At 32.2% G+C, this 275694-nt stretch overlaps 46 protein-coding genes, 1 non-coding gene and 1 pseudogene across 70 annotated transcripts; 16 read left to right on the forward strand and 32 right to left on the reverse strand.

Moving 5' to 3' along the window:
* Positions 1-2679: 2679 nt before the first annotated feature.
* LOC115702653 (uncharacterized) lies at positions 2680-4206 on the forward strand. The gene has a single exon (XM_061105934.1). It carries the CDS (start codon positions 2680-2682, stop codon positions 4204-4206), a length of 1527 nt encoding a protein of 508 aa, XP_060961917.1.
* A 536-nt stretch (positions 4207-4742) lies between these two features.
* On the forward strand, positions 4743-5575 carry LOC133032097 (uncharacterized). Its single transcript, XM_061105935.1, has 2 exons — positions 4743-4830; positions 5058-5575. The coding sequence occupies exons 1-2, from the start codon at positions 4743-4745 to the stop codon at positions 5573-5575; spliced, it is 606 nt and encodes a 201-aa protein (XP_060961918.1).
* Positions 5576-9221: 3646 nt separating this feature from the next.
* On the reverse strand, positions 9222-11297 carry LOC115702635 (GDSL esterase/lipase At4g16230-like). Its single transcript, XM_030630055.2, has 3 exons — positions 10824-11297; positions 10580-10728; positions 9222-10168 (listed from the first exon to the last, which is right to left on the reverse strand). The coding sequence occupies exons 1-3, from the start codon at positions 11125-11127 to the stop codon at positions 9434-9436; spliced, it is 1188 nt and encodes a 395-aa protein (XP_030485915.2). The 5' UTR covers positions 11128-11297; the 3' UTR covers positions 9222-9433.
* A 1915-nt stretch (positions 11298-13212) lies between these two features.
* On the forward strand, positions 13213-16992 carry LOC115702642 (protein S-acyltransferase 10). Its single transcript, XM_030630061.2, has 11 exons — positions 13213-13512; positions 13649-13763; positions 14193-14267; positions 14367-14438; positions 14539-14667; positions 15257-15290; positions 15599-15708; positions 15838-15924; positions 16102-16185; positions 16363-16428; positions 16544-16992. Exons 1-11 carry the CDS (start codon positions 13419-13421, stop codon positions 16716-16718), a joined length of 1041 nt encoding a protein of 346 aa, XP_030485921.2. The 5' UTR covers positions 13213-13418; the 3' UTR covers positions 16719-16992.
* Positions 16993-19081: 2089 nt separating this feature from the next.
* Positions 19082-22268, reverse strand: LOC115702639 (lysine histidine transporter-like 8). The gene is made up of 3 exons (XM_061106699.1): positions 21561-22268; positions 20831-21395; positions 19082-19847 (listed from the first exon to the last, which is right to left on the reverse strand). The coding sequence occupies exons 1-3, from the start codon at positions 22022-22024 to the stop codon at positions 19227-19229; spliced, it is 1650 nt and encodes a 549-aa protein (XP_060962682.1). The 5' UTR covers positions 22025-22268; the 3' UTR covers positions 19082-19226.
* A 1294-nt stretch (positions 22269-23562) lies between these two features.
* LOC115702640 (uncharacterized) lies at positions 23563-26625 on the reverse strand. The gene is made up of 7 exons (XM_030630059.2): positions 26366-26625; positions 26138-26270; positions 25353-25456; positions 25089-25260; positions 24842-24982; positions 24671-24759; positions 23563-24595 (listed from the first exon to the last, which is right to left on the reverse strand). The coding sequence occupies exons 1-7, from the start codon at positions 26437-26439 to the stop codon at positions 23809-23811; spliced, it is 1500 nt and encodes a 499-aa protein (XP_030485919.2). The 5' UTR covers positions 26440-26625; the 3' UTR covers positions 23563-23808.
* A 3209-nt stretch (positions 26626-29834) lies between these two features.
* On the reverse strand, positions 29835-30764 carry LOC115702641 (uncharacterized). The gene has a single exon (XM_030630060.2). The coding sequence runs from the start codon at positions 30762-30764 to the stop codon at positions 29835-29837; it is 930 nt and encodes a 309-aa protein (XP_030485920.2).
* Positions 30765-36067: 5303 nt separating this feature from the next.
* Positions 36068-37364, reverse strand: LOC115702441 (uncharacterized). The gene has a single exon (XM_030629898.2). It carries the CDS (start codon positions 37181-37183, stop codon positions 36293-36295), a length of 891 nt encoding a protein of 296 aa, XP_030485758.2. The 5' UTR covers positions 37184-37364; the 3' UTR covers positions 36068-36292.
* An 11648-nt stretch (positions 37365-49012) lies between these two features.
* LOC115702627 (uncharacterized) lies at positions 49013-50216 on the reverse strand. Its single transcript, XM_061106615.1, has one exon. The coding sequence runs from the start codon at positions 49947-49949 to the stop codon at positions 49071-49073; it is 879 nt and encodes a 292-aa protein (XP_060962598.1). The 5' UTR covers positions 49950-50216; the 3' UTR covers positions 49013-49070.
* Positions 50217-53194: 2978 nt separating this feature from the next.
* On the reverse strand, positions 53195-54103 carry LOC115702638 (uncharacterized). The gene has a single exon (XM_030630057.2). It carries the CDS (start codon positions 54101-54103, stop codon positions 53195-53197), a length of 909 nt encoding a protein of 302 aa, XP_030485917.2.
* Positions 54104-55238: 1135 nt separating this feature from the next.
* LOC115702637 (pentatricopeptide repeat-containing protein At2g17670) lies at positions 55239-57595 on the reverse strand. The gene is made up of 2 exons (XM_030630056.2): positions 56112-57595; positions 55239-55818 (listed from the first exon to the last, which is right to left on the reverse strand). Exon 1 carries the CDS (start codon positions 57513-57515, stop codon positions 56115-56117), a length of 1401 nt encoding a protein of 466 aa, XP_030485916.1. The 5' UTR covers positions 57516-57595; the 3' UTR covers positions 55239-55818; positions 56112-56114.
* Positions 57596-58478: 883 nt separating this feature from the next.
* LOC133032098 (endochitinase A2-like) lies at positions 58479-59756 on the reverse strand (annotated as a pseudogene).
* A 1685-nt stretch (positions 59757-61441) lies between these two features.
* LOC115704151 (butanoate--CoA ligase AAE1) lies at positions 61442-68119 on the reverse strand. Its single transcript, XM_030631370.2, has 2 exons — positions 66441-68119; positions 61442-63066 (listed from the first exon to the last, which is right to left on the reverse strand). The coding sequence occupies exons 1-2, from the start codon at positions 66786-66788 to the stop codon at positions 61492-61494; spliced, it is 1923 nt and encodes a 640-aa protein (XP_030487230.2). The 5' UTR covers positions 66789-68119; the 3' UTR covers positions 61442-61491.
* An 8687-nt stretch (positions 68120-76806) lies between these two features.
* On the forward strand, positions 76807-77739 carry LOC133032099 (putative ubiquitin-conjugating enzyme E2 39). The gene has a single exon (XM_061105936.1). It carries the CDS (start codon positions 76807-76809, stop codon positions 77737-77739), a length of 933 nt encoding a protein of 310 aa, XP_060961919.1.
* A 1915-nt stretch (positions 77740-79654) lies between these two features.
* Positions 79655-81409, forward strand: LOC115702626 (mitochondrial uncoupling protein 3). The gene is made up of 2 exons (XM_030630047.2): positions 79655-80086; positions 80850-81409. The coding sequence occupies exons 1-2, from the start codon at positions 79712-79714 to the stop codon at positions 81381-81383; spliced, it is 909 nt and encodes a 302-aa protein (XP_030485907.2). The 5' UTR covers positions 79655-79711; the 3' UTR covers positions 81384-81409.
* Positions 81410-81878: 469 nt separating this feature from the next.
* Positions 81879-96233, forward strand: LOC115702623 (protein STRICTOSIDINE SYNTHASE-LIKE 7). The gene is made up of 4 exons (XM_030630044.2): positions 81879-82402; positions 95092-95405; positions 95656-95788; positions 95885-96233. Exons 1-4 carry the CDS (start codon positions 81998-82000, stop codon positions 96155-96157), a joined length of 1125 nt encoding a protein of 374 aa, XP_030485904.2. The 5' UTR covers positions 81879-81997; the 3' UTR covers positions 96158-96233.
* Positions 96151-99475, reverse strand: LOC115702622 (probable CoA ligase CCL13). The gene is made up of 3 exons (XM_030630043.2): positions 99352-99475; positions 97753-98115; positions 96151-97663 (listed from the first exon to the last, which is right to left on the reverse strand). Exons 2-3 carry the CDS (start codon positions 98059-98061, stop codon positions 96257-96259), a joined length of 1716 nt encoding a protein of 571 aa, XP_030485903.2. The 5' UTR covers positions 98062-98115; positions 99352-99475; the 3' UTR covers positions 96151-96256.
* On the reverse strand, positions 99233-102246 carry LOC115702621 (probable CoA ligase CCL13). 2 transcript variants are annotated; one of them, XM_061106761.1, is made up of 3 exons: positions 102099-102246; positions 101783-101996; positions 99233-100722 (listed from the first exon to the last, which is right to left on the reverse strand). In XM_061106761.1, the coding sequence occupies exons 1-3, from the start codon at positions 102219-102221 to the stop codon at positions 99293-99295; spliced, it is 1767 nt and encodes a 588-aa protein (XP_060962744.1). In that variant the 5' UTR covers positions 102222-102246; the 3' UTR covers positions 99233-99292. The 2 variants fall into 2 exon arrangements, with proteins under 2 accessions (XP_060962744.1, XP_060962743.1); XM_061106760.1 differs by lacking the exon at positions 102099-102246 and having other exon boundaries at positions 99233-100736; positions 101793-101934.
* A 2835-nt stretch (positions 102247-105081) lies between these two features.
* LOC115702624 (serine acetyltransferase 2) lies at positions 105082-109575 on the forward strand. 3 transcript variants are annotated; one of them, XM_030630045.2, is made up of 9 exons: positions 105082-105643; positions 105880-106077; positions 106196-106255; positions 106856-106976; positions 107154-107248; positions 107927-108093; positions 108187-108260; positions 108354-108416; positions 109242-109575. In XM_030630045.2, the coding sequence occupies exons 1-8, from the start codon at positions 105383-105385 to the stop codon at positions 108374-108376; spliced, it is 999 nt and encodes a 332-aa protein (XP_030485905.2). In that variant the 5' UTR covers positions 105082-105382; the 3' UTR covers positions 108377-108416; positions 109242-109575. The 3 variants fall into 3 exon arrangements, 2 of the variants coding, with proteins under 2 accessions (XP_030485905.2, XP_060962745.1); XR_009685252.1 differs by having other exon boundaries at positions 105149-105643; positions 108198-108260; XM_061106762.1 differs by having other exon boundaries at positions 105149-105643; positions 108354-109575.
* A 734-nt stretch (positions 109576-110309) lies between these two features.
* LOC115702618 (protein GRIP) lies at positions 110310-119232 on the forward strand. Its single transcript, XM_030630040.2, has 21 exons — positions 110310-110887; positions 110999-111114; positions 111312-111481; positions 111730-111823; positions 112336-112422; positions 112528-112608; positions 112784-112909; positions 113351-113459; positions 113543-113622; positions 113988-114116; positions 114217-114317; positions 114562-114695; positions 114800-114897; positions 114979-115098; positions 115215-115233; positions 115368-115417; positions 115564-115635; positions 115703-115750; positions 115869-115974; positions 116125-116183; positions 116513-119232. The coding sequence occupies exons 1-21, from the start codon at positions 110461-110463 to the stop codon at positions 116624-116626; spliced, it is 2340 nt and encodes a 779-aa protein (XP_030485900.2). The 5' UTR covers positions 110310-110460; the 3' UTR covers positions 116627-119232.
* Positions 117517-119119, reverse strand: LOC115702620 (phosphoserine aminotransferase 2, chloroplastic). The gene has a single exon (XM_030630042.2). It carries the CDS (start codon positions 119117-119119, stop codon positions 117833-117835), a length of 1287 nt encoding a protein of 428 aa, XP_030485902.1. The 3' UTR covers positions 117517-117832.
* A 397-nt stretch (positions 119233-119629) lies between the features above and the next one.
* Positions 119630-122706, reverse strand: LOC115702619 (G2/mitotic-specific cyclin-2). Its single transcript, XM_030630041.2, has 11 exons — positions 122390-122706; positions 122157-122259; positions 121969-122025; positions 121768-121816; positions 121512-121673; positions 121289-121423; positions 121106-121195; positions 120784-121005; positions 120590-120688; positions 120322-120500; positions 119630-120235 (listed from the first exon to the last, which is right to left on the reverse strand). Exons 1-11 carry the CDS (start codon positions 122439-122441, stop codon positions 120082-120084), a joined length of 1302 nt encoding a protein of 433 aa, XP_030485901.1. The 5' UTR covers positions 122442-122706; the 3' UTR covers positions 119630-120081.
* Positions 122707-123668: 962 nt separating this feature from the next.
* LOC115702617 (uncharacterized) lies at positions 123669-130011 on the reverse strand. Its single transcript, XM_061106644.1, has 15 exons — positions 129829-130011; positions 129655-129715; positions 129401-129514; positions 128830-128927; positions 128673-128756; positions 128457-128593; positions 128246-128318; positions 128048-128093; positions 127830-127939; positions 127572-127679; positions 127408-127467; positions 127011-127072; positions 125639-125951; positions 124163-125318; positions 123669-124070 (listed from the first exon to the last, which is right to left on the reverse strand). Exons 1-14 carry the CDS (start codon positions 129892-129894, stop codon positions 124203-124205), a joined length of 2448 nt encoding a protein of 815 aa, XP_060962627.1. The 5' UTR covers positions 129895-130011; the 3' UTR covers positions 123669-124070; positions 124163-124202.
* Positions 130012-138665: 8654 nt separating this feature from the next.
* Positions 138666-141764, forward strand: LOC133032587 (uncharacterized). The gene is made up of 3 exons (XM_061106590.1): positions 138666-140119; positions 140227-140928; positions 141149-141764. Exons 1-3 carry the CDS (start codon positions 139417-139419, stop codon positions 141625-141627), a joined length of 1884 nt encoding a protein of 627 aa, XP_060962573.1. The 5' UTR covers positions 138666-139416; the 3' UTR covers positions 141628-141764.
* A 12062-nt stretch (positions 141765-153826) lies between these two features.
* On the forward strand, positions 153827-159109 carry LOC115702611 (phosphoinositide phosphatase SAC7). The gene is made up of 19 exons (XM_030630031.2): positions 153827-153984; positions 154070-154235; positions 154334-154637; positions 154722-154779; positions 154895-154951; positions 155037-155070; positions 155216-155296; positions 155884-155990; positions 156105-156191; positions 156288-156365; positions 156523-156593; positions 156682-156780; positions 156884-156983; positions 157081-157189; positions 157300-157372; positions 157472-157565; positions 157730-157822; positions 157907-157973; positions 158078-159109. Exons 2-19 carry the CDS (start codon positions 154088-154090, stop codon positions 158206-158208), a joined length of 1791 nt encoding a protein of 596 aa, XP_030485891.2. The 5' UTR covers positions 153827-153984; positions 154070-154087; the 3' UTR covers positions 158209-159109.
* On the reverse strand, positions 158471-159097 carry LOC115702616 (dirigent protein 19). Its single transcript, XM_030630037.2, has one exon. It carries the CDS (start codon positions 159095-159097, stop codon positions 158525-158527), a length of 573 nt encoding a protein of 190 aa, XP_030485897.2. The 3' UTR covers positions 158471-158524.
* A 528-nt stretch (positions 159110-159637) lies between the features above and the next one.
* Positions 159638-164009, reverse strand: LOC115702614 (dehydrodolichyl diphosphate synthase 6). Of its 3 annotated transcripts, none has more exons than XM_030630035.2 (3): positions 163812-163985; positions 162403-162450; positions 159638-160724 (listed from the first exon to the last, which is right to left on the reverse strand). In XM_030630035.2, the coding sequence occupies exon 3, from the start codon at positions 160707-160709 to the stop codon at positions 159759-159761; it is 951 nt and encodes a 316-aa protein (XP_030485895.1). In that variant the 5' UTR covers positions 160710-160724; positions 162403-162450; positions 163812-163985; the 3' UTR covers positions 159638-159758. The 3 variants fall into 3 exon arrangements, 2 of the variants coding, with proteins under 2 accessions (XP_030485895.1, XP_030485896.1); XR_009685209.1 differs by lacking the exon at positions 159638-160724 and adding an exon at positions 160731-161176 and having other exon boundaries at positions 163812-164009; XM_030630036.2 differs by lacking the exons at positions 162403-162450; positions 163812-163985 and adding an exon at positions 162297-162373.
* Positions 164010-164889: 880 nt separating this feature from the next.
* LOC115702612 (probable serine/threonine-protein kinase PIX13) lies at positions 164890-168166 on the reverse strand. Of its 3 annotated transcripts, none has more exons than XM_030630032.2 (6): positions 167729-168166; positions 167140-167486; positions 166580-166715; positions 166340-166482; positions 165566-165689; positions 164890-165458 (listed from the first exon to the last, which is right to left on the reverse strand). In XM_030630032.2, exons 1-6 carry the CDS (start codon positions 168018-168020, stop codon positions 165067-165069), a joined length of 1434 nt encoding a protein of 477 aa, XP_030485892.2. In that variant the 5' UTR covers positions 168021-168166; the 3' UTR covers positions 164890-165066. The 3 variants fall into 3 exon arrangements, with proteins under 3 accessions (XP_030485892.2, XP_060962630.1, XP_030485893.2); XM_061106647.1 differs by having other exon boundaries at positions 167140-167329; positions 167729-168160; XM_030630033.2 differs by lacking the exon at positions 167729-168166 and adding an exon at positions 166907-166956.
* A 1396-nt stretch (positions 168167-169562) lies between these two features.
* LOC115702613 (protein RKD5) lies at positions 169563-172095 on the reverse strand. The gene is made up of 5 exons (XM_030630034.2): positions 171633-172095; positions 171285-171552; positions 170725-170963; positions 170133-170359; positions 169563-170029 (listed from the first exon to the last, which is right to left on the reverse strand). The coding sequence occupies exons 1-5, from the start codon at positions 171697-171699 to the stop codon at positions 169817-169819; spliced, it is 1014 nt and encodes a 337-aa protein (XP_030485894.1). The 5' UTR covers positions 171700-172095; the 3' UTR covers positions 169563-169816.
* Positions 172096-179572: 7477 nt separating this feature from the next.
* On the forward strand, positions 179573-181358 carry LOC115702610 (HMG1/2-like protein). Of its 4 annotated transcripts, none has more exons than XM_030630030.2 (8): positions 179573-179804; positions 179896-179954; positions 180070-180168; positions 180337-180394; positions 180491-180535; positions 180645-180725; positions 180819-180911; positions 181008-181358. In XM_030630030.2, exons 2-8 carry the CDS (start codon positions 179908-179910, stop codon positions 181026-181028), a joined length of 444 nt encoding a protein of 147 aa, XP_030485890.1. In that variant the 5' UTR covers positions 179573-179804; positions 179896-179907; the 3' UTR covers positions 181029-181358. The 4 variants fall into 4 exon arrangements, with proteins under 4 accessions (XP_030485890.1, XP_030485889.1, XP_060962633.1 ...); XM_030630029.2 differs by having other exon boundaries at positions 179575-179804; positions 179901-179954; XM_061106650.1 differs by having other exon boundaries at positions 179575-179804; positions 180819-181358.
* Positions 181359-183265: 1907 nt separating this feature from the next.
* Positions 183266-185108, forward strand: LOC115702609 (uncharacterized). The gene is made up of 6 exons (XM_030630028.2): positions 183266-183457; positions 183578-183665; positions 183761-183851; positions 183964-184048; positions 184441-184597; positions 184765-185108. Exons 1-6 carry the CDS (start codon positions 183407-183409, stop codon positions 184878-184880), a joined length of 588 nt encoding a protein of 195 aa, XP_030485888.2. The 5' UTR covers positions 183266-183406; the 3' UTR covers positions 184881-185108.
* LOC115702608 (uncharacterized) lies at positions 185040-191840 on the reverse strand. The gene is made up of 24 exons (XM_030630026.2): positions 191573-191840; positions 190283-190416; positions 190102-190192; positions 189953-190006; positions 189787-189881; positions 189583-189686; positions 189418-189493; positions 188950-189331; positions 188545-188865; positions 188273-188470; positions 188103-188198; positions 187962-188025; positions 187749-187876; positions 187414-187660; positions 187234-187331; positions 187028-187149; positions 186795-186918; positions 186652-186710; positions 186478-186574; positions 186190-186382; positions 186014-186109; positions 185817-185935; positions 185569-185628; positions 185040-185374 (listed from the first exon to the last, which is right to left on the reverse strand). The coding sequence occupies exons 1-24, from the start codon at positions 191612-191614 to the stop codon at positions 185273-185275; spliced, it is 3102 nt and encodes a 1033-aa protein (XP_030485886.2). The 5' UTR covers positions 191615-191840; the 3' UTR covers positions 185040-185272.
* A 2047-nt stretch (positions 191841-193887) lies between these two features.
* On the forward strand, positions 193888-198926 carry LOC115702607 (uncharacterized). 2 transcript variants are annotated; one of them, XM_030630025.2, is made up of 6 exons: positions 193888-194454; positions 194841-195017; positions 195311-195387; positions 195706-197364; positions 197456-197627; positions 197835-198926. In XM_030630025.2, the coding sequence occupies exons 2-6, from the start codon at positions 194936-194938 to the stop codon at positions 198476-198478; spliced, it is 2634 nt and encodes an 877-aa protein (XP_030485885.2). In that variant the 5' UTR covers positions 193888-194454; positions 194841-194935; the 3' UTR covers positions 198479-198926. The 2 variants fall into 2 exon arrangements, with proteins under 2 accessions (XP_030485885.2, XP_060962629.1); XM_061106646.1 differs by lacking the exon at positions 194841-195017.
* Positions 198927-199980: 1054 nt separating this feature from the next.
* Positions 199981-202893, forward strand: LOC115702606 (WUSCHEL-related homeobox 8). 2 transcript variants are annotated; one of them, XM_030630024.2, is made up of 3 exons: positions 200038-200876; positions 201668-202237; positions 202421-202893. In XM_030630024.2, the coding sequence occupies exons 1-3, from the start codon at positions 200651-200653 to the stop codon at positions 202504-202506; spliced, it is 882 nt and encodes a 293-aa protein (XP_030485884.1). In that variant the 5' UTR covers positions 200038-200650; the 3' UTR covers positions 202507-202893. The 2 variants fall into 2 exon arrangements, with proteins under 2 accessions (XP_060962631.1, XP_030485884.1); XM_061106648.1 differs by having other exon boundaries at positions 199981-200876; positions 201668-202893.
* A 2732-nt stretch (positions 202894-205625) lies between these two features.
* On the forward strand, positions 205626-208258 carry LOC115702604 (uncharacterized). Of its 4 annotated transcripts, XM_030630021.2 has the most exons (6): positions 205634-205903; positions 206322-206439; positions 207144-207433; positions 207518-207572; positions 207667-207805; positions 207888-208258. In XM_030630021.2, the coding sequence occupies exons 3-6, from the start codon at positions 207157-207159 to the stop codon at positions 207996-207998; spliced, it is 582 nt and encodes a 193-aa protein (XP_030485881.2). In that variant the 5' UTR covers positions 205634-205903; positions 206322-206439; positions 207144-207156; the 3' UTR covers positions 207999-208258. The 4 variants fall into 4 exon arrangements, with proteins under 4 accessions (XP_060962637.1, XP_030485881.2, XP_030485882.2 ...); XM_061106654.1 differs by having other exon boundaries at positions 205626-206439; XM_030630022.2 differs by lacking the exon at positions 206322-206439 and having other exon boundaries at positions 205640-205903; positions 207053-207433.
* On the reverse strand, positions 208197-214585 carry LOC115702602 (DNA mismatch repair protein MLH3). Of its 3 annotated transcripts, none has more exons than XM_061106651.1 (23): positions 214154-214585; positions 214028-214069; positions 213794-213948; positions 213656-213713; positions 213273-213330; positions 213032-213124; positions 212796-212958; positions 212685-212700; positions 212362-212582; positions 212047-212170; positions 210544-211896; positions 210408-210462; positions 210206-210315; positions 210058-210113; positions 209738-209941; positions 209568-209612; positions 209429-209482; positions 209242-209348; positions 209115-209163; positions 208936-208995; positions 208777-208849; positions 208584-208669; positions 208197-208500 (listed from the first exon to the last, which is right to left on the reverse strand). In XM_061106651.1, the coding sequence occupies exons 1-23, from the start codon at positions 214329-214331 to the stop codon at positions 208327-208329; spliced, it is 3534 nt and encodes a 1177-aa protein (XP_060962634.1). In that variant the 5' UTR covers positions 214332-214585; the 3' UTR covers positions 208197-208326. The 3 variants fall into 3 exon arrangements, with proteins under 3 accessions (XP_060962634.1, XP_030485875.2, XP_030485877.2); XM_030630015.2 differs by having other exon boundaries at positions 214028-214075; positions 214154-214581; XM_030630017.2 differs by lacking the exons at positions 213794-213948; positions 214028-214069; positions 214154-214585 and having other exon boundaries at positions 213520-213660.
* Positions 214586-214789: 204 nt separating this feature from the next.
* On the forward strand, positions 214790-217243 carry LOC115702603 (uncharacterized). Of its 2 annotated transcripts, none has more exons than XM_030630018.2 (2): positions 214790-214995; positions 215537-217243. In XM_030630018.2, the coding sequence occupies exon 2, from the start codon at positions 215600-215602 to the stop codon at positions 216749-216751; it is 1152 nt and encodes a 383-aa protein (XP_030485878.2). In that variant the 5' UTR covers positions 214790-214995; positions 215537-215599; the 3' UTR covers positions 216752-217243. The 2 variants fall into 2 exon arrangements, with proteins under 2 accessions (XP_030485878.2, XP_030485879.2); XM_030630019.2 differs by having other exon boundaries at positions 214791-214995; positions 215543-217243.
* Positions 217244-218522: 1279 nt separating this feature from the next.
* On the reverse strand, positions 218523-221801 carry LOC115702599 (uncharacterized). Of its 2 annotated transcripts, XM_030630011.2 has the most exons (4): positions 220986-221801; positions 219628-220410; positions 219206-219253; positions 218523-219073 (listed from the first exon to the last, which is right to left on the reverse strand). In XM_030630011.2, the coding sequence occupies exons 1-4, from the start codon at positions 221166-221168 to the stop codon at positions 218753-218755; spliced, it is 1335 nt and encodes a 444-aa protein (XP_030485871.1). In that variant the 5' UTR covers positions 221169-221801; the 3' UTR covers positions 218523-218752. The 2 variants fall into 2 exon arrangements, with proteins under 2 accessions (XP_030485871.1, XP_060962636.1); XM_061106653.1 differs by having other exon boundaries at positions 218523-219253; positions 220986-221646.
* Positions 221802-222017: 216 nt separating this feature from the next.
* On the reverse strand, positions 222018-224078 carry LOC115702600 (amino acid transporter AVT3B). The gene has a single exon (XM_030630012.2). It carries the CDS (start codon positions 223664-223666, stop codon positions 222410-222412), a length of 1257 nt encoding a protein of 418 aa, XP_030485872.1. The 5' UTR covers positions 223667-224078; the 3' UTR covers positions 222018-222409.
* A 618-nt stretch (positions 224079-224696) lies between these two features.
* On the reverse strand, positions 224697-226958 carry LOC115702601 (probable protein phosphatase 2C 47). Its single transcript, XM_030630013.2, has 4 exons — positions 226218-226958; positions 225919-226113; positions 225610-225815; positions 224697-225511 (listed from the first exon to the last, which is right to left on the reverse strand). Exons 1-4 carry the CDS (start codon positions 226401-226403, stop codon positions 224953-224955), a joined length of 1146 nt encoding a protein of 381 aa, XP_030485873.1. The 5' UTR covers positions 226404-226958; the 3' UTR covers positions 224697-224952.
* A 125-nt stretch (positions 226959-227083) lies between these two features.
* LOC115702597 (serine/threonine-protein kinase/endoribonuclease IRE1a) lies at positions 227084-231094 on the reverse strand. Of its 2 annotated transcripts, none has more exons than XM_030630009.2 (7): positions 230710-231094; positions 230364-230616; positions 228973-230270; positions 228466-228638; positions 228054-228303; positions 227517-227820; positions 227084-227439 (listed from the first exon to the last, which is right to left on the reverse strand). In XM_030630009.2, the coding sequence occupies exons 1-7, from the start codon at positions 230898-230900 to the stop codon at positions 227293-227295; spliced, it is 2616 nt and encodes an 871-aa protein (XP_030485869.2). In that variant the 5' UTR covers positions 230901-231094; the 3' UTR covers positions 227084-227292. The 2 variants fall into 2 exon arrangements, with proteins under 2 accessions (XP_030485869.2, XP_030485870.2); XM_030630010.2 differs by having other exon boundaries at positions 230706-231094.
* Positions 231095-231906: 812 nt separating this feature from the next.
* Positions 231907-234509, reverse strand: LOC115702595 (pentatricopeptide repeat-containing protein At2g17525, mitochondrial). Its single transcript, XM_030630007.2, has one exon. The coding sequence runs from the start codon at positions 233883-233885 to the stop codon at positions 232002-232004; it is 1884 nt and encodes a 627-aa protein (XP_030485867.2). The 5' UTR covers positions 233886-234509; the 3' UTR covers positions 231907-232001.
* A 141-nt stretch (positions 234510-234650) lies between these two features.
* On the reverse strand, positions 234651-236939 carry LOC115702596 (protein PIN-LIKES 7). The gene is made up of 8 exons (XM_030630008.2): positions 236515-236939; positions 236316-236395; positions 236096-236220; positions 235899-236020; positions 235568-235822; positions 235403-235501; positions 235207-235307; positions 234651-235123 (listed from the first exon to the last, which is right to left on the reverse strand). The coding sequence occupies exons 1-8, from the start codon at positions 236647-236649 to the stop codon at positions 234757-234759; spliced, it is 1284 nt and encodes a 427-aa protein (XP_030485868.2). The 5' UTR covers positions 236650-236939; the 3' UTR covers positions 234651-234756.
* Positions 236940-237497: 558 nt separating this feature from the next.
* TRNAK-UUU (transfer RNA lysine (anticodon UUU)) lies at positions 237498-237570 on the reverse strand. The gene has a single exon. It is a non-coding gene; the product is annotated as a tRNA-Lys (tRNA).
* An 896-nt stretch (positions 237571-238466) lies between these two features.
* LOC115702594 (thioredoxin reductase NTRB) lies at positions 238467-240872 on the reverse strand. The gene is made up of 3 exons (XM_030630006.2): positions 240685-240872; positions 239075-240166; positions 238467-238681 (listed from the first exon to the last, which is right to left on the reverse strand). The coding sequence occupies exons 1-3, from the start codon at positions 240782-240784 to the stop codon at positions 238611-238613; spliced, it is 1263 nt and encodes a 420-aa protein (XP_030485866.2). The 5' UTR covers positions 240785-240872; the 3' UTR covers positions 238467-238610.
* An 11478-nt stretch (positions 240873-252350) lies between these two features.
* On the reverse strand, positions 252351-257338 carry LOC115702592 (AT-rich interactive domain-containing protein 3). Of its 2 annotated transcripts, none has more exons than XM_030630004.2 (13): positions 256714-257338; positions 256048-256538; positions 255919-255958; positions 255671-255723; positions 255529-255574; positions 254294-254386; positions 254012-254119; positions 253857-253908; positions 253681-253756; positions 253505-253571; positions 253365-253415; positions 252869-252961; positions 252351-252771 (listed from the first exon to the last, which is right to left on the reverse strand). In XM_030630004.2, the coding sequence occupies exons 2-13, from the start codon at positions 256524-256526 to the stop codon at positions 252670-252672; spliced, it is 1260 nt and encodes a 419-aa protein (XP_030485864.1). In that variant the 5' UTR covers positions 256527-256538; positions 256714-257338; the 3' UTR covers positions 252351-252669. The 2 variants fall into 2 exon arrangements, with proteins under 2 accessions (XP_030485864.1, XP_030485865.1); XM_030630005.2 differs by having other exon boundaries at positions 256710-257338.
* Positions 257339-258478: 1140 nt separating this feature from the next.
* On the reverse strand, positions 258479-261414 carry LOC115703123 (diacylglycerol O-acyltransferase 2D). Its single transcript, XM_030630622.2, has 9 exons — positions 260946-261414; positions 260742-260816; positions 260576-260661; positions 260376-260482; positions 260128-260283; positions 259942-260028; positions 259706-259803; positions 259096-259183; positions 258479-258893 (listed from the first exon to the last, which is right to left on the reverse strand). Exons 1-9 carry the CDS (start codon positions 261128-261130, stop codon positions 258792-258794), a joined length of 984 nt encoding a protein of 327 aa, XP_030486482.1. The 5' UTR covers positions 261131-261414; the 3' UTR covers positions 258479-258791.
* Positions 261415-261959: 545 nt separating this feature from the next.
* LOC115702590 (kinesin-like protein KIN-14E) lies at positions 261960-271758 on the reverse strand. 3 transcript variants are annotated; one of them, XM_061106656.1, is made up of 26 exons: positions 271291-271758; positions 270821-271023; positions 270662-270734; positions 270401-270532; positions 270056-270294; positions 269606-269933; positions 269013-269112; positions 268740-268921; positions 268404-268519; positions 268190-268292; positions 267870-268022; positions 267646-267792; positions 267343-267549; positions 266812-266976; positions 266566-266670; positions 266347-266487; positions 265945-266139; positions 265695-265821; positions 265391-265593; positions 265095-265277; positions 264920-265015; positions 264624-264821; positions 264239-264510; positions 262863-264135; positions 262567-262746; positions 261960-262484 (listed from the first exon to the last, which is right to left on the reverse strand). In XM_061106656.1, the coding sequence occupies exons 2-24, from the start codon at positions 270976-270978 to the stop codon at positions 263943-263945; spliced, it is 3816 nt and encodes a 1271-aa protein (XP_060962639.1). In that variant the 5' UTR covers positions 270979-271023; positions 271291-271758; the 3' UTR covers positions 261960-262484; positions 262567-262746; positions 262863-263942. The 3 variants fall into 3 exon arrangements, with proteins under 3 accessions (XP_060962639.1, XP_060962640.1, XP_060962638.1); XM_061106657.1 differs by having other exon boundaries at positions 262609-262746; positions 270821-271121; XM_061106655.1 differs by having other exon boundaries at positions 270821-271121.
* Between the last annotated feature and the right edge of the window lie 3936 nt (positions 271759-275694).

Consider the following 275694-nt stretch of genomic DNA (forward strand, 5'->3'; position numbering starts at 1 on the left):
TATTATATATATATATTTAAAAATAAAAATTATATCTATATATAATTACATCTATATATAGAATATATATTTAAATTTTAATTTCACGATAAACCTTTTGTTTTAAAAATGATTAATGATATTGTTAAAAAACAATGTTAATGATATATATGCTTCTAATAATTTGTAAACTTTATTATAACTACACTGTTCTAACTACAAATTAAGAATGTATCTACTATTATTATTTTTTTAAAAAAATATATGTTTAGACATAATATAAAAAATGTATTAAAATAATTAATTCTCTAATCAAACTTAAATTTTGTCAAAATATTTTCTAATATATAGTGAGATCAATATAAAATAAGTATAACAATAAAATTAATTTTTTTATTGTACATATAAAATACGTACATACAATCACATCTAAAGAGCACACTAATGTAACCGCAATAGCTAAAAAAAATCTCAGATTAAAATCTCAAATTCTATTTTAAAAGTTAAAAAATAAAAGTACACTACCGAATTAAAAAAAATTAAACATACATGTATTGCACTTAACATCACTTAATTAAAACTAATAAAAAAGAAAATTAATTATACGTGCATTGCACGTAACATCAACCTAGCTAATACACGTATATATTTCTATACAAAAATAATTATTAAAACTCAAAATAGTTAACAAAATATGTTTAAAGCAATAAATAGTATTTTATAAATGTAGAACATAAATAGTGAATTTTAAAAAACCTTTAAAATGAAGAACGAATTTAAAGCATATGATGTAACGTGTTTTAAGTATGGTTATTTAAATATTTTAAAATTTTCTATTTCAGAGAAGTTATTGTGACTGCTTTTATCTTGTCTGGTAATTACTCCAAAAATCCTCCAAAATTATATAAAAATGTCACTTAGTGTATAAAAATTTGAAAAAATAACATATAGAAGTTGAGAAGAGGAAGGGAGAGAAGAGAGAGGGAGTCGTGGAGAGTGACACAAAGACAGAGATAAAAATTAGAGTAATTTGCAACATAAGTACACAAGTTTAACTTTTCATCAAAAAATGAGAAACTTATGAAAATATTAAAATTTGGGTTAACTTTTATAAAAATACTGCCACACGGAATTTTTTTCAAAAGTACTGTGTTTTTATAAAACAACAGTAGAACACAAAACATAACAACTAAAAATAACAGTGGAACAATTAAAAAATAAACCATAGAAAAACAATGAAAACTGAACACAATACACAGTATAAAACTTACACATTTTTTTTGAAAAAAATTTTGCCCCACAGTAAAAAAGTAAAAAAAAGTTAAAAATTTCAGCATGTGGTGTAAATAATCTTTAAAAAAATCTTATAAACTCCTTTTTGAGATGCATTTTTTCAAAAGTTTCTAATTTTTTTAATTTTGTTGCTCATAATTTAGTTAAGTGGTTATTTAGTCAAAATGTAACTGGTTTTGCTGAGGCTATAACTTTATTTGTAATGGCCGCCTCATTTGTTTTTATTTATATAATTATGATTTCTCTCAAAATAAATAAAATTTTTTGGATTATAAATAAATAATTAAGTTTAATTTTTTACAGTATTAATATTTAAGTTATATTTTTTGAATTTTTATAGTTACTGACAGTCCTGATTAATTCATGTTATTAAATTTTTAATTTTTAAATTTGTGCCGGTAAAAATTTAAACCAAATGCTTTTGCGCATACACCAGTAAAAGGTGTATTTTTTGTAGTGTAAAAAAGAATGATTATTTATTGATTAACTAAATAACAAAAAACTAAAGTACTACCTTTGGTCATCTTTATATATATTTCTAAAAATTATCATGTATAACTCTTTTGTAATGATTTAGCTCAAAGAAAATAAGAAGTATTAATGTGATCACAAGTAGCTAGAACTTGTCCAACAGTCCAAGATTAATGGACCACTACTCTTGAACAAATTTAATTTTTTCTTTCAGACAATAAGATTATTATAAAAAGAAATTCTTACAAAAATATTAGATTTTGATAAAAAAAAATTATAATTTTACTATTACACGGAATTTTTTATAAAAATATTATTTTTTTTATAAAACAACTGTAAAATAACTAAATAGAATAATTAAAATAACAGTGAAACAACTAAAAAATAACTGTGAAAACTTAACACGGTACACAGTATAAAACTTACACAATATTTTTGATAATAAAATACAATATTTTTGAAAAAAAAATTCAGCCCAAAATAAAAAAATAAAAAAAAAAAGTGAAATTTCAGTATAGTGTAAAAAGGCTTATAAAAATGGACCACCACAAGATTCCTTATATACGTACGTAGCAAATAATTGAAAATACAAACGCGTTTTGCATGTGTGAAGCCATAATAATTAATTACCATATAGATAAGAGAGAGAGAAATGAATATGATAATGCATGATCGAGAAAAATGACAAAAAGAAAGAAAGAAAAAAAGAAAATGGTTTTTGATTGCTTTGGTAATTTGTTTGTTTGCTTGTTTGGAGGGTCGGTATAATTATAAATATATATGCACGTGAAAAATTAGTTGCATGTGATGGCAAAATATTTCCATAGATTTTTCTTATTATAAATAGCTAACACTACTAACAACAACTTAACTTACTACGTACTTGTACTACAATCACAACATTTAATAGAAAATCATAAATATATTTATATAAAAATGCCAGCTTTGTTGCCAAGATTTGTGGTACTGAAGCATACCAACAGTGAGCGATACGTGAGAATATTAAGCAAGGAGGAGAGTGATAGAGTTGGGGTGATTGATGGGTTCTTGAAATGTGATGGAACAGACATTACAAGCCCTTTTGTAAAGTTTGAATTGGAGATAGCCAAATCAGATTCAAACTTTGTTCACATTCGCAGCTCTTACAACAACAAATACTTCCTCATAGTAGACCCCGAACCTAGTAATAATGTTGAGAATAGGTTGCGCGTTGTGGCGACAGCTGACCAACCCGAAGAAGACATCTCTTCTTCTTCATGTACCATGTTCAAGCTTGATAATAGGTTTGGTGGTAAGAATTTTATATTTATGTCCCCAAGACAGCTTTCCTTTGAACCGGACACGTGGGCGGGGGAGCCTTACGCGAATGGTTTGGTCGGAAGACATATTGGAATCGGATTCGGAGGTTCTTGGGTGAAGAATTTCTTAGTGGTCGACTGGGATTCGCTTGTCATTTTCCCTAAAGAGGTGTCTTTTAAGCTCGCTGAGGACGAGAAATATCTCGCCCTGCGTCAGATCCAACGACATCCTTACCTGCAGTTTGTGGACAAGGATAACGGGGATGACACGACTGAGTTTGAGATCTCTACTGTGGATGATGGTTATGTTCGTATAAAATCTCTCTCCAACAAAAAATTTTGGAGACGCAGCCCAAACTGGATTTGGGCTGATTCTGATGAACAGAATAACTTGACTGGCTTACAAAACAATAAAGACACGTTGTTCTGGCCAGTCAAAACCGGCAACAGCACAGTTGCATTACGAAACTTGGGGAACTACAGAATCTGTAAGGCTCTTACCGCAGACCGCAAGACAGATTGTCTCAACGCCGTCGCCCCCAACATCACCGACGATGCAAGGATGGAAGTACGGGAGACGAGGGTCATCTCGAGAGAGATCAGAAACATTACTTATCGCTTAAAGGATAGTAGAATCTATGACGACAAAGTCATCGATTTGGCAAGTAGCGCAACTTCCCACAACAACACTGACCGTGAGACCACTTTATCAAGCTCATTTACTCACACGTCGTCACGTTCTAGTACCTTCAGTAACAACTTTTCCTTCAGTCTTGGAGCCAGAGTAACATACAAAATAGGTCTTCCAGCAGTAAGCCAATGGGAAGTCGAAATGTCCACTGAATTTGCGTATGGTTATACATGGGGCGAAACCGAAACTAAGGAAGAGTCAATCCAGAATATCCATACAATTACTGTGCCTCCTTGGACTAGATCAACAGTCAGCCTTATAACAAATCAGGCAAAGTGTGATGTTCCGTTCTCTTATGTTCAACATGATGTTCTTTCAAATGGGCACACTAGGACTGAGACCATGCATGATGGGATGTATACAGGAATCAATATGTTCAACCTCGTGTTTAATATCGTCGAAGAAAAGATAGAAAAACCAACAACAACACCACTATTATTTTTACCTGAAGTTGGACAAGATGATGATAACTAATTAAATTATGGGCTGACACCTTTCTTCCTCAGAGTGTTGGGGTGGCTTGGTGGAGTTTTATTTGTTCTGTAATAATGGTGTTTATCGCTCACACTCTAGGTCTTCTGTAACTTTGACTTTCAGGTCATTTTCGCAGAGTCTGTTTCTTTGTTTGTCTGGTGTATGTCTTGAGTTGTACTCTCTTAGTTAATTATATGTGTGGTTGATTTGTTGTTTGTGTAGTCATCTCCTTGTGAGATTTGTATGATTCTGCTTAAGCCAATCCATTGGTTGGCTAGGCGTTGTTCCCAATTAATCTTGAATAAAAAGTTGGATGCATGCATGCATAGTTATCATATTGTGTTGTTTATTGTTTTTCACAATAATAATAAGCAAGGTCGACTTTAAGAATAGGCGAGCCAAGCGTGTGGTGGCACCGACCTTATGGAACAAACTTTAGAATTCTAAAGTTCTTGAGAGGCACAAAATCTTTTGGTGAAGTATCCTCTCGAATGCTCTGCCGGTCCAAAATACCCTGGCTAGAAGAATCCATATTGATGACGAGACTTGCCCGTTGTGTGGAGAGGAGTCGGAGTCAATTGACCACCTTTTTCTCTATTGCAATTTTGCCTACCACATCTGGAGGTCCTCCCCTTGGGGGGTATACCCGTTAAACGGTTTTGGTGGTAGGGTCTGGGATTTGGTTAAATTCCTTTGGAACTTAAAGTTAAATGGGGATGATGCTGAAAAGCTGTTTCTTTATGCTTCAATCGCCGTGGACATGATTTGAAAAACCCGTAATGATAAGGTACATAACTCGACTCAGTGTAATATTATGAATGTAATTAACTCTATCTCCCATTGTTATACAGATTATGCCTCCTACCTGTTCCCCCTAGTTCTTCTTGTGGCTACGCCTATTTGGACGCCTCCGCCGGAGGATTGGATCAAAATCAATTGTGATGTTAAAGTTGGTGGAGACTCCATGTGCATTGTGGCCCTGGCCAGGGATCTCTCAGGAGCGGTTGTGTGGGCTGCTACGTCCTTTCTTAACTTCAGTGACCCTTTGATTGGTGAGGCGGCGGCGTGTCATCTTGCTTTGGACACGACGAGACTCAGGAATCATGACTATGTCTTAGTAGAGAGTGATTCAGATGTGGTTATCAAAGCGCTGAAGGGATTGCACTATATTTGGAATATTGATAATTATGTATCTTTATGTAATCAACTCTCGAATTATTTTCTTTCTTGCAACTTTTCTTTTATATCCCGTGTTTGTAATTTTGCTGCCCATAATGTGGCTAGATGGGCCTTCGCCCAAAACTTTACAGATGTTATGGAGTCATCTTGCATACCTGTTTCTATCCTTTGTAATGACCGCGATGTCTAATTTTCTTTATCTATTTAACGCCTTATTTTCAAAATAAAAAAAGACATATCAAATACCACAAAAATACTTAAAAAGTTGCATCAAAAAAAAAAAAAAATACTTAAAAAAAATGTCATATAAATTAGTCAAACTTAAAAATACTATATTTAAGTAAACAACTTTTAAAATCTCACATTGAGTGTAAGTTCCTCATTTATTATAAACTAAATTTAGCACAACTTTTAACATTTGTTAAATTTAGTACACTTTTTAAAACATTAATAGAGTAATATGCTCTTAATACTGTCCTCAAGAAATCTTCAAAACACGTTTTATAAGTGTCAATTATCTATAGCAGGACCACAACACTTCCTTTTACTTATAATATCTCTTGTATAGATTTTTGGCATTGGTTATTTTGGTATTTATTGATTTTTTTTAGAGAAATGTTAAAGAGTATTAGTGGTGCCTAACATTCTCTTACATGTCAATAATTAAGTATTCAGTCTAATATAGTTTAATGTAATAATTTGTAACCAACCGTAAGTCAACATGTCTAGAAGATGCTAAGTACCACTTATGCTTAATAAAAATGCTCTTTTTTATTATTATTATTTTTAATTTTTTTTTTTGTTTTTGTTTAAGTTTTAAATGAATCAATTGCTAGATAAGTACGTGTTGTTAGTTTTATGGCATGTTTCATTAATTATGAAGAGAATAAAAGAAAAGATTTGTCTATTTTTCAAGGAATGTCATTATTTTTTTTTTTTGTTAATATATTTTATTTTTGTGAGTTAAAAATAAAAAAATAAATATGCCATTTGAAAATTTATAATTAAAAATAATTACATTTTTTAGCAATGTTAATTTGGTCAAAATAAAATAAAATAATTTTGACTTTTTTTTTGGTGAGTTTAATTAGTAAAATAAAATATTATTTTTAAGTATTTAATAAAATAGTAATTGTTGACTGAGTTTTTCGGCAACCAACTTAATAATATATGTAAGAAAGCTGTAGGAAGTTTAATGCATGAGATTTTTACGTGGTTGGGGCATTAATGAGCCTTAGTCCATGAGTCTTTTTTATTTATGAGAGTATTTATTACAGAGAATGTTCTTGGTAGTTTTTCTCTCTTTAATTCTCATAAACCCAGAATTCTCGACCCCTGTCTTAGTGTGTTTGGGGGTATTTATAGTGTTTTTCTGGGGTGATCCCTAGAACCGAAGTACTTGTCTTTCTGTGTAGTTTCAGTAGGGGCACATATTCCCAGCATATACAAAATGGGAAATACATGGCCTATACCCTAGGTATCTTAGGGGTTAAGTGGATATAATCCTTTATCCCTTCTTGACTGATGTGATCCCTCATAAAGTAGTTGTCACTAGGCTTATTAATCATAGCGTAATAGCTGCAGCAGAGGGGTTACGCCGTCAAACTTATTGCTTATGGCAGTTTCAATACGTCTTCTCTCACGCGACATTAAATGCGAGGTGACTGTTCAAATAGAGTCTGGTACCTCCCGGAGGTGCCTTACCATAGCTCTAACCTCCGGGAATATGTGGAGCTCTCATATCTTCTCTGAGAGGTATTTTCTTGTTGATACTCTTGATCCAAAAAGACTTAGTTGATTTATCTCAGAGTCATATTTTTCAGATCCACGCGTCGTAATCGCATTGGTCCATATATTTTGAGCAAAATTAAGGGCAGGGCCGGCCCAAGTATTGGGCAGCTTGGGCCATTGCACAAGGCCCCCATTTTTTTAAGGCCCAATTTTTTTTTTTTTTTTTTTTTTTTTTAGAAAAGGCCTATTTGTTTTTTTTCTATTATTTATACATAAATAAAAAAAATTTAATTGAAAATTTATGAAGCAATTTAAAGAAAAAAAAAAAGGTACTAATAGAATTGTAGTTTTAATGTACATGGTTTTTTTTTTCTTCTAAAGGGCCCAATTTAAAAATTTCGCACAAGGCCCGCAAAATGCTTGGGCCGGCCTTGATTAAGGGCAACAATAATTATGTACAATTTAATAAGCGTATTATTTCTTTCTTCCTTTATTAATTTATCGTGCACTTTTATAATTGATTTCATTTTGCTTGAAATATTAGAAATGATAAGATAATATATTTTTTTAGAATAGGTTCAAACAGTTTGTTGTATAGATTGATTGAATCATATTTTAAACAAGGCTAAAAAATTAATGTCTAAACAAATAACGTGTATAGATATAATTCTTTTAGAGAGTGGATTTTATAATTTTTGAGTAGTATATATGGATAACAAAATTCCTTTATAAGTAGGTGGAAACTACTTATAATTAAACACGTTTTTTACAATCGTGAAGCCTGAGAGGACCACTACATCAATTATTTGGACCATTAATATATAACTTCATTATCTTTGTTCATTTGATTTAGTTATGGAAAAAACTTAGAAAAAGTAAGAAAAACGTTTTGAATTTGATTGTTGCTCTGGTTTGTTTGTTTGTTTGTGATGATCCAATTATAAAATATTTAGATATATCATCATCATATATTTTTGTTATAAATACACCATAAATTTTTTTACTTGTAGGCTCAATAAAATTTGTAATTAAAAGTGAAAAAGTTATGACTAATTATAAATTATTATTCTTGCATTATGACTAAAAAGTCTGCTACTAAATATATTAGTCATAAAAATTACTTTTTGTTGTGATTAAGTTTATTTTTATGTCACAATACTTGTTGTGACTAAAATTAAATGGAAAATTTAAAATTCCATGCTTAAAATATCTTATAATTTTTCCCCTAAATATATAGTCATTAAAATTGGTCATATATGACCACTTTAAGAGAGAGGGATGGTTTGAAATGTGAGGGGTAGTTTAGGAAAATCATTAAAGTGGTCATATATGACCAATTTTAATGACTATACATTTAGGGGAAAAATTATAAGGTATTTTAAGCATGGAATTTCAAATTTCCTAATTAAATTAGTCACAATTTTTATCTAAATAAATATTATGTCTTATTCACAAATAATTTTTTGTTGTAATTAAAAATTACATTTAGTTGAAAAAAATTATATTATGACTAACAAGTAATTTTATTAAGTAACAAATCTCTTATTAAGTTAACTTCTTGGGAAGAGCTAAACACTTTTTTTTTCCTTTACAAATACTCTTCAAAAATAATAACTTTAAAAGTGTGTAATTTGAACACCTCAATTACCTCTAATTACACCGTTATAGTATAATTATATGGTCAAACAAATATGTCAAATTGTATAATGGAATAATTACATAAAACACTATTTTTTGTGAAAAAAATATTTTTTTACGTTTAAAGATTTTTTTTTATATATATTTTTACGGTTTTCTATATATAGAAATAACATGAAAACAACATAAAAGTAACAGGAAAATAACACCCAACAACAAAAAATAATATACATATATAACAACAAATTAAGAAAAGTACAACATAAAAATACCGTATTTCTGTAAATAAAATTATAAAAATCATAAAAATATTTAAAATTCCATACAAACGTATTTTTATAATTTTTTTTTAATTATTTTTGTGTATTTATAAAATAATCTCTTATATAATTACCTTTAACTATACAAAAATCTATAATGACAGCATAACTTTCTAAACGCGCTGTAAATTGAACTGTATAACTACATACCAAAAAGACTTATTATTATAGTGCATTATTATTCCAAATGGAGAGTAATATTACTTACATGACTTCTAAAATATATAATATCAAATGCATAAATATTTAATATGAAGTGATTATCAATTTGCTACAAGTATTTTTGGTTGTATCTTACACACACTCTCTCTCTATATATATATATTTACACAAAATTGATATACAAATTCAGTAATGAATTAGAACTTAAGAGCAGCTAATTGACCAATATTGATGGGGTGAACATGTTGTTTACCACCACCATAGAGAGCCATAGCAGCAAGCTTATAAGCTGCCTCAGTGGGATGAAATTGGTCCCAAAAAAGAAAGCTATTTCGATCTTCACACACTACAGATTTTGGGCTACATGCATTTTCTGCATTAAGATCTCCTCCACCACCACAACAAGCACTTTTTGTATTTTTGAAACCTGATGAAGATGAAATAGGATTGTTGATGAGACTCAAAGTCATGTCAAAGGATTTAGTAATAGTATATTTCATGTGTAGAGATTTGTCAGAACTAAGTTTATGTAAGAGAGCTTCAATTCCAAGATTAAATGCACGAGCATATTGATTGACAGCTTCAAAACATTGACCATTTCCAATCTTATTCTTAGCACGAAGAATAGGGCAACACCCTATTGGGCCTAGACTAACCACACCCAATCTTTTTGCTCCAAGCTTCAACAATGTTCTCAGATGATTTTCATAAGAAGTGAGAAGACTGTTGATAAAGGCTTGTTGTAGTTTTGGGTCAGATTGTCGAGTGAAGTTTAAGATGAAATGCTCGAAAAGATCGTTGCTTCCAACACTGATGAGAAAGAGGGAGTAGGAGAGTCTCTTCTGCGCTGCCACACCACCTAGTATTTTCTTGTAAGCTTTACGAATCGTTCCGAATTGTCGTACTTGTTCCGAAAATGGTACTACCTTTTTCTGTCGACCATATATATTAATTAATACACAAAAATTACTTTATATTCCCAGCCATAATACTAGTTTCGAAAAATGTGTCACTTATTTACGAAAGAAAATATACTCATTTACAATATATTACAAAAATGCTAAAAAAAATGTGTCATTTATTTACAAAATTACATTAAAAACGAATAATTAGTAGAAAAATTTAGATTTGTTTATGAATGTAAGTTACTTTACAAAATAATATTTTTTCTACAAATTTGCTTTCTACAAGAGAAATTTTATGACAAGTGTCAAGTATGTTTGGGTGACATTTTACAATATATTGCAAAAATTGACATAAAAAATTATAATTTTTACTAATTAATTACTCCTTAATAAGCCAAAAATTAAGAATGATTGAGAAAGAAAAGATTACAAACTTACATATGGGCCTTTCCCAGTAATATCAAGAAGGCCAGACCCTCCAGAGGCAAAGTTGGTGCCATTAAGGACATTTCTTGCAAAGTTTCTCTTATCATATGTTACAAAATACATATATGGAGGTGGGCTTTCTTTGAAACCAAGGTACTGGGCTAGAAAGTATAATATAACAAAACATATAAGTTAGACACGATAACACTACTCGAATCGAAATAAAAAAAAAACATAGGGTTATATGTAAATGTACCAAGAAAATCTACAGAGTTGTAACCGTTGCTAAATCTACCCGTCGGTTTGGAGCCAGGATAATCAATCCCGAAATGGGGAAAGTTAGCTTTGGCTCCACACCTGCGGACGTAGTTGTTTGTGCCGACATCTGCTGTCGAGTCACCGAACACGTATATGGCTGGCACTGCGGGCGCGGCCGCCCCTACTGCTGGCCCCGACGGCCCTGTTATTGTTACACCACTCAATTTTCCAACCATGTTCATCCAAACACTACTTGATACTAATAATAATAATGTTATATATTTCCATCTCCATCTCCCCATTTTTTTCTAAAAAATAAATTATATGATTAATCAATCTAACTAAGTAATTAAGATTGTTATTATAACTATCTACCACACTAGGCTATAAATAAATATGTAATTATTATTGTTTTTGTGTGTATGTTTTTTTTAATACCAAAATCAGAAAGAACAATTTTTTAAATCGACCAGCTTCTTTTTTGTTGAATTAAAATCCCTTTTATAGGGGAATGATTTCAATTTTATTAATTCCTTTGAATCAAGGGAGACCATTCCATGAAATGAATGGTAAAAATTCTTTTGTAAAAGTAATAATAATAGTAAAATTAACACATGACCTTTCTTAATGCTATAATCATTCTCATCCTTCAAACAATTTTTGCTATATTAATTATTTATTTCTTATAACTAGTATATTGTTAATTGTTATGGTGATCAAATAGCTCCATAAAAAATTAATAATAATTTACAATTTCACTCTAGTCTACAATGTGAGTTTAGGTGAAGTTGGATTTATTTAGATGGAAATGAGTTGGAAGTTGGAGTTAGGGGTTCATTTAATTATTTAAATAAATATAATTGGTTTTAAAATCTTTTTTTTTTCCTTCTCAAATATTATATTTGAATGCACATAGAATTACTTGTAAACAAACACTTTTTTTTTGGACATCACATATTATTTTTTCTTCCTTCAACTTTATGACTTAATATTCAAAATAATGATATTTAATTTTATGAATTGTTTTTATTGGAAAAATGTATGGTGCACCCTCCTAAAATGAGTATACTGATATACACCTATATGTTTCGGTATCCATAATTATTTTTTTAGTCTAATTTTTTTTATGGACGTGTTCGTAAAAGTTATTTAAAATATCTTTCAAAAAATTTAATACACCAAATCACAAGTGATTTAGCTTATTTTTTTACCAAAATATGTGGTAAGTGTAAGAGGTCCTACGTGGCTAAGATGCCCCACTCACGAAGAGATTAATGCTCATTATAAAGTAGACTCGCTAAGTGTAAGGTGCGTCCGTAAATGAGTTTACAATGTCGAGATAGACAATTGAGAGATGACTTTGGCCATCCAGGAGGCAATGAGCTCCTGGATCAAAAATCATCTAGGATTTAATCATTTGCATAACACGAATTCTAAAGTGGATCACTATAGATGACTTATTTGGCACATGATTAACATCATTAAGAAATCATACTGACAACCCATTTATCTAAGCAAATAAAGTGACCACTATCAATTGCACTATCACATCAGTCGCACATGGAATAAATTTTGTCTCACCAAACTCCTATCCCGGAGACTAGGTAGTGCCTAAAGACCGAAGGGAGATGTACCTTTCTCTCCTCTGACCTTCCTTTTTTCCTATAATACCTAGGACTGTAATGAGAAAGAGACGCTAAGCTCACGCACAAAGTGAGCTCTGAGACTCCAACCTTAATATGCTCTAATTAAGAGAACATTCCTACCATAAATAAAAGTGACTTGTGAACTACAGTTCATTAATATTGGAATCACGTAAAAAATCATTCTCCAATTTTCCCAAATTACTATTACTTATATTTAATTAGTGGTTGTCAAAAATCTCGGTTAACAATAAGATTTCAAATAGTTTGTTGCAAGTGTGACTCTTTTTTTTTTATACGCATAGTAAATAGATTGTTTGAATATTTCTTTTTATATCGTAAATTGTTTCATAAACTTTTGCAGGATGCTTTAAATAACTATAACGTATACAACAATGAAAAAAATAGACTGAAAAGTTTTTCTAAATATCGAAACAGTTAAGATGCATCAATACACCTTTTTTTTAAAGAGTGCATTGTAGAACCACCTGTTTTTATTTTATTATTAAGGAAAAAAAAAAGCAAAATTGGTGTGGTAGTTTTTTATTTTAAAAGTAATTATGGGTAATTTTGTCTAAAATATAAAAGATCGGCCTGGTCAAGGCCCAATGTTCTACTTGGGCAAGGCTGTAGAAGATAATAGGATTGGGCCTGGTCCGAGAGTATGAATGGGCCCAGATTGAATGATTGTTGACCGGTTGTTGTCTGAAATCAATGGCTATCAACCGTTAAATCTCATTTTTTTTTAAAGAAATAAAAATAAAAATATTTTCTGAGCTCTGAGCAGAGATTAATTATTTTATTTTATTTATCCATTATTATTATTAGGAGAAATAAAAAAAAAAAAAAAGGAAAGAAAGAAAGAAAAAAGGAAACTTTCTGGAGAAAATTTTGATTTTGAGGGAAAATATGGAAGTTGAAATGGATACAATCGTCTTCTTCCGCTAAAAATGACGATCCTAAACCTATGCCGACCTTCTCGAGACGTGTATGATCTTTCAATGGACCGCTGCTCAAGATTTCTCCCCTGTCTTTCCGATCCCGGTAAGCTTCGAGTTCTCTAATTAATTTTTCATTTTATTTTCTTTCTAAACTTAAAATAATTCTTGTTTGGCTTGTAAGAAAACTGAGGAAAAGTGTTTGCTTTTGATTTTGAATTTGTGGTGGTTTTTGGTTTCAGTTCGAAGATCTGCTTTGGGTTTAAAAGTTTCATTGGTGGTGCTTCATTTGGTATATGCTGTTATTCTTTTTCTTATTGATCGAGATTTCATACAAAAGACTAAAAGTGAACCCTGGTATGTTATTGTAGCTCAAATTCTTGGCTTTACTCTCAATCTTGTTTAATAAAGTTCTAACCTTTAGTAATGGATTTATAGCTCTAACTTGTACCACTCTTAACTCTTTCTTTAATTTTAACTTGTGAAAGTTAAGTCATTTTCTTTAGGTTGCAAGTAACTGTGTTATTCCACTAGTAATTAGTAATTACACATGAGACTAATTACACTCTATTTTAAAATACATTGTTTGTTTGGATGTCACTTATGAATTCTTATTTATCTAAAAATGGTATTATTGTGTAATTAGAGAGTATAACTGAGACTCCTCAATTAACAGTGTAATCACCTGGTTGAACAAACATGCCAAATCTCGAAATTACTTTAATTTACACTCAATTCTAATCACCTAGTGACTTTCTAAACACGCCCTTACTGTTTCTTTTTCAGGTACTCTTTTGCATACTTGGTGCTCTTTGTTGCCACATTGGCTCAATACTTTATTACTTCCAGCTCTTCACCTGGGTGAATGCTTATTCTTTAGTTATAGATCTTTTTTGTGATGATTGGAACTTGTTAAACTTGTTCTTCCTTTTTTAAGCTGTTTGAAATTTTCATGTCTAGATATGTTATTGATGCGATAAGGACTTTAAATGAGTCGAATGCGGTTTATAATAGAGCAGCAGTTTCTTCAAGGTATGTAAGATGAACCCTTTTATGGTTGTTGAAATATTCGGTTTTTGTGACTGAGAATGCCTGCGGTTTTTCATATTCTTAATCTAAATTTTAAGCAAAGACAGCCTGCTTCAAGCAAACATGGAAGTGTGGCTGTGTCGGTAGACTTGAATGCTGCGGCTGGAAATAATAATTCAACGTCTTGGTCTAAGCTAGTGATGGGCATGTATCCACCTGGAACCACCATTAGGTAGGTTTTTCGTTACTTGAGAGCTTTCGTAACTTTGTTTATTGCAATTGCTTGCTTTATTGGAACTTGGTTTTCGAAATTGGTGGGTAGCTGCTTGAGTGAATTGAAAAAATCGGAAAATGTGGCATCTCAGATGTTTCATTTCTCTTGTAAAACATGCTTTTTTCAAGTTGCATTTAGTTTGCTTTCTTATGGACCTATGTCCAATGAGGCTGCGGTGTGAATATGAACTTAATGCTGTTCCGACAAGTGACAACTCTAATTTCTCTTCCATATTTGTTGGCTTTCTTTTGAAATCGTAATAGATATAATTCCATAGTTTGTTTCAAATTTTGCATTGTATATTAAGTGCAATAGATACTACTTAGAGCCTTTTAATAGATAATAATTCCAACAGAAGTTATCCAGTTTCCTTTATTTATAGTGAGCAATCATTTATCTAAAGTTCACATAACATCAATGTTTTTTTCTCAATCTTCCTTGTGTTGTTGCTAAAACTTTTAATAATAGTATCACATCGGGTTTCTGTAAAATTATTTGAGAAGACATCACAACAGCAATACTGAATAATTCATTTTCATTCTTGCAGAACATTAACTTGCTCCTACTGCAATATTGAACAGGTACTTACATTTTAATCCTTTCATCAACAGTATATTAGGATAAACCTTGTTAACATTTTTTTATATAATCCTTCTTCTCTAATGCTTATTGCTTATCTAACTTTATGTATAGAGAAATTCAACTGTTCCACTTTTTCTGTTCTAATAGTTAAAAGCTTATCTTTTGGTCTAAGAACTCGTCATTATCTATGCTGATGATATTATCATCTTTTCAGTATGACCTAAAGACATTGTTTTTTTTTTTTTAATTCTCTAGTTTTTCTAAAGTGGGAGATTATAGTTACAGTTTTCTTACATTTGATATGCAGCCTCCACGAGCAAAACACTGTCACGATTGTGATAAATGCGTCCTCCAGTTCGATCACCATTGTGTTTGGCTTGGAACATGCATAGGTCAGGGTAATCATTGTCGATTTTGGTGAGTTGTTTACTTACTGTATTAATTGAAGTATTTTATTTACAAAGTATTATAATTTTGTGGTCAAGTTTTTCAAACTGAAGAATACTAATATGAATCTTCTTTGACTGTTTGCAAAAAATATCTTAGGTGGTACATTCTTGAAGAAACAGTTTTGTGCCTTTGGACTGGATTTCTTTACATCACTTTCTTGAAGGCTGATATAGCAAGGGCTTGGTACATACCTAACTCGAATCTTTATCTATGTGATGATTCTGTTGATGAATGAACAACGAAAGCATTTTTGTAATATGCTGGTTTTGGGGATTTTGTTTTTCTCTTCTTCTAATTGATTTTCATTTGCTTGTCTAGAGAAGTAATTTTGCCAATGTCATCTGATGTGTTTGTTATCAGGTGGAAGGTCGGACTCGTGATATTGCTGTTGATTATCTTATCAATTTCCTTGATCTTTTTGTTCCTCCTTTTAGTTTTCCATAGGTAAAGTTTCCAACACAGTAATGTAATTTTCTTTAAGCATCAATTTCTTAATATAAGCGACTTTTGCATCTTCTTCACTGTCCTATAATGGCTGTTACTCTTTCTCATTTAAAACCAAAGTAAGAAGCAGTTGGCATGTTTCGTAAGCATTTGTTTAATTCTCAATTAATACTGCAGCTATCTTATCATGACAAATCAGACTACATTTGAGCTTGTAAGACGTAGACGCATCCCCTATCTAAGGTTAGTAAATTCCTCGTTCGCAAAGAATATTGGATCGGGAGGAACATTCCTCAAAAACAAAACAGATTGTGGCTCAACTTTTTTAAAAGTTACTCGCTTTTTGTGTGATTTACAGGGGAGTTGCTGGAAGAGTACATCCTTTCAGTGACGGGGTATGCAGAAATATCTTTCGTTTCTGCTGTGAACGATCGGGTATGTACAGGTTAGAACCGTTGCCCACAGCTCAGGAACTCGAGGAAAAATCAAGACCTTACACATGTTCGGATTGTGTAACTTGTCGTTGTTGCTAATATTGATTTGCATATTATTTTTTCCTTTTTCTTTTTCTTCTCTTTTGGCAAAAGAAAAAATTAATGGGGAGAAAGTATATTGTTAAACACTACTTCATTGGTTGTTAGAATGGCATTAGAGAAAGCCAATGATGAATAGGCATTTAGATTGTTTTGTTTTTTGTTTTGTAATAGAGTTCATTTGTGTCACTATTATGTGATTTTTTTTGCTGAACTAAAAATTGGAGATTGTGTTTCATATTGATATTTTCCAAGGCTTTCCTATATTGCCCAATTACATCTTTTTCATTTATTTATTCTTTATTTTTAATAAATTGTGCAATTTTGTTAATAGCAATCAACTAAAATAATAGCATGTAATCTAATCGAGACATCTTTTTGTTAGAGATACGATTAGGATCAGAATTAGGATAACGAGTCAAATAATTAGCAATTTAATTTTTAGATTGTAGCATCACAATTAATCTTAAGAACACTTATATTTAGTTTTATCTACTGTTCAAAAGACACAACAATAAAAATTGTTGCGGCAGATTCATTTAACTTTGTAGTTTGAGCACTCAATTATTATGCAACATACGATATTTACAATTGGACTACTAATAAACTTTTCAGTCGCAGAGAATTAAGTTTTTTCAACCACTAATAGCGATTTAAAATAAAACAAAATAAAATTATGTCACACAGGAAAAATTAAAACACTCAAAGTCATATCAGAGAGACAAGACTAATTAATTATAGTAGCAAAAATCGAATCGTAATAACAAAATACAATTCTGATCAAGCCGCACGTATATTCAGGGAAGATCGTCATATCATGTCTTATTAGAGAAAAAAGATAACTTCCTGTAATTTTAAATTTAGGAGCGTAAAATACAAATTCATAATATTTATTATTTTTTTTTATTTAAATATATATTTTTTTAATATAGTAATTTTAATATTTGTCATTGTCATGTGCTACTTGCCTAATAAATGCAAGATTCCAAATTGAAAAGGGGCCAACAAGATGAGATAATATTGAAGAAGCAACACCATCACATGAAAAATATTGCACTTGCCATATAATAATAAGTCCAATATTTGCTTTTGCAGCCATTTTGGACTGAAACTATGTGAGTTATCTTGAAGATTTGAGTTGATACACAGTTCTTGAAAGAGTCACTTCACTTCACTACACACTTCTTCAACTCTCTAAGACTTTGAAGATTAAGTATGGCCCAAAAGTGGCACAAAATGAGATATTTTTGTTTTATAAGGTGAAAAGGGAAGAAAAAAAGGTCAATTATGACTAATGATTCACATTGCAATGGAATTTTACAATAAGTAATTGTATTCGTAGAAGATTAAAAATTAAAATAACACACACTTTAAAATAAATAATGCTAAATACAATTATGAATTGACGAATGAGAGTATAAAAAAAGTGCAATAGATGTTAAAGTGACTCGAACTGATAATCTTTTATAGATTAGTGTTATTGGAAAAATATTATCCTTGTAAACTTTACTTTTTTTTTTTTTGTAGTTTCAATAAATTTGAAGTTCTAAAAAAATAATATTTTTTGGCGTAATTAAGATTTTGCATATAGCATATAGGATATTATTGTCTGTGCTTTTAAACTTTTGAAAATTTCTGTAGTACATTTCGAGTTATTTTGGTAGATTTTTTATTTGTTTTAGCATTTAGGAAAGTTTTTTAGTTTTTTTTTTATGGTCACATACATTATAGCTCTTTAAGAGCACCAGAAATTTTAAGAACATTCTGAATAGTTTATAATACTGAAAATAAAGTTTAAATATTTAATTATCATGCGTATAAGAAAAATAATTATGCGTGCAACAAAATATGTAGATCTTATTTTCGACATTATAAACTACTTGAAATTTTTTAAAAATTTACATGTGATCCTGAATAGCTACACCGTATGTGATTATGAAAAAAATGTCCAAACAGATAAGCGGTGCACTGTAAATTTACCCTTAACTTTTAATTTATCGAGACTAATATTTTTTTTTTTAAAAAAATATTTTTATTCTCTTGGGACACCAATGCCTTATTAAAAAGTGTTTTATAAAGTCAAAATGTATTTAAATCTCAACTAACTTTGAAAATCCTTTAGGAACTTCAACTTGTTAATCTTCTACATATGATATATACATTGAGGTTTGAATAGGTAGACTTTCTTCAACACCAATCTGGATGACAAAAAAAGATGTTTTTATTTTGTTTAAGAGATAATAATAATGTGAGAAAATTAATTATGACTCATGATTCAATTTTGCACCAAAATTTTCTAATCAATGGTATTTATAGTGGGTTGGTGGTTAAAATAAACACACTTGGGAAGAAAGAAAGAAAAATAAAAAATACAATCTCAATATTGGTTTCAAAATATAAAAAAATATAAGTAGAAGAACAACAATTCATGGGTTACTTATTGTTCTCTAACTTAATTCTCTTTCCCCTACACACATGATAATAATGTAATTAATGTACATTAATTAATTAGCTAGGATTAAAGAAGCTGACTTTAACACCAGTTTCAATAACAACATAAAGCCCAGCAGCAATAACCAAAACACTTAGACACATTCCCAAAACCCCAAGTGACCAATTGAGGCACCAAATGGGACTTAATTTCTTAGGCTTCTTAATCTTAAGCCACATGAAACATGGGTAAGCCAATGTGACAGGCAAAGCAAGCCCACCTATGAGACCGGCAACACTTCCCAAGAAAGGCAAAGCAACGGCGATGAAGAAGCAGAAGAACCCGAAAAATGCCCTAGACAAGGCTCTAAGCCACCAAGGCATTGCCTTCTTTTTCTTGCTTGTGTACTTAGACTCCATGTCGTCGAATGTGGGCATTCCATAGATGTTGAATGAGCATAGCGCGTTTACTATGACAAAGAAACTTGTTAATCCCAAGATAAAGCGTGACACATCTCTCGAGTGGAATTGGAAGAGCGCTGTCAGCATTCCGCCGTTGGCTGGAATTAAGTGGCCGTATGCCCAATAGCCGCCAATGGCTAGAGGGTATAGGCATGCAGCTATCAAAGTGTATGAGATTCTTACTCCTTTCCACATTGGCACATGTGAAGGGTGCTTCTCACTAGATGGCATTGTGGCCTGCATGGATTAAGAAAAATATTTTGAGTGATCACTTGAATTAAAGTCTACCGACCAATATTAAAAATGCCAAATGATTACACTATTTTTCAGAATCGGCTATTAGACCGGATAGCCCTTAAGAAAAAAAAAATACTAGAATTCTATTAAAACAATATGTATATTTTTAGGAGAAAATGAAAATGACTTTTTGTATGAATTAAGTAGAACATGGGGTTTGAAAATGTCAAAAAAAGGTGGTAATATGAACATGTTGTACATTGGTCAAGAAAAATATGATAAAGAAAGACATTTATTAGTCATGTCTTTTTCTTACTTTTGATACAAACAAGTGATTAGGAACTTGTTAAAAACTTAATACTTTATTAAGTACTTATTAACTAATATTTATCATAACTAATAATATCCCTTAACCTTATCATTTGAAACTCAACTCTTTGTGTTGTATGAGTTGTTAGGTACTACTTACCTACCTAACAACTCAAAACCAAACCAAACTCCCCTCAAGTTTGAATTTAGAGTATGAACAATTAATTAATTAACTAAACCTACATATATAGACTTTGGGGAAAAGAGTGCTTATGTACTCTTATTTGTTTTGGTATTCCAAATAATTTTTAGTTAAATTCTTTCTCATAGTCATATTAATTTAAGAAATCTTGTAAAATTTTAAGAAATTTAGAATAATTTAACACGTTAAAAATAAAGTTCAAACAGTGTATTGCAGGTGCGGTTATTTTATTTTATACGCATGTGAAATAGATTGTTTGAACACTGCTTTCTATATTGTAAATTATTCTGAATTCCTCAAAATTTTATAGGATATCTTAAATAACTATAAAAATTTGACTAAATTTTTGTTTTGAATGACGAAACAGGTAGAGATGCATTGTAAAAGCTAGCACTCCTAGCTAGACTTGGTGTCCAAAATTTCCATACCCAATAAATAAAAATGAATTAATATGATTTTAAAATTAACATACCTGAATTTCAAGGATAAGATTATGACCTCTGAAAGCAAAAGCAATAATCCCAAGAGCATTGAAGACACTAAAAATCTGTTCCATAACACTTGCACCCTCCTTAACAGGATCATAAGAGACATTAGGAAGTTTTCCCTTAGAAACAGAAACACCCCAAATCAAAGTACAATAGCCAACTGCAGTTATGGCTCCAATGAGTGAAACACCAGCAATTGAGTTCATATTAGGCAATTGAGACAACACAATTGCCACACATGTGAAAACCAAGTACCATTCCACTGTGGTCAACTCTTTTGCACAATCTGGTCCACACACTATTTGGAAGAAACTTTTTCCTGTTGATCCTCCTATGATGATCAGAGTTGTACATGTTCCCCCAGATAAGTATAGGATTGGGAATAAGGCAAATATGTTTGTTAATCTTTCTCCAAATGTTAGGCTGAATAGTTGGAGATATCTACTGTAACGCATGCCTGTTTCTGATGATTCATGGAGTTGAACTAGTATCCATAATGTGTATAGTTGCCATATGAATGCTAGTGTTAGGCATATTGTTCCCCATGTCCTGAAAAATCACACCAATATACTTAAGTCTGTGTTTTACAAAATGTATCGATCAAACTCTTTGTCGTGTTAAATGATAATTCAAAACATAACTGATATATTAGTTCCCCATAAGTCTGTAAATCTAAATTAGTACAAAAAATAAAAGTTAATTAAGCTTACTTACCATCCAAGAATAGTGAAAGCAAGAGGAAGAACAAGAGCTTGAATACCAATCCCAGAACACAAAGTATGAAAAGCAGCATAGTACTGATTCCCATTCCTAGATTCAGTAATTGGTAACCAAGCATCTTGAGGGTCAAGTTTTGTGAGCCTCAAAGCCTTTCTAACAGGACTCCCCAAAGGGGTTATGAAAGGTGTTAGAAGCTGTCTTGGTGTGATAGACAATCTTGGTGTTCTTGGTGTTCTTGGTGTCTTTGGAGTCTTGCTTTGAGATGATTGTTGTTGTTGTTGTTGGTTTGGTGGTGGGTGACCATCTCCATGTGCAGCTCCATCTAACAAAGGTGATCTTGATAAAGATGGTGAATGGTATTGCGATGGTGGACATGACACTGTTGGTGTTGTTGATGATAGTCTTGGTGTTATGGGAGCTGAGTTAATCTCATGATGATTATTTGTTTCTCTACTCATTTTTAAGGTAAAGGTTTAAGCTTTGCTAGAGTTGTTAGTTTTTCTAGCTAAAGCTCTCTCCTTTTTTATTGATCTCTATATGGTTTTTGCTTTGATGAAAAAAGCTCATGCAAAGTTGTTTATATATAGAGAAGAGTATAAAGAGAGAGAGAGAGAGAGAGAGAGAGAGAGAGAGAGAGAGGTGTTTCAAGGAAAGAGAGTTGGAGTAGGTGTGAGTATGTAATAATGACATTTAAGAGGAAAAGGTTCAATTTTTATAGAGCATTAGTATGACTAATAAATAAAGGTACAAACTTTATAATTATTTGGGTAAATTATATAAAAAGAATCATGTAAGGCATTTTGTTTGACTGACAATATTGGCTGCTTCTTTCTCCACCTTTCTTCCTTCCTACTACTCCATTGAATTAAATAAGAATAAAAGATTGCTTAATTTGTTATGATAAGATATTATTTTTTTGGATTATTGTGATAATGAAAAATATTGTATGAATGAATGAAGTGGAGTCCCATAATGGTCAATATGATACTTCTGAAAGAGAAGGTAGTAGGGTCTACTTAGTCTTTTAATATATCAATCTAATTTTATAATAGTAATATGGGGTTTTATTTCAACTACCATGTGTGGTATTTTTTTGGAAAATATTTATTGTTTTTATTTTTGAAATGAAAATAAAAATGAGCAAGTGGCATGGTGCACAACTGACAACACCATTTTATGTGTATATAAGGTTGGTGGTGGACATTTTAGTCAATAAGGGTGGTCTTTATGTTGGTTTATATAGAAGACTAGTGTAATATATGGTCCTCATTATAATAATAAACAATACACAAGCTTTCATCATTTGAACAATATATTTAATAAGAATAATAATCATCATCGTCATAATAATAATAAAAAGCCTAATGGGCATGTACTGTTGAGATTATTATGGTTGTTAACATAATTAAATTACCCTCTTTGTTTTTTTAGGAAAAAAAGGAAAAAAAAAAAAACAAAGCGACATGTATACTTTTACACTTATTCGAAAAGAAATGCTAAAAGATATTAGTGTTGTTTAATACTCTCTCTTATGTGTCGATATCAATATTAATGTAATGAAGTTTCAAATTTCATATAAGTAATAATTTTTAGAAAGTATTACTGATGAATTACAAAATAAGCTCTTTCCAAATGATAGCACTATTAACTTTATTAATAAAGTAGTTATTAGCCGCCACTAAAGTCAATCAATGCTTTTTTTTGGTTTTCTTTGTTTGGCTTGGTAAATATCATTATCATGTAATTAATGGTATGGTTACTTTGATAAGAACATGATGACTATTTTCTAATAATTTTGTTATTGAATCTGTGAAATTGGGTGGCGGTGGAGGAGGTTGGTGGTGATGGAAGCTTTTATTTTTGACTACAAAAAAAGAAGTATGAACAATCAGACTTGGAGTTGAAAATGGCTAACGAGGTGGGATTGTGTCATAGACTTGTGTTTCTAAGTCAAAGGGTCAGCCACAAGCAAAGACCAAAAAAAAGTCAATACACAAAAACAGAACAAAGTATTATTATTAATGTATTTATATTATATTATCTATTATTCAACCAGCCAACCACAACACCACTTTTGTTTTCCACATCTTTGCATTACAATGTTAATAAAAAAAAACACCAACTTTGACAAAAGAATAAGAATTGTAAGTACTTTCTTCCTAGGACATTCATTCATTATAGTATCATAGTATATGTATGTATATAATATAATTCAGGAAACAAGAGATGGACAAAATGTTCTTCAAGGTAGTGAATTGCGGTGATGTTTGAGAGCTTCAAAACGAGCAGCGAGTGCATCGTAATCAGGCAGTTTCGGATGGACAGAATGAGCTGGTGAATCCTGCTTTAGCATTTCAGATGATGGTACTGGTGGCGGGAGCCTGTCAGGTGGTAGAATGCCAAAGCTGCCACCACCGCTGCCATTGCCACGCTCCTCTTCGAATTCTTCCTCGCTGTCTGATTGATCAAACTTTATGTCTGATTGTGCAGATGGAGCATTGTAGCTGCTATGCCTCCTATACATTTTTCTACTCTCCATGTTGTTGTTGTTGTTGTTGTTGTTAAAGCTTGTGTCTTCATTGCTTGGATAATGAGAAGAATCAGATCCATTGTAACTCTGAGATACATATCTCCTAGCTCCTGAATTATGGCCAGTCTCCTCATTGCTTGGATAATGAGAATCATATCTCCTGGTTTCTGAAGATCTTTTGTATTGATTATCCGTGTATTGAGAGTTGATCGGGGAAGGTGGGCCATCTGGAATGAATCGATCAGTAGAAGAAGCACCGGATGTGGTTTGATATCCAGCATTGATGCTTGAACTGTTGGACTTACGACGGTCAAAAGATGATGCATGATTCGGGTCTTTGTTGGCAAGGAAAGCAGCAGCATTGGCAGCGGCAATTGCTTCATTAGCGCATTTTGCAGCTTCTTTAGCAGCAGAGGCCGAGTCCACGAAATGCTTGTTGCCACCACCACCACCCCCACAGTTGTTGTCACCAATTGTTCCCCCCATCGGTAAAGATGAGCTAGAGAAACAAGTTAAATGAGATTGACATGAAAATGCAAATACAAGTTTGTGAAAATGATGGCCAAGTTGTTACCTTGTGGTTGAATTGTTAAGCTCAACGGATTGGTTTGGCTTGGGTGTCACGGGGAAGCTTGTAGCACTAACAAAATTGCGCGGTCCTTCCTGAAAAAACAAGAAAATGAACATTGTTTGATATGGTAAAAGACTCATAATTGAGTTTGAGAGTGAAGAGTGAGGAACAAACTATAAGCTCTTCTGGAGGCTTGAGAAGTTCCTGTTCGGTTTCTGTTGTGTCCCATTCAATCTGGTATTCTTTCGCTATTTCCTTCAAGATTTTTAATTTCGATTCACCAGTGGGTGTTCTAACAGAAAGCTTGTCAATGAGCTGTAAACAAAAAACACAACTCAGTCAAATAAATACCACAGAATATGTTCTAAACAAGAAAAATCTGACTCATGTAAGTAATTCCGAAATGATGCCAATGTCTTACCAAACGATTCACACCACAGCTGGGTCGTAGATCAGTAGCAGCCGATACGAAATCTTTTCCATACTTCTTCTCAAAAACATCCCTGATAGCTACAAGTTCTGGAATTTCCGAGCACCTCGGGGCAGCAAATATTAAACTAGAGATGCCTTCTTTCAGGTCAGCGGGGCATTCTCTGTAAATTGGAGAAAAACATTAGATTAGAGAAAAAGAAATTGTCTTCAACAGTTGAACAATGAACAGAACAAGTAAAATAAAAGTCATCACCTTTGCTTTGCAATTATAGAAAGTCTTGACACAATCAACTCACAAAAGAGCTCAATGAACTCGTTTGCAGCCAATATATTCTGTTCTCTCATCACATGTTCAACCTAAACAACCACAAAACACACTCCCTAGTAAGTTTTAGCTCTCTTTGGTAAACAGCATAGAACAAAAAAAAAAAACAACTCTCATGATCATAACAAATGTATACTACACAATGCTGAGAAAAATATATCAAGAAAACTAATGTAAAAGTTATATCAAGAAAAATGAATCGATTGTAAAAGTAACTTATATAACAAGTTATAAATTTTGTGGCCATTTAAGTTAAATTCTAAAAGTGCCTTTATAAACAATTCTGACAATCATTCAAGAAATCCTAAATTTACACCGATGACACATAAACAACTCTGACAGTTCAAGTGATCCTAATAGCTGATGAGTATATTTTGCTGATTTCAATTTTTTTTATAAATCTTGTTAACATATAATTACCCTTAATCAAATGGAAAAAATGCCTGAAAACATAATCTCAATAATTCCTAATCCTAAAATGTTTGTCATGATTATAAAGAAGCCATAAAATTGTAATAAACTAAATGTATAGCATAATGCTCAATTGAATATATAAATAGTATTTCCCAACTAAACTAGTCTTAACTATTTAGATTAAAGTAAAGGGTGTCCAAAAATTCAAATGGATTGAAAATTGATCAAAAAAGAACAAAATTCCATTAATTCCTAATCCTAATGTGACTCAAAGAGAGAGAGTGAGAGAGGTTAAGAACCCTAATTCGAGCAGTGGCATCTTGACCAGACTGAAGGAGCAAAGCAATGTCACGCCTCATTTGCTTAACCACAACCTGTCTCTTATTCTTCAGCAGCTTAATCCTAGCCACAGCCATTTTAGCAGCTGTTTTACTGTTACCAAATCAAAATAATTAAAGATCAAATTTTTATGATGAAAATGACGACAAAAATGGAAACAGAGTAAAACCCATTAAAGAAAAAGTTACCATTTTGAAGAATTAAAGCCTCTCCTGAAAAGTGAGAGACCAAACTTCATGATCTTCTTGGTGGCGACGGTCATTGCTGAGTAAAGTATATTCTTCTTCTTTACTTAATAGAGAGAGTGAAGAAAGATATAGTAACGGTTGCTTTGAATGAAATGAGTTGTAAAGATGTGTTTTTTGATCGGACGGTTGAAATTTTGTGCCGACTAACTTTATGGTTTGTGATGAAATTTGTTGAATAATGTAATGATGGAGTTTGATTGATCAGAAAGAAGAAAAAAAATAGCCGTTATGTGAGATGGTAGAGAAGGATCCGATGCAGCTGTCCTATTCAGACACGCGTACACCCTTGGGAGTTGGGAGAAGAGTCAAATTGTAGATTTCAACATTAGTTGGGCCTAATCATCATGCAAAAAGCCCACTCCTAAAAGTCCATTGGGCCTGAAACTGTCTTATTATAGTGTTCACTTATTTATTGGAAATTTTAGAAGAAATTATATTCTATACCCTTTTTATATTAGGGAAATTTACAAAAATACTGAAATTTGGGTTAACTTTTACAAAAATACTGCCACACGGAAATTTTTTCAAAAATACTGCGTTTTTATAAAACACCAGTAAAACACAAAGCAGAACAACTCAAAACAACAGTAAAACACTAGTAAAACACTAGTAGAACACCAGTGAAAACTTAACACAGTATACTGCAGTATGAAACTTATAAAAAAACACAGTAAAAAAGTAAAAAATACCACCTGGCAGTATTTTTGTAAAAAAATGGCAAAAGTTAGTATACCATGTAAATTTCCCTTATATATCCTCTTTTATTTTTACCTTTTTTTTTTAAAGTCTATCATTTTTACCTCTTTTTTTAAACATTATACCAATTTTGCCCCTGTCACTTCAAGATACTCTCCATGTGACTCTTTTATGTCAGGGTATTTTGGGTACAATACATATAAAATGAGGTATGTTTCAAATAAATATAAAATTAGAGGCAAATTTGGTTAATTGATTAATAAAAGAGGCATTTTTCAACTTACCCCACTTATTTATTTAAGGTAGAATTTTTTAGTCTAATTTTTTTTATAATTGTGTATGTTATAGTTATTTAAGATATTTTATAAAATTTTAAAAAATTCAAAATACTTTTACAATATAGAAAGATAGCAGTGTTCAAATGGTTTATTTCACACATATATAAAATAGAAGAGTTATACATGCAAGAGATTGTTTGAACCCTATTTTTGGCGTACTAAATTTTTCTGAAAGTCGCAAAATTTTGTAAGATATTTAAAATAACTACAACGTACACGACTATGAAAAATTTAAACTAAAATATTCTTTCAGATACCAAAATAGATAGAAATGCATCGGTGCATCCCTTTTAAAAGAATAGTTTTAAAGGGTTTGGACTAATAGTCACAAGAGTAATTTATCAGTGGTTTCTCAATCATTTTCAGTACTCTTACTTCTAACAATAATTTAATGGTAAGAATTTTTTAAATTAAACAAAAGAAAAAACATGAATATAGCATCAATATCAAGTTTTAGTATCAATGTTATTTTTTGGTTTGACATCCAAACACATTCAACAATCAACTCTTTCCAAGCACTATGCCACATCACTAAGCATTCTCTCCAAACATCAGTGAAGATGCTCTTATAGCTAAAAGCTACTAAAATTGGATTCTGGTAGAAAACAACTCTTTAGAACTAAAAATTAAAACTCATTGGCTACTCAACCATGCTTTTAAAATTCAAAAAGCTAAAAGCAACTATTAAAAGTCCAACCAACCAAGACATATACTATGTAGGTTTAAACATCTAGTAGTCATAAGCATTAGTTTAACATTTTATAGCTCTTTCTCGTAGGTTTAAATTTTGACTCTCTTCTCTAAAAAAAATAGGTTAATTAAGATTTTTGTTTCTTAAATTTTGATATATATTAAATCATGTTTTTTGAATTTTTCTGGCCATTAAAAATTTTCTCTGAATTATTTTTGTTAGATTTAAAGACTTTTGTCTAATTGCATTCAATTTTACTAATTTGATAATTGTTTATGTATTAAATCATGCTCCTTAAACATTAATATCTATTAAATTATGTTTCTCAAACTTTAATATGTATCAATTTCAATAATTTAAGGGAGATATTTAACGATCTTAAAAATTCAAAAAATATGATTTGGTGTATATTAAAATTTGGGGGTAAAAATTTTATTTAGCCAAAATAATGTTAGACATATGAGGTGTTGATTTAAGAGTTCTTTGTTTTTTTTATTTTAAATTTACATAGATTATTACGATAAGAGAGAGAGAGTCTCAATATTTTCACAAAATATGATAAGAGAAAGAGAATCATGGCATCTTAGGTGGAAAAATGCCATATTCCTTGTGCCTTGGCACTATTCTTTTCTACCTTAAAAAGAAACAATTTTTTTTATTATTATTACACGTGACTTTATTTGTGAAAAATATCTCCTTTTTTAGAAATAAAATCTAAGACGATATTATTTTGCCAACTTTATTGATAGATGACTTATTGACTTAATATAAAAACTTTGTCCTTATTTAAAGAAAAAGTAATAATGTTAAAACATCAATACAAGTAATAATATGTGCCGATGAAGAGCCAACATAATAATAGTAATTTGTCAGTTAATGGCTACGTCATTGTGTACACTTAAAAGAATTATATAAGGGAAATTTGAAATTTTATCATAATAAACTCTAAAATTATTTGTTTTCAAAAAAAAAAAAAATAAATAAAAACTCTAAAATTATTTCTCTAATACTAAATGTTATACTATAGGCAATATATGACTACTTTTGCTTTATCCCCATAATACCCCTCACATTTGAACCAAAGCAAATCTAAACTTGTCTCTTTCTCTCGACCAAAACACCTCCACAGACTGCGGGTCACCTCCACCACCTCCAACGACGACGACGAGGACCACCCAGCCCCCTCTGTCGGACCCGAAGCCTCAACCCACCCAGCCCCCTCTCTCGGACCCGAAGCCTCAACCCACCCAGCCCCCTCTCTCGGTCGCGAAGCCTCAACCGACGGTGACGGCGCACGGCGCAGCGGCCCCCATAGCCCTCCTCTCTCCGTGCACCAGCCCCTCTCTCTCTTCGTCTCTCTCAAACCAAAAAAAAACCAGGGATCCGATGGTCGGACCATGGGGACCGGGAGATTTAATTTTACCAATCTATTATAAATACGCTTTTCTTCAAAATAAAAATAAAAATAAAAATGCCATCATAATAAAATTAAACTAAAAAAATTGTCTGAATACAAAAAGAATCCTTTAAGGGCTTACTATAACAAATTCCAATAGTAATAATTACAATTTACAAGTAATTAATAATAAAAGATAAATAAAGTAAAAAAATATCGTCTTAAATATCTTGATGATGATAATGTTTATACAATTACATAAATAAAAAATGTCTATACATGACATGACTATTGATTAGAAATCACATTTAGAAGGCAAACTCTATTATGAAGAAAAAGCCTAAACAACCCTTCTAATCCATTTTCAAGTCCTTCCATGGCAACTTCTAAAGCTTCCAACTTTTTCAATACATCTTCAATCTTCTCATCATTACCATTTTCATCACAACTCAACAAACCATTCATTGCCATGTCCAAACCTTCAAACTCATTCATCACATGATGATGATGATGGTGATTATTACCATAATACCCTTTGTGAACCATAATAGAAACCAAAGACCATCTACTTGTCTTAGGCTTCCACAAAGGTGTTGACAAAAACAGAGAAAGTGACCCCAAAATTGAACTTGTAACCAAACTAGTTTCTCTCAAAACTCTAACCACAGCACTCAAATGGGTATCTAAATTAAGAGGAAAGTTACAATTTTTAGTAACCAATTGCCCAAAAATATTGGAACTTTTCTTCATTTTTTTTCTCAAGGCAAAGTAAGCACTCACACTAGTTTCTATTGAAGAATGATCATCATAATCAGATTCCAACACCTTGGCTCTTCTTATGGCTGATTGAAGATCTTTGACATTCTGTTTAAGCATTGAAACGACATCGTTTGTGTTGTGACAAATGTCTAAGTAGCTAAGCGAGTCATCCACTAACTCATTAACCCATTTGTGTTGTTGGTGCTGAGCCAAAGCTTGCCGAGTCAATGGTAAGCTTAGCAAATCTTCTAGTTGTCCGTACAAGTCTTTGAGAGAAGAGAGTGAGTTACATAGTGATGATGATGATGTTGTTGTTGTTGTTGAAGATGAGATCTCTTTGTTGATAATAAGGTTGATTTTGTTTAACTCTTGTTCAACTTTTTGTGTTGTGGGGTGTGATCGAACTGGTAAGGTATTAGATCGAATGTTGTAAAGATGTTTTTGGGTGAAAGAAGGCATTTTTATTAGTATTTGAGTTTGTTGAATGAGTTTCTCCACAATTTATAACAAAAAGATTCAAACTTTATTAATGCCCACGTGTCAAAAAATTGTGGGGTTCCCTTTGAGTTGTGATATTGAGATATTTATGTATGTGTACAGAGCAAAAGAATCTAACTTCATTAATGCCAAGTGTCAAAAAATTGTGGGTTTTTTTTGGAAGTTATTATATTGAGAATGAGTATTGTGATTGGTTATTAATATTTATAACGATATTTTTTAAAAATTATTTTTTTAAGTTTAGATTTGATATTTAATTATATTAATATTGATATGACATCAAACAGAGTGTTAGGTACCAGTAATATTTTTTAGCAATTCTCTATTAAAAATCGCTGAATATGCAACTAAAGTAGAAATAAAAAATATTATGAGTATCTAAGAATAGGCAGCTGCATTTTAAGAAGGTATTTAAAAATAAAACAAAAGTTAAAGTGAGATCCAACAAAGTGTAAAAATGAGAGAAACAAGATATTTATGTATGCATAGAGCAAAAGAATCTAACTTTATTAATACCCACGTGTCAAAAATTTATGGGGTTGTGTTATTTTTGGTAAGTTTTGAAGTTATGTTAACTTGTCACATCTTTCACCCAACCTTTAACACTAATAGAGACAATGATGATTATGTGTATGTGTACCTCTCTAAACCATACAAAGGGTTCTCTCATTATTTTTATTTAATTTTAATTTTGGTTTTATTTAACTAAAAAGAAAATAGATTTAATTGCCATTTGGCATATATGTGTAAATGGTATAGAAATGTGTCTCTTGTTGGTTTCATGCAACATAGCAGCCGACTAAAGCCACCGATTTCTTGTTTATATGTCAAAATTCATTGAAGTTGGTTACCAATTAAGAAAAGTTGGGATAAGAGTTTGTGGAAACCAAGAGATCTTGAAAGATCACCTACACTTTATTTTATCTTATTTATTTATTAGTTAGTTTAGTGAATGCATATATGGGAAATGGGGTTTGGGTTTGGGTTTGCTTTTCTTTCATTAATAAAATGAAAGAAGAAGAATAGAATAGAATAGAAAACTTTTTTGTTTATTAATATTTGGTGCACGAGTGAGTGACATGTTTCATCTATATGTCCCCTATAAGGATATCAAACCTAACATTAATTTTATTATAGGGAGATTATGGATTATGTGTACACAACCCTCTAAAAATCTAAAAATTTATCAATTCAATTTTGTTTTCAATGATTGTGTTTATTATAATTATTTTATATTTTGTAAAATTTTAAAATTTTTATTTAAATAATTTATAGTATAAAAAATGAACGGATCTACTTATGTAGCTTTGGGAGCTGTAGCCTCAAAGATAAAAAGATTGTATTAATTTTTTTTTTATTTGATAATTAAACACAAAAGTAAAATGGTATAGAAACTCCCACAAATATATTTATAGTAATTTAATTTAGGAGTGTACACCAATTTAATTACAATCGACCGATCCAATTCCAACTGATCCAATAAAATTAGATATCTAATTATAATTGGATCGGATCGGATGAAAATTTTAAAAATTCAATCGGATCGAATCGGTTGTTGGATGGGACATCCGATCCCATGAATAACCGACCAAACTGATCCAATTATCATCCAATGGTCATCCAATTATATTTGTATATTTTTAAAATACATTTATAATTTTATATATTTATTTTAAAATATATTAATTGATTTAATATATATTTAACACATGACATTAATGAAAAAATACTTTAAATTTAAAATATTAATTCTCATATTCCTAAACGGTAATAAAATTGTTAATGCGTATTGAATAAATTTTATTTTTTAGCAATTTTATTATGATATCATGAGAATTAGGTTGAACTAAACTAATATTTATTATGTATATTGAATTATTAAGTTTTAAATTATATATTTTTCTTTTTAATAATGAAATCAACTTAAATGGTAGCTAAAATGGATTAGATGGATTCAATTCAATCCAATAGAAAACAATCAATGCATCTAATGGTTGGAACCGATCCAATCCAATACATTCATTTGATCAGATCGGATCAGATCAGATGACTCAATTCAATTAGATTGGATCGGATGAAAAAATTCAATATACAATAAATAATTGGATTGGATCGGTTGAGTCTAAATCCATTAAATGTGATCCATTGAATCAGATCATCACTGCACATAACAGATTATTTTAAACTCTATTTTGGATACTCAAAAATTTATAAAATTTTATAAGTTAATATCTCAAATTTATATGTTATTTGAGTTTATGCTTATTAATTGATTAGTTGCCTCTTAATTTCTTGGGTTGGTTTCATTAATCCTACTACATACTAACACAATTGACCTATATATATAAACATATATATATATATATATTTAAGGTCTAATTATATATATTTATATATGAATGAATGGCTATTTATGGTACATGTGGAAGGCTCTTCTCTTCTTCTTCTTGGATTTTTGACAAACTTAGGTGACATGCATTTGGTTTTAATTAGTATATAGATTATAGAATATAATTATATATATAATATATTATAATATACTTAATTAAGCTCTATTGACTATTGTTGAATGGAATAATATAGTTATAAATAATGGTACTATTTGGTTTTGGTTACATTTATATAATGTGAATGGAATAAGTATAGTATTGACAAAATTGTTCTTATATTACTAAAAAAGCAAAAACAAATTAATGATATAGATATTTTTAATAGTAATGGAAAATAAGATTCTTATTGGGAGAAAATAAAATAAAAATTGTATTTGTAAATATAATCCTTTTTTATTTTTATTAAAATATATATTTTATTTATATTACCAAGAACACTTTCTGAGAGTTGAATTGTTATTTTCTCCCTTGTCCATTTGCATGAGACTTATATTCCACATTTTTATTATTATTTGTTAAATTAATATTTTTGTTGATCCCTTTTTGAAATTTTCTCTCATATAAACATTCTTTACTTAATTACAATAACAATTAAAAAGAATAGAAAAATGTATTGCATAACCCTTAAAAAAGTTGTTTTGGTATAATTTTATTTTTTCGGTATTTGAGATAGTTTTTTTTTAGTTCTTTATAATTATCTGTATTGTGGTTATTTAAGATTATTTGTAAATTTATAAAAAATTATAAGTAGTCTATAATATAAAAAATACAATTTAAATATTTTACTACACACTGTTTATTTATATACATGATAAGTAACTGAATAAATTTTATTTTTGACACTATAATTTATTCGAATTTTTTTAAAATTAATAAACGGTTTTAAATAACTATAACATACAAGTATTAAACAAAATAAACTAAAATATTCTTTTAATTATTATCAAGACAGATGAAAATTACCAAAATAACCTTGGGGATGTACTCTAGATCTACCAAAAATTCAAAATATTTTGAATTATTGGGAGCACCTGGCCGGCTTGACTGATCTTGGTCATATATTCTTTTGCATTGAAAAGAAAAAAGAAAAGAAAAATTACAAAAAAAGAAAGGGTATGAAACAAAATCCCATGAATGAGAAAGTGTATACACATAAAAAGCTGCATAATATAGTGGCTTCTTTTTCAAACACAAAACAACAATTTTTGTTTGGCTTTTGATCAAATTAAAGTGGCTTTGCTTAGAAAAGAGAGAAAGGTTAAAAGATAAAAGATGCGAATAAATGGGAGATATCAATATCAACTATATGTATGATCTTATTTTTATAAAAATATAAATTAACTAATCACATCTCTCAACAATAAATTACTTTGAATTGTGTGACATTAATATATTAAAAAATTCTACAATATACTTGTTATTGTTACGCTAATATAGGAGAATTTTTTAATTTAATTTTTTTTATTATCTACATTATAGTTATTTAAAATATTTTGTAAAATTTTTAATTTTTTTTTTTAAAAAATAAAACATGTCATAAAGTATAAAATAAAAGAGTCTTGTGTGCAACAGACTGTTTGAATCTTATTTTTAGTGTTATATTTGCTTAAATTTTTTTAAAATTTTTACAGAATATCTTAAATAATAATTACAATATAAACGACTATAAAAAAAATTAAGCTAAAAAATTCTCTTAAATGACAAAGCAGATACGAAATGTATTGATGACACCTAAGGCTCGTTTGGAACGCCGTATTAGATCGTATTGTATTGTATTGTATTGTATTATATTGAATTGTATTTTATGCAATATTTTAATGTAAAACTATATGTGGTATTAACTTTTATGGACACTTAAATATATAATATTTTAGTAAAACTTAAAGTTTGACATAGTATTATATAAAAATATAATGTATAATCTAATTCAATATAATACAATACAATACAATACGACCTAATACGGCATTCCAAACGAGATGTTAGGGGTGTGTTGTATATTACATTATGAACATATTGTTATTGGGCACTAGTGGTGCTACCACTTTCTAGACGTGTTGCCTTGTGATTGACTAGCGATACTCCCTAAAAGTTATTATAAATTATATGAGACTCGATAATTAATTGGACCAATAACGATATTAATCATGTAGGAGGCTGCTAAATATACTGGTACCTTTTAGTATTTCTCATTACATTATATAGAGAAATGTTAAAGGGCACCAGACCAGTAGTGCCTAGCACCCTCTTATGTGTTAATATCGATATTAGTCCAACTAAATTTTAAATTTTTTATATAATTTAATATAATAACTTTTAAGAAGTTTGGTTAGGGAAAATAACATAACATGTGTAGAGATATCAGCTAGGCATCACAGATATTATATATTCTCAAAGTCAAAAGTTAATTTTTCAATAAAAACAATGGTGGAGCCTCATAGACACGCGTCTTCCATCACTCAATAATTCTATCCACTAACCACTTAAGATGCTCCACGTGGTGCTTCCTTCCATCACAAGAGAAAAGGTTCATGAATATATAATTAATGAAGCATGTGGATCATGTTCATGAGGGTAATATTAATAACTCATTAAGTAAAGATCGATTAACCTCCCTAAGATACTACTGATTAATAATTATTAACCATCTCTATGGTGAAGTGAAACTATACACTATTTATGTTTAAATTATGAGTTTCCATTTATGGTTGGATTCATAGTTTGAAAACTTTGATAAACTAATAATTTTAGGCTTTATTAATTGTAGAACTAGAAAAGCCCCTTAATTTTATTATTTTGTATAGAATTTTGTGTGTGTGTGTGAGAGAGAGAGAGAGAGAGAGAGAGAGAGAGAGAGAGAGAGAGAGATTTCCATTGAGAAAGAAAAGGATAGCCAAAAACTTGTATTAAAATATATGCAAGAGTAGTCTTTTTCTTTACATTGTACAATAGCAATACAATACCAACAATAATTTACATAGTTTGATATTGATTTCTCATATGAAAAAACTAGAAAATTCCAAAGCAAATCCTTAAAAAAATTTTGGTAAAATGCTTTGCAAACTATATATAGAACTCTTCTCTTTTAAAACTTTTTCTCTATTGAGAGATAATGTTCAAAAGAGAGGTTCTTGTTCTAATCAACTTCCTAAACAAACTTTCCAAACCATTTTCAAGCCCATCAATGCTCATCTCCAAATCCTCACTTCTCTTTTGAGCTATTTTTAGCTTCAAATCATCATAATTACAACATAACAAAGATGACAAAGCAATATCAACACTCTCCAATTCATTCCCACACTCTAATAACTTTTCTTCACAAGCAACTGCACTACTCTTGTTGACCAATTTTGACACCAAAGACCATTTTGAGACCTTATTAGGAGTCATAATTAAGTACATGAAAAGAGATTGGAAAATAGAGCTATTCATAGCACACACTTGTCTAAGTGCTCTCATCACAGCACACAAGTGATCATTTTCTTCACTCAATATTTGTGTTTGTGATGACTCAAATTTCTTACTCACTTGCTTCATTGCAAAAGTCAACTTTTTGACCTCTTTTTTCATCTTCTTTCTAAAACAATTGTAGGTTGTGATGTTAATCTCCATAATGGGGTCCCCTTTTCTTCTCCTAAGAGTGGATTGAAGAGCTCCAACATGTTGTTTAGTTTGAAGCAAAACATCTCTTGTAATACCACATAAGTCCAAGAGCCTTAGTGAGGCTTCCAACAAATCTTCTAAGCTTTTTTCATGTTGATTTTGAGAAAGGACTTGTTGGGTTGACCCCATTTGGAGAAGATCATCAACACATTCATATAACTCTTCTAGCTCAAATAATAAGCCTTTGAAAAATGATGATGATGATGAGGTGGCAACCTCAAATTCCAAAGCTTGGATTTTGTGTAGTTGTTGTTCTATTCTTGTTGTGCTTGGATGAGGCCTTGTTGGGAGGCTTATGGATCTAACACTAAGCTTGTTGATAGCCATATTTGGTTTAGTTTTAGCAATTTTGAGAGAAGGGTTTTTCTTGGTTTTTCTATCTTATGGCTCAAACACTCTCTTTATATATACACACAAAAAGGGAAAAAGTAATGAGAATAAGAAAAAAGGGGGACAAAGTTCAAAGTGGAGAGCATGTGATGGTGGTATGGGCCTATGGGGAAGGTTTATTTTCCCTTCAAATTCGGCTAAGTTGTCACATCTTAGGCCAACAAAAACTACAATCATTGCATATTACTTTAAATAATGCCATATGTATGTATATTAGTATTTTGTTGTTTTATATCTATATATTTTATTGTAGAGCATTCTTCTAATTATTAGCTACCGGTTTTGTTTAATATTCTTAGTATGGTTTTTTAAATTACGTGATTATATCAATAATAATATTATGATATTGGTACCTTTTAATAAATTTTGTTTATTATTAATTATATAAAAAATCTATAGTACATTTTTTTAAAAGACTATATGAATATTTCTTTATCTGTTTTAGTATTCGTAAGAATTTTTTAATCTAATATCTTTTTTATTATTATCACGTAAATTTAAAAAAAAATCAAAATAATATACACTGTCGAAAATAAATTAGTTCAAAGAGTTCCAAGCCATGTGTGTATAAGAAAAACATGATGACGAGTATATAACAAAGTATTTGAACCTTAATTTTAATCTTGTAAATTATTTAATTTTTTTTAAAAATTTACATATATATAATTATAAATAACGACAATATACATGATTATAAAAAATAAAGCCGACCCTGAGAATATATGTGTCTAAGAGAGTCATGAGACACCATTGCTTGTATAATATGCATCATATACTCCAAACCATGAACAATTGTTGTTTACAATTCATCACTTAATTTAATTTAAATAAAAACTTGATATTGTTTTTTATTTTTTATTTTGGGTTCCCAAAAAGTATGAATCCTGAGTACAAGCCTAACTCGTCTATATTTAGAGCTAATCCTATGAAATAAAATGGACTAAAACGTTCTTCTATATACCAAAACAAATAAAAAATATAGCTATAGCAAAGAACTTGAATTACCCATTATTATATATGCAAAGAACCTAATAAAACATATACATTGGCTTGCCTCCAATTGTTTCCATAAGATACATCCTCCATTTTTCATTAAATTAAAAATCAAAACTGCCTGCTGATGATATACGTGGCCTGTCTGTGATGTCCCTATATCTATACATTATATATATATTCCCAAAACTTTATTTAAACAAAAACCCAAAAAGAAAAAAAAAACAGATTGAAATTTGAAAAAATTCATGAGATCCAGATCTATATCTATAATATATTCACACTAGCTAGCTCAAAAAGAAACTATATATTATATATAAATAAATATTGTGTATTAATTACATATATATGCACGAGTGTGGATATATGTATGGAAGTCGTGTCTCTATTATTATTATTATTATTTATTTCAAAATATTCATAAATAATTGGAGATAAGAAAAGTTAAGAGGGAGGACCACAACATAAATTTAGGTCATATATTTTTGTTTACGTGGGATTTTATATGGGAAGACACGTATGTTTTTTGTTGTAGTAAAAATATTAATTATGAATGATTTGATTCTTGTTTATTGGTGGGGGTTCAATCTTTTTAGGGACACGTGGAGCTTCTTCATTTACTCATATAATTGTAATATATAGAATTGGATTGTGATATATGGATATATATAAATGAGTCATTCAACTTTCATCAATTATATGAAGATTGAAAAAGAAAATCTTTTTTGGCTTTTTTAAATTACTTTTCTACTCAGATTCGTTAGTATTAAAAATATTATTCAGTATCATTTTACAGCTCAATGATCTGTTTAGTATCAATGGTTGGTAATAAAAATCAATTATTTAATTAATTAATAACTAAAAAGTTACAAATATAAGAAGAAATTTAAAAATTGTATGAGACAACCATTGACTATATATATTTTACAGCTGTATAAATATGTATTTATATATGTATGTTAGTTTTCCATATTCATGTAATGGCCATGTTCTTAAATTTGTATTTACTTTTTAAATTATTAATTGGGATAAAAAATTATACATGTTCCCTAGAAAATATATAAATTTGTATGCAATCTTTTGTGATGAGTTAAATTAATAACAATTATAAAAATAAAAATGATTAGCTTTGTCAATGGATCTACCAGCAATAATCATGAGTACGTATATATATATACAAATATTATAGTGAATTTCCTCATTGAGATTATATATATAAGAAGAAGAAAAATAAATATATATACTAATTAATGGCTGCTATATATGATTGCAATGTTCCAGAGATTAAATTTAGTGTGGTGGGTTAAAGATTGAGTAGCATAAAAATATAATATGATATTATATATTGTGAGGATATGATTGAATACAAAAACATTTATCCATTTCAACATACATTTTTGATCATCATACATGTATTATATATTGTATCATCAGTAGTACTTTTGTTGTATTTGGTAATTTTTATAACAGTTTTAACTAAATTATTAAGTTAGTTAAATGTTGTAGCATCAGTTGAGTAATGTCAGTTATTGAAATGTTGTAGAATTCTATTTAGTTAATTAAGTACACTTGGTAAATAACAAGAATATTGTATTTCTGTTATACTCTGTTAGTTTATATTGTATTCTGTTAGTGACATATACATATGTATATGTTCTGTTTGGTTAGTCCCTTGTTTTCAACGGTTCTCCTTGATTTAAGGAGATCTGTTTCTGATTTCACTGCTGCCTATTTAAGGCTTATTTCCTTTTGTAAACAAATCAATTCAATACAATAAAATCTCTTGAATGTTTTCCCTTTTCTTCCGCAATATGGTATCAGAGCAAGGAAGCTATACTTCCTTTCGATCTTGATTCGTTCTCCTCTTCCTCGCCGTGTTTTCTGTTCTTCTCCGGCGACGTTCAATGTCCGCAGTTGAAGAATTCGTTTCTTCAATCGACAATTCCTCTTCCTTCACAGTGTTTTCTCTGAGTTCTTGAGACGCCTCTCTAAGCTTCTTTCTGTCCAGCCATGTCCAACGATCAAGGAATGGAACAAGACAATGAAGCCACTGCTCAAATCGACAATGGTGACAATCGGATTCAAACGCCAGGTACGGGTTTGAACACTCAAATAAACAGACCTAGAAATCCTTATGAAGATCCATCCGATCCTTATTTTCTGCATCATGGAGACAACCCTGGAAATATTCTGGTATCCCAATTACTCACTGGACAGGAAAATTACATTGCTTGGTGTAGAGCAATGGAATTGGCCATTTCAGTCAAGAACAAATTGGGATTCTTGAATGGTTCCATACCCAAACCTCCTGTAACCGATCAGATTCTCTACAATGCTTGGATTCGGAACAACAATATCGTCATTTCTTGGATAATCAACTCGGTTTCTAAGGAGATTTCTTCTAGTATTCTTTACGACGAATCAGCTGCTGCAATATGGAATGATCTAAGAGTTAGGTTTCAGCAAAGGAATGGTGCTCATATCTACAATCTAAGGAAGATTTTGATGAATCTAAAGCAAGAAACCCAATCCGTCAGTATGTATTTTACCAAGCTCAAGACAGTGTGGGAGCAATTGTCCAATTTCAGGCCAAATTGCACTTGTAATGGCTGTACTTGTGGAGGAGTCAAGAAATTACAAGAACACCACAATATGGAGTACATCATGTCCTTTCTCATGGGATTATCGGATCTTTATTCGCAAGTGAGAGGTAATATTCTAGTTATGGATCCTTTACCTGAAATTAATAGGGTTTTTCATTTAGTGTCACAGGAAGAGAATCAAAGAGGAGGGCAAATCGCTACTGCCGATCCCAACTCCAACATGGCTTTTGCCTTTCAAGGAGAAAGAAACCCCGGAAAATCCGATACTTCCAAGAACCAAGGACAGAAACGCGGTAGACCTTTTTGCACTCATTGCAATATGCACGGGCACACCATCGAAAAGTGTTACAAGATACATGGGTACCCTCCTGGATACAACAAACCAGAAAAATCAAAAGGTGCTGCAGCCAATCAATTTCAGACCACAAATGACACTGGTTCGGATGTGAAAGACAACAACACTATGCTGCCTCAATTAACACCAAACCAATATCAACAACTACTCAATCTCTTAGCATCTCAATCCACTAATCTGCCTACTACCGATCCCAATCCTTCCTCAGGTAGTTCAGGTATTGTATTAACAAATTATGATTTTTTGCCTAAAGAGAAATCTTGGATAGTGGATTCAGGTGCCACTAGACATATATGTTCAGATTTAAAACTTTTTCAAAATGTTCATACTGTCCATACTACTAGATTGATTCTCCCTAACAATAATCATGTCTTGGTTCACAAAAGTGGCAATGTTCGTATCAGCAAGGATCTAGTTTTACAAGATGTACTCTATGTTCCTACTTTCCAATATAACATTGTCTCTGTTAGCTGCTTAACTCAAGACAATAACTATGATCTAAAATTTCTTGCTAATGAGTTTTACATACAGGAAATACACACCAAGAAGAAGATTGGCAAAGGTGAATCGGCTAATGGTCTCTATCTTTTGGACACCACTACCGTCCCTATCAATGCCTTCACTTCCGCTGAAATTTGGCATAAAAGATTGGGCCATTTGTCAAATAAATGTCTTGATTTGCTTAGTGATTCTTTACACTGTAAAATGAAAAATTTACATGCTATTGAACCTTGTTACGTTTGTCCTCTAGCAAAGCAAAGAAAGCTTTCTTTTCCAAATAATAAAAGCTTTACTTCTCATTGTTTTGATCTTATACATTGTGATATATGGGGTCCTTATCATGTCACTTCCCACTCTAATCACAAATATTTCCTTACTTTAGTAGATGATCATTCAAGATTTACTTGGATTTATCTTCTTAAACAAAAATCGGATGTTCTCCTTATTATACCTGAATTTATTTCTTATGTGCAAACTCAATATAATTGTGTTTTCAAACGTTTCAGATCCGACAACGCACCTGAACTTACTTTTAAAGATTTGTTTTCTAAACATGGCATTCTACATGATTTCTCATGCATTGAAACTCCTGAACAAAATGCCGTCGCTGAAAGAAAACATCAACACCTCCTAAATGTTGCAAGAGCTTTACTTTTTCAATCTAGAGTGCCTATACAATATTGGACAGAGTGTATTCTTACTGCTGTTTTTTTGATCAACCGCACTCCTACACCAAATCTCAAGAACAAAACGCCTTATGAAATTTTGTTTGGGAAACAACCCGAATATGATGACTTAAGATGTTTCGGTTGCCTTGCTTTTGCATCAACCATTACTTCCCACCGAACAAAGTTTGAACCTCGGGCAAGAACATGCGTGTTTTTGGGATATCCAAGGGGAGTTAAAGGATATCGTTTATATGATTTAAATTCTAAACAAATTTTTATATCTCGAAATGTAGTTTTTCATGAACATATTTTTCCCTTTCATAAACTTAATCCTAGTAGTAATAATGTTGATCCTTTTTTACCTCTTATTCTCCCGAATGAACATATTACAAATACACATATTGATGAGTATCCCAGTCCGGTTTCTGCTGACTCTTTTCTGCAGGATATTGCAGAAATCACACCAGAATTTGCTTCTCAACAATCGGCCTCCTCTGAATCTCTTCTGCAAGATATTGCAGCCAACATACCAGGACCTGATGCACAACAACATGAAGAACCACCTGGACCACCCGATTCATCCACTGCTCCAGAACCCCTGCCTAGAAGATCTTCTAGAGTGTCACGGCCACCTAATTACCTACAGGATTTCGAGTGTTACAACCTACTGGAAGATAACACTTCCACTTCTTATCCTTTATCAAAATATGTTTCTTACTCCAAACTTTCCAAGGCTTACAAAATGTTTATTCTTGCAGTTACAGCCGAGTTCGAACCTCAGAATTACAAACAAGCCATTCAATTCAAGAAATGGCTCCAAGCCATGGACAATGAACTCCTCGCACTCATCACCAACAAGACTTGGTCCGTGGTGCCTCTTCCTCCTAACAAACGCGCCATAGGATGTAAATGGGTGTACAAAATCAAGTACAACAGTGATGGTAGTGTCGAACGATTGAAAGCTCGTCTTGTCGCTCAAGGATACACTCAACAAGAAGGCTTGGATTTTTTTGACACCTTCTCACCCGTAGCTAAGATGGTCACCTTCAAACTCCTACTTGCCATTGTCACTATTAAACAATGGTTCACTTTACAACTAGACATCAACAACGCCTTCCTCAATGGTGATTTGGATGAGGAAGTTTACATGCAAATACCCCAAGGACTCCAACTTCCCCCTTCTATATCGGGTGACAACCTTGTATGTAAACTTCATAAATCCATCTATGGACTTCGCCAATCCTCAAGACAATGGTATAAGAAACTCACCGACGCTCTTCTTGAAGAAGGTTTTACTCAATCACAAGCCGACTACACCCTTTTCACTCGAGGAACACAAAACACATTTGTAGTGCTTCTTGTTTACGTGGATGACATTATCCTTGCCGGTCCTAACTTGAACATTTTACATCAGTTACAAGACGCACTCCAAATTTCGCATTCAAGCTTAAGACTCTTGGCCCACTTAAGTATTTTCTTGGTTTTGAGATTGCAAGAGCTAATTCCAATCTTTTTCTCTCACAACGCAAGTATACACTTCAATTACTTGCCGATACGGGATACACCAACAGCAAACCTGCCAAAGCTCCCATGGATCCAAGACTACGACTCAATGATCAAGATGGGGACCCTCTCGATAATTCATCTCACTATAGACAACTCATTGGTCGCCTCCTATACTTGACTCTTTCTCGGCCCGACATCACATTTGCCGTCAACACTCTCAGCCAATTCATGTCTTGCCCTCGCACTACACATTTGACAGCTTTACATCATCTTCTTCGCTACCTCAAAGGGTCACCTGGCCAAGGCATTTTATACTCTTCAACATCATCCCTCCATCTCCGAGGATTTTCTGACTCCGATTGGGCAACTTGTTCAATCACTCGTCGATCTATAACAGGCTATTGCATTTTTATTGGCGATTGCCTCATCTCTTGGAAAACAAAGAAACAACCAACGGTCTCTAGAAGTTCAGCTGAAGCTGAATACCGCGCTTTAGCCTCTACCACAAGTGAGATAACATGGATACAATACCTACTACAAGACCTTCACATCGATCAACCTACCCCTGCTTTCATTTACTGTGATAACCAATCGGCGATCCACATCGCCAATAATCCAACCTTTCACGAACGCACCAAGCACATCGAACTTGATTGTCACTTCATTCGTGAAAAAATCACCAAGTCTGCCATTCGATTGATCCCTGTTAGCAGCAATCTACAACTCGCCGACGCCTTCACCAAGCCTCTCCCATCTACCATCCTCAATACTCATCTCTCCAAGATGGCCATTCATGATATCTATGGTCCATCTTGAGGGGGGGGTAACAAGAATATTGTATTTCTGTTATACTCTGTTAGTTTATATTGTATTCTGTTAGTGACATATACATATGTATATGTTCTGTTTGGTTAGTCCCTTGTTTTCAACGGTTCTCCTTGATTTAAGGAGATCTGTTTCTGATTTCACTGCTGCCTATTTAAGGCTTATTTCCTTTTGTAAACAAATCAATTCAATACAATAAAATCTCTTGAATGTTTTCCCTTTTCTTCCGCAATAGTAAATAATTTGAGTCATTCATATTATCAATTTCAAGGCTTTAATCATTCCCTGTAATGCAAGATACAATTCATATTGAATAATCGAAAGGGAAATACAAAAAGAGAAAAAATTGAGAGAAAAGAGAGTTGCGAAAATTGGATCAAGATCACCAGGGTTCTTGGAGCTGAAACTCGAGAAGTGAATTTCTAGGGTTCTGATTTTAATAATTACTTGATATTTGTTAATCATGATCATGTGATTGGTTTTCATTTGTTTGAATGTTTTTTAGTTTGAGTTTTGAGTTGTCAAATTACAAAATCTTTTATATTTTTTGTCTTCATGTACAAATGAATAATTAGTGAAGAACTACATTTCCCTTACAAATAAATTAATTGCATTCAATTTTATGAGTTTGATTTTGATAATAATAATAATGATAATAATATATTTCAATATAGCAATCATGAATAGTATATATATTAATATACTATAAATATTCACTCATTGAAAATGAAGGAAATAAAAATGATTTCATGGTTGCACTATATATATATTCCAAAGATTAAATTTTGTGTCGTGGGTGGTTGTTGCTTAAAGATTGAGTAACATAATTAAAAAAAAATATTAATACTAAGAAATTAAAATACTAATGTATGATTGAGTAGAAAAAGATATTTCAACACAATTTTTTGGTCATGTGTATAATATTTTAAGATACTATTTAGTCTCAAGAAGAGGATCTTCATGAATTCTTGATACATATATATAGTATAATAATTAATTTTATTTAAAAAAATTGTCATCATTGATCTTTTTCTTTTTCTTCTTTTTTTTAATATATTAATAAATGAATAATAATTCATTCTTATTTTCATTTATTAGTATTTGTCTTCATTTAAATAAAGAGCCGGCCTCTCAATAGGGAAGACTTGAAGAATTGGTTAAATTAATGCTATATTACTCTTTAACAAAATAAGCAATTTAAAGTATTTATTTATTTATTTATTATTATTATAATTATGGATAAAACAATTGAAACGAATGGTTATTAATCCATCAAAATTGGTTTTTACTCAAATCATTTTTTTAATTCTAACGTTTTTAAAGTACTATTAAACAAATAAATGTAATAAAAATGAATTTTATTTTATTTCATTACCTTAATTATATGTTCATAGTTTAGTGATTCCACGTTTCTCACGAGTAAGTTACACAAAGTAAGTTTTCAGTTCAACGTCCAAAAAAAAAATCATGTGTTTTAAAATGTGTAATTTTTCTATTCAAGAGAGAGAGTAAATTGACATAAATATAAAGGGATAATTGCGGCAAAAATCCCCAAAAACTTGAGGTTGATGCCGATTAGTCCTCAACCTCAAAAATTGGCGGTGAAAATACCTAAGGTCCCAATTTTTGTTTGTCCGTTGGTCCCTAACTTAACTGATCCGTTAAACACAAATAAAATGCCACGTGTCAATTTTTAATTGGTTTAAATAATAATTTAATTAAAAAAATTTAAAATAAAATAAAAATTAAAAAATATTTTAAAATTATAATTTATTTTATTTTATTTGTTTTTTTTTCTTTTTTTCTTTTTTCTTCTTATTCTTCTTCGTCTTCTTCCTCTAGCCGCACTCCGACCCCCTCCCCACCTCGTCTTTTTCTTCCAGCCACACTCTGAACCCCGTCTATTGCATCTGCCCATAGCTCCAGCCCGCCCGCCGTCGAGATCCGAACCTCCTTCCCAGTCGTCCACTGCCCACTGCCGTCGAGATTCGAAGCTCCTTCCAAGGACGAGAAAGAGATGAAAAAGTCTGAAAAAATGTATTAGGGCTTTGATGCTTAGGAAGAAGAGAGAGAGAGAGAGAGAGAGAGAGAGAGAGAGAGAGAGAGAGAGAGAGAGAGAGAGAGAGAGAGAGAGAGAGAGAGAGGGAGAGAGAGAGAGAAGCCCTGAACCTCAAGAGCAGTCAAGATCGGAGGCAATCCTTCACCAAATCTAACATCAACAACAGCACCAATGAAGTCGAGGAGGCACTATCGTGGTTGGATCACCGACTCGTCGGGCTGGTGGTGGTGGTTTGGGCGAAGGGGAGTTGAGAGGGTCGTTGGGCTGCTGCTGGTGGTTGTTTGGTGCGTCGCTAGCTTGCTGCTAATGGTGGAGAGGGTCTTTTGAAATGGAGAAGAAGAAGAAGGTCATGGCAGGGGTTGGATACGTGAAGAAGAGCTTGGAGAAGATGAATAAAAAAAAGAAAATATAAAATAAAATAAAATGAAATAAATTTATAATTTTAAAATATATTTTTTAATTTTTTATTTTATTTTAAATTTTTTTAATTAAAATTTTTATTTGGACCAATAAAAAATTGACACGTGGCACTTTATTTGGGTTTAACGGATCCGTTAGAAAAAGGACCAACGGATAAACAAAAATTGGGACCTTAGGTATTTTCACCGCCAATTTTTGAGGTTGAGGACTAATCGGCATCAACCTCAAGTTTTTGGGGACTTTTGCCGCAATTATCCCAAATATAAATAATAGTTTGTAACCATTTATTATTTAGTTTGTAATTAATGATGTTATAAACTTGTAAACTTTAGTAAAAAATAGTATTGTTACAAATTTGTAAGTTTTAGTTATAGAAAAATAAACTTTGTATTTAGATCCCTTCATATATTAGTAAATCTTTTCAAATTCTGTATTATCCCTTCCACAGCTTGTCCCGCTGCAGTACCTTGACCAACTCTTGGTCCAATAGAAGCAAGCCCTACGGCCAATCCAGCAGCAATAACGGAAGCGACAGAAATAATTGGATTCATGGTAAGTCCCTCGCACCAAAACAAAAAAATAAAGAAATAGTTAATGATACAATCAACCAATGAATTATGACTTACTTATCCCATCGCTCAAATTTATTAAGTTTAAAGTAACTAAGAACCCTGAATTGAAATAAAATAAAAATATTCGTGAATTATCATAACTACTTCAATATCTCTCTTTTTTTTTTTTTTAAGTTCTTATCCACGTAATTTTGTGAATCCGTACCACTCTTGTTCTTCCATTTCTTTCCTTTTTCTTCGGAATCATTCTTTGAATTCTTTGTTCTTTAATTCTATAAAGATTTTTTTTTCAGTATTTTTGGTATTTCTTTCCTTCAAATTTTTTGATGGTAGTTAGGAATTTTGAGTTAGAGAAAATACAATACATAACTTTCAAAATTGAGAATATATTTCTTAGTCAAATGCAGAGCCCTCTCAAGGGGCCATATGGGGCCTAGGCCCCAAAACTCCCCCCTTTGATCATTTTTTTTTTTTTTTGGGATTTGGGAAATTTTCATGGGCCACCTCATTTTGACAATTATTTTCAAAAATAACGTTGTTTTTGTTATGTTAAGTTTTTGTATATATAATTGCCGTTTTTTTTGGTAATTTTCTATTTTTAGGATTAACAGTTATGTTTATGTTTGCAGGTAATCGTGGAGGAGATGATGACGTGTCACGTCATTTTGTGTGTGATACATTATTAACGTTATTTTTGTAAAAACTTACCTAATATAGTATATTCCTAAAAAAATCCCTTTTATTTATTTATTTATTTAAAATAATGTCTATTTTCACAGAAAGAAAAAAATATCAAATTTTATATTTCTAAGTATATCTTCTTTTTATCAATTTATAATTTTTGACAAAGTCCCAAAATAGTTGAGACGGCCGTGGTAATAAACTAAAAATGATTATGCATATAATATAACAATTATAGTTTTTCATTAATTTAATTAAAAAACAAAATTCATTTGACATATATTTATTTTCTGAGTTTGTGTTTAAGTTTCTTATAATTTTTTGGGCCTTGCATGCTCTTATCCTTTGTAGCCAAGATTTTTTCTATTGATTTTATGTTCTCTTTCACTTAGTGATTCTATTAGTATAATTCATTGTTTAAATAGATTCAATCTAAACATTGGATTAAAATTTTGTTGATGAAAAATTTAAACTTGAAAATGAAATATACTCAACTAATAAATTTGTAGCCAAAAAAGGATTGAATCAATTTTCAACTTTGATAAAAGTACATAGCAAATCCTATAAAATGTGGTTTGCCATGACCAACATCTAATCTAGAGATATATATATACAACTAATATAAAGTTATATACATTTTTTTACTTAGTAATGATGTTAAGTAAAGACACTCTATTTTGGACCAAACATCTAAACATAGTATTCAATCCAACCACAATGGCTTCACTACTAGAATCAAGATCCAACAACATCCTTTGACTCATTTCCACTTCATTACTTTGTATGTTCTTCATTAGAGAATGAAGAAAAAGGTCAACACTTTCCACCAAATTCACAATCTTCTTGTTCTTCTTCTCTTCTTTTTGATCATTATATGACAAAGATTTCATCTTTACCACTTTTGAAAGCAATGACCATCCATTTGTTGTTGTTGGAATAGCCAAAATAAACTTGAGAAGAGTCTTCAAAATGGAGATGGTGATTGAGGTTGTTTCTCTTAGTGTTTTTTCAACTATAGATAGATCTTCTAAGCCTTGTTGTTGTGAAGCAATGGATTTAGTTTCCATTCTCTTTAACCCTCCAAGACATTTGGCAATGTCTTTCTTTGCCTTCTTTCTAAAACAAAGATAAGTTTGAATACTTGTTTCAATGCTTGAATCTCTCCCTTTTCGGCGAAAAGCTGATTGAAGACTCTGAACTTGTTCCTTCATTGTTACCATTAAGTCTCTTGCTATGTTGGTTGTGTCAAGCAATGTGATTGAACTTTCCAAGGCTTGTTCAACCACTTTGCCATGTTTTGCTGGGGCCAAGAGAGCTTGTTGGGTGCTCGGCGAGGCGATTAGTTCCTCGACACAACTATACAACTCTGCTAAACCAACCAAGCTAGCTTGAATGGTTTCAAATGCATTAAATGGTGAAGATTGGTATGATTTGAGGTGGTTTAATAAGGCTTCTATTCTCACACAACAAGGGTGTTCCCTAGATGGTAAACTTATGGACCTTAAAGGTTGATTTGCCATCTTTTACTTCTTTTTTCTTTGTTGTTTTGAAGAGTGCTTTGAAATTTGGTTATGAAAAATATAAGCTTTGTTTCAATCTTTATATAGTGGAGAAAAGAAGAAGTAATTAATGATCAATATGGTAATATGACAATGTATAGTGGCATGTGATTCAACCTCTTCCAATGCCTTATGTATCCATTTTGGCCAACAAACTACCACCTTTGATTATTTATTTAATCTTTTTTATTAATAGTTTCATATTTGAAAAAAATTAAACAAAGGGTACAGTCCATTACTCATTTATGCCTCCTTGCCCCCTTAAAAATCAAACCTTTAATACTAATACTAAGGGCATTACTCATTCATGGTCTTTTATTCTTTTTCTTTTTCTTAAAGGTCTAACAACAATTCATGGGGTCTCACTCTCTGTACTCACCACTAATTAAGGCCATTTTTTGAGGTTATAATTCACTACATAGACCATGAATCTAGGGTTTACAAAAAAGCAAGTTTAATGGGGTCACATGAATAATGTTTTTGTTCTAAATTTGAATTAATTTAATCTCAAGTGGCATTGAATTATGCAAACCCTATAAATGTTATCCTAGTAAGAGTCCTATAGGAGACAAGGGGACATAATTAAGTAGATATTCTTGCATTTTTATATATACATTGGAAGTTGATTTTAACCCTTTTTTTCTTTCAAAAATATCATTAAGAAAGTGGCTAGCATTTGGGAGAAGAAACTCATACCCAATATGTCCATTTCTTCAATGTTCAATGTATATTATCTGTGACCCACATATATGATTCTTCTTGTCCCCTATTGGTTTTTACATAAATGTACTTTTTAAGATTAAGAATTAATGTGTTTGGTTTAACAAGAGTGAATCAAGTAAGTTAATTAGTTGAAAAACTAATTGACAAAGTCCTAGTAAGAACAAATTAAGGCACATTGTTGAATAGAGAAGAAGCATTATACATTATTTTTATTAAATTAATATATAAGGCAAATCTATAACATGTGATTGCATTGAATGATGATGAAATTGAACCACGTATTTGTGTCACCATAACCACACCAAGGCCACTCACCCCCCATTCTTCTCATCTATGCCACCATGTGATATAATGGGACCAAAAAAATCATCAATTATGAAAAAAAATATATATATATTTATTTTTTTGACTATTTTTTTTAAGTTATTTTGGATGATGACATTAAAAAAATTACAAATTTATGGATTTTTATATTTTTTTTGTTTAAAAATATAGTTTTTTTTTTTAAAAAAAAAAAGTTATTTTACAAAAAAATTGAAAAAAAAAAAGAAAAAAAATATGGGAAATCAGATAAGAATGTAACCAGAGGTAGAGTAACCAAGTACCTCATCCTATTTTTTTCATATCTTTTAACTTTTAACTAAAATTTTCTCATAAAATAATCTTTTTGAGAAAAAAAATTATATTTTTGCAAACTTATACTTAAAAAATTATAAAAAAAATTAAAAGTTTATGAAAAATTTATCATTTTGCAAGGTGATATTTATATAAAATGTTGAGAAATTACTGTAAATCTATGCTTAGATTATGAAAGAATAAAATAAAGTAAATGTGATTATATTTAGATGTGACTATGCACGGGTTTGGCATATCATTATAAATTCATTATCAAAAGGAATTAAACAAATTAATTAATGATCATGTTGATTATTATTCTGAATAAATAAATCAATATTATTAATGTACATGCATAGCATATGTATCCAACTAATTATGCAATTAGTCATGCATTTCTGGCTTTACTCTTATTATTATACATATAATTTATTTTGAATAATAATACTACCAATTGTAATATTAAAAAAAAACCTGAAAAAATGCATTAAATTAATGCATATGTGAGATATAATTGAATAGTTGAGAACATTTACATAAACATATATACATATAAAAATTGATATTATTGCATTAAGTGACAAAACAAAGAGTAGTGAGTGTGTGTGTGTGTGTAGAGTTTGGAATATATTCTAATTAATTGTTTTTATTAATTAGTGGTATAATTAATTAGAAAGAAAAACACTTGCTTTGGGCGGTTTATATATGGATTGAATTAATTTCATGAATTTAAGCATGCATGAGGCCATTATTATTAATTAATGAAGAAAATTAAAGAATAATCTCACACAAATGGAAGGGTTGGCTCTGCCTGCCTGCCACCACCACATGACTGTAATAGGAATATTAAGCTTAATTCATTTTATTAGGGGATAATGAGTTGCATTGCATGCATGTGAATCAATGGTGTGTAATCTAATGTAACATTTTCATTATTTAATGGAAAATACAGCAACGCATGTGTGTATGGTATGGAATATGTTCCAATTATGTCTTTGGGCTTTAGTTTTACAAAAGCTCACTACTTCTTTTGATGGGCCGGGCCGGGCCCTCTTTCCAAATCAAGATAATTTAATGCAAAAAGAACGTAAATATCATTTTGGACCCTATGTTTGTAAAAGTTATGATTAAACCCCTTTTTTTTTGTAAAATAACAAATTGGATTATGTATTTTCTAAAATAATACAAATGGTATCCTGAACTGATTTTTTTTATTAAAATAAAAGTTAATAATAATTTGATCTAGAGTTGTTATGATAAAACTGAGTACATTTTTGTATTTGTTAATACTAAAAATTGTCATTTAAGTTAGTTATATTAAAAAAAAATTATCAAAAACTGAGCTTATGGTACTATTTTGTACTATTTTAGAAAATAAAAGGTCCAATTTATTATTTTACAAAATAAATGGTCTAATTGGTAACTTTTGTAAAATACAAGGTTTAAAATACTATTAACCCAAATAAGAATAGGATTGTCCCTACTAGGTCAAATATATAGGCCACAAAAGCTTCAAGGGTTCTATCGATCAATTGAGAAATATTTACATAATTCGTGTTGTTGTTCCTTTTAAATTTCAAAAATTAAAATTATAACATGAATTCAATTATACTTTTTCATAATAATAACACCTTTCATTAGCATATAGATCAATACTTAAATTTTCTATAATGTTATGAATCCTTAAATTTCTTTTATAGATTTATTACATTTTTTTCGCACATATTCAATCAATATGGTACAAGAAAAAAGTGAGACTATTGAGATTAAATAATGAATGTCATTATAATATATTCACTGATTTTACAATTGTTTGTCACTACAAAAAAAAAATAGTTACAAGATGTACAAAATGGTGATTACTCTTCTCAAGGGGTAAGAAGATTAAGAAGGGACACTCTATGTTGTATGAGACATCTAAACAAGCAATCTAATCTTGCTTCAAAAACATTAACACAACCATCAACACTCTCCAATCTCTTTTGTACAATCTCAACATCAATCTTGGTGTCATTCTTTCTCATTTGTGTTTGCAAAGAGAATAGAGTAAGATCAACACTGCCCACTTCATTGAAAATCTTGTGTCCTTTGTCTGATGATAAAGGCATCAACTTTGAGATCAATGACCATCCATTGACCATTTTTGGCATAGATAAGAACACAAACATAGCACCAAAGATTGAGATAGCAATATTGCTTAGCTCACTCAACACTTTAGTAACCATTTGAAGTGGTTGGTCATGTACAAAATGGATTGAAGAAATATTATTGTTCTTTTGCATTGTTTTCAATGCTTTAAGGCTCTTGGAAACTTCCTTTCTAGCATTTTTTCTGAAGTTGATGTAGGTTTGTACATTGCTTTCTATGCTCGAATCTCCAACCACCTTTCGTCGCAGTGCTGATTGAAGGGATTGAACGTTTTCTTTCATACCGAGAAGCAACTCCCTTGCAGCGCCACAAGCATCTAATAATCCAATCGACGTGTCGAGCGTCTCTTCCATTGTTTTTCTCGAATGGTTTTGGAGAAGAGCTTGTTGGGTTAGTGGTGAGTGAATGAGTTCTTTAGTAGAAGCATACAACTCTGCCAGAGAAGTCAAGCTAGATTGGATTGTGTCACTTCCAATAGGAGTTTCTCTTGATGAAAATGAGAAATCACATTGAGTTTTGAGCTTGTTTAATTGTGTTTCAATCCCTTGGGACTTGGGATTCAGCCTAGATGGCAAGCTAATTGACCTTGAAGGTTGGTGTGAGCCAAGTTTTGAAGATGAACTTGCCATGTTTGAGACACCACTTAGCTTGAATTGAAAGTGAAATGTGAATAACAATAACTCATTTCAACACTATATATATAGAATTAGTTTAAGTTGATTTTAGGCTCTAATTATGTAGGGTTAACAATGTGGGTCACCATGCCTTTCTTTCTAAAAGATCCTTTGTTACAATTCTAGCCAACAATTTTGCAGCCTATAAATCTTTTATTGGTCTATATGGTTATGACACTAGACCCTTTTTTAAATATTTCTCAAGGAACATTGTGGAGGTAGTAATAGCCATATACTTTCTTGCCTCCCCAATCATTATTTCTACTATTATTTTATCATAACCAAAAGTCCAATCATTTCCCTTAAAGATTTTTTATATAATCACAATAGGCTGGCAATAGATTATCAACTAATTTTTATAAAACAATAGCAAGGTACCAAGGTAGATGACCAAGAAGTAAGGAGAAAAGAAAACAATGTAAAAAAAAATGGTGACAAAGTTTGAGACAAGATTTAGCAAAAATCTAACCTTAAGAATCTAGGATTGATGTAAAAGAATAATCAAGGTTCAACTAACCAAGATGGTTGTTTTTCTTTACAAATTCATTTACTAATTCTAACTTTAGTTTTTATATATTTTCATTCATTGTAGACACCAATGCATTAAATTCCGTATAATCAAAGTGTACCACATAAACATTTAGGAATGACAGAGTAGCCATAACCCTATAACAATTGTTTATTAAGAGAGACAAGTAAACACTTGTTATATTATATATCAATATCATCTCTCTTGGAAAACGTTGCTAACCTCTCATCCATTTATATAAATATATATATATATATATATATATTATAGTAACATATATCTTATAAGGTGGGAGAGACCCAGCAAATATTTGGCATCTAGTGAATCACAATAGAGAGTCTAATGATCCTAAGGACTTTTCACATTTTATATCATCACATGCCTCATTTTATAACCAAAATCACAAACCATGATTCTCTTGTCTCCTTTATGTTATATCTCAGTCAGTCATACATACTAGAGAGAAGGGGGGGTTGTACCTAGCAAAGCTTACATAAACATTGTTTAATTGCAAAAATTTCATCATAAACACAATCAAAGCTAACTCTTGTACGGCAGAGATGGTACCTAAATACTCATGTTCTCAGTGTTTTTCCATGCTAATCATTTTTAGTCAACATCTATGAGTTTAAGGGACTAACAAACCAAGATATGAAAACCAGTGAATCTTTTAGAAATAAATGTAAGAGCTTAAAATCTTACAGGATTTTACAACTTTGAGTGAAAGGTGGAACTTGCCTGAGCAATATGATGGAACTTACAGTTTTTATGTGAAGAGAGGGAGTATAGTTTATCCAATGTAATCATATGCTAGTGATTACTGTCTCTAGTGCCAGTGTCCTCACAGCTGTGCTAGTAGTCTTAATCATCATCATGGCATCAAGACTTTTTATATTTTGGATCATGATCCTTAAAGCCTGTGGTTTGCTTCTGCTGCAGCCCATCACTGCCCCATTAGAAAATAATTGTAACAGTTCAACTTCTAGTTGTTGCAAACTTGCATTTGCAGCTAGCTAGCTGGGCTCCAATCATGTCTAGACAGAATTGGCCTTTGGCATTTTCATACACATATGATATAACTGCATCTTTTCACCAGGAGTAGAAGACAATAGTTGACATCTTAAGAAAACAAAAGAAGTTCCTACAAAAGACCCAATATTCAAGTATTAATGGCTCCAAACAACGACATGGACATAACTCGTGAATAGAACTAAGTTCAAGGTTATATATTAGATGATCCTGTCTTGTTAAGTTTGAAGCAAGTAAATAGCATCATAACAATATTTTGATCTTTGTTTAACCACTAACTTTCAGCCTTTCCAAGTAGTTCGAAATTATGATTACCTAAACTTTTAAAATGAATAACAAAGTCATGAAATAATGACCAAGTTGTGAACTTCGTAAATTCTTTAAACAAGAGTTTATATAAAATACCATTTACATAACATGGCTTTGTTCTGTAGCTTTTTTCAAACCCTTGAGTGTAACCTCCAGTGTGGAGAAAGCAACAACATCAGTCAAACTTTTGCTCTCAACCGCATAATCGAAAACTTCATAAGCCTCTGCAATCTTACCGTGCCTGCAAAGTGTCCTAACAAATGCAGCATAAGCAGCTGTCTCAAGCTGCATCCCACCTTCTTTCATTGACCTATACAATTCAATCCCTTTCTCCAAAAACCTTGACTTACAAAACCCATATAACAAAGTATTATAAGTACATGAATTAGGAGAACAACCCTTGTCTTCCATTTCCTCCAATAACGCAAATGCCCCCAAAGCATCCCCTTCCCGGCATAGCCCATTCATCAAAGAAGTATAAGTTACTACATCAGGGAAATGACCCATCTCAGCCATGATACTCAAATACTTCCTAGCTTCCTTAGCTCTACCCGATTTCGATAACCCAAAAATCAAAGTATTGTAAGTGACAAGATCAGGCTCAATCCCATTCTCCTTCATTTTGTTATAAACCCCAATAGCCTCACTCCCTTTACTAACCATACAATAACCTTTCATAATAGTATTATAAAGGAAACAATCAGGCTTAAACCCTTCCTCAGCTAAAACCCCTAATAACCTAGTGGCTTCCCTTAAATTCTTGCTATTACATACATTGTCAATCAAAATAGTATAAGTAACAAGATCAGGCTTAACACTAAATTCAGTTCTCATCTCATAAATAAAATCATAAACAGTACTAAGTGTCCTGAATTTGCATAATTGTCTAACGAGAAAATTATAAGTGAAAGTATCAGGTACCGCGTGCTTCAAAGATAACTCTTTTACAACTTCAATGGCGTCCTCAATTCGACCCACTGAACAGAGAGCTCGTACGGCGATATCAGTGGTGACTTTATCTGGGTTTGACCCGTCGTTGACCATGAGATTTAAGGTTTGGTGAACAGGGGCGAGAGAAGAATCCGATGCTTTACAGGACTGAATTAACAATATGTGGTAAGTGGATCGATCGGGGGAAAAGGAAGGATGGGTTTTGCTCATGTGGCGGAGAAGAGAGATTGAATCGTTGATGGTGGAGATTGAGGCGTAGGATTGGAGGAGGGAGTTATGGAATCGCTGGTCAAGAGGGGATCTTGCGGTGGTGATAATGGTGTTGAAGAGATTCTTGGCGTCTGAGAGATTGGGGGATTTGAAGGGAGCTGGTGATTTGGTGGGTTCGGTAGAGTCATTGGGTTTTCGAGTTGTTCTGGCTGAAGGTCTGGACTTTGAGGGTCTGTTGTTGGGTATGGGGGATTGAGATTCGGCCTGAACTAGAGGAGATGATAGTTTGAGCTGTGCCGATCCAACAGCAGAGCGAAACGATGTTGGGAATTTTCCCATCTTCTTCTTCTTCTTCTTGTCCGAATCGATTTCGTCTCTTCTGGTTTTTTTTATTTTCAGTTTCGAGCCCTAAGCAAGGGTTTTAGGGTTTTAGGGCAGGAGAATGAGGAAGACATAATAAACGACATGTCGTTTATGATAATAATAAACAAGATGTCGTTTACTTTTTTTTTTTTTTTTGGATAAATTTGATTTTTGCCTTTTAACTTTGACGTATATCAAATAATGTCACTTGAACTTTTTAAGTCGTTAAAAATTTTTCTTAAACTATAGAGATTGTTAGATTTAAGGAATTTTGTCTAATTTTACTAAAAAAATCTAATATGGATGAAAATTTTGATAGCACAATTTAATACATGTCAAAATTTAAAAGACATGATTTAATAGATATCAAAGTTTAAGGACACAATTTAGTACATGAACAATTGCTATATTAGCAAAATTAAATTAAATTAGATAAAAATTCTTAAATCTAACAATTTCAATTTTTAACAATTTAAAATATTCAGCAGTATAATTTAATAGGGACAAAAATTTTAATTAGTCTTAAATAATATTTATTAATTTGGTATAGAAAAGATAATTTTTTAAAAAAGTTTTAGCCTTTATTGTTTTGTTAAATGATTTTCACACTTGGAAATTTTACAATCTATCTCCTTATTTCATCCAAATAGGATATATATGAATATGAATCTTGATCAAAAAGGAGTTTGATAACAATCCCATAGCTAATTCTAAAAAAAGCATAGAATGATTCACAATAGTAAAAGAATAATTAATCTTTCTTTATTTCATTCACTAATAATAAGTTAGCTAGCCAATGGAGATTTATTATCAAATTAATATTAGTTCTCTTATAAATCATATATATAGTCACTCACTCATTACGATCCATCTCCTTATTTCAATTAATCCAAAGAGGATATATATATACAGTTAGAGAACATATATGATTATGAAATATCAAGCAAAAGGACTTTGATTGTAACAATCCAAGTTAGGTCCATAGCCAATTCTAAAAATATCACAATATCTCTTGTAGAATCCAATCCTACTAGCCACCCTATCATCTCGGCCATGACCACATTCAAGGCCACCATTGATGATGTTGGTAATGACACCAAAACCAGGGGCTCTCCCGGCTGATCGGTCACTCTGGGATGGTGACCACGGCCCTATGATGACATCGTGGCTCGATGGCTTGTTACCCTGTGGAGTCATCCCGAACCATAATGCTGTCTTAAAAGACACCACTGCATATGTGCCCTGGATCGTTTATAAAAATTGAGAACTATAAAAGGTACTACTAGTATCTAGTACTTTTTTAATGTAATACTACTATTAATGTAATTAAGTAAGTATTGGGTCTTATATAATTTAACAAAATAACTTTTAAGGAATACCATTAAATAATCGTTGAGCATTATTTTATAAAAAGTGTTAAGCACTGCTAGTTATGGTTATAAGTCTTGGTTGGCTAGACTTTTAAAAATTGTTTTTAAGTTTCTGAAACTTTAAAAATACTTCTATTGTTGGGGTAAGCTCTAAAGAGCTCTTTCACAAAAGCTAGCTTTGGTAACTTTCTCAAGAAAAATTTCTTAAGTTTTCAGAAGTAAAAGTTCAGCCAAACAAAACTACGATTATAAATAATTAAGTGTATACGTATTGAGTTAATTGGATAGGTCCTCTGCCGTAATAGGTTTTTCGAGGAGGACGGTCTTTTGCTACTCTCACAAGGCACACTTTGATTCTTTTCCCTCACAAAACAATAACCCAATGTGTATGGACCGTCTGCTGCACTTGCTCATCCTCCTGTAAATATGAACATTGTTAAATATCACTATTGGTTTGTGAATGCCTAGTGATGTTACATAAGAATTTTTAAATTAAAATATTAAATTATCAAAACTTATTACACTTACAATAATATAATACTTTGTGATTGTGATAGTGGTAAGCATTCTTAATACATTTTAGTATGTTTATATTAAATTAAACTTATAGTATGTATTATAGGATAATTTGTTAGTGTGATTTAATATCAAATTGTTAAATAGGTGTGTCACTTTTTAGTTAATTAGGTGATCGTGTTGTAGTTTTTCATGAGAGGTTTGACCAAGAAAGGCAGAAATTTCTGTTTTACGAGTGTGATCATCATTGACAATTGGTTGTGCAGTATTGAGGTGTGGAGCCCATTGGGGCACAATACTCCTCCTCTTTATTTCCCACATTGCTCACCCAAGCCTCCTCCATCCTACCAACAACAACATAATAAATACAATCTTACTCTAGCTTACAACTATGAGTTTAACAATTATTTTGTTTATGATTTAATGCACAATTATGGTTTTTATTAGGGCTGTACAAAAAAAAATTGTAAACCGCCTAAACTGAATAACCTGTCTAAACCAAACCGAAAAAATCGATAAAAATTACAAACCGAAATAACCCGAAAAAATTATAAACCGCCCAATCTGTTAATTGGGCGGGTTGAAAATAGGTCCAACCCGCCCAATTAAACCGACCAACCCGATTTTGCACTATTATTTTTTTAAAAAACTTTTTATAGTTTTTATTATATATAATATAAATGATTAAATATATAATAATATAAAGTTATATACTTAATTATTAGTTTTAAAGTCATATATATGGTATTGTATTTTGGTGGAATGTGATTTTTTTTAAATTGACCGTATACATGTTATAATAATATAAATTATAGTGGCTACAAAATTATTTTTTATTTTTTATTTTTAATTTCAATAAATTTTTGCAGTGCGTGGATTTTCTAATATCTCAAACAAATTTTAGTTTATTTTTTTTTCATAATCGCATTTGTTGTAGCTATTTAAGACCGTTTGTAATTTTCAAAAAATTTCAAATAATTTAGAAGTTGTTTGGCTGTGTTTTCAGTTTTTAATTTTCAAAATTGTGTTTTTAAAAGAGTGAATAGAAAATAGTTTTTTATCATTTTAAAAATTTAATGGTGTTTGACTCAGGTTTTTTGAAATTAGTTTTAATATTTTTTTACTAAAAAAACCAAAATTCTACACCGTACCATGATATGAACCCATCCAACCCCAGACCGAACCCCGACCCAGACCCGAACCCGATCCCAGACCCTAAATCCAAACCCGAACCTGGACCTGGGCTCGCTCGAACCTGGTCCAAGAACCGGACCTGGGTTGGCGTTCGAGTTTGGTTTCGGGGTCCGAGTTAGGGACGGAGTTCGGGGTTCGAGTCAGGGCGGGGTTTGGAGTCCAGGTCTGGGGTCGTGGTTTAACGGTTTGGGGTTCGTGATTCAAGTCTAGGTCTGAGTCTGTGTCTGGGGTCTAGGTTTGGGTTTGGGTATGGGTCTGGGTTCGGGTTTGGGTCTAGGTCCGGATCCAGTCTAGTTTTGGGTACGGGGTTCAAGTTTGGGGTCGGGTCTGAGATCTGGGTTCGGGTTGGGGTCTAAGGTCTATGGTCTAAGTTTAGGTCCAAGTCGGGGCTCAGGTCCGTGTTTGGAGTCTGGGCTGAGTCGGGGTTCGGATTCAAGGCTCATAATTTTAATATCATGGTTTGTAAATTGTTTAAGCATACTCTTTGATTAGACAATGATTTTTTGTTTTTTGAAAGAAACAATATACTTTGTAACTCAATTTTAGTGCAATATTAATATAATATCTCGTATTCTTGAATAAAAAAATATTTTTTTTTTATCTTTTTTTAAATTAAAAATTCAGTCTCATCAAGACTTGACTACGTAGTAGTAATGATTTATTTATAAGAGTTACAGTACTACTCCATTGAAAGACCATAATTATAATCATCACTTAATTAAAATCACTATAGTAATAGAATATTAACTAATTAAAAATTACAACTAGCTAGTATGTAATATAAATGAACAGCTTGAATATTGTTAACAAAAGCTCAAAGAGTAATAATAATTTGTTCATAATTTTTTTATCATCGTCATCATATGATAAATTTAGAATATAATACCATTATTGGAGTTGTTGACCTTGTTCCTAAGAGCAAATTTCTGAACCTTCCCAGTTGGATTAAGAGGCAAATCTCCAAATATAACAACATTTGGAACCATATAACTTGGCAAATTTCTCTCCTTACAAAACTCAATAATATCTTGAGAACTAATAGCATTACTAGTATTAGTATTCTCTATCTTCAACTTGACAAAAGCGCAAAGACTACTAATATTTGATGAACATTGCTCATTAGCATCATTAGTTTCTTTGCACAATCTTCTTCCAACCACAGCAACCGCCGACACAAGAGGATGACACAATAGCACAGCCTCAACCTCGAGTGTGCTCACAACATGGCCTTCTCTACTTATCACAACATCCACGGCTCTATCTTTCATTTCTACATACCCATCTGGGTGCCTCACTCCGACATCTCCTGTTCTATACCACCCTTCTTTGAAACCACTATGAGTTTCTTTGTTATTATGATTAGGGTTTTTTACATACCCAGACATCAAAGTATTTCCTCTTAACATGATCTCGCCAATTGTTTTCCCATCTTTTGGAACACTCTCCATGGTTTTTGAATCTTTTACATCGAATCCTTCCATTGTTATAACACTACTCCTTAAACGTTGGTCGTGTTTTGCTTTTACATTATCATTAGGTATCCATGGTTCGATAATAATTGGACCAAGAGCCTCAGTCATACCATAACCGTTGCTTATGTTAAACCCTAGCTCGCTCACCTTCTTCATAACATGCTCACACGGGAGTGTTCCTGCAACCACAAGCTCCACTCTCGATGATAATGGCTTATTATTTTCCGATGCTTTAGCCAGAATGCTCAAAAGGGTAGGTTTCCCACACAAGTGAGTAACTTTGTGTTGAGTAATGGCGTCGAATATGACATCTGCGGAGATGTCATTGTTTCTAAGGCAGACATTGGTTCCACCAATGGCTGCAATCGCCCAAGGAAAACACCAACCATTGCAACGAAACATGTCTACTGTCCATAAAAAGACAGTAGCATGTCTAGTAGTACTAGTAATAGTACTCCTAGCCATGCCCATGTTGATAATATTTGCCATGGAGTTGAGATACACAGCTCGATGGCTATACACAACTCCTTTAGGGTTTCCTGTGGAGCCTGAAGTGTAGTTCACTGAGATTGGATCGCGTTCATCATTTGGTCGTCGTACTATCTCAAACTTATGAAGATGAGGTGGTGGTGCTAACTCAAGCAATTGGTTATAATCCAAGGAACCTTGTGGCAAATTAAAAGATGAAGAAGAAGATGATGAGGATTGTATATTAGGTGGAATAAGGACAAGGGTTGGTGGTGGTTGATGGTTATTAATATGATTATGATTTTGTGTGAGAGAGTGCAATGCTTTAAGAACAAGATCAAGAAATTGGTAGTCAACAAAAATGAATTTAGGATTTAGTTGGAGAAATATGTTGGCTAATGTGGTATGATCTAGGGTGTAATTAAGAGCAGAGAGGATTGCACCTGCCATTGGAACCCCAAAGTGTAACTCGTAAAGAGCTGGAATGTTTGGTGCAATGGCAACCACCTGCGCCCACATCCAATTCAACAGAAATCAATTAACTACTATTTATATACATAAAATATTATATAATTAGCTATATATCAATTACCTAATTAAGCCCCCAAAACATCAACCTCTTTTTTTTTTGTTTTACTAAAAACAATTACTTAATTTTAGTTCTCAGCATGTGTCATAATGACCATCTAAATATAGAGATAAAGAGCATTATTATATGATATTAAGGTGTTTAATAGTATTATGAAGTTATGCCTTATAATTAGTTAAATATTATTTAATCTTTATGTAAAATAAGTAAGACTAGATATTAAATTGTACTAATAATAATAATCTCATTAAGGTTGTTAGGTACTATGGGCAAGGCCGGTCCTAAAATATAGTGAGTCATAAAAAAATATTTTTGAGCCTTTTATTTAAAAAAAAAAAAATTGTAATATTTTCTAAAATTAATAAGAATAGACACAAACATAGCCCGCTATATACTCAAAACAAGATTCGAGTGATCTTTACATTTGTTTGTAGTAGTGCCTAAAACTATTATGAAATATTATATCAATCATAATTTACTAGGATGTTAAATACTTTAAAATACTAAATAATAATATTTTTAAATTAAAATTAAATTCACATGACAATATAATAATAATAATTTTAGAGAGCACTAATACCTAATAATAATACTCCCATTACTTCAAATGAATAAGAACATGTGGGTACGTACATTCAGAGTCTAAAGGTAATAAAATAGCATTAATTGTGGTCCTAAATTGGAAAATGGTAAAGAGGGCTTTTTCATCAATTGGATGTTGTGTCAAAAATTTATTACATGCATGTGCACCCAACTTCAAAATAGGGATTTGCACTTCTCTTTCAAAAAAAAAAAAAAACTACATTTAATTATCATGTAAAAATAGTCAAAGGAAAACATTCTTAATAACCAAATGAATATATATATATATTTTCAGATACTAATAATTCTTATATATTATTTTGTGGTTGGTTAGTAATATTTTTTAAATTAAAATTATTATATTAAATTGTATGAGACTTAATATAATTAATTGAACTAATAGTAATATTAACACATAAAAAAAAATACTAAACACTGCTAATATCCTTTAGTATTTCTTATACATTTTCCTTATAAATATAAATATAAATAAATAATATATCCACTAATTAATTATGCATGGCATCGTGGGAATTAATAATTAAAGCGTAAAAGGAACTAAGGATATAAATATATAGAATATTTGTGACAATGATATTCAAATTTTATTTAATGGTTGCACTTTAATATTTAATTTCTTTTTTTCAGTAATAATATAAAAAATTTAGTTGTTAAACTAATATTGTAACAAAATATTAATTTTTGTATTATGACCAGAAAAAATATAAATACTATGCAAACAACTAAAAAGATTTAAGTATTGGCCGTACATCAGTTTCTCAGCTGCCCCCATTAATCTCTATATGGTCCTATTATATATACAAGATTGGCCAGCCTTGACTAATAATGGGTTAAGAAATTTTTTTATGTATATTATATTTAAAATAAAATAAAATGTGAGTATTATTGAACCAGTGTTCATAAAAGTTTTTAAAAATGCTAATTTTTAATAAAATAAATATATATATTTTTGTGCATTATTTATATATATTATATATGTAGGGATCTGATTTTGTACCGTGATGTACTTTTACGGAATGTGTTCCGTGGTACATTAAGTGGGTCTCAGAGTACATTAAATGAGTGTCAGGGTACGTTTATACTTTTTAACCCTAATTACCCCTAGATCAATCTCAGCCGTTAGATGAAATAACTCCCTCATCTGAGGGCTGCCGTACATCACGGATTACAATGCGTGAAAATATAATAACAGGACAAAATCATATCCCTATATATGTATATAGAATAATTTTATTAGTGAAAAATTGGTATAAAGATAATATAATATACGTGACGTGACTGCGTTTGATAGCATCTTTAATTTGACAATGCATATCATCATGATCTTCATCAAACAAATAAAAAGACAATATGCATATCATGATATATATTTTTCGTGGGGCCTATATATATATATAAATTTGCATTGTTTAATTAGGAGTTTTAGTTAATTGGGACTGATTATATTTATATAAATACATATCTTTAAGCCAAACAGCCAATGATATAATGATACGTACGATTAATTTCACTTATTTTATTTCTTTAGAAAATATTATTGAGAGAGAGAGAGAGAATATTCATATTTGTAATATGCTCAATTCCATGGAGTAGTAGCTTAGTGCGTTTCACTTTCACCTAGTCAATTATATAAATATATATTTGTTTATACATAGAGATGACTTAATAAAATAATATATACTTTCTTTTATAAAAATACAAACAAGTTAAAAGTCACAAAAGCGTGTTTCACTATGATCAGTTGAATTATGAAAAATGAGTTACCTTTTAAGATTAATAAATTTGACTCTACCTATATATATATATATATATAAATATTTATGATATGATCTATATATATATAGGTGCATGCATGCATGCATGTACACATGTTCTAATTTTACTTATTTTAGGCCACAAATATCGGCCCTAAAGACACGCAACTATATATGCATGATGATGATGATATATACTTTGATATGTCTTGATGATGATTTGTCTTTGTTTAATTAATGTTTTTTTGCTTTTTCAGAAATTATATGTTAAAAATAAAAGACATATATATAAAACTATTAAAATAAAAAATTTGACCAGGTTGCACATATATATATATATTAATGTAATAATAAAATGTTGTAGACAAGACAGATCATGATGATATGATAGATCTATATATGAAGACTTTTCATTACGCGTAGCTCATGAAAAACCTTTTTACATATATATATACATGAGAAAGAGAATTGATACAAAATATTATCCTTCTTCGCGGTGATATTATTATTATTGTACGTAATTAACTGTAGTAATATTCATTTGAGAATTACTAAAAGTACTAAATTACTTAGTATTTATTGTCATAGCCTTATTAATATAATTGAATATATCAAGTCTCATATAATTTTAAAAAATAATTTATAAATAATATTACTAATTAATTGAAATGTGCTAATATATATTACATGATCTCTATATATATATAGTCTAGTCAATAGGGACAAAAGAGTTATAATAAATATCTTATAATATAATATGTCCTATATATCTACATTAATATACATACATAAATAAAAATCATATATACCATCATCATCATATCATCAAAAGTAGACCTTGTTATATAAATTCATGAGTAGTAGCTAGATCATTTCATCGTTATATATAAAATATGAAAGAGAAAGTAATATATATATGTATAATATTGACTTACAAGATCATGGGGAGAGATTCCTAAATGGATGAGAGCATAAGAGAGTTGAAGAGATGTTCGATGAGTTTGAGACCATGAAAATGAGATATTATGATCATAATCAATTATTGAAGTTTCATCTCCAAAAACATCTCCTGCTCTTTCTAAGAAGCTTATTGGTGTTAAACCTATGTAATTTTCTGATGATGATGACCACTCCATACCCTTTATTATATATACCTTTATATATATATATATATATATATGATGCTCTTCTCTCCTTTTCTCTTGATCGAATAATGATCTCTCTGGTACTAATATACCACAATTTGTAAGTCTTGGTCTTTCTTTTTCCCAATATATAAGCATATAATGTTAGATAAATTAATAATAAATTCAACATTTATTGCTATATAACATACAACACAATAATAACATATAATAATTAAGTATGCGTACTTAATTGATCCATAACAATTACCATAATTTCATAATGCAATACTATCAAATAAGTCTTCCTCCCTAGATCTCTAAATCAGAAGCAATTTATTTATCTGATTATCAAAAGTATATACAATTGTGATGAGACAATATATATTTATAGAATTAGGAAGGGGACTTAGCTACATATATAGCCCTAGTTGGACTGAGCCCTGTTCATCAAAAGTTTCAGTTAAAGGGCCTATTCTGCTTCACCTAGACTTTACACATAGTAGCTAAGCTCATTAACTATTGACCACCAACAATATGGGCTAATACAACAAAAAACTATCCAATCAACCCAAATTTTAATAAAACCAATAAAAGTTAATGGAAAGTTACCAAAATACTGGGTTTTAAACAAATGTTTACAATTTTACTGTTACACGGTAAAAATTACTTTTATACTGCCCTGAGCTTTTTTTTTCTTTTATATTGTAGACACCGAATATCAAGAATAATGTCTCCATCTTCCATACCCACGCACAGAACTACCATAAAAATACGAACACACCTGGAAAATAACCATTAATTTCGGTGAGATTGAACAAAAATAGTGAAAAATAAATAATAATCATGGCATAACAACGGTAAAACAACACTAAAACAAATAAAAAAACAAAAAAAGATTAAAAAAAACCAAACATCTTATGCACAACATTAACACCATATGCAATAGCGTCTATATTTACAAGCTCAGTCTTGAAAAATCAGAATAAAAAAAATACTAAAAAAAACCTAAACCAACACAAAATAAATGTAAAACAATGAAGCAAAAATAACCACTTAGAAAATCATAAAAAAACCACACACCTCAAAACCCTTTTGTCAGTGAGCTCGTCAAATGTATTTATAGGAGAATAAAAGTAAAAAAAACCACAAAAATAACCAATAGAAAAAGAAGAAGAAATGTATTTATAGATTCCATCTTCCAAACCTACGGACAGATCCACCACAGCAACACGAGAACAACTGAAAAATAACCATTAATTCTTGCGACATAGAGCAAGAACACTAAAATCGACATGAAATAAATAAATTATAACAAAACAAGCATAAAACAACACTAAAACAAATAAAAAAAATAAAAGAAAAAAAGAATTAAAAAAAACTAATCATCTTCTGCACAACCTCACACTAGATGCAATAGATGTTAAATTTGCAAGCCCAGTTCTGAAAAATCAGAATAAAAAAATAACACGCTTATTTTTCTAAAAAACGTGACTGAAAATTTTAAAAATTAAAGAAAAAAATAAAAACAAGATGAAGAAGAATTAGAACTGGACAAAGAAATCAAATAAAAAAACATATATTTGTTAATGGAGAGAAAGAGAGAGCTTTTGATGAAAAAGAGAGTGATAGATTATGGCAAAACAATCGTAAAACAACACTAAAACAAATTAAAAAAAAATAAAAGAAAAAAAATTAAAAAAAAAAAACTAATCATCTTCTGCACAACCTCACACCAGATGCAATAGATATTAAATTCGCAAATCCAATTCTGAAAAATCAGAATAAAAAAATAACACTCTTATTTTTCTCAAAAACATGATTGAAAATTTTAAAAATTAAAGAAAAAAATAAAAACAAAATGAAGAAGAAGAAGAAGTGAACAAAGAAATCAAATAAAAAAACATATATGTTTTTTTAAAACATAAAAAAATATATATGTTAATAGAGAGAAAGATAGAGTTTTTTTATGAAGAAGACATTGATAGATTTTGAAACAAAAAAAAAAAACCCTAAAAGAAGAAAATGAATAAGGAGAGAAAATAATGAAAAGTAATAAAAAGTAGTGTAGGGTCTGATATACTTATCGTCAAAATTAAATTAAATGAAAAGAATAAAAAAATAATGTCACAGATGTGACAATATCAAGTCAAGTCAAACTATTTTTAAGAATTTAAAATATAATAATAATAAGACATCCAAACTATCAAGTTTGTGTTAAAAATAAAACAAATTTTTTTTAATAAAAAAGCAGTATATTAGTATAAAAATAAAACAATAAAAATGTAGTAAAAATCAAGAAATAGTAATTAAAATTGAAATAAAATTGAAAAAACAATATAGGGTGTAAAATTTCTAAAATTAATGTAAGTCTAAATAAAAATTCTAACATATAAATATATATTATATTATATATATCACGATATATATTATATAAGGGAAATTTGATTAATTATGCATTTATTAGACCAATTTTTTTTTTGTAAACCTAAACTATCCAACATTGGTAGAATATTTCATTTTTTCCTAAAACCCCATTCTCTCTCTCTCTCTCTCTGTGTGTGTGTGTGTGTGTAAACACGCACACGTAGGAGCACACAAACGACCCACAACCTTAGTTCTTTCTCTCCACGACCACCATGACCACAGACCCAAGGACCCACGGACTCAATCACCACTGCATGCGGACCCAACGACTTCTTCATCAACCACGGCTTCACTATCAACAATGTTGTCAAAGGAATAAATTATATAATTAATGTTTGTTATTTGTGAGTAGATGTTAGATTTAAGGTCGAAAATGACCAGATTTGAGTTTTAGGCTAAAAACTTATTTTTTGTCAGGCCCGATGGTGGTCCGATAGTGGTCTGATGCCTTCCTGTTGTTAAAATGAGTAAAAGTTGAAGACGAAGGTCCGATGGTAGCTCGATGATATGATCCGATTGGGTCTAATGGTGGCACGATGCCTTCCTCAAAAGCTTAATGAATGGAGCTTAACATCTATAAATGTAGATATGGTCCAATAGTGGTCCGATAGTGGTCCGATGGTCACCTGATGCTACTTTTTTTATGTACAAAAACATTAAAAAAAATTGGTAGCAGATATGGTCTAATGGTAGTCAGATGGTCACTTGATGCTACTTTTTTATGTACAAAAATATATATATATAAAAAAAAATTGGTAGAAGATATGGTCTGATGGTGGTCCGATAGTAGTGCTACTTTTTTTTTATGTACAAAAACATAAACAAATAATAATAAAAAAAAGTTAGCATTGGGCCACTATTGGACCCCACCAGACCTAATTGTTTTTTGTGTATTATTTAGTTTTAGTCCGATGTGATATAAATTGGGAGAGTAATTTGGAAATAACATTAACGTTGACATAGATTACAAATATTGATAATTATAAGTTTAGAAAAAAAAAACATTAAGATTATATAAGTATATTTAGTCAAATTTCCCTTATATAATAAGGAATAAAAAAATATTGAATAATTCAATAAGCGCCTACCAAAGTGTCTTACGTGAGCCAAAAAAAAAAACTATGGTACCGTTTGGTAACACTTTTTAATCAGTTTTTTGTTTTTAAAAGTAGAAAAGTGAAAATATTTTTCAAAAACATGTTCTATAAAACTGTTTTTACTTTTCAATTTTATAATTACTAGAAATTAAAATTTTAAAAACAAAAAAATCACTTTCAATATTTTTTTAAACAGTTTTTTTTATTCTTAATCAATCTTTTGGATTACGACCAGACTCGGATCCAAATACCCTCCCAACGGTCCTGGCGTTGAATCCGGCTTTTGACTTGAACTCGAATTCGACCCCGGACCTAGACCCGACTTAAATAAAATTAAAAAATAAAAATAAAAATGAACTTTACAGAACACACTTTTGTTTTCTGTTTTTAAAATTGAAAAACAAAAGTGGTTACAGAACGCATTTTTGTTTTTCAAAAATAAATTTTTTAAAAACAAAAATTTTACTTTCATTTTGTGATTAAAAAATTAAAAAATAAAAGTATTACCAAACGACACCTATACATCTGTATACTTTATTACCTTTTTCTTTTATAAATAATTTAAATTAAATTGGTGTATATTTGTACGTATATGTATTGGGTGTATATTACATTTTACTGTACATACTTTTCATTCCCATTTCCCATTTATATTATATTTTATATTTATAGATGTTAAGTTCTATTTATTAAGCTTGTCTGAAAAGTATTTAGGGACAAAAATTATAAATAGTCTAAAATATGTATAAATCTTTCTTGGGCATTTTACAATTTTGTATACATTATTTTAATTAATTACAAAATATGTGCAAAAAAACTTATTATCATTTTCTCATACACTTTTATATATAATTAAAAACTTTTTTTCAATTTTTTTTATAATATATATATGGTAATAATTATTGATTAGTATATATATGGTAATATTGGTTATGTTTTTTTTTTTATATTTACAATTATAATAAACATACTAATAATATAAAACATTTTATATATGTGTTTATTGGCTATGTTTATTTTTATGTTTACAATTATAATAAACATACTAATAATATAAAATATTTTATATATGTGTTTATTTTATTTTCTATTAATTAAACATACTAATTTAATAAACAAAATAATAATATTCACATAAGTTTATTATATCACTCTACGTGTGTTATGTTTATTTTTTTAGTAATTTTTTAGAAAATAAATAATATATATAAAAAATTGTTTATCTTTATCTTTTTCTTTGTTTATTAATTGTGTCGTGTTTATTTTTTTTAATTAAATAATTTTTAGAATTTATAGAGTTATGTTTGTTTATTTATTTTTTGATGTAAGAATTATACTTCAATAGAAAACTCGTTCACTAACTCATTAGAAAATAATCAATATAAAGAAACAATAGAAAGAAAATATACTTATTTTAGTATAGTATAAATTGACTATGTCTATTTTTATGTTTACAATTATAATAAACATACTAATAATATAAATACTTTGTATATATATGTTTATTTTGTTTTCTATTTATTAAACATACTACTTTAATAAACAAAATAATAATATTCACATATGTTTATTATATCACTCTACGTGTCATGTTTATTTTTAGTAATTTTAAGTATTGATTTATATTTATATACATTAATGTTTATAATTTTGATATTGTATTTTATTAAAAAAAATCTTATTAAATTATAATAATTCATACTAAAATAGATAATAAACATTTATCTTTTAATAAAAAAATATTTAACTTGTTTATTTTTATAAATCTGTTTAATTAATTTTACGAAATTGTTTATTTTGAGGTTTAATAAACATATTAAAAATGTATGGTTTCATGTAATAAGTTTTCAAAATGTATAAATTTTTAAAATATTTTTTTTTTGCACATTTTTTGTAATTATTTTGTTTTTGTTGTACATTTATGAAAAAACCCCATCTTTCTTTTTGTTTTTTAATTCAAATAACAAGTACAATTTCATGTTTGTGTTATGGCATCAATTACGTAATTAGTGAATTCATTGCATTTAATTAATAAAGACTTGTTTTTTTTTTAATTATTGTATGTTTATGTCAAATGAAGACGACTATATATTATTAATAAAATAATGAGTATTAACATTAATGTCAAAGGTTAATATATAATACATAAATTTTTTTGACTTTTTATACAACCACATATATAAATTTAATAGGGTTTGTTCACCATATTTAATATTTTTGGTTTATTTAAATTTGATCCAATTAATTCTAATTTTATAATATTTATATTAGATGTTAAATTGAATCAGTTATATCTATATAATTATTAGTTTAATTTGGAGGTTATCTAATAATATTTTAGATTTAGTATTTTTTAGATTAAATCAGATTAATCTAATATTTTAAATTTAGTTTGTATTGTATTTAATTGGATCAATTTAATCTAAAAAAAAAAGTAAAATCTTTAACGTTAATTTTCATATATATATATTAGGTGATTGTTACGTGCCAAGCCACGTAGTGTTAGTTTTATTTAATATTTTAGTTTTTTATTTTAATTAATAATTAAAATAGTATAATTATTTGAATGATTTGTTTTATAAAAATAAAATATGTGTCAGTATATTTAGTAAGTAAAACATAGTTGTGTTATAATAATGTATGTTATTAATAGTAAAATGTACATTAATCTTCTAATTGAAAAAAGTTCTATTATCTCATTTCATATCTAATACTACACAACTATATAATTATAGACTTTTCACATTCTTTGCAAATTACTAATAAGCACCAATAATATTTTTATATTCTAATATTTTTAAAATAAGCACAAACATATAAGGTAAATACTAATTACAGCCCATTTCATCTTCTTTTTATTTTTTTAAGCCATTTTATCTTTTCTAGGTAATTACAAAGGGGCAACTCATATACTGTCTCACATTTATATTATCTTTTCTAGACATTTTATATATATTTTTCTTTTTTAAAAAATAAATAAAAAAAATTATTAATATTCTTTTTTAAAATAGGTTTGTTAGAGAAATATGTGGCTAAGATGATTTTTTAATTTAAAAAAAGATTATTAATATATTTTTCTTTTTTAAAAAATAAATAAAAAAAATTATTAATATTCTTTTTTAAAATAGGTTTGTTAGAGAAATATGTGGCTAAGATGATTTTTTTAATTTAAAAAAAGATTATTAATATTTAAAAGATTGTTTGATTTTTTGGGTTTAATTATTGGGTTTATTTATTAACGGGAGATCAAACCTAATCGTTAAATTTAACAGAATATTCTTTTATTTTTTAAGTATATTCTGTTAAACCAAATGCCGTTAGATAGACACTTTTAATATATAAAGATATATATATATTACATACAGTAATACAAAATTTAATTACTCATCTAAATTAAATGAAAATACTTATTAGTTTGATTGAATATTAGATGTATTGGATTTTTAGACACTCCATCTAACATCTGATTCGATTCAATTAGATATTCAAAAATAATATCAAATTTTATATGATCACAATTGAATATTTAATACTTGGCAATCAATTATAATTGAATTAATCAATTGTCATTGGATTGGATCGTATTATACACACCTCTATATATATATAAACAAACGACATAATAGCTAGTTGTAAAAAAATTGTCTAGGGCACAATTAATGTAACACCCTAACTATCTTAGGCGTATTACGTGATTTTTAAACGTACTGTGCAGCTCGTTGCTAATCAACGAGGTTTATGGAAAAACGTGATTAATTAAAATTTTGCTTTTTCATTAAACTTATAAACCATTTTACAAAAGTCTCGGGATCCCGATTTATAAAAATATTTACAAACGTTTTAACTGTTTAACTTTTACATCAAAATAAAGTCGTCTAACGACCGTTACAAAAAATCTCAGCCTTGCTGTCCCGAGGATCGTACGCTCCAGGCCTAACCGCCCCGACATGTACAATCTCATAAGCTCGCTCACGGTCCATCGCCCATGACCTTGCCTTTACCTACACATGAACATAAACTGTGAGTCGACAGACTCAGTAAGAAAAGCATAATAACATCATACGTAAAATTAACTGCCGTGTCCAACACGATACTGAGTCCCGCTACTGCCATGTCCAACATGGTACGGAGCTACTACTGCCATGTCCAACATGGTACTGAGTTTTGAACGTTCAGGGGACGGTACTATTGACAAGTATCCTCCTGATTGGTCGAACCGGTCATACTCCGGCTGCTGGTCATACTCCAGCCTGTACCGACGGGATAGGTCAATAGCACTGAACCACCAACCAAGTGTCAGCCTGATCGGTCGAACCACCATACTCCGCCGTCTGGTCATACTCCAGCCCGTACCGACGTGACGGGGTTGGATGGTTCGAAGCCTAAATACATAACTAATGTAATCTAGCAAAGCTTCCTACATGCACGCTAAACATGTAATCTACATATACATACCGTTATACTAATCTTACTCCGGATTCCGATTTCGTGTGTGCCGTCAACCCGACCGGAATCGAAGCCGAACGGCTGACATCGGCTCCTAAACCATAAAAATCACAACGCTATAAGTGACACGCTAAATCACTTCCCGGGGACTAAAACTAGGAACTAAAAGTTTCCCTATCGATAAAAAGCATGGCAATACCCCTAAAAACCCAAAAACGAGGAAAACTAGGGTTCTGAAAAATCCCCCAACCGGTAGACCGGTTGCCCAACCTAATTCCGGTCGGGAAAATTCAGACCCCCATCCGAATTCGGATGCTCAACCGAATTCCGGTTCCTCGCAAAAGAACTTCAAAAATTCATAACTTGCACAATTCAACCCCAAATCACATGAAACCTTCCAGACCTGTTCTATACCTCCCCTAGAACATTTCTAAGGCAACAAAACCACCCAGATTGCACGAATTCAAAAATCACCATTAGAGCTCAAGCTTTGAGTTCTAAACTCAAACTTGAGCAAACCTAGCTAGCATGCAATCAAAACCATCTAAACTTACTTAAACAAGCTTAACTAAGCCTCTGAAAACAATCAAAAACATCAACAATATCACAGCAACAGAACATAGACATTTCTCTTTGAAAACCATATTTTTGAGCTAAAAATCAAAACTTTGAACAACACAACTAGCATGCATCATAACCAGCTCTATTCTACTCAATTGAACAAGATTTAAACCTCAGAAATCATATCACAAACACAGCAGCAACAACACCTCAAGCAAGCATGCATTTACTCACATTTTCACCATTTTTATTCAAGAAAAAAAAGAGAAAGAGTTAGAATCACCTACCACAATCAAGAGCTCACAAATTAAGGTTGAATCAAGTTTTGAAAATTGAAGAAAAACCCAGCTTTGCACCCCAAATACCCAGCCGAAAGTGGAGAGGAAAAGAGAGAGAGTTTGAGTGAAATTTCTAATTTTTTTACTAAGTGTTGAAAAATGAAGGAAATTAAAAGAGTAAAGCCACTTAACCCAAAACCATTTCAGCCAACAATTAACAATTAAAATAAACATTTAACATTTATTTTCCATTAATAAATTCACTAGAAGACAAAATACTAATGGGGCAAAAAGACCATTTTGTCCCTCCACCATAAAACCACATAAATCATACTAAAAGGGTATTTTTGGGAAACTCTAAATTCCCGGCCATTCCCGACATTCCCAATGTCTAAAACCCGTCCCCAAAATACTAACATACTAAGTTGTGATTTCTACTGAGCCAAACGCCGAGTTCCAAAATACCGGACACCGGAAATGCGAAATAAAAAATACTGATGACATAATCATGCATTTCTGAATTCCATAAATAACAGTAATAAATTATTTAAATAGCTATAAATAATTTCATAATTAAACATAAATAACTACTAATTTCCAAATTAACTAAGCGGGCTTTACAATTAATATACATGGTATCCATTTGTCAAAAAAAAAAAATATACATGGTATCCATGTTATGGTACAATGAACATGCAGTATATATAAATTTAAATATATATACATATAAAATATAATATTAATTGTTTATATTTAATTAGATAATCTTACAAATAAATAAGGGGTATTTAATTAATTAATATTGAATGGACTCTTATGGAAAATATATACTTTATTTATTATAAGAGAATTGTTTCATACCTGTAACGACATAAAGTATTATATAAAAAGACATGTCGTTTTGATTGTTTTTACGATACAATGATTTTTCGATATAGAATTATTTATTAAAAGAGATCAACTAATTATAATTAATGTCAAACATTAATTTAATAACAATAATAATAATAATATAAATTAGAATTGTGAATTTTTTTAATTATATGATTGGTTAGTCATATTAACAAAAAAATAATAATATTAAGCATTTTGGTGGATTTTAATTATGCCGTCCATTTTTGTTTATTATTTTTAATATATAATTAAATAAACTAATCTCTAATTATAGATAACTTTCTAAACCGATAATTACTTAAGATATTTTTATTTTTATCTTTTTTTTGGTAGAGAAATCTAATTCTAATCCTATTATAATTAGGAACATAACTATATTATATATATCAACCTGCCGTACTAGAAAAAAAGTAAGAAAGTGATTAGTAGCTATAACCCTAAAAATACAAATTAAATATGAATTCGAGTGATACAATGAAACTATTTGGCTACGACGAAGCTATGCATGGCTTAACATTTAGAGAAGCTGAAGAGTTTTACAACATTGTAAAAGAACGTTTGCAACATTTGCATAATGCATCTCGTCAAGTGAAGCTACTTAACCTTCCCAAAGTCAAAAATCATCATCATGTTAACAACAATCGTTATGGTGAGATCGAAGAGATTGAAGTTGAAATAGAGAAAAACTTTCGTAATTTTAAAAATTTTGAGATACTCGAAACCCCGCCTTTAGATCATCACTTTCTTGATCACCAGTCAACTTCTACCCTATTTTGTTTCGGTGTCTACAAAAATAAGTCATTAAAGAAAATAATGAGACAAGAGTGGGAGATTTTATCGTCTCAACTTCTAAATTCGATCTTTTATATTAGAGTTTATGAGTCAAGGTGTGATCTTATGAGAGTTGTTGTGATTAACGAGCAAGCAGCGACTAATTCTTATCACCATGGTTTGTTTTTCTTTGACTTATTTTTTCCTAAAAATTACCCTTCTAATCCTCCTAAGATTGTTTATTATTCCTATGAAAAATCACTTCATGAAATTAGAGGAGTGGTTTGTGGTAATTATATTTTCAAGAACTGGGATTCTATGATTAAATCAAACACTGAATCCCCAATTCTCAATGTTCTTGTTTCGATCAAAAATTTTATTTCAAATTCAATTGAATTGGAAAGAAGCATTGAAGATATTTTTCAAATGCTACGGTCTCCATTAATAGGATATGAAGATTTTGTGTTGGGTTATTTTCTTTTGAGAGCGCATCATATTCTTCTTAATTATAAAAATACATTTACTAATCCAAATGAGGAGAATTACAAAACATTCTTCAACTTAATTAAGGCGTTTGAAGAAATTGGAGCATACTGTAAACATCACTACAAATACTTGGAGTCGTATAATAATTAATTTATGAATATGGATTTTATTTCATAAATTTAGATTTTTTTTTTGGGTTTTTTTTTAGTTTCCAATTTGCTAGCTATTGAAGAATCAAAATAGTTATAGTTATGCATTGTATTATTAGGAATATTAATTTTGACAGCTTATTAATTAATTTTTTATTTGATTAAAGTTTCCTATCAATGGAGCCCTTATTTTGTGATGTTATACCGTTAATTTTTTATTTTTTTTTAAATGCATTACAATTTAATTAAAATAATACTTTTAAATTCTTTACTTAATGACTGTGTATAACCTAGGTGTATAGATTCAAAATATAAAAATTATATATATATATATAATATAATCAAGTTATATATATCTTATTTAATAGTTGCTATTATAACTTAATTATTAATTTAAATAATGATAAAAAAATTTAATTTAATTCAAAGTTATATGATATTTCTAAATACATAAAACAAATATATCTACATAATTTTATAAATATTTGTAAATAATTTAATTATATTTTAATAATAATAAAATTGAAAATTAAATTTAAATATTTTAAGTAAAATTATTAATAAATTTGTTAATGATAATAATTTATTGGTTTAATTCAAATTTAAATTTCTAAATATCTATACCTGATTTTATTTAGTTACCTTTTAATACATAATAATATAAAAAATTAAATTTAAATTTAACTATTTTAAGTAAAATCATTATAAATTTATTCAAAAAAATTATATTTAATTAATTAATTTAATATTATTAATTTTGATCGTTAACTTCAACATAAAAAATAACACAAGATCTCTAAAAAAAGAACATTTTTCATTATATATATAAATATATTTTTGGAATGCATTATATATATAGATATTATATTATATGTTTGACTTTATAAAGCATTTTCATATATTAATATTAAACGACATGTATAAAATTTGTCTAGGGACACACTTTTCCTTGATCATGTTATTATTATTCATGAACATTATTATATGGGAAATTTGAATTTATATTTATTTATTAGATTAAAATTATTTTTTTAAATCTAATTAACTTATATTAGTAGGATAGGCTAACATTCTACAAAACTTAATTTTACCCTTCCCGTTTTAAACACCTGACCCTCTATTTTCCTCTCTCATTTCTCTTGCTCTCTGAACTCACTCAAAGAACTCAAACCCACAACTCACCATCCACACCATTGGTCGCTTCTTTCCAGGACCACCACGACCATTGAACCAAGGATCCACGGACCCAATGACCATCCCAGACCTAACGACTTCTCCATCAACTACAGCTTCACCATCGGTAATGTTGTTAAAGGAATAAATTGTATGATTAATGTTTGTTATCTTTGAGTAGATGGTAAATTTAGGATTGAAAATGACCAGATTTGAGTTTTGGGCAAAAAAATTAATTTTTTTGTCAGGCCCGATGGTGGTCCGATGCCTTCCTGTTGTTAAAATGAGTAAAGGTTGAAGACGAAGGTCCGATGGTAGTTTGATGGTAGCTCGATGTGATATGCTCTGATGGTGGTCTGATGGTGGCCCAATGCCTTCTTGATGAGCTTAATAAATGGAGCTTAACATTTATAAATATAGAGTATGGTCTCATGGTGGTCCGATGGTTGTTTGATGTTACTTTTTTTATGTACAAAAATATGTATATAAAAAAAATGAGTAGCATCAGGCTACCATTGGACTCTCATCGGACCACCATCAATATAGATGAGAATGGGGAGTATAGACGGAAAAGTTAGAAGATAAAAATAGAGAAGGTAATATGTGAGGTAAGGAAATGCACAAAGATTAACAAACGACGTGACGTTTTATTTATGTGAAATAAAAACGACATGTCGTTTTCGTAAAGTTGAAACGGGCTTTTTCCACTAAGGCCCAAATAAAACAAAAAGAGGCCCATTTTAAGAACCGATGATATCCGTTACCGGCGATGAGTTGAGTTGTTGTCGTACTACTCGTCCATGAAGATCGGAGAGAATGGAAACCAGCGGAGCTGGACGAAGATTGCTCTGAGTTCGCTCTCAGCTATGGTGGCTGAGACGACTACATTCCCCATTGACTTAACGAAAACCAGGCTTCAGCTTCACGGCCAATCTCTTTCCTCTTCTCGCTCCACCAACGCCTTTAGATTGGCATCGGAAATCGTACGGAGCGAGCAAGGGTTTCTGGGTCTCTACAAGGGTTTGTCACCCGCCATTATCAGACACCTTTTCTATACCCCAATTCGCATAGTTGGCTATGAGCATTTCAGAAACATTTTAGGAGGAACTGATGCTGATTCTCTTTCTCTCTCTTCAAAAGCTCTCATCGGTGGTCTTTCTGGTGTTATTGCTCAGGTTTTTTCTTCACTTTATATGAGTATTTATGATCAGTTCTCAAAAGGGTTCCGTTTCTTTTTTATGCTCAGTGAATCTTTATGTGGAACAAGGTTAAGAAAGTCTCCATTTTTAATTTTGTTATATGATTTGAGTGTTTGAGAAATAAGGTTTGTTTGGTTTGGTTTCTGTGTCTGATTATTTGATTCAGTTGGGTGTTTGAGAAATAAATAGATTTGGATATGAATGTAGACAACAAGTTTTAATGATCGTATCAAGAAGATTAATATGTTAAGTTAATCTTATTATTGACAAAGGTTGATAATTTATGTTAATTTTGGCCCTTTTTGTGTTTTTTTATATCATTTGAGTGTTATTATTTGATTCAGTTTGATGTTTGAGAAATATTTTTGGATATGAATTTAGTCAAGAAGTTTTAGTGCTCTTATCAATCAAGAAGATTATGTTCAGTGAATCTTAATATTGACAAAGGTTGATAAAGTATCTATTTTTAATTTTGGTTCTATGATTTGAGTGTTTGAGAAATAAGGTTTGGTTTGGTTATTGTGGTTGATCATCTGATTTAGTTGGGTGTTTGAGAAACGTTTTTGGATATGAATTCATACAAAAAGTTTCAATGCTCATGTCAGTCAAGAATATTATGTTCAGTGAATCTTAATATTGACAAAGGTTGATAAAGTCTCTATTTTTAACTTTTATTTATATCATTTGAGTGTCTGAAAAATAAGATTTGGTTTGGTTTGTGTGGTTGGTTTTAGTACAGGTAGTAGCAAGCCCTGCTGATCTTGTTAAGGTGAGAATGCAAGCCGATGGTCGTTTGGTCAGTGAAGGCCTTGGGCGTAGGTACTCGGGACCCTTTGATGCTTTAAACAAGATTGTTCATTCAGAAGGATTTGGAGGACTTTGGAGAGGGGTCTTTCCAAATGTTCAAAGAGCATTCTTGGTAAACATGGGAGAATTGGCTTGTTATGACAGTGCAAAACATTTTGTTATCCGGAACAGGATTTGTGAGGATAACATTTATGCTCATACTTTAGCCTCTGTAATGTCAGGTCTTTCAGCCACCGCTTTGAGTTGTCCTGCTGATGTAGTCAAGACAAGAATGATGAATCAGATTGAGGGGGTTGTTGTGTACAGGAATTCTTATGATTGTTTGGTTAAGACTGTTAAAATTGAAGGGCTTAAAGCACTTTGGAAAGGTTTCTTTCCCACATGGGCTAGGCTTGGTCCTTGGCAATTTGTCTTCTGGTTGTCATATGAGAAGTTTAGGAAAATTTCTGGGTTTTCTTCTTTCTGATGAAATTAATTAAAACCTTTTACCAATTTTCATGTTCTACTCTTTATAATAGTCTCTTCTGTCATTGGACTGAGATAAAACCATATAATGCAACTAAACTGTAATTTTGTAACTTTACACGTTACACACAATGACACAACTCATCATGCTAAAAAACCTGTTTTATTGTTTTCATCTTACTGTTTTCATTACAATTTTTTATTATAATCTCTTAAAATCATTGAAATCAATTTTTTTTTATAATGTATTACAGTTATAATATTATTTTAGTAAATTTTTAAAACATTTTAAACAATTTACAGTACAAACATTTTTCTTAATATTTTTGTTAAAAATTTTTTAATTTATTCTCGATATTGTAAATTATTATTATTTTTTTTTTAAAATTTACATATATAATATTTGTTGGTAATCCTAAGGAATACAATAATTAAAAAAAATAAAAATAAATATTCTAATATATATTTTTACACACAAAAATTATATTTTCGAGATTGACTAGTTATGATAGTGATAATAACACTAAAATATAATATAATATATAATATACACGTCTCTAATCTATATATGTACTACATATGAAATATCTACTTTGATTTTTGAGGGAATTGAAAATGGCAGACAATAGTCATGGATGGCCTCGTCTTGTAATAATTTTTCTGATCGTTTTTCCGGTGGGTTTAGGGGTGGTTCTGTACAGACTAGTCGAGTCTTCATTCGAGGCGGCTGCTCTGCCCATCCACGAGTTATTTGGGCCGACAGCAACCGCAGCGGCGCGTAACGGACAGGCGCTGGGTGGGTCGGAGAGAGTCGGGGAGGGAGATGTTTTGGCACCGGAAGACTTGGCTTATGACTGGAAGGCGGGTGTGATTTACACGGGGTGCGAGGATGGGTGGGTGAGCCGAGTGAGAGTGAATGAGTCGGTGGTGGTGGAGAAGTGGGTCAACACGGGTGGTCGCCCACTTGGAATCGTTCTTGACCATTTCAACAATCAGCTTCTCGTTGCCGATGCAGAAAAGGTAATTAATTATATTTAATTACTTTAATTAATCTAAGGTTGATGTTGTTAAATAATTATATATTCATTTATTGATAACTAATTATGTACACCTATTCACATGTTTCCATGATTGGAAATGAAACTATAATATTATATAAATTAATTATGTATAGTGAAAAAGTCCATCACATCACGTATATATTCACGTCTTTGAGATATGGATATTTATGGCGGTATAATTTAATGTTCGATTCTATTTATTTATTTTATTAAAAATTAATAATATTAATTATAAAGTGTTATCTCATACTAGTATTAGTTATTTTGGTATCTACATTAGTAGCATTTAGATAGGGAAATTTGATTTTCTATACTTAGAAAATCTTAAAATTTTTTCCCTAAACCAAAAATTTAAAACCTAAAAAAACTATATTTTTTTTTTCAAAACCCCAAAAATACCCCCCTCACAATATTCTCTCTCTATGCATCATCTCTCTCTCTATCTCACCCCAACCGCCCACCCTCACCCGAACCACCCTCACCCACGAAAACCCTCACCCACGATCAACCCCAACCCGAACCACCCTCACCCACGGTCGTCGACCAATCGGACCCATCCGACCCATGGTCCGACCATCGGACCCCCTCTCTCTAAGTCTCTCTCAAATCGAATGAAGAAGGAAAAAAAAAAAAAAACCAGGTCCGATGGGTCCGATTGGTCGGACCCCATCGGACCCCATGGTCCGACCATCGGACCTGGGGTGTGGGATGCCGAGATAGAGAGAGAAAGAGAGATGCTGTGAGAGTTTGAGGGTATTTTTGGAATTTTGAAAAAAAAAATATAGTTTTTTTAGGGTTTAAATTATTGGTTTAGGAAAAAAATTTTAAGATTTTCTAAGTATAGAAAATCAAATTTCCCTTTAGATATAGCCTCTGTGATTTATTAGTGATATTTTGTAAATATATAAAATTATATGGACTTGATATCTAATTTATAAATAACTACAAATAAAAATGAAGAGTGCCTTTTAGCATTTCTCTAGTAATTATGTAAAGAATATATTCATTTATTATCTTGTATTTTTATAAAAAAAAATATATTTAATACTTTATCTTTTCAATGATACTTAATTAGTATCTCATATTTTTAATTGTACATATTTGATACCTCAAAGTAAAATTTAATTAATACAGTTTTATCAAATTAACCAAACAGTTCTAAGTTCTATACAATCAAATAATTAAATTTGACTTTAGAATTCATAAAAATTTAGAAAGTTTGATTGTATTGATAAAATTTTATATAAAAAAAAATAAATTTAAAGTACCAAAATATGTATAATTTTAAAATACAAGAGTACTAAATAAGTATTATTAAATATAGGGTACTCAACTTGTATAAACACCCAATTATGTAAGATAAATAGATTTTACTCTTAATTATGACACTTGTATAATTTTATCTCCTAAATTAGTATAATAATAATTATTATTATTTATAAATTGTCTCTCAAACTATAGAATAATTACAAATTTTCTTCTTTTGTTGCATTTTATATATTTATTGATAGACTTAAGTCTTACAATTAAAATATGAGAACCTATTTAACCGAAACTAATTATAATGACCTTAAACATTAATTCTAAAAGGTTAATTAGGATTTTTATGTTGGAAATTATTTTACCAGGATCTTAGATCTACTCACAAGTATGTTTATTAACATCCTAAATATGAACTTTCTAAAACGATGAAATAAACACATATAAAGTTTAAGAAACCTTACATTGGGTGCAGCGGAATATAATGACTCCTTCCGTTCAGATATCTAGCCCTTGATTCCTTTCTGTAGCAGAGCATTATCAATATCTGAACCTGGATCTCTTTCTCTGAATCTTTGATGCTGAAGCTCCTTTGCTGATGATCTTTCTTCACGATCTTCCTCACTATGATTGAGGTATCACTTGATGTGTGTGGGCACTACTCTAATCACTAAGGATTTCGAAATTCTAAGGAAGAAGAGAGAGAGTGGTCAGCTAAAGATAGGGAGAGAGAAGGCTCAGTTTTTCTGAATAGAAAAAGTCAGAAGAAAAGTGTAATTTTCCTGAAGCCTTCACTATCTATTTATAGCATTCCTCTAGGGCTTGATTTGAATTATATGGCATTAAAATAATGAAAAAATCAGTTTAAATTTCCTACAAAAGTGGCTGGCCCTAAACTTAGTGGATTGGGCCTTGCTTTTTGCAATTTTGCAATTTTAACACCTTTTGTATCTGATTTTCTCAAAAATGCCAATTTCCTAATTCAACCATTTAAATGCCAATTCTAACTATTTAATAACTATAAATAATTATTAAATAATATTGTCATTTATCATATTTATTAATTGAACCATACAAAGTATCATAATTAACAAATATGCCCCTATAAACTCTTTCTTTACAATTTCGCCCTTACTTAGTGAAAAATTCACAAATAGACATAGTCTAATTTGAGAATTATAATTGATTAATCAAAACCAATTACATGAGTCTTACAAGCAATATTATCTCAACTAGTGGGGGGACCATGGGTCTATATAACCGAGCTTCCAATAAGTAGATCAAGAATTTAACACTAAAATTCACTAACTTATTAATTCTTCGTTGAATCCACGCATAGAACTTAGAATTGCACTCTCGCATATAGAATGCTCTATATGTTCCACCATATAGACACATCATTAGTTATCCATTGTTATAATCCTAATTTGATCAATGATCCTCTATATGAATGATCTACACTGTAAAGGGATTAAATTACCGTTACACCCTACAATGTATTTATTCCTTAAAACACTTGACCCCGTATAAATGATATTTCAGCTTATGTGAAATGAGTACTCCACCATTTATGTTCGTTTGGTCAAGCTCGAAGGAGATCATCCTTTGCTTACTATTCGCCGATAGAAGCTATAGATTCCATGTTTATGATAGCGCTCCCACTCAATTGCACTACCGTGTTCCCAAAATGTACGTATCACCCTGACCTAAAAGTAGGCTTAACTAACAAATCAAAGAACACGAATAGCCTTTCAAGATTGAGCCTAATCATATCAGGATTAAGATCATTTGATCTAGGATCAACTTGGCGATATTGACTTGAATAGATATTACGGTAAGTTTTAATAAATCTAAGTCAAAGTTCAATATCGGTCCCTTCCGATGCATACTCCATGCATCCAACCTGAGCTTTACTTTAACCAATGCTCTGGAAAGAACATAGTATTTCTCCAAATACAAGTAAACTCTTATTGTAGATTATCATATCAGTAAAACCCTATGTCTGATAAATCTAGGAAACTTTATTCACATAGTCATGTTTACTTTCCAATGTGTTGACGACACAATAAACAAGGGATCAAGTATGTGAAAAGGGTTTCGTATGAATTTATACATTATGTACATATAATCATGAAATAAATCATGTGAACCATGCAACATTAAATGTTATTTCTGATCTATATTAATAAGTAAATCTGATTATATTGAAATGAGTTTTATTTAGGGCATAAAACCCAACAAACTCCCACTTGCACTAATATAAAACAAAAAGTGCGTTTCAAATAATCTCAACACCTTGATATACAAATCAAGTGTAGTAGTAGTAAACTCCTCGTAATAGGATCTGAAAGGTTGAATTAACCACAACCTTTTCTCCACCATTACTCTTCCTTTAATCACAAAATCATTGATAATGTGAAATTCCTCTCTATATGTCTACTCTCTTGGGATACTGGATTCTATACCTTTGGCAACTACTTTTGGTTAATCAGGAAATTAACACTAGTAGTTTAAGGCAATTTGGAATGGTGCCAAAGATGTATAGAACTTTCCTTAGACTGAATAAGTAACTTTCCTGCAGCTTTAACATTCCGCCTCTCTGGTAGACTTAGAGAATTCAGATAGGTTTTTACACTTCTCCAAAATCACTATTCCACCCCCAGAGTAACCACCATCTTATCAGAAAGATTTACTAGCACATAGGCAAATTTCGAAATCTGATATGGTGAAGTCTAAGAGTTTTAAACACACCCTTATAGACTAACATATAGTTCCTCTTCTTAATCTTAAAATTTACTTGATTGTCTTCCAATGTTCTTCTCCTGATTAATCTGATACCTACTCATTACTCCCACTCAACAGGATGTCCGGTCTAAGGCATACAAAAGCATCTCTAAGACCTCTCACTGTGGATTTAAGAAATTCTTTCATGGCTTTATCTTTTACCGGAATAGTTAAGACTTTTCCTTAGATAAATAAAATCTATACCTAAGAAGTTGTGAAGCTTCTATAGATTGCCATTAGAAAGAAAATGCTTCAAACATTTTACTAAAGTAAGTTGCTTGCATTAGAGTAAGTAATTACTGGGTATACCATAAGCCATAGGTTTAGATAAACTCAAACCTATAATGCTAGGAACAGTGAAGTTTGTTAAGTCCATAGAATAGACTTATTAACTAAAATTTCCTTTTATGTCCTTGTAATAGAAAACTTTAGGTTACTCCATGTGAATGGATTAAACCATAGTTCTATTGGCTTTCTTCTTAGTTTCTTATCTTGACAATCCATTACTTGTTTAAACTCACAATGGATTTTAATCACTAGTGTCTCCCAAGTCATAAGAAGGTGAGTTCCTAGAAACTCTCCCACTACGACAAGGCACCGTGAATTATGTCTAAGAAAACTAAATGGTATTGATCTCTTCGGTTGTGACAAGACAACAGAGGCAGTGGGATCATCATATGTTATATAAGATGATAGAACACTTTTGGAATCAAGAATTAAATATCTCCTTTATTTGCTACTTGTTTTCAGACTTAGTCATTATCTTAGAAAAGTATTATTTGTTTGAACAAAAACTTTCTTATCTATTGACAATGGGATGGTCCACCCCTAATCACTTAGAATAGCTAACAAACCATGGTTAATGGTTCTAGCTTTTCTTAAGATTTTGATTAGGTCATCCATGAATCTAGTAATGATTTACATTAAGTATACAACCATTACATCATTCTGAAATTGTATTACCATAGAAGGAATTAGGCAACGACTAGTAACTAATCATCAACATGCAACTCGAAATTTCTGGGGAGGTAAGTTTGGATATAATTCAAAAATCAATGTAATGATCTTTGAACTGCATATCTACTAACTATTTCTCCACCCCTATCGCCCGCAAGATCTTTAACCACATACCTTAATGGTGTTTAACCATTGCTAGAAATTGATGAAATTTTTCAAACATTTCAAATTTCTTTGCATAAGGTATAATCTAGAGTTATCGTTTTAAGAATACAACGAAAAACTCATATCCACCCCTGAATGTACATCCATCTGCGAATGAGATGAACTACTTTCAGTGGATATAGGCATATTAACTCTTTGCAGAGATTGATCTTGTCAAAACCACTATGAACAAGATACAAATGCCATAGATTAAAAAAAATGTGGTAGTGTCTTTGGATGATATAGGTTTAGTTACATCAAAGAGTTCTTAGAATACTTCAAGTGGATCCTGGTCACAGAATACCTAACTCACATTCCATACAGTTTTAATCCATTAATAAAAGATGGATATTAAACACTTGAGAAAGTGTAACTGTATTGTATTCTGGAATTAGAAATTTAAGAAAATTTCTATTTGGAATCTAAAATTAAAGTCAAAGACTTAAATTTATACCAAATATAATGAGTAATTCTATCTTGGACCAGCACTACTAATACAAACTCTAAGTCAGATTTGCCCATACAAGTAGGAGATTTCTAAGATTGAGGATTTATATCAATTGGGAATAGAATTTCGGGATTATAATCATATGCGTCATATAAAATGACATGAAATGATTTATAGACCATTCATCCAATGATATGTTTTGAAAGCTAATTCGAAATGAATAAGCTAAGAGGAATTAGGATAATTTCGTTTAAAATAAGAATCCAACGATGCTTCGATTAGCGAAAGTCAAAGTAATCTTATTTATATAATCTTCTTGTTTCATATCGTAAAAATACTAGTCTAAGGTGTCATCAATTGATGAACAGCTAGATGTCGCATGTACAATATTTATCTTTCGAAATCTAACACTATTATGTATGTCTAATGGTGAAAATCCACTAGTGGATTTATCTCATTAGATAAACAAGCCAAGTTAGACCAACAATGAAGATTCGAAATTAAACTACAACTTAATAACGTAAAATAACATGGTTCAATATAAATTCATACACAATTCGTAAATTATAAGCATATAGCAAGTAGGAATGACAAGTGAAAATACTAAAACTTACAATCCTAAATAATTTCCAAGGTTTTCAACAACCGATACAAAGTTGTCCCTAGGCGAGAGTCAAAGCATCATTTATTGAATAGAGTTGTCAGCTCATCTAAAATAGAAACCATTCTAGCAACCTTTTATTCGATCAAAATAAGAATCCAGCGTTGTCCCGTTTAGGCGAGAGTCAAGGTTATTCTCATTTTATGAGCTTCTACCATTGTTTCATGTTTCATAAGTTTATCTCTAAGTAGTCACCGTAGGGGAGAGTCTAATAGAGACGAAAACTTACAAAACACTTATCAAATGAAATCTTACGGTGTTAAATGCGTTCAACGAATAACCATCCATAGGGGACGAAGTCTAGCGTCTCGAGGTTATATTGAAAACATTTAACTTTTGTAAGACCAACAATGGAGATCGAATATCTTAATAATAATCAAGCTCATTATTTAAAGTGAGTTGTATTTTCTTTGATTCTCTTTATTTATTCTATTTATTTTAAATATATATTTATTTAATTAAAATTTCCAATTTAGAATGAAAAATTCTAAATATAAATTTTAATTTAATATTTATAAATTTTACTTAGATGGATATGAAATAATATGAATTATTTCCATCTTAGTAATAATTTCCAATAAATATTTAGAAAAAATATTTAAGTTGTTACAAAATTAATTTAAATTAATTTACAACTCAAATTTAATTTTCTATAAATATATATTGCATTTCGAAAAATTAAAGTATATAAGAATACAATTTTCGAAAAATGCATATTAAAATAAAAAATAAATCCTGGAAAAATTATTCTAATTTAATGTTGGCCCAAAATTAATTAATAAAATTAATTTACAACAAAAAATATAATTTTCCTATTTAATTAAATATATATAAGAAAAATTTCAAATATTTAAGTATGATGATGAAAATCAACTTAAATATTAATTTTCTATTTAATTAAATACACTAGAAAAATACTTCAAGCAAAAATATCACCTATCTAGATTTTCCTTTGACTAATTAATTCAATTTCTAATAATATACTTTAATTCAATTTATTTTAAATTAATCAATAAATGAAAAAATCATTGATTTAAGTTGATCCAAGAATTAATTAAAATAAATAATTAATTTACAACTTAATCTATTTTTCAAGATAAAATTCGAAATTCTAGCATTTAAGAAATGCAATTTCGAAAATTGATTAATAAAATAAAGAAAAAATATATTTTGAAAATTATTTAAATTTAGTTGAAAAAATAAATTTCAACTAAAATAATTTTCTATTTAATTAAATGTCATGAAAAAGAAATATTTAAGTATCATGATGAAAATCAACTTAGATATTTAATTTTCAAATTAATTAAATGTATTAAATTCAAGAAATAAATAATTAAGTGTAGAGAAGGCTTAATTATTAATCTCTAGTCTAATACTAGGAAAAATATACTTAAAATAAATTGTACCAAAATTAATTATATAAATAATTAATTTCACAATTTATAATATCTTCCTATTTAATATTAGAAATAATAAGTAGTCTAGAAATAACTATCTAGAAAATATCTTATTTGACTAAGTATCTTTTCCACAAAATTTGAAAAAATATCTAATTTAAGTTGAACTAGAAAAATCTAGAACTTAAATATTTTCAAATTTAAATTTAATTAAATATCAAAAATTAAGCTGTAACCACTTAATTTGAAAATATTCCATTTTAAGTTAATATTTGAAAAGATATTAACTTAAAAAATATCTAAAGAATCTTAATAACCAATGCCTAAAATTCCTCAACTTAATTTTGAAATTTGAAATTCAAAAGATATTCAGATTTAAGTTGGTTAGTTGTAGATAACTAAATATCAACTTAAATAAGAATATTTAATGAAAAATTTAAATTAAGTTCCATAAAGAATCTAGATGGTTATAATTCTATATTTAATTAAATACAAGAAAATACATATAGTTTAGCTTAGAATAAAAAATTCTTTAAACTATAATTTTCTTAAATTAATTTCAAAAATAAATGAAATTAATTATGTTGCTAATCAATTTTATTAGGTTAAACTAGTTTAATTAACCTAGTACGATCATTCAAATCGTGCAAATGGGCCTTCACAATTGGGGTGGTTTGTGTGAGGGGGTGCTGGGTTCAGTATGTCGTACCCACTTCTATGGCTCCCAACTCTCACACAAGGCCCAAAAGAGAGGAATTTAACCTTAATAAGAACAACTGTTATTAATTGAATAAGCCCAAAACTAAATGGGCCTAAATAAAATCTATCAATGACTATGACATTTTATTTAGCAACATTAACCTATATGCATCTATAATAAAATTAAACACATAGGCTCACACAGCACACTTTGGATGGGTCCTATCATGTTGCTAGGTCATACACGAGATGAAAGAAGATTGTAAAATTTACTCGTTACAAATTATTAACTTGACCAAGGGAGCCATCAGATCATTAGATCTGGCAAAAAGTAACCATGGCTATTTGCAATCAAGTAATAATAGGTTTTGAAAACTTACAAACAAGCTAAAACACATACTCCTGCAACAGGGTTAGCTGGATAGTTGGATGTAGGATTTATTTAATTTTAAATAAATATTTAATTTCAAAATTAATTAATTAAATAAATAAAAAAAATTAAAAAAATTTCGAAAATTTTTAAAAAAAAATTTAAAAAAAATTCGAAATTTAAAAATTAAAATTAAACCTACAATTTTTGAAAAATTAGGTTTCAACCAACCTAAATATCATTTCAAAAATTTGCTAACTACTTTTAAATTTTAAATGTTATTTTATAAATAAAAATTAAATAAAAATTAGAAAAGATAAATAAATATCTTTTTCAAATTTTTAAATATAATTTAAATAAATAAAATAACAAAATTTAAAAATTAGCAAAATATCTTATATCTATTTAAAATTACATGATTATAAATATCTATTTTAAATTTAAATATGGTCAAAATATCTAAAAAGATTTAATTAAAAAATCTTAAAAGATAAGATATTTTTAAAATATCTTAAAAGATATTATAAATATCTTAAAATATCTGACCTTAAATTTAAAAAAAATATAATCAAATTTAAAAATAAGATAGATTTTTAAGCAAAAAGATAAATACTAATTCTATTCAAATTCAAATTACACTAATATCTTGAATTAAATTAAAAAAAATTTAAATTAATTCAAAATGATAATTAGAATTGAATTAGGAATAGTAATAGTATATATACAAAACCATACAAAAAATTGGAAGTTAATTCCATGAAAAAGTATGAAAAATTGAAGAAAATTGAAAAAATTCGAAACTGTACGGACAGTTCTGCGATCGCAGGAAACTATCAGCAGAGCCCCGATTTTGTCAAATCTTCAAAAAATCATAACTAATTCAAATAAAATCCAAATTGAGTTCTGTAAAAGGCTAACTTGCTTAATTTTTTCCATACTATCCAATAAAAATAATGCCAGAACCGAAATAACAATTATTTTTCACGAAAATTTCACAATCATCAATCAATCATCAAATAACACTCAATACAACATGATACCATCCAAAGAACATACAAACAATCGTTTTAAAGTCCAAATTACATGTAAGTAAATCAATTACCATGGCTCTGAGGCCAGTTGTTGGAAATTATTTTACCAGGATCTTAGATCTACTCACAAGTATGTTTATTAACATCCTAAATATGAACTTTCTAAAACGATGAAATAAACACATATAAAGTTTAAGAAACCTTACATTGGGTGCAGCGGAATATAATGACTCCTTCCGTTCAGATATCTAGCCCTTGATTCCTTTCTGTAGCAGAGCATTATCAATATCTGAACCTGGATCTCTTTCTCTGAATCTTTGATGCTGAAGCTCCTTTGCTGATGATCTTTCTTCACGATCTTCCTCACTATGATTGAGGTATCACTTGATGTGTGTGGGCACTACTCTAATCACTAAGGATTTCGAAATTCTAAGGAAGAAGAGAGAGAGTGGTCAGCTAAAGATAGGGAGAGAGAAGGCTCAGTTTTTCTGAATAGAAAAAGTCAGAAGAAAAGTGTAATTTTCCTGAAGCCTTCACTATCTATTTATAGCATTCCTCTAGGGCTTGATTTGAATTATATGGCATTAAAATAATGAAAAAAAATCAGTTTAAATTTCCTACAAAAGTGGCTGGCCCTAAACTTAGTGGATTGGGCCTTGCTTTTTGCAATTTTGCAATTTTAACACCTTTTGTATCTGATTTTCTCAAAAATGCCAATTTCCTAATTCAACCATTTAAATGCCAATTCTAACTATTTAATAACTATAAATAATTATTAAATAATATTGTCATTTATCATATTTATTAATTGAACCATACAAAGTATCATAATTAACAAATATGCCCCTATAAACTCTTTCTTTACAATTTCGCCCTTACTTAGTGAAAAATTCACAAATAGACATAGTCTAATTTGAGAATTATAATTGATTAATCAAAACCAATTACATGAGTCTTACAAGCAATATTATCTCAACTAGTGGGGGGACCATGGGTCTATATAACCGAGCTTCCAATAAGTAGATCAAGAATTTAACACTAAAATTCACTAACTTATTAATTCTTCGTTGAATCCACGCATAGAACTTAGAATTGCACTCTCAGTATATAGAATGCTCTATATGTTCCACCATATAGACACATCATTAGTTATCCATTGTTATAATCCTAATTTGATCAATGATCCTCTATATGAATGATCTACACTGTAAAGGGATTAAATTACCGTTACACCCTACAATGTATTTATTCCTTAAAACACTTGACCCCGTATAAATGATATTTCAGCTTATGTGAAATGAGTACTCCACCATTTATGTTCGTTTGGTCAAGCTCGAAGGAGATCATCCTTTGCTTACTATTCGCCAGATAGAAGCTCTAGATTCCATGTTTATGATAGCGCTCCCACTCAATTGCACTACCGTGTTCCCAAAATGTACGTATCACCCTGACCTAAAAGTAGGCTTAACTAACAAATCAAAGAACACGAATAGCCTTTCAAGATTGAGCCTAATCATATCAGGATTAAGATCATTTGATCTAGGATCAACTTGGCGATATTGACTTGAATAGATATTACGGTAAGTTTTAATAAATCTAAGTCAAAGTTCAATATCGGTCCCTTCCGATGCATACTCCATGCATCCAACCTGAGCTTTACTTTAACCAATGCTCTGGAAAGAACATAGTATTTCTCCAAATACAAGTAAACTCTTATTGTAGATTATCATATCAGTAAAACCCTATGTCTGATAAATCTAGGAAACTTTATTCACATAGTCATGTTTACTTTCCAATGTGTTGACGACACAATAAACAGGATCAAGTATGTGAAAAGGGTTTCAGATGAATTTATACATTATGTACATATAATCATGAAATAAATCATGTGAACCATGCAACATTAAATGTTATTTCTGATCTATATTAATAAGTAAATCTGATTATATTGAAATGAGTTTTATTTAGGGCATAAAACCCAACATTTTATTCCCCCAACTTTGATATATGCTAAATCATGCCCCCTAAACTTTTAAGGTCATTAAAAATATCCCTTGAACTATTGAGATTGTTGAATTTAAGGACTTTTATCTAATTTTAATAAAACAAGTCTAACATGGATAAAAGTTCAAGGGGCATGATTTAGTACATGTCAAGGTTTGAAGGGTATGATTTGGTAAATATCAAAGTTTGGAGAGTATAGTTTAGTACATAAACAATCACTGAAATAATAAAATTGAATGAAATTAGACAAAAGTTCTCAAATCTAACAATTTCAATAGTTCAGGGGGAATTTTAACGGCCAGAAAAATTCAGGGGACATGATTTGATACATGTTAAAGTTTAGGGAATGAAAATCCTAGTTAGCCATTCTAAAATTACGCATACTATTTATTTATGCTATTCTTTTTCCCTTGAATTCTTGAATAACAATATATTATCCTTAGATAAGTCTTACATCATGAACATGTTTGCAAAAATGAACAAAATTCAATCAAAAGGTCAAATTTGTAATTATTTCTTTAGTTCAATTTTTTTCCCAAAACAATAGTTCAATTTCAAGGTGTAAAAACCTTCTATTATAATTTTGGGAGTAAACATCCTATTTATTTTTATTTCAAATTGGTAATATTTTGTAATTACACTCAATTTATATGAGTGTTGATAATTAAAAAGTGTAATTAGAATCCCTTGATTATCACATATACACTTTAAATCAAGTAATTATTTTGAATTACACTAAATTTCAATATCTTTATTGATTTTGTTTTGTGCATAGAGATTTCTATACAAAAATGCAGAGTTAATTTTGGAATAATAAGATTAAATATGAACAGGGGCTACTGAGCATAAGTAAAGAAGAAGGTGTAGTGAAGGTACTAACAGAGGAAGCAGAGGGTGTAAAGTTCATGTTAACAGATGGATTAGATGTGTCCCATGAAGATGGAATGATTTACTTCACAGATGCTTCTCACAAGTACAAATTTAATGATTTCATTTGGGACATTCTAGAAGGTAATCCCAATGGAAGATTGCTCAGTTACAATCCACTCACTAACCAAACCAAAGTACTTCTTCATGATCTTTACTTTGCCAATGGAGTTACACTCTCACCTGATCAAACTTGTCTCATCTTCTGCGAAACCCTTATGTAAGTAAACCACCCATTCTATTCTACTTCACAATATTATTTCAGAAATTTTTTTAAGTAGGGACGTCACTTTTGTTCAAACAGTTGGAATATTTAGGTATTCAGTAAGATTTAAATAGTGAGTTGCACGTGTGCCTGTTTTATCCTGTTGTAAATTTTATTTCGGTATTTTAAATTATTCAAAATTTCTCGAAAAAGTTATAAAGCTCCCTATAATTTTACGTACTCATTGATTATATTATATATGCAGGAAAAGGTGTAGAAAATATCATTTGAAAGGAGAGAAAAAAGGAAGTGTTGAGCCTTTCATTGCCTACTTGCCAGGTTTTCCTGACAATATTCGTTATGATGGGGAAGGTCTTTACTGGATTGGATTGTCTTCGGTAACTTAAACTATAAAAACAACATCATCATTAATCATTATCAAAATCATATGTTGTGTTTATGGTCTCTTATAACAACAAATAATGTTGTTGCAGGGAGCTAGTCAATCTTGGAATTTGGCACTGAGATATCCTTTCATTAGAAAGCTTGTGGCTCTCCTTGAAAGGTACAATTGTAGACCAAAGATGGAGAAGAATGGAGGTGCTTTGGCTGTGGATTTAGAAGGAAGACTTATTTCACATTACTATGATCCTGGCTTGTCACTCATTTCAACTGGACTCAAGATTGGAAATCACCTCTACTTAGGCTCAATTGGTTATCCTTATATTATCAAACTCAATCTACTAAATCACCCTGCACAACCATAAACATGTTTATGTTGTATTAAAAAGCATATTTGGTATGTTTATTATCAATAAAAATAGCATTAAACATAGTGACACATACATATATTTGTGCGAGTTAGTTCAAGAAAGGCTTCCCATGGCCTTTGCTCTTAACCTCAGAATGAACTTCTGTACTTTCCCATTTGAATTTGTAGGCAAGTACTCATCGAAAACGACAGTCTTTATAGCCATATAATGAGGCAAACGATCCTTACAAAATGTGATAAGTTGGTCTTCATTCACACCTTCAAATCCCTCTTTGAGTGTCACAAAAGCACAAGGCGTCTCTCCCCAATGGCTATCGGGGCGTCCAACGACAGCAGCCTCAAACACGGCCTCGTGACTATACAAAACAGTCTCTAACTCAACACTGCTTATGTTCAAACCCCCTGATATGATTATATCCTTCATTCTATCCTTGATTTCTATATAACCATCTTCATATTTCACCCCAAGATCTCCACTATGAAACCAACCTCCCTTAAATGCTTCTTCTGTTGCTTTCAAGTCTTTAAAGTAACCACTCATCACAGTGTTTCCCCTGAACATAATCTCGCCAATTGTTTCCCCGTCGGCCTTCACACTCTCCATGGTCACCGAATCCTTAACATCCACTTCCTCCATGGCGAGATGGCGAAGCCCTTGTCGAGCTTTTAACATAGACCGCTCATCAAGAGGCAAAGCATCCCATTCTGGCTTCCATACACAGTTAGTGGCAGCACCATAAGTTTCGGTAAGGCCATAAATCTGATTTATTCGAAACCCCATCTCTTCCATCCGCGCAAGAATCTGGGGCGGTGCTGGTGCACCGCCTGTTAAGACCTCCACCGTGTGCTGCAGCAGCCTACGCTCACAGACAGAGGAGTTAACAATCATGTTCATGACGGTTGGCACAGCTCCCATGTGTGTCACATTGTGCATAGCTATATTATCATAAATGGCTTGTGGAGTGACTTTATTTATGACTATGTTAGCAGCACCTTGAGTCGCTGAAGCCCACAAGACGTCCCAGCCGTTGCAGTTGAACATAGGCATGCTCCACAGGCAGACAGACATGTCTCTCAACCCCAAAAGCAGAGCAGTGGCTAAGGAGTTTAAGTAAGCCCCACGGTGACTGTAGACAACAGCTTTGGGGCGGGCAGTTGTTCCCGAGGTGTAGTTTATGGCGACTGGATCCAACTCGGTATGCGGCCTTAAAATCTCAAACTGATCTGTTCCGGTAGCCAGAAGAGTTTCATAGTCAGAATCTGTAAGTGGCACTAAAATGGGAGGCTTTGTGTCTGATTGAGCGAGCAACTGTAGTGCTCCTTGAGCAATATCGAGTAATTGGTTGTCAACAAAGATGACTTTGGCTTCTGAGTGTCTTAGCAATGCTGACACCATGAACGAATCAAGTCGAGCATTGAGTGTACAGAGAATCCCACCAGCCATTGGAACACCGAAATGAAGCTCGTAGATTTGTGGAAGGTTGTATGAAAAGGTAGCAACCTATACAAAAAAACCGAAACAAATGAATCAACAAACAAAGTTCATCATTAGAATTCAAAAAAAGAAAATGAAATCAACATTTAACATACCACATCTCCACGTGAAATTCCCATGTTGGCCAAGGCAGAAGCTAGTTTAAGACAACGTTGGTGAGTTTCACTCCATGTGTGACTTGTAGAGCCATAAACAAGTGAAGTATTGTCTGTGTAAGCCTTTGATGATCTCTCTAAGAAGCCTATGGGAGACAAAGGAACATAATTTGCAGAGCAACGAAGTAAACCATCCATTGATTTCCATGATTCTGGTTCTTCAAACTTGGAATATGAACGATTGAATTTGGAGTAGTGAGAAGGATTTAGAGCACGAGCGAAACGAGTGAATGAGTGTTTGATCATCATTGTTAGACTTAGCAGAGGAAGCAGAGTGAAATGAATTGGCCAGAGATTACAAGACTCTAATATTAATAAACTAAGTCATATTGAAAACTCAGAAAAGGTCTTTGACTAATTCTATTAACAAAACAGATATTTGTCTTGTTTGATTAAGTTTTCTGGTTGATTTATTTGATTGTGTTTGTATTACTGTCTTTGTTGATGCCATTAATATTGGTTTTTGACTTTTTAACTTCAACAATGGCATATCTTAGTCAAGCTAATACAACAAACTTAAATACAAAATCAATTAAGAATAATTAATTGTGTTGTAAATGAAGAACTAAGCATTACTCTTCCATGTCTCTCTAATTCCTTTTCTTGCTTATTATTGTAAATTATTTTCTTGTTATACTGTTTCTAAAACAAAGTCATCTCTCTAAACCAGAAAACAATCCCATTCAAAAAAGAAAAAAAAATAAATCTTAAGCATACTATCTCTACTATTCTTCTGGCATCTCAATTCTCCATGTTTGGTTCACAATTTCATTAACTAAAGATAATTATTATTATTAATTAACAGTCATCATTTGGCTGTTTAATCTCTATAATTTTCACTGAAAGTTAACAGTGCTCATGTACATTGAGCAGATTTATTTTAGAGCAATTTGCGGCGAAACCCCCTTATGTTTTGATTTTTATACACTTAATCCCCTTATCTTTTTTTTTGTGGCAAAACCCCCTTATGTTTTAATTTTTATACACTTAACCCCCTTATTTTTTTTTTGGTGGCAAAACCCCCTTATGTTTATTTTTCTTTGCAAATTTGACACGCCAGTTAAATATTACCGTTAAATATCAACTGGATGACCACTGTATACACCTTTGTATATGTAATGGTAAAACCTCGAAGTCGATACAGTAGTAATCCGGTTAGTATTTAACGGTAATATTTAACTAAAACTTTAAATTTGCAAAGAAAAGTAAACTGAAGGGTTTTGCCACCAAAACAAAAGATAGAGGGGTTAAGTGTATAAAATTAAAACATAAGGGGGTTTTGCCACCAAAAAAAAGATAAGGGGGTTAAGTGTATAAAAATTAAAACATAAGGGGGTTTTGCCACCAAAAATAAAGATAAGGGGGTTAAGTGTATAAAAATCAAAACATAAGGGGGTTTCGCCGCAAATTGCTCTTTATTTTATAACCATTAATCCAACTGTACTAAATAGTATTAATGAGCATTACAATTTAAAAAGGTTCAAGAAAGGCTGCCCATGGCCTTTGCTTTTTCCTTCAAAATAAACTTTTGTATCTTACCAGTTGAAGTCTTTGGTAACTCTTGAAACACTACAGTCTTGGGAGCCATATAATGAGGCAAATGATCTCTACAAAATTTGATAATCTCATCACCATTAACAACACCATCAAATCCTTCCTTAAGTGTCACGAAAGCACAAGGCGTCTCGCCCCAAATCTTATCAGGGCGCGCCACCACAGCAGCCTCGAGCACTGCTTCATGGCTATACAAGACATTCTCAACCTCAATTGTACTCACATTCTCCCCTCCTGATATCACCACATCTTTCTTTCTATCCTTAATTTCTACATAACCATCCTCATGTTTCACCCCAAGATCCCCACTATGAAACCACCCTCCCCTGAAAGCCTCCTCTGTCGCCTTCAAGTCCTTAAAGTATCCACTCATCACAGTGTTTCCCCTAAACATAACCTCACCAATTGTTGCACCATCCGCCCTAACACTTTCCATTGTCACCGGATTTTTCACATCCATCTCTTCCATCCCGAGATGGTTTAACCCTTGTCGAGCTTTCAATGCATACCGTTCCTCTGGCTGCAGAGCATCCCACTCTGGTTTGCATACACAATGAGTAGCTGGACCATAAGTTTCAGTGAGGCCATAGATATGAGTTACTACAAACCCCATTTCTTCCATCTTTGCAATGATTTGTGGCGGGGGCGGTGAGCCTCCCGTCATGATCTCCACCTTATGGGGGAGAGGCGGGTGGTGAAGATAGTCTTTTGATGAGTTCACAATCATGTTCAACACAGTTGGTGCTGCTCCAAGATGTGTCACATTATGCAAATAAATGTTATCAAAAATAGCTTTTGGGGTAACTTTTCGAATGCATATGTTTGTTGCACCTTGAGCTGCAGCCCCCCATGGAAGACACCAACCGTTGCTATGAAACATAGGCACTGACCATAGATACACTGGCCTTGATCCCATGTTATGAACCAAAACTATGGCTATGGAGTTCAAAAACGCCCCGCGATGAGTGTAAACAACAGCTTTCGGGTTTGAAGTTGTGCCGGAGGTGTAGTTTATGCTGATGGGATCATATTCACTTTTAGGCCTAATTATTTTGAAGTCATCATTCCCAATGGCTAACAAATCATCATAGTGCATGTATGAGTGGTTGTTCTTAGATTCGAAATTGGTTAGTAAAACTAAAGTTGGAGGGTTGACATGTTTTTGTGATAAAAGATCAAATGCTCCTTGAACTGTTTGTAGTAAGTGATGTTCTACAAAGATGAGTTTGGCTTCTGAGTGTGCTAGTAGGGTTGACACCATAGTCGAGTCTTGTCGAGCATTGAGTGTGCAGAGAATCCCACCAGCCATTGGGACTGCAAAGTGAAGCTCATAGATTTCTGGTAGATTGTATGTAAGAAAAGGTAGCCACCTATTTCGTCAACAATTAAAAATTTGTAAGTAATTGAAAAATGAAAATTACTAATACTAATCATTTAACAATTTGAGATGATATTTAACTCAAGCTTTTGATCTTTAGAGTTGTTTTAATAGTTTTGTGTACGTATCAAAATGTGTTAAAAGTGTTTTTTTTAATGTGATATGTAAAGAAAACCTTCTTGTTTAGTTTTTTAGGATTGTATTTTTTTAGTGTTATTTTTTTGTTGTTATTTTTAAAATTGTATCTTGTGGCTTCAATAAGAATACTTTTTTAATAAACGATAAATTTCCTTCTTTAATCTTATTAAAGTGATTTTTTTTTTATTATTTTAGTGTTAATTATCAAATTAAATAGAATTTTTAAGTGGGAATTCTCATAAGCTTCAAGCCCGACCTTGGTATAAACGACTTAAGTTTGTGCTTAGTGTCGACTTAGTTTAAGGACCAAAAACAAATTATTCCTTTTTAAAAATAATTTTTTTTGGGAAACTTACAAAAATACTAGAATTTGGGTTAACTTTTACAAAAATACTGTCACACGGAATTTTTTTCAAAAATACTGTGTTTTTATAAAACACCAGTAAAACACAAAGCAGTATAACTCAAAACAACAGTAGAACACTAGTAAAACACCAGTAGAACACCAGTGAAAACTTAACACAGTATACTGCAGTATGAAACTTATAAAAAAACACAATAAAAAAGTAAAAAATACCGCCTGGCAGTATTTTTGTAAAAAAAATGGCAAAAATTAGTATACCATGTAAATTTCCTTTTTTTTTTTTATTAATTTTGGAAAAATACTATATATTTTTTCTAAATAAAAGTTCAAAAACAACTTTTTTTTTATAGCCCACTAAATTTTAAGATTAGTCCTAGTTTCAATGAATGTTTATCTGTCCATCTCTGCCTGTGATACCTAATACTACTATGAGGTGACATCTTACAAATCGTTAATAATTTTTCATATAATTGTGGTGTTGCTCAATATTACTAGTGCCTAATTTCTACAATTCAAAAACAAAAGTAGTTTAATGTAAGTAGATACCACATCTCCATGTGAAATTCCCAAGTGGGTGAGAGCAGAAGCTAGCTTGAGACAACGTTGATAAGTTTGGTTCCAAGTGTATTGGATAGAGCCATAGATAAGAGATGTGTTATCTCTATAAGCCTTAGAAGAACGCTCCAAAAAGCCAATGGGAGACAAAGGAACATCATTTGCACTACACTCAACTATTAACCCCTTCCATGCCTGAAATTAATATGAAAAAAAGGTTCAAAATTGTATAAAATAAAATTGTAAGGGGGCAAACTGCAAATATTATATTATATGGATTGAAAAAAATGTAATTACTTTGGCTTTGAGTGAAGAAATATTTGAGTGAAAGAGGAGAGGAAGATGATGATTATTACTAAAAACATTTTCACTTTTACACAATGAAAATGATGATGATGAAATAGAAATCCACTTAGCCATTGTTTGTTATTATGATTAATATAAAATGTGATTGTATATATACAAGTATAATATATTTTTCTCTTTCTATATGTGGTAAAAGTCAATACAAAGTAATGAACTAGGCCCATCTTAATTGAGTATCCTACAAAATAAATAAATAGGTGAGTGGAAAATTTTTATAGCCACCCTATTCCATAATTTAATGGGGATGCCAAAAGTTTGAGGAAAATACAAAAAGGATTATTTCACAAATAGATAAAAACAATTAAAATACGGTTCTATAAAATTTTAAATATTTTTATAAATTTTAAAATTTTATTTACAGAAAATATAGTATTTTTATATTACACTTTTGTTGATTTGTTATTGATTTTTCGTTATATGTGTGTTATTTTTTTTTTGTTTTAATGTTATTTTCTTGTTACTTTTATATATTGTTCATGTTATTTTTATAGAAGATCGTATAAATGTATAAAAAAATCTTTAAATGTAAAAATTTTACAAAAAAGTAATATTTTATATAATTATTTCAAAATAAAATACATAAAATTGAACATAGTAGAATAAGAAATTGAAAGATTTTATTAAAATTGTTCGTTTAGAAAATCCCTGAAAACCTAATCATATGTTCTTCTCTCTATCAAAACAATAAGATTGTTATCCTTATTACTAAACTCGTTAAAGAGATAAAAAATTTAAAAGAAAATATTTTGGAAGATTTAAATTACTCCTCATAATGAGGAGATCCAAGTTTGAATTCTCCTTTCCTCCTCCAAAGTCAAAAATAAAAATAATAGTTACATTATTTTTTATTTTTTTTTTGCAAGAATGGTTACATTAGTTTAACTATTGGATTATTATTGAAGAGTTATAATTAATTTAGAAATGAATTAAAAATAATTAATAAATTACTGTAACCACATACTAACCTCATTTCATTTTATTAATTAATATATTTTGTTTTCATAATTTATTTTAAAATTAATTTTAATTATAATTATTAATTAATTTTTGTTTAATAATTGGGATGGGGACGGAAGAGCACTCCCTGCCAATTCCCCGCCCCGTGTACATCCCTAACTCAATACGATGTGTCACTTGTGAATAACTAACACTATTCTATATTTATTTATTTATTAAATCAAATATGTGAGACATAATATTGAATTGCACCAATAACATCATGCCACCACTTGCCGTGCTCATTTCTCAAATTTATAAGCTCTAGTTTGCTAGGCTTACCAAACATTATAATACTGATCTAATTGAATCAATTATGTACTTAATTTTGACTTTAAAAGTTATAAGTTCAAAACAAAAAAAAACTAACAAGTCTATGAGCCATAATTAAATTTTAATGGGCCCTAATGGGCCATAAAATCTCGGGCCTGCCCTGTTAAGGAGGAAATTACATAGTATACCCACTTTATTTTATTTAATTTAATTTTTACCTTTATTTTTATATTCTTCAAGATATATCCACTTTTATAGATAATGTCCCTATTAGATCCCTTAGGTTAATGTAAATTATATGCTAGACTTAAATAGAGAGTGGGGGTATAATGGACAATCTACTAAAAAAAGGGGTATATTTTAATAAAATATAATATAAGAGTTTTTGATTAATGGATACAAAAAAATAGTATTTTTTAACTTATCCCCCTGTTAAGTTATCTTGTAAAAGTTAAATTCCACTTTTACGGTTTTTTAGGAAAAAATTGTAATTTACAATAATTTTTTAAGAGATTATTTCACAAATACATCAAAACAATAAAAAAAAATTATAAAAATACGGTTGTACAAAATTTTAAATATTTTTATTATTTTATTTACAGAAAATGCGGTCTTTTTGTGTTGTACTCTTGTTAATTTGCTGTTGATTTTTTGTTATGTGTATGTTGTTTTTTATTATTGTTTTGATGTTATTTTTTTGTTAATTGATTACAAAAGTAAATGTAAATGTTTGTTACACTTTTAAAACACAAATAGTAATAGAATACAATAAGCCTACCTTACATAAGATTACAACTTTGAACACATAATCATTATCTCTCCTCTTTTCTTTCTTTCTTTCTTTCTGTTGCTTTTGTCTTTATTTGTTTAGTAGTTCACTTGTCATAAGGCCAAAGCAAATTAAGACAAGAAAAAGTGAGTCAGACTTTGATATATGCTTGACCACTTATTCTCTTACTACTTTTATTTTATATATTATTTTGATCATTTCAATAACTGTAAAATAAATACAAATACTTTTTGTTTTGAGGGATCAAATCAATAATGATTGGAAAGCAAAGCATATGGTTCATTCATTCATAATATTATTATTTGAGAGAATGTTTCTAGTCGTCTACTTGGACCACATTCATTCCTTTGTTATCAAAACCACTCTCACACGTTCCATATAATACAGCCAATTACATGATAATTATTACATATTTATATAAACTAAGTACTCTACTTAAGTAACTCTACTATCCCTTTTCACCACTTTTGATGATTCAATTCTATGTGTGTTTAATCAATTAAGTTTTTGGTTTTATAAAAGCTAATTACTATAATGACTTGAAAACTACAAACACCTTTACTTTGTAGTTTCATTATAAAACAATAGATAAATCAATTTTAACAAGTAACATAAGAGAGTCATATCATTCATCATATTAATTCATGTCATGCCACTATATAATAACCATTGAAATTGTTTATGAAACTTGGAATAAACCACCCCATTTGAATAAAGGCATCGATATTGAGCAATGCTTAACACTTTTTAAAAATGACATTTTATAATTAATTAACTATATGTCTTTTCGAATAAGTACAAGTAGTAGTATCAAACTCCATTATTACCAACTTCTTCAGCTTCTATTATCAACCGCATATGTATATGAATTACATTACATAATTATAGAATTATGGGGTTTTTCTTTCTTAATTCATTTGAAAAGTGCAGGAAAAAAAAAAGCATCTTTATCTATAATGTCACATTTTTAGACACACATGTCATCTTGATTTTAGCAAAAGCATGCAATTGCAGAGTTGTCAACTGTACACAAACTCACTCTAAAATCTCTCAGAAACCAAAAACCAAAAGCCGAAACCTTTTCTAGTGTTATAAAAAGACTTGGCCCTCTCTTAACAAACAACTGAGCAGAGCATAGAAGAGCAGAGCCATTCTAATGGCCTGTCTCAGCAAAGAGAGGTGTTGGGGTGTCTCTATCTCTAAAATGCTCTCAGAAGATGACAAACAAAGCTTCATGGATTCCACCACCACTACCACCAACTCATCATCTACTCCCAAAAGATTAGACAAGGTTTTCCCCGTTTATGCATTGGGGATTTCCAAGTCTAATCACTCTCAATTGGAACAACTCTCACACCTTTCTAATTCCCCTCAAGACCCCATTTGGGATGCCATCAGACAAGAGGCAAAGCTAGTGGTATCTATCTAATTCTCTTAAAAAAAGGAATAAACCTTCTTTTATTTGTCAAAATTATTTCTTTTCACTTCAAATTTTCTGGGATTTCTGTGATATTATGTAAAGTCATGTTCTTTTGGGATTAGAGGCCAAGACAATTTTTTTTCTATTTCTTTCTCTTCAAGTTTTCTGGGAATTTTATGAAATCATGTAAAGTTGAAGCTTTTGAGAGATCTTGACAATGTTGTTTGTTGCAGGCAGAAAGTGAACCAATTTTGAGTAGTTTCTTGTATGCAAGCATACTTTCCCATGATTGTTTAGAGCAAGCACTTGGTTTTGTTCTTGCAAATCGACTCCAAAATCCAACTCTTTTGGCAACTCAGCTTATGGACATATTTTATGATGTAATGACACATAGTAAGACCATTCAACGCTCAATTCGTCTTGATGTGCAGGTAAAACTTTGATGGTGTTTATTACAATTACAAAGATTGTATTTGTATATATAGATACATGTATACAAACTATTAAGTTTTTCTTGTGTTGATAGCTTCTTTCAACCTTCTTTTTTAGGCATTTATGGACAGGGATCCTTCTTGTTTGTCATATTGTTCAGCACTGTTATATCTCAAGGTATTATTCTCTTCTGTTCTAGGATTGAAAGTTGGTTTGCTTTTTTTGTGTTTACCAAGTTTTAATAGTTGGATTCAATTTTTGTAGTGTACTTCACTAAGATCATCAAGTAAATGTCAATTACTAAGAAAAACCAAGTTAAAAGCTTCCTTCTTATATGTTTTTCTATTATTGTAATACATGTCAATGAAGATCTACATAGTCTTGAGCATCCCACTCAAACTTCTCTATTGAGCTTATTGAAATTCTCTATGAAAAGTATTCAATGAACTCTCATCAAATATACCTTACTGCTAAAAATGTCAATATACTGCCTAAATAGTGTTCACTTCGTCAAGTAACAAGAGTGAAATGATCTCGAAAATCGACACACAAAGTTCATAACCAGCCAATTTGACACTTAACATCGTTAATGTCTATTTGAGTTACTTGAATTGTTAATATGGTGTCTATTAGTAACTTTCATCGATGGATTACCATGTTTCTATCATTGTTATCGATTTTCTCTGTTGTTGTTCTTCATGATTCTTGATTTGGTTTAGGCTGGCTTACAAATTATGCTTGAGCTTTAACTTGTGAATCATTCTATAATGCATTCAGGGATACCATTCTTTGCAAGTTCATCGAGTAGCTCACGCCTTGTGGAGTCAAGGACGGAAAGTATTAGCATTGGCACTGCAAAGTAGAATAAGTGAGGTTTTCGGAGTTGACATACACCCAGGTAACTTCATTTGTATTTCACATCATTCATAACATCCTATGATGGTTTTCTGTTATGATTCGTTTCAAGATGAGGGCGATTGATGGCAGCAGTAAATTTCGGTTTTAGCTGAGAAAGTAAACGCCTTTTGTAGTACTAACCTTTATCAAAATTTTCTCCCTTTTGTCATATCAATAGCTGCAATAATTGGTGAGGGAATACTGTTGGATCATGGGACGGGAGTTGTTATAGGCGAAACTGCTGTTGTTGGAAATAGGGTGTCTATGATGCAGGTAACTCGATTTCTGTCTTGTTCCTTTTCTAGTACTAGTTGTCATAACTTATGTTTATGTCAAATGCATTGGTCTTTTCCCTATTTGAAAGGAAACTGATTGAAGTTATAGTGAACTTTTTACCTTTATTTTCTCACAATATCCTCGTTTGGTGACATGTTAAGACATAAGCTGGACTGAATAATCATCATCATTTTCAGTCAAAATTGCATCTTTTTTCTATTGACTTTGAGACTTTGAAATGTAGCCTTAAAAAGATAAGTGAGAATTTATGTGGTTATGGCTGAAACCAGATTTATGGCTTTATCTGAAAAGCTTTGAGGTTTCTTTTTCTGTTGAATGAATAGTAATTGTACTCCTCGAACTATGACCTATGTAGTATTTGCTTCTGAATTATTTTTTGGTAAAGAATCTCTTGAACTATGAAAATAATTGCAAATTTCCCCTGATCGCTGCATTTCCCCTAACTAACTTTAGTTGGAACCAAGTATAATGATTTTAAATATTCAAACATTAACTCTAAAATTACAAATTCACAACCCTAGATTTTATCGTTAGAGTACTATCTGTGCAATTATATTTTGTCTAGACTCTCAAATTACAGTAGGTTAGCTAAAAATCCTATTTAATCGTTTTTGTGGCTATGGCATGTTTAAGAGTCTTTTTGATATTTCGCAGGCTGTAACGCTAGGGGGAACAGGGAAAGAAGTTGGAGATCGGCATCCAAAAGTTGGGGAGGGTGTCCTTATTGGAGCAAGTGTGACAATTCTTGGCAACATAAAGATTGGTCATGGTTCTATGATAGCTGCTGGTTCTCTTGTGTTGAAGGATGTTCCTCCACACAGGTAAAGAGTACTAATAGCCGAGATTGATAGGCGTCTTCATTGGTTGTGTTTGGGTTTTTATAAAGTAATCTTTCATTTCCTTGGCTCCCCAAGTATTGTTGCAGGAATGCCAGCAAAGGTGATTGGATATGTAGATGAGCAAGACCCTTGTTTAAGTATGAAACATGGTATGTAATGTGAAGAGCAGTTAATGAATGAATGGTCATTTTAGTTTGGTAATTTCATTTTAATATTGTATTGTTGTTATGTGACAAATGCAGATGTTACCAAAGATTTCATTTGACACATGCAGCAGTTGTCTGTTGGGGATTCAAAATGTGCAGGTTAGAAAGTGTGAAGAAGTTTTTAATGTATAAATATGTATTAATTTCAGGAAAAATTTGGAGTACACTCCCAAAAAAAAAAGTTTTGGAGTGTCTCGGTATACCTTTTATCTATTTAAGCATTTAGGAGAATTTGTTAGTCTTTCTTTGACAACTTGTAAATTTTCTAAAAAAAGTTGAATAGTTTATACATGTGACAGTTAATAGTCCTGTGATTCGTAAGAGAAATACCAGGTATGTTGTGCAATCTCACATTATTTGAGAAAGGTCAAGTATGATAATTTTGAGACGGTGTTGGTATGAGACTACACACAGTTAAAAAAAACTTAAATTGATTGATTGGTACTACTTATATCAACAAGATGCATCTTGTTTTTTAGTTGTCTATCACGAAAAAATTTCACAATTAAACGTGCTTGACTTGAGGTAATTTTAGGATATAAATGACCTCCTAAGAAGTTTGGAACTAAGAAGCATGCTAGTGAAGACAAAGTACGCTGGAAACACTCGTATTGGTCTGTAGGACCAGCTGTCAGTCTAGGAAACAGCTAGAGTGACGTACCCGTACATAAGAACTATAAAGTCGTGGGGGAAAACCCAATAAAAGCTTGAAGTAGGGACGTTATATTATTGTACTGAAAATAAAGTTTAAATGGTTGCTTTACCACATGTACATGAAAAAACAAAATATTTGAACTTCATTTTTTACATCTTATAATATTCAAAATTTTATAAAACTTGCAAGTGGTTCTAAATAACTTTTTAGGAGTTAGTACTATAGACTTACCCTTCATTTCATATCATTTTCTTTCTTTTTCTTTTCAGGAGCAATAGATGATTTGGTTGTGGGGGCAATTGAGTTCATGGCATCATGAAATGGTGGATTATTCTCGTGTTGTTCTTTAGTGGTTTTCATTCAATATCATATTGATGGGTTATTACACTTTGTTATTTATATTTGTGTGTGTGTAAAACAAAGTATAGGATTAAGTGAGAGTGAGAAAGTGAGGGCTTGTTAAGAAGCAAGATACCATGTTTTTTTGAGTCTCTTGCTTAATTAGAGAGAAATTAACTATAAGTCTGTCTCTTATAATTATCATTCCATCTTAAGAGCCCTAATCTTTATATTTAATTATTACCTTTCTTTCTTTCCAAGTAACCTGATTGTGTGAGATTTCACTTTGGAAAGCAATAATATATATATATTAATGTAAGGATCCCATATCAAAATGTAAAGAAATTTGAGTTGATGATGCATATGATATGTATTATTAAAAATCCAACTGTAATTACCTTGAACCTAGTTTTAGAAAGAGAAAGCTACTTTATCACACAAAATCAAAAATCAAGTTGTATTTTGATATAGTGTGAAGTGTTTTATCATAAATTGATTTCATTTAGTTTAATTGTTTGTAGTGAACTGGTGGTTGGGTTAGTGTCATAAACAGTAAACACCCAATCAAGAATAATTTATTCTCAAAGGTTGAAAAAATAATAATAAAAAAAAACAATTGTAATGATTTTTTTATGTAAAATTTATATAAAAATAATTGAAGTTTTAAAAAAATACTTCAGTAATTATTTCATTAATTGTAAAATAGGATGTGAAAAAATAAAACCCGAATTTAAACTTATGTAAGAGAGTGGATTTGCTTAAGTAAAGCACGATATAAATCTTAACATGACACGACAAGAGTCATATTTCAACACTACATCACACACGACCCGTAATTTTGTATGAAACAACTCATATTTATGTCACGACACGTGTTTACAACAACACTAGTTGGAATGAAAGCTAGAAAGGAACGACAAAGAAGAAATTGTCGTTTTTATAGTCAAAATCTATTACTAATACTATTGTCAATAACGACGTCGTTTTAATATTACTCCTTATCGTTTTGAGAGGTTAGATCCATTTGAAACAGAGATCTCAGCTCAGCACACAATAGAAAAAGAGATCTTTCTTCTTCATCATCTTCAGCTCACACCCAAATTGATTTGATTCGATTCCAAAGAGAGAGAAGTTTTGAATTCAATCTCAATGGAATCGGCAGTAGAAGAAGAAGAAGCTTCCGTACCCATGGCTGAACAGCTCCACCATACCTCTCTCAAAAACACAACCTTGCTGTCCTCTATTGGTAATGGTAATGGAAATGGACTCGATGCTACTGCTAACGATCGCGATCAAGATCACGATCACCTTGTACAGACTGTCTTTGAACTAGGATTTCAGAATGAATATCTCAAGTCTCAGTTCCGAGGCTTTGCTGAAGATTCTCAATTTATTACTTCCGAGAACGATGGACAAGCTATTGTACAGCTTCAGGAAACCATCGAATCTTTGAATGCTCAGCTTTCGGAAGAGAGACTTACTCGTGTGGCCGCAGAAGAGGCTTTGAAGCATCTTCAAGTGGCTCACTCGGAGGCTGATGCTAAAGCCCTAGAACTCTCTCTAAAGCTTACTCAAGGTCTGATTTTCTTTCTTTCTTTCTTTGGGTTTTTTGATGTGAGAGATGCTACATTTGCACTAATTCTTAATCCAATCTGAATCTTTAGCACTCTTTTCGATTTTTTCACAGCTCAACAGAAGTTTGATCAAGAAATTAAAGAACGTGACGATAAATATGCTGATCTTGACTCCAAATTTAACCGTCTTCACAAAAGAGCCAAACAGCGTATTCAAGATGTTCAAAAGGTAAATCATTTTTACAAAGTTTAAACAATTTCCATTAGTTCACGACTGTGACTGAAGCAAATTTTTTTAGAGATTAGAAATTTAAAGCTTTCAACTTTAATCACACTTGTTGTAACTACAATCTTGTTTGTAGAGTTCATATTGGGATATTTATGCAGAATTTAAATTTGAATGTCTTTGGGGATTGTAATTTTCAGGAAAAGGATGATCTTGAAGCACGGTTTCGGGAGGCAAATGAATCGGCCGAGCGAGCATTATCTCAACAAGCGACATTGCAGCAGGATCTGGAGCGTACAAGACAACAAGCAAATGAAGCATTGAAAGCAATGGATGCAGATAGGCAACAATTAAGAAGCACAAACAATAAGTAAGTATCTACTTAACTTCTTTTCGATGTATGCTTAAACACAACGATAAAGAATAAGAACAAGGAGAGATTGTGTGCGTATTTTGAGGGATCTGCTGTTTCCATTTGCCTCCACTGGACTATTTAGATTAGAGCATAAGAATAGTGATCGAATAGTGAGCATTTGAATTAAATTCTATAAAAGTTTCTTCATATTGTACGTGCCACTTCACTTATCTGCCAACTATAACTATGTTGTTGACATCTAGACTCCGGGACAATATTGAAGAATTGCGACATTCATTACAGCCTAAAGAGAGTGCTATTGAGGCATTGCAGCAGTCGCTTCTAGAGAAGGATCAGGTATGAAATTGAACTTTTGAAACATTTTCCATGGATCTAAAGGTATCTTGCATGATTTGGTGTATGTTTATCTATAGTGGCGATAATCATATGTATGATCAATCTTTGTCTATTCTTTGTTCAAATTCCATCTTGCCTCCACGTTATTAATGTACCAGATGTTTTTCTCATCCCTTCCATCTATCACATGGATGGAACTTTAAACTCTTAGAGAACCAAATTATTCAGTTTTCGTTATTAGAAGTTTTATTTTCCCAATCAATATGTGCAAAATTTGGCCAGTTCGTTTATGCCATAAAAATTTCAGCACATCATCATGATAAAGTTGTATATTATCAGCTTGATTTTTCTTGTCAGTTGACACTTTTATTTAACCATCTGCTAGGCACCAATAGAGGGCTCACACTATCCTAGAGCCGTGAAGTTCTTGTTTATATTCCCTTTGTGTCTTAGTTCTTTTACTCGTGTAGTAGTATGTATATTATGTATATATTAACCCACATTAATCTCAGATGTTGGAAGACATGCAAGGATTGCTACAGGCTGCCGAAGAAAAGCGGCAAGCTGCAATAGCTGAACTCTTAGCTAAACATCAGAAGGTTCAAAGATTTGAAAAATCAGTCTATTGGTTATTAAACTTAAGGCATCTTTATTATGCCTTTTTATTAATATGAACGATAATGGTGGCATATTTTTAACTTCAGAACTTGGAAAGCTTGGAAGCCCAACTTGCTGATGCAATATCAGACAGAAGTAAAGCAACTGAAACCATTTCTTCTCTTCAGGTGAGAAATAGGATAATGTCCATTTCATGTCAAGTTACATAAGGATTTTAATTTTATATTTTTGGAATGAGAAGCTCAGTTACAAGGGTGGAGTACAGGTTAATTCTCTTATTACTTTAAAAACTTATACAATAATTGGATCATGTTCAAGACTAGTGAAATTATTTTCCTTCAGATGCTGGTTGCAGAGAAGGAATCAAAGATTGCAGAAATGGATGCAGCATCAACGGGCGAAGCAGCCCGACTCAGAGCTTCGGTGGAAACTATCAAAGGAGAAATTGCTCACTTGAAACATGAGCATGTGAGTATTTTATCATTCAATATTAACATGAGCATGAATTTAACATTCAATTATATTGGGGACTCAAGGATGTAATTTTATTTAGTTTTTATTAATTTCACTTTTGTGTTCATTGCTGAACTGGCATTTGATTCTTCATATCCTACTTTTACTCTTAGTAATTTTTGTTTTACTGTTTAAGGGTTACTTGCCTTTTGAACTGACTTCAGGGGCATCCTTGAATCACAAACTTTGGGGATGCAGTTCTTTCTACATTTATAATATTGGATCACTTCTTCTTGATGTTAATCGAGTTGTTGGAAATTGGTTTAAGACATTTACTTTTGAAGATATGATTTGTTTTAGTAAATGAGAAGGGGAGAAAGTATTGTTGAACTGACCTTTCAAGTCATTTACCAATTACAGAGTGAGTTTGTACTTAAGCATATTTTTCTTTTTCAGGAGAAAGAAAAGGAGAGCTGGGAAGCTACATCTCAGGCACTTAAAACAAGACTGGAAAATTCTGAGAATAACTGTATACGTGCTGAAGTTGAATTAGCTAAAATGAGAAGTATATATTTATCCCTTCTTTAGATTTTATCTACTGACATGAATATATGTATAATAGTATCCCTGATTTTTTTTATGGGGCAGGCCAACTGGAATCAGATTTATCCTCACAAACTCAAGCGCTCAATGCAAAAGATGCTGAATTAGAAGCTGCCAAAAATGAGGTATCTAGAAATGACCCTGAGTGCTTGATATAAGCAACTTCAGTGTTTACCTGAGATATTTATGCACGAACATCAAGAAAATATTAATAACCTGTCAACTAATAATATTTACCGTAGCAAAGACATCAGGATGCTCTCGCAATCTTTCCTAGTTAACTAATGTATTGTTCATAATTTCGCAATATTAGGTCATTGAATCTTTCCTTGGGAAAATGGAAATTTTGGTTGCCCTGAGGAATATTTGCTTTTGTTCATAAATTTGACTTTCTAAGAACCTTTCTTAATTTGCAGCTTACTTACACATATAAAAGTATATAAAACTATCTTCTGATTCCATCTTCTTTTAATTTGTGTATACCTTGCAGATCAAACGCCTTGAAGCTGACTTTTCCTCTTACAAAATCCGTGCTCATACACTTTTGCAAAAGAAAGATGCAGAGCTAGCCGCCGGTAAAGATTCCGAGCAAGTCAAAGCTCTTGAGGAAGCACTGAAAGTACATGCTTGTACTAATTTCAATTTCTGTATTTTAAATTTTTAATAAAAACAATAAACGTGCAGCTCTGGCTAATAATCACATCTATGTCATTCTTTAGGAGGCTGAAAAGGAAGTTTCATTGGTTTGTGCTGAAAGAGACAGAGCCCTTCAAGATCTTCAAGAAGCTCTGGCTAATCATGATAAAGAACTTGCAGAAAGGTAGAATTGTTGCTGAGAAGCTGCTGAATGGGTTTTTTGTTTGATCCAAGTTTCCTAGTTTAATGAGTTTCTTAAAGAAAGCTTTTGTTATGAAATTGTATATTTTTTTCAAGAGTTTAATAGTCTATGAAATGCCTTCAGATATTCTTTACTTTCATCACTTCGGTAAAGATTTATTAATATTATCCTGTGAATTATTTTGCAATCATATCCAATTTTTCAATTCCATTTTTTTTTGGCTCAGAGAGTCAGCTCTTATTGATGTCAAGCAGCAGATAAAGAGCTTAGAAACGAAGCTTGATTCCGCCAATGCTCGCAATCAATCCGACAGAGAGGCATGGGAAAGGAACCTCCGTAACTTGGAAGAAATGTGGCAATGTATATATTTATATCCTAATCCAAATGATTTTTTTTAAAAGGATGGGGCAATTGCATGTAGCTCAAAATTGACTGAAAATCATACCTGATAAATAACTTTGCAGCAAGATTTGATGCGTTGAAAGTTCAAAATGAAGCATCTTCCGGAGAAGATCTAGAAAAGGAATTAGGAGATCTCAAGCTGCGGTATAAAAAACTAAAGGTACTTCACATCCTTCTGTCAATGGCTTTGACATCAACGATGACTTCCTATTCTCTCATTAACTGAATTCTTAAACTGTAGGAAGAACACCATTCATTTCGTGATCTTGCTGATAAAATGATTGAGGAAAAGGATAATGAAATCTCTAGACTCACAGATGATAACAAGAATCTTCAGCGATCTCTGGAATCAAGACCAAAAGTACTCCTTTAAGAATATTCATCTAACCTCTATTGATTATAGTTTTTCTTTTTCTTTTTTTCATTTCTCGGTCTCTTCTAATGTTTTAACCTTCTGATTATGTACTGGGGAAACAGGTTGACAACTACAACTCAGGTAGGAAGACAGTCTCAGTTGTATTTATCTTCTTTTTGTTTACTTGTCTTGTAGGAAGTCCTATCCTATACATTGAATTATTGGATGTAGCATGTGATTTCTAATTTTGTATTATTACAAAATTGTGTTGTCAGGCTTGCAGAAAGAGGATGCATCTAATAATGCAGCAGAACAGCAGATTTTGGTATGAATGTATTTTCGTATGCTTTGTAGTTATAAAAAAATAACTATATTTGCTATTGAATTTTGTTTTCTTTACATCCTTTCCAAGATTTAACTCCCAAATCATTAAGTGCATTCCGTGACATCAATTTTTCTTTTAAAATACAGATTTTGGCGAGGCAACAAGCCCAAAGAGAAGAAGAGCTTGCACAGTCTCAGAGACACATTCTGGCGCTTCAAGTATGTATCATAATTTACACACGTTTAGTTTTTTTGCAGTGCAGTTCTAATTTATGTCATAACTCAGGAAGAAATTGAAGAACTGGAACGTGAGAATCGCCTCCATAGCCAACAGGTACTTATCAGAAAGCCTGGATCGGTGTAGATTTCTTCTTTTAATACTTCTTTTTTGTTATTTCCCCTGCTATGTTTGTTTTAATTTATTTTTGTTATTTAATACACAACAACTACAGGAAGCCATGTTGAAGGCTGAGCTTCGCAACATGGACCGAACACAGAAGAGGGAAGGGGTGGATTTGACATATTTGAAAAATGTCATTCTAAAGCTTCTTGAAACAGGTATTTGGGTGAATGATTGATGTATGAATCTAAAAATTAAACCGTTTTATACCCTCTCATTTTCTTCCTAACAGTGTGCTCAACTAAAAAGAATATTTCATTATTTTGAGATTGAAAAGGCTTATTATAGTCTCTATTGTAAAAACACAGGTGAAGTGGAGGCTCTTCTGCCAGTGATTGGAATGCTTCTTCAATTTAGTCCTGAAGAGGTGATATACTATACTTATTGCATTGTTATCTCATAATAACATGCTGTTGTTTTAAGCGTGGAATTTATTTAGTATGGGATTAGTCAAAATTGTGAGTTTTTGTTATTTGGAACGAAAATCCGTTGATCACAGGGGGTGTAGTAGTAAGGTTCTTCTTTCTAGAGAATGAAAGATATCATACTTCTTTTTAAACTATAAGATATCATATGGGAAATTACAATAGCATGAGCAACATTTGAGTCAATGTGAAATACAATTATACAATAGGTTTTAATAACCCAATATTATCCATGTCCTGAATTACTACTGGTGTTCATTTGCTAATGCAGATACAAAAGTGTCAACAAGCCTATCGAGCATCTGCAGATGCTGTTCCAAGCCCATCGGGTGATGCTTCATCAAAATCTTCTGGCTCTCTTTTCTCTAGATTTGCATTTGCATAATTGCAAAAAGGATACAAAGAATTCTTTCGTTGCTTGTCTATTGCAATCCAGGGCAGCAAAGTTAGCTGCTTGTTGCCTTTGGAGGCGGAGCACTGCATGCTGTCTCATTATCAACATCAGAAGAGAGTTGTTTGTCTTGGTACAACGTTATGCAAAACCACAGGAAAGTGTAAAGAGAGATTGGCTTACATAAAATTTTAGAGGGAGGAGGAAGGAACATTTTTTTTGACAGTGTGTATATTTATACTGTCCAAGAGAATTAACTGTCGTAAAGCTGATTCTTTGATTTTTGACAATTATTTTTTAGTACAGGTGAAAAATGCTTATAGATTTTGACATAGTATTGTTTGGAAATAAGACCAATATAGAATGAAGGGTACTATTCAGACCAATTAAGCTCAGTATAGAAACCCCAAGTAATTTGGACTTGAGGAGTGGCTCTAGATTCGATCATAGTCTTCATTGTGTTCATAATGTATAATATTAAACTGTCTTATATGTTTTGACCATTATTTGTACACTCTTCTCACACTACTTGTTCATTGTGAACCTTTAATATTATTTGTGGCAAGTTCATTTCATGTTGATGAGGATTGTTATAAAGCACACGTACTGTCGAGTCGACTATAATATCTATAAATATATACGTGGTAGAATTGTTGACCATTCGTACAATCTTAATCAATTTGTCGGCCACCATTTATAATATAAGAAGAATAAAAATGGTTGTAAATTTTTAGCAAATAGTTGTAAATTTTACCCTAAAAGAATATGTTTTTGTTAATAATAGCAATAAAAATGGATATTTTCTGATACCGACTAAGAAGTATATTCCCTTTTGGAACTTTTTCTCCAGTCCTTTTTCCACCAAAAAAAAACCACAGAGGAAATTTTGAATAGTAGTACTTTATAGTTGAATATGATTCCCTTCAAATATAAAAAAGAGTACATTTGAAATTGAATATGATTCCCTTAATGAGCTAAGCTAACACAGTAGTGCATAGAGATTGATTCATTCATCCCTTAATAAACATAATTAGGGAACTAAAAAACTTTTTTGATTATTATAACTACTCTCAAACAAAAACCATGGCCACTCCAAAGAAAAAAGAGCAAAATCAAGAAGAAACAAATGCTGCAAACTCTAGTACTAGTAGAATAGTAGAATCTGAAAAAGGGGTATGATTCAATTCAATTCAAATCAATTCAAGCATGCTTAGCTTGAAAATCTTTCATGAAAGCAACCAACTTTTCAACCCCAGCCAAAGGCATAGCATTGTAAATAGAAGCACGCATACCTCCCACTGATCTATGCCCCTTGAGTTGAACCATCTTCTCCTTAGCAGCCTCCTTAACAAACTCACCTTCCAACTCAGACTTCTCAAGTGTGAATGGCACATTCATCAATGACCTCACTGACTTCTCCACTGGACACCTGAAGAACCCATTGCTCTCATCAATAGCATTGTAAAGAATCTCAGCTTTCTTCTGATTCTTCTTCTCCACTTCCTTCAAACCACCCTGTTCCAACAAATCCTCAAACACTAAACCACACATGTAAATACCATAACAAGGAGGAGTGTTGTAAAGTGAGTTGTTCTCAGCATGAATCTTGTAATCCAACATCACTGGTGTCTGTTCTTGTGCATTACCAATAAGATCTTTCCTTATGATTACAATGGTGACTCCAGATGGTCCAACATTCTTCTGTGCTCCAGCATAGATCACACCAAACTTAGACACATCAACTGGCTTTGAACAGAAATTTGAAGACATGTCTGCAACTAAAATGCCTGTGGAGTTTTGTGGTGTTGGGTAGTTTTTGAACTCAACTCCATGAATTGTCTCATTGGCGCATATATGCAAATACTTGGCATCTGGGTTTTGTTCCAAACCCTCGAAAGTTGGGATCTTTGTGTACTTTTCAGATTTTCCTGACCAAATCAAATTAGGGTTACAGTACTTCTTAGCTTCCTTAATAGCCTTATCACCCCAAGACCCAGTAACGAGAAAATCAACAGGGTCACTTGGTGAGCAGAGATTCAAAGGTATGGCGGCGAATTGAGTGGTTGCGCCACCCTGGAGAAATAAGACAGCGTATTCATCTGGGATTTCGAGTAGGGTTCGGAGATCGGATTCGGCTTTTTGAATAATGGAAAGGAATTCTTTTCCTCTGTGGCTCATTTCCATGACACTCATGCCAGATCCACGGTAGTTGTAGAGCTCTGACTGAGCCTTTAAGAGAACATTTTCCGGTAGGATGGCTGGACCGGCGGCGAAGTTAAAAAGCCTTTCTTGGGAGTGAGCTGGGAGTGGTGGACGATCTTGGATTTGGGTTGAGGTGGCGGCGCATGAGATGGAGATTCTGCGGTTGGGGATGGTGAATCTAGAGAAAGCGTTAAAGGGTTTAAAGATTGAGGTTTTGGGAAGTTGGTGGTGAGGTTGAGTTGGGTTTTGGAGGAGAAGTGAGTGTGGTGTGGTTGCCATTGCCATGGTGATTGGTGACGGCTCTCAGATTTGAAAAGGCAGAGAGAGAGAGAGAGAGAGAGAGAGAGAGAGAGAGAAGGGGTTTGTTTCGTAGTGGCGAAGATCAAAGTTGCTTTGAGTGTGAATTTATATAAAAAGAAATTAAGAAATAAATATAAAAATCAGATCTTGGAAGTAGTGATAGTGCCAAGGACTCAGGGCAAGGCAACAAGTACTATATCATTTTCGATGGGGTTGGTTGGTTTGGTAGGTAAAGGTAAAAAGGTTGACTAAGGAAGCCAATTTTGATGTCGTTTTTATCACAAATTCATGTCGTTGTTATCACAAATTGATGTCGTTTTTTACCACAAATTGATGTCGTTTTTGTCAAAGGAACAGATGTCGTTTATGACCTAGCTAGTGTCCACTAACCACCACTTTATACTAAATGGATATTTTAATATAGTTAGTATTTCTTAGTCTCTCTATCAATATGAGAGAGTTCAAATAGATGATGATGATGGCAAAACAAGAGAAGAAACAACAATGAAGTTGAGTATTTATTATTGCCCGCATTATTGTTCAAAGGGAACAATAAAAATAAAAGTAAATTGATTAAAAGACAGTCCAAAGTGAAAAAAATATCGTAGTAATAATAATAAGAAAGAGAGAAAGATATTGTTGTATGCTCAATTGGAACATAGACATTAAGAATGGCTGTAAAGCAATGAACAACCAAACCAACCAACTAACCAATCCGGCTGCAAATCTAGAATATATCGAATTCCCAGGCCGCAACCTTGGTTGCTGCTGCTGCTGTTGTTGATGCTGAATTATTATGTGCACATATTAGAGTAGAAAGTAAAGTAGAGTAGAGTAAAATAGAGTAGTCATGAGTCATGAGTCATGTTGTTGCTGTTGTTGTTATTGTTAAGAGTAGAGTAGCTGCTGCTGTAATATAATACATGCCTTCCTCTCCTCTTCTGCTGCTATTGTAGTTGTTGAGTCTTCTGCAACAGAAAATTTGCTGGTTCACATTTTGATGTGTATCCAAACTTAGATGTACAGTACTTCCTATGAACCCCTGTTAGCTTTCCTGTTGCTGCGTTCTGGTGGAGACCAACCATCAATCTCGAGCACTCTCTGTTACAAGTTAAGATAATAGTAAAATGTGAGTGAGTGAGTTAAAGACTAGAATGATTGAAATAAAGACTAGAAACAACACTAACAGGAGCTGATCTTCTGAGTAACTTGTGTGCCATTCGCAGGTCCTATTCCACTGCTTGAACCCATAAAGAGTGCATTGAGCGGTGTAGACTGCAGCCGCGGCTAACAAGGATGGCGAATACTTGAGCATCTCGTACTCTACCAGCGACAGCTCGATCATGAAGAAGGATAGTAGTTCAAGCTGTTTTCATATCATTATAGACATTAGATAATTGAATTGAACAGTAATCAAATTTTATAATTGGGCGACACAAGAAATCAATTAGTTACCTTTTTGTCAGATTGAGCAGCCTTGAGAAACCTTTTCATGAAGACATAAGGCGTGGGGACTGACATGTTGAATTGCAATGTGTTAAGCATCAATTTCTCCTGCAAGTTGGACAAGACAATTTTACATAAGTTTTTTAAGTTGAAAACAATTGAAACATGATCTTAATTAGATGGGATAAGACAAATTTATTTACCATTTCAAGAACTTCATTCCTTGTGTAAGCCTTATCTGATATAAGAATCAAATCACCCACAACAGGAACAGAAACTTCCTCATATTTACATGCCAAAAGCATGGCAACCAATCCAACCAACTGAAGCTTCTTTCTTGCAACTTTTTGCTTAGCTAAAAACCTATCTATGAGATTAACTGTGAGAAACAATGTCTCTTTCAACAGTTCAAACTTGTCATGCACCTGTTTGATTGGAGGGGGAAGTAGATTAATAATAATGATAATTGCTTCATAAATTGGTTTTTTGACATAGTCATATTGGCCTTAAATGGTTTATTAGTACCTCAATAAGCCAGTCAATCAGTATAGATCTCATCCTTTCATTTATGTCATATTGTTGTCCTAAGTAGTCAGATGAGACACAGCTAAACCCCTGAGCATTGGACAATAATAAAAGATAGTCAAATGACTGTCCCTTTTGAACAATCTTCAAGGTTCAAATTCAAACAAGAGAATTGTGATTTACCTCCATTTTTCTATAAAAAGCATAGATATCTTCAACATAATCTACAACTGCAAGTGGGTTCTTTCTATCACAGCTATCAATATCTGTAATTGGGTCTTCTTCTTCAACTACTATATCTTCCATTTCAACCTCCTCCTAAAGAAAAATGAAGAAAACAAACAAGTTAAAATTCAAATATAATCAATTAAAAGAGGTAGAAAGAGAGAGAGATATAGAAACATACCATAAGATCACTTTCAGCTGGTGCTTCTTCGGTTTCGGTTTGTTCCAAGAACATAGGCACTGGCTGATCTGAAGGAGGAGATTTGCATTCCTCATCAATGAATATGGTCTCTCCAAACCCATTTGAGTTAGAAACTGATGAGATTCTTGTGTTTTTAGCTTCCTGGATGTTTAAGGCCAATTACCCTTTTAACATTTTTGACAATTATTCAAATTTCCTTAAAAACAAATCAGATACTGAGTAAATTCAAACTCACCTCAAGTGCTGATGATTGTTTAGTGCTAGCAATTTGTGCAGCAAATCTCCTAAATCAAATTAATTCAAAATAATTTTAACAACCCAAGTAAGTAAACATGTCTCAAATTGGTTCATGCTAAAGAATTAAGTAATAATTTGAGGTTAGACTTAGACAAAACTACATTTGAAAATAATTAAGGTCAGTGGTCAGATCTCTAACCTGGTAATTGGTCTATGAGCTAGATCTGCCTGCTTCTTTTCACAAATCTCCTGTTTACTGAAGAAATTTTTCAAAAAAAAAAAAAAAAGCAGATTAATCCCAGAAAACAAAAGAAAGAACAAATTATTACTAAAAAAAGTTAGGGATTTGAAAGAGAAAGAGAGAAGAAGAGGGGTTTGAAATATTACTCTGATAAGCCTCTCTTGTTAACCACAACACATGGGTAAGATTGACCTCTCACTAAATTATGATTAATCACTCCTAAAGCTCTCCTGTTCTGTCTTCCCATTTCTACACACAACACATTTCAACAACGAAAGATCAGAAAAAAAAATGAAAAATTTTGATTAAACACACAACTAAGCAAGACAACATATTTTCTTTTCAAAATCTTAAGTCAGCCCACTGGAAAGGATCCAACCTTGAATGTTTGTTGAGGGTCTGATCAGATTGTTGTTTTCAGAAAGAACCATTTTTTAGCTCGATGGTCTTAGAGAAGAATGAGATTCAGACCAAACCCAGAAGAGAGAAAAGCATGAGAGAGAGAGAAAGAAGGAGAGAGAGCCCACTGAAATTGCAGAAACAGATAGTAGAAATAATAGGGGAGCTAAGGGTATATGTCTGAAGAGAGAGAGAGGGGGGGAGAAAGGTTGGGTCTTTTTCAAATGCAACGGCTAGTGAAATATGACCGTTGGATTTGATTAGAGTGAGTGAGTGAGTGAGAATAGAGCTTTGTGTTGTGTGAATGTCCTAATAACAACGGTCACTAATATTAGGAATAGGGATAATGGTAATACATGTGCTTTTTCAAAATAATTCACTTAATTAATTATTTAATTTAATAAATTAATTAATAATCCAATGATTGGGTATGTCAGAATTTTGTCTTGCTTTTTTAAGGGTTACCCTTCAAATTCAATCCCTTCTTCAAACTTAAATCTCATATTTGCGCTCCATTTTTTAAATATATCCTTTTTATTATTATTATTATTATTATTATTATTTGAACAACCATTTTTAAATAATTAAACATTCACTTGTAACATTAATTATTCACATTGCACATAAGTAAAATAATCATTTTTAAAATAATACATTGAAATTTCAATTTTTAAAAAGTTAAGGGTGCAGTAGTCTCTCATTGGGGGGGATTTTTTTATATATATAGATCTCTTGTAAATTACTCTAACTAATTTGTTTTTTAAGAAAAAAGTGTGTTCTTTTGCATAAAATTTATTGTTAATTAAGATTAGAATATTAAGTACACAATATTGTAAAGACTAATAATTGAGATTGTACATGTAGATTGCATTTTAAAAATAAGTCAAGTGAAAGGAATTGGTGAAAAGTGAAAAAAAAGAGGAAATATTTGAACTTTATTTCCTTATTTTGTAACCTTTTCAAGGCAATGCAAACCATCTTTTTTCTTTTTTCTTATTTTGGATTTTTTTGATAAAAACCCTTAAAAAAAATTAGAGGCAATATCGAATATGAATATCCCTTTGACCATAATTGAAAAGGAAAAAAATAAAAGACAAAAAAAAAGAGCAATATCAAAGTATTTAATATGCCATCCAACTAAGCATAACAAGTAAAATTTCAAAACAAACTTTCTTTTCTTCTTTAAAGCACCAGAAGATACCAATCATTTAAGAAAAATAAATCATAATAGCAAATGATATTGAGCAACTGAATCATTGACAACAAAAAAAAAATATTAATGCCAAACATTAACAACATGAATTATTTTTTAAAGAAAAAAAAAATATTCAATTGTTTTGTCATTTTCAAACATGACAACATAAGTTTTCTCCAACAGTACATATTTCAAAAGAAGATCAAAATTGTTGAAAAAATAAATAGTGTTATGGTTAATGCTCATCATCTCCAATCAACATATCTATTTATACTTTAAATTAAATTCAAGTCCTCTTTTTCTTTTAACTGTTACTCATACAAACAACACTATTTATCTACCTATTCAACTTTAATGCTTTTTAAAATTGTTAAGAGGAATTTAAAAAAAGCTGTTATGAAAAAAGCAAGGCAAAATTTGAAGCATATTACCCCTCAACCAACCTTACATTTTTTGAAAAATGTACCTGCATAGTGAAAAATAATGATTATTTAGTTAATCATTTAACCAAGATGGAAGACAATAGAAGCAGAAAAAAGAGGCACCACCAAAACATACCTATCAGTTGTCAGTTTCACTTCAAACTGAAAATGTAATTTTACTTGAATATATCGGAAAGCAATCGACGATTTCCCGTTTCTTTGTTTACTTGTTTATGTTCGGTCTCTTTGGTTTTCACCACACCCTGCTGTTTAGCCACTTTATCTTCTTGTGTTGAAGGCCTTTCACTCTTATGTGTGTGCTTTTTTGTCTTAAGCTCACCTTTCTTTTTCTCAATTGCTTTCTCATCTGGTTTTTGGCATCTCTCGTCTGATATGTTTCCTTGCATTGCACCCTGTTGCTCAGCCGCTTCATCTTCTTGTGTTACATGGAGCTTCTTCTCCTTCACCGTTGAAGGCCTTTCACTCTTATGTGTGTGCTTCTTCGTCTTAAGCTCACCTTTCTTTTTCTCATTTGCCTTCTCATCTGGTTTTTGGCATCTCTCATCTGATATGTTTTCTTGCACTGCACCCTGCTGCTCAGCCGCTTCATCTTCTTGTGTTACATGGTGCTTCTTCTCCATCACCGTTGAATGTTTCTCGCTCTTGTGTGTTTGCTTCTTCTTCTTCTTCTTCTTCTTATTAGCCTCGCTTTTATTTTTCTCGGTTGCATTCTCATTTGGTTGTTCGCATCTGTTGTCTGACATGTTTCCTAGCACTGAAATCAACTCTTCCCTGGGTAATTCATCTACTTCGTAGAATTTTGTATGTTTATTAGCTCGTTCTTGGCATATCCCTATCTCAACAACCTCTTCTGTCAATCGAGTACTGAAATGCTCGGAATTTATACTGACTTCACTGGGAACAAAATTGCGTTTCTTGGCTGGCTGATGTTCTATTTCAGGAGAACAAAGTGAAATACTGTGTTTTTGTCCCTTCTTCACTTGCAATTGCTCCTTTATCACATCAGAAAGTCGAGTGTCGCCAGTGATCTCTGTATGCATGCAATTGTTCTCCTCTGAAACGTTATCTCCTCTTCTTTGCCAACAGCCCATTGTCTCAAGAATAACTTTGCCAACAACAAATCTCGTCTCCCATAAATACCCTTGCCCAAGCAAGGCATAGTCAATATCAAAACACTTTCTTCTTTGCTCATGAGATTGACATCCTTTCTTTTTTACCAGCAACTGAAAAATTTCAGCTACATCTTTGCTTGTCCTCTTTGGTATAAATACCTAATACATGGAGTTATAATAGAAGATCAGACGACACATTTCAAGATGACACTGTCATTGCAAATGTGCCTAAGCATGTAACATTGTGAGCATAATACCACGATAACGTTTACACTTAATGCCATACCTATATTTTGTGCTAACATGAGATATCATTGATGAAACGAACCATGCTACCGTTAACGAAATAATCAAACTAATTGATTTTGCCAAGCATCATAGAAGGGAAAGGAGATAAGGGGCATGAAGCAGCACATAGGTAGATCTATATAAATTAAGCCAATCACAGTCAACTTGATATAATTACTAGACATACTTACCAAACCAGAGCAAGGGGAAGTTGGGTGTCTGGTCACTGATTCAAGATAATTTTCTGACTCTGTTAAAATATCTAAAGAATCTTGGACAAGAATAGCTAACTGAGAAACTTTCATCACAAGTTCTTCATCAAACTTAGGAGCGAAGGAACTTGAGAGCTCAGGGACAAACTTAGCCTGAACTTCAGAATTTTCTTTTGCAAATCGAATACCCTCTTTCCATTCTCCGTGGTACAAGATAGAAGCAAAAGTCAATACTACAAGAGCATCTTGAGGATTATTGATTAAAGTGAGATGAAATGCCAACAGTCCAACCCTACCAAAATACACAAAAATAATCAGCACTAACATCTCAAACAGCCTTGATTGTAAATATGTACAAACATGCAACTTGGTGTTAATTATTACTAATGTTTTAATAAAAATATCACAACTAAATACGGGGGGCTCCCTCCCTCCCTCCCTCCAGACTATGAATTTTTTTTCTCCCTAGAAAATTGGATTTAATGGTTTTAACAATTAATTACCAATTATTATATCATATTTGGATGCATATATGGCAGGAAGAATAATCTTATGCTAAATATCTGTCAGCTTGTTTTGTTTGTTTTTAGATAGTGTACACGTTTATATTCACATCTAACCGAATCCTCTCCCATTGATATCTGAATTTTTTGCTTATGCATATGCAAGAAAGTAATCTAAAATGGCATTCTTATCCTATATTCTAAGTTAATTAAGTTCCTGAATTGGGAAAAAATAAAATAAAAAATCACTTGCTCCCTAGAACTTTGAGGGTAAGATTAACAAACTTTGTCTTAATTATCACTATTGTTTTCAATAAAAATATTAAAATAACTAGAAAATAGGAATACTGCCGGGTTAGCCACAATAGATGGTGCCTCATCAGCTTAAGTTTGTGCCTAGTTTTCCGAGAATTGGATGGCCAATGATTGGTCAACATGGGAAAGGAAGTTTCTGGTGTTTATTATCATGTTAAAGGAATAGGACTAGGGAATGGGGGCTTAGAGATCAGTGAGGAATAATTTGTAAGGTACATTTTTTCGTATGAAATGCCAGGCTGTCAAACAACCTGGGGTTTCAATAAAGATTTCACCAATTCCATCTCTATTCTCCGGTATTTTGTTTGTATTAAGTCAAAAGGGTAAACATAAAGGCATAACCTTTGAAAAACTTGAAAATATTGGCGTCGTACATATAGAGCATAGTCAGTAAGAATTTTCAGGTTTAATAAAAAGTAATGATAACATAAAATTACATAAACTCAACAACCAAATTTACTGATGAAATCATCTAGGATATGGTAAAGAATATAAAGTTCAAATCTAGCAAAAAAGATCATCAATTTTCTTACCACAGCCTGCAGTCAGATGGATGATCACAGCTGACCACCTTATCCATATTGAAGAATAATTTCTGCCAAAGGGAAAATTGAATCGAAATAGAGTAATTACTCGAACATGATTGTAACTTGGAACAGCCAAATGTGAAAGTAGCACAAAGGCAATTAGGAAAGGACCATCGAATTAGTCATAAAGAAAAAAAACTTGAATGCTAAAGTTATATATATGTGTGTGTGTGTATAAAGAATCCAAGTCATTACAGACCAATTCACCAACCCAAACTTTGTAAAAAGTAATAACTTAGCTTTATTAAAACCGATGACTCTTCCCTACTCGGTAATTTCTTCTTAAATGTTCCCCTAAGCAAACCCATAAGTTCCCTCAATAAGTTTTCACTGGCTTACTTACCATCAACATTGTAGAGTTCTGATCAGATTTCGTGCTAGCCTGCTGCTCAAGATATGCTGCCTGAAATCGAAACAGGATAGTATTATTAAGCTACAAATTCAAATAGAAAGTAAAACCCAGTGAATGATATTGAATCTCAACAAAGGCGGAGGAGTGGCACACACATGAAAGGGAAGAAAAAATCTCAGCAGATTGAACCTCTGAAGCAAACAGAGTGAAGGCTCAGCGGCACCATACGAGAGCATATAGTTGAACTCCATCATTATTCTGGACTGAATAACCAAAGAATGTCACTAAAGCTGAATACATGTTTACACATACCACAAATTACTAGAGTAGTAAAGCTTTTTTTTCCATTTCAAAATAGGAAAAGTAAAAGGTCAACAAAATCTGGGGCAACAAAGGACATTAGTAAAGCGTACCTTCGATAATGTCAATAAGGATGAAGAAAAACTACGAATTGCAGTTGCTGTGTCACTTGAAAAAGAAAAACCTAGTCGAGCAGCAAGTCTTAAGCCACGCAATATTCTCGCTGCATTAATATTTGGAAAAAATAAATTTTTATCTTGTAAAGCAAAATCCTAGTTAAAAATGTAACGGTCAGAGTATTCTAAGCATACATGGGACAGAGAAAACCTACCACAGTCCTCTTTGAATGAAACATCGGCAGGGATTAACGTTCGTAGCTAATTCACATACCCAACAATAACACTTCTTTAGTACATTTCAAATGTTGAAACAGATACTAATTTATACACCAAATGAAAGTTCCAATATATAAATATATATATATATATATTATATACACACATATAGAAAGAAAAAAACGGACACTCACTTTTAAGGACCTCAAGTCAGCCATTCCATTGGCATAATCATAGATCATCTTCGAGAAAGGGTCAAAGAATAAACTGTTTCAACAATTCCACAAGAAATTTCAGAAGTTAGAGGGAAATTAAACTAAAGTAAAAGAGTTCACATAGTAAGGTAAGTGCTTTATCTTTGCTGCCATATTCTGATATGTACTAAACTAAAAGAGAGGAAGAAACCTGTTTATTGTATAGTCTCGCTTCAAGGAGTTCCTCCAGAGAGTAAGGTCTTTTTTCCCAAAGCCACGTGGTGCTTGAGAAGAATGAGGTTCTGTTTTTTTCTCAGCATGTTTAGCCACTGTTTCAAAACTAGACACCTGTTTCATGAATCAGATGTAGGAATACTAAAATTGAAAAATAAATAAATAATTGGGTATGCAGCACCAACCAACCAACCTCGATTATAGAACCTCGAACATGCACCATACATATTGGGAATCGTTGTCCAACAATGTGTGCTTTATGAAATCGACTCCTAATCTATAATAAGAGATCAGTAATCAACAAAAAGTGGGGGGATAACAAATCTCAAAACAGTGCAAAATTGAATTACCTGCTTAAGATTAGCAGTGGTAATGACATCAAAATCTTTAGGTGTTCTTTTCAGGATCAAATCTCTAACACATCCACCCACTAAGTAGGCATCAAATCCTGTTATATTACAATCAAACCAAAGCACCAAAGAGTATAAGTAGAGCTTTTCTCACATATGAATATAATAATCTGTTAACTGTGTTGACCCCTAATCCTATTCCTAGCTGGCATTCTGCTATGAACCTAAACTAAGTGTTAGTTACATGTTAGAGCTGTTAGTGTTAGTTATAGATAGTTAGAGTTGTTAACTAACCATTAACAACTCAATAAACTCGGTCTAAGGCCTAAAGCTATAAATAGCTAACTTGTTAAGGCTTACATTAACTCTTAGTACAGATTATTTAAATAGAAACACTTTTCTTCTTTCTCTGTTTATTCTGTTTAGAGTTGTGAATTGAGATCAAGCTCAAGCGATTCTCAATATACTAAAACAGAAAATCAAGTAACACAGCTGAAAAGATACAATACAATAAAAATTCCAAACTTGCAACAGTAGAATTAAAGTGATGAATGAATAATGAGTAGAATACCTTCATTCCTCAAAATTCTCAATACAGTCAATGCAGCTGGAGGTATAGCATTATGGTGTATCCCAAAGGCCCTGGAATCCACCTTGTTTGATTTTTTGGTACCCATTAACCCCACTAAACAATCATAACAATAACAAAACTACTGAGTGTGTGTCTCTGATTATAAAAAACAAAACAAAACAAGAAATGAAAGAATAGATTTTTATTGTAATGACAGCATAAATTATAATGTAAAAGTGTAATAAAAACAAAACCTTGGGGGGTTGAAGCTATTTCAGGTAGAACTCCTCGATGGGAAACGGCGTGGCAGAACCTCTACGCGAAATCAGGGAATTTCAATGGTTAGGAAAGCCATTGGGAAAAAGCGTATAAGGTGTTTGTGAAAATGAGTGAGTGAGTGAAGCTGAGAAAGAAAGAAAGGAACGGACCTGTTGGAGGAGGAGGCGTAGAGAAGAGAAGAAGGGTTTGTTGATACGTTGTGTGGACATCGCCATAGTCCAAGTACCATCGCCGTCGTCATCTCATGGCGCCATTTTCAGCAACGCCCTTACAAATTTTACAGTATGTTCTCTTAAGTTTTAACTACCAAATCATATGACATTTTTTTCTTTTTTCAAATAAGACCTAAATTTTCTTTTTAAAAAAATATATTTTTTAATTTTTGATTATAGATAAATATTTTTTTTAAATGTAAAATTTTTATTAATTTGTCAAATACTTCAATGGAACATCACTTTTATTGAACACTCGATTTGAAAAAGTACAAGATGCTCTAGCAGGACTATGAGCAACTATATTAGCAGATCGTTTGATAAAATTAAAATTTATGACCAACACATTTTATATCTCTCAACCCCACATCTTCAAGAGCTTTGTTAAACACTTCCACTAGCCACCTCGGACACAGTGCCTCGCTTGTCTACCTGATCCACCACATTATTATGTCGCACATCAAGGCAAGCTCCATAAAAGCCCAGTTGACCTTCAAGCCTTCATACCATCGATATTTGTAATAACATCAATATAGTTTAATAACTAATTAAGTTCGCCTGATTTTCTTCACGCCACAACATTACTAAACCCTCACTCTTAAGTTTAATACCCAAGTTTAATTTTTAACGGTAATAATACTTAAATTATATATCTGGAACTTCCGTAGGTACCTCATTGTTAAGTGTCAGGTGTTGGAAAATATTTTACCAGGATCTTAGATCTACTCACAAGTATGTTTATTAACATCCTAAATATGAACTTTCTAAAACGATAAATTAAACACATATAAAGTTTAGGAAACCTTACATTGGGTGCAGCGGAATATAATGACTCCTTCCGTTCAGATATGTAGCCCTTGATTCCTTTCTGTAGCAGAGCATTATCAATATTTGAACCTGGATCTCTTTCTCTGAATCTTTGATGCTGAAACTCCTTTTGCTGAATGTCTTTCTTCACAATCTTCCTCACTATGATTGAGGTATCACTTGCTGTGTGTGGGCACTACTCATACACTAAGGATTTCGAAATTCAAGAGGGAAGAGAAAGAAGAAGTGGCAGCTAAAGATAGGGAGAGAGAAAGGCTCAGGTTTTTCTCTGAAGGAAAAATAGAAAATTTAAGTGTAATTTTCCTGAAGCCTTCACTATCTATTTATAGCATTCCACTAGGGTTAGGTTTGAATTATTTGGCATTAAAATAATGAAAATATCAGATTAAATTGCCTACAAAAGTGGCTGGGCCATGCTTAGTGGATTTGGGCCTCACTTTTTACAATTTTGCAGTTTTATCTTTTCTGCATCTGATTTTCTCAAAAACGCAAATTTTCTAATTCAACCATTTAAATGCCAATTCTAACTATTTAATAACTATAAATAATTATTAAATAATATTGTCATTTATCATATTTATTAATTGAACCATACAAAGTATCATAATTAACAAATATGCCCCTATAAACTCTTTCTTTACAATTTCGCCCTTACTTAGTGAAAAAATCACAAATAGACATAGTCTAATTTGAGAATTATAATTGATTAATCAAAACCAATTACATGAGTCTTACAAGCAATATTATCTCAACTAGTGGGGGGGACCATGGGTCTATATAACCGAGCTTCCAATAAGTAGATCAAAAATTTAGCACTAAAATTCACTAACTTATTAATTCTTCGTTGAATCCACGCATAGAACTTAGAATCGCACTCTCAGTATATAGAATGCTCTATATGTTCCACCATATAGACACATCATTAGTTATCCATTGTTATAATCCTAATTTGATCAATTATCCTCTATATGAATGATCTACACAGTAAAGGGATTAAATTACCGTAACACCCTACAATGTATTTTATCCTTAAAACACTTGACCCCGTATAAATGATATTTCAGCTTATGTGAAATGAGATCTCCACCATTTATTTTCGTTTGGTCAAACTCGAAGGTGATCATCCTTTGCTTACTATTCGCCAGATAGAAGCTATAGATTCCATGTTTATGCTAGCGCTCCCACTCAATTGCACTACCGTGTTCCCAAAAAGTACGTATCACCCTGACCTAAAAGTAGGCTTAACTAACAAATCAAAGAACACGAATAGCCTTTCAAGATTGAGCCTAATCATAACAGGATTAAGATCATTTGATCTAGGATCAACTAGGCGATATTGACTTGAATAGATTTTACGGTAAGTTTAATAAATCTAAGTCAAAGTTCAATATCGGTCCCTTCCGATGCATACTCCATGCATCCAACCTAAGCTTTACTTTAACCAATGCTCTGGAAAGAACATAACATTTCTCCAAATGCAAGTAAACTCTGTTGTAGATTATCATATCAGTAAAACCCTATGTCTGATAAATCTAGGAAACTTTATTCACATAGTCATGTTTACTTTCCAATGTGTTGACGGCACAATAAACAGGATCAAGTATGTGAAAAGGGTTTCAGATGAATCTATACATTATGTACATATAATCATGAAATAAATCATGTGAACCATGCAACATTAAATGTTATTTCTGATCTATATTAATAAGTAAATCTGATTATATTGAAATGAGTTTTATTTAGGGCATAAAACCCAACATCAGGTTACTATCCATGTGTCATTTTCTTATTGGTATATTTAAATTAATCTTTACATAAAAAATAAAAATTTAAGGACCTGGACCAATCAAAGATTGCTACGTAGCCAATTGACTTACACTTAACGGTGTTCAAGAAATATAATTTAGGTATTTATACCGCAAATTACTATTCTATAAATACCTACAAATCACAAGAAAAAAATACATTTTTATGGGTCTATAATTTTTTTTTAATATTTTTACAAATTTTAATTTTTTAGAGAATATAAAGTATTTTTTTATTATTATTTTGAAAATTAACATTATTTTTTACATTGTTGTTATGGGAAACTAACATGAAAATAACAATCTTTATTAAAATAATTCATGAAAATGTAAAAAAAAAATTGAGTTTAAGTACTTTGTATAAATTCCTAGAAAAAAAAAACAATTAGAATTATATTATTATGTTGCGATTTGTGAATGCAATGGTGTATCTTCAATAAAGTGTTATAATAGTGGTGTATATACATTTAACATAAAATTGAATTCTAATTATAATGTATAATATATGCTAAATTTAACAAATATTAAAAGTTTTGTTGAATTTAAAATAAAATATAGCATAAGTTAAATTTATACTACAATAAATATCAAATTTTTTATTTGTCATATTCACTCATAAATATTAGGTTTGAGCCGGAGTAGGCCCGTCCCAAGTTAATTGGAGGAAATTACACTATAATATTTCTTTTAAGTTTTAACTTAATGTCTTTAATTTTAACCCTCTCTTTTAAAAAAAATTATATTTACCTCTTTTTTCAATCATTCTACCAATTTTACTCCTATTACTTCACAATATTTTTTATTCTTCTCTAATCAAAATTTTGTCCCAACTTTTCCACAAACTTACACATCCATCTACAAATAACACAAATCTATTATGTTTGAAATTATATCTTTGTTATGTAAGTGTGTGAGGATAATTTGGATACAATACTCATAAAAAAAAAGTATATTTGAATTAAATTTTATTTGGAGGTAAATCTAGTTAATGTATAAAAAAAAATAAAGTATTTTTCAACTTCTCCCAGATAATTGGGGGGTTTTGGGCCAAAAAATCTAATTGGTTTTTGCTATACGAAAAAAATTATGTTTATATGTATAGTGATAAAAATCTTAAATACAGTAATTTAGAATATAATTGGGTCTTTTTTCTTAAAATTATCTTAAAAATTAAATTAGGTATTTTCTTTAGAAAATAATTACATTTTTTTAAATAAATAATAGTAAAAAAATAAAATATGATATTTAAAATAAAATTGGACTTTTTTGTTAAAAGATTTTTTTGGATCGGTTGGGGGTCTTGGGCATGGGCCCCTACTGCCCCACCCTTGATCCCTTCTGCCTTTGCACTCGAGAGCCAATCTCCGTCTGGCCCGAGGAAACCTTTGTGCCCTGGCCAGAAGGCATGAGAGCAACCTGATACGAAAAAATATGGGCTTCGATATGACACGGTATTGTAAATTGACACGACACAACAAGAAAAATATAAGCTTAAACACAATACGACTTAGCTATGGTGATCGATTTAAAAAATACATTTTAAGCTTACGTTATAGTTTATTATCTATATTTAAGGCAAATTTGTCTCGTATGTATCACAATAATAATATTACAACTCATACTTTAATTCAATATACTCGGCGATTGCTCATAAAAAAACTTATCTATAAGTATTTAGAAGTGGTGTCCCTCATTAAAAAAGTCTTATATGAAAGGAATTAATGGGTATATAAAAATGCATGTTGCGGTCAAATATAACAAATATATATGGAAAAATACTATAAGATATCAATAATATTTAACACCATATCGTTAACTAATCACACGACGATATATGCTTATTACCAGTTTGTTGTTATTATCAAAGATTAGTTGGTTCAATGTATTTTTTTTAAAATTATCTTAAACTAATTAATAATTCTTAAAAAAGAAATTCTACTTGACCTACCTTATACATAATAGATTCCTCTTGCCAAAATTGCTTTGCAATTTGATATGTTATTTCTTAAATATTTATTTCCCACAATTTTATAAATTCATTGATTTGCTGGAAAGTTCAATAATTTATTAACATAACGTCTTTTTTTTTCCTTTTTCTTCTAAGCACATATAACGTCCATATATTTTACAGGCAAGCAAAATCTTTAATCTTTATATGTAGGTCATATAATGTATTTATATATAAATATTTATATTTTTTACTATGTATAGTTTTATAGTTTGTAACGTTAAAAATATAAACTAGAGATATACATTTTACTATTTGTGTAGCATTAATTTACATATATATATTAATTGCAGATAAACACTACTCAGTGGCTCTGTTGTGTAAATTACTATAAAAACATTATATTAATTTGTATTTATTGATTTCTTTTTATTACATACATGAATTTTATGCAATTAATTATAATAATTCAAGATATGAGCATCTTTTACTATAGGAGATAAAGCATTGATAATGTTTTATTTTTCTTATTAAATATGTATATTTATACTTTGGGGCTTAATTTTTGTTAATATTAGTGAAAATGAAGAAAACTAAGAACTATTTATAAAAACATTATAATCCTATATGTACAAAACTTAATAATATATAATTAATTAAAAATAATATATATAAGAGAAAATTAATTAATAATGGGTGGGCAGTACTGTCTGTCAATTTAATTTATTTACGTTATGTTTGAAATGGAATATAGTATGACTATGACTATGAAATTCCTTCTATACATAATTAAGCATTAATATCTGACAGTTGTTATTGAGGTGTAAATTGTATCATAATTAATTAATTGATTCTTTTACAATAAATAGAGTTTGTTTTATAGTAAAAAAAAAATCATGTCTTCGTTAAAGGGATATCATTTTTGTATTATTTGGCATTCAATATATAAAAGTTTGACCAAAAAAATCAGGAGGTAGTAGGTATATTAAAGAAAAGAAGTGAAAATTAATTGCTAGCTACATAAATTATGATAATTGCTAAAAGGTATTAGTGTTTAATATTTTCCTGAGTGTCATATATTGTTATAGTATAATTAAGTAGCAGGTTCTATATAATTTAATAAAATAATTTTTAAGAAATATCGCTAACTAATCGTAAATGATACCTACATACACATATTCTGTTTTGTTGAGCTTCTATTTTTTGTTTTTAGCTTCTCGAGAAGTTCTTTCTAAGAAAACTAATAAAATTAGTTTTTATTGAAAGAACTTTTTAGACTTTAGACTTAAAAATTGTAATTCATTAGCTATCAAACAAATAATAAAATTATTTTTGAAATTTCAAAAACTTAAAAGTAACTTTTAAAAGTCAAACCATATATGATTCCCATTTGTAAAAGTATATACAAATATAATTAGTAACCTTGAATTTGTATTCAATATATGTAAGGTTGTATTGTATTTTGTGTACTATTTGGTTGCCCTATTTTCGGTAAATGTCCTAAAAGATGTGTTGTATGTTAGTCGTAAAAAAGGAATATTAAATGTACCGTCAATCAAAGTATCATCTTTATGTACTACGTAAAACGAAGTATTAAATTTTCATTAAATTGAAGTATCATCTTTCTGTACTACGTAAAGTGAAGTATTAAATTTACAGTTAATCGAAATATTATCTTTATGTACTACGTGGAACAGAAATATTAAATGTAACCAATCAAAATTTTATCTTTACATACTATATATGTTGTTGATTGATAATTATAATAATATTCGACTTAAAAAAAAGTACTATATTTACGTGCTATGTCTATGTATGATTGGTCTGTATATTCAGCTTTAATAAACATATTGTATTTAAGCTACTAAGGCTAGCTTAGTGGTGAGGAAGGGATGGGAAAAAAGGAGAGGTCATGGGTTCGAACCCAGAATCTTTAAACTATTAAGCTAATATATGATTGTAAAATATCATTACGCTACACTCAAATTAAAAGAAAATATATATATTGTATTTACGTCCTAGATATTGTTGACTAGTACTATATATTCAATTTGAGAAGTATTATCTTTACGTGATATGTACAATTGACGGAGGCACAAAGTATTGAAAGGGGACCAAAGTGTAATAAAATAAATTGAGGGGGTTTATTAAATAAATTTTTAATAAAAAGATTACAAAATTATATATAACTAAAAATTGAAAAAGAAAAAAAAAATTAATATTTGGGACCCCATAGCTCCGTCCCTGAGTTGACCTAGAATATTCAGCTTAAGAAGTATTATTTATATATACTAATAATTAATATATATTCATTTTAAGAAGTATAATTGATCTTTACGTGCATACAATTTGACCTAATATTGGACATAAGAAGTATTATCTTCATGTACACTATGTACTACATCCGGTTATTAATTTGTAGTATTCAGGTTATTAAGAAATATTATCCTTACATACTACGTATTATTAACTAATAATTCTTAAGAAGTATATATAATTGATATCTTAATTTATATGTATGTACAGTTTGAGCTATAATATTAATTCGATCGACATAAGAAGTATTATCTTCACATACTACGTACGGTTAACTTATTGAATTCGGCTTATTAAAAAGTATTATCTGTACATACTACGTATTGTTGACTAATAATATTCATCATGACCATAAGAAGTATATAATTGATCTTAATTTACGTACGTATGGTTTGACATATAATATTCGATCGACATAAGAAGTATTATCTTCACATACTATGTACGGTTAACCTGTAGTATTTTTACATATACTACGTATTGTTGACTAATATATAATATCCATCTTAAGAAGTATAATAATATCTGGGGTATTTGAAAAGCTCGAAATGAGCTTCTATAGCAGGGTCGTTCTTCTCAGACTGTGGATGTGGTTCGGGTGGCAAGGTCGTGTCTTTCTAGTTGGTTGTTGGCTCAAGAGAACAGGTTTGAACCGCTGTTGTTGGTATAACAGTGTTTGTTGGGTAAGGCCGCCTCTTGGAAAGCTGAAGATCAATACGGATGGGGCAATTTTTGAGGCAACAGCTCAATATGGTACGGGCATGGTTAGGGATTGTCAGGGGAAGTTAATCGAAGCTAGTTCCTCTTTGCATTCTGGGGCTTGTCAGCCGGCTGTGGCTGAAGTATTGAACGTCAAGGAGGCCCTTAGTTGGTTGAAGTCGAAGAATTTGTCCAATGTGATAGTTGAGACAGATTGTATTGCTGTTGTTCAAGCTCTTAATAGCTCGCGGTTGCTCTTCCATCAGTTTTTGGTTTATTTGTTCAGGAGTGTCAGTTGATTCTTTCTTCCTTACATTTTTTTTTTGAAAAGATTCTTTCTTCTTTACATAATGTTTCTATTTATCATGTTAAACGATCTGCTAACAAAGCCGCACATTGTGTTGCTCGCGGTGCTTGTTTTTGGTCTGATCGTCTTTTTACTGAGAGCAATGTTCCACATGCTCTTTAGCCTATTGTGATAGCGGATATTTCTGTTTAATGAATTATTTTAGTTCAAAAAAAAAGTATAATTAATCTTAATTTACATACGTACAGATTTGATCTATAATATTCAATCGACACAAGAAGTATTATCTTCACGTACTACATACGATTATTAAGAAGTATTATCGACCGATAATATTTAACTTAAAGATTAATATTGTGATGAGGTGGATATTCATTCAACATAACAATATTCTTTCTAACTGTCATAAAATATATTAATTACACAAAATATACCTTTCACACCCAAAGAGAGAAACTACCTAAAAGAAAAACTAACATATATGAAAAACCATCAAAAGAAAGGAAGGTATTTGAAAAAATAGAATCAATAAAAAGAAAAAAAGTAAAAGCATGCAAGGAGAAAAAAGCAAAAAAGTATTCCATTGTATGAAGACCTTAATTAATTCATTGATATCTATAAGGTGCAAAAATGAAGAAGGGTATTTTCGTCTAAAAAATAATAAAAAAATGTGAAACCTAGGCAAAAAAGAAAAAACACACCTGAAAATGTTGGGTAACATACGTGAGTTACAATATAGGAGAGACATTAATGATTGGTTTGTTTTCCTTAAGTTACCATATATGTATATGAATACTTTTTTCTCTAAAAGTTACACTTTTTCAAACCCATTTTGCCCTAAAGGAAACACTTTTTTTTTTATTTATTTTTTTAAAAAAATTTGTACTATATATGTGAGCATAATTCACCATACCCATTTCACTCTTCTTCATTAATTTCTTGAGTTCTTATTACTCTCTCACTCTCTCACTCTCTTACTCTCTCACTCAAACAATTTTCTTCTTCTTTTTGTTTAGTTTTCTTCTTCTCATTAAGATCTTTTTGCTCCATAACTCGGGTTAGTTTGTTTGAGTACTCTCTCTTTCTCTCTTAAATTTATTTTATTAAATTACTGATATGAATCGATGTGTTGTTTTGTTTACTTTAAGCTTTTTGAATGTTAGAAAGGTTTGTTAATGACTATATAATTTTATATTTTTTTCTTGTTGTTGTTGTAGATTTTTAATGGTTTTCTTTTTTATTTTTGACTATGTTTTTATTTTTACTGTAGAAATGGTGTTTGTGGATTTGATTTCTCTAGAGGTGGTATAGAAGAGACATTTTCAAGTAGTAATATTATTAAAGTTTTTACTTCATTACGTGAAAACTAATAATTTCAGGAAAAAAACTACATATATTTGTTATTGCTCGACTTGTCTGTAGATCTATGTTTGTATAAATCATATGAAACTTTTTTGTTGTTGTTATTGTTGTTTGTTTCTCTAATTTAATTACATGTGTTTTAATGTAATTAATCAATTGTTATAATGTTGAATTAATTTGTTTTGTAGTTTTGGAGAGAAGAGAAGTTGTGTTTCTTTTCTTTTGTTTTGATTCAAATTTTTCATCAACCCAAAAACACCATGACCAACTCTCCAAACAATCCTCCTACTCCTCCTCCTTCTCCTTCCACCACCACCACCACCACCACCGACACTAAGCTTGAACCCTCCTCTCCACTACTGTCGCTACCTCCGGCGACGGTGAATACTCTCACAAACTTATCATCATCATCTTCATCTGATGATTCTTCAACCATTAATCCATCCACTGTGCCAAACCCTAAGTCTGAGCCTGAGCCTGAGCCTGAGCCTAAACCAAAACCACAAACCACCACCATAGCCGCTGCCACCACTGTTGTGACTGCCCCTATTGAAAAGAAATATGATCCTTCAGAACTGTTAAGCCCACCAGGCTTCCCTCCGTTACCATCTCAGCCTCAGCTTTCAACTCCTGCTAGGGTGGCTTCTTCTGTGAACCCATCTAATGTGTCTCTTGTCCCAAACATTCGTCATGTTCGGCCTAGTACTGGAAAATTAGTACAATTTGTACGCCGCCCAAAACTACCAATAATTTCGGTGGCTAAGACGGCTGCCTCCACCGCCACCACCGCTGCCAGCTCAGCACTTGTTGCTCCTGTTCCAAACACTCCTTCTTCTATTCGGCCTGGACAAGTGGTTAGTATAAGACGCCCACCACCACCACTACCACCGCCTTTTACCAGTCGATCAACGCCAAGTACTGTGACTAGTACTACTCCTCTTCGTCTTAGTAGCCAACAAGCTGGTGAGTCTGTTACACTAGCTAGTTCAACTCATGTCCTTGGTAATAGTAATGGTAGTGCTAATTAACAATGTTTATTTCTCCTATATATATATATATAACAATAACAGGAGGGGGCCTAACTACTATTTCATCAATTGAGCCTGCTAGTGATAATAATAATAATAATCAACAACAAGGGCAAGGAGTAGTACCAACAACAACTTTGTCTATGGCTTTTCCTCCTCCTCCTAATCCTAATCCTAATCCTCCTTCATTTCCTGTGATTCATACAATTAGCGGTAGTGAAGCACGAGCTATACTATGCCCAAACAGACACAGAAGGTCGGGTTCTTTTGTTCCAATTCTTAGTCGTGCTACTACTACTCAACCACTGAACCCTACTCCTATATCTTCACTACCACCAATAATAAATGATCATCATCACCATCGCCAGATTACTCCTCCTGCTCTTGTTCCTCAATTTCCTCCATTTACTAGAGGTGTGTTGAGTGGATCGATTCTTGTACCTGCAAGTTCTGCTGGAGCTAGTAGTGGTAGTGGTGGGGGCGATAACAAGGGTAAGAATGTAATGGTGTCAGATAATGGTGATGAAGAAATATTGAAGATGAATAATAATAATAAAAATAAAAGGAAGTTTGTTGAGATTGAGGTCAATGAAGATGCTTTAATGCCGGTTTGCAACATTTGTGAGAAGGATTTTCAATCATGGAGATTACTATTTGAACACATGAGGTCACATAATACTGAAAGAGATTGGCCTGGATGTTTTCCTCCTCCTATTAATCTTCCCCAACAACTAATTCCCCAAGGTATAATTACCTCATTGTACAAGCCTCCCATTTTTTTGAGTTCCAATTTTCCTGTTCTTATTATACATACATAAATAAAAAATTTATAAATTAATAAAATTGTGGTTTTCATGCTGACGATATTTTTTAAATGGTCCCAATTTTAAACTTTTGCACTAGTTTCCCAATGCTTAGTTATTAATAAATCACTAATTATATGAAACTAATAATATGTGTATAGGTGAAGAAGAATTGGCAGCAACAGCAGGTAGTGATGAGACTAAGTCAGAAAGTGGATCAGGTAGGAATGTTACAGGTTTTGATCTTAATTTGCCAGGAGGATTAGCTGAGATTCCAGAAGAAGATGAAGATGATGATGATATTATTGATGTAGTAGGAGGAGTTGAGGAAACTGGATCCACCACGGGTTTTGATCTAAACCAGTTGCCTCCTCCTGATGAATCTGAATCTGAACCTGTAATATTTGTTCATGTAATTGAATCTGATGATGATGAAGGTGATGAAGGTGATGGTGATGGTGATGGTGATAATCATGGTGGTGATAATAATAATGTACAAGCTGAAGATGATCCTGATTTTAATATTGACAGTAGTCTTAGTAGTACTAGTACTAGTGATTGTGATGACTGTGATTGTGATGAAGACAGTATTGATGAAGAAGATGATGATGATGATGATGATGATGATGATGATATATGATTATTATCATTATACAAAAGAGAATGCATGAGATAATTAAGAGTGAGGGAGGGAGAGAATAATTAATTAAAACTTTGATGATTAATAATTTCTGATCTGTGTGTCTACTCTTTCTTTTAATTAATAATAAATAATTGTTATTATAATTTTTATGTTCATTGCTGTTATTTTATTCTAGTACTGTGTTTAAGATATTTAGCAAAAGATTTTCAGTATTTTTACACTAAAAATATATGGTCTGATGGACAAGTAATAAAGCCCTTTTTATGAATTAAGTTGGATTAATCACTATATATATATATATATATCATGGAATGGAATGGAAGCCATCTATTCTACAATATATAGTTTATAAATAGATATATAATAGTTGTTCAAATTAAGAATCAATTGTTAATATATATAGAGTTGATAATTTGTGTATTGGAGAAGGCCTTGATCCTTTTTGACTCGATTTTTCTAATAATAATACTCATTCAGTCAGTGTCCAAAACTACTCCAATCACCAGGTCATGCTCGTTTATTGTTATTATGTATGTGAACAAATTAAACGCCGTCGTATGAAGGAAGTTGAGAGTCCTATAGTTGTGGACACTTGTTGTTGAAAACTGCTGGGGCTTTTTTGATCTTCTCCAAGTCATCACACTACAATAAATATGCATCTGTGACTTTTTCCATAATACATCATACTCACTATTGAAAAAACTACTATTACAATAAAATTGAAATTAAAAAATATGTATATATATGTGAAATTTAATACGAAAAAGTCTTTTGATCATCATCATCATCATGTATGTTATAATGTGTATATATATATATAGAGAGAGAGGCAATAATCTTGTTTGGATCTGGTCATTTGGAATAATGTAAGACATTATAAATCTTGTTTTGAATTGTCATTTGAAATCTATATATAAAGTTCAGTAGATTGCATTGGGGTTTGGTTTTAATGTACAATATATATATATATATATATTATGTGTGTGTTTGGTTTCATATCTTTTTAAATTGTACATAGAATATATAGGACTTACTGAATGAACTGATCGTCTACCTTCATATATATATATAATCATGTCATTTTTTTATTGATTCTCTAAATGGTCCTTGTCTTTGAGATTTAATGACCGAAAATTTCAGAAATATAATTTAACTACGATTAAATTGAATTAAGAACGATTAAATTGAATAGTAAATTCTATATTGTGATTATAATATTGAGGTTAATTAGCTAATAATAATTGTCGAAATTTTTGTGAAACAAAAAAGACGTGTCATCCTTTGAAGAAGAGGTTATGAAGGATGTAGCTAGTCACACTAGCAAATGTATATATTTGACATTGTAATAATTTGTATTTTGTATGATGATATAATGAGAGAACAATTTCAACATTAATTAATTTTCTTGTATGTGTTGTTACTGTTCTTCTTCTTCATCGCCTGAATTTCATGAAAAATTTCAACTTTATCAGTAATAAAGTACAAATCATTATTATAACACTACTTGTTTCGAATGGGGAAAAACTAATAGTAGTTTATAACAAATGAACACTTTTAGCTAGGATGATTAAATCAAAATGCATGCATGGGTGTAGAATTAATTGATGAATGCTGTAATTAACAACATATATATATATATAACTGTGTACAGTCTGTTGAATATATATATAGAGGCATGCACCACCAACAAAACTATGTTGGATTAAAACTAACTTTTAACTACATATATATTTTCATTGGAACAAATTAAAACTATGGAACAAGTTTGACAGGCCATAACATAATAAAAGTTTCTCATAATTGATATTTAATTGCATCACAACCTCAAATAGATAATAACCTTAAAATAATATATATAGCTTGGGAAATGGGGAAACTCTTAGGTGAAGTCATATGATCAGGGCCGTACGTGTAATAGCTAGCTAGTGAGATATATAAGAACCTCAATATATATTAAAGTTGTGGCTGACATCATGCATAAAGATACACCGAGAATGTTAAATTATAAAACTTTAATATATATCATCAATTATATATTGTTTGATCTTCTAAAATTGAGACCAAAAATAGTGAATTTGAGAAGATCTTTAAACTGGAAGTCCCAAAGCCCAACGCAAAAAAAGCCTACAATGAATTAATAGTTTAAAAATAATAAATATTTTAATTTTTAACCTCAAAAATTATTATAACATATAATTAAAATTTGGATATATATATACATTGTCTAATGTAAATTTCTGACTAATTATTTTTAATTTATCGTAATTAATTGCAGCCAGATTCTCCATAAGTCTGCACTTGCACTAATTTATAAAATTGTTACTGATGCACACATATATAATCGATTATTGTCCATTTTTTTTTATAAGTGATCACAAGACATAATTAATATAATGTATTGTTTTGTTTATTCCCTTTATTTTATTTATCTCAAAATTCCACATTAAGGAGATCAACTACTGATATAAATTGTTTATAGTAGCTGTATTAGATTTATTTATTAACTAGAGAACAAAACCGCGCGTTGCGCGGTAAGACAAAAATAGTTTGACAATATTAATAAGTTTTATTTCGATAAAATTGTAATTTTTTTTAAATGAAAAAATAAAAAGATATATTTTTTATTGTTTATTTTAAAATTTTATAATACAAAAATATTTATACTTAGTACCTTATCTTTTTTGTAGTTATTGAATTTTTTTTCTAAACAAATAATTATTACACATTTTGAATAATGAAATTATATAGTTTATATTTTTAATTTTTAATCATAACATCCAAATAAATGTATTAATATTTTATAATAAAACTAATTTAAAATTGTAAATTTTCTTACTAATGAAACAACAATAAATTAATTTACTTCACATAATTATACATTTATTTTAAGGTTTCTTGCAACATGAGAATTGAAAACTGAAAAAATGATACTTAATAATAATAGAAAATAGTGTTATATATTAAATTTTGTCTAATTACCTATTGATTTTTTTTCTAAAAAAAAAACTAAATCATTATTTTATGTTTTTTCTTTCATATTCTAAAATTACTCTTAAATTTAGCTAGTCCTTATAAAAGATTATTTTGACTTTTTCCTTTTTCATAACAATTGATTTATAGATTTTAAAAAAGTAGGATATAGAAAATGCACATAAATAAAGCTATCATTTTTATATCTTTTGATCTTTTATTTATTTAGATATTTATTTATCAAAAATTATATGAAAGTGTTAATGTTTAATTAGTATGTATTCATGTATAAATATAATATCGTTAATAATAGAATAAGAATTACTGATATAATGTATTAAATATAATAATTTTATTTATTTATTTGTATAGATGATTTAAGATAAAAATGTAAACTTAAGTAAAAAAATTTACAAAGAAAGAGAATATGGTTAAAAAAATATATATAAGATAAAAATTATACATGCTATGTAAGATCTTTTTAGGGGAATTATTCCATATACTATTTTTTCTAATTTTTTTTTTTCAAATTTACGGTTTGGGTTTCTAAAGTGGTTGCAGCGCTAGTTGCAATAGGGGTTTCTATACGATTTTTTGTTGTGATTTAGGTTGCAGCGCTAGTTGCAATAGTAGTTTCTACGTAGAATTCCATAAAAATGCAAAATAAAAAAAAAAAAAAACTATTTTAAAGTGTAAAAATAAAAAAAGCCTCATGTTTTTATAAAACTCTTTGTAGAGAAAATTCCTTCACATAATTCTTAGTACTGCTATTTTTTTTTTCAAGTTACACTTACAAAATGTGTTAAAAAAATACATTGAACCATACATTTTTTAACTTTATTTTTCTCGTCATAATCATTTTAATAAATAATATATGTATATTTTAATAATGAATAATAGACACTTAAAATAGTATATTAATTATAATTGAACACATATAATTGTAATAGTTATAATAATAGAAAGTAGATAAATATTTTTTTTTTTAAATCTAAAGAATACTTAATACTATATTATATAATAATAATAATAATATAGTATAAATTATACTTTAGATTTCCTTTTAAAAAAAGTATTCTTTATTTTTTTTTTTAAAATACTATAATAATAATAATAATAATAATAATAATAATAATAATAAATATTTGGGAAAGCTAAGGTAAGCCGTTTAAAATTGTTACTAATGTAGATAATTTTGTTTCTTTTATTTCATTCTTAACTAATAAATATAAAAATTATAAAAAATTCCTAATTTTTTATTTTCTCTAATTTGTAGTGTTTTCTAATTTTTATTTACCAACAACAATTAATTAAAAGAGAAAAGAATTCTAATAGACACATCATATCATATAAAAAAAGTTAATTATTATGTGTTTTATGATGATTCTAATAGGTAAAAAAGTCTTGTATTAATTTCATGTAATTTCTTAGCAATTATTTTCTTCATTAAATTATAACTTCCCATCATTCAAAACTCCATTTATGAATTGGACCTATTATTTATTGTTTTCTCTATATATTTTTATTGTCTTTTAAATTGTTTTTTTTTTTTATTATTGTCTTTAAAATAGTGTGTGTATTGTGAACATTGAGAAGATATGAAAAGTTTATATCATATAATTAAATATATTAAATTACATGTTATATATTTTCTTTTCTTTTTTGATGTCTTTTAAATAATTTTTTTATTGTCTTTAAAATAGTTGTGTGTACATATTGTGAAGGTTGAGATAAAATAAAAAGTGTTTTGTAATTATATATTCAGTTATATTTTATGTATTTATAGGTAAATAGAGATATATAAAATAAAAAGTAATAAATAATAAAAAAAATTGCAAAATAAATATATATAATATAATATTGAAAAGATAGCAAGCAACATCATCTCTCTTAGCATCAATATTATATAAAGTTATAGAATATATATAAAAAATTAAAATTAAGAAATTATAAATAATTTAAAGATATGATTATATATATTAAAAGAGATATTTTAATAACATAAATTTAAAAATAGCTAGAAATATAATTTACTATTAAAAAGTTAAAATTAAAGATATGAAAAATTAATTAAATGAGAAAGTGGGTGAAATTATGAGCAGATCGAAGGGATATAGAAAACAGAGAAAAAGTTTCATAAATAATAACTTAAAGCTAATTAAATGAGAAAAAATTAATATAATGAAAGAAATTATACATGAGAAAAATAGATTAAAACTTATAATTATTAAATATGAAAAATTGAGATGATAGGGACTAAAGGAAGAAGATCACATAATATATTTTTTTTTTGTGATTTGTTTTATATAAATTTTATTGATTTGTTGTAAAATTAAGAGACAAAATGAGAAAAGAACAAAATGAGAAAATAATAATAAAAAGAAGATCAAGAGACAATCATACAAATTAATCTTTTTTGCAGAGATTGAGAAAACAAAGCTTCACCAATCAAAACCTTCCTATTTCAGAGAGAGCCAAGCAAGTGGATCGGAGGGCAGTGACTTTGAAAGCTGGGCAATTCGTAGGTGTAGAGAGAGAGAGATAAATTAGGCAAAATGTTTTTTTCCTTTCATAAGAAGAAGAGTTTATTAACGTAAAATTAATTAAATGTGAAATGAGAGAAACCAAATAATTTATTTTTTTAATGGAAGTTATGAGAATGAAAAGTCACTAAATTTTTTTAATTAAATAATACTAAAAATTAACAAAAATCTAAATAATGTAAAAAAAATAAGAGAATAGAAAAATAGAAGGAAAGCTCATACAACATGCCATGTCATCTACCCTAACAACACAATTATCTTTATATATTAAAAGTGCCTATCTAACGGCAATTCTTGATTTAACGGGAATTCTTGGTTTAACGATTCTTTTATTTTTTTAACCCAAAAATAAATAATTTTTATTTTTTTTAACGGGTTCTTTTAACGCCGTTAACTTTTTTCTTATAAAAATATATATATATAAAAAAAAAAAAATCATCTCAATCGTAGCTCTGTAATTGTTTCTCTTCTTAGGGCTACCATCGGTACCTTCTATCTCACCCACGATCATCTCCAGAACCCATTAATACGATTTTTTTGCATTGGAATAAAAATATATATATATAAAAAAAAAAAATCATCTCAATCGTAGCTCTGTAATTGTTTCTCTTCTTAGGGCTACCATCGGTACCTTCTATCTCACCCACGATCATCTCCAGAACCCATTAATACGATTTTTTTGCATTGGAATGGTGTTACCATCGGTACCTTCTTCACCTCTTTCTAGCGTCGCATCTCTCGACTCCTCTCTCTCTCACCGATCTCGGCCGACGGCGACACTTTCAGCTGCACGCCTGCCGCGACGTCGACGTCGACCTGCCAGCTCCTCCGTCCCTTGCTATTAATCTCAGCAGCTACCTCACGGTAATAATCCGTTTGTTGTGAAATTTTGATCTGAAATTTTTAATATGTTTATTACTAATAACTGAAAATTTGATCTGAAATTATAATCTGTTTGTTACCGATTATTTGAAATTTTGTTCGGAATTTTTCGAACTAATGCATTTTGGTACGGCATTATTGTGGTGTCTAGGCTCTGTTATAGCTCATCCTTTGGTTAGCTTTCTCGATTATTAATTAATCGATTAATCATTTTATTATTCTTTGAATACGAAATTTTTGAAATAGTATTGTTATGTTACGATTAGTGTTACTCATTAATTTGAATACGTATTCTTTGTTAATTTGAGGTTGTGGTTTGAATTTTGATGATAATCTGTCATGTTAATTAGTGAGTGAACTTTTTTGATAAACCAATTTTCATTCCTCCATGTTTTAAATGGAGTTCTAGCCTTTAGGAATGGATTAACCTCTAATGTGCTTATTTGTATTTTTATTTATTATTGTTAATTGTAATTTTTTCTCTCCAAATTATCTGTTAGTAATCATTGTTATTTTTTAGCATTAATATTCGAATGTTAACAATTTAGTCAGTGGTATTTCTTTTTCTTTTTTTGTCTATCAAGTTCTTAGCCATTAGGGACCCGGTTAATAGAATGTTCAATTTGCATTTATCAAATCAAGGCCAATGTATTCGAGTCTGGATTATACTACTTTTAGTTGTTGAAAATTCTAGGCACAATCAAGTTTCTCCTTGTTAATTTTATCACCCTAACATTCTTGAATTATATTTGGGCTACCATCGGTATGGCATGCCTTCGGGGAGTCAATTCATGGGTATGGCATGAAAAGATAATATAGATGAACCCACCGAAACTACTCTTAGAATCTATGGCTGCCTTCTTCTTAACCAAGTCGTCTTTCTCTTTCTCTGAAGGTGTTGTTGTTGCTGAAAAATTAAGAAAGACTCACTGCACTGGATTATTAACGATTTTCTCATTTATTGTTATTGTAGAAGATGGTTCAGGGGCTGATTCAGGTTTGGATTCGGATTCTGATTCGGATGGAGATATTGAGGCCAAGTCAAGAGCTATCGATGAAGAAAAGCAAAGGGAAGAGGAAGAAGCAATGGAAGAAATGCGGTTGAATATTAAAGATGAATCTGACGAGTTTAGGTTACCTACTAGGAAGGTTAGTGTACTTTTGAATTTGTTGTATAATTTAATTATGTTGGTTTAATTAATTAACATTCAGTACCTTCATCTTTGAGACTTTGTTACTAATGATTTAGGAACTTGAAGAAGAGTCTCGGGGACCTCACGATCTTCAGGCAAGAAGGGGCAACAAGGAAAGATTACGTTGATCAACTTAAGAAAGGTACTTTCCACTACTCTGCTTATAAAGGTATATAATTTATAGTATTTAACTTCATCTTTTTCTTCCGTTTTATACTCTGAGCTCACAGTATAGCAGTATTACCCTCTTTTCTTCTTCCTAAATTTAGGCATATTTAATGGTTTGCTCGATTAGCGAGTTTTGCGAGATTTTATGTTGGTTGAGATAGTTGGAATTTCAAGTATCTACGATAAATTCCATGCTTTTTTTACACATTTGCTGGCCATTGTTTTCATTTTGTTTTAATGGGTCAGTTGAATTCTTTTAGTGTATCAAACTGTTTTAAGATACAGGGTAAGAAAGTGGTAGAGGAATATAGCTGTAGTCGAAAGATGGGTGTGGAGAATTACCATGTAATTGAGCTTGTAGGCGAAGGATCATTTGGGAAGGTATACAAGGGAAGGCGCAAATATACGGCCGGTACATATGACATCCTTTTTCATTTTTCTATTATTTTATCATCTTCTTGATAAAGTAAGGAAATTGTGTAATGTCTTACCCATTTGAGTTTTGAATGAGCATTGATCCTAAATCTTTTCTGGTTTGGTGCTATGTTGAAATTATGAAATGGGGGAAAAGTGGTCTCTTTGTTTACTTGATCAATTAGGAAAATTTGGATTCAGACATTTCTAAATTTTGTCATAGATAGCAATATAGTTTAGAGTCTATTAGTTTGTTAGAGTTTGTAATAGAAAACCCTTTTGGCAAATACCAATATATGAACTTTTGTATTGGTCTTTTTACTCATCCATTACAACAGATACATTTTCTTCATTCTTTCTTTTTCTCTTTCCTATTTTCCTTCTCTCCCTCTGAATTAAGGATGTTTATAGCAAATAATTCCTTAAGTAGATATTGCAATTGACTGAAAAAATTAAGCAAGAAGCCAATGAAAGTAAGAGCATTGTTAGTAGTTTCTGTTAAAATAGTATACATGGCTTCCTATATAGAATGTACTCTTTTGCTTTAGCTTTTCACTCCTTTTGATAACGAGTTCCACACTATTTAAAGAAGTTTTTGTTTAAATGATTTATGAACTGACATAGATATGATTTTCTCTAAGGCTTTGAAGTTTTTGTGGGGTTGATGAATGCCATATTTGAAGGAATCAAAATGTGTTTTTCGATTCGGTTCAGGCGATTTTATATCTTCTTTTAGTACAATACAATGTTCTTGCATTGAAAACCAATCGATACGATCGAGTAAGATAATCTGCCGTGTTAAGCAATCACCTCAGATTTGTGTGCCTCTGTGTTAGTCTCGGTCTTTCTGTGTTTCTGTGTTTCAAATTCTATCTACATTTACACTATTCTGTCAATGCCTGTCTTTTTGCATTGACAAGCTTTTGTTATTATTTTTGGTTCATCTGGGGTCATCCAAATTTTGGATGAATTTCTCAATGAAGACTTATCAAACGATTATATTAGTCTGCAAACCAAGCTTGTGATTTTGGATTTGCACGTGCAATGTCAATGAAGACAGAGTAAAAATAAGAACAAGTTTAGCTTACATTTATTTTAAATAATTAATTTTAACACGTTTAGTGAATATTAACACTGGCAATTTATTGTTATTTTCTGTTGTTTTTTTTTTTGTTTAAATATGAATTTGAATTAAAGTAATATACGTGTATATTAAATAAATATAAATATACATGTGTTTCCTATTTAAAAGTTATTTGAATGTTATTCAAATTATTGTTATTTTTTTTTTAAGAAACTGAATATTTTTAGTTATGCTCATAAATATTAGATTGGTGTTTTGTATATCCTCAAAATGTAAACTATACGATATATAATATATATAGATATATTTATATAGTAGCTATTTATCCGGTGAATATCACCTCACCGTTTATCTCTCTATTATTGTTTCATTTTCAAATTACAATGAGAAATGTAAATATATATTATTTGTTATATATATTTTGGTAAAAAAAAAAAGATAGGAATCTATAAGATGGTTTTTTTTTATCGATAAGAACAATTGGTTTTGGACTTTATAAAATATTTCTTTAATCTATATGAATTTAATTTAAATTTTTATATTATCATATATAATAATTAAAAAGAAAAAACGGTGATTTTTAAGAAATAAACAATACAATAATAGAAATATCTCCATGAAAATCTCAATAAGATGAGCTTATTTTCGTACATCTCACGAAAATTTGAAAAGCAGTTTTAATTTGAAAATTGTTAATTTTTTGAATTTGAACTTGGGGATGTCAATAAACAAATTAAATTGTTAACCAAATATATATAACTAAGGCGGACTCATCATCTCTCTCTCACACTGTTGTTAATTTTTTGAATTCTGTTGTTAAAAAATCGTGAATATATTACCCTCTCATCTCTTCTTCTCCTCTCTCCATAGATTTGCTCTCACGTCTCAATTCCATCTCACTGTAATGCAATTTTTAATAATCTCACTTTCATATTTATAATGTTTAGATTTAATTAACTAACACTAAAACTCTCTTTCTTTATCATCGTCTTCTCCTCTTCTTTCTCAATCAAGGTCAATCCTGAAGCCTCCACTCCAATTTACTCGCTCCGTGGCCTCGACAACTTCAAGTTCTTCTCATTGTCTTTCTACTGGTACTGGTAAGAGTACTCTGTCTTCATTGTCTTTTTACTTCTCAACACCTTATCGTCTTTTTACTCTATTCTCAAATTTGCTGGATTCTTTCCAATTTCGTTGACTTTATGTTTGCTGGTAATTAAAGTTTATTGCAATTTTTCTATAAACTTCAATTGCGTGGGTTTTGTTATACATTGGTTTGCTTTTCTTATCGAATTTGTCTTCTGGGTTTTGTTTGCTTTCTTGTTTTAAATTCTGCTCCATTGTTTTGTTTCTTGATTTACCTTCATTAAATATCATTTTTTGATTAAATAATATTGATTGTTTATTACTTTAATAAGTAAGCTAACATTTAAATTACAATGTCAAGGGCTGAAAATAACAAAGCAGACATAAATAATATTACTATTCAAGCACCTACATCTCAGTATTCTCCAAATTCATCTGCTGCAAAACGAGAATATGTTAAGAACAACGAAGTTACCGATTTGGTAAAGCAATTAAAGCCAACTCAGGTAAAAAGAAAATATATAGTACTACTTAATACTTTTAAATGTATAGTATAGTTATTTATTTGTTTTAGGTGTTTTAAGAGCTTAATAATATTGAATTAATTAAAAATCATTGATTTATTTTGTAATTAATATACACAAAAAATTAATTAAAAACCATTGATTTTTTTGTACTTAATATAATATTGAATTCTATTACATATGTAGTTTTTTTTTTTTTTTTTTTTTTTTGCGAAAGCATATTATTGGATTGAAGGAAATTTGAAATCATATTAAAAAATATCAACCAAGATTTTTATTACATGTCGTGTGATTTTTGTAATAAGAAACTTATGTTCTACAACGACAACGAAGAAACAGATTGTGAAAATCCAAAATGCGGAAAAAGATGTCTTCCTACACCACGGTAAGCACATTATAACTAAATTAATACTTGAACTTCTTGCATATTCATACTAACCGTTACATATTCTGTATAAATTATTAGTGCAAGGACATATGTACAACTCGACGATGGTACGGAGAGCCGCTAGATCTTTGTGATGTTCGGTGATGTTGCGAGAAAACATATTCTCATGTATCGAGTTCAATTAAGATCATATTCGGACGAGGTAACTATAAAAAAATAAATATGTAAAATTTATACATTTTCGTACATAGAAATACATTAAAACTTATAACTAATCATTTTTTTTTCTTCAGAAACATAAGTTGTTTGTCCAAAAAACTACAAGGCAACTATCAGCCAAAAAATGGAGAATTCAGTTGTACGTAGATGCAAACCGAACAATGAGTTCAAAGTACAATCAGTTCACCATTCAAGCAGTTGAACCAATGGAAGATTAGGCAGAAGTTGTCATTTTTCTTTTACAGTAATTTTATTTTATTCAGTGTTAAGACTTTTCTTGGTGCCGAGCTTCTTTCACTTTCTATTGACTTGTTATCTACGGATTTACATGGAGTATTGTATGCAAGTCTTTCATAAATCCAATATTCTAGAAGTAAATAATAAGTATCGTTTTATTTTGATTTATATATACCTAATTATATTTTACCAACCAATTATAATAGCACAAATATTAATTTGCTAAAACAAATCATTCGTATAATCATACCTCCACATACAATCTAAATAAGAAGAAAAAAAAAAGTAAACTTTACCTAAAACTAACATTTACGTGCCTCGGCACGTAACTCCTACCTAGTATAAATATATAGATCAAAAAATAATAATTAAATTAATACAAATTAACTTTGCTTAATTAATAAATAAATAAGAGGCGGGGTAATATAGGCTGAATTGTTTGTAAGTGGAATATAAAATATCAACCAATAAGAATGTGCCACGTAATGAACTATTTGTGGTGAATACTTTATTGTTGTTCATCTTCATTTTCTCTCAAAATTTCGCGGGTTGCGTTTCAAACTAACTTTTACTTTGTCAGATCAGATCAAACTTTTTCAGATTCAATTCAAAAATATTATCAGATCTCAATCTCCAATCTCCGAATGTGATTCTTCATTTTCAATTTCAATTTCAAGATTCAAATTCATTCATAGTCATTTAACATTTTGAATTAATTTTGTGAAATTCAGAAGAAGGAAATAGGAATAATGATGGAGCGAGCAGATTCAGGGCAGAAGCTCTACTCACGCATGAGGCTATGGGAGCTTCCCGATCAGTATGTTATTGAACCAACCGATGGAACTTCAGCTCCTTATCTCTCTATCAATCGACTCGATGCTTCTCTAAGCTTCATTGGTTCGTTCTTCTTCTTCCTTCGATTTGATTTGATTTGATTCGATTCGATCCCCTTTCTCTTTCATATATAATAAATATTGTATGTGTGTATTATCCAGATGAGCTTCCTGAATCCAGTTCTGTTCGAGCCCCAAAAATTCAGACGATTTACGGTGTTGTTGGCATGGTCAAGCTCCTCACTGGCTCCTACTTGATCGTCATTACGGATCGTCAATGTGTTGGAACTTATTTGGGTCATACAATCTTTAAGGTTTTGTCTTTGAAGGTTTTTCCTTGTGATCATTCTCTTCAAAATTCTGATGCCCAACATAAGAAGATGGAAGCTGAGTTTTCTGCTCTCCTCAATATTGTTGAAAAGACTTCTGGTTTGTTTTTCTCTTATGAAACGAATCTAACTCTCAGGTGAAACTGAATTCTTATATTTTTTTTTTGTTAATTAATAAAAAGAATCAATTTTTCTTATCTTTGTGTTCTTTGTGTATACAGTGTACAGAAATTGCATGATTTGGGAGGTGAATCTAAGTTGCTTCCTCTTTGGAGACAGGTAAACTCTTGATTTTTTTTTTTTTTTTGTTGAAATATCAGTGTTATTCTTAATGCATGTGATTAAGGGAATTTCGTAGATTTTAAGTGGAAACTTTCCATTGTTTCTTTTACAGGCAGAACCTAGGTTTTTGTGGAACAATTATATGTTGGAAGTACTCATAGATAACAAGGTTAGCCTTTTTTTCCAAATTGTTTTCAAATTCTTATGTTTCTAGTTTCTAATTGCTCACATTTGTATGCTTCCTTGTTTTGCAGCTTGATCCCTTCTTGCTTCCTGTTATCCAAGGGAGTATCCTTTCTGTTGATTAGTCTTTTATCTCTATTTAGATTACTCTTCTTGATTATTTTTTCTCTAAAATGTTAACTGTTTTAAACTGGATTATTTTCAAATGCATTACTTTTGGGGGTTATTATTCTCCTTAATCAATCACCAGGCTTCCAACACTTTCAAGCAGCAATAGGGAAGGATGTAATTGATGTCACTCTGATTTCTAGGAGATGCACGAGGAGAAATGGTATCTAAATCTCATCTTACCCATCTTGTTTGTTTTCTGCAACTCTATCTGCATTCTTCTTATTCAGATTAAGCATCTTAGTACAGAAATATGAGCTAATAATAACTAAAACACTGAATGACCACTAATAGTACACAAAAAATTCATCATTTTTTAAGGCTGAGAAGCTTAAAAAGATTGACAATTCATCTTGTTTGTTTTCTGCAACTCTATCTGCATTCTTCTTATTCAGATTAAGCATCTTAGTACAGAAATATGAGCTAATAATAACTAAAACACTGAATGACCACTAATAGTACACAAAAAATTCATCATTTTTTAAGGCTGAGAAGCTTAAAAAGATTGACAATTCATCATTTATGTATTTATGCATACATAAATAAAGCTTGGCCCTTTGATCATATAGTTCATTGACTATTCAATCATCTGACTGTCACTGAAGATTTAGCTTTGGTGTTATAATCATCCGTTTTATGACAATAAAAGGAAACATTTATTTTAGCTTTTTTACAATTAAAAGAAGAAAAAACAAATCTATGCTGTTAGCTCTTTGTTCTCCCATTCTGAAAAATCATATTTTCTTGAAGGCACTCGTATGTGGAGAAGAGGAGCTGATCCAGATGGTTACGTGGCAAATTTTGTAGAAACTGAGCAAATTGTGCAGTTGAATGGGTATACAGCCTCATTTGTGCAGGTGAAAGTTACTAGTGCTGTTATATTTTATATCGTATTTTCTGAACTTGGTGGTGCACTTGGACATATATGATTGGATCTCAAACATCTTATCATGTTTGATTTTGATTTGCAGGTTCGGGGTTCAATTCCATTGCTTTGGGAGCAAGTAGTGGATTTGACATACAAGCCCAAATTTGAGCTTGTTAAAGTAGAGGATGCTGTGAGTTTGTGATTACTTTTTCCTTACTAGTCAGTTTGATTCCACACCTAACTGCTTTTACTCGGCATTTGACCTGTGCATTAAACTTTTATTCAGCCCAAAATAGCAGAGCGACATTTTTTGGACTTAAGGAAGAAATATGGGGCCGTTTTAGCTGTTGATCTTGTCAACAAGGTGCATACTTTATTTTTCAAGCGATTTAAGTATGTCACTTTTCATATTATAGACTGTCCATCAAAACTTTCACCTGCATTTGTACCATTAGAACTAATGTTTGTGGTTTGATTTCCATTGCTGTATTCACTTAAATGACATTTTCATTTTTTATCAGCACGGAGGTGAGGGACGCTTGTGCGAAAAGTTTGCAGCTGCCATGCAACCTATCAGTAGTGATGACGTGAGGTAAAATTTATTTTCCTCTCCTCTTTTTAAGAATGTTTCTTTAAGTTATTTAGTTTGTTTTTAACGTGATAGCTATGGAACATTGCAGATATTTGCATTTCGATTTTCATAAAATTTGCGGGCATGTTCATTTTGAGCGCTTGTCTATTCTCTACGAACAAATTTCTGATTTTCTCGACAGAAATGGGTATGATTTTATGGCTTATGAGCATAGCTAGCTGATTAATGTACTGAATTAGATATGTCTGTATTACATCTTTTCTCCTAACTTTCTAAACTGAATTCAATAGGTATTTCTTGTTGAATGAAAAGGCTGATAAAATGAAGGAACAGCTTGGAGTTGTTAGAAGCAATTGTATAGATTGCTTAGACCGTACAAATGTTACACAGGCACGTATACGTTAATTATATACTTAATATTGTTCTTTCTGGCATGAGAATAATTCTCACATTGTACATCATATATTGGTCACCTTTACAATTGCAGAGCATGATAGGTCGAAAGATGTTGGAATGCCAACTTAGGAGGCTTGGTATTTTCGGTGCTGACGAGACTATTAGCTCCCATTCAAACTTTGATGAAAGCTTTAAGATCAGTGAGTCGTTCTACTATTATTATGCTTTTCATGATCATGTTACTGATTAAATAAACGTGTCTTTTTGTAAGCATTCTATTCTAACCCGTTGAGTGTTTATATGTCTTTAGTGTGGGCTAACCATGGGGATGACATAAGCATTCAATACTCCGGTACTCCTGCTTTGAAAGGAGATTTTGTCAGGTAATTTTGGAACCTAGCTTTGTACTCATGCATGTTATGAGATCACTTAGATTTCATTGCTTCCTTACTGAATTGCTCAATGTGGTTTTGGATTGTCAGATATGGCCAGAGAACAGTTCATGGAATTCTCAAGGATGGATGGAATTCCCTTGCACGCTACTATCTAAACAACTTTCAGGATGGAGCAAAGCAGGTTTGTTTTAAAGTTAAATCTGACATCTTTCTCATTCATCCATGAACACCCTAGTATTGAACAAACATTATTTAATAAACAGAACTTGGTTCTTGTTCTGATATGAGTTATTGACCTTTTTTTTTAATATTTGGTGTGTGGATTCATTTGGCTCATAAACAAAGGATGCAATTGATCTTCTGCAAGGACATTACATTGTTTCGGTCAGCCGAGACATAAGTCCCTCGCCTCAAAAAGGAGGCCTAGAGGCTGTAGCCGTGAGTTTTCCGAATGTTTGTTTACTTAGATAATATTACTAAACATCAATATCTCTTTTCTGAGTATGTTTGCTTTGATTTCAGTCATTTCCACTGGCTTTCGCATTCGTTTTGGTTGGCTTCCTGTTTGCGACCATGTCACTTAGACAAGGTATTAAAACTAATGCTAGAATTGTGAACAAAAGAAACCCAAAATCATGACTAATGATTTATCTTGTTCGTTTCCTTCTGGTGCTCATTTCATCTCTTATGCAGTTCGGTACGACCTTCGACACTTATTCTTTTCAATAATGTGGGCAAGCCTCAGCGTGGCCTTAGCAGCATTTGTGAGGGCCAACGGGCGGATTTTCTGCAACCGCCCTCGTCTACACAGGCCACGCCATTAAATTCAGTTTCAATTTTCCAATGCCAAGCTTTTCTGTGATTGTTACTCGTTAATGTTATTTCAGTTCATTTTCATAATTTATAGTCCACGGAAGAGACTCGCTCATTGCCAGAGTTGATTTTTGCAGTACCCTCTAATGTTAACATTAACATTCTTTTTTGTATAAATTGATTTTGTTGTGACCTTTTCATACTATCTATAATTAGTCAAGTTTTTACAATTTTATGTCAATCTGTAGTCTCAATAAATATATATAAAATGCATTAAAGCATAAAGTGTGGACTTTTATTAAACAACAAAAGGTAAAGATTTTCCTTCTAAGCAGCTTGAAGAAGCTGAGTGGCATATGGAGGCCAGTACAGGTGAAATTCAATCTTGTAAGTGACAGTGATGCCTTTGAGATTGACCGGTGAGGATCTTACGTAGCCTTGGACGAAGGTGAAGTCCCCTGTACCGCCAACCACAGGATGATCCGAAGGCTTAATATTGTGTGTGCCACCAACAACCGAAATCGAACCCCTGTGGTTCTTCAGATTCAAGGTGATCTTGGCAATGGAAATGCTTCGAAGCCCATCTAAGCCGGATGTGATGGAGGTTCCTTCTGCGATTCCCAGTACTTTTGAAGACGTGCTGGGCGTCACGGTCATGGGATCCTGGAAAGCAAATAGGGTGCCAAATGGTGTTGTTGTCTGACTAGTATCAGGTCCAGCCACCCCATTCACTATGATGTACCCTGTTTTGTTTATGGTTTCGTGTTGGAAGAGAGCAAAGTGAAGGGACTTGATATGGCTATGGTGGTGGTGGTGGTGAGAGGTGGAGATGATTTCGATAGGGAAAAGAGCTAACATCAGAGGTAGAAGAAGTAAGTATTTTGGGAGAGGAGAAGCCATTTTTAATGTCTCAAGTGTTTCTCAGCCTTACTAAGATTTATAGTGGTAGTTGGGGAGAGATAAATTTCTTGTCTCAATATGAACTCTTGACTCGTTCAAAACAACACAACACAATCTATGCCCTTAGCTGTAAAATTTGGCTGGTACAGGGGTTTGATCAAGACCCCCCATAGTTGGGGTAGGTTAGAGTTAAATTGAATGAAAACAGGTCTCTTATTCACATTGATTGGAAGCCGTGAAAGAAAAACAATACAGCTTTTTGTTGAAGCTTACTTTTCAAAAGCAGCCACCAAAAGGGTCCATTCACAAGTATGAGTGACAAACAACAAAGCCAATCAAAATGGTCCCTTGAGAAACTAAAGATTGACTCATTCAAAGGAGATTACATAAATGGTCATATCACCATCATCAGCATCAGATTTTTTTTTCAGATTCTTTGCAAATAAATATGTTATAATAGTAACAGCACTGACTAATCTTTATGATATAGTTCTATCGTAAACAAAGGTTGTTCAAGTAAAGTTAATACCCAAATTGAGAAAGAAACAAAGCAAGGAAAGATAACACATACATTTTCAGGGAATTTGAGTAAATTATTATGTATATCAATGTATGAATAATAATAATGTATAGGAAGGAAACCAATAAAGTTATGTATCTGTTATATCTTTTTCTTGTTCTTCTCCAAATATTGGTAGCTTCGCTGGAAGTTAAGAACTGCCCAAACCAAGTGCCATAAACCCAACTCAGGCCACAGAGCAGTAGGAGAATACAATGGACAGTTGGCAGTTTGCCAAAGAAGGAAATTACTCAGACGGGTTTCGCCTGAACTTCGTATCACAATGTCTGGATCAGGAGCTACTGCCATGTACATGTGCTTCTCTATATCTACTAACTTTAGAGTCGGAAGATTCATTTGCTTCTCACATACTTCACTTTCTTCTATCAAGCCATTGCAAGGTTTAGCTTCGTGATTCTTTGGCTTATCTTCGTGTTCTTCAAGACCGCCATGAACAACAAAACCATTCATCTTCTTATCACTGCTGCCATTTCTTGTTTGAATGTCATAAATTTTGGATTGGCAGGATTCTTGAATAGCATGAACGATCTCATCACACGACGTATAGGCCACACAAACCAAAAGATTAGCCTTGTTGTTTTTGGCAGTAGCTTTCATGACTTTCTCAGCAGCAACTCTCACAGGCTCATTCAACAGTTTCAAATTACCAATAAAATATACCCGAATACCATATTGGTGCACAATACTTTCATGCTCGAGAAACCCCTTCATCTTTTCGAGCATCAGATCCATTAAACACTCAACTTCTTCGGGGCTTCTCTTGAAATTGTCAATGCTAAAGGCATATACTGTTACATACTTCACTCCCAACTCATAACAGTAGCCTAGCATAGAGATGAGCGATGAATAGCCTGCTTTATGGCCAGCTATCGTGCGCTCGTTCTGCTTCTTGGCGTACCTTCGGTTACCATCCATGATAAAGGCGATATGTTCAGGCACCGGACCAACAGATATAACCCTGAACAAACATTTCATTACAAATTTAGTTAATCCTCCATATAGTTGGCCTATCTTTCCACTTATTGTCTCCATAGTATGATCAGCAGTCTGCACCCAAAAGGGGAAAATAAATTATTGTTATGAGTTCAGAAGTTCAAGTGCTTATTAAGAATAGAAAAAGATAACCGAATTGAGTTAACTTGATCAGGTTACAGACCAATAATTGTTTTTATATTAGAAATTCATTCGAAAAAAATATCATACAAAAATAATAGAAGTCTCAACCACTGAAAACAAAATCGAGTGTTCGAAATTGAAATAATTGAAGTAGTTAAATAGGAGGATCACTATAACTATAGTCTATAGCTCTTGGTGAATTTATTAAAGACGAAAATGATTTATTTGATATTATGGATGACTGTTGACGGAGGGATAGTTTTGTTTTGTAGGTTGGTCCGATCTATTGCTCTTTCCTTCCTTGTGCCTATTTCTCTTTTAAAGGGTTGGTTCTCAGGTACAACCTTTGTAACTTCATGGTATACCCATGGATTAGCAACTTCCTATTTGAAGTTGATAAGTAAATTTAGAATTACAACCATACCAGAAACAGTACAATATACAATAATAAGCAAGATAAAAAAAATGGAAACAAGGGAAAATAAAGGTTAGTTCTTCATTTTTGTTACTATAATTCATCAATCACAATAGCATAGTGGGGTTTATTTAAATAATACAACACAATTATTTATGTTCATTATTTTTCTATTTATGTTTGTTGTGATTAACTGATTAAGATGGGTTAGATTCATCCTAAGCAAAAGTCAAAAGCCAACATTAATGGCATCAACAACAAAGACAGTATCACTAAGGTGGTATTTGGTTGGGAGGAATGAAAATATAGAAATAGGAATAGAAATAGAATGGAATAAAATTTAAAATGCATAAAAAAATTGATAAAAAAATCATTCAATTTTTTCTCTTATTACGAATGGTCTTTCCTTCTTTTTAAAATGGAGTAGTCATTCCACCAAAATAGTGAAAAGAGTATTTCATTAGAATGTCATTCCAATACTTTAAAATGCGACCAAACAAAAGAATGGAATGAAAATTATTTTCTTTCTATTTCATTACCTCTAACCAAACGCCACCTAAAGGATTAAGATTTGGAGTGAGTGGGTATGTAAATGAGTCAAATTCCAGTCAATCAAAGTTGGTAAGAATGTGAAGCCTCCAACTCAATAAACAGTTTTAGTCACTTTCATGGCTATGAAAAAATAACTAAAAAAATTAAAAATGGACCCTTTTGAGGCATTTTCTCAAACATGTGGTTTGCAATCAAATTACATTTTAAGCTTGAATCCATGTAAGATCATTATACTCAACCATCTCAGAAAATTCTATGTCAGATTAAACTAAATGAGTATGCTCTAAAAAGCTAAATTAATAATCTTACAACACAATAGAATCAACAAAAGAAAACTTATACAAACACAGAAAGAAAAAGAGACAAATAAAAGGTGGTGTCTTTGAGCAATGATTGTGAGTTTAACTCTTGTGTGATGATCACTGAAACTTAATATCATAACAATGAATCAAGCAAAAGGGGCATTTCTCAGATCCAAATTGATGAGGAAATCCATAAGATTATATAAAGAAATTGATGCATGAAAGTCAACTTACAGATGATGAGATGAGAAAAAGGAGAAAATTAAGAAACTTGGTAATTGAAAAAAGAACAAAATAACAAATAAAGAGTTGGGCAGTAATTGAAAGGGAAAGGACTCACCTTTAAGATGAAGCAGCAGGAGCAAGCACCATGGATATGGAAATGGTCCTATGAATATTGAGAAAGGTCAATCAATTAATATTCATCAATGGGAATTTATTTGTTTGGTAATACAATAGTAGACTCGTACACCCAATACCAAAATCAACAACACTTTCTCTTTCTCTTTCTCTCTCTTTGGAATAAAAGTATGAGCTTTTGCATAAGAAGAAGAAGTTGAATTTTGCAATTGAATCAAAAAAGGGGGTTTTAATTTATAGCAATAATTAGCGGGAAAACAACAAAGCAAAGGTTGCCCCTTTTTCAGTTCACTAACTTCACTTCCTCCAATAAATAAAAATAGAAACTTGAGTTTCATTCACTCCAATGAACCAAATATCTCCCAAATAATGTTTTTTTAAGTACCTTCCTTTACTAACCGTTAAGTACATCAGAACTTACGTGTCACATCATTTTGATTGGTCAGATAATTTATTTTTAAATATTTTAAAAATTCATTTAAATATATAAATGAATTAATGAAATTGAGAGGTACTTACTAAAATATTTATTTAAGAGATTAAACAAAAAAAATAATAAACCATAAACACAATTACAACAAAGAAATCATGAATCATGGGAAGCATGAACCCAAGACACCCCTTATTAAATCAACAATTGGTCTCATGGATAATTTATTTATTTATTTGAAGGTCACCACAAAAGATTTTCAAGCTCACATTAAAAACATATAAATAAGGGAAGGACACATTCAACTTACACACACTTCTTACATATAATTAAAAGTGATACAGTCTCACTTAAAATTATAAATAGCCAATATTTACTGCGTGTAATTTTTTAAGATTTTGATAAAGTGTGTATCGTTAATTTATACGGAATTGACGATAACAATAATTGTTTATTTTTGTTTGGCCTAACTAAGATTAGCACAATAATGGTAATGAATGACTAATAATAAGGATTAATTGAATAAAGGAGAGAGATTATTATTGTAGGTAGTAGACTTTGAAATATGTGAATTATTAATGAATGAGATTAGGTAACAAAGTCTCAAATAGGCTGTAACTTAAGGCTGCACACGGGTCGGGTCGGGTTTTTTTGGGTGGTCAGCTTTTCGGGTGTTGGAAATGCACAACCGAGTCCGACAATATCAAAAAGAACCTTTGTTTCATTCATTGTGAACCTCAATCAAAAACCATCCCTGTGCTGTGGTTTCCTCTTTCTTATATATTGAGTACTCACTCATTCTCAAATTCAATCATTCTACACTTCTACCTTAATAATTACCCAGATTTATAGTATAATACTATAGTTATTATATAAAATTTAATTAAATAACCAATAATATAAATTATAAAATCATATAACATTAACAAGAATTAAGAGTCCAGAACGGAGAAACATACATCGGCAGTCAGAGGCTCGCCGGACTGAACCGGCCGCTGGGATGAGACCTCGCCGGAGAAGAAGAAGCAGTCGCCGCCGCTGGGAGTTTCTTGAATTCTTTTAAGGTTTTTTTGGTCGAATACTTACTGAATACAGATAACAGTGAATGGTAATAGTGTACTGTACAGTGAAAGTGAAAAAAAATATTTTTATTTTTTAATTTTAAGTTTTAAATTTTAATAATTAATATTATTATTTTTAATATAATAAAAAAAAATATTTTTTATTTACTATTGTTCGGTTTACAGGTTAGAACCCGATTAAAAAATACACAGTTTTAAAATACGAATTCGATACCCGTGTGGGGTATTTTCGAGTTGGACCCGACCCGATTACACGGGCTTTCAATTTTTTAGTTTTTTTGGCAGACGATTGAGGTGGGTGGTCGGGTTGTCAATTAATTTTATTTGATTTTCTTAACAATCTGTACATAAATTTCTGTAAACCTTCCTTACAGAAAGAAAAAAAAATTGTAAACCTTCCAACCTGAACAAACTATCCAAATTAAACTGAGATAACCCGACAAAAAATTATAACTAAAAAATTATAACTCGTCCAATCTTTATATTGGACGGATTGAAAATAATACCAACTCGGCCAATCAACCTGAACTAACCCGATCAACCCAATTAAGAAAATATAACAATTCAATGTAAAAAAAAATATTAGTGTTCGGTTTGGGCAGGTTAACCCGAGCAAACACCAATTCATTAGGTGGGTTAAAATTTTAATTTTTCTTAATTGCACAAATTGTACTTTAACTTTTATAATTCCGATATTATATTGAATTGAATAAAATATAACGTAAAGTGATCGACTTACCCACTAGATTATAGTATTAGTAATAGTGTCTAGTAGTGGATGAGTCTTTTCTTCTTTGGTCTATGATGATGGTGATGTCTTAAAAGTCAACCAAATTGACCCCATCTTACTCATTTCATCAAAGTAGTACAGTAAGTAATCTCAGTTATTTGTAAGATTAGCATAGAAAACATTACCCTTCTTTTCTTCTCTTTCTCAATTCAGTTTCATCAGATCTCAGAAAATAAATAAATGTATATATTCACTTGTCTTTACAAACCAATTCACAAGTCAGAACCAGAACCAATGATCCCTGTCCTGCCTCTTAACAAAACTTTCAATGAATCTAAAACAATTTCTACCCAAACAATTACATTTCATGTATTCGAGCTCAGAAACTCTACTAGCTCGAGTCTAGCTTGCACCAGGGAGACGACCAGAACCGGTAGAAGTAGTAGAAGAATGTCTAGAGCTACCTTTGGATTGCTTTGCTTTAACTTTCATTGCTTCTATCTTCTCCAACGACTCCAAAACATCTTTCATCGAGGGGCGGTGTTTAGGTTCTTGTTCTAGACATTTTAAAGTGAGTTGTGCTGCTTGAAATGCTGCCTTGGGAAGGTACTGGCCCTCCATCCGCACATCCATAATCGTATTCAACTTTCTTTTTGAAGACAGACATGGCTTAGACCAGTCCACAAGGTTATGCTGCCCGCTGGGGCGTCTTGAGTCAAGTGCTCGTAAACCTGTCAGCAATTCGAGCAGCACTACACCATAGCCATATACATCACTCTTCACATACAAATGGCCTGTTGCATGAAAACACCACAAAAAATGTCAATAATATCATTCTATTTGTTGCAAGACAGAAAATGATAAAGCCTTTTCGTATTTGTTAGAAATGTGATGTGATCACCTGTAGCAATGTATTCGGGAGCTGCATAACCGTAGGTGCCCATAATTCTAGTCGTTACATGTGAGTCGCCACCAGATGGCCCCAGCTTTGCTAAGCCAAAATCAGCAATTTTGGCATTGTAGTTCTGCACAACACAAATACAAAGAGAAGAGTTGTTAACATAAATGCTTAGGTGGTATTTAGTTGGAGGGAATAAAATGGAATAGAAAGGAAACAACTTTTATTCTATTCCATTGTTTGGTTTTATTTAAAGTACTGGAATGTCATTCTTATTCTAGTTATGTTTTCATTCATTCCAACCAAACGTCACTTAATGGGGTGTTTGTTATGTGACTTTGAGTTGGAGAGAAGAGAGTAGACTTAGAGGGAATATAAAACTCATGCGAATAACATTACTACCATTTTAATTTAAAAAGTGAGACCTACTTAAAAACACAAATCCCTTGTCATTCAAATTTTATTTAAATTTTACATTATCATTCCCATTAAGTCTAAACTTAACCATTGTTGAATAGAAAGAAAGAAAAAAATAACGAAATGTTCAACTGTATTTATTGACTGAGGCACTATAGAAAGACTAATAATAGCTCAAAATAACATGAGTTTCATGCCTCTTTCATCAATCAAATTAAGTATAATGCTCCATTAGTAACTACCTACACTCTTACTTATACACTACATTCTAATTATTCCTATATGTCTTGAAAAATATGTTAGAGCATAGCCATAAAGAATTGGGACAAAAGAGGCTTTAGCAGAAGAAGAAGAACAAACCCCATCAAGCAGTATATTTGAAGCCTTGAAATCTCTGTATATAACTTTCTTATCCGAAGCATGTAGGAAAGCCAATCCCCGAGCTGCTCCAATCGCTATTTGAAGTCTTCTTTCCCAAGATAGCGGTTCAACAGATGGATTTCCTACTCGACAAAGAATAAATTCATAGATTTAGCACAAGTACTTCGGACCAAACACATTTAAATTAAGAGTTTTCTTATTAGCTCGACGAAACTGTACTTCTAAAAAGATGGTTCTCCAAGCTTCCTTTCTGCATAAACTCATAGACAAGAAGCAACTCTTTGTCCTCCCAACAGTATCCTAATAGTTTGACCAAGTTGGGATGAGAAAGCCTTCCCAGAAAATTTACTTCTGACTGCATTTATCAGAGCAGAATAATATACATTAAAAACTAATACTTTTAGAAGAATAAAAAAAATGAAGGGCTATTGTGGTTTAAAATGATAAAAGAATTCAATTCATATTATAACTGACATTCTAAACATCTTTACCAAACTCACTAACTGTTTAAAAAAAGAAAAAGAAAAGAATTTTGATCAATGGTACCCAAACTAACAGGTCATGTAAGTTGGACCCTTGTCTACATCTGATGAATTCTGCATAGGAATTAAAGACAAACTAATAAGACAAACATAAAAAAGGCTAAGATATGCCAATCCTAGTAATAGCCTAACACATGCAAATCTGGTAAAAGTACACATATTATTATATAGGCTCTCAAGAGTGATGAAATGGTTTAAGTCAATGATTAGTTAGGTAAGGAAATTGAGATTAAGTACCTGCCATTCCTGAAAACCTTGCATGCTTTCAGAGTTCAATTTCTTGATAGCAACCATCATACCAGTACCAACTTTTGAAGGAGCCAAAGTCTTCTCATCAACCCAACCTTTGAAAACTTTCCCAAAGCCTCCTTCCCCAAGCACTGAGTCAGCTTTGAAATTCTTAGTGCAAGCTTTCAACTCTGCAAAACTGAACACTCTCAAGTTGGGTGACTCAAGAAATTGGCCATTTAGAAAAGACTCATCCACACTCCCACTTGCAGCCTCAGAAAATTGACTCTTTCCCACGCTGCTGCTGTTGGTTGTTCCAGATAATACAATGTTCTTACTGTAATTACTAGATGTCCCTAAAAGAATGCCACACAATGCAAAACACAATCATTGGGATTTTGGGGTTTTCAACCAAAATTTGACTTGACTCAATTATTCATCTAATTAAGCCAAACATAGATGTATACCCTTTTGCAAATCCAAAGTAAAAAAAATCATCAAAATACACAAAACCCAGAAAAAAGTTTCAAACTTTATCTTTTTATAAAGAAAAAAAAAAGATTCAAACTTGATAATTCTGGAATGGTTGTTGTACTACCTGGACTAGTAGATGCAAAGTTAGTACTGGGAGAAGGATCACCACCAGACTTTCCCAAGCAGAGACCCATTTGCAGGTAACGATTTCTTTCTTCAACTCTCTCTCTCTCTCTCTTTCTATTTCTCTTACTTTGCAAATAAGATGGACATGAGTGGTAAAGGCTAAAGGGGTTCGTGGAAAAACAAAAAGGAAGAAAATTGATGAGAAAATGAAGTAGAAAAAAGGTGGACTTTTTATATATATAATTGTTTGTTGGTATATCTTTTGTAGTTGGGTGCATCGTAGTTACCATGAACCCACTTTGTGGTTTCACTTTCACTACCTTGTCGTCTACTGCAAAATTACTATTGATTGATTCAAAACATAACAAAATATTTGGTTTGGTTTGGTTGCTGAGGTTTACTGTTTCTGTTTCTGCTCATGTTTTCACTTTCAGTTGTTTCAAAGGTCAACGACCGCGGCAAGTGGACCCCAGAAGAACACAAACCTTTGTAAGCCTTTTAATTAATAATGGAATGAATAATCATAACAATTAATAACAACCCAGATTTTGATGACAAATATAGAAAGAAAAACAATTTCATTAAACCGACCAGAAAAGAACAACCTTAAAGAGTTAAATGGATTTTGAACACGCACAGATCTTACTCGGTTTCACATATACACTCAAAATATATTACAATATCTTAAAAGAAACCAACACAAGATTAAATTTTTCATCCTTAATATTTACACCTTGTTGTTATCTTAATGCTGCAGCATTTTATGACTAAATTCCCATAAAAATTCTTACATGAGTAATTAGCAAGAAAATATTTTAAGGTTATTTTGAATTATTCAAAATATTAAAATTAGAAAATTTTATCAAGTTTTGTCTTATGCAGTTGTTGATGTAGTTTTTTAGTGGAGAATATTTAACAGAGTAAAAAAAAATTCAAAGAGCACAATTTAATAATTATAATAATTTTATTTCAAAATAATCATACTTTAATATCTCTTTACAAAATAATTAGTATCCTTAGAAAAATACTATATTTTAATTATGTAAGTGCAAAAAAAAAAATTATTGAATCATTATATTTGGTACTTGGTAGTACTTGAATGCTGAAAGAGAAAAATAAGTTCATTCAACTCTTCCAAAGACTGCAAGGAATTTTTTACTTGGCACTACGATTAGTTATGTCGAGCCTTTTAGGCAAAAGAAATTTTGGGATTAGTAAAAGGATCAAAACCACATGATTTGAGTATTATTAGTGTCCAACACCATTTTATTTAATATAAAACTATTTGTGTAAGAGTGTTAAGGTACCATAAACCTTAGAAATCAAATTAAGATGAGCTAAGGTTTGAGGATTAGTTGAAAAATCAACGTGTAAAATGTCAAAGGCTTTAGAAAGACACAACCAAAAAGAAGGAAGGAAGCATCCCTTCTCTTCTTGCTTGCTATCAACATAGTAAGACAAGTGTGTTCTAAGTCAAAACACTTCATATGCTTAGTTCTCAATTGAGGTGCTCGACCAACCTCGTGCAGCTACGTAGTTCGGATTAGTGAGTTCAATCGGGACCTATGGCTTTATCGATTCATCAAACACCCCTTTTGAACTTTGGTATAGTGAGCACAAGTTGGTAGACTTTTCATAATATGTGAAGTTGACTAGACTTTTAACAAAGGTCAACAATTTCATAACACATTTTCAACTGCTTCAATTACCCTTTTTGACTTTTTTTCCCCTTTTCTATTAGGAAAAGCCAAAAAGAACATCATAAAGCCACCCAAACCAATGAGATAACAACATTAGAATGAATGAAGGAATCATAGTAAACGTACCTCGGATTTAGTTTGTTTCTCAAACCTTTGAATTAAAACCAACAACAATGCCTTATTGTTCAAGTCAACAAGACACAAAAATGAGCTTCCAAAAGTCAAAGTCAAAGTGCTACAACTGTATACATGTCTGTACTTATATTATATCAGATAGATATTGTTGTAGCTTCTAGTTATAGTAATAACAACTGTTAAGTGTTTGATTATTAAAGATCTTTTTATATATTTATATCCAAAAAAAAAGAAAGAAAGATTAAATGAATCTAATTTGGAGAGATTGATAATGCCTGTTGATTCTTGAGAACTCTGTCTTTGTGCCTTCTCTTGAAAACATCTTGCCTGAACCTTTTGGTTTCGGTTTTCATATCCAAGAAAGGCGTCTTCTCAATGCTTTCCTTTTCATTCTTCAACATCTCTTTCCTCTTTGCTACCGCTTCAGCTGCATCCTTGTTCGCCTGTTGCCACCTATTTTCTTCCTACAAACACACACAACACGAAAAATTGCATTCACAAATCGGTGTTCATCCCTTTGAACGTGTTGTAATAGCGCTAATTGGGATTAAAGGGGCAAAAAAAGACCTGAAGATCTCGAATGAGACTATCCAGCGATTTGATCTTTCTATGTGGCCAACGAGGAATCCCGAATTCTCTACACTTCTTCTTTAGAACTGTTAATCCTACTTTCAGATTCCTTGAGGCTTCCACTATTGGGAGATCAAAATATTTGGCTAAATCGGATAATGCAAGTCTTGCTATGTCTTTACTTGCTGCTCTTTTCTTCTTCTTGTTATCCTCTTCCATCACACCTGCAACACAATCTTCTTACTCAAACAAAACTCCAACATTCTTTTCCCGCGATCCAGGAAACTAACTATAACAACTGTTATGTGATATCCCTATCCAAAACCCAAATGAAAACCTTATCAACTATTCTTATGATGTTATGAATGGTACCACTACCACCCAAGAGGGATTCGAACCTCGAACTCTATGGGAGCGAACTACATGTCTGACCATTCGAGCAAGTGTTCCCACTAGGCTAGTTTTACTTTCACATTGTTTGCATATGTCATAATCAAAATAAAAACTTGATTGAGTTATTGTCTAAACAAGCTAATATGATTCTATTTCTATGGCACTAATTTGCAGGCTGAGGTGTTTGTTTGTTTACCTGATGAGGATTGATCAATTTGCTGATCATCTGAAGATTCAGAAGGTGTGTCTGGATAAGGAAGACAATTAAGATCTTGATCAAGGACAAAATAGCTTTTTCTCTTTAGAGGTTTATTTTCATTCTCATTGGATTTCTCTTTGTCATTATCATCTTTGGCTGTGGTGGCCATGCATCTCATTTGGAAAATTGCTTGAAGATCATTGGCCAGTGATGGAATTGACCTCAGCTTCGGATTTCTAGAACATATCATCCAAAAAACATAAGAGTGGCACAACAAGTTCAACAACTACAAAGGCTCAATTTTTAGCAGAGTCCCCAATTACATACATACATACATACATACCTATTTAGTATTTATCATTAATCCAAATTAGAGAACACAACACAATAACAACAATAACAAAATTGTAGTGATTAGAGAATTTGGGGTAACACTTTGAAAAGCAAAGCCAATTGTACAAAACAAGCCAATATGACAACTCAAAAGAGGTACCCAAATGACATAAAAGCAAAAATCAGATTGAAATTGAATGAGAGAAAGAGAAAGAGGGTTATACTTGGAAGGTTTAAGGAGAGAAGGAATTGATGTGAGATAAGGAAAATGAGGATGATGGGCATGGAAAGCGAATATGCAAACCCATAAACCATTGACAAAACATCCTTGAGAATGAAAAACATCTGAGGTTTTTAATCCAAGAAAAAGTGGGTTACACATAGCATTATCCATTTCCATGTATGTTCCATTGATTGAGAATACAAACTCTCTTTCCACTTCTCTTTCCTTCCCATCATCACATCGATACACATGCAAGCTTCTTATCAACTCTGTCAAAAAAAACCAACAAACAAAATTTCATAAAGTTCAAAACTTTACCATCTGAAACGTATGAAAATTAAAACTTTACCTCGATTCAGAGTGTTCTTGAAGATTAAGAGAGAGATTAAGAAATGGGTTTGGGATGAAGAATCCATGTCATTGTGAACTAATCAACAAAGTTTATTTCTTTATATAAATATCTTTAATTAATTTGAAATTGCATGGTGTTTTTGGTCAGTTTCATTCAGTTCCTACTTCCTAGAGTCCTACCAAAATTAAAAGTTCTTTTTTTTCACTCATTAGAAAATTACCAAAAATTTGAAGATGTATATTTTTCAAGTGAATTAATTTCACTTGGATACTCTATCTTTCCATAACAACAAATTCTTGTCATAATTTCATATAAATAAAATAAATTGTAGTATTAAATAAAAAGACAGGAAAAGTGGAGTAGTTAGTTTTGGAACTTGGGAGAGTTTATGGAATGAAGTGAAAGAAAAGAGGTAGTTTTGAAATTTGTCATACATTAGTAATGACTGCACTAGAGAGTCTTTTACTGCACTAGAGAGAGTCTTGTAAAAAAAGAAAAGTGGGAAATTACATAAATGGGAGGATGGTTAGGGGCATTGGGGAAGGGCATTTATGGAAACAAAGAAAAGAAAGAGAAATAAGTTAGCCATGAGTTGCATTGCATGCTTGAGAAGTGGCAGAGAGAGAAGTAGTGAAGAAAGGGAAACTCCTACCCTAACTACATTGGCCTATTGTGACGGTTCAACTTATTCTCTTTCCTCTTTTTTTGCATTTTATAATATATTTGTACTTTTTATACAAACAATATCAACAACAAAATTAAATTAAAATTATGGTGAGAGGAGGAAACAATGGAACATCTAATCTTATATTGTAACTTTGCTTTTTATTTTTGGAGGTCTTCTCCGTGAGGAGTAATGCCAGTGCCAGACTTTGAGACCCGAGTGTTAGATTAGGTCAAATTCTTATGGAACTTGAAGGAAAAAGAAGTGGAGGTTCAAGAATTTTTTTTTATGTCTCTATTATTGTAACGCTCTAACAATTAGGCACGCTATCTGAGGTAATTAAGAAACCCTAATCTCTTAAACGGGATTACTATTAAGATAAGCGCGGGAAAATTTAAACTTTAAATGAAACCATAATGAAAATAAAACTTGTAATAACTTTAACTTTACAATCAAAAATTCATGTTTCGAGATCCCAAAAATATTTATAAAATACTACAAGTCTTTTCCACTAGCCGACCTAAGCGGCAAAATCAGAGTTACAAAAGCATATCATTGGTAGACCCCAACCCGCTTGGTCTAGTGTGGTCCGAACATGTACATACATCGCCCAACTCTCGCACTCATGGCTGATCAGAGACAGATTTATCCCTTCTTGCACAGTAGAGCACCCGTGAGCCAAGCCCAGAAAGATAGTATAATTATCAATAATCATAACTAACATATCACATAAATAATAATGCCATTTCACATTTGTTTGTATAACAGACTCGCGTGTTACGCTCACACGCTTATTTATGTCTATGTGACATAGACCTTCGTGTTACGCTTACACGTCTAAATATAATAAGGCCTTACAACGGTCACAAGCCTTCTTTGAAATATCAACCAAATCTGCCAGGAGATCATCTTGCTCTTTTTCAAAGAGTTCTTGGCCCATAGGACCTAGAGCTGATTCTTTAACAGGTTTGTTGTTGAATGAGCTACAAAGACAATAAAATCACTCATGAGTTAATGTTTGAAATAAAGATTTAGTTGTGAACAATTCACATAAACAACACATTCTAGAAGCTTGAACATAGGGCAGTGATCTATTTCTTTTTGCGCTATACAAGTTCAAGCACACAATGATAAGTTTTGTTGTAAATAATTGGTAAGCAATATATAAGAAAAGATATACATGATTTTGGAAATAAGGGAGAGAAATTTTGTGGCACAAATAAACTATGTGAAATGAAATTACAGCATGGAAGCTAGGCAGGGAGTGGAATAACATACCCAATATAAACACGCGAAACTTCTGGTGTATTCAGAACTTTTCCAAGTAACTACATCAAAACTCCATATACTCTAATGAACTAACTATAAATTATAATAATGTAATTAATGATGTCAAAGTAGACAAGTGCAATCATTAAAAGACGTCAAAGAAATATTCAATAGAGTATCTGTTGCGGGTCAACGAAATTAGACGTTTGAATTCGTCAGTAATATCAAGTTTATGGGGATCAAACAGAATAAGATCACATTTTGCAACAAACCAGGATATAACACCAGTTAAATCATAGCTTCGTTGTGTCCGTTTCTTTTCTTCAGATAGTACACTAACTAGGACTAGGAGTATCCACGAATGTACGTAATTTCATCAAGCAACTTCAATTATAGAAGAAAAAGATTAGCATACGTAATAAGAACATACACAAGAAAAATGTAGGTAATAAAATATAAACTCACAGAATGTACTGGCATTTGATTTGGTTACACTCTAAAACAACTATTGTGTTCCTAGGAATACTTCTCTCATCAAACAACAAAGAGATATCAAAAACAGCCTTAATAGATCAGCATCAAGATAAAGAGATCTTCAAATATTGATTTAAGAAAACTTTTGATATATAAGCAAAACTCATGAATGTGTTAAAACATACAACATCATGGAAAGATGACAAATTATCATACCATTAATTACAACAACAAATCTATCTGTTGTAGGCTTTGGCCCAATAAAAGCTCCTGTGACAAAAAGAAGAAAAAATAAATCAACATCATATATTATTGCATATTGAAAATAGAATAAAGGGAATAAAAAAACTTTATCCAACCTGGGTAGTCACACATTTTAACATATGCTTTATAATATTAATGTTGTTTTCCCAGTAGTTGAATACTGACCCAATAGCATGACCGTGGGTTTAGCATCAAAGTCACTACTAGTCTGAGAAGACAAGTCAGCGAGTTACAAGTTGGTTAATGAAAACACAATATATATATGTACACCTGTAAAATACAACTTATTACATCATAAGAATGAGTTACCTAAAACTTACCATTTATCAATCCAAATTACGAGTCAAGTCAACTTACCAGTAAAGGCGATACAAAATTATTAAAACGATAGGCAACTTCAAATGGCTTTAGCTTTTCAGTATACAATCTTTTTAAGCCATCAATTATAGATGTAACTGCAACAAAAAAGAAAGAAGTAGATATATCATACGAATATAAGAAAATAAAAATGTCATGATAATATATATGGACCAATTTGACTAACTGTAATTCTTTTCCTCTTTTACATATATAAAATTAATGTCAAAGATGTATTCGTTAATTTTAAAGTTACTCAGTACAAAAAGACACTACCTTAAACACATGTTTAAACATCTCACACGATGTCTAGCACACAAAAAAATCTACAGTTGACTGATACCCAATCATCTAAGATAACCAAGCTATTTAAGCAAAATTGATTGGAAGGAGAAAACACTGATGCAACATCAGTATTTAAGGGGACCATTCTTTCACACTGCAGAGTTTTGACCTTGGAGAAGAATCGAACAGTTAGAGAAAGAGAGTGTTAAGGAGTGAAGGAAAGCAATTTCTTTCTTGATTTCGGAAATTTATAGTTGCAAAAAATCACAGCGGTTTGATTGTTGATTTTTCTGGTCAAATTTATTATACATTGGTTTTAATTTGTTGTCATTGTTATGACATTTTCAATTTAAAATTTGGTTCTTCTTTTAGGGCAAAACAAATTAAGAGAACAAGCTTTTAACGTTCTTGTATATTATGATTGTGTTAATTATATAATCAATCATAATTTTATATTTTATGATGGGATTGCTCCATTTTATGATGTCATTGTATATTTTTTATTTTAAATTTCTTTTTATTTTTTTATTAGGTTCGAAATTGGTTTTCACACATATATTTTTTTAAAGATTTTATTGGGCATTGTGTGTTGTTTTGATTATATTTGTGGACAGATGAAAATTGATTCAATTATCTTCATCGTTTATCATTTATGTTATGTTATGATGGTTCATAGGTTCCAAAATTCCTGTTTTAGGAAACTCACAAGTTCGAAAACTTAAATTTTACGTAATTGAAGCTTTTAACGTTCTTGTTATATTATGATTGGTGTTGTGAATTATATAATCAAATGTAAATTTGTGTATATTCTAACTCGATGGGAGACAACTACGACGACTTTATGATGTCAATTTCTATATTTTTATTTTAACAAGTGTTCACTTAGTATATTTTTTTTTTCTCCATATACAATAGCAACCGATTTTAGAATTCAGACATCCTCCAATAAAAATTATCAAAATGGGGTGTCTTTAAAAGATTTAGGGGTGTAGATAATTTTTTTTATAGAGTCGAGACTGTTAAATAAATGTTATATGATTTTATAGGGTTGAAATTCGTTTCACAGATTTTGAAAGTTTTGTAATGGGATTTCTTCATTTTATGATTTTTTTTTTTATTTTGAGTTTCTTTATATTATTTTTTTTCTAAATTTAAAAGAGGAAGTTACACTTAGTATGAGATTTTAAAAGTTCTTATGATAAATATGGCACATTTAAGTTTGGCCAATTTATATGGTATTTTTTTGTTTTTAAGTTTTTTTGGCACAACTTTGATACCAATATGTAATTGTGTTTATAAATCCCATATTTAATGTTTTTATTTGTTTAGGAAGTTTTATTTGTCATTTGATGCCGAAAAGTCACCGTGAGTTTGCCAATGCGAAAAGTCCTCCAGTAAAAATGTATAAAAGTTAGAAAAAAATTCGTCGAATAAGCATTGTCGCGCGGAAAATCATTTTTCTAGTTTGTTTTTTCCGTTAATAGATTCTAAGCGCGCTTGGTGACATTTAGGAGTTTCGCAATTTATGAAATTACAGTTTTACGACAGGCCAAGTAATGTAATAATTCTAACGATTTCTTTCACTTTGAAACTCAATCAAATAAAACTCTCAAAGCCATAGTTGTGGCTGTTTTTTGGCCGAGGATGTAGGCAAGTTACATTAATTTGGTTTCATTAATTTTGAGAGTTCTATATTTTTTTTTTAGTATTTTTAGTGTTTTTCATAACTTTATGTATTAATTGTTTTAAAATTAGTTTTCACATTTATGTTATGTTTTTAAATTATAGTTATGTGTTGTTTTTTTATTATTTTTGTTAGTGTTTTTTTTTCTAAACATTGTTCGAAATTGGTTTATATATTTTGAGAGTTCTATAATAGGGTTGCTCTACTTTATAATGTTATTGCAATTTATTTTTTATTTTTTAGTTACTTTTTTATTATTTAATTTCTAGGTTCGAAACTTACACTTATATTTTATTTTTAAATTAGTGGTATGCAATGTGTGCTGTTTTGATTATATTTGTGATTAATTTTTTTTTTGTATTTTTGTATGTGCTGTTCTTTTTTCATTTTTCATTTGATTGTGTGATGAAACTAGTTTCAGTTGACTTTATTATTTAACATTTATTATTTTTTTTATGATTTTTTATAGCGTCAAAACTGGTTCACAGGTTTTAACTATTTTGTAATGGGATTGCTATATTTTTATGATGTTATTGTATATTTTTTAGTCTGTATAAAATCAATTTTATTATTGTATGATATTTGAACAACAATTTCTATTTTATTTTAAATAATCAGTTTCTGCTACACATATTATTTTATTATTGTTATAACTGATTTTTTTTATGTTGTTCATAATTGAGTTTTAAGTTTAAATTTTTTTTATTTGATTATTTAAGGAAACCAGTTTTTATTTGTTTGTTTTTATTTTGATTGTTTTACTAAATAGTTTCTCACATTCTACTGTTTTTTTTGTTATTCTTTTATAGTTTTTATTGTATTTTTGTCTCTTTAATTTTCTTTGTTTTTTTTATTTTAATTTCTAATTCTCTTTGTTATATTTGTTACATATTGTATGTTATATTTTAGTGTTTTATTTTTAAAAAAGGAAAAAAATTAAAAAGAAACAAAAATTTAAAATTTTTTATGGCATTCCTTATGACTTTTTCCTATATTTGTAAGTTTTTTTTTTATTTTTAAAAATGTCATATTTAGTGTAATTAAGTATTTATACCATCTATATCAAAAGTTATCTTCATTTTCTCATATTTTTTTAAATAGCCCAACTAAATATTCTGTAGTGGGCTGAGTAAAACGATGTCAATATGGGAAAATAAAGGAATTTATACAAAAATACTGGATTCTTGGATAAAGTTTACAGTTTTACTGCCACACAAAATCTTTTACAAAAATACAATCTTTTTATAAAATAACGTAAAACAACTGTAAAACAACAATTAAAAATAAGAGTTTAACAACTAAAAACAATTGTAAAACAACATTAAAAACTTAACACTAAAGACAATATGAAACTTACACAGTATTTTTGAAAAAAAATACAATATTTTTGAAAAAAATTCCACCCATAGTATAAAAGTAAAAAAATTAGAAATTTCAGTATGTTATATAATTATTCCGAAATAAATGCCTCAAAAGCCATAAAATAACTTCTTTTTCTTTTCTTTTAGGAAAGTCATATTTCTGCACATATCTAAAATAAACTATCATTTTTGGTAAATTTGTACATTTTTATCGTTCAAAGTTTTTTTTATATATATATTTTTACAGTATTCTATTAAATAACAAAAAAATTACATGAAATTGACAAGAAAACAAAAATAAACAACATAAAAATAATATATAAATAACAAAAATTAATGACAAGAGTACACTATAAAACTATATTAAATGACTATATTTTATGTAAATAAAATTTTAAAAACTATAATAATGTTTAAAGTTCTGTAAGATTGTATTTTTATAATTTTTGATTGTTTTTCATGTTTTTATGAAATTATCTCAATAATAAAAGATGTAATTTCTACAAAAATAAACAATGTAGAATGAGGTTAAATGAGCCTAGAAAAGGGAATAACTCAAAGGAAGAAATTACATTATATACTTATTTTATTTTACATGTTTTAATTTTTACTTTCATTTTTATATATTTAAGATATATATCTATTTATTATAGATGATGTCTCTATGATACCCCTTAAATTAATGAAATTTATGTGCTAGAGTTAAGTAGAATGTGAGAATATATTTGGTAACCTACTCTCAAAAGTAGGTATATTTGAATGAAATATATATATTAAGTTAATGTAACTTATGTGCTAGACTTAAGTGAAAGATAATAGTATATTTAACAATCCACCGATAATAATATGTATATTTTAATAAAATATAATATAAGAATATTTTTAATTAATAGATAAAAAATAAGTATTCCTCAACTTAGCAAGGGACTGTATCTTAGTCCAAAAGTCCGGCCCAAGTTAACTCCGTTGTACAAGCCCATTATCGATTCACTATTTATTTGGGCAAGCAATTTAAATTTCTGTCCAAAAACAAAATACATATTATGATTATAAACTATAATATTCTCCGTACGTAAACGGAAAATCCGATTCATCTATAATAATTGCCTCATTAATTATTAGTATTAATTAGTAAAATAAATAAAATAGGAATAAAAGCTACTCTTTCTTCACACTCAAAAAATAAAATATCAACGATGAAAATTACGAAAACACCCCAACTCTTTCCATCCATAATATCCGTCACCAAGTACATCATCAAAGCGTGATGCTCGTTTCGATAAGGTCCTCCAACTACCGACTCTGAATAATATCAAATACGAGGCTATTTTGGTCATTTCAGTTTAAATAAAAAAACTGGCACGTACGAGCTGGCAATAATATACCAAACTCAGCTAGCTTTTTAAAGATTGCACACGTGTCAAAATCTGTACACTGTTCCCGCCAGCGAGGGAGAGAAGAAACACACCAAGGAAACACAAAACAAAGAATCAAAACCCCCAATAGCACAAGGATCGATGACGTGGCCTTTATAAAATTAAAATATATAAAATAATTTGAAATCCCGCCCAAACGCGGACTTCAATTTTTATTTTATTTTTAATAACTAAATTTAGTCATTTTTATATTTTTCTTTTTAATATTTTAATTTTTAAAATTTTCGGAAGGTCATCCCATTCCCATCCCACGACCCCTTCTTATCTCTTTACAATTTACTCTTTATTTTCTCTCTCACTCCAAACAAAACCAAACAAAGCATATTCTCTCTCTCTCTCTATCTTCTTCGCTAACCCTAACTATTCTCTTCCAAGGTAACTCGGAAACTCTTGACTCAGCGTACTGAGTTTGCTACGATTTTCACTTGTTTTTCGCCGATTCTCACCGCGTTACGACTTTTTTTAGTGTAGGTTCGCCATGAAAGGTGGAAAATCTAAGGCTGCTCCCAGGAGAACTGATACCAAGTGAGATTTAGTTTTTATTATGAAATTGTTTTCCGATCGTATTTTTGTAGATCCGTATTTATGTGTGATGTGCGGTTTTGATTTATTTTTTGTTTTGGATGGATTTTTGTTTTAGGCTGAAAAGCAAGAGCGCTGGAGCTGGTAAGAAGGCTGGAAAGGCTGGAAAGGATCCTAACAAGCCGAAGAGGCCTGCCAGTGCTTTCTTCGTTTTCATGTATGTTCGCATCTTGTTTTTTGTTGTTTTTTATTTTATTATTTTTCTTGTCTAGACTAGATCTTGTTTTTGTTGTTTGCTGTTAAATCTAGAAATTCGTAATAAAATTATACTCGATTTGTGTTTAGACTGATTGCGGATTGCGTTGCTGTTATTGAAATGAAATAGGGAGGAATTTAGAGAAAAATACAAGAAGGAACATCCTAACAACAAATCCGTTTCCGCTGTAAGAGAATCAGATCCGATCCGATTTTTCATGTCTTCTTCATTCGCGCGCGTAATTTCTACAATATGTTAATTTTCTTTTTCAAAATTACATCAGGTCGGTAAAGCTGGTGGTGAGAAATGGAAATCATTGACTGAAGCTGTGAGTATCAGATTCCTTTTCTTTATTCAGCAAATATATTCTTTATTCTTTTTCATATTCCTGAATTTTGTTTTATTCATTTGTTCGATCGATGAAAATAAATCTACAGGAGAAAGCTCCATTTGTTTCAAGAGCTGAGAAGAGGAAAGTTGAGTACAACAAAAACATGGTAGCTTACAACAAGAAGCTGGTACGTTTTAACTACTGATCTTTAGCTTCTTTACATTAGTTGTAATAATCTCAAAATATTAATAATAAAAGTATGATTGGATTGTTTTCATAGGCTGATGGAGATACTGGAGCAGACGAAGAAGAGTCTGACAAGTCAAAGTCAGAAGTGAATGATGATGAGGATGAGGAGGACGAGAGTGGAGATGTAAGAGCAGTTGATGATAATACTCTATTACCTCGTCTGTTTGACTGCATTTTTGACTCTTTATGTTTTGACTTTGTGTTTATTTTTGTTTCATAGGATGATGATGATGACGAGTAGAGATTTGGAGGAGACTTGGTACTGAGTTTTGAGCCATAACACAAGATGAAGTTGTGTAGCATTGCTTAGAACCCAGCCCCAAAAAATATTATAATGAATGACGATCATGATTATGATGATGATGACTCTTCTTCATTTAAGATTTTTCTCTGCTGATGATAAATAGCTACTACTTTTTTTAGGTTAGAATTTAGGAACAAAAAAACCCCAAACAAGGAATTTAATCAGCTTCCAGCTTTGTCTGCCTGATTGATTCCCCATATGGTTTCTGTACTTAATTCTCCGTTTTATGTTTAATCATTCAGTTAGTGTGCGTCTTTTATATTCTAATTCCATCTTATTTTGTTACCGTTGCACTTTTTTTAACTTTTTCGATTCAATGTGGTCCATGTTATTTTAACTCAACCTAAAGCTTTAATAATTTCTTGGCAATGAAAGTTGGTGCCTTGTTTTGATTCGGGTCGTTAGTTGGTTCTTAAAAGTTTAGACAAAGATAGGTGGTTTTTACCTGAAAAACCTTTGTGGCAGATGGGCATTGGTCTTGTCTGGTGTCAGATCTTCCAATGCGATTTTTGTTTTGTTTGCATGAAAACTTTATTATGTAGAAAAAATAAAGAAGAGCTAAAAAATGGAGTCATTCTTTGTTAGAATTAGAGCTATTTCCTTTAGTGATTCCAGCGTGGACCATCTGGTGTGATTCACAAACGGTTGTTTATTCCGTTTGATGGATGGAGCAAAAATCAGGTCTTTTGAAAGGCTATTTTTCTTTTTTAGTTGATGGAATCATTTGTTTGGTGTTGTGTCTCTTGACCTTTGAAATATCTGTGATTGCTTTTCATTAAAACGGGAAGAGGAAAAAGAAATATCTTTCATGCCACGTGTACATATTAAACAAAAATTTGAAATGAAAGTTTCTTTATGATGGGTTGATGAAGTTAGGTAGATAAAGAGAAGGAAACGTTTGGAAAAGGAGGGAGTATTCATTATTCAATACAACGGTAAGATTGGGTAAAGGCGAACAATGTATAATATGAAAAAGTAAAAGCTAAGGTAGTGTAGTGTAGTGTAGTGTAGTAGTGTCATAGTGTGCTAACATGTTGCTTTGTTTATCTCAAAAGAAAAGAAAGAAAAGCTAACTTTTCTAGTCTTTTGCCCATTCACGTTTTGGGTATCTTATCTTTTTATATGTTCTCATTTTTGTTAGTCAAAGTTTCAGACTCACTCCTTCTGTTCTGTTCTTAATCAGCCTCTCCAATGTTTTGAACTTTGAAGTAAGAAATATTGGACCATTCTTTGTCACTATTAACATTTCTCTTGAATGGAAAGAAATGACAAAAGGGAGACTCATATTGAAATTTTCTTTGCCTTCTTTCTCTTTAACTATTAATTAGGAAAAGTGACTTTTGAGAAACCAAAATAATTTACATGATATTTGGTATCATTAAGCAAACATCTTTATTGAAAATATAAATTAAAATGATTACTATTAACAGAAGTAGTAGAAACTTAGCTAAACATGACTATCATTTACTACCTCTTACCATAGTTAGTTGTAATGTGGATTCTTAACAACCATTAAGCTCATTGTGTATCATGTCCCACCATGTAAACCTATAAATAGGAGGCCGAATGCTTAAATATTTGACATGGAAATTATTATACTATACTAGTTTGTAATCTCTATGTGGACTACATTGTTACCGTACATTAATTAGGACAAATTTACAATAAATTTTCGCGCCAATTATTTATTTTGAAGTTTGAACTCTTTCATTATTTATATTATTGACTCTATTTTTGAAGAGATTTATAATTGACACTCTTGATTAATAATATTGTAATAATTTCTAATAATGCTAATTCAAATTTTTTCTTTGAATATGTACAAGTATTAAATTGTGCTTTTCGAATTTTTTTTAGACTGCTAATTTTTTTTTTAAGAATTATTGAGATTGTTAAATTCAAAATTTTTTGTCAAATCTTATTTAATTTTAATAACGTGGCAACTATTCATGTATTAAATTATGCACCCTATATTTTAATATGTACCAAATCATGTTCTTTAAATTTTTACAAGTATTAAATTGTATTTCCTAAACTTTTATTCACGTTATGTGTTCGTTAGTAAAATTGGACGAAAGTCTTTGAATTTGATAAGTTGAATAGTTCAAAAAAAAATTTAATCTACAAAATTTAGAAAACACAGTTTACTATTTGTTAGGAGACAGAACTTTTACTTAGCTTGGAGTGAATGTTATTTTTATTGAGCATACGACATGTCGTTTAGCCTGTCGAGAAAAGAACAAGGAACTCAGCGTGTCGTTTAACATATCTGCGACTCTAATGAAAAAAAGAGCGAAAGTTCAACAAAGCGACAAATGATGGCGGCAGCAAGTACCGGAAAATGTTTGCTGGTCACCGGTCCTCCGGTAAGTCCACTTCATTTCTATTGGTTTCTTCTCAGTTACCTTACCTTACCTGTAGTAATTCATGTATGAATTGATTATTCCTTTTCTGTTTCCAATTCACAATTTCAATGGTGGACACAGGGCGTGGGCAAAACCACTCTCATCATTAGAGCTTATGAGTCCCTGAAGGCCTCAAATCCTTCTCTAAAATTTCAGGGTTTCTACACTCGTATGTGCTCTTTAGTTCTCTCAATTTTATGAAAAAGGTTCAAGTCTATTTCATTAGTCAGTTTAGTGATTTCCGTGAATTTTTTTGGTAGCCAGGTGAGGTTAGACAAGGAGCTCAAAGAGTTGGGTTTGAAGTAGTCACCTTGGATGGCCAGAAAGCTCCTCTGGCTACAACAACCTCCACTAGGTCTTGTTTCATTCCTTCCTTTTTAAACTTTTATGAATCTGTTAATTCATTTATGTTGAAAGTTGAGCTATAGTTAAGCTAATATGGCAAACAATATTTGGGATATTTGTAGCTCTGATTCCTTTAGATGGCCAACTGTGGGAAGGTACAAAGTAGATGTAGCATCCTTTGAGTCTTTGGCACTGCCCCAACTTCAGGTACATAGCTTCAAATGCAATAATTGTTGGTTTGATAAGATATAATTTACTTACTCAGAGTAGGAAATTCAACTCTTTTCAAAAAGTCTTATTGAATTTGAGTCCTTGGCAGTTGACAGTGGCTCAACTCCAAATACATAACTTCAGATATAGTGTAATGGTTGTTTTTCTAGGTATAATTTACTCATGAGTAGGCAGAGGTTTTGTTGAAGGGTCATGACTTATTTATCATGTTTTGGAAAACCCATTAGCCATTTTGAATTCTTCGTCAATTGGTTAGTTCAATAGTATATTACTCATTGTCTGCAATGCAAAGTATGTACCTTTGTCTTCTTAGAATTTCAAATGTTTTTTTTAAAGAGGTAAAAATGTGCTTCTTACTACTCTCTCAGGTGAAAGAAGATACTGATCTCTTTATCATTGATGAAGTTGGAAAGATGGAGTTGTACAGTTCATCTTTTTTCCCTGCTGTTCTTAAAGTTCTGGAATCAAATATACCAATCTTAGCTTCTGTTCCAATTCCAAAATCTGGACGTGATATACCTGGAGGTATACTATAATAAACGAATCTGGTTATTCTCTTGCCATGACTACGAATGGAAATGAGTTTTGGTGCTGAAAGTTAAAAGCTCTTTCTAGTGATATATAACTGTATGCTTTTATTCTTTGCCATGTGCAATGATTTTGCTAATGATAGTGAGATTGAATTTTTGCAGTTGCTAGATTGAAGAATCATCCTGGTGCAACAATCTTTACACTCACTGAGAGTAACAGAGATGCAATGAAAGAGCAGATATCCTCTCTTTTGGCTGATTTACTGAGAAAAATATAGACCTTTAAGAGTGATTGGATTTGCAATTTTTTAAGTTATCATTTTCCTCACTTGGGTCAGAGTTTGGTATGCAGGCTAGTTTTAGCAGCAGGTCAATGGATTTAGAATCAGTTATTCTTTCCTTATGACCGTTTCCTTCTCTATATTTGCTCTTTACAGTTTCTAATAGAAAAATACTGGACTTACCATTAACTTATGAAAGAAAGTATTGTCGTATACTTGATTTAACACATGTTGTTCTTTCAAATTGTTTGTAGCACACCCACACACCCTTTTTGATATTTACATGAAAAGTGTTACATGCCAAAGAATCGGAGTATTTGAAACAAATAAACAAACAAAAGCCAACTGAAATGTATTTCGACTCATGATGAGTTGGACTCAAATGGGGACTACGAGCTTCGTCTGCCTTGTTCAGTTTGTAGCATTTGTTTGGCCAAAGATGAGAAGGACTTAGCTGTATCTTGCATGTCTGTAGTTTTCTGGTTTATATCCTGACAACCAATTCATCACACAGTAAGTTGATTTGATTATGATTTATGATATTCAAAAGTATATAAGTTCATAATCTAACATCTGTAGGGGTTTACTTTACAGCTGATGTTAGAAATAATTGGTTTATGACAGATGTGGTCCACCATTTTTCACAATCATGTAAATTTGATTAGCAGAGATTAGAAAGAAGTACCTGCAACTTTCTAACATTCTCTTGCAGCTTGCGTTCAGCAATTTTCGCATCACTTGTTTCCTGTCACCAAATACAAATGAATGAATTGCAATTCTTACATATTGTTATGGGATTATAGCTGCAGTGACTTCTGTGCCTGTTCTAACTATGGATGATTTTGTGCCCCATTTCTCAACCTCAAAAATATGACCTTTTTAGATCCTTAAGATATGAGAAGATGAAGCATTAAATATTGAGTTTATACTTACACCAGCTTTAGAAAACCCATATTTCTTCTTGATTTGATCAACTGTACCAAGCTTATCATCTTGGTGTTCTTCCTTGGTAGGGTTTTTCTCATTCTTGGTTTTCATATGCTTAAGTTTACCTGTAAGTTGGACAATTTTCATGATGCAAGTTCTTCAGAGTTAGGTATTAACACCATTGAGCTATATACCACACTGACCTTTTAAAGCTTGAAATTTGTTAGCCAGGTTTTGTTTATTCAAAGCAGCCATAATATTATGTTCCTTAGGCTTTTCTCCCTCGATATCGATGTCATCTTCATAGACAAGAACATCAAATTATATTTACTATCTCAAGAAGAACATATATAGCTAGAGTTAAGGTAACCAAATTTACCTATGTCCAGCTCAACCTCATCTTCATCCACAGCTATGTTATCTCTATGCTGAGCATCACCTTGTACATTATCTGTTGAAAAGATTGTTTCAAGCTCTTTAAAGCTTTGTCTAGCATCTTCTGTTTCGATGATATTGGGGGCAGGTTTTGATTTACTGCCAGTAATATCTTTAATGACAGAGCTAAATATACTCTGCAATCAAACCAGATATATAGATAGTGAGAAGTCTTAGTCTCACAACCAATGTTATGTCAAGTATGCTTGTATACCATTGTAAAATCTTGTACCTTCTTCTTTTCCTTGGGGATGATTTGTCCTGCTGATACAAGTCCTTGCGAAACCACTAGATCTTTTTGGTAGACTTGGCTAAAAGTCTCCAAAAGTCTAAAATTAAGCAAAGAGAAAGTTAGAGGCTTTAAATGCATTTGAAACTGAAGTTGAGATTTGTAGATAAGGTTCACCTGAATATTTTCTTGTGACTTAAAACCGAGACGACGAATATTTCCTGATCACCATTCATCTGCACATAGAGAAAAGAAAAGAAGTTAATGTTGAAACTCAACTAGTAACTACTAATGACAGAGCTATACATCACAATTCTTACCATAACAATATCTCCTTCTAATGATGAGCATATTGTAATGTTGGAGAGTGAGTTTGGTTTTGGACTGGAATATGTGAAACCTCTTATCCAACTCTCCTTTAGTAGGCTTAACTCTGGCAATGACCTTAAATTTTACAAACATATGTTTAGGCTCAATATACACACTTTTTCACTTGCAATCATAGAAATATGAACCTCAGTAATATAATTGTTCCTTAAAAACTGACTATTACCTTATCTCAATTTTTCCATTAGTGAAAAGGGTTATGAGGCCAACATCAGTGGAACTATAGAATGTTGATGCCCAACAACAAGAAGATTGAAACTTTTTCTTGCAAATGACTTTCTTAACTCCCTAAAGACCAAAAAACAAAGACAACACATAATGAAATCTGTCTAAGTTTTACTTTAGAAACTGAATTAGAAGACTAATAATAACCTGTATGATGTGAGTGAAGGAATATAAATACAAAGCTTTCTCAGAACATAACAACAGTAATGGTTGCTTTGGCACTGCATCCTCAGCAGCATTCCCATCTAATTTAACATTTTCAATGGTCATTTCACTATAAGCCAGTTCAATGATTATATATATTACAATGCTTTCAAATACACTTACCGAAAATATGCATGAATAGAGCTTTATAAGGCTTCTTTGGACGAACAGTTGTTGCGCTTAATCTGTTACCGGTATCACTATCTAGAGCTAAAACAGATGAATCCTTTGTCCCAACTGCTAACACATTCTTCTCGAAACCATGTAAGCTGCAGATTTGAAACTGCAGTGAGATGATTCCAGTGCAGATTTCACTTTCAATATGTTGCTGATATAACAAGATTGGACCCTCTATATCAATGACTGAAACCTGTTTAGAACACATGAACTGGATTACGTAACAACTTCATGGAAACTGATTACAAGGTAAGAGAAGGGAATGGTCGAAAGTGGCTCACGTTTCCTTGATCAGACCCAACAGCGAAATGTTTCGAGTTGTGGCTTATATTCATAGAAAGTACAGCACCATTGGTCTTTAAGAGTTTAATGCTTTGAATTACATGACTGTTTCCTTTCTTTGTACTTCCTGTCAAGACAGTATTTTTATAAGTACATCACAGTGCTGTGATTATCAATGCATGGCCTCAAAATCTTGTAATTAAAGCGTGTACCTTGAAGAGACAAAAAGCTGTTCTCTGTGGCATATGGCTCGGGTTTAAGTTTGTAAATTCGAACCTGTGGATTCAGCTTACTTGTAAAAACACTATAACATAGAGTTTGATTCCTTAATCAAGAAGGAGAATAGAGCTTACCATTCCACTTTGGTCTCCAGAAACAAGAAGCCGGGAGTCGCCATCGAAAAACAAAGCTGTGATTGGTATACCACTCAAAGAAGAATCATCTTCACTCTGCATTCAAAAGACACCATTATAGAACACTTTGAAGTGATCAAACAATAAGATGAAGGTGTTAAAGTGTTAACCTGTTGTTTTATTGAAAAGATTGGAACAAAAACTGGGGAAGACACATCCCAAAAAGTTATGGCTCCATTACTGTGTCCAGTTATGTACAAGTTCTTAACCCTTAAAAATCCACTAAACTGATATGATGATGATCCATCTCTTGGCTTGGCATCCAAAGAAAACATATGTGGCATATCTTTTGCCACCATAACATATTCCTACAATTTCAAAGAATCATTATCATATAGTTTGTTCAGTGTTGATGTTATGATGAGTACATAATATTGCATACCTCATCAGCCAAACCTAAGTAAGGATTGTCTGTAATAAACTTGGCTGCAGTAATGTTCGAATCAGAAAATGGCAGCTTCACCATAACCGCCTTTGGGAGAGTCTGCTGGGACCTGGATTGGAATTGTAGAAGATACTTTTCAATGGAAGAATCATCATAGGCATAAACATGGCCTGATTTCCCCAGCAAGATGAAGTAATCCTGTCTATGTTTGTTATGCTCATTGGTGTTTGAGATTATCTCCATATCAATACATGGCTCGGGCAAATGAAGGCCAAGTTTGATTGTGCGAGATTCGGTGTGATCATTCAACAGAATCACCTGCATCATTCATTAAGCATTATCATCAAAGTTGTTAAAGTCTTTGTTGAAGCATTTGATTAAGTGTGATGATCAATGTAGTACCTGAGACAAGTTTTCACAATCGAAGTTTGAGTCACCGGTCACATAAAGTCTACTTGCCTTCCCATCTGCATAAGCCCATTTTAATGAAGCTATAGGAACCTTGTTGAGCTTATATCCAACATTGAGTTTACATATTGGAGCATTTGGAATAGCGGTCGAGTCTGATAAGTTTGAGATGGAAGGAACACTCCAAACGAAGATCTCCCCATTGTTGTAACCAACAACAACTCTGGTTCCAAATGGGCAAGCCCAACATGCACAAGTGGCTTTTGTTGCTTCATGGTGTAGAGCCTGGAACAAGTTTCCACCTGTTGTGAACAAGACTTTGCTTTCTCGGATATCCCATAGTGTTATCAAACCATCTCTGAAAACTATGAGAACCCTGCAGTGAAAACAAGTACATTGGTAGCTAGAAACAACATACAGTAGTAAAAACCAACCGAAAAGGTTTGCTGAGAAAGTACTTACCTCTTACTTTCAGCCATTGGTTGAGGCAGAATACTGACCACAGCAGCATTTTCACCAGAAACTTTAGTGGAATTCCCTACACCAGATTATTGATGTACTTGGTAATTATAATCATCATCATCATAGATAAACAACAAAATATTAAGTTGCTGAAGAATGTCTCACCATGAGAAGCTGAAAAGGGTATGTTGTAACTAGTTTGTACTAGACGCGACACTTCTTTATCAAGCTTCAAAACCGAGACATTACCAGCAATGTCTCCAACATAGCTGCAAACATATATTTTAAGTAAAACACATTAATGTATTCATCTTCAGAAGGCTGTATTCATCTTCAGAAGGCCTACGTAGTTATAGTAAAAAAGCTTACATGAATTGACTTTGCTGCAGCACAGCGAAAGAAGTAATCTCTTGTTGCAGAGGGGGAAGTACATGAGTTAATGTTTTATTTTCGATGTCCCAAACCTATATCATTGCTCAGAACTTTGTTACAAGAACATGACTAAATCTTATGAATGAAACTAAAAAAGACTTGCCTCAATGCTGTTCTTGGATGTTACATTGACAAGAATGCCTTTATTATGGAAAAACTGATTAATATGCAAAAACAAAATTCTCATCAGTACAACGAAGTTCCAAGTTTATGAAAAGAAGAAGAAAACATTAACATGATGAATATGAAAACCTGGAGAAACTTGGTTGGTTGAGCTTCCTGAGATTGAACAAGTAAAGCTTGAGTATTGTGTGTTCCGAATAACTTAATGCGGCCATCATTGCTGAGAGTGAGAGGTTGTTAACAAGTTAAGAATGAATGATGTGTTAATGAAAGAAGGAGATGATATGAGTTTGAAGGATTGAAAACTGACTTGGTAGAAATGGCTAGTGTGTTTTGAATAGGATCATAAGCAAAGAGTGAAGATGTTGAAGGTATTCCATGGTGGAATACAAGCCTTGGCTCTACATCACACCCTTTTACACTGGCTTCTCCTCCATCATTTGTCTACAATTTCAATTTCAATTTCAAAACAAAACCCCATCAACATCAACATCTTTTTTTACTTAATATACATTCTCATTCATCTGAGTCTGTAGGGTGTTTGCTGTGGGGTTCTATGCAGAGGAACACAAGACAAGACATGACAAGACAATCTCATTTGTTGTACTAAAATGTTTTATGTTTTAAGGGAAAAAACATATAGCACCGGCCACCACGTGGACATTTGACTTTGAATGAATCTAGGTGGTGAAAGAATATTGCTATTTGGCATAAGTGGTAATTATATAAAACTCAACACTTAATTGTATTAATAGTGATATCACACTATTTCTCTTACTAAAAACGACAACTTTAATCATTTAAAGATAAATAATAGATTGGTTGGTTGAAAATAAAATTAAAGATTGAGGAGAACATCATCAAATTCAAAACAAGAGTATGAGAAAGACAAAAGAGAAAGGGAAATAGTACAATAATATAAGGATTGGTATTTGGTATGGTGTGGTGGGGTCTCCTCAGGGACGGAGGGACTTTAGCCCATGTGTGGGCTAAAGCCCATGTGTGGGCTAAAGCCCTCACTCAAATATATACATCAAATTTTTTATATGTAGATATATACATATATTAATTCACTTTGTTCAATTTATTAAAGTCCAATTCACAAAAGCCTTCATTCAATATCTTAATCATGATTCATGAGCCTACTCTTATTCTAATCAAGCCCATTTTAAAAGTAGTCCAATACAAATAATAAAAAAAATAATACTTTATTAAAAAATAAAATAATACCATTGACAATATTTTATTTTATTTTTGTCAACAGTATTATTTTATTTTGTTGAAGATGAAAATTTGAAAGATACATTTATCATTATTTTTATTAGTTTTGACTTAATATTTATTCAAGCCCTCACTCAACTAAATTTCTGGCTTCGTCACTGGGTCTCCTTATACATTAGATTATATTATTAAAGCTTTTCTTCTTGGATCCTTCACCCTTAATTTCATCAAATCTCATCTCAAAACAAATCTAATTTGAATTTCATTTAAAGAAAAAGAAAGAACAGATCAACCAAACAAGACCAGACCAGACCATAACATGATCATTTTGATGTATGTAAAATTAATCATGAAATGAAGAAGAAAGAAAGAAACATACCTTCTTGATAGAAGCTTTCTCCACTAGTTTCTTCATGAACATCTTTGCTTTCCTTTGATTTCAGACACAGTCAGAGAGAGAGAAAATCAGACCAAGTTGGTTTTTGTTGAATTTGATTTGAATGTGTTATATATTGAGTCAAGTACTAAGTTTTATATATATAGAATAGAAAAGAAGCGGTTTGTTTTTATAGTTGGGAAGAGTGAAAACAGACAAAGAATCTAATGTATATCAATCTGATTTTTGCAGTTACATTATTTATTAATTTAGGACCAAAAAAACTGAAAGTGTGTTATATATGATCTTCATCCTAGGACTAACTCCTGACACGTGGACTATAATCATTAGTCTATTCTATTTATGTTTTGTCTCTGACACTTTTTTCTTTATTTATATTTATCCAATGGAGGAGTGACAACTGTCACCAAATCACAATACTCAACTTTTTTTGGACGACTACACAAACAACACGTGTCAAAGTCAATTATGTAACTGTAATAGTAGGACCCTTTGCTTTTTTTCTTTTTAATTATGTATATATCATATATGAGTAATTTTCAATTAATGCCATTTATTTATGTCTAAAAATAAAAAAGATTTCAATAGACAGCTGTTCTGTGCATGTGTTTTATGGAAATAATTTTATTGTAGAAAGCAAATCAAGGCACTAAAAAGTTGAAAAGAAACGGATAAAATCTCATTTTTAAAGTGACATAATTAATTAATTATATACCAAAATGGGTTAGTTAGTGGTTGTTGTTTCTTTCTTGAATCTTCAACCAAGCAAAGTGAGCCCATTAGACATGGATCCATATAGAGAGTAGGCCCAAAAGCCCAAAAGAGAAAGTGGATCAAAAGCCCAAGTTGAAAGAGAAATGGATAGAAATAGGCCCACGTAATCATATAGGATAAGTGGAGGCGTAAAGGAATAGCAAAAAGGTCTATGGAGGCGCCGACATATGACCCACCTACTGCAACTGCAAGAGAGAGAGAGAGAACATGTAATAAAAAGGATGGAGAAAAGGAGCCATAAAATGTAATGATGGAATCACACAATTCATGTATAAATACAATAACGATAATATATATATATATAGTTGTTATTGTTGTTGTTGGTCATGATGATGATGATGATGATATTATAATACTAGAGAGAGCACATGATGAGAAAGCTCATTAATGTATATTTATATATAATGTAAGGGTAAGTCTATAATTTGTTAGATCCATATCTATTTCAGTATTTAAAATAATATTTTAATCTAATTTTTCAGTGTATGTTATAATTATTTAAAATTATTTGTAAGTTTTTAAAAAATTTTAAATAATTTACAATACCGAAAATAAAATTTATATATTTAATTACATGTGCAACTTTTTTTCAATCATAAAAAATTTTAAACTAAAAAAGTATTTTATATGTGAAAACATATATGTGGTCTAATCCTATTATGAGGGTCTACTACAAAAATTTTCAATAATATAATTAAGCATATATATACATATGGGGTCTAGAAGTACATGTACATTTCTTCTTTACAACCTAATAAGCCATCATTCATTTTCTTTCTTTCTATCTTAATTTTCATGCATGGGATGAGTATGTATGAGTTGTATATATCCTACTTTTCATACATATATATAGAATGCCCACTACTTTTCCTTTTCATGGGGAAAGCAAACCCCAAACTAAACCAAACCAAACAAATCTCATCTCATCTCATCTCATCTCATTATTCAAATTAAACACCTTTTCTTTTCTCTTTTTCATTTTTACCAATGATCAATTTTCATACATACATATTAATTACTAATTGTGAAACAAACAATAAACTATCAAATCACATATCATATAAAAATTGGCCACGTGAGAGGGGTATGAGTAGACAAATCACATGGGCATGGAATATTTTTAATAATTGAAAATAAAAAACCAAACTTTTTTCTATTGTATAAATATATGACACCAAATGGAGGCATCGTGTTGTACCAATGGACTTACTTATATTCTTAGCTGTTCTTCTTAGTTTTAAGTCTCTATTCTTTTTTATAATTCTTTTACCTTAATTTCTCATTTTCATTTTAACATAAACACAAAATATACTTCATTTCAAAATAAAAATTGAAACTTTACACTAAAAAAGGAAAAAAAAAAGAGACTTTATTACTTTTGCATGAAATGAAATGAAGGGCATTCAATTCTTAAAAAGACATTCTTTATTTATTATTAGTAACTAATATTTATAGCTATTAAATAAATTAGTGTCTTTTATTTCAAACCTTATTATTATTATTATTATTATTATTATTATTATTATTAAATAAATTAGTTATGTTCTTAACGTGTTACGTGGGTGTACGGAAATATGGTTTTTGTGAAATAAATAAATAATAAAAAGAAAAAAAAAAAGCATTCCTTTTCTCTGGGGTACTGTCCGGCCAGGAGATGGAAGTTTACAAGTAAAAAAGGAAAAAATAGCTTTAGCTGTGTATGTGTGTGAGTGTGTTGGTTACATTATTGTAGTTTGATTATTTAATGTTGGAATTGACTAAATATCATCTTATGGAAGGAAGGAGGGGAAGGAAGGAGTAGGGTCCCAACTGTACAATGCTAAAATTCTCAGCTTTTGAATTCATTTCTTTATTGGGGTCTTCATCTTCATCTTCATCTTCATAATCATATCTCTTTCTCTCTCTGCTGTTCTTCATTATTTTCAAGCTTCAACCTTTTAATCTCTCTGACTCTTGTCTCTGCCTCAATTGAAGTTTTGGGGGTTAGGCATTATTTTGGGTTCTGATTCTGTACTGTGATTTTGGATAAAAGAGAAGTTCTAGTTGGCTTTAGTGGAGCCAACCCCAACGGTCTTTTTCTCTCTACTGTGGTAATTATAATACATCTTCAAAGCTTTCTAATCATTTCAAATTTAATAGCTTTGTTTTGCTTTCTTTTTCACTTTTACATGACAAGAATTCTCTGCTAGATTGATTGGGTTGGTGGGTTCAATTCTGTTTCTGCAAAGATTTTGTCTTTCTTAGATTCTATCTAATTTTGTGATATGTTTTAATGATCCTTATGCCTTTCTATAATTGTTTTGATATCAAATAAGGTTCTAGTTTTCAAGAGGTGTGATTAAGAAATTGATAATTGAGCTGGGAAAATATGACCATGATGACAATATAAACTAATTCTTGTATTAACAAATGAATAAAGATGGTTTTTCTTCTGGTTTTAGTTTAAGTGATATTTGGGCATCTTCTGGTTTTGCAGTCAAAAATCCACTGCAGCACTTGACTTTGTAGATAGTTAGTTTTCTTTTTGGGCTAAGGAATGATAGCCTTTTGGTAGATCAGTCAGCAGGCTGCATGGGAGGTCTGTTGCACCTTTTTGCCTTTGAAAACAGGAGCATGGCAAGGAAAGTTCTTACTCATAAGAAACATGTTGATGGTAAGTTCTTATGTTGTTCGGTGTTCTAATAGATTTAACCATGGAAAAAAAGACACTGATCCCTTGTTTTCTAGATTAATTGGGAAGTACCAAGTGACAGATTTGATTGGCTGAACTGTTAAGAAGACTAGCATGTTGATGATTACCTCTTAATTGAATTAGCAAACATAGGATTAGATTTCTATGTTCTTACTCAAATGATGTCCCTTTTAGACTGTGATGGTGGTACATTTCTCTTTCAGACTCTCAGGAAGTTGTCCTGTTAATCAGCTTACTAAATATGCATTATGCAGGTCTTGAAGCTCCTCGAAATAGCATTGAGCAGCAAATAGAAACTTCTCAGAATTATTCTGCTGTACGAGATTTGCCGGTACTTTTTCAGCACACAACCTTTTATGGCTTATACCAAGTCTTTAGGCAATGTAGTTTAAAAGGGATTTCTCAAGTCTGAATATACTTTCGGGAGGCTTTGTCTCCGTTGTCAAGCTTACATCAGCGAAAATCTTTGATTGTTTTCATTGAGAATATGATTATTGGTACTGATAAAAACAAAAGAGAGGAAAAGATTCTAAATTTTTTATTTCTTGTTGCACGGTCCAGATTAGGAACTGGCATAGAAAAGTTGAATTGGTCTTGAATCAATGCTTTCTGTTTTTTTTTCTTATAATAGCTCTGGCCTCTCTTTCAGGTGGAAGAAGATTGGTCTACAAATAATTGCTATCCATTTGAAGCTTCAATGAAGAAATTGATTAATGAAGAAATCTCCAAACATTCAAGTACAAGACAAAATGCACCAATTAGCATAGTTGCTCGCCTGATGGGAATGGATTCGTTAACTTTAGATACAAAATCTACAGTTGAGCCAACTGAGGAAAGAAGCGAGAATATGAGAACAAAGTGTTCAAACAAGGAAGCAAATGGATTCGGTTTAACAGACCATCTTTCTTCCAACTCAAACTCTTCAAGGCAAATGGAACTTAATTCATCATACCATAATGGAGACATAGATTCTGAAAGATGGAGCAATGGCGGGAGGTGTGGGAAAGGGAGGAGTCGAGAGCATCCTCAGGAGGAGGAATTGCAGAAGTTTAAGAAAGAATTTGAAGCATGGCAAGCAGCTAGGTTCAGAGAGTGTTCAAAATTTGCTGAGCTTGGAAACATCCCTTCACAGTCATCACTTGCTCATGAAGATCTGAACAAGGAAAGGATGGAACTTTATGGGCGAACAGCTGTTGAGAAAGCTGTAAAATCAAAGGATCAGACAATAAAAGCAAGGGCACAGGAAATAGGAGGCCTGCAACATAATGAAATGGAATCTTTCCAGGTTGAAAGGAAATATTCATCATCAAAAACCAGAAACTCAAGCAGATATATTGAGCAATCTTCTATGATGGATACTGATCAGAAACTATATGCATTGTCTGCTCCAACTAAGATAGTTATATTAAAGCCTGGCCCTGATAGGGTGGGTGACCATACAGAGTCTTGGACAAGCTCCCCGAGCTTTTCGGAGCAGAGAGGTAGCATAGAAGACTTTCTTGAGGAGGTGAAAGAACGACTGAAATGTGAAATGCAAGGGAAAATGCTGAGAAAGGGTGGTTCAGTTGTTGTTCGAGGAAGTGGAATCGAGACTCCTTATAATGAAAAGCCATCATCAGATCCTAAACAAATTGCTAAGAACATAGCAAACCAGGTTAGAGACAGTGTGAGTAAGGATATTGGTGCAAACTTGACACGTTCAGAATCAACAAGATCATATAAAAGTGAAATCCAGTTAAATGGACCGAATTCTTCAGAGTTCATCAGTAGAGATACTAGGAGATTCGTGTCAGAGAGGCTAAAGAATGTTTTGAACAAAGAAACAAATATGCACACAGTTGTTGGTGGCCACTCTAGATCTTACAGTGTGTTAGACTTAGACAATGATACTTCAAAAGATGTACAAAAAATGCAAACCAGATCCTTCAGATATGGTGTAGGAGATGACAGACCTCTCCATAAGGAGTTGTCCCCTAGAAATCTAGTTAGATCATTATCAGCCCCGGTATCAGGAACTTCTTTCGGGAAACTTCTCCTGGAGGACCGCCATATTCTAACAGGTGCCCAAATCAGGCGGAAGCTTGAAGCTACAGAAAATTTTCCTGTGGACTTGAAGAAGCGGAAAAGGGAGAGATTTAGCTTCAAAGAAAAAGTTTCCAATTTCAGATATAGTTTTTCTCTTAGAGGGAGACTGTTTGGTAAGAAGATTCAATCAGTGTTGGAATCACATGTTTTCGAACGGTATCCTCTGAAAGATATCATGAGTGGTCCAACTGTAGTTTCTAACTTTGATGAGAGACATGTAAAGGTATTTTCATCTACTTATTTTTCTTTTACATATGGTTTTGAACTGCTGGTTTCATCTTTGAAAAGTATCTAATAGTCTTTTGCCTTTGTAGGAGAATTTTACTGAAGTTCCTCCTAGTCCTGCATCAGTGTGCAGCAGTAGTGCTCAAGAAGAGTTATGGAGGCCAGTTGATCATCTTAGCCCTCTGTCAACCCCAGATGTAACGCCAAGCAACGAATATGCTATGCCGCAGGTTTTTAGAGAGATCAGCTCTAATCTTAGTGGTAATGAATTTTATTCATTCATTCATTTAATATGCTGATGAATCTTACACTGTCTTGTACATAAGACCAAAGAGTTTGTAGAAAGAATTTGAAGTATTTTTGCTCATTCGTTGCCAAATTAGGAAAGAACCCGAGATGCTATTATAATCCTTGAGATGAAAAACAGACAATTTTTTTAATGTTTGTAGCTAATTGTTTCTTATGCAGAACTACGGAGGCAATTGAATCAACTCGAGTCTGATGAGCCTGATGAAAGGCTAATCCCACCGAAACCAGCAGAGCCTGAGATGTTCGAGCTAAAGGATCCAGCAGAAGCATACATAAGAGATCTATTGGTTGGTTCTGGTTTATATGATGGATCATCTGACAAATATTTGTGGAGATCGGAGACATCTGCAAAGCCTATTGGCACTTCAGTGTTTGAAGAAGTAGAAGAATCATACAAAACATTTGCCAAGGACAATGATATCTCTCTAAAAGATCAGAGAGTGAGGAGAGTGGATCACAAGTTGTTACATGATTTGTTAAACGAAGCACTCTCAACTGTACTTGAACCACATCGTGGAATCTCAACAGTCTCTAAAGTCGAAAGAAAATCCATGAACTCCTCAAGTTTTCCAACTTTGCATGGAAACAAATTGTTGAACTGTGTTTGGGAGATTATATGTGATCATTTATACCCTTCGACGGATAGATCCTGTTATTCACTAGAGGATATGGTGGCGCGAGACCTGAGACTGAGTCCTTGGACTCGAGAGGTGGATGATGAAGGTACTAGTTTGGGGAGAGAGGTGGAAATTCTGATCCTGGGAGATCTAGTAGATGAAATTTTGAAGGATATGAAGCTATGATTGAAATCAAGTTACAATGACATAGAGTGGAGTGGAGTGGAGTGGGGTGGTGTGTATATGAGAATGAGAAGAAGTAAATACAATTAATAGATATGGAAAACTACTGCAGCTGATTACCCCATATATATATATATATATGTTTAACAGTTTGATATATAGATGAGTTTTGGAAGTGAGAAGAGGTGAGGTTTCATGTGGTTTGTTTGTACATATTCTTAATTTGTTTGTGAGATTCATAGGAGTTGTCAGATTAGGTAACATTTGGAAAGAAAAACCAAAAGCATGTGTTTTGTTCTTCTGCATTGTTATTCTTTTTCTTTTAACACATTCACATGTAGTCTATAGCAGAGCTAGTGACAGAAAGTTCTTATATATAAATATGTTATCATTAAAGAAAATTTGCAATAAAAGGCACAAATATAGGTGCTTTTTTTTTCCCTTCTTCAAAGTTTGGATTTATTAACCATTTGGTGAGATTTGATTGGCATAAGCATAATATAGATGTTGAGGTTATTATTATGATATGTTAGTTTGTGGTTAGGTATAAGAATTGTTAGCCAAAATAGCAATAAGGGGTAATCCATGTTTTGGTGAAAAATGATTTGTAATAATAAAGCTTGTAAAAGCAGGCATTTATATTTGGTTTTTGGTCCCTACATACAAAATGGTGTTTGGCAATGAGTCTATTCTATTCTTTTTTGGTAGTATTATATTAATTCAACCGAGTTTTTGACCCATTTGGCTTTGGTGGTGGAATTGTATCTCACTGCACATTCACATGCACATGCCCAATCCCAATGCTTATTATTCAATGTCAATGCCATCTCATTCTCATATTAGCTTTTAAGTCAAGGCTAAACCTACAACACATAACACAAAACAAAAATCAATGTATTTATTTATATATAAAATGAAAGAATATAAAATAAAAGGACATTATTGGTTGTTACTGGTCACGGGTTATGTTCCAAAGTTAGTTTTGTAATATGTTAAAACTAGAGATTAAGGGTGACAATTCGCGGGTATATGCTCGACTCAAATATGATCTGTTTAATACTCGTGTTAGAAAATGAAATTTGAGCACGACCTATTTATATACAAATTAATACGATAAGATCCGTGTAACTTATTTATAAGAATATTTTTTTAAATCATGTAATATGTTTATGACTTGTTAAAATATTAAAATTACTGTAAATAAATTATTAACAGGTTAATATCACATTAACATTGTCAATCCGTATACAATCCAAATCTATTTAAGACAAAATCCCAAACCTACCGACTCTTATACAAGTTTCAAATTGTGTTATCGTATTTGATTTGTTTTACCACTTGGCTAACAAGAAGTGGTTAAAACAATTTTCATTTTTATGTTTTGTTTGTTGCATTCTGAGTGAATTGAATGAATGAAAGGAATAGTACTAGTACTAGTAGTAGTAATTGGTGGCAGTGTTGCAGTGGCAGTATTCCGAAAACCCAACTTGAAAAATCAAACCAATGATGTGATAATAAATGTAGGAGGAAATGTTATTATGTTTTTAGAAAGACAAAAAAGAACAAAAGACAAAATCTGACAGAAAAACCGCATTTTTATATATTAATACATCCAAAACTGTCAGAATTCAGAACCACCCAACCAGCACGGTGCTCAACACAAAAACTAAACTAAACTATATTCATTGAGAAGAAGAAGCTGAACAAGGAAACAAAGAGTAATAAATTATTTCTCTTTTATTTTTTGACTCTTTTTATGATAATTTGAATTTAAAGAGTAATAAATATAAAATTAAAAAAAAAAAAAAAGGAAAAAGCTTTTAGCTTTTCAGATCCAAATTTCTAAAAGAGACATATTCTACCTATGAAAATTATTATGTATGGTATGTAAATTAATCAAATTTATGGGGATCCGATCCAATCCCACAATTTATTTTTTAAAAATTAAGAAAATTAAGGTAAGAATTAAGACATATATATATAATTATAGGAAGAATGGTGGGATATGCTAATGTGCGCTGATTAGAATAATACGCCATACGCGGTCGCACAGTCTTTCTATATCTAATTTCACACTTAAGACACTGAGAGAGAAGAGAAGAGAAGAGTCAGTCCCCAAAATCAAATAAAAATACTTTCTTTTTCTCTTTCTTAGTAGAAAAACCAAAGGAAAATATGATGGAAGAGAAAGATGATTTGAATGTGAATCATGTGAATATGAGTAGTAGTAGTGTTGTTAATGGCGGAGTAATTGGAGGAGGAACACCTGCAATTCCTTATGTGAAAGTGATGACCGATGCCCAACTCCAAACCCTTCGGAAGCAGATTGCAGCCTATGCCACCATTTGTGAGCAACTAGTTCAGATGCACAAGAACCACACTTCTCAACTTGACCTTTCAGGTTTTATTTTCAATTTTCATTTCTGGGTTTTGATTTAATACACTTTTTATTATATCAAGTTTAGACCTTTAGCCTTAATTTATTGCTAGCCCCATTTAAGTAGAGACTAGTATACACTTTTATTAATTTTATTATTATCAGTTTCAAGACATTTCTGTTTCAGTGTGTATTTTGTTTAGTCTTAATATAATTTCATGACATTTCTTCTCTTTCAAGCAGGATTTTTCTGGGTTTTGATTTAGCACTTTTTTTTTTATGGAATATGAACCCAAGTTTAGTCCTTTAGTCATAATTTATTGCAGCCCAACGCATTTCAACTATAAATATTCTCTTATTTATTATCATGTGGTTGTACTTGAACTAGTAGAGACTATGTATATACTGTGTGTTTATTAATTTACTGACAGTTTCAGGACATTTCTATTATATCAGATTGGTTCTTCTGTCAGTTTCAGTGTATATTTTGTTCTCTTGATTTATTATGGGATACTGTGAATTAAATGATAAAATATTGAGTCATATATTAAAACATGGGTTATGAGATGGAATCCCCTGATTGTTGTCATGGCTGATTGGTTCATTTCCTATTTGTTGTTCTTGTTAATTTATTGCAGCCAATGCATTTCAACACTAAATATTCATCTTATTTATTATCAAGTGGTTGTCTTTATTAATTTATTGACAGTTTCAAGACATTTCTATTATATATCAGATTGGTTATTCTGTGTGTTTCAGTGTATATTTTGTTCACATGATTCTGATTTATCCTTTGTTGTTGTTGTTTCTTTTAGGAGTTAGGTTGGGGAATGTTTACTGTGATCAATTAATGACTTCTTCTGGGCACAAAATCACTGCCAGACAAAGATGGACTCCAACACCTGTGCAGCTACAAAATCTTGAGCGTATTTTTGATCAAGGCAATGGAACTCCTACCAAGCAAAAGATTAAAGAGATAACCTCTGATCTCAGCCAGTATGGCCAAATTTCCGAAACCAATGTCTACAATTGGTTCCAGAATAGGCGAGCTCGATCCAAAAGGAAGCAACAGAATGCAGCAGCTCCCAATAATAATAACAACAACAATAATAATAATAATAATGCTGAATCAGAATTCGAAACTGATATCGAGTCACCCAAGGACAAGAAGACTAAGCCTGAGGAATTTCACTCCCAACACAATCACCTAATTCCAAGGGCTAATGATGATATTAACTTTCACAACTCTGAGCTGGGTTCTGACCTGCATTTCTTTGATCCACAGTCCAGTAAAGGAGATACCATTTTCACATCGAGTACTGATTTACGGCCTCCTAGAGACTTGAGTCCATTGCCATTTTATGATGGTCTCCTCTCCAATTCAAGTGCGTATATTCATTCTATAAAGCTCTTTCCTTTGTTCTGGTTTTACACAAATTTACACCATTTCATTAATTGTGTCTTCACATCACAAACACTGGACATGTATGCATAATACCATATGGTGCCATGAATGAAACTAATGCAAAAGCATTAAGTAGTGTTTGGTTTGGTGTTTTCTTTTGTAGGAAATGAGCACTTAAATGGAAAGATGGAAATGCCTGGAAGTTATAGTCTTTATGAGCATGCAGAGGACTTCAACATGACAGGGTGATGAGGGTGGTTAGTTCAGTACCTACCGAGACCGATAACGGTGTCAGTGGCAGTGTCAGTGTGTGTGTGTGATGACTTAGATTGTGAATAGAAGAGGCACCAGGCTGTTGGGTGTTATTATCAATCAATGCCATTGGGTATATATTTACTTAGTATAAAGAGTAAAGACTAACTTAGAAGAGTTTATGTTTAATGTTTTTAATTTTTCTTTTTGAGAGAGAAGAGTGAGTTATCATACTCAAATTTAAGGTGGGTGACTTCTAGAAGTGTGCCAATTTCACTTTTGAAAATTTGCCAGACTTTTTTTTTTTGTGTGTGTGTGTAATGTTTTGAGGTTTGAATTGACTGATAATATTTTGTGTTAATAGAGTGGAAATATTATCAATTATTTCCTTGGTTTTTTTTGTTTAGTTTTTGTATGTTCAAGTTGCAAGTTGCAAGGTTGAGCTTTTTAGTTTTGACAGCATTTGTAGTCCTTCCATGGCTATGGGATATCTGCAAATTTTCTTAATATAATCTCATGAAGTGAATGTCTAACTAACTAATCCCTCCTCTTGTTTATATTACTTCTAACTTATTCTTGAAATTCTATATTTTCAGCTGTGAAATCTAAAAAAAACTAAAGCAACCATAATGATAATGATGTTTATACCCAAGAACGAATGTGTTGTTGCATTTAATAAGAGAACGAATTAAATTTTCTTTCATTTATTCTTTAAACATTTACTTTGATTAAATATTATTATTTAATGTAGGGTAAATAATATTTTGAATCTTTTATTTTGTTAAATGATAAAATAGACCCTATATTTTCTAAAATAGTAAAAATAAGATCCTGAGTTTAATTTTCAATAGTTTTATTTTTTAATATAATCAACTTTAAGACAATTTCTAACACGAACAGATACAGAAAATGTAACTAGTTTTGTCATAACATGTTTAGATTAGATTATTAATATGAATTATTTTGACAAAAAAGTTAGTTTAGGGTCCTATTTGTACAATTTTGGAAAATACAGGGTTCATTTTGTCATTTAACAAAACAGAGGGTCCAATTAGTAATTTTTACAAAACAAATGGTCCAAAATAGAATTTAGCCTTTAATGTAAAAACAGTTTTAAATTGATCAATTATGTAATCCTAAAGGATACCTGCTTTCTATATAAAGGAGTGGTCTAAATCAAATAAAATCAAGCGGAAATTTTTGCAACAGTGGACTAAGCAGACCGAGCTCTGATTGAGCCACTATAATTCTCTTGTTTTCTCTTTATTTCTGCTCTTAATTTGTCTATTTAGTAGCCAATAATTTGAGTACTCGCTATTCTAAGTAAGTACTCGCACGACTTTGACTGAGTATTCTCATTTCCTTTGAATACTCATATGATTTTAGTGTTATCTAAATTTTTCTCACAACAAGATTAAAAAAATCATTGTGCAAGAATATCATAATAAGACACTAATAACTTTTTTTTTACTATTAGTTACTAATTTTAGTATATGGTATGTTTTCTTGGAGATTTAGTTATTATTTGGCTCACTTTCCTCATTAATTATTAGTTAACTAAAGTAGCTTTGTTAAGTATGTAATTAACAACTCGTCTTCTTCTGTTCATGCTCTAACATTGCTTTTTTTGCTAAAATACGTAAAAAGTATCCTGATAAACTGATTGTCAGTAAATATTTATGATATATATAGAAATATTTATTTAGGGAGCCACCAAATATAAAATAGTAATAATTTTTTTTACCATTACATACTGATTTTAGTATATGGTATGTGTTCTTGGATATTTAGTTATTATTTGACTCACTTAGTTTATTAATTAGTGATTTACTATACGTAGTTTTGTTAAGCCTGTAAAGAGTATCCTTTTAAACTGATTGTCGGTAAATGTTGCCCTCTTGGTCTTGGAAATTGCTAATCTTATTATTATTAATTACCATGATCACTTTTGGTTTATTTATGTTATGTTAACTTTGATTAAATATTCGTTTTCAATAACATTTGTGATAATTAACATTAAATATATAGAGTATGTGTAATTAATATTATCATAAATAATATTAGAAGAATATTATAATATTAGAATATTTCTATTTTGCTATAACATTAATTACATATTAATATTAATTCAAAAAAATTACATATTAATATTATGTAACTAATTTTTTTTTACTATTAGTAACTAATTTTAGTATATGATATGTATTCTCGGAGATTTGATTATTATTTGTCTCACTTTTCTCATTAATTATTGGTTAACTATAAGTAGCTTTGTGTAACACCCTACTAGTTTAGGCGTGTTATTGGAATTTTAATATTTTTTGTGTTCTCGCGAAGATGGTCACAAGTTTACGGAGATGTTGCTGTTTTGCAAAAATGAGAGACTCAAAAATCTCCGACTTTATGGATATTTGTTATTGTGAAAAACTAGATGGACAGTCAAAACATCATTAGAATCGCCCAACACACTAGGGCTTTTGTCAACCTGGGCCATGGGTACTTACTCTCGAGCTCCCGAGATCTCATTTTTAATACTTTCAAGGCTTCTGAACTTGAGGATGAGGTTTTCTACCCTATTTTTGACCATTCTGGATTCAATGGTCGCATCCGATTTTGAATTTGAGCAATTGAAGGTAGCATCCCAGGATTTAAAGTGAGGGGGCATAATTTTTTTTGTAAGACAGAGGGGACAAAAGTAAACTTAAAAAGGAAAAAAAACAATGCTCTTTATGGGAATTGAACCATTAACATCTACCCTATAAGTAATTTAATTTAACCATTACACTAAAGCTAATATTATAATTATATATATAATTTTTTATTATAAATATATATCGTAACTAACTAAATTGTATTATATTTTTTTCTCGATTTTTTTTTGGAGGGCGACTATCCCGCCTCGCCTACATGTAAGTCTGCCCCAGATCCCAGGTTGATTGTTAACCTAGGCGCTAGGCTATAAACCAGGTCAACCTGGGTGTTGGATCCTTTTTTAAAAGCTCGAATTTATAGTTTTATCCCTAAATTCGCTTGAATCAATGAGTTTATTGAAATTTAAAAATTTTAATAATTAGAGGTTAAACTTAAATATAAAAATACTTTACATATTTCGGAATCCCGATTTGAAAGTTACAATTATTTAGAAAAGTGTGGCCTAAAGACGATAACAAAAAATGTTACTGCGTCGAAGATTGAACACTCTAAATCTAATTGTACCGATATGCAAAATCTTCATTAGCTCGAGCTTAATGCTATTCAGCTTTTGCCTTGCCCTTCTAAATCTTCTTTCTTTTCGCTTTTTGGTAAATTGATCTCCCACCATTTTCACAACAAAGACTTCTCTCTCTCACAGTAAAAGAGATCAATTTCTTCATCTTCTTCTTTGTGGACGAAGGTACTTATTTTTTAATTTTGAATAGCCTTGGTTCATAGTGATTCTCAGCTGGTTTGGTATTAAAAACCAACTTTTTTCAAACATAAATACGAAAACTTGATTGCTGCTTTTGGTTCAAATCCAAATCTTAAACTCAATTATTGTGTTCTGAATTGTATTGCCCCTTTTTCGATTTCTTTAATTATTGTGTACGAAAACAGAACACAATTGGGCTTTTTGTACATTTGATTTGGAAGATGTAGTGCTCATTTCAAACCTAAAAATGCAAACTTGATTGCTGTGTTTTGTTCCTCTCCTCATAAATTTATAATTTTTTTAAATAATTTAATAGATGTTATGTTATGTAATGTAATGTCATGTAAGAAAGAATATGTATTGTTTTGTATTGTACACACATATATAAGATGATCTTGATCAGGAGGAGGAGTCAGGACCTGAATTTTCATCTCCCTCTCCTCTTTCTATATCTCAAAACCTTATTACAGCTTGCCCTATATCTTTTCTCTTCTGGGCTTTGTTTGGACAATAAAGATCAGGTATTTATTTCTCTTACTTACAACTCTCTCTCTCTCTCTCTCTCTCTCTCTCTCTCTCTCTCTCTCTCATACCCAACTCATGCTCTCCACGATTCATTCATTAGGATCTTAATCATCTTACACTGCCTCTGAATCTCAATTCAATTTCTCTAATTATGTTGTTTTGATGATGATGATGGTCTTTCAGCTTTCTGTAAAAGCTCAGCTTTTTTATTAGAATTTGCAATTTGTGTTATTGGGGTCTTCTCTTTGTTTCCAATTTGTGTTGAAAAAACACAATTGGGCTTTGCACTAATTCAAGCTTTAACTGTATGTTTTATTGACAATGGAAGGGATCGAACATGTGGTGTTTGAATATCAGATTAATTATATATAAGAAATGATTGGTTTTGTAATTGGTTTGGATCTTAGAAGATCATGAATGAGTTATTGGGTGTTTTGAGAAAGACTCTTGCTTTGTCGATTCAATTAATTTGCTCTATAAGTACAAAGATTGGATATTGAATCTCAATTAATAAACATTATCTTATAAATCTTCTAATATTAATAATAAGAAGAAAAGGAGCTGGATTTAACACTAATTATGAAATGACTGAAAGGAGCTAAATTACAGGAGCAAAAATGGAGACTAATCTGTGGTGATGTCAATAATTGGAATTCTGATACCAAAACAAACATCTTTCTTCGTAATTGTTGTAATAAAGAATCCCAGAAGCAATGGTTGAGTCTTCAATATCATCCTCCTCATCATCATACACCTACTTGACTGATTGCAAATCCTCATTTCAGATTCACAACATTCTCCCACCTTCATCCAATCCCCTCACTCTTACTCTCAACCATTTTCTTCTTCTTCTTCTTCTTCTTCTTTTCTCCCCATTCATTGCATTCTTTTTCGTCAATCTGAAATTGGGCACTCCAAGTCCAATATTCATTCTTCCATGGAGCTTGCTTCTTCTTCTAAAGTTGTTGCTTGGGAATCCCATCCACAAAGGTCAGTACTTTATACATATTATATGAATTTATTATACTAAAAATGTTTGTCTTTTAACATATGATTACTTTCTGAATGGCTCAGAGTCTGTAATTCTCATGCCTGCTTTTGGAGTTCAGATTGAAACTCACTATACCAGGTAGTTAAGGAATAATGTATGTACTGAAATCAATGTAGTTGAATTCTGTGTCTATTTTAGCTTTATGTAAATACAAATTACAAAATTGTTGCAGAGGAAGAGTGAGTCGTCGGTTTATTGCTGTAGACAAGATTTTGAAGCCAGTTCTGTTGGAATGTGTGACTCCAGCTACATGTTACTGGAACCTCTCTTTGATTGTTCAAGGAGAACAACAACTCATTTCTGTTTTCAAGGTAACCTCAAATTCGTCTTTTGAAGCTCTATCCATCCAATTTGTTTAAATTCAAACTTGTTTTTCCATTTTTGTTTGTCAAGGTATTGAGGCCACCGGCGAAGATGCTTGTTCCCATATGGAAGGCCTTGTGTGCTGTCACAACCGACAATGACAAGGAAGAAGAGAGCTCGAAAGAAAATTGCAGAGGATGAAGCTATGTTTAACCACTAACACACCTTGTGTGTGGTGTTGTTAACCCAACTAAAGACACTTGAGTTGAGATTACACTCTTCATTTTTGTAAAAATCTTTGTAAATACATTTATGGGTACTAAACAAATTTAAACCTTTCATTTACAAGCATTGCAACTCCCTGTCTTTTGATGAGTTTTAAACTGAAGATGTAACATGTAGTAGCATAACTTTCTGAAAAGAGATTTATTAAGTGAAAAAGTACATCATCAAATGTGAAATCCATATTGGTAATCTGCAGTTTTGTATTTTATTTACACTATGATAACAAACTCTCTATTATATTACTCTAACAAGATGCTGACATCAAACGTTGTTCAGCGCGTTCAACATTGAGCTCATGTCGGCGTAAGCCATGCCATAACCCGTTGGAATCATCAGTGTGCAGTGTAGTCTTAGCTATTTGCTTATGCAGTGTCTCCAAGTTCACGAGCGGGGCAGTAGTCGGCCGCCCATGTGCACACTGCACAAATCATAGTAGTTAAGAAGATGTTTTCTCCTCTGTTGCTAATAATAATATAACAATTGTGTCTAAACCTTAAATACCTGAAAACAAAGGGAGGTATGCTTTAGCTCTTCAATGATAAGGGAACACTCCGAATGTAGCAATGCATCCCCAAACATAATTGCACCTTTAAATATTACATCAGTTATTGACCTTAAATATATACACTTGAGAATCTATGAACATATGAGAATTGAAAAAAAAAAAAACATTAAAATTTGATCTTGCATGTACCTCGACATGCTTTGGAATTGAGGACGCGAAGAACAGAGGGTGGTATTGTTGAAGATCCATCGGTATCAGCCAGCTAAAACATTGAAAGAAAAGTTAGCATAGAAAATATATTCAATTGGCCAAAAACAAGTTGATCATTGAGTCAATAAATGTAAGTACCTGTTGGAGAAATTCAGTGAGATCTATATCAGACAAGTTGACTCCTAAGATGCATGGTACCTGTATGTTATTCAATTTAAACAAAGCGTTTTTTAAAATGATCATTTACCAAAGTAGAGCTATACTGAAGAGAAAAGTTAGTTTAATGGACTAGCTAAAAGGAGTAGTGAGTGCTTTACCGCAACGAGCTTAATAACCGTTGGCCGGTTGTGGAGAAGATTCAAATTCCTGCAATAAGAAGTAAATGCTGTGCTGGCCATCTATTTCATACCATATAATTATAAATATTTAAAGATGGGAACATACCTTTTGAAGGATTTTGAATCCTGAGCATGAATGTTACATATCCAACCCCATTCTTTAATTTCTTTGGCATAGCTATGCAGTAACTGATGCCCAATCTCTGGCAGCATCTGAATATTATGACAGAAAGAGTTTCAATTATCAAGTAAAATCATTGCTAAGAGTATCAAATACAGACAGCATACCATACCAATTCTTTCTCTGCATCCAGAAAAGTGATTTCCTTTGCTTCTCCAGACAAGACCTTTGGTAATTCAACTACATTGTGAGAAACACAAGAAAGTGTATCTTTCGAAAAGTTCATAAAACAGAAGGCGTTTCGTTTCTACCTTCTGACGCAACTCCTCTAGTCGGATTCGTTCATCTGCAGCGTGCTGATGAAAAGGACCACTGCTGAGGTCAGAACTTCACATGTTTGTGCATGCATGAATAAACTAATGGTTCTCTAACTTGGCAAGGAAAACAACCGACATAAAGTCGGGATATTTGATAACTGTACCTGATCAACGACAGCAAGAGTTTTCCCAGCCACAATTGGAATGTATTTTTTATCAATCTGTTGGAGAACAATGGCTTCCTTAAGGCTGTTTTTGTTAATAGATTCAGGAACTAAAGAGTCACCAGCAAGGTGCAAGAATCCCGAAGAGATATCGAGAATACTACTCTCGTTCTGGATGTCATGGTGATGCAACTTATTATTGTGCTGCATGTATGTAACAAACACTTTAATCACTGATTAATTATGGAAAACGTTTATTGCATCAAATGATTACATATTTTTTAAAAAAAATGAAAAAAGAGGGAAGGCAAAATAAGTACAGCAGTCTTTGGGCAGCTGTTCCGCCATTTGCTCCCACAATTCAGGGAAACATTATCTGAAAATTCAGATGGAACAGAAAAACACTGTCAACCATAAGTGTCAATGCAGATATCTAACAATTTTAACTATAACAGACAATGGACTTACCTTTAAATGGAGCATCTTGAATGTCGAAACAAACAGACTGTTCAAGCCTTTCCTCACTTCTAATCTCCGTTAAGTCTTCCTTCAGGTCTTGTAGATTCTTCCAATCTAGCCTGAAGTCAAATCAACACCAGCAAGAAAAGAGAAATGACCAGTTGCAATGCTTTACTATTGATGAAAAAAATGAAAATGGCAAATGTAGTACCTGTTGTCTAACAGCGAATCCCCCAAAACTATAGGCTTCCACCGTTCACGACCTTCTGCACATTACAAGTGGTTTACAGTATTAGCTAGCCTTGCATCAGCACCAACTTTGTATACAAAAACTTCAATAAAACTACCTGGATAAGCTGGGTCATTGCCCCCTTTTCCTGTAGAATGGAAGTTTAAGGTCAAGAACTTTCTCTTGCTTCTACAAAATGGCGGAGCTGAGTGGCTTCTTGATCTTCGTTTAGAGAAATGATCATTCCCTTCACTTTCATCATAACTATTTTGATCTCTTTGACTTTTGTACATCTCACTACTCAACTGGTTTTTACCAAGAGATACTTCACTTAACCAGTCTGTCCCATGATTTGATATGTTCACCGACTTAGAGGGAAGTCTTTTGTTTAAATTGTGCCTAGGAAGGAATTCACCCAAGTCCGCATCTGAAAATTCATTGTATGAACAGCTTGCATTCCACTTTTCTTGGCTAGATCTCTTTTCCAGTACATCATTACTATATCTGCAGTCAGTGTAATGATCTACATCCCAAGGTGTGGGCTGGGAAATCGAATCTAAGCTCAAAGAGCACCATTCAGGGTCCAAATTGAGATGATTAGAGCCAATAGTCTCTATCCTTTTAACCGAATCAGACAAGAAACCATCATTATAGTCAGTGGTAGGCTCTTCATAAAGTGGGAATGACCTTAGGGAAGATCTTGAAAAACTACCGATTTCTGCAGTTGGAGAGGACTGAAATCTTGATGTGTTGGCCTCCCGCAAAGGACATGACAAGAAATCAAAATTCTCGTTAGTCTCTGAAACATTAACCCCGCCATAAGGCCAGTTCAACATTTGGTTGATCTTAAAGTTATCACTTTTAAACTTACAAACATCATCTGTACACAAAGTCCTCTCTTGTGGAAGGCACCCTCTGAAGGAGCAACTCTTCAGAAAAGGTCTCTTCCCATCCCTGCTCACTGCCACATCATTGCTGAGTTCTTGATGATCACAACACAATGAACTATCAACAGCTTCACTGCTAAGACCGAGATCAGCTTCAAACGAATCTCTTCCCCACGAAGAACTGAAGTTAACATCTGCACTCACTCTGCATCTCTCTCCAGAAGTATATTCATCTACCAGGCAATAATCATCTGGAGATAAAGAGTGGTTATTAGAAATGAACGGCTGGTGCTCGTAGTTTTTAGATACTTTGAGCTTGCATTGGGCAAGGGGCTGATCCCATGCTTGAAGAGAATTGTCAGTATGAAATGTATCCATCTCATCTTCTTGATCATCGAAGTACTGAGTACATTTTTGTGAGCTTTTATTTGTAATCATATCCTGTTTCCTCTGGGACATGTAGTTGAGCTCTTTGATAGGCATCTTCAGATGAGAAGAAATAGGGTCAAGAGAGTCCTCAGAATTTTGGATTCTGCCCTTCTTATTCCCAGTTGTGGAGTTTCTTGGGAAAACATCATGTAAATCTAGCAACAAAAATAACCGACTTCATAAGAATGTTACATTACCCAGGCTCTTACTTAAATCAAAAGTAACGAGAAGTAAGCATAAAATCTGATAGAAATGGATAAAAGTTATTTTACATCAACAAGTTGGTTGATTTGACAGGTCATTACCTCCTAAAGATATGGTGTTTCCATCTCCGTTCAACAGTAGATCTTCGCCCTTGATATCAGACATATTTTCCTTCCACAAGTCTTGAATGACCTCTTCAAGAAGTGCAAGTACAGGAACCCAATCCTGTGAAAAGAAAAAGGGGCACTCAGATTAGACACCATAGCATCTGCTTATTCCAACTGTTTTCTGTAACTGTACCCACTCCAGGAACTTAATACTTATATTAGAGCAAGTTGGCAATTTGATGTATTGCACGTAAGACAGTATGAGCTCAACTTAAATGAGTACTTCTGACAAAGCAGAGAAGAAATTACCTTGAATTCTACATAGGTTTTTGATGGCTCAAAGTTTAAATCATAAAAGGAGCGAGGGCACCTTATGTTCAAAATGAAAGCAGGGTATATTTGAGCTCTACTTCGTTTTCTGGTTTGGAAATTATTGACAGCTTTTCCTTGATCGAACCAATGATATCTAGTTGCCAACTGATTCACCAATTTATGGATTGGCCCTTTGCACACATACCGTGAATTAATATCTGCAGATGTTAGTGTTAAGGTAAACTATTGAATGAACATTATTCAAAGCACAATACATCCACAATGAAAAATTCAGAGTTAACAGGCATAGAATCGGATACAGATATATTGAAAGACCTGCAAAAGCACATATGAAGCTGTAAGAAACAGGGAGCTAACAAAAGAAAATCCATATATTTAGTATCATAACCACAAAATGTGAATCTTGCTACCTTGATGCTCAAATTATCACAAGGGGAAGATATGTATCCAGAAAGCTTAATTTTTCCGCTACTACTTTTCAATTCATGAAGAGAGGTGGAGATCTCGGTCCCAAAACAAGTGGTCAATAGGGACATGGGAGAAGAAGGTAGTGTGTAGAGAAGTACATCCTCACTGCATACATCATAGATCTTGTAAACAAGAAAAAAGAGTATTTGATCCAACTTCAACTGTGACTAGAAATTACCTTTCTATATCAACAACTTTAAAAGATACATTTGAGTGCACAAGGGAAATTCTCTGTACGCATTTCTTGATCGATTGCAAGACCTTCTTAGGGCTTTCAGTTAATAAACAAACAAAACAACACATAAATGTCCATTCCAATTACTGTTTGTGGAATGAAATTAACACAAAGAGAGCTGGAAGAAACCATCACATGATATAAATCACAACAAAGTAAAGAGAAAACCCAAGTAGCAAGGTACCTTGATTGAATATACTTCCTCCGAATTGGTTGGTTGTAAAATAAATCCCGAACAGAAACTGTAAAAAAAGCCCATTTCAACTTGAGGTAATGAACAATTACCAAGAACTTTACTTGTTCTAAGGAAATTAACATAAAACTACAACATCATAAGCGATTAACCTACAAAGCAACTAGCATTCTTCATCCATCAACCAATGTAAATAGTAGAGTCACTCAAAAACCAATTGATCACAAGTTAAACTTACACAACAACAACGTAAGTATAGCAATTTCCATATACAAGTTCCAACAACAAGTCCATGGGATGGGAGGGCGTTACATCTGGAGACACAAGAATATCTTTATAAGATCATATAACAATATTAGGAATAGGGTCTGCACCTGTCGTTCCCACATCCTTCCTATCATCATATATTCCGAGATACAAACATTTGCTTCCCTGCAACAAATAGAGGAAAGTCAATACAGGCATTTCTGCTTAAACTATATCATTTGTAAGAAAGAAAGAAAAAGACACACCTTCATAACTTTGCGGTATCCATTAGGCCTCCCAGAAGCTTTTGTTACAACTTCTAACAAGGATACATCGGAAATTGAAGCCAATGCTTCCCCTCGAAACCCAAAGCTCTTACATTCATTATCCTTATCAGCTAAATGATCAAACTTCGATGTTGCTGCCCACACATTATTAAAGTAAAGTTACAGTGTATGAATCTTTCAGAATTTGAAAAGAAAAGTAAGCAACTTTATTACCATATCTTTCTCCCAAAAGCACCAAATCATCTCTCGGAATGCCTGATCCTACAAAATGTGCGAAAAGGATTACAAAAAATGCATTTTCTTCCGACAGAGAGAGAAATAAGAGAAACGGGTACTCACCATCATCTACCACTTTGACATAAGAACTCCCAACGCCTACAAAAACTGATACCGTTGAAGCAGCAGCGTCGAGGCTGTTGAAAACGAGCTCTTCGACCACAGTGGCAATGTCAAAAAGAATGATCCCAGAGCGCAGTGAAGTACGAAGAGGTTGGGGCAATGATTGGATGGTGGCCATGGATTTGGCCACCACTTCCACTAGGGTTTTAGGGTTTAGGAGGGAAAAGTTGATAAATTTGGTTGAACTGAGTTAATGGGAGAAAAGGGTGTGTGAGTGAGTGTGTTTAGTTTTCGAAAAATGGAGACTTTATAGTTATTTTAGCACAGAATAAGAAAACAGAGGACAGAAGGGTCGGTTCGTTAGTTTGTTTTTAGTTATTAAAAATTCAGTCTTTACGGAAAAAAAACATATGTAAAATGAAAATTTTGGGTAAGAAATGAAATGGATTGATGAGGAGAATTACAGTTGTGGTTAAAAAATTATTTTATGTTGGATAATGATTGTGGCATTTACGTAGTTTCTTAATAAAGAGAAGGTTACTTACATTAATTATATCCAATTAGCCAATTTCTTTGTTCCTCTCCTCATAAATTTATTATATATAAATATTTAATTTTTTTTAATTAATTTAATAGATGTTATGTTATGTAATGTAATGTCATGTAAGAAAGAATATGTATTGTTTTGTATTGTACACACATATATAAGATGATCTTGATCAGGAGGAGGAGTCAGGACCTGAATTTTCATCTCCCTCTCCTCTTTCTATATCTCAAAACCCTAATTACAGCTTGCCCTATATCTTTTCTCTTCTGGGCTTTGTTTGGACAATAAAGATCAGGTATTTATTTCTCTTACTTACAACTCTCTCTCTCTCTCCTCTTCTCTTTCACTTTCACATACCCAACTCATGCTCTCCACGATTCATTCATTAGGATCTTAATCATCTTATACTGCCTCTGAATCTCAATTCAATTTCTCTAATTATGTTGTTTTGATGATGATGATGATGGTCTTTCAGCTTTCTGTAAAAGCTCAGGTTTTTAATTAGAATTTGCAATTTGTGTTATTGGGGTCTTCTCTTTGTTTCCAATTTGTGTTGAAAAAACACAATTGGGCTTTGCACTAATTCAAGCTTTAACTTTATGTTTTATTGGCAATGGAAGGGATCGAACATGTGATGTTTGAATATCAAATTAATTATACAATAAGAAATGATTGGTTTTGTAATTGGTTTGGATCATAGAAGATCATGAATGAGTTATTGGGTGTTTTGAGAACGACTCTTGCTTTGTTGATTCAATTAATTTGCTCTATAAGTACAAAGATTGGATATTGAATCTCAATTAATAAACATTTTCTTATAATTCTTTTTCATGTAGATGTAGATTTAGTGGCCATTCTCTCTTTGTGGTGTAAAAGGAGGTAAATTAGAGAAGGAAACAATGGAGACTAATCTATGTGATGTGAATCATTTGGATTCTGATGTTCTTTTGCCTCCTCGTAAGCGCCTACTTGCAGGCCTCAAAAAACAGAGTTCAGATGTTGATGCTTCTTTGCAGCTGTCTCTAGCTGCTTCCTCCTCTTCTTCATCACCCGCCTTGGCTCCCAAACCCGGCTCTCCTGCATTTCCTTCATCACCTACCTCGGACCAATTCAACATTCGTCTGAGCAATCTGTTGAGCTCTCATAATAATGCTAATCTATCTCCTGATGAAATAGTAGATGCTTCAAAATCAGCAGCGGCTTCTGCAGTTAAGGCAGCAGAGGCTGCTAGAGCTGCAGCCGAAGAAAAGGCTGCAATAGCAGCAAAGGCGGTGGCTGCTGCAAAGGCAGCATTGGATTTGATTGCTTCTTTTTCTGAAGAAGCTGTCAACAAGGAAAGATATCTGAAAAAGAACAAGTCAAAAAAGCATGTACCGGTTCAGCTATTGTACAAAAAATACCAACCTATTCAGAATTGTAAGAAGGATGAGGAATTGGCGCGTAATTTGCATAGAGCTATAAACAGCTCACCAAGAATATCAAAGAACTCTCCTAGTCCCGAATACAAGGGTCATAAACACAAGAAACTTAAAGCCTTATCGAGTTCTGATAAAACTAGAGATTCAAATGACAAATACTACACATCTAGTTGTAATGGACAACGAGAAATTGCAGGCGAGGTTGATTTTGAAGGTCCTGGCAGAGTGTTATGCGAAAGTAAAGCAGATGACAAGGTATGTACATATGATAAAGCTGGACAATCAGTAGATATTGGAGAAGCAGAAATAGGTCAGCCAAAGGAGAAAATTTTAGATGATATTTGTGGTGGTAGTGGTAAAAAGAGAGGAAGAGTGAAGCTAAAGAAGTTGCCTTTAAGCATGTGCAACTTCAGGGAGCAAGCTACTACTCCCAAAGGCGAGGTGGATATACGAAACACGCCCTTGACTGATATGAACATGGGAAATCCTAAAGCTGGTAATATGTCTTTGTTTACTACTACTGTAGAGTCTTCTGGTGAGGGAGTGATGCCAATTGAGGCGAAATCAGTTTGGAAATGTCAGGGGTTCAAGGCACCTGAATGTGTCAAACAAAATAAAGTGGTGCAGTCATAATAATTATATGTCCAACTCCTCCAAACCCCATTGTTGTGACATAATATGGATTCCAATCCAAGATAGAAGTTTGATAGCTGAGGTAGGATTCATAATCATAATGATGCTCTTCTTACAGAAAAAGAAAAGAAAAAAAAAGAACGGCTTTCGTTTGATCTTTTTTGTTTAAAACTTGTCTTTTGTAATGGGACATGAACTGACCAAGTGTAAATTTAGATGTTAAATTGCTTTGTATCCATGTTTTTACAATACAGGATTTGCCTTTTGTTCATTTGACGGCAGATCATCAAGTTGAGATTATAGGGGTTGCAATAAATGTGTAAGGTTGGTTGCTTAGTAGAGTCAAGAGTGTACTTCATTGTGCCTTTTTTTTCTTCTTCTTCTTCTTCTTTTTCTTATTATTATTATGTAGATACAGACAACACAGTCAATGTCTTTGCTACTTTTTTGTTATTTAATGGCAAGTTAAATTCATTATGTTTTAAACTACAATATGTATCTATCCTATTAGAATTGTAAAAAGAATGAATTTTGTAGAGAAACTTTGCTATAAATGGTGTCTTAATATGTTCAAATCTCTTTTGGGGATGTTACCCTTATTAAATTTATGCTACACAGAGACAAAGATCCTAAAGGAAGAAGCTTCAGATGAAAGCCAGCAGAATAAGTCATGTTTAACTCTGCTTTAAGTACTGTCCAGAATTTGGTGTCCCAGTAAATGTGATTAAGAAAAGTGGTTATTCTTTTCTTGTCTTTTGACAATGGATTCCATTCCAACTAAACATTGGGAATCACCAAACTCAGACATATGATTCCATGTCGGTTGATATATTGTACTGTAGTAGTATTTTAACTGAGATGAGAGATTAATTAAAGATTTGATCTTTAGACAAGACAAGGGGAGAGGGGAGTTATCCTTAGTTAGTTGAAGTTGTTTTCAAAGCTAATTAATTTGGGCACCCAAGTGAGAGTCAGTGTCAGTCAGAGTATACATCTCATCAAATAATAAAGAAACAAGAGAACTAGAGAAGACCCCATGTACCCTACTCCTACTCCTACTTTAATGGATTGTTTTCAGTTTTCTATTTTATTTTGTTTGTTTCTTAAATTGATTATGTCATTGGTCACATTTGGCCTTACATTATTACATACATCTTAAAATAATAATATTTTACCATTAATTGAATAAACAGTTAAATAAATCAGCAGTTTTACATGCACAGTTAGTTTCTTAAACGTAAGTTGGTTTGGTTGGATTCTGTGCAATAATTTAGAACAAAACATCACTTACACTGTTTTCATTGGTTGTCCTTAATAATTTGACACAACAGCTGAGCCTTGGATTTTGGATCAACCTGAACTAGTTACTAATCCCAAAGTTTGATTTTTCTTTTCCTTAATTTTATGAAAAAGCCAACTTTAAAGTTGGCCACGTGCTCCTTATACTTACATATTTCCTGGATCCAACAATTGATTTGAAATCATGGAGTGTGTCCATATTTATATTTTTATTATTTTTTACAGTATTTCATTTCATTTCATTTCATAGTGTCTGTGATGGTGAAGCCACCACACCACCACCATAACTTTTCCTTCATTTTTTGTTTCACAAAATAAAAAGTAAAAGCAGTGTGCCTGTGATGCAATAATTAATAATTAATAATTAAAATAGCAGTGGCACTGAAGAAAGGTGAGTGGAATAGCATGTGGAAAACTGGTTGTGTTGTCTGTCTGGTTTTCACTTTTCTCTCTTATAGTATCATAGAACAGATAGTCAAAATTCTCTTTTTCTGATATCATTCCCCACAAAAATCAATACTAATTTACATCTTTTATAGTTAATCAAAAAATAAATCTTATTAGCAGTGTGTAACAAACAAAAAATAGAACACAATCAATCAATAATGTGATATAGAGTAGACTAGAGTGAAGGTGGAGGAAGGAGAGGGCAGGGACTGCACCACCACCTACATCCTTCTCATCCCTTCTTCTGCTTCTTCTTCACTTGCCCACCTTAAGCTGAAGCTTGCTCATCCCGACATTCACCTTTTCCACAGTTGCTTCCTTCTTACTTGCACTCTGACCTGAACTGCTTGCATTAATCCATGGATGTTGCAGGCACTGCTGCGCACTTGGTCGCTTCTCTGGTGCAAAATCGAGAACTGGACAAAGAAACTCTGCAAACTCTCTGGCTTCACTCTCTGAAAATCTGTATTTTTCAATCAACAGTTTATCCAGTGACCAATATTTTAGTCTCCTAATTCGCTTTAGATCACCGTGTCTATCAAACAGATCCTTCGAGCGAGCTCCTCCGATAGCTACCTGCAAATGCAAGCATGTGATACACCAAACAATAATATATACATACTCACACAGCCAACCACTCCACTTGAGGTGATAATCACCAATGACAGAATGAAAGTAGTAACAACAACAAAGGGAGGGGAAGAATACCTTCCGAGGGATCTTTCCAAGAAGTTCCATCATAAGAGCAAGGTGATCCTGAAATCATCACAGTAAAGTTCAATGGTGACTATGGATGATGAGAATATTTATGCACATACAATAAGATCTTTTTTTTTCAACCATGAACATGCTTAAATCAAAATATGGTGACATGCAGTTCGGATAAATAAGTATATAAATGACAACAGCTTAATACAAATTTCACAAAGGAAGATCAGAAAGTGGCAATGATTCAAATTTATCATGTTGAAAAATCATTGCTTGGAATTAGCTAACACTAGTAACGAACATCATAAACTAACAATGATTACAAACCATTTCAAAACACCAAATTGCTGCATATTTAGTCTATAGAAAATGTTTTATAGGTTGAAGATCTTAAGTATGAAGGTAGAGAAAGCAATCCGTACCTCGTCCTCACTAAAGCCTTGTCCATCTTTTGGAGCAAATAACATGTCGCCGGTAGCAAGTTCAAAAGCAGTACAAGCAAATGACCACATATCAACTGAGAAGGAATATCCAGATTGCAGAATAACTTCAGGAGCCCTATACTGCCTCGTCTGAATCTCATCCATGAACTGCTTGTCAGCCCAACAAGCATTTCCAAAGTCCACAACCTTGCACCTTACATCAATCCCATCCATAGTTTTCTCAGATTTTGGAGCTTGTCCTCCCATAGAAGCTCTCCTTTCAGATATCTTGGCAACTGCCCTCCTAGCTCTCCTTTTCAACTTCTTCTCAATAATATTCATGGTAACTCCTCCATTCGGGTTTCCCTCCGGCTTTTCAATAATGGGAGAGTGACCAGATCTAATTGGGTCTTTGGAAGGATCAATGGTGTTGAATAGAAGAATGTTTTCTGGTTTCAGATCAGAGTGGATTATACCAAGTTCTCTATGCAAGTAATCAAGGCCTATCAATATGCATCTGCAAATCTCTCTAACTTTATTCAGTTCCATGCCTTTGTAACGGTTGTACTTGATTAGGCGGAGTAAGCTATCTCCAAGAAATTCCAGGACCATACAAAGGTGCTGACCATTTGGGCCTGCATGCTTGAAATGATCGATAAGTCTAACAATACATTTAGAATTTGAAGGGTCACCCTTAGCAATGGCAGAAAGGAGTTCAATCTCATGAAGAGCAGCTTGAGCAAATTGTGCTGCACTTTTCTGGATCTTAAGAGCAACGTAGCTCTAAAAAAACATTAACCAAAAAAATTCAATCAATACTAGATTCAGATTCAACAAGAAATGCTCCTAAAGTTTTAAGTATTTTCCTTCAAGGATCAGTTTCACGTGCATGCATGTAGAAAATTCAAGTCACTACAAAACAGAAACGTATAATAATGAAGATCAAGGATCTAAAAACTTGAATTAACAGATGATTTTCGGAAAAAGGCTTAAAGTTTGAGTCTTTCAGAAGCAAATAGGATTTAGATTGAACAGCTAAGATCCATATATATTAGTTTATCCATCGAATCGATCCCTAATAAGTTTTCAATCTAAATTTCAGGGCTATTCAAATAATAATCCACAAGTATGTATGAAGATAATAATAATAATAATAATAATCGTTGAATTTGTTGAATGGATCCACTCATGATATATAAAGGAAGTTCCAAAATGGAAAACCCCAATAACGAACAACGGTTTACCAGTTAGCATCCATTAATGAAATAATTAAAAAAAAAAAAGATGAAGTTGAGAACTTTGATCAAGGAAATGATTAAACAAATAAACAAAACAGAGAGAGAAGGAGAGAGGAGTACAGAGGAGGTGGTATCGTAGGCGAGCCAGACGGTGGAAAACTGACCCCAACCTAGCTTTCGCTGAGCAACATAGCGGCCGCCGTTAAATTGATCGCCGACTCTGACGGCGTGATAGCCTCCTTTTCTGTAAGAGTCAATGCCCTCGTCGTCGTCATCGGACCCTGATGAAGATGAACAAGACATCTCTCTGAAACACACCTGATCTTCTCTGATTGTTGATCGTCGAAAGAGAAAGAGAGAGAAAATGAAAGAGAAAGGGAAAGGAAGTTTCTTTCTGAAATGGAAAATTGATTTCTAGTTTTAACTATTTCACATATTTTCTCATATACTAAAAAAATTCAAGCTAATAACCTTTTCTTTTTTAAAACAAAATATTTAAAAAATAATTTAATGTAAAAACAAAAGGGCATGAAAAATGTTTGGTTTGGTTTTTGTGTTTGTAAATGGTAATTAATTTGTAGCCTTCAACACAAAGCCTCTCTTTAATTTCTCCACTTTTCTCTCTTTCTTTTTCATTTTATGGTTAATACATTAATTTTGGTTGGCTTTTGCTTTCCAAGGTGGCTCATATTCATTTCCTTATATATATTTACCTCTTTCTCCCTCCACTCCACTCCATTCCATTCCATTCTTACTTTTTACTTTTTTATGTATTCATTATTATTATTGGTATGTATGTATGACTAATGGGTGTAATATAATAGTGTGCAATATGGAAAGGCCATATTAGATAGAGAACAAGGTAAGGTAGAAGATGATGGGGCTATTGTGGCCTTTAAAGATCATTTTCTTTCGGTTTGGATGCTTCATTCTTTCATTAGGTGAAGGACAACACAACATATTATATATTAATGTGATTATTCTAATATTTTTTATGGATAACTTCCACCACCTTACCATACCTGCTCAGCTATACTATAATATATATTATATATTATCATATAATCTTCTCCTACATTGGGCTATTGCATCTTTGTTTGTTAGTTTGTAATCATAATCACAATCATAATATCATAATCATAATCATAATCATAATCAAATGAAAGAGCTTTAACTTTACATTTCAAAAATCTAACTGATAAGATAATGGACAAGATAACTTCCCTTATTCTATATCCCATTCAACCAACCAATCACAAAAAGTAAAATCTAACTCAAAATAACTTAAAACTAAACTTAACTACTAAGCATTAATTTATGCTTTGGAATGGAATGTAAAAAAGTAAAATGTACAAAACTACTCACTCACTCAATCACTTGCTTGCATGTCTATAAAAAAGAAGCATAATAATGGACACTTTGCAGAAAAGAACTAGTACACCACACAGCATTTCAAGACAACCCTTTTCTTTTCATTGTGATTCTTTTGACTCAATTTCAAAACAGATAGCTCTCAAAGTAAAGAGACTGCATTTGATCAGGATTCATTCAGTGGGGGCAAGTATATGCAAGAGAGAGGACCAAGTTCCAGTGACTCCAATAATGAGTCCAATAGCCACAATGAAGCCATCCAAGACCACACCAACCCAACCCAACTCTCTTTTGAATACAATCAAGTGGAATAAAGCAGGCAACACAAACCCCAGAACAACACACACACTGCTTCCCACCAGAGATAGGAAATCAGCAAAATTAGGCACATACAAAGCCACCAAGCTCACCACCAAAACCAGTCCCCATCTCAGCCACAAGCAATAGGTGGAATCACAGAACCTTCTCTCCATCACTTCATAAACCGGGTTCATCATCAGTGGTAAGGTAAAGAACAGGTTCACACACAGACCAAGCTGCACCAGTGTGCTCACAAGCCCCTGACCAAAATTGGTGGTGATTATGTCCCTGGTTTCATCACCAAAAGCAAAGTAACCCAACACACCAAATGACCCGTACAACAGAGCAATGAATGCCATGCATAGTCCCAACACTTTCCCAAATTTGGCTTTGTCTTTGGTTTCAGATTCCAATGGTAATATCATTCCAATACCTTCAAAAGCGTAGACTGCCACTCCTAGACCATAGAAGAAAACTGAAAGCCCCCCAAATGCTTGCAAAGCTGGTTTTTGGTTTAGAAAGATGACCACATCCTCCACCATCACTACCCCCATGGCGCCTAGATCAACCACATCGGCAAAAATGCTGAGAGGGGCCAAATGGGTAAGGGTTGGAATCGAATTCAGACCCAATTGGAATGGGAAACAAGCCCAGAGAAAGAGGGATTTTGGGGACACACCCAGACCTAAAAATTGGTAATTGAAGAGGAAAGCTAGGGTATTGGAGATGAAGATGAGGTAGCTAACGCAGAACCCAGCTTGAGCTAGGACGAGCATGATGTCGACGGATAATCTACCGGGTGGACCGCAGACGGCGTAGCCTAGATCGCCGAAAGATGCGATTTTGGAGTAGCCCAGAAGGGAATCGAGGCGGCGGCGCGTGGCGATGAGGAGCATCATGCAGTGGTAGGTAAGGAAGGCGACGGAGAAGAGGACGAGAGCGCCGAAGACCCATCCTGTTTTTCTGAAGGCGTAAGGTAAGCCGAGGACGCCGGAGCCGACTATGGCGATGAAGACGTTGGCGAAGGTCTTGAATTGGGAGGAGAGACGACGAGGCTTGCCCAGAAGTGGGGTGTCTTCTCTGGGTAGAGATGAAGTGGAAGAGCTTGCTCCCTTATCAAATACCACCATGATTATTATTATTGCTTTCTAAGGTTTGAATGAAAACAAGTTTTGAGCTTTTCGATTCAGAAGAAGAAGATTGTAGATAACATTAGCAAAGGAATAGGTAGAAGAAAATAAAAATGGTGTCTTTTTGGTCTAAAAATAACAAGTCAAATCCAAATTGGCATCTTGGGCAATGGACAGGGACAGGGACAGGGGGAGGGCCCCGTGTTGGAATAGCTAATCTCATCTCACCATATTTAAGAAAGCTGTACCTATTATGTAATGACCGACCAGGTCTAGTTTGTTTATTTAATGGTACGAATACGTTTATTTAAAAAAAAAAAAAAAAAAAGAAAGCTGTACCTAAAAAACCAATCAAATCTTCTCATTGTTTACTTAAAAAACCAATAAAATCTTCTCCTTTTTTTTACTTTAAAAACCACTTGCATTGCAATGCATGCAAACCCATCTCACCTAATAAAGTCCAAAAACATTGAAACTACACATGCACAACAGTTTCCTTTTTCTTTTTTTTTTTCGTTTTGAGATTATATGTATTATTTTGCAAAGCAAAGGTTGGAAATTTGAGCAATTGGGTTGAAGTCAATATCAGTGTCGGTGAAGGTGAAGGTGAAGGTATCGCATTCATTTGTTTTCCAAACATCGTCGACTCCTCGCATTGAAATTTAGAGAAAAGAACAGGCCCCAATTTGAAGATAGGACATGATCCCAAAGAAATATCTGGAAGAACTATATATATATATAAGCAACTTATCTACTTGCAATGGAAAACATGTGATGGGTGTTTTATGTTGAGACTTGAGATACACACAAGACAAAAGCACCAAATGCAAAACAAACTCTCTTTTTATCACTTTTCAAAAGAGAAATCTTGGAAGGAAGGGAAGCATTGTGACTTGTGAGAACTTCCAACATATATATAAGAAGACAACACAAGGTTTCTTCTTGTGACTTGTTTGCCCTTATCTTGTTATTTTCAGCAAAGCACCAAAACCACAAAGAGGGGAAGGAAAAAAACAAAGTTGAGCAAATATTTTACTCTTAGAACAAAATTTAGATTGCCTTTTGCTTTAGATGTATGATTACAAACAATTATTATTAGCAATGTCTACTAGTCCACAGGAGTGATCACATATATATATGATCACTCAATAAATAGAAAACAACAACAACAACAACAGGAGCAAATGAAAAGAAAAGAAAAAAGAAGAATAGAAATTGTCCTAGCAGATCAAAGCCTCATCATGTACACCAAAACCAAATGTTTTGTAAAGATATAGTTTCATTTTTCATACAGAATTGTTCAAGCAACCCTTGAGAAGATCCAAGCCTTCAGCTGATATACTCCTCCTCCTGTGAGACCTTGGAATTTCAATCTTAGGGGGTGGATCAGGGCAGAAGCACACCACAACCACTGTAAGATTGTCACAACTGTTGCGCTGCAGCGCCTCCTTGACAAGCGCTCTAGAACACTTCTCGGGGTCATTATGTTGCATCAACTCCTTCCTCACCATTGTCACAGCACACTGGCTACTCATCACATCCCACAAACCATCACACCCCATTATCAAGTACTCATCTTCTTCTGACAGCAACAACTCTTCCAATTCGGGCTCTGAGCTCAAAGGGCACAATGACCCTTTAGAGCCTTTGATATGCCAATCCCCAAGGGCGCGCGCCACTGAGAGCTGGCCATTCAGGTATCCGTCGTAGATGATTCCTCCAAGCTTTTCGATTCTGAGTCTTTCTGATGTGCGGTTGGGTTTGTGGTCTTTAGAAAGTTCTATTGCTCTTCCTCTTTTGCCCAACACAGCTCTACAGTCCCCTGCATTTGCTATCAGCATGGTCCTGCATTTTACACATATATATGTAAGCAAGCAATGTATACATATATACATTTAAGATTATTATTATTATATGAATGAAGTTGATCAGTAACTGATCACCTGCCCAAAATAAGGGCTGTTAAGGCAGTGGTACCAGAGGAAGTATCAAGAGAGCTGGAATCTGCAAGTGCATGGTCCACTTTCACAAAAGCATTCTTCACTGACTTTTTGAGTCCATTTGGGAATTGGGAATCCTCTGCTATGAAGTTAAGGATGTTCTTTCTGGTGAATGAGGCTGCATCTATACCCCCATGCCCATCAAATACCTGTTTGTTTTGTATCAACAACATATATTATTACATCTTATCTCAATGAGAAATAGTCCTTCCATATATGTAGAGATTGAGAGAGAGAGAGAGAGTGAGTGACCCCATAAAATGCGGCTGGAGAAGGGAAGGAATGTGGTGGAGGAAGATGTTGAGAGAGGTTGTCTACACAGATATACTCATCTTCCATGTACTGTTTTGGTCCTTTCTCAGAACAGCTACCAGAACGGAATATAGGCAGAAACTTTGATTTCTCCTCAGATGGTGATTTGAATCCAAAGCTAGCCACATCATATTCCTACATTACCAAAAAATGAATGACATCAATAACATCATAAACAAAAAGAAAGAAGCTCAACAAGGGGATAATATATATAATGTATATATGGTAATGTTAGGTACAGAATCAGGCAAAAATGCAGAGCTGGTGCAATGGCGCATAAGGGAGAGGTTTCTTGGGGGTTTGCCACTACTACTGTTATTGATTTGGCTGCTGTGATTACTCGTCTCTAAAGAATCACCACCATTAGCATTATTAGCATTAGGATCCTCCTCGTGAGTAGTGGTTGTAGTAATCTCCATCATCATATCAGTCCTCCATACACACACAACTTGTCATATTATAATTATATATATATTAAGAAAGAAAGAAAGAATAAGATGACCCCTTTACTCTGCTGGTTTTATTAACCAAAAAGGTTCTTCATTTTTGTTTTTTTTTTTTCATGAATTGAAAGATTGAAGATTGAAGAGGATGAAGAAGAAAAGAAAAGAGAGAGAGACCAAGCGAGTAGGAGAAGGGAAAAGGAAAGGGAGGAGCGTTTGGAGTGGAAAGAGAATAGGTTGTAAGAGTGATGGGGTAATGACACGTGTACCATCTAATTCAGAGTAGTTGACCTTTCAATTAGTTAATTCTTTAATTCATATTATGATTGGATTTGGATTCCTTTGATTAATCTCTACTTCTTTCCCATGTGATATTACTTTTTAATTTTTCATTTAATGAAGACATTAGAGTACATAATGTACCACCCCTATATGTAAATGTACATGCGTATTACTTGCTAAGCGAAATGATGATGGAGATAACGTTGTTATGCATAATTTGCATGATCATCAATTTTATATATACGTATAGAATATTTCAATATCTATTAGTACATATCTTATATGTTTACTGTAATGATCTGGCTATAATAAATCTGTCCTGTTAATTGGTGAAAAAGAAAAGCAAGGCCATCCCTCATACAACTAGAACACATTTCATCTGTAATAAATAAATCCTTCTATTGAATATAAAGAGTTAGTTAATTAAGATTGATTACATTACTTGAGATAAGAGGTCATGTGTATGTACAAAATTTTACAAGTTTGCTCAATGATTTCATCACACTTTTTTTTATAGTAACATATATTTCCCACCACAATTTCTGCCATTGTTCACTTTCCAAGTTTTCAAGGGGTCAATGGAATGGAATTACTCAACTTTTGTCTCGAAATATTGCTGAAAACATTTCTCTTCTTTACAGTTCCTGCTTATAACTTTGTATACTTCGGTCAAAAGTCTTGGAAACCGACTTCCAAAGTAGTCGTTGTAACCATCGGGTACTGATCCCAAAAGTTCCTGAAGAAAAAGAAAATGGATTACATAACTGAAGTTGCTTAAATATGATATTGAAAAGAGCAAAAAACATTATAAACCTGAATTTCTTTTGGAAGCTCCCTATAATGATTCAACTTGTTTCGCATCACTCTCAGCAAGTCTCGAATACTGTCAAACTTATAACGCCTGTATTGGCCAATATTCATCATAAATTCTTTGTCCATCTTTACATTCCATTTCCCACCCAATGCTATGGGTGCAATACTTTCTAGTTCTTTCAAAAGAGCAGACTCAGGCTTTCTATCTTCTAGTTCAACCCTATCACTAGTGTCACGAAGAAACGAAAGCCTCTTTTCGGAATTCCAGAATAAAGGATGGTGTAACACCTCCGATGCCTTTGGCCTAGCAAGTATAAGAAGATTTTTCATCAAAGAGAGAAAATAATCATAACAAATTAAGTATGTTCAATGTGAAAATTTCATTTTGCTACTAAGTTCATGTATAAGATACAAATCCTAACTAAGTTGTTCCAAAAGTGATACAAACTTCTACTCCAGACAGCATTTTAGTAATGGAACTATTAAGCAATGCACTGTTCTACACCTCTCTTAATTTGAAGGGAAGTATATTATTACCTCAATTCAGGGTTTGCGCTCAATAGACGAGAAATAAGGTCAAAAGCTTCCGGCATAGACTCAACCAAGATAAGGTCCATCTTATTTTCCACAATATTCATATCACGCTTCAGACTTTCTCCAAATGGATGCTTACCGCCAGTAATGCAGAAAAACAGAACACAACCTAAACTGAACAAATCCACTGCTCGTGTTTGTCGCTGCTCCTGAAGAAGCTGCTCGGGTGCTTGCCAGCCAGAACTGCCACAACCTACAATTAAGTCCGAACAAACATATGAGACCAAAGAGAGTTATACTACAATTTGATGCACATTCTAACTAGTTTTTCTCAATGTATAAACCTATATACTTGGATAAGCGATCCTAACTTTGGTACTGTTTTAAGAGTTAAAAGAATATTGGAGGTACTTGCCAGTAGCGTGAGGAGCCAAGGAAGACATATTCCCATCAAGGCGTTTGCTTATCCCCATATCAGAAAGCTTTGCACATAAAGATATTTCGTTAACTATCAAAACATTTTGAGGCTTTAGATCCCGGTGAATTATCCCCAGTTGATGCAAATGCACGAGTCCAGAAACCATATCCCTGCAATAATAAAAGCTTATCAGATAAAAGAAAATCTAACTACAAAGGTAACAGATAATAGCTACACAACTAAAACTAAATCATTACTTCAAAATTGTATCCAAACTAGTTTCAGAGGCAGTTTTACCATCCCTAAGGCTTTGTCAATGATAAATCAATTATATTTCTATAATATGCTACTGAACCATTCCATGAACATTGCTATATATGTGGCAATAGTTGCCATCCAGCAATAATGTCTATGCAAAAACATTAATAAAAAAAACCACAAAAATTGACACTTGAGACTCAATTCTCTTCAAATTTAAAGAGCAATAAACTGTCCTGAACAAACCTCATCAACTTCAGTGATAAAGGCGATGGATAGCCATTTGGTTTCCGTAAAATAACATCCGGCATGATATTCTTCACTGACTCCAAGTGGACATTATAATCAGTTATAGATCCCATAGCATGGTCGCTGGTGGATGCTGAATTCTGAGAAGAATTTAAGTATATCTGAACCAAATCATCCAAGGAACAAGTACAGCGCTCCAGAGAAAGATAAACAAAATCTTGATCACATTCTACCCCATACCATCTCACAATATTTGGATGTCTGTCAGATGCTATAAGATTTTGAATTTCTTTAACAGCTGCATCATGATGAGCTCGGACAAGGCGTTTCACAGCAACGGAGCGACCTTCATACATTCCCTCAAGCACAACAGTTCCATTGCTACCCTTAGCAATTTCTTTATTTGAAACAATAAGTTTACCAATCCTTCGCCCATCAGCACCGCAGTCGAAAAGTTTATTTAGGTCTAAGCCTGATACGTCCTCACTATCATCTCCATTTTCAGACAATTCTTTCTTGCCCTTTTCCGATTTCCTAGATTTCTTTCTCTTGGAAGGTGAAGCTCTAGAATTTGAATTTCTAGTCTGCTCATTAAACAACCAAACCTTTCCTATAATCATTGGAGCGTGGTGGTAGATAACTATGCCCACTACTATACCAATAAACAAAGCAAGAGACAACGCAGTAGACCAATCAAATAAGTTACTCTTACTTAATATACTATCATGCTCATCTTCTAGACTTGAATAATCACCATCATCATTGGTTTGTTCACGAAGCATTGGTCTTGAAGCATGTTCTGGGAGCACTGCCTTTCCTGGTAGCATTTCAATGCTGGGAAATTCAAACAACACATGATTTTTGTAGCGGAAAACAGGTACTTTAGTTTGACATCGTAGTGGCAAGGCAATATCACTGATGATTTCATGACTGTTCTTAACTTTCAAAGTGAGAAGAGATTCACCAACCGGTTGATCAACATCCGGACAAAGTAAAGCAGCTCCAATCTCTGCAACAGTCATATTCCAGGATTCTTTGTGGGAGCTTGGAACAAATGACTTGAGTGTATAGTCTGTCCTCATGATTTGCAGACGCATAAGCTTCACAGGATGATGTTGAGCTGCTGGGCTCAATGAGGATGATGATGATGATGATGATGGATAAGTGTGAATGAGTTTTCCAGTTCTAAGATCAACCTCAAACACAGTAGTCTTCTTGGACCCAACTGTAACTGCTCCATCCTCTAATGTGTAAGGAGTCCCTTTTATGAAATCTTCTATACTTATCGATAAATTCTACAAGTTTTTTTAGTTTTAAGGAATTAAATTAAAGAAAAAAAAATATAAAGTTTGAATTTTGAAAGAAGAGGGAAGACATAATATACATACATGTATTCCAAGTGTTTGATGGTGTGCATACAAGTTCCAATCATCCCCACATTCAATATGGAAGTTATTTTGATTACGAACCGTGGTGGTAGCATGTTGGGAAGGAGGAGCCTGGTAAGAAGTATAAATTGGTGGTCCTGAAGAGAAAGACCAGATTACTCTGTTACTGTTCTTCCACACCAAGTGAATTTTCCCATCAAGAGCAGCCTTTAAAGCCGTCCCATGCTCATGCTCATCCTCAAGCTCGTGTTCACTGTTTCAATTTCAAATTCATAATTAACATTAAAGAAAGAGAGAAAGTCTAGAGGGTTTGTATGTGAAAACAACAAAGAAAAGGAATACCGACGGCGATTGAAGGGACATGAGTGATCTGGTGGCGGGAGACTTGAAATCATGGTGATGCTGCCATACAGAGACTATTTGGCCGCCGTTGAAGCTGGTTGCGAAGCCGGAGAAGAGGAGGAAAATGAGGAGTAAGAGCCAAGGAAAAGAAGAAGAAGAAGAAGAAGAAAGGGTTGGCAATGGCTTCTTCGTCATGATGGGTTGAGGTGGTTGGGAATTGGGTAATGGAAGATTTATACATAAATTATGATGAGGGTTGAATTGAAGCTGAAAGCTAACTCACCATTATCATCTTCCTCCAATCCACACTTGGGATCACCTTCCCCTTCACCTCTTCTCTTCTCTACATTTCTTCTTTTCCGCGTTTCTTCTTCTTCTTCTTCTTCTCTGTCAATGTCAATAGTCAAAGGTCAACTAAAATTACAATGGGCTCTTAGTGAGACATGAAGCCCATCCTACCCCCTTAAAATGGGCCAAGCCCACTACCCTTCACCTCTTATCTCATCTCATCAAATTTACAAAAATACATTCAATTAAAACAAAATTGATATATAACTAAATTAAAGAATTAGAACTTCTCGTTCCTAAATTTATAGTTACGGGAGGTTATCATTTTTCTCTGGTTAGACCCATCAGGCTTCCTTAGGCATTAGTGCGGCTTGGTCGAGATTGTATTTTGCTATTTCAATTCGATTTTTACTGATTCGATTAATCTTGTCTCTGTGACATGATTTTAATTGTTTTAGTCTTGTTGTCTTTGTAACATGTTTTTGTTTTGTTTCGTTATTGATTCTTCTTTGTTCTTCGATGACTCGCCATTAAATCGCTGTTAGTGGTCAGACAGCTGATTATTTAACTCGTTTTTCTAATTCTAATCCTAATTGTATTCCATCAAGAGAGATGTCTCAATTGAATTGCAAGCTATTATTTTAACTGATTGCTTACATAATTCATGAAAAAAACAACAACAATTGATATTTACTACCTCATAACAATTATTTTTATAGTCCTAATGTAAGATCAGTCAAAAATACATTTTAATTATCATGTTCTTTAAAGTTATTTCGTATTTCAAGCACTGATCAAGTCAAAATCTCATTTCAATCGACTTGTAAGAGTTATTTAGGAATGTTTGATCAAATTAGCATTTTAATATTGTTGTTCAAAGTATATTAGTTCAAGATTTTAGGGGTCTATGCTATGAAATGCCAAACTCAATAAATATTATTCCAATCACAGCAATATCACCACATGACATTAATCTTAATGGACAAAAAAACAAACAAACAAAGCAAATTAATTGTTTATTATGTAGTCAATCAACTTATTTACATGGAATATGTGGGGTGTGTCTTGATGATATAAACAAAGAAGCAATGAATTCCATTTAAAAAAACCAGGAACAATTCCATTTTCAATCATTTGTGTTAAAACTTTTGAAGCCATGTCAACATCTCCCTCTCTGCAAATGGCAACCATCACAGCATTGTAACTGCCTGCGTCGAGCCTGCATCCTCGTCCAACCATGTCTTCCATCAGCCTCACTGCACTATCACTTTTGCCTTGCCTGCAAAACCCGAGCACAAGCGCATTCAATGTTGAAGAAGTGGGAGAGGAGCAGCAGCCGCGGCTAATCATCTCGTTCATCAACTCAAATGCTTCCCGAACACACCCTTCTTCGCAAAAGCCATGAATCAACTGGCTGTAAACAACAGCACTTGGAGCTCCACCTTCTTCAACCATCTCATCATAAATGATCTTTGCATCCTCTACTTTCTTCTCCTTGCACAAGTCTAAAATCCTCAAACTCTTCTCAACAACTCTAGGAAATAATTTCCCCATGTTGGTCAGGAACTCAAGTGCTTCATCTGTTTGATTCTGTAAATACAGACCATATACAATACTGTTATAAGGACTGATTCGACCACACTCTCTGCTCTCCTCCATTAGTTGCAGGATCCGAAATCCATCTTCTGTCCTCCCTACCGAGCACAAACCTCTTATCAATGTATCATAAGTAACAAAATTCCTATTGACCCCATCTGTCACCATTTCATTAAACAAGTCCAGAGCTGAATCCAACATCTTATACTCACACAAACCAGATATTAACAAATTGTATGTCTCCACATTGGGAAGGCAGCCTTTAGTCTCCATCTCCTTAAAAACTCTATGCCCAACTCTCACTTTTCCAAAGGCAACAAAACCTTTAATTAAGGTGTTATAAGCAACAACATCAACTGTGCCTCCCTTACTCCCCCATGTCTCTAAAATCTCAACAGCCTCGGATACACGGCCCGAGCTGCAGAGAAGTTCCATCACCTTGGTTACAGGAACAATGTCCGGTACAAGTCCTGAAGAGTAGCACTTGTGCAGTAGCACCATAGCTTGTATCAAATTTTCTTCAGCACAATAAGCACAAATGAGGACATTAAAGGTGACATCACTAGGCTTTTCTATCTCATTCATCAAACTCCTTGCCCTGCCCACTTTCCCATTCTTGCATAGAGCATGAAGCAATGTGTTGTAGATGATGGCATTGGGAGTGACTCCCTTGGTGGATTTGATCAGTTGCAGAAGCTTAAAAGCATCAGCAATTCGATTAGTGGAGCAGAGTCCTTTCATCAAAATCCCAAAGGTGTAATCATCCCCAACAACTCCAGTAGCCATCATCTTCTTCCTGTAAAACTCTCTAGCTATGTCTATGTTGTCCTTGACTAGAACATTGAGAATGGAGTTGTAAATCTTGAGAGAAGGCTTTCCATGAAACCTGGAAACAAAGTTAAGGACTTTGATGATAATTTGTGGGGTTGTTCGAGCTCTAGCAAGTCCTCGAATGAGAGTGAGGAAGATATCTTCATCAGGGGGTGAGCCAATGGATGTGGGCATTTCGTCGAGCAGGTGGTGGACAGTGTCGAAACGGCGAAAAGTACAGAGCTTGTGAATCAAAGCTCGGTAAGTGGATTGAGAATGGGTGAAGTTGGGGAGTTTGGATGCCCATCGGAAGGTTTGGAGAGCTTGGGAAGGAGATGGTTGGTCTAGGATGAGGTGAGCAATGTGGTGGTGGGTTGGGGGTGGAATGGAAGATGAAGAGAAAGATTGAAGACAAAGATTGAGACTTTTGAGGGAAAGATTTGGTGGGTTGGGGTTAGATTTGGATAGTATGTTCTGTATGGGCATCGAATGCTTAGTTCTTCAAACACAATATCTCAACAACTGAACTCTGCTCTTCTCTTCTCTTCTCTTTGTCATTTGTTTTTAAAGAATGAAACTACAAATTACTAATAAGGAACCAATTATAATGTGCCACATGCTTTGCAACCATGTATGACTACCCTAATGAATTAACCATTGACGTTTTCTGTCCTAATTTGTGGACAAATTTACGGTCCTAATAAAGGACACTCAATATTGTATTTTCCTTTGAAACAGTAGAAATAGCAATGTAGTAATGATGTGAAGTTTATTCAAATTCTGTAAATGTAATGATGTGAGCCTTATTTAGTGCTTAACTTTCCTTGTTTATTATAATGTGCAGGAATAATGATGGAACACGATTCTCACATCACACATTGATGGAAATAGGAGGGTGTCTTTGTCTGGTTTCTTAATGATATTTATGATAATATTAGCTATCATTATGCTTGTATTTATCACAAATGGAAATTGGTCAACAATAATAACAACTCAAGTACTAGTTGTAATTGCTGTTCTCAGTGGTACCACCTAATTATGAGATTGATTATTACCATTTGGTCCCACTTACATACTACAAGACAAGTGATGAGGTTCTATTATTGGTAAACAACTACACATTTGTTTTGTATGATTTGAAGATTTGACAATTTTGGGTGTTGCAGAAAAATTCAAGAGATGCTTGTGTGTCAGCAGCAGCCTTTTGTACGACCCAATTAGTTTTAGTCCAAGACTAGTTAAATATTAGTATTTGTTCTGCTTGGAATTTAGTATTAGCTAGTAATAAATTTATATATGTTCTTAACTACAACAACTTATATATAATAACACATAACATATATGTATAATGTGTGATTTAGTGATGTGACAAAATGGAAATGTAAATGGTGGACCAAATGGTGAGAGCAGGAGCTGCCAGCAAATAGGTCCAGAGGAAGAGGAGTGAGCATTCTTCTTGGGCAACATTGAAGAGTTGTGTCATGGTACTAATATTCATGGCTGGAGGAAGTGTGAACTGCAGCATTAACAGGTACAGAAACAAAGGGTCTGAGGGCAACAATCCAAGTTGGTTTGCTCCTTTAACTATCAAAATCCCAATCCCAGGAAGTAGTATGTACCGGCTGCAAATCACTCCTATCAATACCTTTGCTTTTATACTTGTTTTGTTACCATGAATGAGGTTCCCTCCTAGTAAAAGGGTGATGCATGGTTGTGTTCCATCCCTGCACATCCCACACATGTACACATTCACATCCAAACTAAGTCAAGTCTTAAGTCATAAACATAAACCAGATTATCAGATTACCCCAGCAATTGAGCCGAGCCTTGGATCACACGCAGCGGTGCATTTGGGCCAATTATCAGATTTTTGAGCCACTTGGTTGCCCCAAACAATAGTCCCACAAACTGAGGCAGAGGCAGAGACACCCCACCATTACTCAACATACATTATCAATTTCAACAACATTACATATATGTATGGCAATGAAGAAATGACTGACCACTGCAATGGTTGGGGGTGCCAATAACTCCTCTCTTATCATGTGAAGAATTTGACCAACTCTACTCCCTGATGATAATGATGATATGTGCTCTAGTTCCTGTAGTGACTTAAACAATTACAAATAAGGAAAAGAGGAAACCAAGAAAGGGGTGACATGACTTACAGTAGTTGTTGTAGTAGTGTTGATTTCTGATACTATAAAATCAAGATGATGATGATGATCATCATCATTATTATCCTTGTTGGTATTGGTAAGAAGGTGAGTTTGGTGATCTCCATCTAGATCTGCATTGGGTGTCTTTGTGATCTCCTCCTGTTGGGGCTGAGCTTGAGATTGGGATGCTTCTAGTGCTTTAAATTTTATAGATGATGTTCTAATAAGGTGATAAGTGTAAGTCCAGATGTAAAACCCACCTAGCTGCAGAGAACTTATAAATCATTATGAATTCAGATAGTAACTAGTAACTAGTAACTAGTAACTAGTAATTACATACTGCCATAGAGAAGGATGCATAGGAGAGAGCAGCAGAACGGCATTTGTTGGTGTCACCAAATGGGGTTCCAGTTTCGTTGCAGATAGCAGGCACAATTATGATCACCAGGTTACCCAAGTTACCTATTCATTCATTCATTCATTCATTCATTTGGATATTATAGATATTATAGATATAAGAGAGTTTGATTTAGGTACCTGCAGAGCAAGTGGCTATGATGAGACCTTCAAGATGAGGTTTAGGCCTTGTAATCTTCACCACTATCCATCCAAGTATCCCTCCTATTACAAAGGTAAGCAAGATATTGAGTGGCATAAACCACCTGCACCACACCACACCACTCTTACTTTTAGTCTCTTACTATATATGAACAAACATATTTAATAACAAAAAACATATGTTATTATGTATGTCTACCATGAAATAAGATCTTCAAGAGTAATGGTCTGAACTAGACTGGCGAAAATGTAACAAGGAGAGAAAACCACGAACACAAGCTGCATATCCATTCACATGATACATATCAAATTAATATATGATAAGTAACATAGATTGATTGATTGATTGATTGATTATTATTACATAAAATAAAACACAGAGATATGGGCTTTAATACCTTGTTCAAGGAAGATAACATATGAAGAGGAAGAAGATTAGAATAGTGAGAAGCCAAGAAAGCTCCAATCAAACTCACTATCAGAACTTCTAAGATGGGCATAGAGGCCACTTCTAACATATTCCAGAACCCCATTTCGTCCAACTTAACCACTTAACTCTCTCTCTCTCTCTCTCTCTCTCTCTCTCTCTCTCTCTCTCTCTCTTATACTCAATTTCTTCAGTAATAATTAAATAAAGATAGACCCTTTGTCAAAAATAAAATGAAAAATAAAGATCCAAGATATGTGGCGATGCATACTTATAGGAAGTAACCATGCAAGTAGTACTCTACTAATTTGTCATTATTTCATGAATCACATCTACACTTATGTCACCTGTTTTTTATATTCTTTTCCTTTTTTAACTTCTTTCTTTGGATGTCTGCTGATAATTATTTTTTTGGTACAATTATTATAAATACATATGAATTTGTTCATGGAATCATGTTAAAATCCTCCTTTTTCTTTTTTTGAATAAGCTAAAATCCATCTTTTTAGAACATGGAAGTTAGTATTTTTTATTTGGAAACTCCTGACCAGACTAAATAAATATAATACAATATAAATTGGAAATCAATAACTTTCTAATGTTGATAAACTAAAATATTCCAAGAGTGATATATATATTTTAATCTCTTAATCATGATGATTGTGGGGTCATACACCATGTGAGGTGAGTCCCACCTATTACCTAAACACTCTATCTAGTATTTGGTGTTATCTTTAATTACACCATTTAAAAAAAATGAAAGGTACAATTAGACTGTCAAAATAAGAGATTAACAGTTACAGTATGTAGCTTTTTGTTTCACATTAGGCTTGATTGATTATTGATCATTAATTAGATCCCATTCTTATCCGTTTGGTTATATTGGTTTCCTGCAAAAAGAAGTATGCATCGTCTTTATCACTTACGTTTGGAAAAGAAATTCTAAATATTGTACGCCGTCTGTGGGAATCGAACCCACGACCACGTGGTTAAAAGCCACGCGCTCTACCGGCTGAGCTAAGACGGCTTGTGCCAATTAATTGGAACAGTCTTATTAATATACATTTATTTTTTTGAATAAGATAACCACTTAAGGGTGTTCCTCCAATATTTTTAGGCCTATCCGATCTAATTATATATTGAATATTAGATTTTACCATCCGATCCAATTAATTTCAGTCATTCAATCGATCCAATATCTATTGGATATTGGATTGGATCGGTTCTATCCGTTAGATGTATTTCACATATATTTATTGATTTAATTTAAATTCATTCAATATTTTAAATATAGTATTTTTTGGATCAGATCGGATCCATATAATATTTTATTTTAAATTAGTATATATTGGATTGAATTTGATCCATCTAATCTAAGAAAAAGAGAAATTTTAATATTAATTTTTATATATACATATATTTTACGTATAACAATATAAAATCTAATTACTCATCCAAACTAAATAAAAATATTAATTAGTTCGATTAGATGTTGAATGTATTAGATTTATAGTCCGTTGTAATTAAATCAGTCGGTTGTCATTGAATTTGATGATTTATGCAGACCCCTAAATACCATTTATTAGTTTGTAGAAATGTCCAAGAAATTAACACAAACCCAAAATGGCTTCTACAAAATGTTCACTGCTTTCTTTAAGTTATTGAACTCGAGGTTCTTTTAAAAAAAGAAAAAATTCTATAACATAACCAAATAAAACAATGGTATTGGATTGAGGATTTTATTTGCTTTAATACGTTCAAATAATGTATTAATATTTCTTTTTCATTCTTTTCTAAAGAAATAAAGTATCAATAATCATTATTGGGAATCATCTAGTTTGGTTTTGACGAATATTATGAAGAAAAAGGTGATATATTCAAATGCAGTAACTATAACTAACTAGTAAGAAGCACAGTAGTAGATTGAAGATGAAAATAAAATCCAATTGAAATTGCTTCTTTTGAATACAAGAAATAATAGTAACAATAATGGAGAAGTTACATTAATTATGAGTGTAAAGTGACTTAAGAAGACTAAAATTTGCTTCTAGGCATAGGTAGTACTAGTCAGTCAGTCTTGTCCTGCTGTGATCCAATCTCTTGCAAGTAATGCTCCGCTTCCAATGCTGCCATGCACCCTGCATTTCGAATCCCAATCCCAAACAAAATTCTCTCATCAATCATCAACAATCATGTATATGTATATGCACTTTCCCTCTCAAACTCCATAAACAAATTCAATAAACAACTTGTTTGCTTTGTTTCTGTTTCTGTTGTTCTTCTCTTAACATAAAACAAGAGAATAAATATGCATTCTTTCTTGGCTATGCTTCCTAGATTCAGAGAGTACAATAATGCATAGACAATAGTTCGGGACTAAGATCCTAAATAGCCTTCTTTGTTTTGTTTGCTAAAACACAATGTACTATCTCATCCATAACAAGTTCAATTTAATTCAATACACAACTTCATTAACAACTTTCTAACTATTAACATAAAACAAAAATGAAGAAGAAGAAGAAAGAAGTTACCAGTCCCGGCAGCTGTAACAGCCTGCCTATACTTCTTGTCCTGAACATCACCAGCTGCAAAAACTCCACGCACACTGGTCACAGTGCTACCTGGCTTGGTGGCAACGTACCCATCTGAGTCCAGCTCAAGCTGACCATCCAAAAACTTGGTGGCAGGCTCATGCCCAATTGCAAAGAACAGTCCAGACACCTTCAAATCACTCACTTCACCACTCACTGAGTTCTTGATCTTCAACCCACCCAGATTATTCTTCTTATCTCCCTCTCCGTACGCCTCCACCACCGCAGAATTCCACACCACTTTGATCTTAGGGTTACTCAGAGCTCGATTCTGCATAATCTTCGAAGCCCTGAAGCTGTCCCTCCTGTGGATTATGTACACCTCCGATCCATACTTGGTCAAGAAGTTAGCTTCCTCCATCGCCGAGTCTCCTCCACCAATCACCGCAAGTGGCTTGTTACGGAAGATTGGGGCAGCACCGTCGCAAACGGCGCAGGCCGAAATCCCACGGTTCCAGAATCCGTCTTTTCCCTCACCCGATCCGGCGAACTCGAGTCTTTTGGCAACAGCGCCGGTTGCGACGATGACGGAGTCGGCAATAACGGTCTTGGAATCGGAGAATATCTTAAAGGGAGTTGCGGAGAAGTCAACGCGAGAGACGGTTTCGGTGAAGATTTGAGTGCCGAATCGGAGAGATTGGCTACGGAATCGGTCTGTGAGTTCGATTCCAAGGATGCCATCTGGAAAGCCGGGAAAATTCTCGACGTCGGAGGTGGTGGTGAGCTGGCCACCGGGGGCGATGTCGTTAGCCATCCAACCCTCGAAGAGAATAGGGTTGAGCTCGGCACGAGCAGCGTAGATTGCGGCAGTGTGGGCTGCGGGGCCACTTCCGATGATGCAAAGCTTGGTGGTGAGAGTGTTGGGAGCATCCATGGCGATGGCGGAGGAGGAAGAAGAAGAAGTAGCAGCAATGGCGGCGGTGGTGGAGGTTGAAGCAACAAAGGAACGAGCTTTTTTGAGAAGAGAAAAGAGAGTTTTTTGGTTTGGGCGGAAACTCATTTCTATTGGTATACACCTCTCTTCATATTCCCCTATTACACAAATTAATAATTATTTCTTTTTTATTTAACAAAAGATATCGCAGAAAAACAGATTTAAAATTGATTTTTTTTGTTTGAAAATTCTATAACGCACATGGAGTCTTTACTACTATATTTTTTTTATTTATTTTGGCATTCCAAAAATTCAAAATAATTTTTTAGTTTAAATTTTTTTTATAATTATTTACGTTATAGTTATTATAAATATTCTATAAAATTTTAAAAAATTTAACACGTTAAAAATAAGATTCAAACAATTTATATGTTTTCTAAGATTTTTCAAATTTTTTAAAATTTTGCTAAATATATTAAATAACTATTAGGTAAATGATTATGAAAAAATTAGTTGGAATGCTATGGATTGACTCATTTTAGGGGTATTGTAGAAGCACACCCCATATAAAAATAGAATGTGTTGTATTTTGTTATAATTAAAAAAAAAAAGGCGCGAAAGATGAAAATGGAAACAAATTTTGGTATGAAATGAAAAGCAAGACATAATTACTTACTGTTTTTGTTGTTGTTGTTTTTGGAGGAAGATGTTGAGGTTGTTTTGGTTAGCTTTGGGCCTCGGTGATTAAGGCCCATACAACAAGAGGAGCATTCCATTATTCTTGGTTTTGTGGTTGTGGTTTAGAAGAAAGACAATGAATGAATTGTATTATGAAATTATGAATTTAGGATCCAAACAAAGAGGAGGACGAGGAAGATTGAGTTGAACAAGTTAATGTTATTCCATAAATGATAGAAAGAAATGTAAGAAGTTGTAACAAAGTATCTCTATTCTCTACTCTCATTCTCATTCTCATCATTGCTTCTTTCCTTCAACACCTCACAAAACACATTCTCCACCCCATTCAATCAACCCCACTTTGGCTACTCCTTTGCCTTCTTTACAAATCCCACTTTACATTTTTCTTAAGTTTTTTCACTCCATCATTCCACTAACTTAAAATCATTTGTAATGTATGCACTTAATTGTTTTGGTTGCCCAAGCTTTAAATTTTTGTTTTTGGATTCTCAAAATGTTGGAAAATTGTTGTGCAGAATAACTAAAACAAAATACAATTCATGCCAAATAATATAAAGGACAAAATAAGATTATTCAATGAAAGACTTAAAAATTGTGATATATTTGATATAAAGAAAATTTTTATGATATATTTATATTAATTTTTAACATTGTACTCCAACGCACAATTGCAGAACTTTAATGCAAAATTTAATATTTTTTAGGTGATAACTTTATCATAAATTTTAGGAAATATATTCATTTAGTATCATGTAATTATACGAAAAATATATTTAGTATCTTGTATTTTCAATAATACTTATTTGGGACCTTATATTTTAAAATTGTACATATTTGGTACCCTAAAATAAATTAACATAATTTTATTGATTTGACCAAACAGTTCTCAATTATATGTAATTAAATAATTAAATTTGAATTCAGAATTTATAAAATTGAAGGTAGTTTGATTGTATTGATAAAATTTTATCACAAAATTTTGAGTTTAGGATACCAAATATGTATGATTTTAAAACACAGGGTACCAAATAAGTATTATTAAAAATACAGGATACCAAACTTGTATTTAGATGAAAACATAAGGTACCAAATGTGTATACACTCTAAATTTTGTTATGTAAGACAATAACGAAAATAATATAAATGATTCATGGTTAATGCTATAGCTAGATAAACTGATAAAATACTAAAAGTGGTATAAAAATAAATAATAAAGTTGTGCATTTATGATAATGCAAACTTTACAATAGTAAATATTGCGCTAAATTTAGCACAAAATTTACTATGTGCTAAATTTACATTACTATTTTACACGTCATTGAAGCATAAATTTTGCTAAATGAGTTATATTATAGGTTTACACCACTTATCCATTAGAGATGTTCTAAGGTTACAACTTAATAGCTTTACATCACTTATTTGCATCTCTAACACTTGTGTCTGACTTCAACTTGAATATTTTATTTTCTGCGCCATTAAAAATCCAATCTCTTCCCTTGCGCTCCCAAACACCATTGTACATCAAATAGTCAAACAGAGTTGACCCTATCAATTTAAAAAAAAATAAAATAAATACCACAAAAAATATCTACAAAATGTATAAATCAAACACACGTCATCGAACGCATATCGAGTACCATCGAACATGCATCATGAAGCACTCAAACAAACCGCACAACTTACCTTGGATCGAATATGCATCGTGTAACAATTGAACATGCAATATAAGTAATCTATATTGAGCTCAAGATATCATCCCTAACCTTTGAAAATACTAATAATCAAGTAAGCATTGAACACATATTAAATGCGTCAAATTTTACACAAAAAATGAGAGAAACCTAGGGTGCGTTTGGAAAGCCACAATGTAATTGGATTTGTGTGTAATTGGAGGTAATTACATAATTTGACATGTTTGTCTGACCATGTAATTACACTGTAACTGTGTAATTGGAAGTAATTGAGGGGTTCCAATTACACTCTCCAATTCTCATGGCCCCCCATGAGAATTGAATGTAATTACACTGTGTAATTACTAAAAACTTTCCATATTAAACATTAGCTATTAAAGAAAAATTATTTTCCTATGTAATTACTAACTATTTTGCCAAACAAGATATTAGGAATTCATATGTAATTACCACCTTATATCCAAACACACCTTGCATTTTAAAATATAGTGTAATTACTAAACTGTGTAATTACTACCCTAGTAATTACCCTACCTAGTAATTACACAATTACTTCCAAACACACCCCTAGAAAATACATATCTAATTTCCTAGCCAACAAATCGACAAAATACACAACTAAATGTATATAAAAGGAACAAAACAACAATATACTTGAATAAAATTAACATTAACAACAAATATAACATAAAATTGTTGGGTTTTATGCTCTAAATAAAACTCTATTTCAATGTAATCCATTTTATTCAACATCAATAAAGAAACAGAAGTATTTTTCATTCATTTGTATATGTTTTGGTTCACCTTATCAATTGTTTGTCTATTTGATTTATAAATTCATTTGAAACCCTTTTTCACATACTTGATCCTGTTTATTGTGTTGTCAACACTTTGGAAAGTAAACATGACTATATGAATAAAGATTTCTAGATTTATCAGACACAGGGTTTTACTGATATGATAATCTACAAAAGAGTTTACTTGCATTTGGAGAAATGCTATGTTCTTTCCAGAGCATTGGTTAAAGTAAAGCTCAGGTTGGATGCATGGAGTATGCATCGGAAGGGACCGATATTGTACTTTGACTTAGATTTATTAAACTTACTGTAATATCTATTCAAGTCAATATCGCCTAGTTGATCCTAGATCAAATGATCTTAATCTTGTTATGATTAGGCTCAATCTCAAGAGGTTATTCGTGTTCTTTGATTTGTTAGTTAAGCCTACTTTTGGGTCAGGGTGATACGTACATTTTGGGAACACGGTAATGCAATTGAGTGGGAGCGCTAACATAAACATGGAATCTATAGCTTCTATCTGGCGAATAGTAAGTAAAGGATGATCTCCTTTGAGCTTGACCAAACGAAAATAAATGGTGGAGTACTCATTTCACATAAGCTGAAATATTATTTATACGGGGTTAAGTGTTTTAAGGATAAAATACATTGTAGGATGTAACGGTAATCTAATCCATTTACATTGTAGATCATTCATATAGAGGATCATTGATCAAATTAGGATTATAATAATGGATAACTAATGATGTGTCTATATGGTGGAACATATAGAGCATTCTATATACTGAGAGTGCAATTCTAAGTTCTACACGTGGATTCAACGAAGAATTAATAAGTTAGTGAATTTAGGTTATAAATTATTGATCTGCTTATTGGAAGCTCGGTTATATAGACTCGTGGTCCCCCCACTAGTTGAGATAATATTGCTTGTAAGACTCATATAATTGGTTTTGATTAATCAATTATAATTCTCAAATTAGACTATGTCTATTTGTGAATTTTTCACTAAGTAAGGGCGAAATTGTAAAGAAAGAGTTTTAGGGGTATATTTGTTAATTATGATACTTTGTATGGTTCAATTAATAAATATGATAAATGACAATATTATTTAATAATTATTTATAGTTATTAAATAGTTAGAATTGGCATTTAAATGGTTGAATTAGAAAATTGGCGTTTTTGAGAAAATGAAATGCAGAAATGATAAAACTGCAAAATTGCAAAAAGTGAGGCCCAAATCCACATTGCCTGGGCCGGCCACTTTTATAGGGTTTATCATCTAATATTTTCATTATTTTAATGCCAAATAATTCAAACCTAACCCTAGTGGAATGCTATAAATAGATAGTGAGTGCTTCAGGAAATTTACACTTAACTTTCACACTTTCCTTCAGAGAAAAACCTGAGCCTTCTCTTTCTAAACCCTAGCCGCCACTCCTTGCTCTTCTTCTTCCTTGAAATTTCGAACCACTTAGTGATTAGAGTAGTGCCTACACACAGCAAGTGATACCTCAATCATAGTGAGGAAGATCGTGAAGAAAGACATTCAACAAGAAGGAGTTTCAGCACTAAAGAAGGAGTGAAAGAGATCCAGGTTCAGATCTTGATAATACTCTGCGACATAAAGGATACAAAGGTTAGAGATCTGAACGGAAGGAGTCATATTATTCCGCTGCACCCAATGTAAGGTTTCTAATACTTTATATGTGTTTATTTCATAATCGTTTTAGAAGTTCATATTTAGGGTGTTAATCAACATACTTGTGAGTAGATCTAAGATCCTGATAAAATAATTTCCAACAAAAATCACATACTCATTTCTAAAACCTTAAAAATTTTGACATTTGCCTCCTGTCTCTACAACAAAGTTATGATAAGACTCTTGCTTCATAAAAAATTGTTCACCTTTCACTAAAAATGACCCCAAAAATTGCTCAAATGGAAAAGTGTTTGGGTATGGTGAAGAGAGAATTTGGTAGTGTTTATCGAGATTTTTGAATATCAATAAAAATGAGAGCTAAGAAATTAAAAATATTAGTAAAGGATGGAGATGGAGATTTTTACGTGGTTCAGGTATTAATTAACCTTGATTTATGAATCACTTGTATTTGGTCGAATAACCTTGATGTATTATAATGGGGTTTCCAAGCTTAAGAACCCTAACTTTTTGCTATATTATTTTTTCACTCTTCAGATTCTAACCCTTTACATGAAGGTATAAAGAGATATTTATAGGCTAGGAGTCAAGTCCAGTGACCCGCTAGGATTTTTGTATAAATTAGGCCCACTATTGAAATAAATACATGACTTAGAGCCCACCAGTAGAATTCTAGCTCGTGGGGCGAAGGTATTCGTATGCCTGGAGACCACGCAGTCTGCGATAGATGTCCAATGGGCGTCACACATGTGTTATGTGGAGATGTGATGTTGGACAAAGGAAGGTTTTCCTTTTGGTGTTGCGTGCACTATCATGCTCTGACACAAGGGACAAGCCCTGATTCAAAGGGAAACCATGTCACTGTTGGGTTTTATGCCCTAAATAAAACTCATTTCAATATAATCATATTTACTAATTAATAAAGATCAGAAATAACATTTTATGTTGCATGGTTCACATGATTTATCTCATGATTATGTTTAATGTATAAATTCTATTAAGTCCAGAACATATGTATTTGTTTATGATTATAGTGTTGTCAGCACAGTGGAATATAATCATGTTTATATGTTCGAAAGTTTAATTCCTTGATTTGTCAGTTCACTGGATTTAGACTGGCATGATAATCACCGATAGGTATTCTTACACCTTGGATAAGTGTTATGTCCTCTCCAGGGTATTGGCTAAAGTTTACCAGTATCGAATGTATGGAGTATACATTGGAAGGGACCGATATTGAACTTTGATTAGATATGTTAAATTTATCGTAATATCTATTCAATTCAATATCACCTAGTTGATCCTAGATCAAATGATCTTAATCCTGATATGTTTAGGTTCAATCTCAAGAGTATTATACATGTTCTTTGATTTGTTAGTTAAGCCTATTTTCGGGTCAAGGTGATACGTACATTTTGGGAACATGGTAGTGCAATTGAGTGGGAGCGCTAATCATAGATATGGAATCTATAGCTTCTATAGGTATTTAGAAGTGAAACGATGATTTCCTTCGAGCTTGCTAAATAGAGATAAATGATAGAACGTTCATTTTAGTGATTATATTATTTCACTAAAATATCATTTATAGGTGGCAGGTATTTTAAGGATAAAATACATTGAAAGGGTGTAACGGTAATTTTATCCCTATGCAATGTTGATCATCTATAGAGGATTATTGATTATTAGGTGTAAAGACCGCTTAGTTTAATTTAGAAATTAGCAGTTAATCATGTTTAATTATGAAATTATTTATAGCTATTTAAATAATTATTTATACTGTTATTATTGAATTCTGAAATGCATTTTATGTCATTTAGTAGTTTTCATAAGTTTGCATTTCCGGTGCCCGGTAACATGGAACTCGGTGTTTGGCTCAGTAAAATCACAACTTAGTATGTTAGTAGTGTGGGACGGATTTTTTTTAGACATTGGGAATGTCGGGAATGGTCGGGAATTTAGAATTTCCCAAAAATACCCCTTTAATGTTATTTATGTGATTTTAGTGTGAAGGGGCAAAATGGTCATTTTGCCCCATTTATGTTTTGTCCTTTAGTGGACTTTATTTGGTAAAAATATGTGAGTAATGGCTTTTTCTTTGGCTGATATTAAGAGTTAAATTAAACATTTCATTTTCCTCATTATTCAAAATTTCAAACTTAGAAAAAAATAGAAAATTTCAAGCTCTCTCTCTCTCTCTTTTCGGCCAAGCTTAGGAGCTGCTAGGGCTGGGTTTTCTTGTTTGATTCAAGTGGTTTTCAGCAAAATCAAAGTAATTCTAGTGGAGGTAAGCCTTGCTCTAGCTCCTTTTCTTGTTTCTTGGAAATTTTGGAAGAATTTTATGATGATGCATGCTTGATTTTGATATGTTCTTGCTGCTGTGATTTGTTGTTATTTTCAGAGGATTAGTCTTGTTATTTTAAGTAGGTTAGAGCTAGTTAATGCATGGTATTTTGCTTTGATTCAAGATTTGAAGTTTTTAGCTCAAAAATATGATTTTTCAAAGAAATATCTTGAATCTATTGTTTACTTGCTGTTGATGTTTGCTGCTATTCTCAGAGGTTATTTTATGCATGATTAAGTAGATTTGGGCTGAATTGAATGCATGTTAGTGGGGTTTGATCAAGTTTGAGTTTAGAACTCAAAGCTTGATGCTTTAATGGTGGTTTTGGTTTGGTTGCATGAAGCTTGGTTTTTATGCTTTAGAATTGTTCTTTAGGGTCTAAATAGCAAGTCTGGAAGTTTTGGTATTGTTTGGATTGGATTTGTGCAATATGTGAATTTTTGAAAAGTTCCTGCGAGGCAGATCAGTTGTGCAACGGAATTCGGATGAGGGTTCGAGAATTCTCGAACCTAGATTCGGTTGCGGAAACCCAGGTCTCTTAGGTTGGGGAATTTTCAAGAACCCTAGTTTTCCTTGTTTTTATGTTTTTTGGGGTATTGCCATGCTTTTTATCGATAGAGAAACTTTTAGTTCCTAGTTTAAGTCCCCGGGAAGTGATTTAGCGTATCACTTATAGTGTTGTGATTTTTATGGTTTAGGAGCCTGTAATCCGCCGCGCAGATAGTTCCAGTCAGGTTGGCACACACTTTGAATTCGGAATTGAGGTAAGATTAGTATAACAGTATGCATATATAGATTACATGTTTAGCGTGCATGTAGGAAGCCTGTTAGATTGCATTAGATATGTATGTTGGCTTCGAACCATCCGACTGTGTTATTTTACAAGTTTAATTAAAAAGCAAAAATTTTAATTAATCACGTTTTCTATAAACCTCGTTGATTAGCAACGAGCTGCACAGTATGTTTAAAAATCACGTAATACGCCTATGCTAGTTAGGGTGTTACATTAGGATTATAACAATGGATAATTAATAGCGTATTTATATTGTGGAACATATAGAGCGTTCTATATGACTGAGAGTGCAATTCCAAGTTCTATGCGTGGATGCAACAATGAATTAATAAGTTAGTGAATTTACTTGGTAAGTTCTAGATCTACTTATTGGAAGCTCAGTTATATAGGCCCATGGTCCCCATACTAGTTGAGACCATACTGCTTGTAAGACTCAGTTAATTAATTTTAGTTAATCAATTATAATTCTAAAATTAGACTATGTCTAGTTTATGAATTTTCACTAAGCAAGGGCAAAATTATGAAGAAAAGAGATTCTAGGTCTTATTTATTAATTGGAAGACTTTATTAAGTCTAATTAATAAATATATTAAATGATAATATTATTTAATTATTAATTTTTAGTTATTAAATAATTGAAATTGACATTTAAGTGATTAAATTAGAAAATTGACATTTTTGAGAAAATAGGATGGAAAAATGACAATGGCAAAATTGTAAAGTGGGCCCATTATCCAATCTAGGGTCGGGCACACTAATGCAATTTACCATTTATTTTTCTATTATTTTAATGCTAATTAAATCTAACCTAAACCTAGGTGGTTACCTATAAATAGATAGTGATGACTCACACTCACACTGAATAGTTTAGATGAAATTCACTTTCAGAAAATTGAGCCTCCTATTCTATATCATAGCCGAAACTACCATTCCATCTCTTTTCTTCTTAAATTTTATTCAGCCTTGAGTGATAGAGTGAGTGCCCACACACATCAAGTGGTATCTCAATCATAGTGTGGAAGATTGTGAAGAATCCAATCAACAAGAAAAAGAATCAGACACAAGGAAGGAGAGAAAGAGATCTAGGTTCAGATCTTGATAATGCTCTGCTACAGAAAGGAATCAAGGGCTAGAGATGAACGGAAGGAGTCATTATATTTCGCTGCACCCAATGTAAGGTTTCTTAAACTCTTATGTATTTATTTCATTGTTTTAGAAATTCATATTAGGATGTTAATAAAACATACTTGGTAGTAAATCTATATCCTGGTAAAATATTTCCAACAGTCACCCTATACCAGGCTTCCGAGGTGCCTCTTAGAGCACCTTCTCCGGATATGTCCCTATGTTCATCTGGAAGGTTTCTTTTATTCCATCTCGTGAATGCAGGAGACATTGGATCCAAGTAAGCCTCTATCTGGAGGCGAGTCTTTTGGGCTAGAGGTAGGCTTGGGCCACCTCTCCGTCTAGGCTAGATCTATCCTTGTAGAAAGGTGTTGGGCCGAGCCGTCATGAGCCAATCCTACTTTGGAAACGCTACGTGTCTCGTCTCTAGAAACATAGATAACATGTAGGATTTAGGAAGAAAGAAAAAGAATAGAAAGTGGGATTATAGCATCTCTAATGGAGTAGTAAATAAGTGGTGTATTGTTATTTTTTAGCACTTCTCAATAAAAAGCTTCTCCAATAGTGTGCTATAAGTTATGCCAAGTTTAACACATGTTAAAAATTGGGCCAAATTTGGCACACAATAAATGCTACTTTTTTAATTACATTTTTACCATTAATCATTAATGAAATACTTTAATACATATATTTTATTTACAATATTGTTATTAGTAATTTTTTTTAAATATTTAATTTATTATTTGTCATTAATGATACTTTACTTTTTAGACCAATAGACCTCTTAAAATGTTATTGTGCATTGGAGTAACATAGCAAATATTGTGCTAAATATAAAGTTTGTTTATTTTTTGTGCCAAATTTAGCACAATATTTACATCTTGCATTGGAGATGGTCTTATGAGAGTATTTTGAGGTTTAGGTGAACATGTGGTAATTTTTTAGAGGGTGACAAAATGTTAAATATTTTTTAATTTTAGTATTAATTTATACATTAATAATCAAATTAACATGTCTTTAATTTATTTATATGTACATGATTCTCACATGATATTTTAAATTTGAGTGGAAAAAGACAGACATTGAGTGTTGATGAGGTCATGCATACATGAAATTTTGTTAATATAGATGTGGCTAGCTAATATTGATTATTCAATTCAAACAACACCCATTTTTCTTTTTCTTTTTAAAATTTTTCGGCTAAAGAAGAGAAGAGATGTGTAATTAGTCAAAGTATTAAAAGCGTGTTAGGTTGTTAATAATAATATTAATAATAATAATGATTGATTGTTCAACTCTCATCCCAATAACTTGAAAACATTTTACACCTACTACCTTCCCTTTCCTTTCCCTAAAGTCTAAAGTCTAAACCCATATTATTTATTTTAATAACAAAAAAAATGTAATTATATATGATAATTGTGATAATTAATTATTTAATTAATGTTCATGTTCATCCACCGCAAAAAACAAGCCCCCACCCCCCATAATTAAATATATATAATATATAAGAAAGGTGGCCATTTCATTTCATTTAATATATGATAAAGAAAATTCATTGTCATTCTCAAAAAATTGCATTTTAATTGAAAAGAAGACAATATGTACAAACATTAGATTTAAATAGAACAACAAAAACAAGTGATGATGATGATGGTGGTGGTGGTGATTTAATATTAAAAATTTGATTGATTATACACAAATTAAACTTAGTAATAAAAGATTGTAAAATATTAATAATTAATTAAGGATGAGAATGAGGATGATGATCAAGAGAAATAGAAGTACGTTTAATGAAGTCTAAGCAATCTGCAATGGCTTCGGCATAGAATGAGTTAGAGCGTTGAATGATATGTCTGCTCTTGTAGTTGTTGTAGTAACCGTTGCTGTTGTAACTGTTGTTGTTGTTGTTGTTGTTGTAACTGTTGTTGTAACTTTTGTTGTTGTTGTTGTTGTGGAGTTTGATCTTCATCATCATCACCTCCTCCTCCTCCTCCTCATAATTATGACTCTTCTTAGTCTTTTTGTTGTTGTTAATTAGGAAAAGAGAAAGAGAGTACTTTCTCAATAGCCCGAAGAAGGTTGTGAATCTGGCACGTAATCTTGACACTGTTAGTCTCTTCATGTGTAGCCTCAACCCTCTTCTTCTACTACTACTACTACTACTGCAACTGCAACTGTTATTCCCCACTACCTTGCTATAGTACCTCATGATCTTCTCCAATAATGAATAATGAATAATGAAGGAATGATACAACAATAAAGAGAGAGAGAGAGAGGAGTGAAGACCTATATATTTTGGGATGATGCTATGCTATGCTATTATTTAATAAAGAAGTATAAGAGAGAAAGAGAGGTTTTGGTGGTGGTATGGTGGGGCCTCCACTCTCTCAAAAAACACCAAAAAATAAAAAAAGAAGAGGCTGTTTTCAAATTAGGTGACTTTCCTAAGGAAGCAGCCTATTTTGTTAGACCAATTTCATATTACTATTATAATAAGATATTTGCTGTGTGGTGTGAGACAACACAACACATACACACTAAAATCATATGGATTTTGTGTGATTGCATGTCTTTCTTTCCCTTTAATTGCCAATATGTTAATTCTCTTGTAACCAACACAACACAACACTACACAGCACAGGAGAGAACAGATCAGATAGATAGATAGATATTCTGTTGGTCCAACAAAGATTGACTTTCTTCTTTTTGGTAAGAGTGGCTAACCTTTCTTCCACCTTCCAAACAACATCACAGGGAAGGAAGGACACACCTCACCTCACACACTCACTCTCTCAACTTCTTGCCCTGTTTTTTGGATACTAAACATACATATATTATAATTTATAAGAACAAAAATATAAGTATGGGATTAACCACAACCTCAACCACCACCACCTACACTACTCTACACTACACAACGCAGCACAACTTCACTAGAAAGAAAGAATTCTATTTAGATAAAAACTAAACAAGGGAATAAGGGATCTCCCATCCCAATATAACTTATCAAAAATCAAGTCCTATTGACCAATATCTATTCCATTTCGTAAAAACAATTAACTAAATATAACTTTAAAAACGACACATGAGGTGTGGCTAGTCTTATGAGATGAGATGACCAAGATAAACGTGTCATTAGTCAAAGCCCTCCAAGTGGCATCCCTTTTTAATTTAATTAAACTAAACTTTTGGGAGTTGACCTCCCTGCCTGCCATTCATTCCCCTTTGCTAAAAAATTGTCCAAATCAAATGGTTCCAAAAGAAAGAAATACAAAGTATTCATTCTTCCACGGAATAAAATGTACAAATTATTCAAAACATAAATAACGTTTAAATGTGAACAAATTACACAAATGAAGTTGAACTACAAAGCACAGTTAGGCCTAAACTAAACTATAACTGGGTCGAGGTCTGAGGTCTGAGGTTACCAACGCAACATCATGCTAAAACTCCTCCTGTTTCTACTTTAGACTTTACTATTATTGGGGTTGGAGAGACCGGAACAAAAAAATAAAGAAAGGTGGTTTGTAAGGAACAATCAATCCTTATACGTTGCTACTCCGACAACTCAAATGGAACACGAATAAATAGTTGCCCGTGCAGAGTCACCACTGCCGATGTTTGATGTGGGTCGATTCTTGATGGCAGGCTCACGACCTGATAACACAAAAACAAACCCATGTTTCTCTTATGAAAAATCATACTTATTTGAAATAAAATACATCAGAAGCAAAAGAGGAGACAAATATTATACCTTCTTGAAAGGTGTCACACCCCACGGATTGTCAGCATGTTCGGGTTCACCACTTATAACCAGCCGTCCCGCAGGATCAGATTGGACTCGCACCTGAGGTTGAGTATCGTACAAATAAGATAAGAAAATGGATGGTTGACCAAATATGTGACGTGCACAAGCAAGAAGAGGTTATCATTTCTCCACAAAGTCAAACTTTGAAGAAGCAAAATACAATTACAAGCCTATTAATTTTTTATAAATCATGTGGAGACACACACACTAACAGGCATCTACATTTCTAATCCTCTCAAAAGAGTCCAGCCATTTAAAGCACAGAAAATCTCAATATAATCACCCAATGCAAAAGTCAAGGCAAAAGGAAGGGGAAGTTTGCTAAAGGCAACTTGCCGACATAGCGGTTGACAGAATACAACAACAAATTTATTAAAGATTTCAATGTCAAAGAATATCTATAAGGAGAAGAACTAGAAATTTATTAAAATGTAAAACTTACCTCCTCGCGTAGAAGTCCTGGAACTAATGCATATACCTCAAAGCAATCTTTCTGTTATACATCACAAATCCCATTCTAATTAGCTCTTAGTTTTCGGAAACATAATAATTTCATCCAAACAACAGGTATTTGGAACTTACAGTTCTTTGCACATTGATCTTCACCCATTCAGCTGGAGGTCCAGCATCAACCACTGCAATGTCCAACCTAACCATACAGAATCATAAAAACAATAAATTCAATGCAACCTTTGCCATAACCCCGCCCACACAACAAATTCTTGATGTACTCAGTAAAATGTAACATGAATCTTAACTGAGACTTTGATGCTTTAGTGCGTGCTGCTTTTACCACGTGATCTGTGTAAGGAGGCTTCTTACGTTTAAGTAAACCTGGTGCCAATGTACAAAAGATTTTAATTATTGAAAATTTATCAGTAGTCATAATGCAAACACTGTTTTAGGCAGTCAGTTCTGTTGAGCGGTCATATACCTATATTTTTCAGTTGTTTTTCACGCTTCTGCATGGATATAGAACTTTTGTCCTGAATAAAGTTGCAAATGTGTAATTATGTTATTGAAAAGTTGTTAAGGGAAAAATAAAGTAAAAAACAATCAGCACAAGAACCCATATATCCACCACCGTACTTTAATAATGGGGTCACTGACTTCACCATTACCAAGAAGACGCTGTGAGTGCCAACCCTGCATAGCACGTGCAGCAGCATCCCTTCGTGCTCTACCTGAACCTGAAGCCTAATAGCAAGGGAGTAAGACACACACACACATATAGCGAGAGAGAGAGAGAGAGAGTTCAAAGAAACTAAAGTATTAGAAGTTAGCAACAGATTTAGACCCGTAAATCTCTAGTGGGTAAACTTCACTAGGAATCTTAGTACTAGATAATCAAAAGTCAAAATCAGAACTTACCTGAGTATCAACAATGACAGGCTCTGCATGGGAAGAAACAGGTATATTAAGCTCACCTCCACTTGTTTTATGCCTTTCATAATCCAAGAGTGCCTGAAAAATCACAAAATAGCAACATTTCGAACTAATAAATGTAAACCCAAATAGGTACTAAACTATTTTTCAGAAGATCAAAGACTAGAGAGGGTTCAAAACATAGAGTTATAATAAATAGAACACATAGGATTTTTTTACCAAACTATGACTATTGTAGAGTTTTAATCCCCTTGTAAAATAAATTATCTAAACTATAGTTTGAATTACAAATATGCCCCACCCCGTCAGTTGCATTTCATTCATTTTCTCTAACCATTTTCTAATGTGGCCACTGGCCATATGTATACTTACAATACAAGCGTCTATTTAACTAATTTTAACAAACTGAAATCAAGTACAATAGTGTTAAGCATGCACACATTAGCTCTAAGAAAAAATACAGATTCTCAGAGTTTGTCATTAGACTAATATGTCTGCATAGATTTTTCACCGCGACTCTTGAGCTGCACCAGATTAGTACTAGGTCAGTGCACATTTGCAATTATTTCTATTGTTCAGGGGATTTTTTTCACAAAAAAATAAAAATAAAAAGTTCAGAGGACAAAACTATACAAGATTCATAGTTCAGGATAAAAATAAATAAAAGTCAGAAACAAGGGTCCAAGGTTCCAATACATATATGTCAAGCACCAAAAAATGGTAGTATGACATTTTTCAGGAATTCAGGCTTCAGATTTATGCCATATGTTCCTATACAATAGCAATTATAAGTCAATTATTCAAATTAGAAACAACTCAAATTTGTTTCTCTTCATCAGTTCATGTCCGTATGTAATAAAGAAAGAACCCCGGATGATGAACCAGTGATAAAGTAGAATGTTTGCCATTGATTTTCTTTTCTTGCCCATCTGTTAAATTAGCCTAGCTGGAGTATGAACCCAAACTTCTTAAACACAACAGACACACCCAACCACATGTAATAAAAAATATATTCCAGTTAAAGTATAGTAATATTATATTTATTTTTCCTTCTACACTTTTCAATAAGATCACGAACTGTGGACTTAAGACATTTTTCAAGACAATGCGAAAGATGTTAAATTTGTAGTTAACACAATGTCTCGACACACTGTTAGGATGTAGTAGACTAAATGCAAGCACTTCCGAAATTCCAATAAGTTCAACCATTCTGAACTCACCTTCTCATAAAAACCACGAAATGTCCAAGAAACTGTTGTGCATGTCCTGCAGAAGGATTGAAAGAGAGATTATCTAATTAAAAAGAGCCAGTAATAAGAATTTAATTATACATTAAGAATAAGAATATGCATTTTTTCTTACTTTGGGGGTTTGAAGGACTCCCCCACTTGCCGCCACAGCTTACATGTAGTCACCTATCAAAAAGTAAGCACAGAGTTTGAATTATATCTATTGATGAACCCCAATTAAACTATTAATTCAAATGTAATTCCCCTATGATCCATAAGTGTCCAGTTCCAAAACTCTCCACCACATATTTACATTACAATACATGTAATTTTGAAATTTTAAGAAGTAAACTAATCAGCAGAGAGAGAATAGTGACATACCTTGTCATAGCCACCTAATTTAGTCACAGCTCTCCAAAGCCTATCCCAAATATAAAACAAATACACAATTAGAAAATAAAAAATTAAAAAAATAGAATTAAGAGATGCAATAAACGAGCACAGACTCACTTGAGGCAATTTAGACCTTCTCCATAGAACTTGGGAGGTTTGAATTCCATGGCCCTCTCTCTAAAGAAATTTTCGAGCTCCTTCATAAAGTTTGACTGGTCCTCTTCTGTCCCTGATTCATTTCCTTCATACATGTGTTGGTCTAAAAGAAAAGCGTGTTTTGAGGTGGGCTCAGCTATAAGAACACCATTTCCATTTCCATTTCCATTTCCAGGTTCAGGTTTCATATCAGAAGAGGATTTAGAAACAGGCTCATCTCCAGGTTGGTGAAGAGGTACTTCAGAAGCTTCAGTTTTGGGTGGAAGTGGAAGTGGAAGAGGGGTGTGAGTAGGAGAAACAGCAGTTTTTTGTTCATCCCGAGGTTGGTTTTGATCTTGGGCTGGAGTTGGAGTTTGAGTTTCAGTTTCCAAAACCAGACTAGATTCTTCTTGTCCATGCCCAACACCGTCATCTTCGTTCTTCTCCTTGGAATTAGTCATATTTTTTTTTTACTATTGAGACAATAAATTAAACAAGGTTGAGACTTTAAAATTTCATCTAAGAAGAAACAAAGCAGTGATTTTGAAATTGTATATTTTTGAATCAGATTAGGTTCATGTGCAGGTGGGAATTTCGTAAAACAAAAAAAGATTGGAACTTGAAAGAGGGAATAACGTAGGTACCTACCTGGTTGAGGTTGATTGTCGGGAGAGAATTAAAGCAGGTCCACCAGAAGCAAGCAAACACAGCCGGTGAATGGTAAAAAAACCCTATTTTTTGTTGTTGTAAATTGAAAAGGAAGAAGAAGAAGAAGAAGAATGTGTGATTGTATTGAAACTGCGTTTGAATTTTGTGGATAGTCTACTCTCATAGATACATTCACATCATCATCATCATCATCATCATCATCGTCATAATAATAATAATCACAAATTCATATTTTTGGATTTACATTATCAAACGGATTGTAATTTCAATACCAGATCACGACGTCGGCAACTCTCGGTCCCGCAACTCTCTCTCTCTCTCTCTCTCTCTCTCTCGTCAAAGTACTAAACAAGTTATTTCTATTCTAACCCTTCAACTTATAAAAGTCTTGCAATTCAGTCCTTCAACTACAAAATGTTACAAGAAAGTCCCTTATTACTAATTTCTACTCTCCACTAGATAAGAGATTGTGGTAACCAATATCATTATAATGTGAGGAGACAAAAAGGTTGGATTGGATCGAATGCCCACGTAAACTTAATGGTGTAATTTACTACTAGATGTCATTATAATGAAATTGATGAAATTATTGAATTCTAATATTTTAGTACATTTTATTGTATTGTGTTATATTATATTATATTATATTATATTATATTAACATTAACTAATACAATATAATATTTGGTATTAATTTGTATTAACAATTTGTCTAGGATTACATTAACTTTACCATAAACTCGACCCCAACTCGTTTGGAGTCTGGGGCCGGGTCGAGATTCAATATCTAGGGCTGGGTTGAGATCCAAGATCTAGGGCCGGGTCAAGGTCAGGGTTTGGGGCCAAGTTCGGGTTCGGGTCCTGGTATGATTCAAGGTTTGGGTCCGAGGTTGGGATCTAGGTCCGAGTCCGAGGGCCGGTTCAGGTCTAGGTTTGGGTTCAGGTCCAAAGTCAGGGTCCTGAGTTGGGTCTATGGTCCAAGTCAGGGTCCATGTCCAGCGTTGGGGCCAGGTTTGGGTCTAGACTCGCATCCGAGTCCAAGGTTCAGGATTGAGGTCGGAGTCCCCATCCCCGAACCCTTTGTAAATTTATAATATAAGCTAATACTGATAATTTATTATGTATTAAATAATACAATTCACATTATATTAAAATTTATGATCACAATAATTAATACAGTATAATGTTTTATGCAAACATAATATTACTTGCCATTTAATATAATATAATTTACCAAACCAGCTCATAGTTGGCAATACAACACAAAAATGGCAAATTTTAGAGTAGTTGGAAGTTGAAAGGCCAACTCATCTTATATGATCTATTATTGCTCTTGATAGATTTATAGGCTTGGTCCCTTCTGTTAACAGTGTCAAGTGTTATTAACAACACCTTACCTAAATAGTTATAAAAAATGCTTTCCATCAATCTATTGTAGATTTATTATTAATAATATGATGGTGTGGAAATGTTATTTGCTTGGTTTGGTGATGATGCTGAGAGTAAGAGTAGTGAGTGAGGAGACCAATATGTACTATCTACAATGGTTAATAACGCATTGATCTCATCATCAACTTTCCTCTCTTTACTTTAATAACAATAATTAATTTATTTATTTGTCCAACTACCAAACCAACTACTAACTACCAACTACCAAATACTAAGTACCTATCTGAGCTTTCTTTTCTTTCCCACATTCCAACCTTACTGTTCCAAGGACAAAAACATCTTTTAATAAGACCAATTGAGAAGATATATACTTCATAAATGAAAAACCACTGTCTAACTTTTATACAAATTCTTCTTGAACAACATGAACAGATGAAACTAATAAATATGTAAACAGGGCATTTTGCACAATCATATTGGAATAAAACCATCAGTAGGCAAATGACTTGTGAGCTTTTTATTCCTTTCTTTGTATTTTCATATGTGTTTGTTAACTAACTTTAACGACCATAACACATACACAAACTTGCTCCGTGAAACTGATGACTTTTAGAACAAATGAAAATTTTAGCAGAGAAGAGCAGCAACAATAAATTAAGATTTGATGATCAAAGGACTTTCAACTCAAGGTCCGGATGCCCAACTCGACTTTTGTGCTTTTCGAAGAGCTGTTCAAGTTGTTTTACAAACTGAGCATGCACTTCAGAGACCTGAAAATTAACAAGGCCAGATGAAAAAAAAAAGGTTTTTGTATTGGACAACTTTAAACATAAAGTAAAACACCAGCTTTCTTTAGCTTTAGCGTTCAGAATATTCGGTGAAAAATAGACTGCTCACAATGCAAACTAACATTCTTTTTGCCAAAGACCCTGCTTTTATGCGGGGTCTCTATACTATAATAGCATTCCATACCTCTTCCATGGTAGGCTGTGGAGTTTTCTTCAGTTCAATTGGTTTGCCCACAACCACATGCATTGGATTTCTGTAAGGTAAAGGAGATCTGCAAAACAATAACCAGAATATGGTTGGTACTCATAAACTAAACTTGCCTTTTGATAAGTTATCTGAATCAAGCACATTCAAACTCATTCTTTGAATACTAAAAGTAAGCTTAGATTATGCATTTCCTTACTGAGTATAGTATCATCCTCCTACTAAATCTATTATGAATATATTTCTGAGGAACATTGTGAAGAAACTACAGACTTTTATATTCAGATAAATACTCCAAGAACCAAAGAGTCCTGTGTATAATTCAATACAAGTTATGCTATTCTTCAAGAAAACAAGAATAGTCATTGGAGAATCAGAATGTCATACATGAAGGTATTGGTATCAGCATGCAATAGAATAGGTCAACTTCCCAAAAGTGATACTTCTATTTATTTAGAATGCATAGACAGATTTAGCTGCCAAATTAGTTCACTAAATACAAGTGAGACTGTAAACATAAAGAAAGGTGTCAAAGTAAGGAGAAAGACCACAAAGTAAAATAACACACATGAATTTTGATGTAACATACCCGAAAATTCCCCAGAAGAAAATAGGGGTGAACTTGATTGCTCTAGAAAACTTGAGAAATAACTTCCCACCAGGCTTCCACCACTTGTAAACATTTGACTGAACAACAATTTTTGAAGATTCATAAGAAAAGGAAAGCTTCACCAAATATATATAATTGGAAGTGAAAAAAATCATCCCTTTCCAGTCCAAGATTAGATATATATGCTTGCTTAGAAGTTGAAGACAATTTAGTACCTGGCCAAAACAGAATACAGGAACCAGGGGTAGCCCCATCTCCATTGCTATGCGAACGAATCCTCTTCTAGACTTCAAGAATGCGATCTGCACTACACATTAAGAGAGTTGAGACTTACTTACTACATTGGCCATGGAGCCAGAACCACCAAACAAAGAGATAAGAAAGAGTTGGCTTTAGATTACCTCAGAACCATGGTCCATATGAAATGTCTCTTGCACTCCACCTGGGACTAAGATGCAACTATAACCAGCAGCTAAGTGAGAGACAAAGTTGTTCCTTGTTGCTGGAGTAAGACCCAACCATGTCCATATATGTCTCAAGAATGGTGTGTAGAACACCTTAAAGCATGAACATGAACATGAATTGTTGAATTCAGATTTAGCAAAACTAATAAGTAAGAGAGAAAGAAAGCGTTGGTTGGTAGTCTTACAGCACTGCTTGCAAGGACTTTAATTTTTGGAAGAGGCATAAAGCCAGTAAGGTCAGCAAGTGCAACCACACCAATGGGCAAAACTGAATGGGGTTCATAACCAAACACTGAAACAAACAAACCAACAAACCAAACTTTATTTACTTTACAGAAAAGAAATGAAAAGAAAAGAAAAGTAATTGGAGAGTTAGTTTAATTACCATAAGCACGGTTGGGATGGAAGGCATGAATATCCTCTACATGAAGAGTTAGGGGAAAATAAGCACAAGCGTACTTACAAATGAATCTGTCAATTTTCAAAGTTTGATTATTTATGGAATGAAGAATAAGAAAAGGGAAAAGAAAGAGTTTTGAGTATTGAGTTGCCTTGAGAGTTTTCGGCCATATTTGCTTTTATCATCGATGGGAATGATGACGAGGAGAAGTAGGAAAGCAAAGACCCTGAAAGCAAAAAAGACAAACACTTTTAGCTTAATCCAACGCCCAATGCCCAATGCCCAATGCCCAATGCCCAATGCATGTACATAAAAGAAGAGAAAGAGAAAGAGAAAGAGAAAGAGTTGAGATTACATAAGAGAATATTGTAGAGGAAGGAAGAGGAAGGAGAAGAGGATGAGAGCCACGTTGAAATGAATGGCACCCAGCCACAGACTCATCGCTACCACTGATTTCACTCCATTTTCAGACGACGACCCCTTAAAGATTTTAACTTGTTCATTCAGATTCTGATTCTGATTCTGATTATCCAGCACCATCTTTCTTCCTCGTGTTGATTGAGTGATGTTATACTATAACTACGACTACGACTATGTCTATGTCTATATATGATTGATTTAATCGAATCGAATCAAATGAAATGAAATGAACGTTGTTATTCAATCGAAGCTCAAATGTGAAAATGGAATTGGAATTGGAGTCTGTACTTGTCTAGAATTAGAATAGAATAGAATAGAAGAGAAAGAGAACGAGAAAGAGAGGTTGCCTCTTTCTTATGTAAGACTAACAAACAACACTTTGTTTTTGTTTTCTCTTTCTTTCTTTCTTTTTTTAGTCCAAAATGTCCTTTTTTTTTTCTTTCCTTTTTGCATTATATATAAATAAATATTTTCCCTTAAACTATCACATTTAATAAATTATAAGGCTCTTAACATTTTGCTTAAATTATCGACGATTTAAAAATTTTTGTCTAATAAAGAAATTCTAACATAAATCAAAATTTAGATATATGATTTAATACATGTCAAAGGTATATAATTTAGTAGATATGAAGCATAATTTAATACATAAATAATTACCAAAATTAGTAAAATTGAATGAAATTGGACAACAATCTTTAAATCTAACAATGTCAATAATTTAGACGAGATTTTTAACAGATTAAAAAATTCAAACAACATAATTTAATACATGTCAAAATTCAAGAAAAAAAATCATAATTAGCCTATATTATATTTATCATTTATTTTTATTTTAACTACTAAATTAAGTATTATCATATCAACCAACCACGATGACTTGAGAATAATGATATGATTATTAAATAAATGATTAAATGGGAGATGTGAAACATGAGGTTAGTTATAGTTAGATAGAAGTAGTAGTGATTATTAAATTAATAAAAATTTGATAAGAAATCATATCATATCATATCATATCATAAAGATTTAAAGAAGAGGTGGAGGTGGTGAGGTGAGCATTGAATTGAGTAATGAAAATGATAAGATTGAGGGAGGTGCTCTATTTATTATTAATAACAAACAATAAATAAAGGGAAAGAAGATGGTGGGTGAACATCATAACTTAACTACTCAGTAGAACTGAGTATTTGAACATCTTTCATTTCATCATCTCCTTCATCTCCTTCTTTTTAAAAGATCATGATCAACATAACATCAAAGTCTAGTAGTAGTAGTAGTAGTAGTAGTAGTATTAGAATCCCTTTGAAAATGGAAACCACTTTCTCAATCCCAAGTGTCTATTGTAATCTTGTATTCTTCTTCTTTTGCTCTTCTTCTTCTTCTTATCTGTCTCATTTATCTCAGTAGTAGTACTGTTGCTGTTATTTCCTTGCTCCATCTCATTCACTTTAATCTCCACTTCCACCCACAACTAAAACAAAATAACAACTTCAACTACTTAATTAAGTATATATAATAATAGCATGCATCAAAATGAATGAGCGTATCTAAACCTTTAATAGTCGTTTCTCAAGCATAAGGAGTCGATCCATTACACTGCCTTTGTGAACAACTTCATCCAGTGCACACCACAGAGAAGTCTTCTTAATATGGTTTTGTGTTTGATCACTAATATTAATGCTGCAGCATCCTCCTCCTCTTATTACTCTACTCTTCTCATCCAGTAATTTCACCTATTAATTATATCATATGTTACACAAAAACAAACAATAAGTAGTAGTTGAAGAAGAAGAAGATATGGTTAATTGATCAAATTCATAGTAGAGTAATAAAGAGGAGTCAGCTTTACCAGACGATCTAACCGATCCAAACGTGGGAGAATAGCAAGTGCTGAACATGAACTCCTACTCCAACTCTCTTCATTTTGCTCCATCAAATTCAATTATCAATTTAGCTATAAGAACAACAACAACTACACTTGCCTATTAATTCTTTCTTCTTCCCAATCCTAATCCCAACATAAAATAATAGAATGGAGTTTGTTATTATTGCTATGATTTTTCTCATAGTGTCATACACATTCATTCATTAAATGACATTAATCTACCTTATCCTCATTCTTTCTTGTCATTATCTCCATACTCTGTGGGAACTCTTAACTCTCCACACGCTCTTCTTTTTATTATTCAAACATATTATTATTGTATCTACTCAATAGCCCAATAGGGGTGGGGTCTCACATTTATGAATTTTATGTAATATAAACGAGTAATTGCACCTACAAATTACATCTAAATATTACACATTAAGAAGAGTAGTCTGTGTTTAAACATATCATTAGTTTTAACATAGTATAAATAAATGTAATTAGTTTTAACATATCATTATGTAGTCTGTGTTTGTTTTAACATAATTGCATACTCATCCAATTTTCATTTCACCAATCATTTATTTATTTGTTGCAAACAAGATAAGCAACAACATTTCACATTTCAGATTGTGGTAAGATAAATCAAGTAAGTAAACACTTGATTGCTTTTTTTGTTTTCAAACAAAATAACATCATGTTAGCCCCATCCCAAGTTGTACAGAATATCTTCAGAACAAACATCATTTGTGTATGCACCAATTCTAGTTGAAAGTTGAAACGGTAGAGTGAAGCTTTATATATACACGCAATTCAAATTCAGCTATACATTACATCCTAAGAATATGCATGAAGGAGAACAATCAAACAAACAAACAATAGTCAACTATTCTATTATGAAATGCTAGCCGAGCTATCCTTCATTGCCATATAATTCACCTATATCTAATAACCCTGCTCTCTTCATCCAAAAACACTGCCATTGCCAAGCAACCGATTGCTTGGCTAAACCTACAATGTTTGTGCCATTACTTTAATACAAACAAAAAAAAAGAGAAAAGATTACATAGAATGCCGGCCATCCGCTTTGTCTTTGGTTGGTCTTTCGTCTTGAATTTCTTCCAACTCTTCATCGTCACCCCTTTTACCTGCTTGTTCTTTCCAATATGCAACCAACTTTTTCAACCGGGCTACCTCTTTTGATGAAACATTTTTGCTTGGGTCGTTTACTATTGACCTCACTCTGGAAGCATACCTGATTTAATGTCCCCAACCATCAAGCAAGCAAATATCAATATCAAAATAGCAAAATGATATTATAGTTATGGAAGAGAAAGCAGAGATAGGGTAAAACATACATGAGCGAATTGTATGTCTCGTCCAAATTTGATTCAGCTGGAGATACATTAACGAACATAAGCGTTTTGGCATTTCCACCGAGTGAGTCACTCATTAGCATTGTTAATTTGTGGTTTCGGTATGGTATGTGCTGACCACCAGTTGATAAAGCACTAATGACATCTCCCAAGGCTGAAAGTGACTTGTTGATGCTTTGAGCTTCTTTAAGTTGACTACCTGATGATCCTGACTTTTTCACCCTTTCTGACCCAGCAAGATCCACAAAGCTCAACTAAACAAGAAAACATTAATTTAAATACTACTGGTACAATTCCATGAGATAACTAAAACGCATGAAAGAACACAGATTCTTCATTCGCTATGATTCGGGAAACACATTCATACCTTTCCTCTTGCCATAGACTGAGTTTGAAGGTTAGTACTTTCAATAACAATTGAAAGTATGAGGTGAGATCTTGAACTTTCCTCGTTCATTTGAGTCCCAGACGTGTGTCTTCGTTCAGAGCCTTCATGAATGATGGTACTTAATTCATCATAGTTAGAAATTGATACAACTGTCACATTTTCAACCGACACCATTCCCTAATATCATCATGAATCAATTAAGCATTGAGTTAAACTGTCACATACTGCATTTGTATTTTGTACAACATAGCAACAGAATATGAAAAAAAGAAAACCTTTGAATCTTTCTTGATTTCCAATTTTGAGCGTTTCACATTTTTAGGCAATAATAGATCTACAAGTGTATCTTGATACAACTCAACCATATAAGCCTGCATAGAAATTAGGAATGATATTAAATTCAACATATTTTAAATTAAAATTTGCTAACAAATTTAGTTTTAAAATAACCTTCAATGAAAAAGAGAATTTGTTGCCATCTCGCTTTAAGATTTTAAACAATTCTGCTATGGCTCGTGGGGTGAGTCCAGAATTTGTCTCAGATCCATATATTGTAAATGTTTTTCCTGACCCAGTTTGACCATATGCAAATATGCACACATTGTATCCATCCACAGCAGATTGCACCAAATACTGTAACAGTAAAACAAAATAAAAACATGTTAAAAATACAAATAAATTAGAAGCGAACTTGAAAGAGTAAGATCTTCTTTTGTAAGCAATTTAATTTTATGAATCAAACTTGCCCTTGTATCTTCAAACACATCTTCTTGTGTAGCATTGCCATCAAAAATACGATCATATGTATGTTGCTTCAGTTTATCATCCTTCCATGGATGTTCAACAGTAAACTCATCTAAGGCCATAATCACGTTTCTTTCTTTTTCAACTATCTCCTTCTCACTAAGAGGTCTTAATCTACAAAAAACTCTAATCTTGCCTTTCATATCTGAAATGTACCACGAGAAGAAGAAGAAAAAATCAATTTTTCAAATGAAAACACAATTTTTTACTTTAAAAAGTAAATATTTGAAGAAAAAACAACCCAACCTTCAATAGTATTAAAATAACGCTTCCTTAAAAGTTGTTCTTCCTTGTATAAAACTTCCATTTCAGCGAGTTGAACCCCTTGCATTCTCAATATTGAAGCAGTTTGCTCATTCTTTCTATCAATGTCCTAAATGTGATTAAGAAGAACAAACCAAATAATATTAGGAAAATACATATGTTTATGCATGCACCAAAACTCATGTAAAGAATACCAACTACTAAAGATTACCGATTCAGTGCAAGTACTCACCTCTTTCATTTCTCTCAATTCCTCGAGCTCTTTTAAATTATTTTGTATTGTAGCCAAATCAGAGTTCCTAGCTGCAAGAGTTGATTTGGAAATAGCTAACTCTTGTGTGACTCCATCAAGCTTTTTTTCAAGGTCAAATACTTGAGATTCTAACAATTTGCGCTGTTGTTCAAATCTTTTCTCAAGCAACTGCATCTGTAATTAACAACTATTATCAACCTTATATGCAAATATACTTACTTAATGCCTATGAGATGGTATGTTGTTGGTTTAACTATGTTTTACTATTATAATATATTTGAACAATATTATTTTATAATATATGTTCAAATATAGTTTCCTAACTAAAATATTATATTTAACAAGCGTATCAAAAGAAGCTCCACTTTAGTGGAAAGTTACCTCTTCAACTTTCTTTTTCTCAAGTGCAAATATCCTTTGCTCCAGCAATTTCTTTTCATCTTTCAACCTCTTTATAGTTTCTTCCGCAACATGCAACTCCTCACTTCGAAGTTTTAACTCATCTTGAATCTTGTATAGTGCCTGCAAAAATATAAAAGTATTAACTAGAGGTACTTTTTCCAACTGAATAATAATAAAAATATATCCACCAAATTTTACCTGGTTATTTGCACCAACTGCATCCTTTTTTGTACTGTTCTCCAACACTGCATCACTCAACTTTGCTAACCTTGCTTCCATGTTTCTTTTCTCTAACACCATAGCCTAATGAGTTCCACAATAATTATCAAAATCTTGTTAGAAGAGTTTGGTAAGCCAAGGTATTATAGGAAGATTTTAGACTTCAATGCTTGCGATTATAAATATCATTTTAGAGTAATATCATGCAATCTTAGTTTTACTAACTTGGAGAGCTATGTCTTTTTCCTCACACATCGATGATAGCCTATTGCGTTCAGATGTAACTTCTCCCAAGGTTTGCTTCTCAGATCTCAAGGACACTTCTAAATCCCCCAACTCTTCTCGTAATTTAGCTGCCTCACTTTCCTTTTCAAGTAATTCTTGTTGCAGCTGTATAAATATGATAATTTATTTAAATTATAATTGGCATTGCAAATCCTTCATATAGATGTTGAAACAGTTAAGATAGCAAACAGAACAAGGTTTACTCAACACAAGAAATTTTTTTTTAATCAACATGAATTAGCTTTAGGGAATGAGAGAAGTTGCCTAGAAACTTTATAAGGTATACATACCATCACACAAGAAATCATGAACTATAATGTCTATGGCGTGTTATCTTAGTAAAACTTAAGATCAAGTAAAAGAAAAAAGCCAATAGAGGGCATTTTCAGTGTATTCTTGACAATGTCACTGATTGTAGCCTAATCCAATAACAATTTAAGTAGCCACCATTTGAGCTTCTTTGAAAGATACCTGATCAACATTCCTTTGGGATTCTTCAACAGATTTTGATAAATCCTGAACCCGTTTCTCGTACACTTCCGCACTAGAACTAGACGGTTTAAAATTGTTAGAAAGATCGCCATTTGTTGAACCACTAGCAGCAGACCTTGCTTTAGAATAGCGACGCAACATGACATCATTTATATGTGTTTGAAGAGCAACACAAATTTCTTCTCCCTACATGGAGCAAGAAAAATGAAAACTGACATAAAATAATGAAAAAAAAAATGCTTAAAAACTACAACCAATAAATAATTGGAGATGTGTTTAGACCTGCTTTGTCTCAAACTGAAATATGTGAAGAACGCCTGCAACTCTCATTTTAAAGAAAACAGCAGTATTGCTACTTCCAAATTGCATTATGTCTCTTAACTCTGCTGAATGTAAATATTCTTTGGGAACTGGACGGAAAAAATGAACCTGTGAAAGGATACAAAATGATGCTATGTATTGTAGTAATCTTATGGTTTCATACAAGTTCAAAATGCAATACTTACACCCCTCTTATTGATGCCCAAAATAATCCGACCCGGCAAAAGTCCGATAGGATCATCAATCTTCCGAACACTGAAGAAAACTGAATTTCCATAGGGAAGTGTTTTCAATATTCGCAAAAATTGTTGTCTTGCATCATCTTTCGTCAAGTGTTCCTATAAAATATGAAATAACATGAATGAGATGCATACTTATACATTCATGACATAAGTTGCAATGTTGACATCAGAATATACTCTAGCTTAGAGATCAGAAGTAAACAAAGATTGACTTATAAGTACAACTAGTTATCCATTCACAAAGAATATTAGAGTTGTCTTACCATTGAACGGTAACGAGAAAGAATATCCAATTCCCACTCTCGTTTTGCTCGTGTTATTGCAATTTGTCTCGGTAGAAATCTTTCTAAAAGCGAATTCCAATCACTGGGAAAGGTAAAAGCAAGTCCTATTTATTTCTTCTCATGGAAGAGTTAATTAAACGAAAAAGAAAAGCAATTACAAATTAAACAAGAGATAAACACAACAAATACTGACGTGCATGACTCAGGAGTGCCAATAAATCCAATTTCAACCAAGATTTGCAATGCAGACAACTGTGCTGCATCGTCTCTTCCTACGGGATAGTTGCCTGATATATAGTCATGTTGCAACTGTAAAAAAGAAAAACAAGTATAAATTTAGAGGTCAAAGCTAATATCTTTATCAACAAATGAAATATTGCATTCACATATTTCACACTTAAAGGTTCTTTATTGCACCTTGAATTTCATTAACAGTGATCCTTTCTTTCATTTGTTTACTATACATAGAGCACACACCTGAGTTTTATGGTTCAAGCAGGAAAATAGTAAGTTTGCTTAAACAACATACTTGTACATATGACAGCTGTATAAACATTGGATCTGCTACAGCTTCATCCGATTCTCTAAACAGTTTTTTCTTAAATGTCAGCTTGCAATGCAGTATTTCTCCTTTACTTCGATCCTTTGCAACTTTGAATTCTGCCAATAGGTCCCCAATATATTTGTTGTCATCTAACCCTATATATTCCTCTGCATGGATGGGATCAAATTCTATATAAGATGAATGATTGTATGAATATGAATTGTTGAAAAGAATCGAGTCAAGTGGATATAGAAATACCATTTCCAGAATCAGGTGATTTCGAGCCCGTTACAACTTTACGACATTCAAATAGACTAAAGCTGGAGAATGCTGACAATTTGATTATCCCGGCAAGTTCCTAATTATATATGAATTTAGTTAGTCATTACTAAGAGCAACTGAGTAAAAAAATTAAAAGAAATGAAGAAAAAAGGAATATTTAATTCATGAAATTTAAATTGCACCATCATCAGGCAGCTTGCGAAAATTCCATACATATAATACTTGATGCAATGCAACTTAAGTTGCAAAGAAAGCTAAACCACCTATACATCCATAGTGTATGCCATAACTACTAGTAATTTGATCACGAATGTTGTTGATGTGGCAAATGAACTATACACCAAAACATGTGACAATTTCGCAATTACAAGGTTCTGAGGAATTTATTGAACTATCTTTTACCTTTTCATGTATTTATCCAATTGACCTAAACATCTAGTGTTCATCCTATTGGTAGGACAAATGTTCTAGCATATGCCTAATACTCTATTTCTATACACTAATCTGATTGTTTTCTGTCTAATTTTTCAAAGCAACATACTAGGTGCAAATGCAAGTAAAAGTATTACCTCAACAGCATCAACTACTGTTGTTGCCATGTCATAAGTGATTTCTTCAAAAGTTTCATCCAAAAAGAACACTATAGTTGTAAGCTTTCGACCAGTTAATAGAGCTTCAATCTCCTCACGTCCTGGTATAGTTTGCCTAGGACCAGCCTTAACAGAACGCTTCAAAGCATTCAAAGTGTTTAAAGCTAGAACTCGAACTTCGGAGTCAGTATTTACACCATGTGCTACATTATGAACATACTCTGATAAATAAGCACCAATGTCCTTGCTAGGGGGCATTGAGGAGGCACACAAATACATCAGCTCCCATGCTTTAATCAAGTATTGCCTGGTAACCAAAATCAATTAGAACAAAAATGAAGAATAAAAATATTAATCTACAGCTACTAAAACCTAAGAAACATATAATTAAGCCAAAATATGCATTTTTAGATATATAGATAGGCATACCTCTCAGGATTGTTCCTAGTTTGTTTTGATAGCTGAACAAATAACTCATCTCGAAGCTCTATTCGCTTCAATGTTTGCTTGTATAGTTTTCCGACAAGCTCTATCCGTTCATCTAGGCTTGTTGGAGTAAGTCGGTCAGATGGATCAGCTCCCATGTACTTCAAGATAATTTGGAACATCTTAGTTGCTTTGCTGATCAGGTCAGTATTTATTTTAAGCATAGACGTTGGTATAGAATCCTGTATAAAAGTAAAAAAAAAAAGTGGGAATTTTTTTACATCTTTATGATGTTTAAAAAACTTAAATAAATGTAAAATATTTGCATCGAACATCTAATCTAATCACCTTTTGGAAACATAACATATCCTCAAATGTAAACTTGTCCCGGGTTTGAGGGCCAACAGATTTTTTGGAGAAGAAGCCACGTTTTCCAGCAGAATGAATTTGTTTCTGCATTAACCTTAAGAAACCTTCTACCTGAAAAAGCACAGGAGGCATTAGACAAAGATTACCCAAATTCCAGTGCTAAAGGAACTACTAATCCTAATGCATTGCATACAGTTGAAAATATCGAAGTAAATTTGGTAAATTTATGTTAGTTGTGACCTGAAATTTATCGATTAAGGGTATGGCACCAGCGAGTTCTGGCGGAATGGCCATTGATAGAGAAGTAGGCGTACTGCAAGTGTCCACAAACAATATTTGAAATTTGTAACAAAAGTCAATGAATGAAAAAGAAGACTACGAAGAAGAAGAAAGACTTACGGAGGTGCCAAATTGGAACCATCACTATCGTATTCATCTCCATTTGAATGAGAATGAGCAGGGGGAGTATCCTCGTTGGCATTGTTAGAGCTAAAGGAGGACCTAGTACTGGTTCTTACACTTTGCGCCATAGATGTTTGGTGTAGATCAATTGTCATTTCAATCAAGGGGTTTGTGTTTGGCTTAGTTCACAAAATTCTTTCCTTTTACAGAAGAAAACACACACCCATCCCTCAATCAATACACATATAAAAAGGATAATCTAGGTAGACTCAGCTGATTCATTCATTGACTGTTAAATCTGTTTATATGTATGTAGAGATTATTAGAGAAAATAGTAAAGAAAAACAAAAAAGAAAGGTTCAGGCGAAGCATAGATCGAACAAACTCAAAAGCATTTTTTTTTATTAAAATTCGAATTTAAAAATATTCGGAGAAAAAGAAAAAGAGAAGAAGAAAGAATATAATACCTTTTGAATATCGAAATGAAAATGAGAGATCTGAGAGCTATTCATCAAAAACAAACCAGAAGAAGAAGAAGAAGAACCAGAAGAAGAAGAAGAAGAGGTTGGTTCTTCTGCAACAACAGCGGGAGTCACGAGAGTGTTGTAAATGCAATTCAATTTTTCTTTTCTTTTCTTTTTTATTATTAAAATTAAAATTAAAACTATTGTTTGGTGCTGTTATTATTATTTAAAATTATGGTTAAAACTACTCAAAAATCATAATCTCATCTCATGAATTCACCCACCCTCAATCTCAATCCTCCTATCTTTTCTTTTCTTTATTTTTAAGCATAACATTCTTTCCTTTTTCTTTAAATAAAATTTATATCATTATATTATTCTTTCTTTTTACTTTTTACTTCTTCTGTCTCTCTTATTTTATTAAAGAGAAAAAAGAAATCTTCAATATAAATAGTCCGAGTCCAGATGTTGTGTGGTCGTGGTGATCATGTTTTATTTATTATATATATATATAGAATATAGTGTATATTGTAGTATGTATAACTATCATTAGAGCATAATAATAAAAACACAAAAGAAAAGAGCAGAGCAGAAAACGCCAAATGTGTAATCCTCCCATTCCAACTTGTTCATATAATACTAATAATTATACAATAATACATCTTTAGCTGGGTCAATTATTTATTATTTATTAGACCAGATGGGCCGATCGTGCTTAAGGTCCAGCCCAGCCCAGCCCAGCCCAAATCCTCACTTGCCGGCCTTTCTTTCTTTTTTATCATGTTTGGCTGAGTCAATTATTATTAATTTATCATCACTGAGACTCGGAACACACCCACGAGACGGAGATGTGAAAAGAGATATATTGAAGGGTTAATTTCACAAATGGACAAAAATAACAAAAAACGGTTTTACGGAATTTTAAACATTTTTACGATTTTTTTGATTTTATTTACATAAAATACGATCTTTTTATGTTGAAATTTTGTTCAGTTGTTGTTAATTTTTTGTTATATGTATGTTATTTTTTGTTATTTTTTTGTTGTTATTTTCATGTAACTTTTATATTGTTTTCTTGTTGATTTTATATTATTTTCGTGTTATTTTTTGGAAAACCGTAAAAATGTAAAAAAACATTCTTTGAACGTAAAAATATAAATATTTTACAAAAAATGGTGCCTTATGTAATTATTCCTATATTAAAGGACACCCGACCTTTGTGATACTAAAACTGCCATTAGTATTATTTAGGGCTAAGTTGAAAATTACTATTTTTATTAATCAATTAATCAAATTTACCTTTAATTTTATATTTCATTGAAATATACCTCTTTTTATATGTATTGTACCCAAAATACCTTAACATAAGAGAGTCACATGGAGAGTATCTTGAAGTGACAGGAGCAAAATTAGTATAATATTTAAAAAAAATAAGTAAAAATGATAGACTTTAAAAAAGAAAGTAAAAATAAAAGAGGACAATATAAAAAGAGTATAGAGTGCAATTTTCTCTATTTTATTTAATAGAGGATTGTTATTAGGCACATGTACTATCTTAAGCACTTTTTGGACTTGTTTGGAACGTCGTATTAGGTTATATTGTATTGTATTATATTGAATTGTATTTTATACAATATTTTTATGTAAAACTATATGTAGTATTAACTTTTATGGACACCTAAATATATAATATTTTAGTATAAATTTAAGTTTAACATAGTATTATATAAAAATATGATAAATAATTTTATTTTATGTAATACAATACAATACAATACGACTTAATACGACATTCCAAACGAACCCTTTAAGAGCTTTTTTGGAACGTCGTATTAGGTCGTAGTATATTGAATTGTATTTTATACAATATTTTAATGTAAAACTATATGTGGTATTAACTTTTATGGACACCTAAATATATAATATTTTAGTATAAATTAAAGTTTAACATACTGTTATATAAAAATATGATATATAATTCAATTTAATATAATACAATATAATACAATACGACCTAATACGACGTTCCAAACGAGCCCTAAATGTGTTATTTTGTGATTGGTTAACAATACTCTTTAAAAGCTATTACATTAAACTATATGAGACCCGATACTTAATTACACCAATAGTGATGAGGGTGCTAGGCACCATTAGTGCCTTTTAGTATTTCTCTATTTAGTATTGGTTTCCATATATTTTACATTAATAAAGATTATCAAATTTTTTTAACCAATTATAAATTATCACTTTATAGTGGTGCTAGGTATCTTAGAGCATCTTCAATAGGTCTGGGCCACATTTTACAAAGATGTATCACTATTAAAAATGTGATTTTTTTACTATTTCGATTAGGATGATTATTAGTGCTTGAAAACTACATTTTCTCTCTATGTCACCAATAGAAAAGTGATGGAACACAGTCTTGGTTTTCTTCTTGTGAAATTTCACGATTTTTCAAGATGTGTAGGGAAGATTTTAAGAGAACACTTACGAGTGTAAAAGTAAGAAAAAAATTGTTAAAATTTATCTTCAAAAGAATAATATTTTCAATTTTTGAATTTGGGGGCAATTTAAACTAACTTTAACACAAAAAGTATCTACATATTCAAATCTCAGTAGTAGAAATTTATTGTGACTAGTGGAAAAAAATATTTCGAGATGAGTTCGGGTCACATTTCACAAAGGAGTACCTATTGGGATTTTATGCTCTAAATAAAACTCATTTGAATATAATCAGATTTACTAATTAATAAAATATATGAAATTATTTTATGTTGCATGGTTCACATGATTACTTTCATGATTATATGTTTAATATATAAATTCTATTATATCCTGAATATATAATTATTCATGATTATAGTATTATCTACACAGTGAAAAATAATCATGATTATATGCTTCAAAGTATTTAGTCCCTGTTGTGAAAATTATATACGCAAGTATACGCAGTCACACAAGTAATAAAGTGATAAGTAAGATCGTCTCCACAGGGATTGCAAACAAAGTTTGATATAAAATCAACTAATTACAACTTAAAATAAAAAGAAATAATATGTAAATGGTTGAGTAATGATTCAAAATTAAAATTGACAAGAATTAAACTTGCTAAAATTAAAACTACTGCTGCTAGAAAAATTGTTTGCAAGATAAAAACTATAATATGGCAAAAATGGCTTGAATAACTAATTCCTTCTAGTCAGGTTTTTTTACACAAGACAAAGCATTGGTTCCGGCATTACTTTAGCATTGCCGCACGAGAGATAACAACAAATTCCTCTAGGCTTGTGAGAATTTTCCAACACTCACAACTTTAATCCTACCATTAAGCTCAATATATTCCTATATCAAACCAGCAAGCAGGACACCATTCAAGCATTCATTTGGTAAGTTATGCAAGGTAAATGAAATATTCCTATCCACTTACAAAGAAAAGCCTAAATCTAGGTTTTCACTTGCTTCATTCAAGTTGAACTACTAGATCTAGCCCTTCCAGTACAAGATCTAGCTTAGCACATTGTTATTCATGGCCAAAAAACAACAATCAATTAAAATGAAACTCACTTGAATGAACAAAGGCAAACAAATACTAAAGTAAGCTTAAAATTTAATCATACCCAACTTAGAAGTTCATAGTCATTCAAGCCTCAAAAGCTTAGCTCATATTCAAATAAAAAGATAAAATCCAAGCTAAAAATACTTCATCCATGGCTGCTGCCCAAATTTACAATCTCAAGAAGTTTTGAATACTAAGTACAAACAACAACAACAAAGAGAAAAATAAAGAAGACTATCAAGAAAGGGTAAAAGAAAATTCAAACACTAGGCTTGGTCCCCTCTTCTTTCTTCTTTGTTGTACTTCCTGCTGCAATTAAAGCTCCTCCATAGAAAAAAATGGCAGCTGCCCCGTACTGTACATACAAGATGATGAAGATGACTCCCATGTACTTGCTCTTTTCTTTTCTTTTTGATGTTGGGTTTTTTTAGGGTCAAATGATGTTTTGTCTTTGCTTTCTTGCGGCTCGTGATCCTTAGCAATTTCTTTAAGGGGAATCTTCTTTCTCACCTTCTTACTATTTTTGAATTTGGACTCCTCAACCATGTTAGGATCCATATCTCCAATTGCTAAGCATTCTCCTATTGCATCCGGAGCACGCATAGGATGAAAGACCTTGAATGTGGCTTGCTCATCTTGAGCTCTCATGGTAAGCTCTCCCTTTTCAACATCTATCAAAGTTCTTCCCGTGGCAAGAAAGGGCCTCCCTAAAATGATTGGAACTTCCCTATCTTCCTCATAGTCAAGAATAATGAAATCAGCCGGAAAAATGAACTTATCCACTTGTACCAACACATCTTCAATTTTCCCTTCCGGATGAGCCATGGAACGATCCGCTAATTGCAAAGTGA

The sequence above is a fragment of the Cannabis sativa genome, chromosome X, assembly GCF_029168945.1.
Source record: "Cannabis sativa cultivar Pink pepper isolate KNU-18-1 chromosome X, ASM2916894v1, whole genome shotgun sequence".
Classification (NCBI taxonomy): domain Eukaryota; kingdom Viridiplantae; phylum Streptophyta; class Magnoliopsida; order Rosales; family Cannabaceae; genus Cannabis; species Cannabis sativa.

What these genes read in the sequence shown, in the direction of transcription:
- LOC115702653 (XM_061105934.1), top strand. Translation starts at nt 2,680, where the DNA reads ATGCCAGCTTTGTTGCCAAGATTTGTGGTACTGAAGCATACCAACAGT.
- LOC133032097 (XM_061105935.1), top strand. Translation starts at nt 4,743, where the DNA reads ATGACGAGACTTGCCCGTTGTGTGGAGAGGAGTCGGAGTCAATTGACC. An exon ending in TTTGCCTACCACATCTGGAG is followed by an intron (nt 4,831 to 5,057) that starts GTCCTCCCCTTG and finishes ATTGTTATACAG; the next exon opens with ATTATGCCTCCTACCTGTTC.
- LOC115702635 (XM_030630055.2), bottom strand. Translation starts at nt 11,127, where the DNA reads ATGGGGAGATGGAGATGGAAATATATAACATTATTATTATTAGTATCA. An exon ending in CAACTCTGTAGATTTTCTTG is followed by an intron (nt 10,729 to 10,823) that starts GTACATTTACAT and finishes TATACTTTCTAG; the next exon opens with CCCAGTACCTTGGTTTCAAA. An exon ending in TTACTGGGAAAGGCCCATAT is followed by an intron (nt 10,169 to 10,579) that starts GTAAGTTTGTAA and finishes TATGGTCGACAG; the next exon opens with AAAAAGGTAGTACCATTTTC.
- LOC115702642 (XM_030630061.2), top strand. Translation starts at nt 13,419, where the DNA reads ATGACGATCCTAAACCTATGCCGACCTTCTCGAGACGTGTATGATCTT. An exon ending in CCCCTGTCTTTCCGATCCCG is followed by an intron (nt 13,513 to 13,648) that starts GTAAGCTTCGAG and finishes TTTTGGTTTCAG; the next exon opens with TTCGAAGATCTGCTTTGGGT. An exon ending in AGAGCAGCAGTTTCTTCAAG is followed by an intron (nt 14,439 to 14,538) that starts GTATGTAAGATG and finishes TTTTAAGCAAAG; the next exon opens with ACAGCCTGCTTCAAGCAAAC.
- LOC115702639 (XM_061106699.1), bottom strand. Translation starts at nt 22,024, where the DNA reads ATGAGTAGAGAAACAAATAATCATCATGAGATTAACTCAGCTCCCATA. An exon ending in GCTTTCACTATTCTTGGATG is followed by an intron (nt 21,396 to 21,560) that starts GTAAGTAAGCTT and finishes GTGATTTTTCAG; the next exon opens with GACATGGGGAACAATATGCC. An exon ending in ATCTTATCCTTGAAATTCAG is followed by an intron (nt 19,848 to 20,830) that starts GTATGTTAATTT and finishes TAATCCATGCAG; the next exon opens with GCCACAATGCCATCTAGTGA.
- LOC115702640 (XM_030630059.2), bottom strand. Translation starts at nt 26,439, where the DNA reads ATGACCGTCGCCACCAAGAAGATCATGAAGTTTGGTCTCTCACTTTTC. An exon ending in ATGCCACTGCTCGAATTAGG is followed by an intron (nt 25,457 to 26,137) that starts GTTCTTAACCTC and finishes GTGGTTGTTTAG; the next exon opens with GTTGAACATGTGATGAGAGA. An exon ending in AGCCTCCAGAAGAGCTTATA is followed by an intron (nt 24,760 to 24,841) that starts GTTTGTTCCTCA and finishes TTGTTTTTTCAG; the next exon opens with GAAGGACCGCGCAATTTTGT.
- LOC115702641 (XM_030630060.2), bottom strand. Translation starts at nt 30,764, where the DNA reads ATGCCTTCTTTCACCCAAAAACATCTTTACAACATTCGATCTAATACC.
- LOC115702441 (XM_030629898.2), bottom strand. Translation starts at nt 37,183, where the DNA reads ATGGCTATCAACAAGCTTAGTGTTAGATCCATAAGCCTCCCAACAAGG.
- LOC115702627 (XM_061106615.1), bottom strand. Translation starts at nt 49,949, where the DNA reads ATGGCAAATCAACCTTTAAGGTCCATAAGTTTACCATCTAGGGAACAC.
- LOC115702638 (XM_030630057.2), bottom strand. Translation starts at nt 54,103, where the DNA reads ATGGCAAGTTCATCTTCAAAACTTGGCTCACACCAACCTTCAAGGTCA.
- LOC115702637 (XM_030630056.2), bottom strand. Translation starts at nt 57,515, where the DNA reads ATGGGAAAATTCCCAACATCGTTTCGCTCTGCTGTTGGATCGGCACAG.
- LOC115704151 (XM_030631370.2), bottom strand. Translation starts at nt 66,788, where the DNA reads ATGCTTATATATTGGGAAAAAGAAAGACCAAGACTTACAAATTGTGGT. An exon ending in GAATCTCTCCCCATGATCTT is followed by an intron (nt 63,067 to 66,440) that starts GTAAGTCAATAT and finishes ATGTGGGCGCAG; the next exon opens with GTGGTTGCCATTGCACCAAA.
- LOC133032099 (XM_061105936.1), top strand. Translation starts at nt 76,807, where the DNA reads ATGAAACTATTTGGCTACGACGAAGCTATGCATGGCTTAACATTTAGA.
- LOC115702626 (XM_030630047.2), top strand. Translation starts at nt 79,712, where the DNA reads ATGAAGATCGGAGAGAATGGAAACCAGCGGAGCTGGACGAAGATTGCT. An exon ending in TTTCTGGTGTTATTGCTCAG is followed by an intron (nt 80,087 to 80,849) that starts GTTTTTTCTTCA and finishes GTTTTAGTACAG; the next exon opens with GTAGTAGCAAGCCCTGCTGA.
- LOC115702623 (XM_030630044.2), top strand. Translation starts at nt 81,998, where the DNA reads ATGGCAGACAATAGTCATGGATGGCCTCGTCTTGTAATAATTTTTCTG. An exon ending in TCGTTGCCGATGCAGAAAAG is followed by an intron (nt 82,403 to 95,091) that starts GTAATTAATTAT and finishes AAATATGAACAG; the next exon opens with GGGCTACTGAGCATAAGTAA. An exon ending in ACTGGATTGGATTGTCTTCG is followed by an intron (nt 95,789 to 95,884) that starts GTAACTTAAACT and finishes ATGTTGTTGCAG; the next exon opens with GGAGCTAGTCAATCTTGGAA.
- LOC115702622 (XM_030630043.2), bottom strand. Translation starts at nt 98,061, where the DNA reads ATGATGATCAAACACTCATTCACTCGTTTCGCTCGTGCTCTAAATCCT. An exon ending in GAATTTCACGTGGAGATGTG is followed by an intron (nt 97,664 to 97,752) that starts GTATGTTAAATG and finishes TTTTTTGTATAG; the next exon opens with GTTGCTACCTTTTCATACAA.
- LOC115702621 (XM_061106761.1), bottom strand. Translation starts at nt 102,221, where the DNA reads ATGGCTAAGTGGATTTCTATTTCATCATCATCATTTTCATTGTGTAAA. An exon ending in TTTCTTCACTCAAAGCCAAA is followed by an intron (nt 101,997 to 102,098) that starts GTAATTACATTT and finishes TATTAATTTCAG; the next exon opens with GCATGGAAGGGGTTAATAGT. An exon ending in TGGAGATGTGGTATCTACTT is followed by an intron (nt 100,723 to 101,782) that starts ACATTAAACTAC and finishes GGCTACCTTTTC; the next exon opens with TTACATACAATCTACCAGAA.
- LOC115702624 (XM_030630045.2), top strand. Translation starts at nt 105,383, where the DNA reads ATGGCCTGTCTCAGCAAAGAGAGGTGTTGGGGTGTCTCTATCTCTAAA. An exon ending in CGGAGTTGACATACACCCAG is followed by an intron (nt 106,977 to 107,153) that starts GTAACTTCATTT and finishes TCATATCAATAG; the next exon opens with CTGCAATAATTGGTGAGGGA. An exon ending in TTGTTTAAGTATGAAACATG is followed by an intron (nt 108,261 to 108,353) that starts GTATGTAATGTG and finishes TGACAAATGCAG; the next exon opens with ATGTTACCAAAGATTTCATT.
- LOC115702618 (XM_030630040.2), top strand. Translation starts at nt 110,461, where the DNA reads ATGGAATCGGCAGTAGAAGAAGAAGAAGCTTCCGTACCCATGGCTGAA. An exon ending in GTATTCAAGATGTTCAAAAG is followed by an intron (nt 111,115 to 111,311) that starts GTAAATCATTTT and finishes TGTAATTTTCAG; the next exon opens with GAAAAGGATGATCTTGAAGC. An exon ending in CGCTTCTAGAGAAGGATCAG is followed by an intron (nt 111,824 to 112,335) that starts GTATGAAATTGA and finishes CATTAATCTCAG; the next exon opens with ATGTTGGAAGACATGCAAGG.
- LOC115702620 (XM_030630042.2), bottom strand. Translation starts at nt 119,119, where the DNA reads ATGGCAATGGCAACCACACCACACTCACTTCTCCTCCAAAACCCAACT.
- LOC115702619 (XM_030630041.2), bottom strand. Translation starts at nt 122,441, where the DNA reads ATGGTTCTTTCTGAAAACAACAATCTGATCAGACCCTCAACAAACATT. An exon ending in GCTCATAGACCAATTACCAG is followed by an intron (nt 121,817 to 121,968) that starts GTTAGAGATCTG and finishes AATTTGATTTAG; the next exon opens with GAGATTTGCTGCACAAATTG. An exon ending in CAGCTGAAAGTGATCTTATG is followed by an intron (nt 121,424 to 121,511) that starts GTATGTTTCTAT and finishes ATTTTTCTTTAG; the next exon opens with GAGGAGGTTGAAATGGAAGA.
- LOC115702617 (XM_061106644.1), bottom strand. Translation starts at nt 129,894, where the DNA reads ATGGCGATGTCCACACAACGTATCAACAAACCCTTCTTCTCTTCTCTA. An exon ending in TACGCCTCCTCCTCCAACAG is followed by an intron (nt 129,716 to 129,828) that starts GTCCGTTCCTTT and finishes GATTTCGCGTAG; the next exon opens with AGGTTCTGCCACGCCGTTTC. An exon ending in AATAGCTTCAACCCCCCAAG is followed by an intron (nt 129,515 to 129,654) that starts GTTTTGTTTTTA and finishes ATGATTGTTTAG; the next exon opens with TGGGGTTAATGGGTACCAAA.
- LOC133032587 (XM_061106590.1), top strand. Translation starts at nt 139,417, where the DNA reads ATGACCAACTCTCCAAACAATCCTCCTACTCCTCCTCCTTCTCCTTCC. An exon ending in TCTTAGTAGCCAACAAGCTG is followed by an intron (nt 140,120 to 140,226) that starts GTGAGTCTGTTA and finishes TAACAATAACAG; the next exon opens with GAGGGGGCCTAACTACTATT. An exon ending in CCAACAACTAATTCCCCAAG is followed by an intron (nt 140,929 to 141,148) that starts GTATAATTACCT and finishes ATATGTGTATAG; the next exon opens with GTGAAGAAGAATTGGCAGCA.
- LOC115702611 (XM_030630031.2), top strand. Translation starts at nt 154,088, where the DNA reads ATGATGGAGCGAGCAGATTCAGGGCAGAAGCTCTACTCACGCATGAGG. An exon ending in ATACAGCCTCATTTGTGCAG is followed by an intron (nt 155,991 to 156,104) that starts GTGAAAGTTACT and finishes TTTGATTTGCAG; the next exon opens with GTTCGGGGTTCAATTCCATT. An exon ending in ACCGTACAAATGTTACACAG is followed by an intron (nt 156,984 to 157,080) that starts GCACGTATACGT and finishes TTACAATTGCAG; the next exon opens with AGCATGATAGGTCGAAAGAT.
- LOC115702616 (XM_030630037.2), bottom strand. Translation starts at nt 159,097, where the DNA reads ATGGCTTCTCCTCTCCCAAAATACTTACTTCTTCTACCTCTGATGTTA.
- LOC115702614 (XM_030630035.2), bottom strand. Translation starts at nt 160,709, where the DNA reads ATGGAGACAATAAGTGGAAAGATAGGCCAACTATATGGAGGATTAACT.
- LOC115702612 (XM_030630032.2), bottom strand. Translation starts at nt 168,020, where the DNA reads ATGGTAACTACGATGCACCCAACTACAAAAGATATACCAACAAACAAT. An exon ending in GGAGAACCATCTTTTTAGAA is followed by an intron (nt 166,483 to 166,579) that starts GTACAGTTTCGT and finishes TTTGTCGAGTAG; the next exon opens with GAAATCCATCTGTTGAACCG. An exon ending in TCCCGAATACATTGCTACAG is followed by an intron (nt 165,459 to 165,565) that starts GTGATCACATCA and finishes TTCATGCAACAG; the next exon opens with GCCATTTGTATGTGAAGAGT.
- LOC115702613 (XM_030630034.2), bottom strand. Translation starts at nt 171,699, where the DNA reads ATGGATTCTTCATCCCAAACCCATTTCTTAATCTCTCTCTTAATCTTC. An exon ending in CAAGAACACTCTGAATCGAG is followed by an intron (nt 171,553 to 171,632) that starts GTAAAGTTTTAA and finishes TTTTTTTGACAG; the next exon opens with AGTTGATAAGAAGCTTGCAT. An exon ending in AATTGATCAATCCTCATCAG is followed by an intron (nt 170,360 to 170,724) that starts GTAAACAAACAA and finishes ATTGTGTTGCAG; the next exon opens with GTGTGATGGAAGAGGATAAC.
- LOC115702610 (XM_061106650.1), top strand. Translation starts at nt 179,908, where the DNA reads ATGAAAGGTGGAAAATCTAAGGCTGCTCCCAGGAGAACTGATACCAA. An exon ending in AGTGCTTTCTTCGTTTTCAT is followed by an intron (nt 180,169 to 180,336) that starts GTATGTTCGCAT and finishes GAAATGAAATAG; the next exon opens with GGAGGAATTTAGAGAAAAAT. An exon ending in ACAACAAATCCGTTTCCGCT is followed by an intron (nt 180,395 to 180,490) that starts GTAAGAGAATCA and finishes AAATTACATCAG; the next exon opens with GTCGGTAAAGCTGGTGGTGA.
- LOC115702609 (XM_030630028.2), top strand. Translation starts at nt 183,407, where the DNA reads ATGATGGCGGCAGCAAGTACCGGAAAATGTTTGCTGGTCACCGGTCCT. An exon ending in TGCTGGTCACCGGTCCTCCG is followed by an intron (nt 183,458 to 183,577) that starts GTAAGTCCACTT and finishes TGGTGGACACAG; the next exon opens with GGCGTGGGCAAAACCACTCT. An exon ending in GCTACAACAACCTCCACTAG is followed by an intron (nt 183,852 to 183,963) that starts GTCTTGTTTCAT and finishes GGATATTTGTAG; the next exon opens with CTCTGATTCCTTTAGATGGC.
- LOC115702608 (XM_030630026.2), bottom strand. Translation starts at nt 191,614, where the DNA reads ATGTTCATGAAGAAACTAGTGGAGAAAGCTTCTATCAAGAAG. An exon ending in TCTATTCATGCATATTTTCG is followed by an intron (nt 187,332 to 187,413) that starts GTAAGTGTATTT and finishes ATGTTAAATTAG; the next exon opens with ATGGGAATGCTGCTGAGGAT. An exon ending in ATGGGTTTTCTAAAGCTGGT is followed by an intron (nt 185,629 to 185,816) that starts GTAAGTATAAAC and finishes ATTTGGTGACAG; the next exon opens with GAAACAAGTGATGCGAAAAT.
- LOC115702607 (XM_030630025.2), top strand. Translation starts at nt 194,936, where the DNA reads ATGGGAGGTCTGTTGCACCTTTTTGCCTTTGAAAACAGGAGCATGGCA. An exon ending in TCATAAGAAACATGTTGATG is followed by an intron (nt 195,018 to 195,310) that starts GTAAGTTCTTAT and finishes TGCATTATGCAG; the next exon opens with GTCTTGAAGCTCCTCGAAAT. An exon ending in CTGCTGTACGAGATTTGCCG is followed by an intron (nt 195,388 to 195,705) that starts GTACTTTTTCAG and finishes CCTCTCTTTCAG; the next exon opens with GTGGAAGAAGATTGGTCTAC.
- LOC115702606 (XM_061106648.1), top strand. Translation starts at nt 200,651, where the DNA reads ATGATGGAAGAGAAAGATGATTTGAATGTGAATCATGTGAATATGAGT. An exon ending in TTCTCAACTTGACCTTTCAG is followed by an intron (nt 200,877 to 201,667) that starts GTTTTATTTTCA and finishes TGTTTCTTTTAG; the next exon opens with GAGTTAGGTTGGGGAATGTT.
- LOC115702604 (XM_061106654.1), top strand. Translation starts at nt 207,157, where the DNA reads ATGGTTGAGTCTTCAATATCATCCTCCTCATCATCATACACCTACTTG. An exon ending in TGGGAATCCCATCCACAAAG is followed by an intron (nt 207,434 to 207,517) that starts GTCAGTACTTTA and finishes TGAATGGCTCAG; the next exon opens with AGTCTGTAATTCTCATGCCT. An exon ending in ATTGAAACTCACTATACCAG is followed by an intron (nt 207,573 to 207,666) that starts GTAGTTAAGGAA and finishes AAATTGTTGCAG; the next exon opens with AGGAAGAGTGAGTCGTCGGT.
- LOC115702602 (XM_030630015.2), bottom strand. Translation starts at nt 214,331, where the DNA reads ATGGCCACCATCCAATCATTGCCCCAACCTCTTCGTACTTCACTGCGC. An exon ending in AGGAAGTATATTCAATCAAG is followed by an intron (nt 213,125 to 213,272) that starts GTACCTTGCTAC and finishes ATTAACTGAAAG; the next exon opens with CCCTAAGAAGGTCTTGCAAT. An exon ending in AAACCTATGTAGAATTCAAG is followed by an intron (nt 212,171 to 212,361) that starts GTAATTTCTTCT and finishes TTCTTTTCACAG; the next exon opens with GATTGGGTTCCTGTACTTGC.
- LOC115702603 (XM_030630018.2), top strand. Translation starts at nt 215,600, where the DNA reads ATGGAGACTAATCTATGTGATGTGAATCATTTGGATTCTGATGTTCTT.
- LOC115702599 (XM_061106653.1), bottom strand. Translation starts at nt 221,168, where the DNA reads ATGTCTTGTTCATCTTCATCAGGGTCCGATGACGACGACGAGGGCATT. An exon ending in CCTACGATACCACCTCCTCT is followed by an intron (nt 220,411 to 220,985) that starts GTACTCCTCTCT and finishes ATGTTTTTTTAG; the next exon opens with AGCTACGTTGCTCTTAAGAT. An exon ending in AAGGCTTTAGTGAGGACGAG is followed by an intron (nt 219,254 to 219,627) that starts GTACGGATTGCT and finishes TGATGATTTCAG; the next exon opens with GATCACCTTGCTCTTATGAT.
- LOC115702600 (XM_030630012.2), bottom strand. Translation starts at nt 223,666, where the DNA reads ATGGTGGTATTTGATAAGGGAGCAAGCTCTTCCACTTCATCTCTACCC.
- LOC115702601 (XM_030630013.2), bottom strand. Translation starts at nt 226,403, where the DNA reads ATGATGATGGAGATTACTACAACCACTACTCACGAGGAGGATCCTAAT. An exon ending in CTGCATTTTTGCCTGATTCT is followed by an intron (nt 226,114 to 226,217) that starts GTACCTAACATT and finishes TTGGTAATGTAG; the next exon opens with GAATATGATGTGGCTAGCTT. An exon ending in CTCCAGCCGCATTTTATGGG is followed by an intron (nt 225,816 to 225,918) that starts GTCACTCACTCT and finishes CAAAACAAACAG; the next exon opens with GTATTTGATGGGCATGGGGG.
- LOC115702597 (XM_030630009.2), bottom strand. Translation starts at nt 230,900, where the DNA reads ATGACGAAGAAGCCATTGCCAACCCTTTCTTCTTCTTCTTCTTCTTCT. An exon ending in CTCATGTCCCTTCAATCGCC is followed by an intron (nt 230,617 to 230,709) that starts GTCGGTATTCCT and finishes AAATTGAAACAG; the next exon opens with TGAACACGAGCTTGAGGATG. An exon ending in AGCTTCCAAAAGAAATTCAG is followed by an intron (nt 227,440 to 227,516) that starts GTTTATAATGTT and finishes CTTTTTCTTCAG; the next exon opens with GAACTTTTGGGATCAGTACC.
- LOC115702595 (XM_030630007.2), bottom strand. Translation starts at nt 233,885, where the DNA reads ATGCCCATACAGAACATACTATCCAAATCTAACCCCAACCCACCAAAT.
- LOC115702596 (XM_030630008.2), bottom strand. Translation starts at nt 236,649, where the DNA reads ATGGGGTTCTGGAATATGTTAGAAGTGGCCTCTATGCCCATCTTAGAA. An exon ending in CATAGCCACTTGCTCTGCAG is followed by an intron (nt 236,021 to 236,095) that starts GTACCTAAATCA and finishes ATGAATGAATAG; the next exon opens with GTAACTTGGGTAACCTGGTG. An exon ending in CACCCCCAACCATTGCAGTG is followed by an intron (nt 235,308 to 235,402) that starts GTCAGTCATTTC and finishes CCTCTGCCTCAG; the next exon opens with TTTGTGGGACTATTGTTTGG.
- LOC115702594 (XM_030630006.2), bottom strand. Translation starts at nt 240,784, where the DNA reads ATGGAATGCTCCTCTTGTTGTATGGGCCTTAATCACCGAGGCCCAAAG. An exon ending in AAACAACAACAACAAAAACA is followed by an intron (nt 240,167 to 240,684) that starts GTAAGTAATTAT and finishes TTTGTGTAATAG; the next exon opens with GGGAATATGAAGAGAGGTGT. An exon ending in TGTTACAGCTGCCGGGACTG is followed by an intron (nt 238,682 to 239,074) that starts GTAACTTCTTTC and finishes TTCGAAATGCAG; the next exon opens with GGTGCATGGCAGCATTGGAA.
- LOC115702592 (XM_030630004.2), bottom strand. Translation starts at nt 256,526, where the DNA reads ATGACTAATTCCAAGGAGAAGAACGAAGATGACGGTGTTGGGCATGGA. An exon ending in GAGTCCTTCAAACCCCCAAA is followed by an intron (nt 255,575 to 255,670) that starts GTAAGAAAAAAT and finishes ATCCTTCTGCAG; the next exon opens with GACATGCACAACAGTTTCTT. An exon ending in TCAGTGACCCCATTATTAAA is followed by an intron (nt 253,909 to 254,011) that starts GTACGGTGGTGG and finishes AACTTTATTCAG; the next exon opens with GACAAAAGTTCTATATCCAT.
- LOC115703123 (XM_030630622.2), bottom strand. Translation starts at nt 261,130, where the DNA reads ATGGTGCTGGATAATCAGAATCAGAATCAGAATCTGAATGAACAAGTT. An exon ending in CTGTATTCTGTTTTGGCCAG is followed by an intron (nt 259,804 to 259,941) that starts GTACTAAATTGT and finishes ATTGTTGTTCAG; the next exon opens with TCAAATGTTTACAAGTGGTG. An exon ending in TTCTTCTGGGGAATTTTCGG is followed by an intron (nt 259,184 to 259,705) that starts GTATGTTACATC and finishes ATTGTTTTGCAG; the next exon opens with ATCTCCTTTACCTTACAGAA.
- LOC115702590 (XM_061106656.1), bottom strand. Translation starts at nt 270,978, where the DNA reads ATGACAATTGATCTACACCAAACATCTATGGCGCAAAGTGTAAGAACC. An exon ending in AAAAAGACATAGCTCTCCAA is followed by an intron (nt 266,671 to 266,811) that starts GTTAGTAAAACT and finishes GGAACTCATTAG; the next exon opens with GCTATGGTGTTAGAGAAAAG. An exon ending in ATGTGTTTGAAGATACAAGG is followed by an intron (nt 265,278 to 265,390) that starts GCAAGTTTGATT and finishes TTACTGTTACAG; the next exon opens with TATTTGGTGCAATCTGCTGT.